Below are 288,358 nucleotides of genomic sequence, written 5' to 3' on the forward strand. Positions count from 1 at the left end.
AGGACTCAGTTCAGACACGGGAACTGATACCGCAAGGCAGGAGACATAGACAGGACTCAGTTCAGACACGGGAACTGATACCGCAAGGCAGGAGACATAGACAGGACTCAGTTCAGACACAGGAACTGATACCACAAAGCAGGAGACAAAGAACGGGACCTGGCACCTTCAGAGTGCATGCACACACTGAATGAAACACTATGCTCAGGCAGGGATAGATGGGAGCAGCTGAGCTATATACCAGGTGACAGACAGCAATAGGCTGAGGACGCACAAGGGGTGTGACCCACAGCAGGTACAAAAAGCAGGAAGTGATCGGGCGCCGCCCTTAAGCAGCAGAAACAGACACAAACAGACAGCATGGAGGGAAGCCAGAGAGACATTCTGGACTGGAGATAAAGTGCGCGCTCTTGCACAGTGGGAGATGGACCACCATGCAAGGACGCCGCCAGGTATGTTACACAAGCCTATTCCAAGTGGCATTTAAACACTCTTGTTAAGCTACTGCGAGCTGCACGTCTCTTCCAAGTGGCATTTAAACCGTCTTGTTAAGCTACTGCGACCTGCACGTCTCTTCCAAGGGGCATTTAAACCATCTTGTTAAGCTACTGCGACCTGCATGTCTCTTCCAAGGGGCATTTAAACCGTCTTGGTAAGCTACTGCGACCTGCAAACCTAATCCAAGGGGCATTTAAACCCTCTTGTTAAGCTACTGCGACCTGCACGTCTCTTCCAAGGGGAATTTAAACTGTCTTGTTAAGCTACTGCGACCTGCACGTCTCTTCCAAGGGGGATTTAAACCGTCTTGTTAACCTACTGTGACCTGCACGTTTCTTCCAAGGGGGATTTAAACCGTCTTGTTAAGCTACTGCGACGTGCACGTCTCTTCCAAGTTGCATTTAAACTGTCTTGTTAAGCTACTGCGACCTTAACGTCTCTTCCAAGGGGCATTTAAACCGTCTTATTAAGCTCCTGCGACCTGCACGTGTCTTCCAAGGGGCATTTAAACTGTCTTGTTAAGCTACTGCGACCTCCACCTCTCTTCCAAGGGGCATTTAAACTGCCTTATTAAGCTACTGCGACCTGCACATCTCTTCCAAGGGGCATTTAAACCGTCTTATTAAGCTACTGCGACCTGCACGTCTCTTCCAAGGGGCATTTAAACTACCTTGTTAAGCTACTGCGACCTCCACCGCTCTTCCAAGGGGCATTTAAACCGTGTTGTTAAGCTAGTGCGAACTGCACGTCTCTTCCAAGGGGCATTTAAACCGTCTTGGTAAGCTACTGCCACCTGCACGTCTCTTCCAAGGGGCATTTAAACCGTCTTCTTAAGCTACTGTGACCTGCACGTTTCTTCCAAGGGGGATTTAAACCGTCTTGTTAAGCTACTGCGACCTTAACGTCTCTTCCAAGGGGCATTTAAACCGTCTTATTAAGCTACTGCGACCTACTAGTGTCTTCCAAGGGGCATTTAAACTGTCTTGTTAAGCTACTGCGACCTCCACCTCTCTTCCAAGGGGCATTTAAACCGTCTTATTAAGCTACTGCGACCTGCACATCTCTTCCAAGGGGCATTTAAACCGTCTTATTAAGCTACTGCGACCTGCACGTCTCTTCCAAGGGGCATTTAAACTATCTTGTTAAGCTACTGCGACCTCCACCGCTCTTCCAAGGGGCATTTAAACCGTGTTGTTAAGCTACTGCAAACTGCACGTCTCTTCCAAGGGGCATTTAAACCGTTTTGGTAAGCTAATGCGACCTGCAAAACGATTCCAAGGGGCATTTGAACACTCTTGTTAAGCTACTGCGACCTGCACGTCTTTTCCAAGGAGGATTTAAACCGTCTTGTTAAGCTACTGCGACCTGCACGTCTCTTCCAAGGGGCATTTAAACAGTCTTGTTAAGCTACTGCGACCTGCACGTCTCTTCCGAGTGGCATTTAAACCGTCTTGTTAGGCTTCTGTGACCTGCACGTCTCTTCCAAGGGGCATTTAAACTGTATTGTTAAGCTACTGCGACCTCCACCTCTCTTCCAAGGGACATTTAAACCGTCTTGTTAAGCTATTGCGACCTGCACATATCTTCCAAGGGGCATTTAAACCATCTTATTAAGCTACTGCGACCTTCACGTCACTTCCAAGGGGCATTTAAACCATCTTGTTAAGCTACTGCGACCTCCACCGCTCTTCCAAGGGGCATTTAAACCATCTTATTTAGCTACAGCGACCTGCACTTCTCTTCCAAGGGGCATTTAAACCGTCTTGTTAAGCTACTTTGACTTGCACGTCTCTTCCAAGGGGCATTTACACCGTCTTGTTAAGCTACTGCGACCTGCATGTCTCTACCAAGGGACATTTATACCGTCTTGTTAAGCTACTGCGACCTGCACCTCTCTTCCAAGGGGCATTTAAACAGTCTTGTTAAGCTGCTGCGACCTGCATGTCTCTTCCAAGGGGCATTTAAACTGTCTTGTTAAGCTACTGCGACCTCCACCGCTCTTCCAAGAGGCATTTAAACTGTCTTGTTAAGCTACTGCGACCTGCACGTCTCTTCCAAGGGGCATTTAAATCGTCTTGGTAAGCTACTGCGACCTGCAAGCCTCTTCCAAGGGGCATTTAAACCATCATGGTAAGCTACTGCCACCTGCACGTCTCTTCCAAGGGGCATTTAAACCGTCTCGTTAAGCTACTGTGACCTGCACGTTTCTTCCAAGGGGGATTTAAACCGTCTTGTTAAGCTACTGCGACGTGCACGTCTCTTCCAAGGTGCATTTAAACTGTCTTGTTAAGCTACTGCGACCTTAACGTCTCTTCCAAGGGGCATTTACACCGTCTCATTAAGCTACTGCGACCTGCACGTGTCTTCCAAGGGGCATTTAAACTGTCTTGTTAAGCTACTGCAACCTCCACCTCTCTTCCAAGGGGCATTTAAACCGTCTTATTAAGCTACTGCGACCTGCACATCTCTTCAAGGGGCATTTAAACCGTCTTATTAAGCTACCGCGACCTGCACGTCTCTTCCAAGGGGCATTTAAACCATCTTGTTAAGCTACTGCGACATTCACGTCTCTTCCAAGGGGCATTTAAACCGTCTTGTTAAGCTACTGCGACCTGCACGTCTCTTCAAAGGGGCACTTAAACCGTCTTAGTAAGCTACTGCGACCAGAAAGACTATTCCAAGGGGCATTTAAACCCTCTTGTTAAGCTACTGCGACCTGCACGTCTCTTCCAAGGGGCATTTAAACCGTCTTGTTAAGCTACTGCGACCTGCTCGTCTCTTCCAAGGGGCATTTAAACCGTCTTTTTAAGCTACTGCGACCTGCACGTCTCTTCCAAGGCACATTTAAACCGTCTTTTTAAGCTACTGCGACTTGTACGTCTCTTCCAAGGGGCATTTAAACCGTCTTGTTAAGCTACTGTAACCTCCACCACTTTTGCAAGGGGCATTTAAACCGTCTTGTTAAGCTAATGTAACCTCCACCACTCTTCCAAGGGGCATCTCAACAGTCTTGTTAAGCTACTGCGACCTGCACGTCTCTTCCAAGGAGCATTTAAACCGTCTTGTTAAGCTACTGCGACCTCCACCGCTCTTCCAAGGGGGATTTAAACAATCTTGTTGTGCTCCTGTCACCTGCACGTCTCTTGAAAGGGGCATTTAAACCCTCTTGTTAAGCTACTGCGACCTGCAAGCCTATTCCAAGGGGCATTTAAACACTCTTGTTAAGCTACTGCGACCTGCACGTCTCTTCCAAGGCACATTTAAACCGTCTTTTTAAGCTACTGCGACTTGTACGTCTCTTCCAAGGGGCATTTAAACCGTCTTGTTAAGCTACTGTAACCTCCACCACTTTTCCAAGGGGCATTTAAACCGTCTTGTTAAGCTACTGTAACCTCCACCACTCTTCCAAGGGGCATCTCAACAGTCTTGTTAAGCTACTGCGACCTGCACGTCTCTTCCAAGGGACATTTAAACCGTTTTGTTAAGCTACTGCGACCTGCACGTCTCTTCCAAGGGGCATTTAAACCGTCTTGTTAAGCTACTGCGACCTGCACGTCTCTTCCAAGGAGCATTTAAACCGTCTTGGTAAGCTACTGCGACCAGAAAGACTATTCCAAGGGGCATTTAAACCCTCTTGTTAAGCTACTGCGACCTACACGTCTCTTCCAAGGGGGATTTAAACTGTCTTGTTAAGCTACTGCGATCTGCACGTCTCTTCCAAGGGGAATTTAAACCATGTTGTTAAGCTACTGAGACCTGCTCATCTCTTCCAAGGGGCATTTAAACCGTCTTGTTAAGCAACTGCGACCTGCACATCTCTTCCAAGGCGCATTTAAACCGTCTTTTTAATCTACTGCGACTTGTACGTCTCTTCCAAGGGGCATGTAAACTATATTGTTAAGCTACTGTAACCTCCACCACTTTTCCAAGGGGCATGTAAACAATCTTGTTAAGCTACTGCGACCTGCACGTCTCTTCCAAGGGATATTTAAACCGTCTTGTTAAGCTACTGCGACCTGCATGTCTCTTCCAACGGGCATTTAAACCGTCTTGTTAAGCTACTGCGACCTCCAACGCTCTTTCAAGGGGCATTTAAACCGTCTTGTTAAGCTACTGCGACCTGCACGTCTCTTCAGAGTGGCATTTAAACCGTCTTGTTAAGCTACTGCGACCTGCACGTTTCTTCCAAGGGGCATTTAAACTGTATTGTTAAGCTACTGCGACCTCCACCTCTCTTCCAAGGGGCATTTAAACCATCTTGTTAAGCTATTGTGACCTGCACATCTCTTCCAAGGGGCATTTAAACCGTCTTATTAAGCTACTGCGACCTTCAGGACTCTTCCAAGGGGCATTTAAATTGTCTTGTTAAGCTACTGCGACCTCCAACGCACTTCCAAGGGGCATTTAAACCATCTTGTTAAGCTACTGCGACCTGCACGTCTCTTCCAAGGGGCATTTAAACCGTCTTGGTAAGCTACTGCGACCTGCGATCCTATTCCAAGGGGCATTTAAACCATCTTGTTAAGCTACTGCGACCTGCACGTCTCTTCCAAGGGGGATTTAAACCGTTTTGTTAAGCTACTGCGACCTGCATGTCTCTTCCAAGGGGCATTTAAACCGTATTGTTAAGCTACTGCGACCTGCACGTCTCTTCCAAGGCGCATTTAAACCGTCTTTTTAAGCTACTGCGACTTGAACGTCTCTTCCAAGGGGCATTTAAACTGTCTTGTTAAGCTCCTGTAACCTCCACCACTTTTCCAAGGGGCATTTAAACCGTCTTGTTAAGCTACTGCGACCTGCACGTCTCTTCAAGGCGCATTTAAACCATCTTTTTAAGCTACTGCGACTTGCACGTCTTTTCCAAGGGTCATTTAAACCGTCTTGTTAAGCTACAGTAACCTCCACTCCTTTTCCAAGGGGCATTTAAACCGTCTTGTTAAGCTTCTGCGACCTGCACGTCTCTTCCAAGGGGCATTTAAACCATCTTGTTAAGCTACTGCGACCTACATGTCTCTTCCAAGGGGCATTTAAACCATCTTTTTAAGCTGCTGCGACCTGCATATCTTTTCCAAGGGGCATTTAAACCATCTTGTTAAGCTACTGCGACCTCCAACGCTCTTCCAAGGAGCATTTAAACCATCTTGTTAAGCTACTTTGACTTGCACGTCTCTTCCAAAGGGCATTTAAACCACCTTGTTAAGCTACTGTAACCTCCACCACTTTTCCAAGGGGCATTTAAACCACCTTGTTAAGCTACTGTGACCTGCACGTCTCTTCCAAGGGGCATTTAAACTGTCTTGTTAAGCTACTGCGACCTGCATGTCTCTATCAAGGAACATTTAAACCGTCTTGTTAAGCTACTGCGACCTGCACGTCTCTTCCAATGGGCATTTAAACAGTCTTGTTAAGCTGCTGTGACCTGCATGTCTCTTCCAAGGGGTATTTAAACTGTCTTGTTAAGCTGCTGTGACCTTCATGTCTCTTCCAAGGGGTATTTAAACTGTCTTGTTAAGCTACTGCGACCTCCACCGCTCTTCCAAGGGGCATTTAAACTGTCTTTTTAAGCTGCTGCGACCTGCACGTCTCTTCCAAGGGGCATTTAAATCGTCTTGGTAAGCTACTGCGACCTGCAAGCCTCTTCCAAGGGGCATTTAAACCATCTTGGCAAGCTACTGCGACCTGCACGTCTCTTCCAAGGGGCACTTAAACCGTCTTGTTAAGCTACTGTGACCGGCACGTCTCTTCCACGGGAGATTTAAACCGTCTTGTTAAGCTACTGCGACGTGCACGTCTCTTCCATGGTGCATTTAAACCGTCTTGTTAAGCTACTGCGACCTGCACATCTCTTCCGAGGCGCATTTAAACCGTCTTTTTAAGCTACTGCGACTTGCACGTCTCTTCCAAGGGGCATTTAAACCGTTTTGTTAAGCTACTGCGACCTGCACGTCTCTTCCAAGGGGCATTTAAACCGTCTTAGTAAGCTACTGCGACCAGCAAGCCTATTCCAAGAAGCATTTAAACCCTCTTGTTAAGCTACTGCGACCTGCACGTCTCTTCCAAGGGGCATTTAAACCATCTTGTTAAGCTACTGCGACCTACATGTCTCTTCCAAGGGGCATTTAAACCATCTTTTTAAGCTGCTGCGACCTGCATATTTTTCCAAGGGGCATTTAAACCATCTTGTTAAGCTACTGCGACCTCCACCGCTCTTCCAAGGAGCATTTAAACCATCTTGTTAAGCTACTTTGACTTGCACGTCTCTTCCAAAGGGCATTTAAACCACCTTGTTAAGCTACTGTAACCTCCACCACTTTTCCAAGGGGCATTTAAACTGCCTTGTTAAGCCTCTGCGACCTGCACGTCTCTTCCAAGGGGCATTTAAATCGTCTTGTTAAGCTACTGCGACCTGCATGTCTCTATCAAGGAACATTTAAACCGTCTTGTTAAGCTACTGCGACCTGCACGTCTCTTCCAATTGGCATTTAAACAGTCTTGTTAAGCTGCTGTGACCTGCATGTCTCTTCCAAGGGGTATTTAAACTGTCTTGTTAAGCTGCTGTGACCTGCATGTCTCTTCCAAGGGGTATTTAAACTGTCTTGTTAAGCTACTGCGACCTCCACCGCTCTTCCAAGGGGCATTTAAACTGTCTTTTTAAGCTGCTGTGACCTGCACGTCTCTTCCAATGGGCATTTAAATCGTCTTGGTAAGCTACTGCGACCTGCAAGCCTCTTCCAAGGGGCATTTAAACCATCTTGGCAAGCTACTGCGACCTGCACGTCTCTTCCAAGGGGCACTTAAACCGTCTTGTTAAGCTACTGTGACCGGCACGTCTCTTCCACGGGGGATTTAAACCGTCTTGTTAAGCTACTGCGACGTGCACGTCTCTTCCATGGTGCATTTAAACCGTCTTGTTAAGCTACTGCGACCTGCACATCTCTTCCGAGGCGCATTTAAACCGTCTTTTTAAGCTACAGCGACTTGCACGTCTCTTCCAAGGGGCATTTAAACCGTCTTGTTAAGCTACTGCGACCTGCACGTCTCTTCCAAGGGGCATTTAAACCGTCTTAGTAAGCTACTGCGACCAGCAAGCCTATTCCAAGAAGCATTTAAACCCTCTTGTTAAGCTACTGCGACCTGCACGTCTCTGCCAAGGGGCATTTAAACTGTCTTGTTAAGCTACTGCGACCTGCTCGTCTCTTCCAAGGGGCATTTAAACCGTCTTGTTAAGCTAATGCGACCTGCATTTCTCTTCCAAGGCACATTTAAACCGTCTTGTTAAGCTACTGCGACCTGCACGTCTCTTCCAATTGGCATTTAAACAGTCTTGTTAAGCTGCTGTGACCTGCATGTCTCTTCCAAGGGGTATTTAAACTGTCTTGTTAAGCTGCTGTGACCTGCATGTCTCTTCCAAGGGGTATTTAAACTGTCTTGTTAAGCTACTGCGACCTCCACCGCTCTTCCAAGGGGCATTTAAACTGTCTTTTTAAGCTGCTGCGACCTGCACGTCTCTTCCAAGGGGCATTTAAATCGTCTTGGTAAGCTACTGCGACCTGCAAGCCTCTTCCAAGGGGCATTTAAACCATCTTGGCAAGCTACTGCGACCTGCACGTCTCTTCCAAGGGGCACTTAAACCGTCTTGTTAAGCTACTGTGACCGGCACGTCTCTTCCACGGGGGATTTAAACCGTCTTGTTAAGCTACTGCGACGTGCACGTCTCTTCCATGGTGCATTTAAACCGTCTTGTTAAGCTACTGCGACCTGCACATCTCTTCCGAGGCGCATTTAAACCGTCTTTTTAAACTACTGCGACTTGCACGTCTCTTCCAAGGGGCATTTAAACCGTCTTGTTAAGCTACTGCGACCTGCACGTCTCTTCCAAGGGGCATTGAAACCGTCTTAGTAAGCTACTGCGACCAGCAATCCTATTCCAAGAAGCATTTAAACCCTCTTGTTAAGCTACTGCGACCTGCACGTCTCTGCCAAGGGGCATTTAAACTGTCTTGTTAAGCTACTGCGACCTGCTCGTCTCTTCCAAGGGGCATTTAAACCGTCTTGTTAAGCTAATGCGACCTGCATTTCTCTTCCAAGGCACATTTAAACCGTCTTTTTAAGCTACTGCGACTTGTACGTCTCTTCCAAGGGGTATTTAAACCGTCTTGTTAAGCTACTGTAACCTCCACCACTTTTCCAAGGGGCATTTAAACCGTCTTGTTAAGCTACTGTAACCTCCACCACTTTTCCAAGATGCATCTCAACAGTCTTGTTAAGCTACTGCGACCTGCACGTCTCTTCCAAGTAGCATTTAAACCGTCTTGTTAAGCTACTGCGACCTCCACCGCTCCTCCAAGGGGCATTTAAACAATCTTGTTATGCTCCTGTGACCTGCACGTCTCTTGAAAGGGGCATTTAAACCCTCTTGTTAAGCTACTGCGACTTGCAAGTCTCTTCCAAGGGGCATTTAAACTGTCTTTTTAAGCTACTGCGACCTCCACCTCTCTCCAGGAGGCATTTAAACCGTCTTTTTAAGCTACTGCGACCTGCACATCTTTTCCAAGGGGCATTTAAACTGTCTTGTTAAGCTACTTCGACCTCCACCGCTCTTCCAAGGGGCACTTAAACCGTCTTTTTAAGCTACTGCTACCTGCACGACTCTTCCAAGGGGCATTTACACCGTCTTGGTAAGCTACTGCGACCTGCAAGCCTATTCCAAGGGGCATTTAAACCGTCTTGTTAAGCTACTGCGACCTGCAGGTCTCTTCCAAGGGGCATTTAAACCGTCTTGTTAAGCTACTGCGACCTGCACGTCTCTTCCAAGGGGGCATTTAAACCGTCTTGTTAAGCTACTGCGACCTGCACGTCTCTTCCAAGGGGAATTTAAACCGTCTTGTTAAGCTACTGAGACCTGCTCATCTCTTCCAAGGGGCATTTAAACCGTCTTGTTAACCTACTGCGACCTGCACGTCTCTTTCAAGGCGCATTTAAACAGTCTTTTTAATCGACTGCGACTTGTACGTCTCTTCCAAGGGGCACTTAAACCATCTTGTTAAGCTACTGCGACCTGCACATCTCTTCCAAGGGGCATTTAAACCGTCTTATTAAGCTACTGCGACCTCCAACGCTCTTCCAAGGGGCATTTAAACCGTCTTGGTAAGCTACTGCGACCTGCAAGCCTAATCCAAGGGGCATTTAAACCCACTTGTTAAGCTACTGCGACCTGCACGTCTCTTCAAAGGGGCATTTAAACCGTCTTGTTAAGCTACTGCGACCTGCACGTCTCTTCCAAGGGGCATTTAAACTGTCTTGGTAAGCTACTGCGACCTGCAAGCCTAATCCAAGGGGCATTTAAACCCACTTGTTAAGCTACTGCGACCTGCACGTCTCTTCAAAGGGGCATTTAAACCGTCTTGTTAAGCTACTGCGACCTGCACGTCTCTTCCAAGGGGCATTTAAACTGTCTTGGTAAGCTACTGCGACCTGCAAGCCTAATCCAAGGGGCATTTAAACCCTCTTGTTAAGCTACTGCGACCTGCACGGCTGTTATGCACACGCCCGGACTGAATGGCGTGTGCGTGTTTATATAGTGATTCCACTGTGCCATGAACCGGAGAGTGCCTGGAGGGGCGTAACTAAGTATCTGCCCGATCCGACCAAGGTTGCACGACGGCATACGACGCCAGTGCACCAGGGAGGAACCGAGCAGAGGAACCAGGGTCTACTCCAGGTCAGACTCCGGACACGGCTGTTGACCCACACCGGGGAATACAGGAACAGGCAGACTAGAGCACAAGCTGGGTAGGGTCCAGTACAGACTGGGAGACAAATTCGAAACCGCACACGCGGTAGACAGAGCTGAGCAAAGCGAAAACCGCAGACGCGGTAGACAGAGCTGAGCAAAGCGAAAACCGCAGACGCGGTGGACAGAGCTGAGCAAAGCGAAAACCGCAGACGCGGTGGACAGAGCTGAGCAAAGCGAAAACCGCAGACGCGGTGGACAGAGCTGAGCAAAGCGAAAACCGCAGACGCGGTGGACAGAGCTGAGCAAAGCGAAAACCGCAGACGCGGTGGACAGAGCTGAGCAAAGCGAAAACCGCAGACGCGGTGGACAGAGCTGAGCAAAGCGAAAACCGCAGACGCGGTGGACAGAGCTGAGCAAAGCGAAAACCGCAGACGCGGTGGACAGAGCTGAGCAAAGCGAAAACCGCAGACGCGGTGGACAGAGCTGAGCAAAGCGAAAACCGCAGACGCGGTGGACAGAGCTGAGCAAAGCGAAAACCGCAGACGCGGTGGACAGAGCTGAGCAAAGCGAAAACCGCAGACGCGGTGGACAGAGCTGAGCAAAGCGAAAACCGCAGACGCGGCGGACAGAGCTGAGCAAAGCAAAAACCGCAGACGCGGCGGACAGAGCTGAGCAAAGCGAAAACCGCAAACGCGGCGGACAGAGCTGAGCAAAGCGAAAACCGCAGACGCGGTGGACAGGGCTCTGTTCACACGGAACAGACTAGAAGGGAAAGGCAGAACCAGATACCCACAGGGTACTTGCAGAGAAGTAGCGAGTGGACCACAAACTCACAAACGGAAGTACAGTGACAACGAGCAGGAGTAGGTACGAGTTCAGACTCTGCAGAAAAAGGAATGGAACGGACATAGAGAAAAAACAGGTAAAAGATAGGAGAGAGTTCAGACTGGAACTGAGTGTACGGAGGAGACCGACACTGCAGCGGGATACAGGAGCGGGTCTGGGAATACGGCCCCCAGAGAGGCAGGACGAACAGGCAAGGAGCGTGTTCAGACTGGCCTGGAAATACAGCCTCCAGGAGGGCGGAACGAACAGGCAAGGAACGAGTACAGACTGCAGGTTAAGGTACACAGATAGGACACAGTACAGACATGGGAACAGATACTGCAAGACAGGTAACATAGACGGGACCTGGCATGTCAGAGACAAAAGCCAACTGACAGGGCAAGATGCTCAGGCATCAGTTAATTGGGGCAGCTGATTTAAATACCAGGTGATAGACAGCAATAGGCTGAGGACGCACAAGGGGTGTGCCTGCAGCAGGTACAAAAAGCAGGAAGTGATCGGGCGCCGCCCTTAAGCAGCAGAAACAGACACAAACAGACAGCATGGAGGGAAGCCAGAGAGACACCCTGGACTGGAGATCAAGTGCGCGCTCTTGCACAGTGGGAGATGGACCACTATGCAAGGACGCCGTCAGGTATGTTACAGTACCCCCCCCTTACGCCCCCTCTTCTTCAGGCCTGCCAGAATCTTCCGCAGGGAACTCGAGGGCCAATCCTTTACTTCAAGGAGATCACTTCCACTGTCCACTGGAAAAGCTGGTCTCATCTGGGTAGCTAGGATGCTACCTCCTATCCAGCCATCCTCAGCAACAGATGAAACAGGTGGAGTACCAGGAACAGCACACAGGGAAGTCTCTCTCCACTTATTATCAGGTAGCACCCCAGAGGGTTCAGGAGACAACTGGAAGTCCTCCGCCGGGTTGAAGGAGTGCAGAGACTCGGGGGTAACCTCTGCTTCGGGGTACATCTTGTCAAACTCACAGGATGAAATAGGCGAGGTATCAGGTACAAGATGTAGAAAAGTCCCTGTTACCTTGTTATCTGGTGGTACCCAGGAGGATTCAGAAAACAACTGGGGGTCCTCCGCCGGGTCGGAGTAGTGCAGAGAATCGGGGGTAACCTCTGCTTCGGAGTACACTAGGTCGGACTCGCTGGATGAAGCGGGCGAGGTATCAGGTACCGAATATAGAAGAGTACCTGTCCATTCGTTATCAGGTAGCACCCCGAAGGGTTCAGGAGACAACTGGAGGTCCTCCGCCTGGTCGGAGGGGTGTAGAGACTCGGGGATAACCTCTGCTTCGAGGTACATCTTGTCAAATTCACAGGAATAAATAGACGGGTTATCAGGTACAGGGTGAGAAAAAGTCACTGTCTCTTTGTTATCTGGTGGTACCCCGGAGGAGTCAGGAAACAACTGGAGGTCCTCTGCCGGGTCAGAAGAGTGCAGAGGCTCGGGGAAAACATCTGCTTCAGAGTACACTAGGTCGGACTCACTGGACGAATCAGGCGAGGTATCGGGTACCGAGTATTGGAAAGTCTCTGTCCATTCACCACCAGGTGGCACCCCGAAGGGTTCTGGAGACAACTGGAGGTCCTCCGCCTGGTCAGAGGGGTGTAGAGACTCATGGGTAACCTCTGCTTCAGAGTACACTAGGTCGGACTCACTGGACGAAGCAAGCGAGGTATCAGATCCAGGATATAGGAAAGTCTCTGTCCATTCACCACCAGGTGGCACCCCGAAGGGTTCTGGAGACAACTGGAGGTCCTCTGCCTGGTCGGAGGGGTGTAGAGACTCGGGAGTGACCTCTGCTTCGGAGTACACTAGGTTGGACTCACTAGACGAAGCGAGCGAGGAATCAGGTACAGAGTATAGGAGAGTCTCTGTCCTTTCGCTACCAGGTAGCACCCCGTAGGGTTCTGGAGACGACTGGAGGTCCTCCGCCTGGTCGGAGGGGTGTAGAGACTCGGAAGTAACCTCTGCTTCAGAGTACACTAGGTTGGACTCACTGGACGAAGCGAGCGAGGTATCAGGTACAAAGTATAGGAGAGTCTCTGTCCTTTCGCTACCAGGTAGCACCCCGAAGGGTTCTGGAGACAACTGGAGGTCCTCCGCCTGGTCGGAGGAGTGTAGAGACTCGGGGGTAACTACCACTTTGGGGTACCCATTGTCAGGCTCACAGGACGAAGCGGACAAAGTATCGAGAACCGAGTGTAGAGAAGTCTCTCTCCATTTGTCATCGAGTGGTATCCCGGAGGATTCAGGAGGCAACAGGGGGTCCTCCGCCAGGTAGTAGAGGTGCACAGACTCTGAGGTAACCACAGCTTTGGAGCATCCTTGGACATGCACACCGGTTAAAGTGGGTGAAGCATCTGATGCCGGGTGCAGGAAGTTCTCCTGTGTGGAGTCTGGATGGGCAGAAGTCTCTTCGGGCAGGAGAACCGGTGCACTACCCACGCACATTACCCGTTGGGGCTTCTCCGCGATACAGGGAGATGAAGCTTCAGTAGGGACTTCAAAGTTGGGGTCAGGAGGTCTCAGGGAGGACAGACCCTGGCGTGACGGCTTGCCTCTACGTCTAGCACGTGTGGACTGCCTCTTGAGGTTGGGAGAAGTATTCCGGAAAGCGTAATCACCCTGTGAGGATTCTGGGTGGGCAGTAGTCTCATTGGGCTGGAGGACTATTGCGCTACCCACACACATTACCCATCGGGGTTGCTCCGGGATATTGGGAAGTGAAGCTTCAGCAGGAGCCTCCGGGTTAGGATCATCAAAGACCATTAGAAAGGCCACCAGGAAGGCCATTAGGTCCAGGAGGATCGGATCCTGTGTTTCATATAGGGGGTTGATCCATTCCAAGGCATCACCCGCCAGGTAAGACATAATGAATGCCACCTTAACCCGATCGGTGGTTAAACATAGAGGGTAGAACTTGAAGTGTAGCATGCATTGCTCCACAAATGCACGACTTTGTCTTGGATCCCCATAATAACGTAGCGGATCCGCAGGAACGAGAGCAGATAGATCCATCTGGACGGGTGCGTAATTCGCCTGGAACTCAGCTAAGAAAAAAAAAAATTTTTTTATTTATTTATTTTAATGCATGTATTCGCTGGAAAACTTCTCAGAGAGCGAAGGCCGTGGGGCTCAACGGGAACCATGGCCTGAGCATGCTGTTATGCACACGCCCGGACTGACTGGCGTGTGCGTGTTTATGTAGTGATTCCACTGTGCCATGAACCGGAGAGTGCCTGGAGGGGCGTAACTAAGTATCTGCCCGATCCGACCAAGGTTGCACGACGGCATACGACGCCAGTGCACCAGGGAGGAACCGAGCAGAGGAACCAGGGTCTACTCCAGGTCAGACTCCGGACACGGCTGTTGACCCACATCGGGGAATACAGGAACAGGCAGACTAGAGCACAAGCTGGGTAGGGTCCAGTACAGACTGGGAGACAAATTCGAAACCGCACACGCGGTAGACAGAGCTGAGCAAAGCGAAAACCGCAGACACGGTAGACAGAGCTGAGCAAAGCGAAAACCGCAGACGCGGTGGACAGAGCTGAGCAAAGCGAAAACCGCAGACGCGGTGGACAGAGCTGAGCAAAGCGAAAACCGCAGACGCGGTGGACAGAGCTGAGCAAAGCGAAAACCGCAGACGCGGTGGACAGAACTGAGCAAAGCGAAAACCGCAGACGCGGTGGACAGAGCTGAGCAAAGCGAAAACCGCAGACGCGGTGGACAGAGCTGAGCAAAGCGAAAACCGCAGACGCGGTGGACAGAGCTGAGCAAAGCGAAAACCGCAGACGCGGTGGACAGAGCTGAGCAAAGCGAAAACCGCAGACGCGGCGGACAGAGCTGAGCAAAGCGAAAACCGCAGACGCGGCAGACAGAGCTGAGCAAAGCGAAAACCGCAAACGCGGCGGACAGAGCTGAGCAAAGCGAAAACCGCAGACGCGGTGGACAGAGCTGAGCAAAGCGAAAACCGCAGACGCGGTGGACAGGGCTCTGTTCACACGGAACAGACTAGAAGGGAAAGGCAGAACCAGATACCCACAGGGTACTTGCAGAGAAGTAGCGAGTGGACCACAAACTCACAAACGGAAGTACAGTGACAACGAGCAGGAGTAGGTACGAGTTCAGACTCTGCAGAAAAAGGAATGGAACGGACATAGAGAAAAAACAGGTAAAAGATAGGAGAGAGTTCAGACTGGAACTGAGTGTACGGAGGAGACCGACACTGCAGCGGGATACAGGAGCGGGTCTGGGAATACGGCCCCCAGAGAGGCAGGACGAACAGGCAAGGAGCGTGTTCAGACTGGCCTGGAAATACAGCCTCCAGGAGGGCGGAACGAACAGGTAAGGAACGAGTACAGACTGCAGGTTAAGGTACACAGATAGGACACAGTACAGACATGGGAACAGATACTGCAAGACAGGTAACATAGACGGGACCTGGCATGTCAGAGACAAAAGCCAACTGACAGGGCAAGATGCTCAGGCATCAGTTAATTGGGGCAGCTGATTTAAATACCAGGTGATAGACAGCAATAGGCTGAGGACGCACAAGGGGTGTGCCTGCAGCAGGTACAAAAAGCAGGAAGTGATCGGGCGCCGCCCTTAAGCAGCAGAAACAGACACAAACAGACAGCATGGAGGGAAGCCAGAGAGACACCCTGGACTGGAGATCAAGTGCGCGCTCTTGCACAGTGGGAGATGGACCACTATGCAAGGACGCCGCCAGGTATGTTACAACGTCTCTTACAAGGGGCATTTAAACTGTATTGTTAAGCTACTGCGACCTCCACCTCTCTTCCAAGGGGCATTTAAACCATCTTGTTAAGCTATTGCGACCTGCAAATCTCTTCCAAGGGGCATTTAAACCGTCTTATTAAACTACTGCGACCTTCAGGTCTCTTCCAAGGGGCATTTAAACTGTCTTGTTAAGCTACTGCGACCTCCAAAGCTCTTCCAAGGGGCATTTAAACCATCTTGATAAGCTATTGCGACCTGCACATCTCTTCCAAGGGGCATTTAAACCGTCTTATTAAACTACTGCGACCTTCAGGTCTCTTCCAAGGGGCATTTAAACCGTCTTGTTAAGCTACTGTAACCTCCACTACTTTTCCAAGGGGCATTTAAACCGTCTTGTTAAGCTACTGCGACCTGCACGTCTCTTCCAAGGGTCATTTAAACCGTCTTGTTAAGCTACTGCGACCTGCATGTCTCTTCCAAGGAGCATTTAAACCGTCTTGTTAAGACACTGCGACCTGCACGTCTATTCTAAGGGGCATTTAAACCGTCCTTTTAAGCTGCTGCGACCTGCATATCTTTTCCAAGGGGCATTTAAACCATCTTGTTAAGCTACTTTGACTTGCACGTCTCTTCCAAAGGGCATTTAAACCGTCTTGTTAAGCTACTGTGGCCTGCACGTCTCTTCCAAGGGGGATTTAAACCGTCTGCTTAAGCTACTGCGACGTGCACGTCTCTTCCAAGGTGCATTTAAATCGTCTTGATAAGCTGCTGCGACCTGAACGTCTCTTCCAAGGGGCATTTAAACAGTCTTATTAAGCTACTGCGACCTGCACGTCTCTTCCAAGGGGCATATAAACTGTCTTGTTAGGCTACTGCGACCTCCACCTCTCTTCCAAGGGGCATTTAAACCTTCTTATTAAGCTACTGCGACCTGCACGTCTCTTCCAAGGGGCATTTAAACTATCTTGTTAAGCTACTGCGACCTCCAACGCTCTTCCAATTGGCATTTAAACAGTGTTGTTAAGCTACTGCGACCTGCACGTCTCTTCCAAGGGGCATTTAAACCGTCTTGTTAAGCTACTGCAACCTTCACGTCTTTTCCAAGGGGGATTTAAACCGTCTTGTTAAGATACTGCGACCTGCACGTCTTTTCCAAGGGCCATTTAAACCGTCTTGTTAAGCTACTGCGACCTGCTCGTCTCTTCCAAGGGGCATTTAAACCATCTTGTTAAGCTACTGCGACCTGCACGTCTCTTCCAAGGCACATTTAAACCGTCTTTTTAAGCTACTGCGGCTTGCACGTCTCTTCCAAGGGGCATTTAAACCGTCTTTTTAAGCTACTGTAACTTCCTCCACTTTTCCAAGGGGCATTTAAACCGTCTTGTTAAGCTACTGCGACCTGCACGTCTCTTCCAAGGGGCATTTAAACCATCTTGTTAAGATACTGCAACCTGCACGTCTTCTCCACGGGGGATTTAAACCGTCTTGTTAAGATACTGCGACCTGCACGTCTTTTCCAAGGGCCATTTAAACCGTCTTGTTAAGCTACTGCGACCTGCTCGTCTCCTCCAAGGGGCATTTAAACCATCTTGTTAAGCTACTGCGACCTGCACGTCTCTTCCAAGGCACATTTAAACCGTCTTTTTAAGCTACTGCGACTTGCACGTCTCTTCCAAGGGGCATTTAAACCGTCTTGTTAAGCTACTGCGACCTGCACGTCTCTTCCAAGGGGCATTTAAACCTTCTTGGTAAGCTACTGCGACCTGCAAGCCTATTCTAAGGGGCATTTAAACCCTCTTGTTAAGCTACTGCGACCTGCACTTCTCTTCCAAGGGGGATTTAAACCGTCTTGTTAAGCTACTGCGACCTGCACGTCTCTTCCAAGGGGCATTTAAACCGTCTTGTTAAGCTACTGTGACCTGCTTGTCTCTTCCAAGGGGCATTTAAACCATCTTGTTAAGCTACTGCGACCTCCACCGCTCTTCCAAGGGGCATTTAAACAATCTTGTTATGCTCCTGTGACCTGCGCGTCTCTTGAAAGGGGCATTTAAACCCTATTGTTAAGCTACTGCGACCTCCACGTCTCTTCCAAGGGGCATTTAAATGTCTTGTTAAGCTACTGCGACCTCCACCTCTCTTACAGGTGGCATTTAAACCGTCTTATTAAGCTACTGCGACCTTCACATCTCTTCCAAGGGGCATTTAAACTGTCTTCTTAAGCTACTGCGACCTCCACCGCTCTTCCAAGGGGCACTTAAACCGTCTTTTTAAGCTACTGCTACCTGCACGTCTCTTCCAAGTGGCATTTAAACCTTCTTGATAAGCTACTGCGACCTGCAAGCCTATTCCAAGGGGCCTTTAAACCGTCTTGTTAAGCTACTGCGACTTTCACGTCTCTTCCAAGGGGCATTTAAACCCTATTGTTAAGCTACTGAAACCTCCACCACTTCTCCAAGGGGCATTTTAACCATCCTGTTAAGCTACTGCGACCTGCACGTCTCTTCCAAAGGACATTTAAACCGTCTTGTTAAGCTACTGCGACCTGCACGTCTCTTCCAAGGGGCATTTGAATCGTATTGTTAAGCTAATGAGACCTGCATGTCTCTTCCAAGGGCCATTTAAACTGTCTTGTTAAGCTACTGCGAACTGCACGTCTCTTCCAAGGGGCATTTAAACCGCCTTGTTAAGCTACTGCGACCTGCACATGTCTTCCAAGGGGCATTTAAACCGTCTTCTTAAGCTACTGTGACCCGCACGTCTTTTCCAAGGGGAATTTAAACTGTCTTGTTAAGCTACTGCGACCTCCACCGCTCTTCCAAGGGGCACTTAAACCGTCTTTTTAAGCTACTGCTACCTGCACGACTCTTCCAAGGGGCATTTAAACCGTCTTGGTAAGCTACTGCGAACTGCAAGCCTATTCCAAGTGGCATTTAAACACTCTTGTTAAGCTACTGCGAGCTGCACGTCTCTTCCAAGTGGCATTTAAACCGTCTTGTTAAGCTACTGCGACCTGCACGTCTCTTCCAAGGGGCATTTAAACCGTCTTGTTAAGCTACTGCGACCTGCACGTCTCTTCCAAGGGGCATTTAAACCATCTTGGTAAGCTACTGCGACCTGCAAACCTAATCCAAGGGGCATTTAAACCCTCTTGTTAAGCTACTGCGACCTGCACGTCTCTTCCAAGGGGGATTTAAACCGTCTTGTTAACCGACTGTGACCTGCACGTTTCTTCCAAGGGGGATTTAAACCGTCTTGTTAAGCTACTGCGACCTGCACGTCTCTTCCAAGGGGGATTTAAACCGTCTTGTTAACCGACTGTGACCTGCACGTTTCTTCCAAGGGGGATTTAAACCGTCTTGTTAAGCTACTGCGACGTGCACGTCTCTTCCAAGTTGCATTTAAACTGTCTTGTTAAGCTACTGCGACCTTAACGTCTCTTCCAAGGGGCATTTAAACCGTCTTATTAAGCTCCTGCGACCTGCACGTGTCTTCCAAGGGGCATTTAAACTGTCTTGTCAAGCTACTGCGACCTCCACCTCTCTTGCAAGGGGCATTTAATCTGTCTTATTAAGCTACTGCGACCTGCACATCTCTTCCAAGGGGCATTTAAACCGTCTTATTAAGCTACTGCGACCTGCACGTCTCTTCCAAGGGGCATTTAAACTATATTGTTAAGCTACTGCGACATCCACCGCTCTTCCAAGGGGCATTTAAACCGTGTTGTTAAGCTACTGCGAACTGCACGTCTCTTCCAAGGGGCATTTAAACCGTCTTGGTAAGCTACTGCCACCTGCACATCTCTTCCAAGGGGCATTTAAACCGTCTTGTTAAGCTACTGTGACCTGCACGTTTCTTCCAAGGGGGATTTAAACCGTCTTGTTAAGCTACTGCGACCTTAACGTCTCTTCCAAGGGGCATTTAAACCGTCTTATTAAGCTACTGCGACCTGCTAGTGTCTTCCAAGGGGCATTTAAACTGTCCTGTTAAGCTACTGCGACCTCCACCTCTCTTTCAAGGGGCATTTAAACCGTCTTATTAAGCTACTGCGACCTGCACATCTCTTCCAAGGGGCATTTAAACCGTCTTATTAAGCTACTGCGACCTGCACGTCTCTTCCAAGGGGCATTTAAACTATCTTGTTAAGCTACTGCGACCTCCACCGCTCTTCCAAGGGGCATTTAAACAGTGTTGTTAAGCTACTGCAAACTGCACGTCTCTTCCAAGGGGCATTTAAACCGTTTTGGTAAGCTAATGCGACCTGCAAAACGATTCCAAGGGGCATTTGAACACTCTTGTTAAGCTACTGCGACCTGCACGTCTTTTCCAAGGGGGATTTAAACCGTCTTGTTAAGCTACTGCGACCTGCACGTCTCTTCCAAGGGGCATTTAAACAGTCTTGTTAAGCTACTGCGACCTGCACGTCTCTTCCGAGTGGCATTTAAACCGTCTTGTTAAGCTACTGCGACCTGCACGTCTCTTCCAAGGGGCATTTAAACTGTATTGTTAAGCTACTGCGACCTCCACCTCTCTTCCAAGGGACATTTAAACCGTCTTGTTAAGCTATTGCGACCTGCACATATCTTCCAAGGGGCATTTAAACCATCTTATTAAGCTACTGCGACCTTCACGTCTCTTCCAAGGGGCATTTAAACCATCTTGTTAAGCTACTGCGACCTCCACCGCTCTTCCAAGGGGCATTTACACCATCTTATTTAGCTACTGCGACCTGCACTTCTCTTCCAAGGGGCATTTAAACCGTCTTGTTAAGCTACTTTGACTTGCACGTCTCTTCCAAGGGGCATTTAAACCGTCTTGTTAAGCTACTGCGACCTGCATGTCTCTACCAAGGGACATTTATACCGTCTTGTTAAGCTACTGCGACCTGCACCTCTCTTCCAAGGGCCATTTAAACAGTCTTGTTAAGCTGCTGCGACCTGCATGTCTCTTCCAAGGGGCATTTAAACTGTCTTGTTAAGCTACTGCGACCTCCACCGCTCTTCCAAGAGGCATTTAAACTGTCTTGTTAAGCTACTGCGACCTGCACGTCTCTTCCAAGGGGCATTTAAATCGTCTTGGTAAGCTACTGCGACCTGCAAGCCTCTTCCAAGGGGCATTTAAACCATCATGGTAAGCTACTGCCACCTGCACGTCTCTTCCAAGGGGCATTTAAACCATCTCGTTAAGCTACTGTGACCTGCACGTTTCTTCCAAGGGGGATTTAAACCGTCTTGTTAAGCTACTGCGACCTTAACGTCTCTTCCAAGGGGCATTTAAACCGTCTCATTAAGCTACTGCGACCTGCACGTGTCTTCCAAGGGGCATTTAAACTGTCTTGTTAAGCTACTGCGACCTCCACCTCTCTTCCAAGGGGCTTTTAAACCGTCTTATTAAGCTACTGCGACCTGCACATCTCTTCAAGGGGCATTTAAACCGTCTTATTAAGCTACCGCGACCTGCACGTCTCTTCCAAGGGGCATTTAAACCATCTTGTTAAGCTACTGCGACATTCACGTCTCTTCCAAGGGGCATTTAAACCGTCTTGTTAAGCTACTGCGACCTGCACGTCTCTTCAAAGGGGCATTTAAACCGTCTTAGTAAGCTACTGCGACCAGAAAGACTATTCTAAGGGGCATTTAAACCCTCTTGATAAGCTACTGCGACCTGCACGTCTCTTCCAAGGGGCATTTAAACCGTCTTGTTAAGCTACTGCGACCTGCTCGTCTCTTCCAAGGGGCATTTAAACCGTCTTTTTAAGCTACTGCGACCTGCACGTCTCTTCCAAGGCACATTTAAACCGTCTTTTTAAGCTACTGCGACTTGTACGTCTCTTCCAAGGGGCATTTAAACCGTCTTGTTAAGCTACTGTATCCTCCACCACTTTTCCAAGGGGCATTTAAACCGTCTTGTTAAGCTACTGTAACCTCCACCACTCTTCCAAGGGGCATCTCAACAGTCTTGTTAAGCTACTGCGACCTGCACGTCTCTTCCAAGGAGCATTTAAACCGTCTTGTTAAGCTACTACGACCTCCACCGCTCTTCCAAGGGGCATTTAAACAATCTTGTTGTGCTCCTGTCACCTGCACGTCTCTTGAAAGGGGCATTTAAACCCTCTTGTTAAGCTACTGCGACCTGAAAGCCTATTCCAAGGGGCATTTAAACAGTCTTGTTAAGCTACTGCGACCTGCACGTCTCTTCCAAGGGACATTTAAACCGTTTTGTTAAGCTACTGCGACCTGCACGTCTCTTCCAAGGGGCATTTAAACCGTCTTGTTAAGCTACTGCGACCTGCACGTCTCTTCCAAGGAGCATTTAAACCGTCTTGGTAAGCTACTGCGACCTGTAAGCCTAATCCAAGGGGCATTTAAACCCTTTTGTTAAGCTACTGCGACCTACACGTCTCTTCCAAGGGGGATTTAAACTGTCTTGTTAAGCTACTGCGATCTGCACGTCTCTTCCAAGGGGAATTTAAACCATCTTGTTAAGCTACTGAGACCTGCTCATCTCTTCCAAGGGGCATTTAAACCGTCTTGTTAAGCTACTGCGACCTGCACATCTCTTCCAAGGCGCATTTAAACCATCTTTTTAATCTACTGCGACTTGTACTTCTCTTCCAAGGGGCATGTAAACTATATTGTTAAGCTACTGTAACCTCCACCACTTTTCCAAGGGGCATTTAAACCATCTTGTTAAGCTACTGCGACCTGCACGTCTCTTCCAAGGGATATTTAAACCGTCTTGTTAAGCTACTGCGACCTGCATGTCTCTTCCAACGGGCATTTAAACCGTCTTGTTAAGCTACTGCGACCTCCAACGCTCTTTCAAGGGGCATTTAAACCGTCTTGTTAAGCTACTGCGACCTGCACGTCTCTTCCAAGTGGCATTTAAACCGTCTTGTTAAGCTACTGCGACCTGCACGTTTCTTCCAAGGGGCATTTAAACTGTATTGTTAAGCTACTGCGACCTCCACCTCTCTTCCAAGGGGCAGTTAAACCATCTTGTTAAGCTATTGTGACCTGCACATCTCTTCCAAGGGGCATTTAATCCGTCTTATTATGCTACTGCGACCTTCAGGTCTCTTCCAAGGAGCATTTAAATTGTCTTGTTAAGCTACTGCGACCTCCAACGCACTTCCAAGGGGCATTTAAACCATCTTGTTAAGCTACTGCGACCTGCACGTCTCTTCCAAGGGGCATTTAAACCGTCTTGGTAAGCTACTGCGACCTGCGATCCTATTCCAAGGGGCATTTAAACCATCTTGTTAAGCTACTGCGACCTGCACGTCTCTTCCAAGGGGGATTTAAACCGTTTTGTTAAGCTACTGCGACCTGCATGTCTCTTCCAAGGGGCATTTAAACCATCTTGATAAGCTACTGCAACCTGCTCGTCTCTTTCAAGGGGCATTTAAACCGTATTGTTAAGCTACTGCGACCTGCACATCTCTTCCAAGGCGCATTTAAACCGTCTTTTTAAGCTACTGCGACTTGAACGTCTATTCCAAGGGGCATTTAAACTGTCTTGTTAAGCTCCTGTAACCTCCACCACTTTTCCAAGGGGCATTTAAACCGTCTTGTTAAGCTACTGCGACCTGCACGTCTCTTCAAGGCGCATTTAATCCGTCTTTTTAAGCTACTGCGACTTGCACGTCTTTTCCAAGGGTCATTTAAACCGTCTTGTTAAGCTACAGTAACCTCCACTCCTTTTCCAAGGGGCATTTAAACCGTCTTGTTAAGCTTCTGCGACCTGCACGTCTCTTCCAAGGGGCATTTAAACCATCTTGTTAAGCTACTGCGACCTACATGTCTCTTCCAAGGGGCATTTAAACCATCTTTTTAAGCTGCTGCGACCTGCATATCTTTTCCAAGGGGCATTTAAACCATCTTGTTAAGCTACTGCGACCTCCACCGCTCTTCCAAGGAGCATTTAAACCATCTTGTTAAGCTACTTTGACTTGCACGTCTCTTCCAAAGGGCATTTAAACCACCTTGTTAAGCTACTGTAACCTCCACCACTTTTCCAAGGGGCATTTAAACCGCCTTTTTAAGCTACTGCGACCTGCACGTCTCTTCCAAGGGGCATTTAAACCGTCTTGTTAAGCTACCGCGACCTGCATGTCTCTATCAAGGAACATTTAAACCGTCTTGTTAAGCTACTGCGACCTGCACGTCTCTTCCAATGGGCATTTAAACAGTCTTGTTAAGCTGCTGTGACCTGCATGTCTCTTCCAAGGGGTATTTAAACTGTCTTGTTAAGCTACTGCGACCTCCACCGCTCTTCCAAGGGGCATTTAAACTGTCTTTTTAAGCTGCTGCGACCTGCACGTCTCTTCCAAGGGGCATTTAAATCGTCTTGGTAAGCTACTGCGACCTGCAAGCCTCTTCCAAGGGGCATTTAAACCATCTTGGCAAGCTACTGCGACCTGCACGTCTCTTCCAAGGGGCACTTAAACCGTCTTGTTAAGCTACTGTGAACGGCACGTCTCTTCCACGGGGGATTTAAACTGTCTTGTTAAGCTACTGCGACGTGCACGTCTCTTCCATGGTGCATTTAAACCGTCTTGTTAAGCTACTGCGACCTGCACATCTCTTCCGAGGCGGATTTAAACCGTCTTTTTAAGCTACTGCGACTTTCACGTCTCTTCCAAGGGGCATTTAAACCGTCTTGTTAAGCTACTGCGACCTGCACGTCTCTTCCAAGGGGCATTTAAACCGTCTTAGTAAGCTACTGCGACCAGTAAGCCTATTCCAAGAAGCATTTAAACCCTCTTGTTAAGCTACTGCGACCTGCACGTCTCTTCCAAGGGGCATTTAAACTGTCTTGTTAAGCTACTGCGACCTGCTCGTCTCTTCCAAGGGGCATTTAAACCGTCTTGTTAAGCTAATGCGACCTGCATGTCTCTTCTAAGTCACATTTAAACCGTCTTTTTAAGCTACTGCGACTTCTACGTCTCTTCCAAGGGGCATTTAAACCGTCTTGTTAAGCTACTGTAACCTCCACCACTTTTCCAAGGGGCATTTAAACCGTCTTGTTAAGCTACTGTAACCTCCACCACTTTTTCAAGGCGCATCTCAACAGTCTTGTTAAGCTACTGCGACCTGCATGTCTCTTCCAAGTAGCATTTAAACCGTCTTTTTAAGCTACTGCGACCTCCACCGCTCTTCCAAGGGGCATTTAAACAATCTTGTTATGCTCCTGTGACCTGCACGTCTCTTGAAAGGGGCATTTAAACCCTCTTGTTAAGCTACTGCGACTTGCAAGTCTCTTCCAATGGGCATTTAAACTGTCTTGTTAAGCTACTGCGACCTCCACCTCTCTTCCAGGAGGCATTTAAACCGTCTTTTTAAGCTACTGCGACCTGCACATCTTTTCCAAGGGGCATTTAAACTGTCTTGTTAAGCTACTTCGACCTCCACCGCTCTTCCAAGGGGCACTTAAACCGTCTTCTTAAGCTACTGCTACCTGCACGACTCTTCCAAGGGGCATTTAAACCGTCTTGGTAAGCTACTGCGACCTGCAAGCCTATTCCAAGGGGCATTTAAACACTCTTGTTAAGCTACTGCGACTTGCAGGTCTCTTCCAAGGGGCATTTAAACCGTCTTGTTAAGCTACTGCGACCTGCATGTCTCTTCCAAGGGGCATTTAAACCGTCTTGGTAAGCTACTGCGACCTGCAAGCCTAATCCAAGAGGCATTTAAACCCTCTTGTTAAGCTACTGCGACCTGCACGTCTCTTCCAAGGGGCATTTAAACCGTCTTGTTAACCTACTGCGACCTGCACGTCTCTTTCAAGGCGCATTTAAACAGTCTTTTTAAACGACTGCGACTTGTACGTCTCTTCCAAGGGGCATTTAAACCATCTTGTTAAGCTACTGCGACCTGCACATCTCTTCCAAGGGGCATTTAAACCTTCTTATTAAGCTACTGCGACCTCCAACGCTCTTCCAAGGGGCATTTAAACCGTCTTGGTAAGCTACTGCGACCTGCAAGCCTAATCCAAGGGGCATTTAAACCCTCTTGTTAAGCTACTGCGACCTGCACGTCTCTTCCAAGGGGCATTTAAACTGTATTGTTAAACTACTGCGACCTGCACGTCTCTTCAAAGGGGCATTTAAACCGTCTTGTTAAGCTACTGCGACCTGCACGTCTCTTCCAAGGGGCATTTAAACTGTCTTGGTAAGCTACTGCGACCTGCAAGCCTAATCCAAGGGGCATTTAAATCCTCTTGTTAAGCTACTGCGACCTGCACGTCTCTTCCAAGGGGCATTTAAACTGTATTGTTAAGCTACTGCGACCTCCACCTCTCTTCCAAGGGGCATTTAAACCATCTTGTTAAGCTATTGCGACCTGCACATCTCTTCCAAGGGGCATTTAAACCGTCTTATTAAACTACTGCGACCTTCAGGTCTCTTCCAAGGGGCATTTAAACTGTCTTGTTAAGCTACTGCGACCTCCAAAGCTCTTCCAAGGGGCATTTAAACCATCTTGATAAGCTATTGCGACCTGCACATCTCTTCCAAGGGGCATTTAAACCGTCTTATTAAACTACTGCGACCTTCAGGTCTCTTCCAAGGGGCATTTAAACCGTCTTGTTAAGCTACTGTAACCTCCACTACTTTTCCAAGGGGCATTTAAACCGTCTTGTTAAGCTACTGCGACCTGCACATCTCTTCCAAGGGTCATTTAAACCGTCTTGTTAAACTACTGCGACCTGCATGTCTCTTCCAAGGAGCATTTAAACCGTCTTGTTAAGACACTGCGACCTGCACGTCTATTCCAAGGGGCATTTAAACCGTCCTTTTAAGCAGCTGCAACCTGCATATCTTTTCCAAGGGGCATTTAAACCATCTTGTTAAGCTACTTTGACTTGCACATCTCTTCCAAAGGGCATTTAAACCATCTTGTTAAGCTACTGTGGCCTGCACGTCTCTTCCAAGGGGGATTTAAACCGTCTGCTTAAGCTACTGCGACGTGCACGTCTCTTCCAAGGTGCGCTTAAACCGTCTTGTTAAGCTGCTGCGACCTGAACGTCTCTTCCAAGGGGCATTTAAACAGTCTTATTAAGCTACTGCGACCTGCACGTCTCTTCCAAGGGGCATTTAAACTGTCTTGTTAGGCTACTGCGACCTCCACCTCTCTTCCAAGGGGCATTTAAACCTTCTTATTAAGCTACTGCGACCTGCACGTCTCTTCCAAGGGGCATTAAAACTATCTTGTTAAGCTACTGCGACCTCCAACGCTCTTCCAATTGGCATTTAAACCGTGTTGTTAAGCTACTGCGACCTGCACGTCTCTTCCAAGGGGCATTTAAACCGTCTTGTTAAGCTACTGCAACCTGTACGTCTTTTCCAAGGGGGATTTAAACCGTCTTGTTAAGATACTGCGACCTGCACGTCTTTTCCAAGGGCCATTTAAACTGTCTTGTTAAGCTACTGCGATCTGCTCGTCTCTTCCAAGGGGCATTTAAACCATCTTGTTAAGCTACTGCGACCTGCACGTCTCTTCCAAGGCACATTTAAACCGTCTTTTTAAGCTACTGCGGCTTGCACGTCTCTTAAAAGGGGCATTTAAACCGTCTTTTTAAGCTACTGTAACTTCCTCCACTTTTCCAAGGGGCATTTAAACCGTCTTGTTAAGCTACTGCGACCTGCACGTCTCTTCCAAGGGGCATTTAAACCATCGTGTTAAGCTACTGCAACCTGCACGTCTTCTCCACGGGGGATTTAAACCGTCTTGTTAAGATACTGCGACCTGCACGTCTTTTCCAAGGGCCATTTAAACCGTCTTGTTAAGCTACTGCGACCTGCTCGTCTCCTCCAAGGGGCATTTAAACCATCTTGTTAAGCTACTGCGACCTGCACGTCTCTTCCAAGGCACATTTAAACCGTCTTTTTAAGCTACTGCGACTTGCACGTCTCTTCCAAGGGGCATTTAAACCGTCTAGTTAAGCTACTGCGACCTGCACGTCTCTTCCAAGGGGCATTTAAACCTTCTTGGTAAGCTACTGCGACCTGCAAGCCTATTCTAAGGGGCATTTAAACCCTCTTGTTAAGCTACTGCGACCTGCACGTCTCTTCCAAGGGGGATTTAAACCGTCTTGTTAAACTACTGAGACCTGCACGTCTCTTCCAAGGGGCATTTAAACCGTCTTGTTAAGCTACTGTGACCTGCTTGTCTCTTCCAAGGGGCATTAAAACCATCTTGTTAAGCTACTGCGACCGGCACGTCTCTTCCAAGACGCATTTAAACCGTCTTTTTAAGCTACTGTGAATTGTACGTCTCTTCCAAGTGGCATTTATACTGTCTTGTTAAGCTATTGTAAACTCCACCACTTTTCCAAGGGGCATTTAAACCGTCTTGTTAAGCTACTGTGACTTGTACGTCTCTTCCAAGGGGCATTTAAACTGTCTTGTTAAGCTATTGTAAACTCCACCACTTTTCCAAGGGGCATTTAAACCGTCTTTTTAAGCTACTGTGACTTGTACGTCTCTTCCAAGGGGCATTTAAACTGTCTTGTTAAGCTATTGTAAACTCCACAACTTTTCCAAGGGGCAACTCAACAGTCTTGTTAAGCTACTGCGACCTCCACCGCTCTTCCAAGGCGCATTTAAACCCTCTTGTTAAGCTCCTGCGACCTGCACGTCTCTTGAAAGGGACATTTAAACCCTCTTGTTAAGCTACTGCGCCCTGCACGTCTCTTCCAAGGGGCATTTAAACTGTCTTGTTAAGCTACTGCGACCTCCACCTCTCTTCCAGGTGGCATTTAAACCTTCTTATTAAGCTACTGCGACCTGCACATCTCTTCCAAAGGGCATTTAAACCGTCTTGTTAAGCTACTGCGACCTGCACGTCTCTTCCAAGGGGCATTTAAACCGTCTTGGTAAGCTACTGCGATCTGCACGTCTCTTCCAAGGGGCATTTAAACCGTCTTAGTAAGCTACTGCGACCTGCACGTCTCTTCCAAGGGGCATTTAAACCGTCTTGTTAAGCTACTGCGACCTGCACGTCTCTTCCAAGGGGCATTTAAACCATCTTGTTAAGCTACTGTGACCTGCTTGTCTTTTCCAAGGGGCATTTAAACCATCTTGTTAAGCTACTGCGACCTCCACCGCTCTTCCAAGGGGCATTTAAACAATCTTGTTATGCTCCTGTGACCTGCGCGTCTCTTGAAAGGGGCATTTAAACCCTCTTGATAAGCTACTGCGACCTCCACGTCTCTTCCAAGGGGCATTTAAATGTCTTGTTAAGCTACTGCGACCTCCACCTCTCTTACAGGTGGCATTTAAACCGTCTTATTAAGCTACTGCGACCTTCACATCTCTTCCAAGGGGCATTTAAGCTGTCTTCTTAAGCTACTGCGACCTCCACCGCTCTTCCAAGGGGCACTTAAACCGTCTTTTTAAGCTACTGCTACCTGCACGTCTCTTCCAAGTGGCATTTAAACCTTCTTGGTAAGCTACTGCGTCCTGCAAGCCTATTCCAAGGGGCATTTAAACCGTCTTGTTAAGCTACTGCGACTTTCACGTCTCTTCCAAGGGGCATTTAAACCCTATTGTTAAGCTACTGAAACCTCCACCACTTCTCCAAGGGGCATTTTAACCATCCTATTAAGCTACTGCGACCTGCACGTCTCTTCTAAGGGACATTTAAACCGTCTTGTTAAGCTACTGCGACATGCACGTCTCTTCCAAGGGGCATTTGAATCGTATTGTTAAGCTAATGAGACCTGCATGTCTCTTCCAAGGGCCATTTAAACTGTCTTGTTAAGCTACTGCGAACTGCACGTCTCTTCCAAGGGGCATTTAAACAATCTTGTTACGCTACTGCGACCTGCACGTCTCTTCCAAGGGGCATTTAAACTGTCTTGTTAAGCTACTGCGACTTACACCACTCCTCAAAGGGGCATTTAAACCATCTTATTAAGCTACTACGACCTGCACATCTCTTCCAAGGAGCATTTAAACCGTCTTATTAAGCTACTGTGACCTGCACGTTTCTTCCAAGGGGCATTTAAACTCTATTGTTAAGCTACTGCGACCTCCACCGTTCTTCCAAGGGGTATTTAAACCGTCTTGTTAAGCTACTGCGACCTGCACGTCTCTTCCAAGGGGCATTTAAACTGTCTTGTTAAGCTACTGCGACCTGCAAGCCTCTTTCAAGGGGCATTTAAACCGTCTTGTTAAGCTACTGCGACCTGCTCGTCTCTTCCAAAGGGCATTTAAACCGTCTTTTTAAGCTACTGCGACCTCCACCTCTCTTCCAAGGGGCATTTAAACCGTCTTGTTAAACTATTGTAACCTCCACCACTTTTCCAAGGTGGATTTAAACCGTCTTGTTAAGCTACTGTAATCTCCACCACTTTTCCAAGGGTCATCTCAACAGTCTTGTTATGCTACTGCGACCTGCACGTCTCTTCCAAGGGGCATTTAAACCATCTTGTTAAGCTACTGCGACCTGCATGTCTCTTCCAAGGATCATTTAAACCGTCTTGTTAAGCTACTGCGACCTCCACCGCTCTTCCAAGGGGCATTTAAACCCTCTTGTTAAGCTCCTACGACCTGCACGTCTCTTGAAAGGGGCATTTAAACCCTCTTGTTAAGCTACTGCGACCTGCACGTCTCTTCCAAGGGGCATTTAAACTGTCTTGTTAAGCTACTGCGACCTCCACCTCTCTTCCAGGTGGCATTCAAACCGTCTTATTAAGCTACTGCGACCTGCACATCTCTTCCAAGGGGCATTTAAACCGTCTTCTTAAGCTACTGCGACCTGCACGTTTCTTCCAAGGGGCATTTAAACTGTCTTGTTAAGCTACTGCGACCTCCATCGCTCTTCCAAAGGGCACTAAAAACCGTCTTGTTAAGCTACTGCGACCTGCACGTCTTTTCCAAGGGGCATTTAAACCGTCTTGTTAAGCTACTGCGACCTGCTCGTCTCTTCCAAGGGGCATTTAAACCAACTTGTTAAGCTACTGCGACCTGCACGTCTCTTCCAATTCGCATTTAAACCGTCTTTTTAAGCTACTGCGACTTGCACGTCTCTTCCAAGAGGCATTTAAACCATCTTTTTAAGCTACTGTAACCTCCTCCACTTTTCCAAGGGGCATTTAAACCGTCTTGTTAAGCTACTGCGACCTGCACGTCTCTTCCAAGGGGCATTTAAACCGTCTTGTTAAGCTACTGCGACCTGCACTTCTCTTCCAAGGGGCATTTAAACCGTCTTGGTAAGCTACTGCGACCTGCAAGCCTATTCTAAGGGGCATTTAAACCCTCTTGTTAAGCTACTGCGACCTGCATGTCTCTTCCAAGGGGGATTTAAACCGTCTTGTTAAGCTACTGCGACCTGCACGTCTCTTCCAAGGGGCATTTAAACCGTCTTGTTAAGCTACTGTGACCTGCTTGTCTCTTCCAAGGGGCATTAAAACCGTCTTGCTAAGCTACTGCAACCTGCACGTCTCTTCCAAGGCGCATTTAAACCGTCTTTTTAAGCTACTCTGACTTGTACGTCTCTTCCAAGGGGCATTTAAACTGTTTTGTTAGGCTATTGTAAACTCCACCACTTTTCCATGGGGCATTTAAACCGTCTTGTTAAGCTACTGTAACCTCCACCACTTTTCCAAGGGGCATCTCAACAGTCTTGTTAAGCTACTGCGACCTGCACGTCTCTTCCAAGAGGCATTTAAACCATCTTGTTAAGCTACTGCGACCTGCATGTCTCTTCCCAGGAGCATTTAAACCTTCTTGCTAAGCTACTGTAACCTCCACCACTTTTCCAAGGGGCATCTCAACAGTCTTGTTAAGCTACTGCGACCTCCACCGCTCTTCCAAGGGGCATTTAAACCCTCTTGTTAAGCTCCTGCGACCTGCACGTCTCTTGAAAGGGACATTTAATCCCTCTTGTTAAGCTACTGCGACTTGTACGTCTCTTCCAAGAGGCATTTAAACTGTCTTGTTAAGCTACTGCGACCTCCACCTCTCTTCCAGGTGGCATTTAAACCGTCTTATTAAGCTACTGCGACCTGCACATCTCTTCCAAGGGGCATTTAAACCGTCTTGTTAAGCTACTGCGACCTGCACGTCTCTTCCAAGGGGCATTTAAACCGTCTTGGTAAGCTACTGCGATCTGCACGTCTCTTCCAAGGGGCATTTAAACCGTCTTGGTAAGCTACTGTGACCTGCCCGTCTCTTCCAAGGGGCATTTATACCGTCTTGTTAAGCTACTGCGACCTGCACGTCTCTTCCAAGGGGCATTTAAACCGTCTTGTTAAGATACTGTGACCTGCAGGTCTCTTCCAAGGGGCATTTAAACCATCTTGATAAGCTACTGCGACCTCCGCCTCTCTTCCAAGGGGCATTTAAACAATCTTGTTATGCTCCTGTGACCTGCACGTCTCTTGAAAGGGGCATTTAAACCCTCTTGTTAAGCTACTGCGACCTGCACGTCTCTTCCAAGGGGCATTTAACTGTCTTGTTAAGCTACTGTAACGTCCACCACTTTTCCAAGGGGCATTTAAACCGTCTTTTTAAGCTACTGCGACCTGCAAGTCTCTTCCAAGGGGCACTTAAACCGTCTTGGTAAGCTACTGCGACCTGCAAGCCTATTCCAAAGGGCATTTAAACCCTCTTGTTAAGCTACTGCGACCTGCACGTCTCTTCCAAGGGGCATTTAACTGTCTTGTTAAGCTACTGTAACGTCCACCACTTTTCCAAGGGGCATTTAAACCGTCTTTTTAAGCTACTGCGACCTGCAAGTCTCTTCCAAGGGGCACTTAAACCGTCTTGGTAAGCTACTGCGACCTGCAAGCCTATTCCAAAGGGCATTTAAACCCTCTTGTTAAGCTACTGCGACCTGCACGTCTCTTCCAAGGGGGATTTAAACCGCCTTGTTAAGCTACTGCGACCTCCACCGCTCTTCCATGGGGCATTTAAAGCATCTTGTTAAGCTACTGCGACCTAAACGTCTCTTCCAAGGGGCACTTAAACCGTCTTGTTAAGCTACTGCGATCTGCACGTCTCTTCCAAGTGGCATTTAAACCATCTTGTTAAGCTACTGCGACCTGCACGTCTCTTCCAAGGGGCATTTAAACTGTCTTGTTAAGCTACTGCGACTTCCACCTCTCTTCCAAGGGGCATTTAAAGCATCTTGTTAAGCTACTGCGACCTAAACGTCTCTTCCAAGGGGCATTTAAACCCTCTTGTTAAGATAATGCGACCTTCACGTCTATTTCAAGGGGGATTTAAACCGTCTTGTTAAGCTACTGCGACCTGCATGTCTCTTCCAAGGGGCATTTAAACTGTCTTGTTGAGCTACTGCGACCTGCTCGTTTATTGCAAGGGGCATTTAATCCGTCTTTTTAAGTTACTGCGACTTGCATGTCTCTTACAAGGGGCATTTAAAGTGTCTTGTTAAGCTACTGTAACCTACACCACTTTTCCAAGGGGCATTTAAACCGTCTTGTTAAGCTACTGCGACCTGCACGTCTCTTCCAAGGGGCATTTAAACCGTCTTGTTAAGCTACTGCGACCTGCATGTCTCTTCCAAGGGGCATTTAAAGAATCTTCTTAAGAGACTGCTACCTGCACGTCTCTTCCAAGGGGCATTTAAACCGCCCTTGTTAAGCTGCTGCGATCTGCACGTCTTTTCCAAGGGGCATTTAATCCGTCTTGTTAAGCTACTGCGACCTCGACCGCACTTCCAAGGGACATTTAAACTGTCTTGTTAAGCTACTGCGACCTCCACCTCTCTTCTAAGGGGCATTTAAACCGTCTTATTAAGCTACTGCGACCTGCACATCTCTTCCAAGGGGCATTTAAACCGTCTTATTAATCTACTGCGACCTGCACGTGTCTTCCAAGGGGCATTTAAACTGTCTTTTTAAGCCACTGCGACCTCCACCTTTCTTCCAAGGGGCATTTAAACCGTCTTTTTAAGCTACTGCGAATTGCACGTCTCTTCCAAGGGGCATTTAAAGTGTCTTGTTAAGCTACTGTAACCTACACCACTTTTCCAAGGGGCATTTAAACCGTCTTGTTAAGCTACTGCGACCTGCACGTCTCTTCCAAGGGGCATTTTAACCGTCTTGTTAAGCTACTGCGACCTGCATGTCTCTTCCAAGGGGCATTTAAACAATCTTCTTAAGCCACTGCTACCTGCACGTCTCTTCCAAGGGGCATTTAAACCGCCTTGTTAAGCTACTGCGACCTCCACCGCACTTCCAAGGGGCATTTAAACCGTGTTGTTAAGCTACTGCGACCTGCACGTCTCTTTCAAGGGGCATTTAAACTGTGTTGTTAAACTACTGCGACCTCCACCGCTCTTCCAAGGAGCATTTAAACCGTCCTGTTAAGCTACTGCGACCTGCACGTCTCTTCCAAGGGGCATTTAAACTGTCTTGTTAAGCTACTGCGACCTCCACCTCTATTCTAAGGGGCATTTAAACCGTCTTATTAAGCTACTGCGACCTGCACATCTCTTCCAAGGGTATTTAAACCGTCTTATTAAGCAACTGCGACCTGCACGTGTCTTCCAAGGGGCATTTAAACTGTCTTTTTAAGCTACTGCGACCTCCACCTCTCTTCCAAGGGGCATTTAAACCGTCTTGTTAAGCTACTGTGACCTGCACGTCTCTTCCAAGGCGTATTTAAACCGTCTTGGTAAGCTACTGTGACCTGCAAGCCTATTCCAAGGGGCATTTAAACCCTCTTGTTAAGCTACTGCGACCTGCAAGTCTCTTCCAAGAGGGATTTATACCGTCTTGTTAAGCTACTGCGACCTGCTTGTCGCTTCCAATTTGCATTTAAACCGTCTTGTTAAGCTAATGCGACCTGCACGTCTCTTCCAAGGCGCATTTAAACAGTCTTTTTAAGCTACTGCGACTTGCATGTCTCTTCCAAGGGACATTTAAACCGTCTTGTTAAGCTACTGTAACCTCCACCACTTTTCTAAGGGGCATTTAAACCGTCTTGTTAAGCTACTGCGACCTGCACGTCTCTTCCAAGGGGCATTTAAACCATCTTGTTAAGCTACTGCGACCTGCATGTCTCTTCCAAGGGGCATTTAAACTGTCTTGTTAAGCCACTGCGACCTGCACGTCTCTTCCAAGGGGCATTTAAACCATCTTTTTAAGCTGCTGCGAACTGCATGTCTCTTCCAAGGGGCATTTAAACCATTTTGTTAAGCTACTGCGACCTCCACCGCTCTTCCAAGGGGCATTTAAACCATCTTGTTAAGCTACTGCGACCTGCACGTCTCTTCCAAGGGGCATTTAAACTGTGTTGTTAAGCTACTGCGACCTCCACCGCTCTTCCAAGGAGCATTTAAACCGTCTTATTAACCTACTGCGACCAGCACGTCTCTTCCAAGGGGCATTTAAACTGTCTTGTTAAGCTACTGCTATCTCCACCGCTCTTCCAAGGGGCATTTAAACCGTGTTGTTAAGCTACTGCAACCTGCACGTCTCTTCCAAGGGGAATTTAAAATGCTTTGTTAAGCTACTGCGACATGAATGTCTCTTCCAAGGGGCATTTAAACCGTCTTGTTAAGCTACTGCGACCTGCACGTATCTTCCAAGGGGCATTTAAACTGTCTTGTTAAGCTACTGCGACCTGCACGTCTCTTTCAAGGGGCATTTAAACTGTCTTGTTGAGCTACTGCGACCTGCTCGTCTATTGCAAGGGGCATTTAAACCGTCTTTTTAAGTTACTGCGACTTGCACGTCTCTTACAAGGGGTATTTAAAGTGTCTTGTTAAGCTACTGTAACCTACACCACTTTTCCCAGGGGCATTTAAACCGTCTTGTTAAGCTACTGCGACCTGCACGTCTCTTCCAAGGGGCATTTAAACCGTCTTGTTAAGCTACTGCGACCTGCATGTCTCTTCCAAGGGGCATTTAAACAATCTTCTTAAGCGACTGCTACCTGCACGTCTCTTCCAAGGGGCATTTAAACCGCCTTGTTAAGCTGCTGCGATCTGCACGTCTTTTCCAAGGGGCATTTAATCCGTCTTGTTAAGCTACTGCGACCTCCACCGCACTTCCAAGGGGCATTTAAACTGTCTTGTTAAGCTACTGCGACCTCCACCTCTCTTCTAAGGGGCATTTAAACCGTCTTATTAAGCTACTGCGACCTGCACATCTCTTCCAAGGGGCATTTAAACCGTCTTATTAAGCAACTGCGACCTGCACGTGTCTTCCAAGGGGCATTTAAACTGTCTTTTTAAGCCACTGCGACCTCCACCTCTCTTCCAAGGGGCATTTAAACCGTCTTGTTAAGCTACTGCGACCTGCACGTCTCTTCCAAGGCGTATTTAAACCGTCTTGGTAAGCTGCTGCGACCTGCAAGCCTATTCCAAGGGGCATTTAAACCCTCTTGTTAAGCTACTGCGACCTGCACGTCTCTTCTAAGGGGGATTTATACCGTCTTGCTAAGCTACTGCGACCTGCACGTCTCTTCCAAGGGGCATTTAAACCGTCTTGTTAATCTACTGCGACCTGCTTGTCGCTTCTAAGTTGCATTGAAACCGTCTGTAATGCACACGCCCGGGCTGAGCGGCGTGTGCGAGTGATTCCACTGGACCGTGCCGGAGAGTGAATGCCTGGAGGGGCGTAACTAGGTATTCACCCGATCCGACCAGGGTCGCACGACGGCATACGACGCCAGTGCACCAAGTAGGAACCGAGCAGAGGGACCAGGTGCTACTCCAGGACAGACCCCGGACACGGCTGTTGACCCACACAGGGGAATACAGGAACAGACTGGTTAGGCTGGCGCACAGACTGGTGGGTATAGGCAGGCACGACTGGTATGCAGGCAGGCGGGTATGCAGGCAGGGGGGTACAGGCAAGCACAGCTAGAGTGCAGACAGGGAGGCACTAGCAGGCAGGAACACAGGCGGGATAGGACCCAGTACACACTGGGACTCAGGAACAATACAGGCAGAGGGGTACAGGCAAGCACAGCTAGAGTGCAGAAAGGAAGGCACTAGCAGGTAGGGACACTGGCAGGATAGGACCCAGTACACACTGGGACTCAGGAACAGAACCACAGATGTGGCGGACAAACACAGCAGAGTGAGGCCGCCCAGAGAGGTGAGCGAGAGCAGGGCAGGACAAGGCCTCCTGGAGCGGTGAGCAAAGGAGTCAAAGCGGGCAAGAACCGCCAGAGCGGTGAGCAAAGGAGTCAGAGCAGGCTAGAACCGCCGGAGCGGTGAGCAAAGGAGTCAGATCAGGCTAGAACCGCCGGAGCGGTGAGCAAAGGAGTCAGAGCAGGCTAGAACCGCCGGAGCGGTGAGCAAAGGAGTCAGAGCAGGCTGCCGGAGCAACGAGCAAGAGGGAGCAGAGCGAGACTGCCAGAGCAGCGAGCAAAGGGGAGAGAGCAGAACGAGACTGCCGGAGCAGAGAGAAAGAAGGAGCAGAACGAGACTGCCGAAGCAGTGAGAAAGAAGGAGAGAGCAGAACGAGACTGCGGGAGCAGTGAGAAAGAGGGAGCTGAGCGAGACTGCCGGAGCAGTGAGGTAAAGGAAGAGAGCAGAACGAGACTGCCGGAGCAGTGAGGAAGAGGGATAGAGCAGACTGCAGGAGTCAGAGCGGAGCGAGACTGCCGGAGCAGTGAGCAAGGGAGTCAGAGCGGAGCGAGACTGCCGGAGCAGTGAGCTAGGGAGAGCAGGGGGGACAGGGCTCTGTTCACACGGAACAGACAGGAAGGGAAAGGCAGAGCCAGATACCCACAGGGTACTTGCAGTGAAGTAGCGAGTGGACCACAAACTCACAAACGGGAGTACAGAGACAACAAGCAGGAGTTAGGTACGAGTTCAGACTCTGCAGAAAAAGGAAGGGAACGGACATAGAGGCAAAACAGGTAAAGGATAAGAGAGAGTTCAGACTGGAACTGAGTGTACGGAGGAGACCGACACTGCAGCAGGATACAGGAGCGGGTCTGGGAATACGGCCCCCAGAGAGGCGGGACAAACAGGGAAGGAGCGTGTTCAGACAGGACAGACAAGATACAGGAGCGGGTCTCGGTAATGGGCCCCTAGAAGGCGGGAGGAACAGGCTAGGAGCGTGTTCAGACAGGACAGACAAGAAACAGGAGCGGGTCTAGTTAATCGGCCCCTAGAAGGCAAGAGGAACAGGCTAGGAGCGTGTTCAGACAGGACATACAAGATACAGGAGCGGGTCTAGGTAATCGGCCCCTAGAAGGCAGGAGGAACAGGCAAGGAGCGTGTTCAGACAGGCCTGGAAATACAGCCTCCAGGATAGGCAGACAAGAGAACACAGAACGGGACCTGGCACCTTCAGAGTGCAAGCACACACTGAAAGAAACACAATGCTCAGGCAGGGATTGATTGGAGCAGCAGAGCTATATAACAGGTGACAGACAGCAATAGGCTGAGGACGCACAAGGGGTGTGACCCACAGCAGGTACAAAAAGCAGGAAGTGATCGGGCGCCGCCCTTAAGCAGCAGAAACAGACACAAACAGACAGCATGGAGGGAAGCCAGAGAGACATTCTGGATTGGAGATCAAGTGCGTGCTCTTGCACAGTGGGAGATGGACCACCATGCAAGGACACCGCCAGGTATGTTACACCGTCTTGTTAAGCTAATGCGACCTGCACGTCTCTTCCAAGGCGCATTTAAACAGTCTTTTTAAGCTACTGCGACTTGCATGTCTCTTCCAAGGGACATTTAAACCGTCTTGTTAAGCTACTGTAAACTCCACCACTTTTCTAAGGGGCATTTAAACCGTCTTGTTAAGCTACTGCGAGCTGCATGTCTCTTCCAAGGGGCATTTAAACTATCTTGTTAAGCCACTGCGACCTGCACGTCTCTTCCAAGGGGCATTTAAACCATCCTGTTAAGCTACTGCGACCTCCACCGCTCTTCCAAGGGGCATTTAAACCATCTTGTTAAGCTTCTGCGACCTGCACGTCTCTTCCAAGGGGCATTTAAATCGTCTTGGTAAGCTACTGCGACCTGCAATCCTATTCCAAGGGGCACTTAAACCCTCTTGTTAAGCTACTGCGACCTGCACGTTTCTTCCAAGGGGGATTTAAACCTTATTGTTAAGCTACTGCGACCTGCACGTCTCTTCCAAGGTGCATTTAAACCGTCTTATTAACCTACTGCGACCAGCACGTCTCTTCCAAGGGGCATTTAAACTGTCTTGTTAAGCTACTGCTATCTCCACCGCTCTTCCAAGGGGCATTTAAACCGTCTTGTTAAGCTACTGCCACCTGCACGTCTCTTCCAAGGGGAATTTCAAACGCTTTGTTAAGCTACTGCGACATGAATGTCACTTCCAAGGGGCATTTAAACTGTCTTGTTAAGCTACTGCGACCTGCACATCTCTTCCAAGGGGCATTTAAACCGTCTTGTTAAGCTGCTGCGACCTGCATGTCTCTTTCAAGGGGCATTTAAACCGTCTTGTTAAGCGACTGCGACCTCCACCGCACTTCCAAGGGGCATTTAAACTGTCTTGTTAAGCTACTGCGACCTGCACGTCTCTTTCAAGGGGCATTTAAACTGTCTTGTTAAGCTACTGCGACCTCCACCGCTCTTCCAAGGGGCATTTAAACCGTCTTGTTAGGCTACTGCGACCTGCACATCTCTTTCAAGGGGTCATTTAAACCGTCTTGTTAAGCTACTGCGACCTGCATGTCTCTACCAAGGGACATTTAAACTGTCTTGTTAAGCTACTGCGACCTGCACGTCTCATCCAAGGGGCATTTAAACAGTCTTGTTAAGCTGCTGCGACCTGCACATCTTTTCAAAGGGGCATTTAAGCCGTCTTGTTAAGCTGCTGTGACCTGCATGTTTCTTCCAAGGGGCATTTAAACTTGTCTTGTTAAGCTACTGCGACCTCCACCGCTCTTCCAAGGGGCATTTAAACAGTCTTGTTAAGCTGCTGCGACCTGCATGTTTCTTCCAAGGGGCATTTAAACTTGTCTTGTTAAGCTACTGCGACCTCCACCGCTCTTCCAAGGTTCATTTAAACTGTCTTGTTAAGCTACTGCGACCTGCCCGTCACTTCCAAGGGGCATTTAAATCGTCTTGGTAAGCTTCTGCGACCTGCAAGTCTCTTCCAAGGGGCATTTAATCCGTCTTGTTAAGCTAATGCGACCTGCATGTCTCTTCCAAGGGGCATTTAAACTGTCTTGTTAAGCTACTGCGACCTCCACCGCTCTACCAAGGTAATTTAAACCATCTTGTTAAGCTACTGCGAACTGCACGTCTCTTCCAAGGGGCATTAAAACTGTCTTGTTAAGCTTCTGCGACCTGCACGTCTCTTCGAAGGGGCATTTAAACCGTCTTGTTAAGCTACTGCGACCTGCACGTCTCTTCCAAGTGGAATTTAAAACGCTTTGTTAAGCTACTGCGACATGCAGGTCTCTTCCAAGGCGCATTTAAACCGTCTTTTTAAGCTACTGCGACCTGCACGTCTCTTCCAAGGGGCATTTAAACCGTCTTGTTAAGCTGCTGCGACCTGTATGTCTCTTCCAAGGGGCATTTAAACCGTCTTGTTAAGCTACTGCGACCTCCACCGCACTTCCAAGGGGCATTTAAACCGTGTTGTTAAGCTACTGCGACCTGCACATCTCTTCCAAGGGGCATTTAAACCGTCTTATTAAGCTACTGCGACCTGCACGTGTCTTCCAAGGGGCATTTAAACTGTCTTGTTAAGCTACTGCGACCTCCACCTCTCTTCCAAGGGGCATTTAAACCTTCTTGTTAAGCTACTGCAACCTGAACGTCTCTTCCAAGGGGTATTTAAACCGTCTTGGTAAGCTACTGTGACCTGCAAGCCTATTCCAAGGGGCATTTAAACCCTCTTGTTAAGCTGCTGCGACATGCATGTCTCTTCCAAGGAGAATTTAAAACGCTTTGTTAAGCTTCTGCGACATGCATGTCTCTTCCAAGGGGCATTTAAACCGTCTTGTTAAGCTACTGCGACCTGCATTCTCTTTCAAGGGGCATTTAATACGTTTTGTTAAGCTACTGCGACCTGCACGTCTCTTCCAAGGGGCATTTAAACTTGTCTTTTTAAGCTACTGCGACCTCCACCGCTCTTCCAAGGGTCATTTAAACTGTCTTCTTAAGCTACTGCGACCTGCCCGTCTCTTCCAAGGGGCATGTAAATCGTCTTGGTAAGCTACTGCGACCTGCAAGCCTCTTCCAATGGGCATTTAAACCGTCTTGTTAAGCTAATGCAATCTGAATGTCTCTTCCAAGGGGCATTTAAACTGTCTTGTTAAGCTTCTGCGACCTGCACGACTCTTCGAAGGGGCATTTAAACCGTCTTGTTAAGCTACTGCAACTTGCTTGTCTCTTCCAAGAGGTATTTAAACCATCTTGTTAAGCTACTGTAACCTCCACGACTTTTCCAAGTGTCATTAAACCGTCTTGTTAAGCTACTGCGACCTCCACCGCTCTTCCAAGGGGAATTTAAACCATCTTGCTAAGCTACTGCGAACTGCACGTCTCTTCCAAGGGGCATTTAAACTGTCTTGTTAAGCTTCTGCGACCTGCACGACTCTTCGAAGGGGCATTTAAACCGTCTTGTTAAGCTACTGCAACTTGCTTGTCTCTTCCAAGGGGCATTTAAACCGTCTTTTTAAGCTACTGCGATCTGCACGTCTCTTCCAAGAGGCATTTTAAACCGTCTTGTTAAGCTGCTGCGACCTGCATGTCTCTTTCAAGGGGCATTTAAACCTTCTTGTTAAGCTACTGCGACTTGCATGTCTCTTACAAGGGGCATTTAAAACGTCTTCTTAAGCCACTGCTACCTGCACGTCTCTTCCAAGGGGCATTTAAACCGCCTTGTTAAGCTGCTGCGACCTGCACGTCTCTTCCAAGGGGCATTTAAACCATCTTGTTAAGCTACTGTGACCTCCACCGCTCTTCCAAGGGGCATTTAAACCATGTTGTTAAGCTACTGCGACCTGCACGTCTCTTCCAATGGGCATTTAAACCGTTTTATTAAGCTACTGCCACCTGCACGCCTGTTCCAAGGGCCATTTAAACTGTCTTGTTAAGCTACTGCGACCTCCACCTCTCTTCCAAGGGGCATTTAAACCGTCTTATTAAGCTACTGCGACCTGCACATCTCTTCCAAGGGGCATTTAAACCGTCTTATTAACCTACTGCGACCAGCACATCTCTTTCAAGGGGCATTTAAACTGTCTTGTTAGGCTATGTGCCCACGTTGCATTTATGAAGCAGAAAATTTCTGCTTCATTTCTGCAAGTCCTCTCCCGAAAAAACGCATGCGGAATTCCGCACGCGTTTATCGCGCATTTTTCGCGCGTTTATCACGCGTTTTCCACATGCGGAATTGCCTTGCGTTTTTTATGCATTGGACAAAGGCAATTCTGCTTGCGGAAACGCAAAATTAAATGACATGCTGCGGATTTTTGAACGCAGCATAAACGCTGCGGAAAGATCCGCAGCATGTGCATAGAACTTGCGGAATCCCATTGGGGACCATGGGGTGCGGGTTACCAAGCGTTTTACAAGCGTTTCCGTTGCGGAAATTCCGCATCAAAAACGCTTGAAAAACGCTACGTTGGCACACAGCCTTAAGCTACTGCTATCTCCACCGATCTTCCAAGGGGCATTTAAACCGTGTTGTTAAGCTACTGCGACCTGCACGTCTCTTCCAAGGGGAATTTAAAATGCTTTGTTAAGCTTCTGCGACATGCATGGCTCTTCCAAGGGTCATTTAAACCATCTTGTTAAGCTACTGCGACCTGCAAGTCTCTTCGAAGGGGCATTTAAACCGTCTTGTTAAGCTACTGCGACCTGCACGTCTCTTCCAAGGGGAATTTAAAACGCTTTGTTAAGCTTCTGCGACATGCATGGCTCTTCCAAGGGGCATTTAAACCATCTTGTTAAGTTACTGCGACCTGCACGGCTCTTCCAAGGGGCATTTAAACCGTCTTGTTAAGCTGCTGCGACCTGCATGTCTCTTTCAAGGGGCATTTAAATCGTCTTGTTAAGCGACTGCGACCTCCACCGCACTTCCAAGGGGCATTTAAACCGTCTTGTTAAGCTACTGCGACCTGCACGTCTCTTCCATGGGGCATTTAAACCGTCTTGTAAAGCTACTGTGACCTGCATGTCTCTACCAAGGGACATTTAAACCATCTTGTTAAGCTACTGCGACCTGCACGTCTCTTCCAAGGGGCATTTAAACAGTCTTGTTAAGCTGCTGCGACCTGCATGTCTCTACCAACGGTCATTTAAACCATCTTGTTAAGCTACTGCGACCTGCACGTCTCTTCCAAGGGGCTTTAAACTGTCTTGTTAAGCTGCTGCGACCTGCATGTTACTTCCAAGGGGCATTTAAACTTGTCTTGTTAAGCTACTGCGACCTCGACCGCTCTTCCAAGGATCATTTAAACTGTCTTGTTAAGCTACTGCGACCTACCCGTCTCTTCCAAGGGGCATTTAAATCGTCTTGGTAAGCTACTGCGACCTGCAAGCCTCTTCCAAGGGGCATTTAAACTCTCTTGTTAAGCTACTGCGACCTCCACCTCTCTTCCAAGGGGCATTTAAACCGTCTTATTAAGCTACTGCGACCTGCACATCTCTTCCAAGGGGCATTTAAACCGTCTTATTAACCTACTGCGACCAGCACATCTCTTCCAAGGGGCATTTAAACTGTCTTGTTAAGCTACTGCTATCTCCACCGCTCTTCCAAGGGGCATTTAAACCGTGTTGTTAAGCTACTGCGACCTGCACGTCTCTTCCAAGGGGAATATAAAACGCTTTGTTAAGCTTCTGCGACATGCATGGCTCTTCCAAGGGGCATTTAAACCATCTTGTTAAGCTACTGCGACCTGCACGTCTCTTCCAAGGGGCATTTAAACCGTGTTGTTAAGCTGCTGCGACCTGCATGTCTCTTTCAAGGGGCATTTAAATCGTCTTGTTAAGCGACTGCGACCTCCACCGCACTTCCAAGGGGCATTTAAACCGTCTTGTTAAGCTACTGCGACCTGCACGTCTCTTCCATGGGGCATTTAAACCGTCTTGTAAAGCTACTGTGACCGGCATGTCTCTACCAAGGGACATTTAAACCATCTTGTTAAGCTACTGCGACCTGCACGTCTCTTCCAAGGGGCATTTAAACAGTCTTGTTAAGCTGCTGCGACCTGCATGTTTCTTCCAAGGGGCGTTTAAACTTGTCTTGTTAAACTACTGCGACCTCCACCGCTCTTCTAAGGGTCATTTAAACTGTCTTGTTAAGCTACTGCTACCTGCCCGTCTCTTCCAAGGGGCATTTAAATCGTCTTGTTAAGCTAATGCGACCTGCATGTTTCTTCCAAGGGGCATTTAAACCGTCTTATTAACCTGCTGCGACCAGCACGTTTCTTCCAAGGGACATTTAAACTGTCTTGTTAAGCTACTGCTATCTCCACCGCTCTTCCAAGTGGCATTTAAAGAGTGTTGTTAAGCTACTGCGACCTGCACGTCTCTTCCAAGGGGAATTTAAAACGCTTTGTTAAGCTTCTGCGACATGCATGGCTCTTCCAAGGGGCATTTAAACCGTCTTATTAAGCTACTGCGATCTGCACCTCTCTTCCAAGGGGCATTTAAACTGTCTTGTTAAGCTACTGCGACCTGCACGTCTCTTCCAAGGGGCATTTAAACCGTCTTGTTAAGCTGCGCGACCTGCATGTCTCTTTCAAGGGGCATTTAAACCGTCGTGTTAAGCGACTGCGACCTCCATCGCACTTAAAAGGGGCATTTAAACCGTCGTGTTAAGCTGCTGCGACCTGCATGTTTCTTCCAAGGGGCATTTAAACTTGTCTTGTTAAGCTACTGCGACCTCCACCGCTCTTCCAAGGGTCATTTAAACTGTCTTGTTAAGCTACTGCGACCTGCCCATCTCTTCCAAGGGGCATTTAAATCGTCTTGGTAAGCTACTGCGACCTGCAATCCTATTCCAAGGGGCACTTAAACCCTCTTGTTAAGCTACTGCGACCTGCACGTCTCTTCCAATGGGCATTTAAACCGTTTTATTAAGCAACTGCCACCTGCACGTCTGTTCCAAGGTGCATTTAAACTGTGCTGTTAAGCTACTGCGACCTCCACCTCTCTTCCAAGGGGCATTTAAACCGTCTTATTAAGCTATTGCGATCTGCACATCTCTTCCAAGGTGCATTTAAACCGTCTTATTAACCTACTGCGACCAGCACGTCTCTTCCAAGGGGCATTTAAACTGTCTTGTTAAGGTGCTGCGACCTGCATGTCTCTTTCAAGGGGCATTTAAACCATCTTGTTAAGCGACTGCCACCTCCACCGCACTTCCAAGGGGCATTTAAACCGTCTTGTTAAGCTACTGCGACCTGCACGTCTCTTCCATGGGGCATTTAAACCGTCTTGTTAAGCTACTGCGACCTGCATGTCTCTACCAAGGGACATTTAAACCATCTTGTTAAGCTACTGCGACCTGCACGTCTCTTCCAAGGGGCATTTAAACAGTCTTGTTAAGCTGCTGCGACCTGCATGTTTCTTCCAAGGGGCATTTAAACTTGTCTTGTTAAGCTACTGCGACCTCCACCGCTCTTCCAAGGGTCGTTTAAACTGTCTTCTTAAGCTACTGCGACCTGCCCGTCTCTTCCAAGGGGCATTTAAATCGTCTTGGTAAGCTACTGCGACCTGCAATCCTCTTCCAAGGGGCATTTAAACCGTCTTGTTAAGCTAATGCGACCTGCATGTTTCTTCCAAGGGGCATTTAAACTTGTCTTGTTAAGCTACTGCGACCTCCACCGCTCTTCCAAGGGGAATTTAAACCATCTTGCTAAGCTACTGCGAACTGCACGTCTCTTCCAAGGGGCATTTAAACTGTCTTGTTAAGCTTCGGCGACCTGCACGTCTCTTCGAAGGGGCATTTAAACCGTCTTGTTAAGCTATTGCGACTTGCATGTTTCTTCCAAGAGGTATTTAAACCGTCTTGTAAAGCAACTGTAACCTCCACCACTTTTCCAAGGGGCATTTAAACCGTCTTGTTAGGCTACTGCGACCTGCAAGTCTCTTCCAAGGGGAATTTAAAACGCTTTGTTAAGCTTCTGCGACATGCATGGCTCTTCCAAGGGGCATTTAAACCGTCTTGTTAAGCTACTGCGACCTGCACGTCTCTTCCAAGGGGCCTTTAAACCATCTTGGTAAGCTGCTGCGACCTGCATGTCTCTTTCAAGGGGCATTTAAACCGTCGTGTTAAGCGACTGCGACCTCCACCGCACTTCCAAGGGGCATTTAAACTGTCTTGTTAAGCTACTGCGACCTGCTCGTCTCTTCCATGGTGCATTTAAACCGTCTTGTTAAGCTACTGTGACCTGCACCTCTCTTCCAAGGGGCATTTAAACAGTCTTGTTAAGCTGCTGCGACCTGCATGTTTCTTCCAAGGGGCATTTAAACTTGTCTTGTTAAGCTACTGCGACCTCCACCTCTCTTCCAAGGGTCATTTAAACTGTCTTGTTAAGTTACGGCGACCTGCCCATCTCTCCCAAGGGGCAATTAAATCGTCTTGGTAAGCTACTGCGACCTGCAATCCTATTCCAAGGGGCACTTAAACCCTCTTGTTAAGCTTCTGCGACCTGCACGTTTCTTCCAAGGGGGATTTAAACCGTCTTGTTAAGCTACTGTGACCTGCACGTTTCTTCCAAGGGGCATTTAAACCGTCTTGGTAAGCTACTGCGACCTGCACGTCTCTTCCAATGGACATTTAAACCGTTTTATTAAGCTACTGCCACCTGCACGTCTGTTCCAAGGGGCATTTAAACTGTCTTGGTAAGCTACTGCGACCTGCAAGCCTCTTCCAAGGGGCATTTAAACCGTCTTCTTAAGCTAATGCAACCTGAATGTCTCTTCCAAGGGGCATTTAAACTGTCTTGCTAAGCTACTGCGACCTCCACCGCTCTTCCAAGGGGAAATTAAACCATCTTTCTAAGCTTCTGCGAACTGCACGTCTCTTCCAAGGGGCATTTAAACTGTCTTGTTAAGCTTCTCCGACCTGCACGTCTCTTCGAAGGGGCATTTAAACCGTCTTGTTAAGCTACTGCGACTTGCATGTCTCTTCCAAGGGGCAATTAAACCGTCTTCTTAAGCCACTGCTGCCTGCACGTCTCTTCCAAGGGGCATTTAAACCGCCTTGTTAAGCTGCTGCGACCTGCACGTCTCTTCCAAGGGGCAATTAAATCGTCTTGTTAAGCTACTGCGACCTCCACAGCACTTCCAAGGGGCATTTAAACCCTGTTGTTAAGCTACTGCGACCTGCACGTCTCTTTCAATGGGCATTTAAACTGTGTTGTTAAGCTACTGCGACCTCCACCGCACTTCCAAGGGGTATTTAAACCCTGTTGTTAAGCTACTGCGACCTGCACGTCTCTTTCAAGGGGCATTTAAACTGTGTAGTTAAGCTACTGCGACCTCCACCGCTCTTCCAAGGGGCATTTAAACCGTCTTGTTAAGCTACGGCGACCTGCACGTCTCTTCCAAGGGGCATTTAAACTGTCTTGTTAAGCTACTGCGACCTCCAACTCTCTTCTAAGGGGCATTTAAATCGTCTTATTAAGCTACTGCGACCTGCACATCTCTTCCAAGGGGCACTTAATCCGTCTTATTAAGCTACTGCGACCTGCACGTGTCTTCCAAGGATCATTTAAACTGTCTTGTTATGCTCTTGCGACCTCCACCTCTCTTCCAAGGGGCATTTAAACCGTCTTGTTAAGCTACTGCGAACTGCACGTCTCTTCCAAGGGGTATTTAAACCGTCTTGGTAAGCTACTGCGACCTGCAAGCCTATTCCAAGGGGCATTTAAACCCTCTTGTTAAGCTACTGCGAACTGCACGTCTCTTCCAAGGGGTATTTAAACCGTCTTGGTAAGCTACTGCGACCTGCAAGCCTATTCCAAGGGGCATTTAAACCCTCTTGTTAAGCTACTGCGACCTGCACGTCTCTTCCAAGGGGCATTTAATCCGTCTTGTTAAGCCACTGCGACCTGCTTGTCGTTTCCAAGTTGCATTTAAACCGTCTTGTTAAGCTAATGCGACCTGCACGTCTCTTCCAAGGCGCATTTAAGCAGTCTTTTTAAGCTACTGCGAATTGCATGTCTCTTCCAAGGGACATTTAAACCGTCTTGTTAAGCGACTGCGACCTCCACCGCACTTCCAAGGGGCATTTAAAACGTCTTGTTAAGCTCCTGCGTCCTGCACATCTCTTCCAAGGGGCATTTAAACCGTCTTATTAACCTACTGCCACCAGCACGTTTCTTCCAAGGGGCATTTAAACTGTCTTGTTAAGCTACTGCTATCTCCACCGCTCTTCCAAGGGGCATTTAAACCGTGTTGTTAAGCTACTGCGACCTGCACGTCTCTTCCAAGGGGAATTTAAAACGCTTTGTTAAGCTTCTGCGACATGCATGGCTCTTCCAAGGGGCATTTAAACCGTCTTGTTAAGCTACTTCGACCTGCACGTCTCTTCCAAGGGGTCTTTAAACCGTCTTGGTAAGCTGCTGCGACCTGCATGTCTCTTTCAAGGGGCATTTAAACCGTCGTGTTAAGTGACTGCGACCTCCACCGCACTTCCAAGGGGCATTTAAACTGTCTTGTTAAGCTACTGCGACCTGCTCGTCTCTTCCATGGTGCATTTAAACCGTCTTGTTAAGCTACTGTGACCTGCACGTCTCTTCCAAGGGGCATTTAAACAGTCTTGTTAAGCTGCTGCGACCTGCATGTTTCTTCCAAGGGGCATTTAAACTTGTCTTGTTAAGCTACTGCGACCTGCACGTCTCTTCCAAGGGGCATTTAAACAGTCTTGTTAAGCTGCTGCGACCTGCATGTTTCTTCCAAGGGGCATTTAAACTTGTCTTGTTAAGCTACTGCGACCTCCACCTCTCTTCCAAGGGTCATTTAAACTGTCTTGTTAAGCTACTGCGACCTGCCCATCTCTTCCAAGGGGCATTTAAATTGTCTTGGTAAGCTACTGCGACCTGCAATCCTATTCCAAGGGGCACTTAAACCCTCTTGTTAAGCTTCTGCGACCTGCACGTTTCTTCCAAGGGGGATTTAAACCGTCTTGTTAAGCTACTGTGACCTGCACGTTTCTTCCAAGGGGCATTTAAACCGTCTTGTTAAGCTACTGCGACCTGCACGTCTCTTCCAATGGACATTTAAACCGTTTTATTAAGCTACTGCCACCTGCACGTCTGTTCCAAGTGGCATTTAAACTGTCTTGTTAAGCTACTGCGACCTCCACCTCTCTTCCAAGGGGCATTTAAACCGTCTTATTAACCTACTGCGACCAGCACGTCTCTTCCAAGGGGCATTTAAACTGTCTTGTTAAGCTACTGCTATCTCCACCGCTCTTCCAAGAGGCATTTAAACCGTGTTGTTAAGCTACTGCGACCTGCACGTCTCTTCCAAGGGGAATTTAAAACGCTCTGTTAAGCTTCTGCGACATGCATGGCTCTTCCAAGGGGCATTTAAAACGTCTTGTTAAGCTGCTGCGACCTGCATGTCTCTTTCAAGGGGCATTTAAACCGTCTTGTTAAGCGACTGCGACCTCCACCGCACTTCCAAGGGGCATTTAAACCGTATTGTTAAGCTACTGCGACCTGCATGTCTCTACCAAGGGACATTTAAACCATCTTGTTAAGCTACTGCGACCTGCACGTCTCTTCCAAGAGGCATTTGAACAGTCTTGTTAAGCTGCTGCGACCTACAAGTTTCTTCCATGGGGCATTTAAATCGTCTTGGTAAGCTACTGCGACCTGCAATCCTCTTCCAAGGGGCATTTAAACCGTCTTGTTAAGCTTCTGCGACCTGCACGTCTCTTGAAGGGGCATTTAAACTGGCTTGTTAAGCTACTGCGACTTGCACGTCTCTTCCAAGAGGTATTTAAACCGTCTTGTTAAGCTACTGTAACCTCCACCACTTTTCCAAGGGGCATTTAAACCGTCTTGTTAAGCTACTGCGACCTGCATGTCTCTTCCAAGGGGCATTTAAACCGTCTTGTTAAGCTACTGCGACCTGAATGTCTCTATCAAGGGGCATTGAAACCGTCTTGTTAAGCGACTGCGACCTCCACCCCACTTCCAATGTGCATTTAAACCGTCTTGTTAAGCTACTGCGACCTGCACGTCTCTTTCAAGGGGCATTTAAACTGTCTTTTTAAGCTACTGCGACCTCCACCGCTCTTCCAAGGGGCATTTAAACCATCTTGTTAAGCTACTGCGACCTGCACGTCTCTTCCAAGTGGCATTTAAACCATCTTGTTAAGCTAATGCGACCTGCACGTCTCTTTCAAGGGGCATTTAAACTGTCTTGTTAAGCTACTGCGACTTCCACCTCTCTTCCAAGGGGCATTTAAACCATCTTGCTAAGCTACTGCGACCTGCACGTCTCTTCCAAGGGGCATTTAAACTCTCTTGTTAAGCTACTGCGACCTCCACCGCTCTTCCAAGGGGCATTTAAACCGTCTTGTTAAGCTACTGCGACCTGCACGTCTCTTCCAAGTGGCATTTAAACCATCTTGTTAAGCTACTGCGACCTGCACGTCTCTTCCAAGGTGCATTTAAATCGTCTTGGTAAGCTACTGCGACCTGCAAGCCTCTTCCAATGGGCATTTAAACAGTTTTATTAAGCCACTGCCACCTGCACGTCTGTTCCAAGGGGCATTTAAACTGTCTTGTTAAGCTACTGCGACCTCCACCTCTCTTCCAAGGGGCATTTAAACCGTCTTATAAGCTACTGCGACCTGCACATCTCTTCCAAGGGGCATTTAAACCGTGTTGTTAAGCTACTGCGACCTGCACGTCTCTTCCAAGGGGAATTTAAAACGCTTTGTTAAGCTTCTGCGACATGGATCGCTCTTCCAAGGGGCATTTAAACCGTCTTGTTAAGCTGCTGCGACCTGAATGTCTCTTTCAAGGGGCATTTAAACCGTCTTGTTAAGCGACTGCGACCTCCACCGCACTTCCAAGGGGCATTTGAACCGTCTTGTTAAGCTACTTCGACCTGCACGTCTTTTCCATGGGGCATTTAAACCGTCTTGTTAAGCTACTGCGACCTGCATGTCTCTACCAAGGGACATTTAAACCATCTTGTTAAGCTACTGCGACCTGCACGTCTCTTCCAAGGGGCATTTAAACAGTCTTGTTAAGCTACTGTGACCTGCACGTCTCTTCCAAGGGGCATTTAAATCGTCTTGGTAAGCTACTGCGACCTGCACGTCTCTTCCAATTGGCCTTTAAACCGTCTTGGTAAGCTGCTGTGACCTGCATGTCTCTTTCAAGGGGCATTTAAACCGTCGTGTTAAGCGACTGCGACCTCCACCGCACTTCCAAGGGGCATTTAAACTGTCTTGTTAAGCTACTGCGACCTGCTCGTCTCTTCCATGGTGCATTTAAACCGTCTTGTTAAGCTACTGTGACCTGCACGTCTCTTCCAAGGGGCATTTAAACAGTCTTGTTAAGCTGCTGCGACCTGCATGTTTCTTCCAAGGGGCATTTAAACTTGTCTTGTTAAGCTACTGCGACCTGCACGTCTCTTCCAAGGGGCATTTAAACAGTCTTGTTAAGCTGCTGCGACCTGCATGTTTCTTCCAAAGGGCATTTAAACTTGTCTTGTTAAGCTACTGCGACCTCCACCTCTCTTCCAAGGGTCATTTAAACTGTCTTGTTAAGCTACTGCGACCTGCCCATCTCTTCCAAGGGGCATTTAAATCGTCTTGGTAAGCTACTGCGACCTGCAATCCTATTCCAAGGGGCACTTAAACCCTCTTTTTAAGCTTCTGCGACCTGCACGTTTCTTCCAAGGGGGATTTAAACCGACTTGTTAAGCTACTGTGACCTGCACGTTTCTTCCAAGGGGCATTTAAACCGTCTTGTTAAGCTACTGTGACCTGCACGTCTCTTCCAATGGACATTTAAACCGTTTTATTAAGCTACTGCCACCTGCACGTCTGTTCCAAGGGGCATTTAAACTGTCTTGTTAAGCTACTGCGACCTCCACCTCTCTTCCAAGGGGCATTTAAACCGTCTTATTAAGCTACTGCGACCTGCACATCTCTTCCAAGGGGCATTTAAACCGTCTTATTAACCTACTGCGACCTCCACCGCACTTCCAATGTGCATTTAAACTGTCTTGTTAAGCTACTGCGACCTGCACGTCTCTTTCAAGGGGCATTTAAACTGTTTTTTTAAGCTACTGCGACCTCCACCGCTCTTCCAAGGGGCATTTAAACCATCTTGTTAAGCTACTGCGACCTGCAAGTCTCTTCCAAGTGGCATTTAAACCATCTTGTTAAGCTAATGCGACCTGCAAGTCTCTTCCAAGGGGCATTTAAATCGTCTTGTTAAGCGACTGCGACCTGCACCGCACTTCCAAGGGGCATCTAAACCATCTTGCTAATCTACTGCGAACTGCACGTCTCTTCCAAGGGGCATTTAAACTCTCTTGTTAAGCTACTGCGACCTCCACCGCTCTTCCAAGGGGCATTTAAACCGTCTTGTTAAGCTACTGCGACCTGCACGTCTCTTCCAAGTGGCATTTAAACCGTCTTGTTAAGCTACTGCGACCTGCACGTCTCTTCCAAGGGGCATTTAAATCGTCTTGGTAAGCTACTGCGACCTGCAAGCCTCTTCCAATGGGCATTTAAACAGTTTTATTAAGCCACTGCCAGCTGCACGTCTGTTCCAAGGGGCATTTAAACTGTCTTGTTAAGCTACTGCGACCTCCACCTCTCTTCCAAGGGGCATTTAAACCGTCTTATAAGCTACTGCGACCTGCACATCTCTTCCAAGGGGCATTTAAACTGTCTTGTTAAGCTACTGCTATCTCCACCGCTCTTCCAAGGGGCATTTAAACCGTGTTGTTAAGCTACTGCGACCTGCACGTCTCTTCCAAGGGGAATTTAAAACGCTTTGTTAAGCTTCTGCGACATGGATTGCTCTTCCAAGGGGCATTTAAACCGTCTTGTTAAGCTGCTGCGACCTGCATGTCTCTTTCAAGGGGCATTTAAACCGTCTTGTTAAGCGACTGCGACCTCCACCGCACTTCCAAGGGACATTTAAACCGTCTTGTTAAGCTACTGCGACCTGCACGTCTCTTCCATGGGGCATTTAAACCGTCTTGTTAAGCTACTGCGACCTGCATGTCTCTACCAAGGGACATTTAAACCATCTTGTTAAGCTACTGCGACCTGCACGTCTCTTCCAAGGGGCATTTAAACAGTCTTGTTAAGCTACAGTGACCTGCACGTCTCTTCCAAGGGGCATTTAAATCGTCTTGGTAAGCTACCGCGACCTGCAAGCCTCTTCCAAGGGGCATTTAAACCGTCTTGTTAAGCTAATGCGACCTGCATGTCTCTTCCAAGGAGCATTTAAACTGTCTTGTTAAGCTACTGCGACCTCCACCGCTCTTCCAAGGGGAATTTAAACCATCTTGCTAAGCTACTGCGAACTGCACGTCTCTTCCAAGGGGCATTTAAACTGTCTTGTTAAGCTTCTGCGACCTGCACGTCTCTTCAAAGAGGCATTTAAACCGCCTTGTTAAGCTACTGCGACATGCATGTCTCTTCCAAGAGGTATTGAAACCGTCTTGTTAAGCTACTGTAACCTCCACCACTTTTCCACGGAGCATTTAAACCGTCTTGTTAAGCTACTGCGACCTGCACGTCTCTTCCCAGGGGAATTTAAAACGCTTTGTTAAGCTACTGCGACATGCATGTCTCATCCAAGGGGCATTTAAACCGTCTTTTTAAGCTACTGCGACCTGCACGTCTCTTCCAAGGGGCATTTTAACCGTCTTGTTAAGCTGCTGCGACCTGCATGTCTCTTTCAAGGGGCATTTAAACCGTCTTGTTAAGCTACTGCGACCTGCATGTCTCTTCCAAGGGGTCTTCTTAAGCCACTGCTACCTGCACGTCTCTTCCAAGGGGCATTTAAACTGCCTTGTTAAGCTGCTGCGACCTGCACGTCTCTTCCAAGTGGCAATTAACTCGTCTTGTTAAGCTACTGCGACCTCCACCGCATTTCCAATGGGCATTTAAACCCTGTTGTTAAGCTACTGCGACCTGTACGTCTCTTTTAAGTGGCATTTAAACTGTGTTGTTAAGCTACTGCGACCTCCACCGCTCTTCCAAGGGGCATTTAAACCGTCTTGTTAAGCTACTGCGACCTGCACATCTCTTCCAAGGGGCATTTAAACTCTCTTGTTAAGCTACTGCGACCTCCACCTCTCTTCCTAGGGGCATTTAAACCGTTTTATTAACCTACTGCGACCAGCACGTCTCTTCCAAGGGGCATTTAAACTGTCTTGTTAAGCTACTGCTATCTCCACCGCTCTTCCAAGGGGCATTTAAACCGTGTTGTTAAGCTACTGCGACATGCATGTCTCTTCCAAGGGGCATTTAAACCGTCTTGTTAAGCTACTGCGACCTGCACGTCTCTTCCAAGGGGCATTTAATCCGTCTTGTTAAGCTGCTGCGACCTGCATGTCTCTTTCAAGGGGCATTTAAATCATCTTGTTAAGCGACTGCGACCTCCACCGCACTTCCAAGGGGCATTTAAACCGTCTTTTTAAGCTACTGCGACCTGCACGTCTCTTTCAAGGGGCATTCAAACTGTCTTGTTAAGCTACTGCGACCACCACCGCTCTTCCAAGGGGCATTTAAACCATTTTGTTAAGCTACTGCGACCTACACTTCTCTTCCAAATGGCATTTAAACCATCCTGTTAAGCTACTGCGACCTGCACGTCTCTTCCAAGGGGCATTTAAACTGTCTTGTTAAGCTACTGGGACTTCCACCTCTCTTCCAAGCGGCATTTAAACCATCTTATTAAGCTACTGCGACCTGCACTTCTCTTCCAAGGGGCATTTAAACTCTCTTGTTAAGCTACTGCGACCTCCACCGCTCTTCCAAGGGGCATTTAAACCGTCTTGTTAAGCTACTGCGACCTGCACGTCTCTTCCAAGGGGCATTTAAACCGTCTTGGTAAGCTACTCTAACCTCAACCACTTTTCCAAGGGGCATTTAAACCATCTTGTTAAGCTACTGCGACCTGCACGTCTCTTCCTTGGGGCATTTAAACCATCTTGTTAAGCTTCTCTGACCTGCATGTCTCTACCCAGGGTCATTTCAACTGTCTTGTTAAGCTACTGCGACCTACACGTCTCTTCCAAGGGGCATTTAATTCATCTTGGTAAGCTACTGCGACCTGCACGTCTCTTCCAAGGGGCATTTAAACCGTCTTGTTAAGCTGCTGCGACCTGCATGTCTCTTTCAAGGGGCATTTAAATCGTCTTGTTAAGCTACTGCGACCTGCACGTCTCTTTCAAGGGGCATTTAAACTGTCTTTTTAAGCTACTGCGACCTCCACCGCTCTTCCAAGGGGTATTTAAACCGTCTTGTTAAGCTACTGCGACCTGCACGTGTCTTCCAAGTGGCATTTAAACCATCTTGTTAAGCTACTGCGACCTGCTCGTCTCTTCCAAGGGGCATTTAAACTGTCTTGTTAACCTACTGCGACTTCCACCTCTGTTCCAAGGGGCATTTAAACCATCTTGCTAAGATACTGCGACCTGCACGTCTCTTCCAAAGGGCATTTAAACTCTCTTGTTAAGCTACTGCGACTTCCACCGCTCTTCCAAGGGGCATTTAAACCGTCTTGTTAAGCTACTGCGACCTGCACGTCTCTTCCAAGGGGCATTTAATCAGTCTTTGTAAGCTGCTGCGAACTGCATGTCTCTTTCAAGGGGCATTTAAATCATCTTGTTAAGCGACTGCGACCTCCACCGCACTTCCAAGGGGCATTTAAACTGTCTTGTTAAGCTACTGCGACCTGCACGTCTCTTTCAAGGGGCATTTAAACTGTCTTGTTAAGCTACTGCGACCTCCACCGCTCTTCCAAGGGGCATTTAAACCATCTTGTTAAGCTACTGCGACCTGTATGTCTCTTCCAAGTGGCATTTAAACCATCTTGTTAAGCTACTGCGACCTGCATGTCTCTTCCAAGGGGCATTTAAACTGTCTTGTTAAGCTACTGGGACTTCCACCTCTCTTCCAAGAGGCATTTAAACCATCTTATTAAGCTACTGCAACCTGCACATCTCTTTCAAGGGGCATTTAAACTCTCTTGTTAAGCTACTGCGACCTCCACCGCTCTTCCAAGGGGCATTTAAACCATCTTGTTAAGCTACTGCAACCTGCACATCTCTTCCAAGGGGCATTTAAACCGTCTTGGTAAGCTACTCTAACCTCAACCACTTTTCCAAAGGGCATTTAAACCGTCTTGTTAAGCTACTGCGACCTGCATGTCTCTTCTATGGGGCATTTAAACCATCTTGTTAAGCTTCTGTGACCTGCATGTCTCTACCAAAGGACATTTAAACCGTCTTGTTAAGCTACTGCGACCTGCATGTCTCTTCCAAGGGGCATTTAAACAGTCTTGTTAAGCTGCTGCGACCTGCATGTTTCTTCCAAGGGTCATTTAAACTGTCTTGTTAAGCTACTGCGACCTGCACGTCTCTTCTAAGAGGTATTTAAACCGTCTTGTTAAGCTACTGTAACCTCCACCACTTTTCCAAGGGGCATTTAAACCGTATTGTTAAGCTACTGCGACCTGCACGTCTCTTCCAAGGGGAATTTAAAACGCTTTGTTAAGCTACTGCGACATGCATGTCTCTTCCAAGGGGCATTTAAACCGTCTTGTTAAGCTACTGCGACCTTCACGTCTCTTCCAAGGGGCATTTAAACCATCTTGTTAAGCTGCTGCGACCTGCATGTCTCTTTCAAGGGGCATTTAAATCGTCTTGTTAAGCGACTGCGACCTCCACCGCACTTCCAATGTGCATTTAAACCGTCTTGTTAAGCTACTGCGACCTCCACCTCTCTTTCAAGGGGCATTTAAACTGTCTTTTTAAGCTACTGCGACCTCCACCGGTCTTCCAAGAGGTCTTTAAACCGTCTTGTTAAGCTACTGCGACCTGCACGTCTCTTCCAAGTGGCATTTAAATCACCTTGTTAAGCTACTGCGACCTGCTCGTCTTTTCCAAGGGGCATTTAAACTCTCTTGTTAAGCTACTGCGACTTCCACCTCTCTTCCAAGGGGCATTTAAACCATCTTGCTAAGCTACTGCGACCTGCACGTCTCTTCCAAGGGGCATTTAAACTCTCTTGTTAAGCTACTGCCATCTCCACCGCTCTTCCAAGGGGCATTTAAACCGTCTTGTTAAGCTACTGCGACCTGCACGTCTCTTCCAAGGGGCATTTAAACCGTCTTGTTAAGCTACTGCGACCTGCACGTCTCTTCCAAGGGGCATTTAATCCGTCTTGTTAAGCTACTGCGACCTGCACGTCTCTTCCAAGTGGCATTTAAACCATCTTGTTAAGCTACTGCGACCTGCACGTCTCTTCCAAGGGGCATTTAAACTGTCTTGTTAAGCTACTGGGACTTCCACCTCTCTTCCAAGCGGCAGTTAAACCATCTTATTAAGCTACTGCAACCTGCACATCTCTTTCAAGGGGCATTTAAACCGTCTTATTAAGCTACTGCGACCTGCACGTCTCTTCCAAGGGGCATTTAAACTCTCTTGTTAAGCTACTGCGACCTCCACCGCTCTTCCAAGGGGCATTTAAACCGTCTTGTTAAGCTACTGCGACCTGCACGTCTCTTCCAAGGGGCATTTAAACCGTCTTGGTAAGCTACTCTAACCTCAACCACTTTTCCAAGGGGCATTTAAACCGTCTTGTTAAGCTACTGCGACCTGCACGTCTCTTCCATGGGGCATTTAAACCATCTTGTTAAGCTTCTGTGACCTGCATGTTTCTTCCAAGGGTCATTTAAATTGTCTTGTTAAGCTACTGCGACCTGCACGTCTCTTCCAAGGGGCATTTAAATCATATTGGTAAGCTACTGCGACCTACACGTCTCTTCCAAGGGACATTTAAATCGTGTTGGTAAGCTACTGCGACCTGCAAGCCTCTTCCAAGGGGCATTTAAACCGTCTTGTTAAGCTAATGCGACCTGCATGTCTCTTCCAAGGGGCATTTAAACTGTCTTGTTAAGCTACTGCGACCTTCACCGCTCTTCCAAGGGGAATTTAAACCATCGTGTTAAGCTTCTGCGACCTGCACGTCTCTTCCAAGGGGCATTTAAACCGTCTTGTTAAGCTACTGCGACCTGCACGTCTCTTCCAAGGGGAATTTAAAACGCTTTGTTAAGCTACTGCGACATGCAGGTCTCTTCCAAGGGGCATTTAAACCGTCTTGTTAAGCTACTGCGACCTGCACGTCTCTTCCAAGGGGCATTTAAACTGTTTGGTTAAGCTGCTGCGACCTTCATGTCTCTTTCAAGGAGCATTTAAACCGTCTTGTTAAGCGACTTCGACCTCCACCGCACTTCCAATGTGCATTTAAACCGTCTTGTTAAGCTACTGCGACCTGCACGTCTCTTTCAAGGGGCATTTAAACCGTCTTTTTAAGCTACTGCGACCTCCACCGCTCTTCCAAGGGGCATTTAAACCGTCTTGTTAAGCTACTGCGACCTGCACGTCTCTTCCAAGGGGCACTTAAACCGTTTTGTTAAGCTGCTGCGACCTGCATGTCTCTTTCAAGGAGCATTTAAACCGTCTTGTTAAGAGACTGCGACCTCCACCGCACTTCCAATGTGCATTTAAACCGTCTTGTTAAGCTACTGCGACCTGCACGTCTCTTTCAAGGGGCATTTAAACCGTCTTTTTAAGCTACTGCGACCTCCACCGCTCTTCCAAGGGGCATTTAAACAGTCTTGTTAAGCTACTGCGACCTGCACGTCTCTTCCAAGTGGCATTTAAACCATCTTGTTAAGCTACTTCGACCTGCACGTCTCTTCCAAGGGGCATTTAAACTTTCTTGTTAAGCTACTGCGACTTCCACCTCTCCTCCAAGGGGCACTTAAACCATCTTGCTAAGCTACTGCGACCTGCACGTCTCTTCCAAGGGGCATTTAAACAATCTTGTTAAGCTACTGCGACCTCCTCCGCTCTTCGAAGGGGCATTTAAACCGTCTTGTTAAGCTACTGCGACCTCCTCCGCTCTTCCAAGGGGCATTTAAACCGTCTTGTTAAGCTACTGCGACCTTCACGTCTCTTCGAAGGGGCATTTAAACCATCTTGTTAAGATAATGCGAACTTCACGTCTCTTTAAAGGGGGATTTAAACCGTCTTGTTAAGCTACTGCGACCTGCATATCTCTTCCAAGGGGCATTTAAACTGTCTTGTTAAGCTTCTGCGACCTGTTCGTCTATTACAAGGGGCATTTAAACCGTCTTTTTAAGCTACTGCGACTTGCACGTCTCTTCCAAGGGGCATTTAAAGTGTCTTGTTAAGCTACTGTAACCTACACCACTTTTCCAAGGGGCATTTAAACCGTCTTGTTAAGCTACTGCGACCTGCACGTCTCTTCCAAGGGGCATTTAAACCGTCTTGTTAAGCTACTACGACCTGCATGTCTCTTCCAAGGGGCATTTAAACCGTCTTCTTAAGCCACTGCTACCTGCCCGTCTCTTCCAAGGGGCATTTAAACCGCATTGTTAAGTTACTGCGACCTGCATGTCTCTTCCAAGGGGCATTTAAACCGTCTTCTTAAGCCTCTGTAACCTGCACATCTCTTCCAAGGGGCATTTAAACCGCCTTGTTAAGCTACAGCGACCTCCACCGCACTTCCAAGGGGCATTTAAACCGTCTTGTTAAGCTACTGCGACCTGCACGTCTCTTTCAAGGGGCATTTAAACTGTGTTGTTAAGCTACTGCGACCTCCACCTCTCTTCTAAGGGGCATTTAAACCGTCTTATTAAGCTACTGCGACCTGCACATCTCTTCCAAGGGGCATTTAAACCGTCTTATTAAGCTACTGCTACCTGCACGTGTCTTCCAAGGGGCATTTAAACTGTCTTGTTAAGCTACTGCGACCTCCACCTCTCTTCCAAGGGGCATTTAAACCGTCTTGTTAAGATACTGCGACCTGCACGTCTCTTCCAAGGGGTATTTAAACCGTCTTGGTAAGTTACTGCTACCTGCAAGCCTATTCCAAGGGGCATTTAAACCCTCTTGTTAAGCTACTGCGACCTGCACGTCTCTTCCTAGGGGGATTTATACCGTCTTGTTAAGCTACTGCGACCTGCACGTCTCTTCCAAGGCGCATTTAAACAGTCTTTTTAAGCTACTGCGACTTGCATGTCTCTTCCAAGGGACATTTAAACCGTCTTTTTAAGCTACTGTAACCTCCACCACTTTTCCAAGGGGCATTTAAACCGTCTTGTTAAGCCAGTGCGACCTGCACGTCTCTTCCAAGGGGCATTTAAACCGTCTTGTTAAGCTACTGCGAACTGCATGTCTCTTCCAAGGGGCATTTAAACTGTATTGTTAAGCCACTTCGACCTGCACCTCTCTTCCAAGGGGCATTTAAACCGTCTTTTTAAGCTGCTGCGAACTGCATGTCTCTTCCAAGGGGCATTTAAACTGTCTTGTTAAGCTACTGCGACTTGCACCTCTGTTCCAAGGGGCATTTAAACCATCTTGCTAAGCTACTGCGACCTGCACGTCTCTTCCAAAGGGCATTTAAACTCTCTTGTTAAGCTACTGCGACTTCCACCGCTCATCCAAGGGGCATTTAAACCGTCTTGTTAAGCTACTGCGACCTGCACGTCTCTTCCAAGGGGCATTTAATCAGTCTTGGTAAGCTGCTGCGACCTGCATGTCTCTTTCAAGGGGCATTTAAATCGTCTTGTTAAGCGACTGCGACCTCCACCGCACTTCCAAGGGGCATTTAAACTGTCTTGTTAAGTTACTGCGACCTGCACGTCTCTTTCAAGGGGCATTTAAACTGTCTTGTTAAGCTACTGCGACCTCCACCGCTCTTCCAAGGGGCATTTAAACCATCTTGTTAAGCTACTGCGACCTGCACGTCTCTTCCAAGTGGCATTTAAACCATCTTGTTAAGCAACTGCGACCTGCATGTCTCTTCCAAGGGGCATTTAAACTCTCTTGTTAAGCTACTGCGACCTCCACCGCTCTTCCAAGGGGCATTTAAACCATCTTGTTAAGCTACTGCAACCTGCACATCTCTTCCAAGGGGCATTTAAACCGTCTTGGTAAGCTACTCTAACCTCAACCACTTTTCCAAAGGGCATTTAAACCGTCTTGTTAAGCTACTGCGACCTGCACGTCTCTTCTATGGGGCATTTAAACCATCTTGTTAAGCTTCTGTGACCTGCATGTCTCTACCAAAGGACATTTAAACCATCTTGTTAAGCTACTGCGACCTGCACGTCTCTTCCAAGGGGCATTTAAACAGTCTTGTTAAGTTGCTGCGACCTGCATGTTTCTTCCAAGGGTCATTTAAACTGTCTTGTTAAGCTACTGCGACCTGCACGTCTCTTCTAAGAGGTATTTAAACCGTCTTGTTAAGCTACTGTAACCTCCACCACTTTTCCAAGGGGCATTTAAACCGTATTGTTAAGCTACTGCGACCTGCACGTCTCTTCCAAGGGGAATTTAAAACGCTTTGTTAAGCTACTGCGACATGCATGTCTCTTCCAAGGGGCATTTAAACCGTCTTGTTAAGCTACTGCGACCTGCACGTCTCTTCCAAGGGGCATTTAAACCGTCTTGTTAAGCTGCTGCGACCTGCATGTCTCTTTCAAGGGGCATTTAAATCGTCTTGTTAAGCGACTACGACCTCCACCGCACTTCCAATGTGCATTTAAACCGTCTTGTTAAGCTGCTACGACCTCCACCTCTCTTTCAAGGGGCATTTAAACTGTCTTTTTAAGCTACTGCGACCTCCACCGGTCTTCCAAGAGGCATTTAAACCGTCTTGTTAAGCTACTGCGACCTGCACGTCTCTTCCAAGTGGCATTTAAATCATCTTGTTAAGCTACTGCGACCTGCTCGTCTCTTCCAAGGGGCATTTAAACTGTCTTGTTAAGCTACTATGACTTCCACCTCTCTTCCAAGGGGCATTTAAACCATCGTGCTAAGCTACTGCGACCTGCACGTCTCTTCCAAGGGGCATTTAAACTCTCTTGTTAAGCTACTGCCACCTCCACCGCTCTTCCAAGGGGAATTTAAACCGTCTTGTTAAGCTACTGCGACCTGCACGTCTCTTCCAAGGGGCATTTAAACCGTCTAGTTAAGCTACTGCGACCTGCACGTCTCTTCCAAGGGGCATTTAATCCGTCTTGTTAAGCTACTGAGACCTGCACGTCTCTTCCAAGTGGCATTTAAACCATCTTGTTAAGCTACTGCGACCTGCACGTCTCTTCCAAGGGGCATTTAAACTGTCTTGTTAAGCTACTGGGACTTCCACCTCTCTTCCAAGCGGCAGTTAAACCATCTTATTAAGCTACTGCAACCTGCACATCTCTTTCAAGGGGCATTTAAACCATCTTATTAAGCTACTGCGACCTGCACGTCTCTTCCAAGGGGCATTTAAACTCTCTTGTTAAGCTACTGCGACCTCCACCGCTCTTCCAAGGGGCATTTAAACCGTCTTGTTAAGCTACTGCGACCTGCACGTCTCTTCCAAGGGGCATTTAAACCGTCTTGGTAAGCTACTCTAACCTCAACCACTTTTCCAAGGGGCATTTATACCGTCTTGTTAAGCTACTGCGACCTGCACGTCTCTTCCATGGGGCATTTAAACCATCTTGTTAAGCTTCTGTGACCTGCATGTCTCTACCAAGGGACATTTAAACCGTCTTGTTAAGCTACTGCGACCTGCACGTCTCTTCCAAGGGGCATTTAAACAGTCTTGTTAAGCTGCTGCGACCTCCATGTTTCTTCCAAGGGTCATTTAAATTGTCTTGTTAAGCTACTGCGACCTGCACGTCTCTTCCAAGGGGCATTTAAATCATATTGGTAAGCTACTGCGACCTACACGTCTCTTCCAAGGGACATTTAAATCGTGTTGGTAAGCTACTGCGACCTGCAAGCCTCTTCCAAGGGGCATTTAAACCGTCTTGTTAAGCTAATGCGACCTGCATGTCTCTTCCAAGGGGCATTTAAACTGTCTTGTTAAGCTACTGCGACCTTCACCGCTCTTCCAAGGGGAATTTAAACCATCGTGTTAAGCTTCTGCGACCTGCACGTCTCTTCCAAGGGGCATTTAAACCGTCTTGTTAAGCTACTGCGACCTGCACGTCTCTTCCAAGGGGCATTTAAACCGTTTTGTTAAGCTGCTGCGACCTTCATGTCTCTTTCAAGGAGCATTTAAACCGTCTTGTTAAGCGACTTCGACCTCCACCGCACTTCCAATGTGCATTTAAACCGTCTTGTTAAGCTACTGCGACCTGCACGTCTCTTTCAAGGGGCATTTAAACCGTCTTTTTAAGCTACTGCGACCTCCACCGCTCTTCCAAGGGGCATTTAAACCGTCTTGTTAAGCTACTGCGACCTGCACGTCTCTTCCAAGTGGCATTTAAACCATCTTGTTAAGCTACTTCGACCTGCACGTCTCTTCCAAGGGGCATTTAAACTTTCTTGTTAAGCTACTGCGACTTCCACCTCTCCTCCAAGGGGCACTTAAACCATCTTGCTAAGCTACTGCGACCTGCACGTCTCTTCCAAGGGGCATTTAAAAAATCTTGTTAAGCTACTGCGACCTGCACGTCTCTTCCAAGGGGCATTTAAACCGTCTTGTTAAGCTACTGCGAACTGCACGTCTCTTCCAAGGGGAATTTAAAACGCTTTGTTAAGCTACTGCGACATGCATGTCTCTTCCAAGGGGCATTTAAACCGTCTTGTTAAGCTACTGCGACCTGCACGTCTCTTCCAAGGGGCATTTAAACCGTTTTGTTAAGCTGCTGCGACCTGCATGTCTCTTTCAAGGAGCATTTAAACCATCTTGTTAAGCGACTGCGACCTCCACCGCACTTCCAATGTGCATTTAAACCATCTTGTTAAGCTACTGCGACCTGCACGTCTCTTTCAAGGGGCATTTAAACCGTCTTTTTAAGCTACTGCGACCTGCACGTCTCTTCCAAGGGGCACTTAAACCGTTTTGTTAAGCTGCTGCGAACTGCATGTCTTTTCCTAGGGGCATTTAAACCGTCTTTTTAAGCTGCTTCGAACTGCATGTCTCTTCCAAGGGGCATTTAAACCATCTTGTTAAGCTACTGCGACCTCCACCGCTCTTCCAAGGGGCATTTAAACCATCTTTTTAAGCTACTGCGACCTGCACGTCTCTTCCAAGGGGCATTTAAATCGTCTTGGTAAGCAACTGCGACCTGCAATTCTATTCCAAGGGGCACTTAAACCCTCTTGTTAAGCTACTGCGACCTGCACGTTTATTCAAAGGGGGATTTAAACCGTCTTGTTAAGCTACTGCGACCTGCACGTCTCTTCCAAGGTGCATTTAAACCGTCTTTTTAAGCTACTGCGACCTGCATGTCTCTTCCAAGGGGCATTTAAACCATCTTATTAAGCTACTGCCACCTGCACTTCTCTTCCAAGGGGCATTTAAACAGACTTGTTAAGCTACTGCGACCTGCAACTCTCTTCCAACGGGCATTTAAACCGTCTTTTTAAGCAATTGCGACCTGCACATCTCTTCCAAGGGGCATGTAAACCTTCTTATTAACCTACTGCAACCAGCACGTCTCTTCCAAGGGGCATTTAAACTGTCTTGTTAAGCTCCTGCGACCTGCTCGTCTCTTCCAATGGGCATTTAAACCGTTTTATTAAGCTACTGCCACCTGCACGTCTGTTCCAAGGGGCATTTAAACTGTCTTGTTAAGTTACTGCGACCTCCACCTCTCTTCCAAGGGGCATTTAAACCGTCTTAATAAGCTACTGCGACCTGCATGTTTCTTCCAAGGGGCATTTAAACCATCTTATTAAGCTACTGCCACCTGCACTTCTCTTCCAAGGGGCATTTAAACAGACTTGTTAAGCTACTGCGACCTGCAACTCTCTTCCAACGGGCATTTAAACCGTCTTTTTAAGCAATTGCGACCTGCACATCTCTTCCAAGGGGCATGTAAACCTTCTTATTAACCTACTGCAACCAGCACGTCTCTTCCAAGGGGCATTTAAACTGTCTTGTTAAGCTACTGCGACCTGCTCGTCTCTTCCAATGGGCATTTAAACCGTTTTATTAAGCTACTGCCACCTGCACGTCTGTTCCAAGGGGCATTTAAACTGTCTTGTTAAGTTACTGCGACCTCCACCTCTCTTCCAAGGGGCATTTAAACCGTCTTAATAAGCTACTGCGACCTGCACATCTCTTCCAAGGGGCATTTAAACCGTCTTAATAAGCTACTGCGACCAGCACGTCTCTTCCAAGGGGCATTTAAACTGTCTTGTTAAGCTACTGCTATCTCCACCGCTCTTCCAAGGGGCATTTAAACCGTGTTGTTAAGCTACTGCGACCTGCACGTCTCTTCCAAGGGGAATTTAAAACTCTTTGTTAAGCTTCTGCGACATGCATTGCTTTTAAAAGGGCATTTAAACCGTCTTTTTAAGCTGCTGCGTCCTGCATGTCTCTTTCAAGGGGCATTTAAACCGTCCTGTTAAGCGACTGCGACCTCCACCGCACTTCCAAGGGGCATTTAAACCATCTTATTAAGCTACTGCGACCTGCACGTCTCTTCCATGGGGCATTTAAACCGTCTTATTAAGCCACTGTGACCTGCATGTCTCTACCAAGGCTCATTTAAGCCATCTTGTTAAGCTACTGCGACCTGCACGTCTCTTAAAAAGGGGCATTTAAATCGTCTTGATAAGCTACTGCGACCTGCACGCCTCTTCCAAGGGGCATTTAAACTGTCTTGTTAAGCTACTGCGACCTGCACGTCTCTACCAAGGGGCATTTCAACTGTCTTGTTAAGCTACTGCGACCTCCACCGCTCTTCCAAGTGTCATTTAAATTGTCTTGTTAAGCTACTGCGACCTGCCCGTCTCTTCCAAGGGGCATTTAAACTGTCTTGATAAGCTACTGCGACCTGCACGCCTCTTCCAAGGGGCATTTAAACTGTCTTGTTAAGCTACTGCGACCTCCACCACTCTTTCAAGGGGAATTTAAACCATCTTGCTAAGCTACTGCGAACTGCACGTCTCTTCCAAGGGGCATTTAAACTGTCTTGTTAAGGTTCTGCAACCTGCACGTCTCTTCGAAGGGACATTTAAACTGTCTTGTTAAGCTACTGCGACCTGCACGTCTCTTCCAAGGGGCATTTAAACCATCTTATTAAGCTACTGCCACCTGCACGTCTCTTCCAAGGGGCATTTAAACTGTCTTGTTAAGCTACTGCGACCTGCACCTCTCTTCCAAGGGGCATTTAAACCGTCTTTTTAAGCTACTGCGACCTGCACATCTCTTCCAAGGGGCATTTAAACCTTCTTATTAACCTACTGCAATCAGCACGTCTCTTCCACGGGGCATTTAAACTGTCTTGTTAAGCTACTGCTACCTCCACTGTTCTTCCAAGCGGCATTTAAACCGTGTTGTTAAGCTACTGCGACCTGCACGTCTCTTCCAAGGGGAACTTAAAACGCTTTCTTAAGCTACTGCGACATGCATGTCTCTTCCAAGGGGCATTTAAACTGTCTTGTTAAGCTACTGCGACCTCCACCTCTCTTCCAAGGGGCATTTAAACCGTCTTATTAACCTACTGCGACCAGCACGTCTCTTCCAAGGGGCATTTAAACCGTCTTGTTAAGCTACTGCTATCTCCACCGCTCTTCCAAGGGGCATTTAAACCGTGTTGTTAAGCTACTGCGACATGCATGTCTCTTCCAAGGGGCATTTAAACTGTCTTGTTAAGCTACTGCGACCTGCACGTCTCTTCCAAGGGGCATTTAAATCGTCCTGTTAAGCGACTGTGACCTCCACCGCACTTCCAAGGGGCATTTAAACCGCCTTGTTAAGCTACTGCGACCTGCATGTCTCTTTCAAGGGGCATTTAAACTGTCTTGTTAAGCTACTGCGACCTCCACCGCTCTTCCAAGGGGCATTTAAACCATCTTGTTAAGCTACTGCGACCTGCACGTCTCTTCCAAATGGCATATAAACCATCTTGTTAAGCTACTGCGACCTGCACGTCTCTTCCAAGGGGCATTTAAACTGTCTTGTTAAGCTACTGCGACCTGCACATCTCTTTCAAGGGGCATTTAAACCATCTTATTAAGCTACTGCGACCTGCACGTCTCTTCCAAGGGGCATGTAAACTCTCTTGTTAAGCTACTGCGACCTCCACCGCTCTTCCAAGGGGCATTTAAACCGTCTTGTTAAGCTACTGCGACCTGCACTTCTCTTCCAAGGGGCATTTAAACCGTCTTGGTAAGCTACTCTAACCTCAACCACTTTTCCAAGGGGCATTTAAACCGTCTTGTTAAGCTACTGCGACCTGCACGTCTCTTTCTTGGGGCATTTAAACCATCTTGTTAAGCTTCTGTGACCTGCATGTCTCTACCAAGGGACATTTAAACTGTCTTGTTAAGCTACTGCGACCTGCACGTCTCTTCCAAGGGGCATTTAAATCATCTTGGTAAGCTACTGCGACCTGCACGTCTCTTCCAAGGGGCATTTAAATCGTCTTGGTAAGCCACTGCGACCTTCAAGCCTCTTCCAAGGGGCATTTAAACCGTCTTGTTAAGCTAATGCGACCTGCATGTCTTTTCCAAGTGGTATTTAAACTGTCTTGGTAAGCTACTGCGACCTCCACCGCTCTTCCAAGGGGAATTTAAACCATCGTGTTAAGCTACTGCGAACTGCACGTCTCTTCCAAGGGGCATTTAAACTGTCTTGTTAAGCTTCTGCGACCTGCACGTCTCTTCGAAGGGGCATTTAAACCGGCTTGTTAAGCTACTGCGACTTGCACGTCTCTTCCAAGAGGTATTTAAACCGTCTTGCTTAGCTACTGTAGCCTCCACCACTTTTCCAAGGGGCATTTAAATCGTCTTGTTAAGCTACTGCGACCTGCACGTCTCTTTTAAGGGGAATTTAAAACGCTTTGTTAAGCTACTGCGACATGCATGTCTCTTCCAAGGGCTATTTAAACCGTCTTGTTAAGCTTCTGCGACCTGCACGTCTCTTCCAAGGGGCATTTAAACCGTCTTGTTAAGCTGCTGCGACCTGCATGTCTCTTTCAAGGGTCATTTAAACCGTATTGTTAAGCGACTGCGACCTCCACCGCACTTCCAATGTGCATTTAAACCGTCTTGTTAAGCTACTGCGACCTGCACGTCTATTTCAAGGGGCATTTAATTTGTCTTTTTAAGCTACTGCGACCTCCACCGCTCTTCCAAGGGGCATTTAAACCGTCTTGTTAAACTACTGCGACCTGCACGTCTCTTCCAAGTGGCAGTTAAACCGTCTTGTTAAGCTACTGCGACCTGCTCGTCTCTTCCAAGGGGCATTTAAACTGTCTTGTTAAGCTACTGCGACTTCCAACTCTCTTCCAAGGGGCATTTAAACCATCTTGCTAAGCTCCTGCGACCTGTACGTCTCTTCCAAGGGGCATTTAAACTCTCTTGTTAAGCTACTGCGACCTCCACCGCTCTTCCAAGGGGAATTTAAACCATCGTGTTAAGCTACTGCGAACTGCACGTCTCTTCCAAGGGGCATTTAAACTGTCTTGTTAAGCTTCTGCGACCTGCACGTCTCTTCGAAGGGGCATTTAAACCGGCTTGTTAAGCTACTGCGACTTGCACGTCTCTTCCAAGAGGTATTTAAACCGTCTTGCTAAGCTACTGTAACCTCCACCACTTTTCCAAGGGGCATTTAAATCATCTTGTTAACCTACTCCGACCTGCACGTCTCTTTGAAGGGGAATTTAAAACGCTTTGTTAAGCTACTGCGACATGCATGTCTCTTCCAAGGGCTATTTAAACCGTCTTGTTAAGCTACTGCGACCTGCACGTCTCTTCCAAGGGGCATTTAAACCGTCTTGTTAAGCGACTGCGACCTCCACCGCACTTCCAATGTGCATTTAAACCGTCTTGTTAAGCTACTGCGACCTGCACGTCTATTTCAAGGGGCATTTAATTTGTCTTTTTAAGCTACTGCGACCTCCACCGCTCTTCCAAGGGGCATTTAAACCGTCTTGTTAAACTACTGCCACCTGCACGTCTCTTCCAAGTGGCAGTTAAACCGTCTTGTTAAGCTACTGCGACCTGCTCGTCTCTTCCAAGGGGCATTTAAACTGTCTTGTTAAACTACTGCGACTTCCACCTCTCTTCCAAGGGGCATTTAAACCATCTTGTTAAGCTACTGCGACCTGCACGTCTCTTCCAAGGGGCATTTAAACTCTCTTGTTAAGCTACTGCGACCTCCACCGCTCTTCCAAGGGGCATTTAAACCGTCTTGTTAAGCTACTGCGACCTGCACGTCTCTTCCAAGGGGCATTTAAACCGTCTTGTTAAGCTACTGCGACCTGCACGTCTCTTCCAAGGGGCATTTAATCCGTCTTGTTAAGCTGCTGCGACCTGCATGTCTCTTTCAAGGGGCATTTAAATCGTCTTGTTAAGCGACTGCGACCTCCACCGCACTTCCAAGGGTCATTTAAACCGTCTTGTTAAGCTACTGCGACCTGCACGTCTCTTTCAAGGGGCATTTAAACTGTCTTGTTAAGCTACTGCGACCTCCACCGCTCTTCCAAGGGGCATTTAAATCATCTTGTTAAGATAATGCGAACTTCACGTCTCTTTAAAGGGGGATTTAAACCGTCTTGTTAAGCTACTGCGACCTGCATATCTCTTCCAAGGGGCATTTAAACTGTCTTCTTATGCTACTGGGACTTCCACCTCTCTTCCAAGCGGCATTTAAACCATCTTATTAAGCTACTGCGACCTGCACATCTCTTTCAAGGGGCATTTAAACCGTCTTATTAAGCTACTGCGACCTGCACGTCTCTTCCAAGGGGCATTTAAACTCTCTTGTTAAGCTACTGCGACCTCCACCGCTCTTCCAAGGGGCATTTAAACCGTCTTGTTAAGCTACTGCGACCTGCACGTCTCTTTCAAGGGGCATTTAAACCGTCTTGCTAAGCTACTGAAACCTGCATGTCTCTTCCAAGGGGATTTAAACTCTCTTGTTAAGCTACTGCGAACTCCACCGCTCTTCCCAGGGGCATTTAAACCGTCTTGTTAAGCTACTGCGACCTGCACATCTCTTACAAGGGGCATTTAAACTGTCTTGTTAAGCTACTGCGACCTGCTTGTCTATTCCAAGGGGCATTTAAACCGTCTTGTTAAGCTACTGTGACCTGCACGTCTCTTCCAAGTTGCATTTAAACTGTATTGTTAAGCTACTGCGACTTGCACGTCTCTTCCAAGGGGCATTTAAAGCGTCTTGCTAAGCTACTGTAACCTACACTACTTTTCCAAAGGGCATTTAAACCGTCTTGCTAAGCTACTGCGACCTGCATGTCTCTTCCAAGGGGCATTTAAAAAGTCTTCTTAAGCCACTGCGACCTGCTTGTCGCTTCCAAGGGGCATTTAAACTGTCTTGTTAAGCTAATGCGACCTGCACGTCTCTTCCAAGGGGAACTTAAACAGTCTTTTTAAGCTACTGCGACCTGCACATCTCTTCCAAGGGGCATTTAAACCATCTTATTAAACTACTGCGACCAGCACGTTTCTTCCAAGGGGCATTTAAACCGTCTTGTTAAGCTACTGCGAACTTCATGTTTCTTCCAAGGGGGATATAAACCGTCTTGTGAAGCTACTGCGACCTGCACTTCTCTTCCAAGGTGCATTTAAACCGTCTTGTTAAGCTACTGCGACCTGCACGTCTCTTCCAAGGCGCATGTAAACCGTCTTATTAAGCTACTGCCACCTGCACGTCTCTTCCAAGGGGCATTTAAACCATCTTCTTAAGCCACTGCTCCCTGCTTGTCTCTTCCAAGGGGCATTTAAACCGCCTTGTTAAGCTGCTGCGACCTGCATGTCTCTTCCAAGGGGCATATAAACCGCCTTGTTAAGCTGCTGCGACCTGCATGTCTCTTCCAAGGGGCATTTAAACCATCTTGTTAAGCTACTGCGACCTGCATGTCTCTTTCAAGGGGCATTCAAACTGTCTTGCTAAGCTACTACGACCTACACGTGTCTTCCAAGGGGCTTTTAAACCGTCTTGTTAAGCTACTGCGACCTGCATGTCTCTTCCAAGGGGCATTTAAACCGTCTTCTTAAGCCACTGCTCCCTGCACGTCTCTTCCAAGGGGCATTTAAACCGCCTTGTTAAGCTGCTGCGACCTGCATGTCTCTTCCAAGGGGCATTTAAACCGCCTTATTAAGCTACTGAAACCTGCACATCTCTTCCAAGGGGCATTTAAACCGTCTTATTAAGCTACTGCGACCTGCACGTGTCTTCCAAGGGGCATTTAAACTGTCTTGTTAAGCTACTGCGACCTCCACCGCTCTTCCAAGGGGCATTTAAACCGTCTTGTTAAGCTACTGCGACCTGCACGTCTCTTCCAAGGGGTATTTAAACCGTCTTGGTAAGCTACTGTGACCTGCACTTCTCTTCCAAGGGGGATTTATACTGTTTTGTTAAGCTTCTGCTTCCTGCACGTCTCTTCCAAGGGGCATTTAAACCGTCTTGTTAAGCTACTGCGACCTGCTTGTCGCTTCCAAGGGGCATTTAAACTGTCTTGTTAAGCTAATGCGACCTGCACGTCTCTTCCAAGGGGAATTTAAACAGTCTTTTTAAGCTACTGCGACTTGCATGTCTCTTCCAAGGGACATTTAAACCGTCTTGATAAGCTACTGTAACCTCCACCACTTTTCCAAGGGGCACTTAAACCGTCTTGTTAAGCTACTGCGACCTGCACGTCTCTTCAAAGGGGCATTTAAACCGTCTTGTTAAGCTACTGCGACCTGCATGTCTCTTCCAAGGGGCATTTAAACTGTCTTGTTAAGCCACTGCGACCTGCGCGTCTCTTCCAAGGGGCATTTAAACCGTCTTTTTAAGCTGCTGCGAACTGCATGTCTCTTCCAAGGGGCATTTAAACCCTCTTATTAAGCTACTGCGAACTGCACGATTCTTCCAAGGGGGATTTAAACCGTCTTGTTAAGCTACTGCGACCTGCACTTCTCTTCCAAGGTGCATTTAAACCGTCTTGTTAAGCTACTGCGACCTGCATGTCTCTTCCAAGTGTCATTTAAACCGTCTTATTAAGCTACTGCCACCTCCACCTCTCTTCCAAGGGGGATTTAAACCGTCTTATTAAGCTACTGCGACCTGCACATCTCTTCCAAGGGGCATTTAAACTGTCTTATTAACCTACTGAGACCATCACGTCTCTTCCAAGGGGCATTTAAACTGTCTTGTTAAGCTACTGCTACCTCCACCTCTCTTCCAAGGGGGATTTAAACCATGTTGTTAAGCTTCTGCAACCTGCACGTCTCTTCCAAGGGGCATTTAAACCTTATTGGTAAGCTACTGCGACCTGCAAGCCTACTCCAAGGGGCATTTAAACCGTCTTGTTAAGCTACTGCGACCTGCACGTCTCTTCCAAGTGGCATTTAAACCATCTTGTTAAGCTACTGCAACCTGCACGTCTCTTCCAAGGGGCATGTAAACTGTTTTGTTAAGCTACTGCGACTTCCAACTCTCTTCCAAGCGGCATTTAAACCATCTTATTAAGCTACTGCGACCTGCACATCTCTTTCAAGGGGCATTTAAACCGTCTTATTAAGCTACTGCGACCTGCACGTCTCTTCCAAGGGGCATTTAAACTCTCTTGTTAAGCTACTGCGACCTCCACCGCTCTTCCAAGGTGCATTTAAACCGTCTTGTTAAGCTACTGCGACTTGCACGTCTCTTCCAAGGGGCTTTTAAACCGTCTTGTTAAGCTACTGCGACCTGCATGTCTCTTCCAAGGGGCATTTAAACCTTCTTATTAAGCCACGGCTACCTGCACGTCTCTTCCCAGGGGCATTTAAACCGCCTTGTTAAGCTGCTGCGACCTGCATGTCTCTTCCAAGGGGCATTTAAACCGTCTCGGTAAGCTACTGCGACCTGCTCGTCTCTTCCAAGGGGCATTTAAACCGTCGTTTTAAGCTACTGCGACTTGCACATCTCTTCCAAGGGGCATTTAAACCGTCTTGTTAAGCTACTGTAACCTACACCACTTTTCCAAGGGGCATTTAAACCGTCTTAAGCTACTGCGACCTGCACGTCTCTTCCAAGGGGCATTTAAACCGTCTTGTTAAGCTACTGCGACCTACATGTCTCTTCCAAGGGGCATTTAAACCATCTTGTTAAGCCACTGCTACCTGCACGTCTCTTCCAAGGGGCATTTAAACCGTCTTGTTAAGCAGCTGCGACCAGCATGTCTCTTCCAAGGGGCATTTAAACCGTCTTGTTAAGCTACTGCAACCTCCACCGCACTTCCAAGGGGCATTTAAACAGTCTTGTTAAGCTACTGCGACCTCCACCGCTCTTCCAAGAGGCATGTAAACTGTCTTGTTAAGCTACTGCGACCTGCACGTCTCTTCCAAATGGCATTTAAACCGTCTTGTTAAGCTACTGCGACCTGCACGTCTCTTCCAAGGGGCATTTAAACTGTCTTGTTAAGCTACTGCGACCTCCACCTCTCTTCCAAGGGGCATTTAAACTGTCTTATTAAGCTACTGCAACCTGCACATCTTTTCCAAGGGGCATTTAACCCATCTTATTAAGCTACTGCGACCTGCACGTCTCTTCGAAGGGGCATTTAAACTGTCTTGTTAAGCTACTGCGACCTCCACCGTTCTTCCAAGGGGCATTTAAACCATCTTGTTAAGCTACTGCTACCTGCACGTCTCTTCCAAGGGGTATTTAAACCGTCTTGGTAAGCTACTGCGAGCTGCAAGCCTATTCCAAGTGGCATTTAAACCCTCTTGTTAAGCTACTGCTACCTGCACGTTTCTTCCAAGGTGGATTTAAACCGTCTTGTTAAGCTACTGCGACCTTCACGTCTCTTCCAAGGTGCATTTAAACCGTCTTGTTAAGCTACTGCGACCTGCACGTCTCTTCCAAGGGGCATTTAAACCGTCTTATTAAGCTACTGCGACCTGCACGTTTCTTCCAAGGTGCATTTAAACCGTCTTGTTAAGCTACTGCGACCTGTACGTCTCTTCCAAGGGGCATTTAAACCGTCTTATTAAGCTACTGCGACCTGCACGTTTCTTCCAAGGGGCATTTCAACTGTCATGTTAAGCTACTGCGACCTCCACCGCTCTTCCAAGAGGCATTTAAACCGTTTTGTTAAGCTACTGCGACCTGCACGTCTCTTCCAAGTGGCGTTTAAACCTTCTTGTTAAGCTACTGCGACCTGCACGTCTCTTCCAAGGGGCATTTAAACTGTCTTGTTAAGCTACTGCGACCTCCACCTCTCTTCCAAGGGGCATTCAAACCGTCTTATTAAGCTACTGCGAACTGCACATCTTTTCCAAGGGTTATTTAACCCGTCTTATTAAGCTACTGCGACCTGCACGTCTCTTCCAAGGGGCATTTAAACTGTCTTGTTAAGCTACTGTGACCTCCACCTCTCTTCCAAGGGGCATTTAAACCGTCTTATTAAGCTACTGCGACCTGCACATCTCTTCCAAGGGGCATTTAACCCATCTTATTAAGCTACTGCGATCTGCACCTTTCTTCCAAGGGGCATTTAAACTGTCTTGTTAAGCTACTGCGACCTCCACCGCTCTTTCAAGGGGCATTTAAACCGTCGTGTTAAGCTACTGCGACCTGCACGTCTCTTCCAAGGGGCATTTAAACCATCTTGGTAAGCTACTGCGACCTGCAAGCCTATTCCAAGGGGCATTTAAACCCTCTTGTTAAGCTACTGCGACCTGCACGTCTCTTCCAAGGGGGATTTAATCCGTCTTGTTAAGCTACTGCGACCTGCACGTCTCTTCCAAGGGGCATTTAAACTGTCTTGTTAAGCTACTGCGACCTGCTCGTCTCTTCCAAGGGGCATTTAAACCGTCTTGTTAAGCTACTGCGACCTGCACGTCTCTTCCAAGGGGCATTTAAACCGTCTTGGTAAGCTACTGTGACCTGCAAGCCTATTCCAAGGGGCATTTAAACCCTCTTGTTAAGCTACTGCGACCTGCACGTCTCTTCCAAGGGGGATTTAAACCGTCTTTTTAAGCTACTGCTACTTGCACGTCTCTTCCAAGGGGCATGTAAACTGTCTTGTTAAGCTACTGTAACATCCACCACTTTTCCAAGGGGCATTTCAACCGTCTTGTTAAGCTACTGCGACCTGCACGTCTCTTCCAAGGGGCATGTAAACTGTCTTGTTAAGCTACTGTAACATCCACCACTTTTCCAAGGGGCATTTAAACCGTCTTGTTAAGCTACTGCGACCTGCACGTCTCTTCCAAGCGGCATTTAAACCGTCTTCTTAAGCTACTGCGACCTGCATGTCTCTTCCAAGGGGCATTTAAACTATCTTGCTAAGCCACTGCGACCTGCACGTCTCTTCCAAGGGGCATTTAAACCGTCTTTTTAAGCTGCTGCAAACTGCATGTCTCTTCCAAGGGGCATTTAAACCATCTTGTTAAGCTACTGCGACCTCCACGTCTCTTCCAAGGGGCATTTAAACCGTCTTGATAGGCTACTGTGACCTGCAAGCCTATTCCAAGGGGCATTTAAACCCTCTTGTTAAGCTACTGTGACCTGCACGTTTCTTCCAAGGGGGATTTAAACTGTCTTTTTAAGCTACTGCGACCTGCACGTCTCTTCCAAGGTGCATTTAAACCGTCTTTTTAAGCTACTGCGACCTGCACGTCTCTTCCAAGGGGCATTTAAACCGTCTTATTAAGTTACTGCGACCTGCACATTTCTTCCAAGGGACATTTCATCTGTCTTGTTAAGCTACTGCGACCTCCACCGCTCTTCCAAGAGGCATTTAAACAGTCTTGTTAAGCTACTGCGACCTGCACGTCTCTTCCAAGTGGCGTTTAAACCGTCTTGTTAAGCTACTGCGACCTGCACGTCTCTTCCAAGGGGCATTTAAACTGTCTTGTTAAGCTACTGCGACCTCCACCTCTCTTCCAAGGGGCATTCAAACCGTCTTATTAAGCTACTGCGACCTGCACATCTCTTCCAAGGGGCATTTAACCCGTCTTATTAAGCTACTGTGATCTGCACCTCTCTTCCAAGGGGCATTTAAACTGTCTTGTTAAGCTACTGCGACCTCCACCGCTCTTCCAAGGGGCATTTAAACCGTCTTGTTAAGCTACTGCGACCTGCACGTCTCTTCCAAGGGGCATTTAAACCGTCTCGGTAAGCTACTGCGACCTGCAAGCCTATTCCAAGGGGCATTTAAACCCTCTTGTTAAGCTACTGCGACCTGCACGTCTCTTCCAAGGGGGATTTAAACCGTCTTGTTAAGCTACTGCGACCTGCACGTCTCTTCCAGGGGGCATTTAACCTGTCTTGTTAAGCTACTGCGACCTGCTCGTCTCTTCCAAGGGGCATTTAAACCGTCGTTTTAAGCTACTGCGACTTGCACATCTCTTCCAAGGGGCATTTAAACCGTCTTGTTAAGCTACTGTAACCTACACCACTTTTCCAAGGGGCATTTAAACCGTCTTAAGCTACTGCGACCTGCACGTCTCTTCCAAGGGGCATTTAAACCGTCTTGTTAAGCTACTGCGACCTACATGTCTCTGCCAAGGGGCATTTAAACCATCTTGTTAAGCCACTGCTACCTGCACGTCTCTTCCAAGGGGCATTTAAACCGTCTTGTTAAGCAGCTGCGACCAGCATGTCTCTTCCAAGGGGCATTTAAACCCTCTTGTTAAGCTACTGCGACCTCCACCGCACTTCCAAGGGGCATTTAAACAGTCTTGTTAAGCTACTGTGACCTGCACGTTTCTTTCAAAGGGCATTTAAACTGTCTTGTTAAGCTACTGCGACCTCCACCGCTCTTCCAAGATGCATTTAAACCGTCTTGTTAAGCTACTGCGACCTGCACGTCTCTTCCAAGTGGCATTTAAGCCGTCTTGTTAAGCAACTGCGACCTGCACGTCTCTTCCAAGGGGCATTTAAACTGTCTTGTTAAGCTACTGCGACCTCCACCTCTCTTCCAAGGGGCATTTAAACCGTCTTATTAAGCTACTGCAACCTGCACATCTCTTCCAAGGGGCATTTAACCCATCTTATTAAGCTACTACGACCTGCACGTCTCTTCGAAGGGGCATTTAAACTGTCTTGTTAAGCTACTGCGACCTCCACCGTTCTTCCAAGGGGCATTTAAACCATCTTGTTAAGCTACTGCTACCTGCACGTCTCTTCCAAGGGGCATTTAAACCGTCTTGGTAAGCTACTGCGAGCTGCAAGCCTATTCCAAGTGGCATTTAAACCCTCTTGTTAAGCTACTGCTACCTGCACGTCTCTTCCAAGGGGGACTTAAACCGTTTTGTTAAGCTACGGCGACCTGCACGTCTCTTCCAAGGGGCATTTGAACAGTCTTGTTAAGCTACTGCGACCTGCATGTCTCTTCCAAGGGGCATTTAAACCATCTTGTTAAGCCACTGCTACCTGCACGTCTCTTCCAAGGGGCATTTAATCCGCCTTGTTAAGCAGCTGCGACCTGCATGTCTCTTCCAAGGGGCATTTAAACCGTCTTGTTAAGCTACTGCGACCTCCACCGCACTTCCAAGGGGCATTTAAACCGTCTTGTTAAGCTACTGCGACCTGCACGTTTCTTTCAAGGGGCATTTAAACTGTCTTGTTAAGCTACTGCGACCTCCACCGCTCTTCCAAGAGGCATTTAAACCGTGTTGTTAAGCTACTGCGACCTGCACGTCTCTTCCAAGTGGCATTTAAACCGTCTTCTTAAGCTACTGCGACCTGCACGTCCCTTCCAAGGGGCATTTAAAGTGTCTTGTTAAGCTACTGCGACCTCCACCTCTCTTCTAAGGGGCATTTAAACCGTCTTATTAAGCTACTGCGACCTGCACATCTCTTCCAAGGGGCATTTAACCCTTCTTATTAAGCTACTGCGACCTGCACGTCTCTTCCAAGGGGCATTTAAACTGTCTTGTTAAGCTACTGTGACCTCCACCGCTCTTCCAAGGGGCATTTAAACCGTCTTGTTAACCTACTGCGACCTGCACGTCTCTTCCAAGGGGCATTTAAACCGTCTTGGTAAGCTACTGCGACCTGCAAGCCTATTCCAAGGGGCATTTAAACCCTCTTGTTAAGCTACTGCGACCTGCACGTCTCTTCCAAGGGGTATTTAAACCGTCTTGTTAAGCTACTGCGACCTGCACGTCTCTTCCAAGTGGCATTTAAACTGTCTTGTTAAGCTACTGCGACCTGCTCGTCTCTTCCAAGGGGCATTTAAACCGTCTTGTTAAGCTAATGCGACCTGCACGTCTCTACCAAGGCGCATTTAAACCGTCTTGGTAAGCTACTGCGACCTGCAAGCCTATTCCAAGGGGCATTTAAACCCTCTTGTTAAGCTACTGCGACCTGCACGTCTCTTCCAAGGGGGATTTAAACCGTCTTTTTAAGCTACTGCTACTTGCACGTCTCTTCCAAGGGGCATGCAAACTGTCTTGTTAAGCTACTGTAACATCCACCACTTTTCCAAGGGACATTTAAACCGTCTTGTTAAGCTACTGCGACCTGCACGTCTCTTCCAGGTGGCATTTAAACCGTCTTCTTAAGCTACTGCGACCTGCATGTATCTTCCAAGGGGCATTTAAACTGTCTTGCTAAGCCACTGCGACCTGCACGTCTCTTCGAAGGGGCATTTAAACCATCTTGTTAAGCTACTGCGACCTCCACCGCTCTTCCAAGGGGCATTTAAACCATCTTGTTAAGCTTCTGAGACCTGCACATCTCTTCCAAGGGGCATTTATACCGTCTTGGTAAGCTACTGCGACCTGCAAGCCTATTCCAAGTGGCATTTAAACCCTCTTGTTAAGCTACTGCGACCTGCCCGTTTCTTCCAAGGGGGATTTAAATTGTCTTGTTAAGCTACTGCGACCTGCTCGTCTCTTCCAAGGGGCATTTAAACCGTCGTTTTAAGCTACTGCGACTTGCACATCTCTTCCAAGGGGCATTTAAACCGTCTTGTTAAGCTACTGTAAACTACACCACTTTTCCAAGGGGCATTTAAACCGTCTTAAGCCACTGCGACCTGCACGTCTCTTCCAAGGGGCATTTAAACCGTCTTGTTAAGCTACTGCGACCTACATGTCTCTTCCAAGGGGCGTTTAAACCATCTTGTTAAGCCACTGCTACCTGCACGTCTCTTCAAAGGGGCATTTAAACCGCCTTGTTAAGCAGCTGCGACCTGCATGTCTCTTGCAAGGGGCATTTATACCGTCTTGGTAAGCTACTGCGACCTGCAAGCCTATTCCAAGAGGCATTTAAACCCTCTTGTTATGCTACTGCGACCTGCACGTTTCTTCCAAGGGGGGTTTAAATTGTCTTGTTAAGCTACTGCGACCTGCACGTCTCGTCCAAGGTGCATTTAAACCGTCTTGTTAAGCTACTGCGACCTGCACGTCTTTTCCAAGGGGCATTTAAACCATGTTATTAAGCTACTGCGACCTGCACGTTTCTTCCAAGGGGCATTTAAACTGTCTTGTTAAGCTACTGCGACCTCCACCGCTCTTCCAAGAGGCATTTAAACCGTCTTGTTAAGCTACTGCGACCTGCACGTCATTTCCAAGTGGCATTTAAACCGTCTTGTTAAGCTACTGCGACCTGCACGTCTCTTCCAAGAGGCATTTAAACTGTCTTGTTAAGCTACTGCGACCTCCACCTCTCTTCCAAGGGACATTTAAACCGTCTTATTAAGCTACTGCGACCTGCACATCTCTTCCAAGGGGCATTTAACCCGTCTTATTAAGCTACTGCGACCTGCACGTCTCTTCCAAGGGGCATTTAAACTGTCTTGTTAAGCTACTGCGACCTGCACGTCTCTTCCAAGGGGCATTTAAACCGTCTTGGTAAGCTACTGCGACCTGCAAACCTATTCCAAGGGGCACTTAAACCCTCTTGTTAAGCTACTGCGACCTGCACGTCTCTTCCAAGGGTGATTTAAACCGTCTTGTTAAGCTACTGTAAACTACTCCACTTTTCCAAGGGGCATTTAAACCGTCTTGTTAAGCTACTGTAAACTCCACCACTTTTCCAAGGGGCATTTAAACCGTCTTGTTAAGCTACTGCGACCTGCACGTCTCTTCCAAGGGGCATTTAAACTGTTTTGGTAAGCCTCTGTGACCTGCACGTCTCTTCCAAGGTGCATTTAAACTGTCTTATTAAGCTACTGCGACCTCCAACGCTCTTCATAGGGGAATTTAAACCCTCTTGTTAAGCTACTGCGACCTGCACGTCTCTTCCAAGGGGGATTTAAACTGTCTTGTTAAGCTACTGCGACCTGAACATCTTTTCCAAGGGGCATTTAAACCGTCTTGTTAAGCTACTGCGACATGCTCGTCTCTTCCAAGGGGCATTTAAAACGTCTTGTTAAGCTACTGCGACCTGCACGTCTCTTCCAAGGCGCATTTAAACCGTCTTGTTAAGCTACTGTAAACTCCACAACTTTTCCAAGGGGCATTTAAACCGTCTTGTTAAGCTACTGCAACCTGCACGTCTCTTTCAAGGGGCATTTAAACCGTCTTTTTAAGTTACTGTGACCTCCATGTCTCTTCCAAGGGGCATTTAAACCGTGTTGTTAAGCCACTGCGACCTGCACGTCTCTTCCAAGGGGCATTTAAACCATCTTTTTAAGCTGCTGCGACCTGCCTGTCTCTTCCAAGGGGCATTTAAACCATCTTGTTAAGCTACTGCGTCCTCCACCGCTCTTCCAAGAAGCATTAAAACCATCTTGTTAAGCTACTGCGACCTGCAAGCCTATTCCAAGGGGCATTTAAACCCTCTTGTTAAGCTACTACGACCTGCACGTCTTTTCCAAGGGGGATGTAAACCGTCTTGTTAAGCTACTGCGACCTGCACGTCTCTTCCAAGGGCGATTTAAACCGTCTTTTTAAGCTACTGCTACTTGCACGTCTCCTCCAAGGGGCATTTAAACAATCTTGTTAAGCTACTGCGACCTGATCGTCTCTTCCAAGGGGAATTTAACCCGTGTTGTTAAGCTAATGCGACCTGCACGTCTCTTCCAAGGAGCATTTAAACCGTCTTGGTAAGCTACTGCGACCTGCAAGCCTTTTCCAAAGGGCATTTAAACCCTCTTGTTAAGCTACTGCGACCTGCACGTCTCTTCCAAGGGGGATTTAAACCGTCTTTTTAAGCTACTGCTACTTGCACGTGTCTTCCAAGGGGCATGTAAACTATCTTGTTAAGCTACTGTAACATCCACCACTTTTCCAAGGGGCATTTAAAGTGTCTTGTTAAGCTACTGCGACCTCCACCTCTCTTCCAAGGGGCATTTAAACCGTCTTGGTAAGCTACTGCGACCTGCACGTCTCTTCCAAGGGGCATTTAGACTGTCTGGTTAAGTTACTGCGACCTACTCGTCTCCTCCAAGGGGCATTTAAACCGTCTTGTTAAGCTAATGCGACTTGCACGTCTCTTCCAAAGGGCATTTAAACCGTCTTGGTAAGCTATTGCGACCTGCAAGCCTATTCCAAGGGGCATTTAAACCTCTTGTTAAGCTACTGCGACCTGCACGTCTCTTCCAAGGGGGATTTAAACCGTCTTTTTAAGCTACTGCTACTTGCACGTCTCTTCCAAGGGGCATGTAAACTGTCTTGTTAAGCTAGTGTAACATCCACCACTTTTCCAAGGGGCATTTAAACCATCTTGTTAAGCTACTGCTACCTGCATGTCTCTTCCAAGGGGAATTTAAACTGTCTTGCTAAGCCACTGTGACCTGCACGTCTCTTCCAAGGGGCATTTAAACCATATTTTTAAGCTGCTGCAAACTGCATGTCTCTTCGAAGGGGCATTTAAACCATCTTGTTAAGCTACTGCGAACTCCACCGCTCTTCCAAGGGGCATTTAAGCCATCTTGTTAAGCTACTGCGACCTGCACGTCTCTTCCAAGGGGCATTTAAACCGTCTTGGTAAGCTACTGCGACCTGCAAGCCTATTCCAAGGTGCATTTAAACCCTCTTGTTAAGCGACTGCGACCTGCATGTCTCTTCCAAGGGGCATTTAAACCCTCTTGTTAAGCTACTGCGACCTGCACGTCTCTTCCAAGGGGCATTTAAACCGTCTTGTTAAGCTGCTGCGACCTGCATGTTTCTTCCAAGGGGCATTTAAACCGTCTTTTTAAGCTACTGCGACCTCCACCGCACTTACAAGAGGCATTTAAACCGTCTTGTTAAGCTACTGCGACCTGCACGTCTCTTACAAGGGGAATTTAAACTGTCTTTTTAAGCTACTGCGACCTGCAACGCTCTTCCAAGGGGCATTTAAACCGTCTTGTTAAGCTACTGCGACCTGCATGTCTCTTCCAAGTGGCATTTAAACCGTCTTGTTAAGCTACTGCGACCTGCACGTCTCTTCCAAGGGGCATTTAAAGTGTCTTGTTAAGCTACTGCGACCTCCACCTCTCTTCCAAGGGGCATTTAAACCGTCTTTTTAAGCTACTACGACCTGCACATCTCTTCCAAGGGGCATTTAAACCATCTTGTTAAGCAACTGCGACCTGCACGTCTCTTCCAAGGGGCATTTAAACTGTTTTGGTAAGCTTCTGTGACCTGCACGTCTCTTCCAAGGTGCATTTAAACTGTCTTATTAAGCTACTGCGACCTCCAACGCTCTTCCAAGGGGCATTTAAACCCTCTTGTTCAGCTACTGCGACCTGCACGTCTCTTCCAAGGGGGATTTAAACTGTCTTGTTAAGCTACTGCGACCTGAACGTCTCTTCCAAGGGGCATTTAAACCGTCTTGTTAAGCTACTGCGACCTGCTCGTCTCTTCCAAGGGGCATTTAAAACGTCTTGTTAAGCTACTGCGACCTGCACGTCTCTTCCAAGGCGCAATTAAACCGTCTTGTTAAGCTACTGTAAACTCCACCACTTTTCCAAGGGGCATTTAAACCGTCTTGTTAAGCTACTGCGACCTGCACGTCTCTTTCAAGGGGCATTTAAACCGTCTTGTTAAGCTACTATAACCTCCATGTCTCTTCCAAGGTGCATTTAAACCGTCTTGTTAAGCCACTGCGACCTGCACGTCTCTTCCAAGGGGCATTTAAACCATCTTTTTAAGCTGCTGCGACCTGCACGTCTCTTCCAAGGCTCATTTAAACCGTCTTGTTAAGCTACTGTAAACTCCTCCACTTTTCCAAGGGGCATTTAAACCGTCTTGTTAAGCTACTGCGACCTGCACGTCTCTTTCAAGGGGCATTTAAACCGTCTTGTTAAGCTACTGTGACCTCCATATCTCTTCCAAGGGGCATTTAAACCGTCTTGTTAAACCACTGCGACCTGCACGTCTCTTCCAAGGGGCATTTAAACCATCTTTTTAAGCTGCTGCGACCTGCATGTCTTTTCCAAGGGGCATTTAAACCATCTTGTTGAGCTACTGCGACCTCCACCGCTCTTCCAAGAAGCATTAAAACCATCTTGTTAAGCTACTGCGACCTGCAAGCCTATTCCAAGGGGCATTTAAACCCTCTTGTTAAGCTACTGCGACCTGCATGTCTCTTCCAAGAAGTATGTAAACCGTCTTGTTAAGCTACTGCGACCTGCACGTCTCTTCCAAGGGGGATTTAAACCGTCTTTTTAAGCTACTGCTACTTGCACGTCTCTTCCAAGGCGCATTTAAACCGTCTTGGTAAGCTACTGCGACCTGCAAGCCTATTCCAAGGGGCATTTAAACCCTCTTGTTAAGCTACTGCGACCTGCACGTCTCTTCCAAGGGGGATTTAAACAGTCTTTTTAAGCTACTGCTACTTTCACGTGTCTTCCAAGGGGCATGTAAACTATCTTGTTAAGCTACTGCGACCTCCACCTCTCTTCCAAGGGGCATTTAAACCGTCTTATTAAGCTACTGCGACCTGCACATCTCTTCCAAGGGGCATTTAACCCTTCTTATTAAGCTACTGCTACCTACACGTCTCTTCCAAGGGGCATTTAAACTGTCTTGTTAAGCTACTGTGACCTCCACCGCTCTTCCAAGGGGCATTTAAACCGTCTTGTTAAGCTACTGCGACCTGCACGTCTCTTCCAAGGGGCATTTAAACCGTCTTGGTAAGCTGCTGCGACCTGCAAGCCTATTCAAAGGGGCATTTAAACCCTCTTTTTAAGCTACTGCGACCTGCACGTCTCTTCTAAGGGGGATTTAAACCGTCTTGTTAAGCTACTGCGACCTGCACGTCTCTTCCAAGGGGCATTTAAACTGTCTTGTTAAGCTACTGCGACCTGCTCGTCTCTTCCAAGCGGCATTTAAACCCTCTTGTTAAGCTAATGCGACCTGCACGTCTCTTCCAAGGCGCATTTAAACAGTCTTGGTAAGCTACTGCGACCTGCAAGCCTATTCCAAGGGGCATTTAAACCCTCTTGTTAAGCTACTGCGACCTGCACGTCTCTTCCAAGGGGGATTTAAACCGTCTTTTTAAGCTACTGCTACCTGCACGTCTCTTCCAAGGGGCATGCAAACTGTCTTGTTAAGCTACTGTAACATCCACCACTTTTCCAAGGGGCATTTAAACCGTCTTGTTAAGCTACTGCGACCTGCACGTCTCTTCCAGGAGGCATTTAAACCGTTTTCTTAAGCTACTGCGACCTGCATGTATCTTCCAAGGGGCATTTAAACTGTCTTGCTAAACCACTGCGACATGCACGTCTCTTCGAAGGGGCATTTAAACCATCTTGTTAAGCTACTGAGACCTGCACATCTCTTCCAAGGGGCATTTATACCGTCTAGGTAAGCTACTGCGACCTGCAAGCCTATTCCAAGAGGCATTTAAACCCTCTTGTTAAGCTACTGCGACCTGCACGTTTCTTCCAAGGGGGATTTAAATTGTCTTCTTAAGCTACTGCGACCTGCACGTCTCGTCCAAGGTGCATTTAAACCGTCTTGTTAAGCTACTGCGACCTGCACGTCTTTTCCAAGGGGCATTTAAACCATCTTATTAAGCTACTGCGACCTGCACGTTTCTTCCAAGGGGCATTTAAACTGTCTTGTTAAGCTACTGCGACCTCCACCGCTCTTCCAAGAGGCATTTAAACCGTCTTGTTAAGCTACTGTGACCTGCACGTCTCTTACAAGGGGCATTTAAACCATATTTTTAAGCTGCTGCTAACTGCATGTCTCTTCCAAGGGGCATTTAAACCATCTTGTTAAGCTTCTGCGACCTCCACCGCTCTTCCAAGGGGCAATTAAACCATCTTTTTAAGCTACTGCGACCTGCACGTCTCTTCCCAGGGGCATTTAAACCGTCTTGGTAAGCTACTGCGACCTGCAAGCCTATTCCAAGGGGCATTAAAACCCTCTTGTTAAGCTACTGCGACCTGCACGTTTCTTCCAAGGTGCATTTAAACCATCTTGTTAAGCTACTGCCACCTGCACGTCTTTTCCAAGGGGCATTTAAACTGTCTTGTTAAGCTGCTGCGACCTCCACCGCTCTTCCAAGAGGCATTTAAACCGTCTTGTTAAGCTACTGCGACCTGCACGTCACTTCCAAGTGGCATTTAAACCGTCTTGTTAAGCTACTGCGACCTGCACGTCTCTTCCAAGAGGCATTTAAACTGTCTTGTTAAGCTACTGCGACCTCCACCGCTCTTCCAAGAGGCATTTAAACCGTCTTGTTAAGCTACTGTGACCTGCACGTCTCTTACAAGGGGCATTTAAACCATATTTTTAAGCTGCTGCTAACTGCATGTCTCTTCCAAGGGGCATTTAAACCATCTTGTTAAGCTTCTACGACCTCCACCGCTCTTCCAAGGGGCAATTAAACCATCTTGTTAAGCTACTGCGACCTGCACGTCTCTTCCCAGGGGCATTTAAACCGTCTTGGTAAGCTACTGCGACCTGCAAGCCTATTCCAAGGGGCATTAAAACCCTCTTGTTAAGCTACTGCGACCTGCACGTTTCTTCCAAGGTGCATTTAAACCATCTTGTTAAGCTACTGCCACCTGCACGTCTTTTCCAAGGGGCATTTAAACTGTCTTGTTAAGCTGCTGCGACCTCCACCGCTCTTCCAAGAGGCATTTAAACCGTCTTGTTAAGCTACTGCGACCTGCACGTCACTTCCAAGTGGCATTTAAACCGTCTTGTTAAGCTACTGCGACATGCTCGTCTCTTCCAAGGGGCATTTAAAACGTCTTGTTAAGCTACTGCGACCTGCACGTCTCTTCCAAGGCGCATTTAAACCGTCTTGTTAAGCTACTGTAAACTCCACAACTTTTCCAAGGGGCATTTAAACCGTCTTGTTAAGCTACTGCGACATGCTCGTCTCTTCCAAGGGGCATTTAAAACGTCTTGTTAAGCTACTGCGACCTGCACGTCTCTTCCAAGGCGCATTTAAACCGTCTTGTTAAGCTACTGTAAACTCCACAACTTTTCCAAGGGGCATTTAAACCGTCTTGTTAAGCTACTGCAACCTGCACGTCTCTTTCAAGGGGCATTTAAACCGTCTTTTTAAGTTACTGTGACCTCCATGTCTCTTCCAAGGGGCATTTAAACCGTGTTGTTAAGCCACTGCGACCTGCACGTCTCTTCCAAGGGGCATTTAAACCATCTTTTTAAGCTGCTGCGACCTGCCTGTCTCTTCCAAGGGGCATTTAAACCATCTTGTTAAGCTACTGCGTCCTCCACCGCTCTTCCAAGAAGCATTAAAACCATCTTGTTAAGCTACTGCGACCTGCAAGCCTATTCCAAGGGGCATTTAAACCCTCTTGTTAAGCTACTACGACCTGCACGTCTTTTCCAAGGGGGATGTAAACCGTCTTGTTAAGCTACTGCGACCTGCACGTCTCTTCCAAGGGCGATTTAAACCGTCTTTTTAAGCTACTGCTACTTGCACGTCTCCTCCAAGGGGCATTTAAACAATCTTGTTAAGCTACTGCGACCTGATCGTCTCTTCCAAGGGGAATTTAACCCGTGTTGTTAAGCTAATGCGACCTGCACGTCTCTTCCAAGGAGCATTTAAACCGTCTTTGGTAAGCTACTGCGACCTGCAAGCCTTTTCCAAAGGGCATTTAAACCCTCTTGTTAAGCTACTGCGACCTGCACGTCTCTTCCAAGGGGGATTTAAACCGTCTTTTTAAGCTACTGCTACTTGCACGTGTCTTCCAAGGGGCATGTAAACTATCTTGTTAAGCTACTGTAACATCCACCACTTTTCCAAGGGGCATTTAAACCGTCTTGTTAAGCTACTGCGACCTGCACGTCACTTCCAAGTGGCATTTAAACCGTCTTGTTAAGCTACTGCGACCTGCACGTCTCTTCCAAGAGGCATTTAAACTGTCTTGGTAAGCTACTGCGACCTCCACCTCTCTTCCAAGGGGCATTTAAACCGTCTTATTAAGCTACTGCGACCTGCACATCTCTTCCAAGGGGCATTTAACCCGTCTTATTAAGCTACTGCGACCTGCACGTCTCTTCCAAGGGGCATTTAAACTGTCTTGTCAAGCTACTGCGACCTGCACCGCTCTTCCAAGGGGCATTTAAACCGTCTTGGTAAGCTACTGCGACCTGCAAGCCTATTCCAAGGGGCATTTAAACCCTCTTTTTAAGCTACTGCGACCTGCACGTCTCTTCCAAGGGGCATTTAAACTGTCTTGTTAAGCTACTGCGACCGGCTCGTATCTTCCAAGGGGCATTGAAACCGTCTTGTTAAGCTAATGCGACTTGCACGTCTCTTCCAAAGCGCATTTAAACCGTCTTGGTAAGCTACTTTGACCTGCAAGCCTATTCCAAGGGGCATTTAAACTGTCTTGTTAAGCTACTGCGATCTGCTCGTATCTTCCAAGGGGCATTTAAACCGTCTTGTTAAGCTAATGCGACTTGCACGTCTCTTCCAAAGCGCATTTAAACCGTCTTGGTAAGCTACTGCCACCTGCAAGCCTATTCCAAGGGGCATTTAAACCCTCTTGTTAAGCTACTGCGACCTGCACGTATCTTCCAAGGGGCATGTAAACTGTCTTGTTAAGCTACTGTAACATCCACCACTTTTCCAAGGGGCATTTAAACCGTCTTGTTAAGCTACTGCTATCTGCATGTCTCTTCCAAGGGGCATTTAAACTGTCTTGCTAAGCCACTGTGACCTGCACGTCTCTTCCAAGGGGCATTTAAACCATATTTTTGTGCTGCTGCAAACTGCATGTCTCTTCGAAGGGGCATTTAAACCATCTTGTTAAGCTACTGCGACCTGCACCTCTCTTCCAAGGGGCATTTAAATCGTCTTTTTAAGCTACTGCGACCTGCACATCTCTTCCAAGCGGCATTTAAACCATCTTGTTAAGCTACTGCGACCTGCACGTCTCTTCCAAGGGGCATTTAAACTGTTTTGGTAAGCCTCTGTGACCTGCACGTCTCTTCCAAGGTGCATTTAAACTGTCTTATTAAGCTACTGCGACCTCAAACGCTCTTCCAAGGGGCATTTAAACCTTCTTGTTAAGCTACTGAGACCTGCACGTCTCTTCCAAGGGGGATTTAAACTGTCTTGTTAAGCCACTGCGACCTCCACCTCTCTTCCAAGGGGCATTTAAACCGTCTTATTAAGCTACTGCGACCTGCACATCTCTTCCAAGGGGCATTTAACCCGTCTTATTAAGCTACTGCGACCTGCACGTCTCTTCCAAGGGGCATTTAAACTGTCTTGTTAAGCTACTGCGACCTCCACCGCTCTTCCAAGGGGCATTTAAACCGTCTTGGTAAGCTACTGCGACCTGCAAGCCTCTTCCAAGGGATATTTAAACCCTCTTGTTAAGCTACTGCGACCTGTACGTCTCTTCCAAGGGGGATTTAAACCGTCTTGTTAAGCTACTGCGACCTGCACGTCTCTTCCAAGGGGCATTTAAACTGTCTTGTTAAGCTACTGTGACCTGCTCGTATTTTCCAAGGGGCATTTAAACCGTCTTGTTAAGCTAATGCGACTTGCACGTCTCTTCCAAAGCGCATTTAAACCGTCTTGGTAAGCTACTGCGACCTGCAAGCCTATTCCAAGGGGCATTTAAACTGTCTTGTTAAGCTACTGCGACCTGCTCGTATCTTCCAAGGGGCATTTAAATCGTCTTGTTAAGCTAATGCGACTTGCACGTCTCTTCCAAAGCGCATTTAAACCGTCTTGGTAAGCTACTGCGACCTGCAAGCCTATTCCAAGGGGCATTTAAACCCTCTTGTTAAGCTACTGCGACCTGCACGTATCTTCCAAGGGGCATGTAAACTGTCTTGTTAAGCTATTGTAACATCCACCACTTTTCCAAGGGGCATTTAAACCGTCTTGTTAAGCTACTGCGACCTGCATGTCTCTTCCAAGGGGCATTTAAACTGTCTTGCTAAGCCACTGTGACCTGCACGTCTCTTCCAAGGGGCATTTAAACCATATTTTTATGCTACTGCAAACTGCATGTCTCTTCGAAGGGGCATTTAAACCATCTTGTTAAGCTACTGCGAACTCCACCGCTCTTCAAAGGGGCATTTAAGCCATCTTGTTAAGCAACTGCGATCTGCACGTCTCTTCCAAGGGGCATTTAAACCGTCTTGGTAAGCTACTGCGACCTGCAAGCCTATTCCAAGGTGCATTTAAACCCTCTTGTTAAGCTACTGCGACCTGCATGTCTCTTCCAAGGGGCATTTTAACCGTCTTGTTAAGCGACTGCGACCTGCATGTCTCTTACAAGGGGCATTTAAACCCTCTTGTTAAGCTACTGCGACCTGCACGTCTCTTCCAAGGTGCATTTAAAACGTCTTGTTAAGCTGCTGCGACCTGCATGTTTCTTCCAAGGGGCATTTAAACTGTCTTTTTAAGCTACTGCGACCTCCACCGCACTTCCAAGGCGCATTTAAACCGTCTTGTTAAGCTACTGCGACCTGCACGTCTCTTACAAGGGGCACTTAAACTGTCTTGTTAAGCTACTGCGACCTGCAACGCTCTTCCAAGGGGCAATTAAACCGTCTTGTTAAGCTACTGCGACCTCCATGTCTCTTCCAAGTGGCATTTAAACCGTCTTGTTAAGCTACTGCGACCTGCACGTCTCTTCCAAGGGGCATTTAAAGTGTCTTGTTAAGCTACTGCAACCTCCACCTCTCTTCCAAGGGGCATGTAAACCGTCTTTTTAAGCTACTGCGACCTGCACATCTCTTCCAAGGGGCATTTAAACCATCTTGTTAAGCTACTGCGACCTGCACGTCTCTTCCAAGGGGCATTTAAACTGTTTTGGTAAGCCTCTGTGACCTGCACGTCTCTTCCAAGGTGCATTTAAACTGTCTTATTAAGCTACTGCGACCTGCACGTCTCTTCCAAGGAGGATTTAAACCGTCTTGTTAAGCTACTGTGACCTGCACGTCTCTTTCAAGGGGCATTTAAACCGTCTTGTTAAGCTACTGTGACCTCCATGTCTCTTCCAAGGGGCATTTAAACCTTCTTGTTAAGCCACTGCGACCTGCACGTCTCTTCCAAGGGGCATTTAAACCATCTTTTTAAGCTGCTGCGACCTGCATGTCTCTTCCAAGGGGCATTTAAACCTTCTTGTTAAGCTAATGCGACTTGCACGTCTCTTCCAAAGCGCATTTAAACCGTCTTGGTAAGCTACTGCAACCTGCAAGCCTATTCCAAGGGGCATTTAAACCCTCTTGTTAAGCTACTGCGACCTGCACGTCTCTTCCAAGGGGCATTTAAACTGTCTTGTTAAGCTACTGCGACCTGATCGTCTCTTCCAAGGGGCATTTAAACCGTCTTGTTAAGCTAATGCGACCTGCACGTCTCTTCCAAGGCGCATTTAAACCGTCTTGGTAAGCTACTGCGACCTGCAAGCCTATTCCAAGGGGCATTTAAACCCTCTTGTTAAGCTACTGCGACCTGCACGTCTCTTCCAAGGGGGATATAAACCGTCTTTTTAAGCTACTGCTACTTGCACGTCTCTTCCAAGGGGCATGTAAACTGTCTTGTTAAGCTACTGTAACGTCCACCACTTTTCCAAGGGGCATTTAAACCATCTTCTTAAGCTACTGCGACCTGCACGTCTCTTCCAAGGGGTATGTAAACTGTCTTGCTAAGCTACTGTAACATCCACCACTTCTCCAAGGGGCATATAAACCGTCTTGTTAAGCTACTGCGACCTGCACGTCTCTTCCAAGCGGCATTTAAACCGTCTTCTTAAGCTCCTGCGACCTGCATGTCTCTTCCAAGGGGCATTTAAACTGTCTTGCTAAGCCACTGAGACCTGCACGTCTCTTCCAAGGGACATTTAAACCGTCTTTTTAAGCTGCTGCAAACTGCATGTCTCTTCCAAGGGGCATTTAAACCATCTTGTTAAGCTACTGCGACCTCCACCGCTCTTCCAAGGGGCATTTAAACCATCTTGTTAAGCTACTGCGACCTGCACGTCTCTTCCAAGGGGCATTTAAACCGTCTTGTTAAGCTACTGCGACCTGCAAGCCTATTCCAAGGGGCATTTAAACCCTCTTGTTAAGCAATTGCGACCTGCACGTTTCTTCCAAGGGGGATGTAAACCGTCTAGTTAAGCTACTGCGACCTGCACGTCTCTTCCAAGGGGCATTTAAACCGTCTTGTTAAGCTACTGTAAACTCCACCACTTTTCCAAGGGGCATTTAAACCGTCTTGTTAAGCTACTGCAACCTGCACGTCTCTTTCAAGGGGCATTTAAACCGTCTTGTTAAGCTACTGTGACCTCCATGTCTCTTCCAAGGGGCATTTAAACCGTCTTGTTAAGCCACTGCGACCTGCACGTCTCTTCCAAGGGGCATTTAAACCATTTTTTTAAGCTGCTGTGACCTGCATGTCTCTTCCAAGGGGCATTTAAACCGTCTTGTTAAGCTACTGCGACCTGAATGTCTCTTCCAAGGGGCAGTTAAACTGTCATGTTAAGCCACTGCGACCTGCACGTCTCTTCCAAGTGGCATTTAAACCGTCTTTTTAAGCTGCTGCGAACAGCATGTCTCTTCCAAGGGGCATTCAACCAACTTGTTAAGCTACTGCGACCTCCACCGCTTTTCCAAGAGGCATTTAAACCGTCTTGTTAAGCTACTGCGACCTGCACGTCTCTTACAAGGGGCATTTAAACTGTCTTGTTAAGCTACTGCGACCTCCACCTCTCTTCCAAGGGGCATTCAAACCGTCTTATTAAGCTACTGCGACTTGCACATCTCTTCCAAGGGGATTTTAAACCGTCTTATTAAGCTACTGCGACCTGCACGTCTCTTCCAAGGGGCATTTAAACTGTCTTGTTAAGCTACTGCGACCTGCACGTCTCTTCCAAGGGGCATTTAAACTGTCTTGTTAAACTACTGCGACCTCCACCTCTCTTCCAAGGGGCATTCAAACCGTCTTATTAAGCTACTGCGACCTGCACATCTCTTCCAAGGGGATTTTAAACCGTCTTGTTAAGCTACTGCAACCTGCACGTCTCTTCCAAGGGGCATTTAAACTGTCTTGTTAAGCTACTGCGACCTCCACCTCTCTTCCAAGGGGCATTTAAACCGTCTTATTAAGCTACTGCGACCTGCACATCTCTTCCAAAGGGCATTTAACCCGTCTTATTAAGCTACTGCGATCTGCACCTCTCTTCCAAGGGGCATTTAAACTGTCTTGTTAAGCTACTGCGACCACCACCGCTCTTCCAAGGGGCATTTAAACAGTCTTGTTAAGCTACTGCGACCTGCACGTCTCTTCCAAGGAGCATTTAAACCGTCTTGGTAAGCTACTGCGACCTGCAAGCCTATTCCAAGGGGCATTTAAACCCTCTTGTTAAGCTACTGCGACCTGCATGTCTCTTCCAAGGGGGATTTAAACCGTCTTGTTAGGCTACTGCGACCTGCACGTCTCTTCCAAGGGGCATTTAAACTGTCTTGTTAAGCTACTGTGACCTGCTCGTCTCTTCCAAGGGGCATTTAAACCGTCTTGTTAAGCTAATACGACCTGCACGTCTCTTCCAAGGTGCATTTAAACCGTCTTGGTAAGCTACTGCGACCTGCAAGCCTATTCCAAGGGGCATTTAAACCCTCTTGTTAAGCTTCTGCGACCTGCACGTCTCTTCCAAGGGGGATGTAAACCGTCTTTTTAAGCTACTGCTACTTGCACGTCTCTTCCAAGGGGCATGTAAACTGTCTTGTTAAGCTACTGTAACATCCACCACTTTTCCAAGGGGCATTAAACCGTCTTGTTAAGCTACTGCGACCTGCACGTCTCTTACAAGGGGTATGTAAACTGTCTTGCTAAGCTACTGTAACATCCACCACTTTTCCAAGGGGCATTTAAACCGTCTTGTTAAGCTACTGCGACCTGCACGTCTCTTCCAAGCGGCATTTAAACCGTCTTCTTAAGCTACTGCGACCTGCATGTCTCTTCCAAGGGGCATTTAAACTGTCTTGCTAAGCCACTGTGACCTGCACGTCTCTTCCAAGGGGCATTTAAACCGTCTTTTTAAGCTGCTGCAAACTGCATGTCTCTTCCAAGGGGCATTTAAACCATCTTGTTAAGCTACTGCGACCTCCACCGCTCTTCCAAGGGGCATTTAAATCATTTTGTTAAGCTACTGCGACCTGCACGTCTCTTCCAAGGGGCATTTAAACCGTCTTGTTAAGCTACTGCGACCTGCAAGCCTATTCCAAGGGGCATTTAAACCCTCTTGTTAAGCTACTGCGACCTGCACGTTTCTTCCAAGGGGGATTTAAACCGTCTTGTTAAGCTACTGCGACCTGCACGTCTCTTCCAAGGTGCATTTAAACCGTCTTGTTAAGCTACTGCGACCTGCACGTCTCTTCCAAGGGTCATTTAACCCGTCTTATTAAGCTACTGCGACCTGCACGTTTCTTCCAAGGGGCATTTCAACTGTCTTGTTAAGCTACTGCGACCTCCACCGCTCTTCCAAGAGGTATTTAAACCGTCTTGTTAAGCTACTGCGACCTGCACGTCTCTTCCAAGTGGCATTTAAACCGTCTTGTTAAGCTACTGCGACCTGCATGTCTCTTCCAAGGGGCATTTAAACTGTCTTGTTAAGCTACTGCGACCTCCACCTCTCTTCCAAGGGGCATTCAAACCGTCTTATTAAGCTACTGCGACCTGCACATCTCTTCCAAGGGGCATTTAACATGTCTTATTAAGCTACTGCGACCTGCACGTCTCTTCCAAGGGGCATTTAAACTGTCTTGTTAAGCTACTGCGACCTCCACCTCTCTTCCAAGGGGCATTTAAACCGTCTTGTTAAGCTACTGCGACCTGCACATCTCTTCCAAGGGGCATTTAACCCGTCTTATTAAGCTACTGCGATCTGCACCTCTCTTCCAAGGGGCATTTAACCTGTCTTGTTAAGCTACTGCGACCTCCACCGCTCTTCCAAGGGGCATTTAAACCGTCTTGTTAAGCTTCTGCGACGTGCACGTCTCTTCCAAGGGGCATTTAAACCGTCTTGGTAAGCTACTGCGACCTGCAAGCCTATTCCAAGGGGCATTTAAACCCTCTTGTTAAGCTACTACGACCTGCACGTCTCTTCCAAGGGGGATTTAAACCGACTTGTTAAGCTACTGCGACCTGCACGTCTCTTCCAAGGGGCATTTAAACCGTCTTCTTAAGCTACTGCAACCTGCATGTCTCTTCCAAGGGGCATTTAAACTGTCTTGCTAAGCCACTGCGACCTGCACGTCTCTTCCAAGGTGCATTTAAACCGTCTTTTTAAGCTGCTGCAAACTGCATGTCTCTTCCAAGGGGCATTTAAACCATCTTGTTAAACTACTGCGACCTCCACCGCGCTTCCAAGGGGCATTTAAACCATCTTGTTAAGCTACTGCGACCTGCAAGTCTCTTCCAAGGGGCATTTAAACCGTCTTGGTAAGCTACTGCGACTTGCAAGCCTATTCCAAGGGGCACTTAAACCCTCTTGTTAAGATACTGCGACCTGCACGTTTCTTCCAAGGGGGATTTAAACCGTCTTGTTAACCTACTGCGACCTGCACGTCTCTTCCAAGGTGCATTTAAACCATCTTGTTGAGCTACTGCGACCTGCACGTCTCTTCCAAGGGGCATTTAAACCGTCTTATTAAGCTACTGCGACCTGCACGTTTCTTCCAAGGGGCATTTCAACAGTCTTGTTAAGCTAGTGCGACCTCCACCGCTCTTCCAAGAGGCATGTAAAGCATCTTGTTAAGCTACTGCGACCTGCACGTCTCTTCCAAGTGGCGTTTAAACCGTCTTGTTAAGCTACTGCGACCTGCATGTCTCTTCCAATTGGCATTTAAACTGTCTTGTTAAGCTACTGCGACCTCCACCGCTCTTCCAAGAGGCATTTAAACCGTCTTGTTAAGCTACTGCGACCTGCACGTCTCTTCCAAGTGGCGTTTAAACCGTCTTGTTAAGCTACTGCGACCTGCACGTCTCTTCCAAGGGGCATTTAAACTGTCTTGCTTAGCCACTGCGACCTGCACGTCTCTTCCAAGGGGCATTTAAACTGTCTTTTTAAGCTGCTGCAAACTGCATGTCTCTTCCAAGGGGCATTTAAACTATCTTGTTAAGCTACTGCGACCTCCACCGCTCTTCCAAGGGGCATTTAAACCATCTTGTTAAGCTACTGCGACCTACAAGTCTCTTCCAAGGGGCATTTAAACCGTCTTGGTAAGCTACTGCGACCTGCAAGCCTATTCCAAGGGGAATTTAAACCCTCTTGTTAAGATACTGCGACCTGCACGTTTCTTCCAAGGGGGATTTAAACCGTCTTGTTAAGCTACTGCGACCTGCACGTCTCTTCCAAGGTGCATTTAAGCCATCTTGTTGAGCTACTGAGACCTGCACGTCTCTTCAAAGGGGCATTTAAACCGTCTTATTAAGCTACTGCGACCTGCACGTTTCTTCCAAGAGGCATTTCAACAGTCTTGTTAAGCTACTGCGACCTCCACCGCTCTTCCAAGAGGCATTTAAAGCGTCTTGTTAAGCTTCTGCGACATGCACGTCTCTTCCAAGTGGCGTTTAAACTGTCTTGTTAAGCTACTGCGACCTGCATGTCTCTTCCAAGGGGCATTTAAACTATCTTGTTAAGCTACTGCGACCTCCACCGCTCTTCCAAGAGGCATTTAAACCGTCCTGTTAAGCTACTGCGACCTGCACGTCTCTTCCAAGTGGCGTTTAAACCGTCTTGTTAAGCTACTGCGACCTGCACGTCTCTTCCAAGGGGCATTTAAACTGTCTTGTTAAGCTACTGCGACCTCCACCTCTCTTACAAGGGGCATTCAAACCATCTTATTAAGCTACTGCGACCTGCACATCTCTTCCAAGGGGCATTTAACCCGTCTTATTAAGCTACTGCGACCTGCACGTCTCTTCCAAGGGGCATTTAAACTGTCTTGTTAAGCTACTGCGACCTCCACCTCTCTTCCAAGGGGCATTTAAACTGTCTTGTTAAGCTACTGCGACCTCCACCGCTCTTCCAAGGGGCATTTAAACCGTCTTGTTAAGCTACTGCGACCTGCACGTCTCTTCCAAGGGGCATTTAAACCGTCTTGGTAAGCTACTGCGACCTGCAAGCCTATTCCAAGGGGCATTTAAATCCTCTTGTTAAGCTACTGCGACCTGCACGTCTCTTCCAAGGGGGATTTAAACCGTCTTGTTAAGCTACTGCGATCTGCACGTCTCTTCCAAGGGGCATTTAAACTGTCTTGTTAAGCTACTGCGACCTGCTTGTCTCTTCCAAGGGGCATTTAAACCGTCTCATTAAGCTAATGCGACCTGCACATCTCTTCCAAGGCGCATTTAAACCGTCTTGGTAAGCTACTGCGACCTTCAAGCTTATTCCAAGGGGCATTTAAACCCTCTTATTAAGCTACTGCGACCTGCACGTCTCTTCCAAGGGGCATGTAAACTGTCTTGTTAAGCTACTGTAACATCCACCACTTTTCCAAGGGGCATTTAAACCGTTTTGTTAAGCTACTGCGACATGCACGTCTCTTCCAAGGGGCATTTAAACCGTCTTGTTAAGCTACTGCGACATGCACGTCTCTTCCAAGGGGCATTTAAACCGTCTTATTAAGCTACTGCGACCTGCACGTTTCTTCCAAGGGGCATTTCAACTTTCTTGTTAAGCTACTGCGACCTCCACTGCTCTTCCAAGAGGTATTTAAACCGTCTTGTTAAGCTACTGCGACCTGCACGTCTCTTCCAAGTGGCGTTTAAACCGTCTTGTTAAGCTACTGCGACCTGCATGTCTCTTCCAAGGGGCATTTAAACTGTCTTGTTAAGCTACTGCGACCTCCACCTCTCTTCCAAGGGGCATTCAAACCGTCTTATTAAGCTACTGCGACCTGCACATCTCTTCCAAGGGGCATTTAACCCGTCTTGTTAAGCTACTGCGACCTGCACGTCTCTTCCAAGGGGCATTTAAACTGTCTTGTTAAGCTACTGCGACCTCCACCTCTCTTCCAAGGGGCATTTAAACCGTCTTATTAAGCTACTGCGACCTGCACATCTCTTCCAAGGGGCATTTAACCCGTCTTATTAAGCTACTGCGATCTGCACCTCTCTTCCAAGGGGCATTTAACCTGTCTTGTTAAGCTAATGCGACCTCCACCGCTCTTCCAAGGGGCATTTAAACCGTCTTGTTAAGCTACTGCGACCTGCACGTCTCTTCCAAGGGGCATTTAAACCGTCTTGGTAAGCTACTGCGACCTGCAAGCCTATTCCAAGGGGCATTTAAACCCTCTTGTTAAGCTACTACGACCTGCACGTCTCTTCCAAGGGGGATTTAAACCGACTTGTTAAGCTACTGCGACCTGCACGTCTCTTCCAAGGGGCATTTAAACTGTCTTGTTCAGCTACTGCGACCTGCTCGTCTCTTCCACGGGGCATTTAAACCGTCTTTTTAAGCTACTGCGACCTGCACGTCTCTTCTAAGGGGGATTTAAACCGTCTTTTTAAGCTACTGCTACTTGCACGTCTCTTCCAAGACGCATGTAAACTGTCTTGTTAAGCTACTGTAACATCCACCACTTTTCCAAGGGGCATTTAAACCATCTTGTTAAGCTACTGCGACCTGCACGTCTCTTCCAAGGGGCATGTAAACTGTCTTGTTAAGCTACTGTAACATCCACCACTTTTCCAAGGGGCATTTAAACCGTCTTGTTAAGCTGCTGCGACCTGCACGTCTATTCCAAGCGGCATTTAAACCGTCTTTTTAAGCTACTACGACCTGCATGTCTCTTCCAAGGGGCATTTAAACTGTCTTGCTAAGCCACTGCGACCTGCACGTCTCTTCCAAGGGGCATTTAAACCGTCTTTTTAAGATGCTGGAAACTGCATGTCTCTTCCAAGGGGCATTTAAACCATCTTGTTAAGCTACTGCAACCTGCACGTCTCCTCCAAGGGGCATTTAAACGGTCTTTTTAAGATGCTGCAAACTGCATGTCTCTTCCAAGGGGCATTTAAACCATCTTGTTAAGCTACTGCCACCTGCACGTCTCCTCCAAGGGGCATTTAAACCGTTTTGGTAAGCTACTGCGACCTCCAAGCCTATTCCAAGGGGCATTTAAACCCTCTTGTTAAGCTACTGTGACCTGCACGTCTCTTCCAAGGGGCATTTAAACCGTCTTATTAAGCTACTGCGACCTGCACATCACTTCCAAGGGGCATTTAAACCGTCTTATTAACCTACTGCGACCAGCACGTCTCTTCCAAGGGGCATTTAAACTGTCTTGTTAAGCTACTGCTACCTCCACCGCTCTTCCAAGGGGCATTTAAACCGTGTTGTTAAGCTACTGCAACCTGCACGTCTCTTCCAAGGGGCATTTAAACAATATTGGTAAGCTAGTGTGACCTCCAAGCCTATTCCAAGGGGCATTTAAACCGTCTTGTTAAGCTACTGCGACCTGCACGTCTCTTCCAAGTGGCATTTAAACCATCTTGTTAAGCTACTGCGACGTGCACGTCTCTTCCAAGGGGCATTTAAACTGTCTTGTTAAGCTACTGCGACTTCCACCTCTCTTCCAAGCGGCATTTAATCCATCTTATTAAGCTACTGTGACCTGCACCTCTCTTCCAAGGGGCATTTAAACCATCTTTTTAAGCTGCTGCGAACTGCATGTTTCTTCCAAGGGGCATTCAAACCATCTTGTTAAGCTACTGCGACCTCCACCGCTCTTCCAAGGTGCATTTAAACCGTCTTGTTAAGCTAATGCGACTTGCACTTCTATTCCAAGGGGCTTTTAAACCGTCTTGTTAAGCTACTGCGACCTGCATGTCTCTTCCAAGGGGCATTTAAACCGTCTTATTAAGCCACTGCTACCTGCACGTCTCTTCCCAGGGGCATTTAAACCGCCTTGTTAAGTTGCTGCGACCTGCATGTCTCTTCCAAGGGGCATTTAAACCGTCTTGTTAAGCTACTGCGACCTCCACCGCACTACCAAGGGTCATTTAAACCGTCTTGTTAAGCTACTGCGACCTGCACGTCTCTTTCAAGGGGCATTTAAACTGTCTTGTTAAGCTACTGCGACCTCCACCGCTCTTCCAAGGGGCATTTAAACCGTCTTGTTAAGCTACTGCGACCTGCACGTCTCTTCCAAGTGGCATTTAAACCGTCTTGTTAAGCTACTGCGACCTGCACGTCTCTTCCAAGGGGTATTTAAACTGTCTTGTTAAGCTATTGCGACCTCCACCTCTCTTCTAAGGAGCATTTAAACCGTCTTATTATGCTACTGCGACCTGCACATCTCTTCCAAGGGGCATTTAAACCATCTTATTAAGCTACTGCGACCTGTACGTGTCTTCCAAGGGTATTTAAACCGTCTTGTTAAGCTACTGCGACCTGCACGTCTCTTACAAGGGGTATTTAAACCGTCTTGGTATGCTACTGCGACCTGCAAGCCTATTCCAAAGGGCATTTAAACCCTCTTGTTAAGCTACTGCGACCTGCATGTCTCTTCCAAGGGGCATTTAAACTGTCTTGTTAAGCCACTGCGACCTGCACCTCTCTTCCAAGGGGCATTTAAACCATCTTTTTAAGCTGCTGCGAACTGCATGTTTCTTCCAAGGGGCATTCAAACCATCTTGTTAAGCTACTGCGACCTCCACCGCTCTTCCACGGGGCTCTTAAACCATCTTGTTAAGCTACTGCTACCTGCACGTCTCTTCCAAGGGGCATTTAAAGAGTCTTGGTAAGATACTGTGACCTGCAAGCCTATTCCAAGGGGCATTTAAACCCTCTTCTTAAGCTATTGCGACCTGCACGTCTCTTCCAAGGGGCATTTAAACCCTCTTCTTAAGCTACTGCGAACTGCACGTTTCTTCCAAGGGGGATTAATCCGTCTTGTTAAGCTTCTGCGACCTGCACTTCTCTTCCAAGGTGCATTTGAACCATCTTGTTAAGCTACTGCGACCTGCACTTCTCTTCCAAGGGGCATTTAAACCGTCTTGTTAAGCTACTGCCACCTGCACGTCTCTTCCAAGGGGCATTTAAACTGTATTGTTAAGCTACTGCGACCTCCACCTCTCTTCCAAGGGGCATTTAAAGCGTCTTATTAAGCTACTGCGACCTGCACATCTCTTCCAAGGGGCATTTAAACCGTCTTATTAACCTACTGCGACCAGCACGTCTCTTACAAGGGGCATTTAAACTGTCTTGTTAAGCTACTGCTACCTCCACCGCTCTTTCAAGGGGCATTTAAACCGTGTTGTTAAGCTACTGCGACCTGCACGTCTCTTCCAAGGGGCATTTAAACCGTATTGGTAAGCTACTGTGACCTGCAAGCCTATTCCAAGGGGCATGTAAACCCTCTTGTTAAGCTCCTGAGACCTGCACGTCTCTTCCAAGGAAGATTTAAACCATTTTGTTAAGCTACTGCGACCTGCTCGTCCCTTCCAAGGGGCATTTAAACTGTCTTGTTAAGCTACTGCTACCTCCACCGCTCTTCCAAGGAGCATTTAAACCGTGTTGTTAAGCTACTGCGACCTGCACGTCTCTTCCAAGGGGCATTTAAACCGTATTGGTAAGCTACTGCGACCTGCACGACTCTTCCAAGGGGGATTTAAACCGTCTTTTTAAGCTACTGCTACTTGCACGTCTCTTCCAAGGGGCATGTAAACTGTCTTGTTAAGCTACTGTAACATCCACCACTTTTCCAAGGGGCATTTAAACCGTCTTGTTAAGCTACTGCGACCTGCACGTCTCTTCCAAGGGGTATGTAAACTGTCTTGTTAAGCTACTGTAACATCCACCACTTTTCCAAGGGGCATTTAAACCATCTTTTTAAGCTACTGCGACCTGCATGTCTCTTCCAAGTGGCGTTTAAACCGTCTTGTTAAGCTACTGCGACCTGCACGTCTCTTCCAAGGGGCATTTAAACTGTCTTGTTAAGCTACTGCGACCTCCACCTCTCTTCCAAGGGGCATTCAAACCATCTTATTAAGCTACTGCGACCTGCATGTCTCTTCCAAGGGGCATTTAAACCGTCTTGGTAAGCTACTGCGACCAGCAAGCCTATTCCAAGGGGCATTTAAACCCTCTTGTTAAGCTACTGCGACCTGCACGTTTCTTCCAAGGTGGATTTAAACCGTCTTGTTAAGCTACTGCGACCTGCATGTCTCTTCCAAGGGGCATTTAAACTGTCTTGCTAAGCCACTGCGACCTGCACGTCTCTTCCAAAGGGCATTTAAACTGTCTTTTTAAGCTGCTTCAAACTGCATATCTCATCCAAGGGGCATTTAAACCATCTTGTTAAGCTTCTGCGACCTCCACCGCTCTTTCAAGGGGCATTTAAGCCATCTTGTTAAGCTACTGCGACCTGCTCGTCTCTTCCAAGGGGCATTTAAACCGTCTTGGTAAGCTAGTGCGACCTGCAAGCCTATTCCAAGGGCCATTTAAACCCTCTTGTTAAGCTACTGCGACCTGCACGTTTCTTCCAAGGGGGATTTAAACCCTCTTGTTAAACTACTGCGACCTGCACGTCTCTTCCAAGGTGCATTTAAACCGTCTTGTTAAGCTACTGCGACCTGCACGTCTCTTCCAAGAGGCATTTAAACCGTCTTATTAAGCTACTGCGACCTGCACGTTTCTTCCAAGGAGCATTTCAACTGTCTTGTTATGCTTCTGCGACCTGCACGTCTCTTCCAAGTGGCGTTTAAACCATCTTATTAAGCTACTGCGACCTGCACGTCTCTTCCAAGGGGCATTTAAACTGTCTTGTTAAGCTACTGCGACCTCCACCCCTCTTCCAAGGGGCTTTCAAACCGTCTTATTAAGCTACTGCTACCTGCACTTCTCTTCCAAGGGGCATTTAACCCGTCTTATTAAGCTACTGCGACCTGCACGTCTATTCCAAGGGGCATTTAAACCGTATTGGTAAGCTACTGCGACCTGCACGACTCTTCCAAGGGGGATTTAAACCGTCTTTTTAAGCTACTGCTACTTGCACGTCTCTTCCATGGGGCATGTAAACTGTCTTGTTAAGCTACTGTAACATCCACCACTTTTCCAAGGGGCATTTAAACCGTCTTGTTCAGCTACTGCGACCTGCACGTCTCTTCCAAGGGGTATGTAAACTGTCTTGTTAAGCTACTGTAACATCCACCACTTTTCCAAGGGGCATTTAAACCATCTTCTTAAGCTACTGCGACCTGCATGTCTCTTCCAAGTGGCGTTTAAACCGTCTTGTTAAGCTACTGCGTCCTGCATGTCTCTTCCAAGGGGCATTTAAACTGTCTTGTTAAGCTACTGCGACCTCCACCTCTCTTCCAAGGGGCATTCAAACCGTCTTATTAAGCTACTGCGACCTGCATGTCTCTTCCAAGGGGCATTTAAACCGTCTTGGTAAGCTACTGCGACCAGCAAGCCTATTCCAAGGGGCACTTAAACCCTCTTGTTAAGCTACTGCGACCTGCACGTTTCTTCCAAGGTGGATTTAAACCGTCTTGTTAAGCTACTGCGACCTGCATGTCTCTTCCAAGGTGCATTTAATCCGTCTTATTAAGCTACTGCGACCTGCACGTTTCTTCCAAGGGGCATTTAAACCGTCTTATTAAGCTACTGCGACCTGCACGTTTCTTCCAAGGGGCATTTCAACTGTCTTGTTAAGCTACTGCGACCTCCACCGCTCTTCCAAGAGGCATTTAAACCGTCTTGTTAAGCTACTGCGACCTGCATGCCTCTTCCAAGTGGCGTTTAAACCGTCTTGTTAAGCTACTGCGACCTGCACGTCTCTTCCAAGGGGAATTTAAACTGTCTTGTTAAGCTACTGCGGCCTCCATCTCTCTACCAAGGGGCACTCAAACCATCTTATTAAGCTACTGCGACCTGCACATCTCTTCCAAGGGGCATTTAACCCGTCTTATTAAGCTACTGCGACCTCCACCTCTCTTCCAAGGGGCATTCAAACCATCTTATTAAGCTACTGCGATCTGCACCTCTCTTCCAAGGGGCATTTAAACTGTCTTGTTAAGCTACTGCGACCTCCACCGCTCTTCCTAGAGGCATTTAAACCGTCTTGTTAAGCTACTGCGACCTGCACGTCTCTTCCAAGTGGCATTTAAACCGTCTTCTTAAGCTACTGCGACCTGCACGTCTCTTCCAAGGGGCATTTAAAGCGTCTTGTTAAGCTACTGCGACCTCCACCTCTCTTTTAAGGGGCATTTAAACTGTCTTATTAAGCTACTGCGACTTGCACATCTCTTCCAAGGGGCATTTAACCCTTCTTATTAAGCTACTGCGACCTGCACGTCTCTTCCAAGGGGCATTTAAACTGTCTTGTTAAGCTACTGTGACCTCCACCGCTCTTCCAAGGGGCATTTAAACCGTCTTGTTAAGCTACTGCGACCTGCACGTCTCTTCCAAGGGGCATTTAAACCGTCTTGGTAAGCTACTGCGACCTGCAAGCCTATTCCAAGGGGCATTTAAACCCTCTTGTTAAGCTACTGCGACCTGCACGTCTCTTCCAAGGGGGATTTAAACCGTCTTTTTAAGCTACTGCTACTTGCACGTCTCTTCCAAGGGGCATGTAAACTGTCTTGTTAAGCTGCTGTAACATCCATCACTTTTCCAAGGGGCATTTAAACCGTCTTGTTAAGCTACTGTGACCTGCACGTCTCTTCCAAGCGGCATTTCAACCGCCTTCTTAAGCTACTGCGACCTGCATGTCTCTTCCAAGGGGCATTTAAACTGTCTTTTTAAGCTGCTTCAAACTGCATATCTCATCCAAGGGGCATTTAAACCATCTTGTTAAGCTTCTGCGACCTCCACCGCTCTTTCAAGGGGCATTTATGCCATATTGTTAAGCTACTGCGACCTGCACGTCTCTTCCAAGGGGCATTTAAACCGTCTTGGTAAGCTACTGCGACCTGCAAGCCTATTCCAAGGGCCATTTAAACCCTCTTGTTAAGCTACTGCGACCTGCACGTTTCTTCCAAGGGGGATTTAAACCCTCTTGTTAAACTACTGCGACCTGCACGTCTCTTCCAAGGTGCATTTAAACCGTCTTGTTAAGCTACTGCGACCTGCACGTCTCTTCCAAGAGGCATTTAAACCGTCTTATTAAGCTACTGCGACCTGCACGTTTCTTCCAAGGAGCATTTCAACTGTCTTGTTATGCTTCTGCGACCTGCACGTCTCTTCCAAGTAGCGTTTAAACCATCTTATTAAGCTACTGCGACCTGCACGTCTCTTCCAAGGGGCATTTAAACTGTCTTGTTAAGCTACTGCGACCTCCACCCCTCTTCCAAGGGGCATTTAAATTGTCTTATTAAGCTACTGCGACCTGCACATCTCTTCCAAGGGGCATTTAACCCGTCTTATTAAGCTACTGCGATCTGCACCTCTCTTCCAAGGGGCATTTAAACAGTCTTGTTAAGCTACTGCGACCTGCACGTCTATTCCAAGGGGCATTTAAACCGTCTTGGTAAGCTACTGCGACCTGCAAGCCTATTCCAAGGGGCATTTAAACCCTCTTGTTAAGCTACTGCGACCTGCACGTCTCTTCCAATGGGGATTTAAACCGTCTTGTTAAGCTACTGCGACCTGTACGTCTCTTCCAAGGGGCATTTAAACTGTCTTGTTAAGCTACTGCGACCTGCTCGTCTCTTCCAAGGGGCATTTAAACCGTCTTGTTAAGCTAATGCGACCTGCACGTCTCTTCCAAGGCGCATTTAAACCGTCTTGGTAAGCTACTGCGACCTGCAAGCCTATTCCAAGGGGCATTTAAACCCTCTTGTTAAGCTACTGCGACCTGCATGACTCTTACAAGGGGGATTTAAACCGTCTTTTTAAGCTACTGCTACTTGCAAGTCTCTTCCAAGGGGCATGTAAACTGTCTTGTTAAGCTACTGTAACATCCACCACTTTTCCAAGGGGCATTTAAACCGTCTTGTTAAGCTACTGCGACCTGCACGTCTCTTCCAAGGGGTATGTAAACTGTCTTGTTAAGCTACTGTAACATCCACCACTTTTCCAAGGGTCATTTAAACTGTCTTCTTAAGCTACTGCGACCTGCATGTCTCTTCCAAGTGGCGTTTAAACCGTCTTGTTAAGCTACTGCGACCTGCACGTCTCTTCCAAGGGGCATTTAAACTGTCTTGTTAAGCTACTGCGACCTCCACCTCTCTTCCAAGGGGCATTCAAACCGTCTTATTAAGCTAATGCGACCTGCATGTCTCTTTCAAGGGGCATTTAAACCGTCTTGGTAAGCTACTGCGACCAGCAAGCCTATTCCAAGGGGCATTTAAACCCTTTTGTTAAGCTACTGCGACCTGCACGTTTCTTCCAAGGTGGATTTAAACCGTCTTGTTAAGCTACTGCGACCTGCATGTCTCTTCCAAGGTGCATTTAAACCGTCTTGTTAAGCTACTGCGACCTGCACGTCTCTTCCAAGGGGCATTTAAACCGTCTTATTAAGCTACTGCGACCTGCACGTTTCTTCCAAGGGGCATTTCAACTGTCTTGTTAAGCTACTGCGACCTCCACCGCTCCTCCAAGAGCCATTTAAACCGTCTTGTTAAGCTACTGCGACCTGCACGCCTCTTCCAAGTGGCGTTTAAACCGTCTTGTTAAGCTACTGCGACCTGCACGTCTCTTCCAAGGGGCATTTAAACTGTCTTGTTAAGCTACTGCGACCTCCACCTCTCTTCCAAGGGGCATTCAAACCATCTTATTAAGCTACTGCGACCTGCACATCTCTTCCAAGGGGCATTTAACCCGTCTTATTAAGCTACTGCGACCTCCACCTCTCTTCCAAGGGGCATTCAAACCATCTTATTAAGCTACTGCGATCTGCACCTCTCTTCCAAGGGGCATTTAAACTGTCTTGTTAAGCTACTGCGACCTCCACTGCTCTTCCAAGGGGTATTTAAACCGTCGTGTTAAGCTACTGCGACCTGCACGTCTCTTCCAATGGGCATTTAAACCGTCTTGGTAAGCTACTACGACCTGCAAGCCTATTCCAAGGGGCATTTAAACCCTCTTGTTAAGCTACTGCGACCTGCGCGTCTCTTCCAAGGCGGATTTAAACTGTCTTGTTAAGCTAATCCTGTTATGTTCTGCTACCAGAGCTAAGGAAAGAGAGGAGATCTGTCCCTACGATAGAACTCAGCTTAAACCCTACGATGTAACAGGGGACCTGATCCTGCGATCAGACCTGCTAAAGTCCTAAGCTAGTCTGTACGGAGACCTATAGATGAGGGGAAGGACTCCCTACAAGTACTAAGGACTGGGAGGAAAATGGGACACCTCTTAACAGAAATAGTAGCAGACAGACGAACAAACAAAATATATAGAACATAGAGGTCCGTAGACCAAGCAAACTAGCAGAGTTAGATACAGAGCACAGACTAGCTAGAAAGAAGTCCAGTAAAGCCAGAAGGGCGGAGCAGTATTAAATAGGCCAACAAGGTCATGTGACCAGCAAAGGAAAAAAAACCTAAGAGCAAGGTTGTAACAAATGCGACCTGCACGTCTCTTCCAAGGGGCATTTAAACTGTCTTGTTAAGCTACTGCGACCTGCTCGTCTCTTCCAAGGGGCATTTAAACCGTCTTGTTAAGCTAATGCGACCTGCACGTCTCTTCCAAGGCGCATTTAAACCGTCTTGGTAAGCTACTGTGACCTGCAAGCCTATTCCAAGGGGCATTTAAACCCTCTTGTTAAGCTACTGCGTCCTGCACGACTCTTCCAAGGGGGATTTAAACCGTCTTTTTAAGCGACTGCTACTTGCACGTCTCTTCCAAGGGGCATGTAAACTGTCTTGTTAAGCTACTGTAACATCCACCACTTTTCCAAGGGGCATTTAAACCGTCTTGTTAAGCTACTGCGACCTGCACGTCTCTTCCAAGGGGTATGTAAACTGTCTTGTTAAGCTACTGTAACATCCACCACTTTTCCAAGGGGCATTTAAACCGTCTTCTTAAGCTACTGCGACCTGCATGTCTCTTCCAAGGGGCATTTAAACTGTCTTGCTAAGCCACTGCGACCTGCACGTCTCTTCCAAGGGGCATTTAAACCGTCTTTTTAAGCTGCTGCAAACTGCATGTCTCTTCCAAGGGGCATTTAAACCGTCTTTTTAAGCTACTGCGACCTGCACGTCTCTTCCAAGGTGCATTTAAACCGTCTTTTTAAGCTACTGCGACCTGCACGTCTCTTCCAAGGGGCATTTAAAACGTCTCATTAAGTTACTGCGACCTGCACATTTCTTCCAAGGGGCATTTCAACTGTCTTGTTAAGCTACTGCGACCTCCACCGCTCTTCCAAGAGGCATTTAAACAGTCTTGTTAAACTACTGCGACCTGCACGTCTCTTTCAAGTGGCGTTTAAACCGTCTTATTAAGCTACAACGACCTGCACGTCTCTTCCAAGGGGCATTTAAACTGTCTTGTTAAGCTACTGCGACCTCCACCTCTCTTCCAAGGGGCATTCAAACCGTCTTATTAAGCTACTGCGACCTGCACATCTCTTCCAAGGGGCATTTAACCCGTCTTATTAAGCTACTGTGATCTGCACCTCTCTTCCAAGGGGAATTTAAACTGTCTTGTTAAGCTACTGCGACCTCCACCGCTCTTCCAAGGGGCATTTAAACCGTCTTGTTAAGCTACTGCGACATGCACGTCTCTTCCAAGGGGCATTTAAACCGTCTCGGTAAGCTACTGCGACCTGCAAGCCTATTCCAAGGGGCATTTAAACCCTCTTGTTAAGCTACTGCGACCTGCACGTCTCTTCCAAGGGGGATTTAAACCGTCTTGTTAAGCTACTGCGACCTGCACGTCTCTTCCAAGGGGCATTTAAACTGTCTTGTTAAGCTACTGCGACCTGCTCGTCTCTTCCAAGGGGCATTTAAACCGTCGTTTTAAGCTACTGCGACTTGCACATCTCTTCCAAGGGACATTTAAACCGTCTTGTTAAGCTACTGTAACCTACACCACTTTTCCAAGGGGCATTTAAACCGTCTTAAGCTACTGCGACCTGCACGTCTCTTCCAAGGGGCATTTAAACCGTCTTGTTAAGCTACTGCGACCTACATGTCTCTTCAAGGGGCATTTAAACCATCTTGTTAAGCCACTGCTACCTGCATGTCTCTTCCAAGGGGCATTTAAACCGTCTTGTTAAGCTACTGCAACCTCCACCGCACTTCCAAGGGGCATTTAAACAGTCTTGTTAAGCTACTGCGACCTGCACGTTTCTTTCAAGGGGCATTTAAACTGTCTTGTTAAGCTACTGCGACCTCCACCGCTCTTCCAAGAGGCATTTAAACCATCTTGTTAAGCTACTGCGACCTGCACGTCTCTTCCAAATGGCATTTAAACCGTCTTGTTTAGCTACTGCGACCTGCACGTCTCTTCCAAGGGGCATTTAAACTGTCTTGTTAAGCTACTGCGACCTCCACCTCTCTTCCAAGGGGCATTTAAACTGTCTTATTAAGCTACTGCAACCGGCACATCTTTTCCAAGGGGCATTTAACCCATCTTATTAAGCTACTGCGACCTGCACGTCTCTTCGAAGGGGCATTTAAACTGTCTTGTTAAGCTACTGCGACCTCCACCGTTCTTCCAAGGGGCATTTAAACCATCTTGTTAAGCTACTGCTACCTGCACGTCTCTTCCAAGGGGCATTTAAACCGTCTTGGTAAGCTACTGGGAGCTGCAAGCCTATTCCAAGTGGCATTTAAACCCTCTTGTTAAGCTACTGCTACCTGCACGTTTCTTCCAAGGTGGATTTAAACCGTCTTGTTAAGCTACTGCGACCTGCACGTCTCCTCCAAGGTGCATTTAAACCGTCTTGTTAAGCTACTGCGACCTGCACGTCTCTTCCAAGGGGCATTTAAACCGTCTTATTAAGCTACTGCGACCTGCACGTTTCTTCCAAGGTGCATTTAAACCGTCTTGTTAAGCTACTGCGACCTGTACGTCTCTTCCAAGGGGCATTTAAACCGTCTTATTAAGCTACTGCGACCTGCACGTTTCTTCCAAGGGGCATTTCAACTGTCATGTTAAGCTACTGCGACCTCCACCGCTCTTCCAAGAGGCATTTAAACCGTCTTGTTAAGCTACTGCGACCTGCACGTCTCTTCCAAGTGGCGTTTAAACCGTCTTATTAAGCTACTGCGACCTGCACGTCTCTTCCAAGGGGCATTTAAACTGTCTTGTTAAGCTACTGCGACCTCCACCTCTCTTCCAAGGGGCATTCAAACCGTCTTATTAAGCTACTGCGACCTGCACATCTTTTCCAAGGGGTATTTAACCCGTCTTATTAAGCTACTGCGACCTGCACGTCTCTTCCAAGGGGCATTTAAACTGTCTTGTTAAGCTACTGTGACCTCCACCTCTCTTCCAAGGGGCATTTAAACCGTCTTATTAAGCTACTGCGACCTGCACATCTCTTCCAAGGGGCATTTAACCCGTCTTATTAAGCTACTGCGATCTGCACCTTTCTTCCAAGGGGCATTTAAACTGTCTTGTTAAGCTACTGCGACCTCCACCGCTCTTCCAAGGGGCATTTAAACCGTCGTGTTAAGCTACTGCGACCTGCACGTCTCTTCCAAGGGGCATTTAAACCATCTTGGTAAGCTACTGCGACCTGCAAGCCTATTCCAAGGGGCATTTAAACCCTCTTGTTAAGCTACTGCGACCTGCACGTCTCTTCCAAGGGGGATTTAAACCGTCTTGTTAAGCTACTGCGACCTGCACGTCTCTTCCAAGGGGCATTTAAACTGTCTTGTTAAGCTACTGCGACCTGCTCGTCTCTTCCAAGGGGCATTTAAACCGTCTTGTTAAGCTACTGCGACCTGCACGTCTCTTCCAAGGGGCATTTAAACCGTCTTGGTAAGCTACTGTGACCTGCAAGCCTATTCCAAGGGGCATTTAAACCCTCTTGTTAAGCTACTGCGACCTGCACGTCTCTTCCAAGGGGGATTTAAACCGTCTTTTTAAGCTACTGCTACTTGCACGTCTCTTCCAAGGGGCATGTAAACTGTCTTGTTAAGCTACTGTAACATCCACCACTTTTCCAAGGGGCATTTAAACCGTCTTGTTAAGCTACTGCGACCTGCACGTCTCTTCCAAGGGGCATGTAAACTGTCTTGTTAAGCTACTGTAACATCCACCACTTTTCCAAGGGGCATTTAAACCGTCTTGTTAAGCTACTGCGACCTGCACGTCTCTTCCAAGCGGCATTTAAACCGTCTTCTTAAGCTACTGCGACCTGCATGTCTCTTCCAAGGGGCATTTAAACTGTCTTGCTAAGCCACTGCGACCTGCACGTCTCTTCCAAGGGGCATTTAAACCGTCTTTTTAAGCTGCTGCAAACTGCATGTCTCTTCCAAGGGGCATTTAAACCATCTTGTTAAGCTACTGCGACCTCCACGTCTCTTCCAAGGGGCATTTAAACCGTCTTGATAGGCTACTGTGACCTGCAAGCCTATTCCAAGGGTCATTTAAACCCTCTAGTTACGCTACTGTGACCTGCACGTTTCTTCCAAGGGGGATTTAAACTGTCTTTTTAAGCTACTGCGACCTGCACGTCTCCTCCAAGGTGCATTTAAACCGTCTTTTTAAGCTACTGCGACCTGCACGTCTCTTCCAAGGGGCATTTAAACCGTCTTATTAAGTTACTGCGACCTGCACATTTCTTCCAAGGGGCATTTCAACTGTCTTGTTAAGCTACTGCGACCTCCACCGCTCTTCTAAGAGGCATTTAAACAGTCTTGTTAAGCTACTGCGACCTGCACGTCTCTTCCAAGTGGCGTTTAAACCGTCTTGTTAAGCTACTGCGACCTGCACGTCTCTTCCAAGGGGCATTTAAACTGTCTTGTTAAGCTACTGCGACCTCCACCTCTCTTCCAAGGGGCATTCAAACCGTCTTATTAAGCTACTGCGACCTGCACATCTCTTCCAAGGGGCATTTAACCCGTCTTATTAAGCTACTGTGATCTGCACCTCTCTTCCAAGGGGCATTTAAACTGTCTTGTTAAGCTACTGCGACCTCCACCGCTCTTCCAAGGGGCATTTAAACCGTCTTGTTAAGCTACTGCGACCTGCACGTCTCTTCCAAGGGGCATTTAAACCGTCTCGGTAAGCTACTGCGACCTGCAAGCCTATTCCAAGGGGCATTTAAACCCTCTTGTTAAGCTACTGCGATCTGCACCTCTCTTCCAAGGGGCATTTAAACTGTCTTGTTAAGCTACTGCGACCTCCACTGCTCTTCCAAGGGGTATTTAAACCGTCGTGTTAAGCTACTGCGACCTGCACGTCTCTTCCAATGGGCATTTAAACCGTCTTGGTAAGCTACTACGACCTGCAAGCCTATTCCAAGGGGCATTTAAACCCTCTTGTTAAGCTACTGCGACCTGCGCGTCTCTTCCAAGGCGGATTTAAACTGTCTTGTTAAGCTAATCCTGTTATGTTCTGCTACCAGAGCTAAGGAAAGAGAGGAGATCTGTCCCTACGATAGAACTCAGCTTAAACCCTACGATGTAAAAGGGGACCTGATCCTGCGATCAGACCTGCTAAAGTCCTAAGCTAGTCTGTACGGAGACCTATAGATGAGGGGAAGGACTCCCTACAAGTACTAAGGACTGGGAGGAAAATGGGACACCTCTTAACAGAAATAGTAGCAGACAGACGAACAAACAAAATATATAGAACATAGAGGTCCGTAGACCAAGCAAACTAGCAGAGTTAGATACAGAGCACAGGCTAGCTAGAAAGAAGTCCAGTAAAGCCAGAAGGGCGGAGCAGTATTAAATAGGCCAACAAGGTCATGTGACCAGCAAAGGAAAAAAAACCTAAGAGCAAGGTTGTAACAAATGCGACCTGCACGTCTCTTCCAAGGGGCATTTAAACTGTCTTGTTAAGCTACTGCGACCTGCTCGTCTCTTCCAAGGGGCATTTAAACCGTCTTGTTAAGCTAATGCGACCTGCACGTCTCTTCCAAGGCGCATTTAAACCGTCTTGGTAAGCTACTGTGACCTGCAAGCCTATTCCAAGGGGCATTTAAACCCTCTTGTTAAGCTACTGCGTCCTGCACGACTCTTCCAAGGGGGATTTAAACCGTCTTTTTAAGCGACTGCTACTTGCACGTCTCTTCCAAGGGGCATGTAAACTGTCTTGTTAAGCTACTGTAACATCCACCACTTTTCCAAGGGGCATTTAAACCGTCTTGTTAAGCTACTGCGACCTGCACGTCTCTTCCAAGGGGTATGTAAACTGTCTTGTTAAGCTACTGTAACATCCACCACTTTTCCAAGGGGCATTTAAACCGTCTTCTTAAGCTACTGCGACCTGCATGTCTCTTCCAAGGGGCATTTAAACTGTCTTGCTAAGCCACTGCGACCTGCACGTCTCTTCCAAGGGGCATTTAAACCGTCTTTTTAAGCTGCTGCAAACTGCATGTCTCTTCCAAGGGGCATTTAAACCGTCTTTTTAAGCTACTGCGACCTGCACGTCTCTTCCAAGGTGCATTTAAACCGTCTTTTTAAGCTACTGCGACCTGCACGTCTCTTCCAAGGGGCATTTAAAACGTCTCATTAAGTTACTGCGACCTGCACATTTCTTCCAAGGGGCATTTCAACTGTCTTGTTAAGCTACTGCGACCTCCACCGCTCTTCCAAGAGGCATTTAAACAGTCTTGTTAAACTACTGCGACCTGCACGTCTCTTTCAAGTGGCGTTTAAACCGTCTTATTAAGCTACAACGACCTGCACGTCTCTTCCAAGGGGCATTTAAACTGTCTTGTTAAGCTACTGCGACCTCCACCTCTCTTCCAAGGGGCATTCAAACCGTCTTATTAAGCTACTGCGACCTGCACATCTCTTCCAAGGGGCATTTAACCCGTCTTATTAAGCTACTGTGATCTGCACCTCTCTTCCAAGGGGAATTTAAACTGTCTTGTTAAGCTACTGCGACCTCCACCGCTCTTCCAAGGGGCATTTAAACCGTCTTGTTAAGCTACTGCGACATGCACGTCTCTTCCAAGGGGCATTTAAACCGTCTCGGTAAGCTACTGCGACCTGCAAGCCTATTCCAAGGGGCATTTAAACCCTCTTGTTAAGCTACTGCGACCTGCACGTCTCTTCCAAGGGGGATTTAAACCGTCTTGTTAAGCTACTGCGACCTGCACGTCTCTTCCAAGGGGCATTTAAACTGTCTTGTTAAGCTACTGCGACCTGCTCGTCTCTTCCAAGGGGCATTTAAACCGTCGTTTTAAGCTACTGCGACTTGCACATCTCTTCCAAGGGACATTTAAACCGTCTTGTTAAGCTACTGTAACCTACACCACTTTTCCAAGGGGCATTTAAACCGTCTTAAGCTACTGCGACCTGCACGTCTCTTCCAAGGGGCATTTAAACCGTCTTGTTAAGCTACTGCGACCTACATGTCTCTTCAAGGGGCATTTAAACCATCTTGTTAAGCCACTGCTACCTGCATGTCTCTTCCAAGGGGCATTTAAACCGTCTTGTTAAGCTACTGCAACCTCCACCGCACTTCCAAGGGGCATTTAAACAGTCTTGTTAAGCTACTGCGACCTGCACGTTTCTTTCAAGGGGCATTTAAACTGTCTTGTTAAGCTACTGCGACCTCCACCGCTCTTCCAAGAGGCATTTAAACCATCTTGTTAAGCTACTGCGACCTGCACGTCTCTTCCAAATGGCATTTAAACCGTCTTGTTTAGCTACTGCGACCTGCACGTCTCTTCCAAGGGGCATTTAAACTGTCTTGTTAAGCTACTGCGACCTCCACCTCTCTTCCAAGGGGCATTTAAACTGTCTTATTAAGCTACTGCAACCGGCACATCTTTTCCAAGGGGCATTTAACCCATCTTATTAAGCTACTGCGACCTGCACGTCTCTTCGAAGGGGCATTTAAACTGTCTTGTTAAGCTACTGCGACCTCCACCGTTCTTCCAAGGGGCATTTAAACCATCTTGTTAAGCTACTGCTACCTGCACGTCTCTTCCAAGGGGCATTTAAACCGTCTTGGTAAGCTACTGCGAGCTGCAAGCCTATTCCAAGTGGCATTTAAACCCTCTTGTTAAGCTACTGCTACCTGCACGTTTCTTCCAAGGTGGATTTAAACCGTCTTGTTAAGCTACTGCGACCTGCACGTCTCCTCCAAGGTGCATTTAAACCGTCTTGTTAAGCTACTGCGACCTGCACGTCTCTTCCAAGGGGCATTTAAACCGTCTTATTAAGCTACTGCGACCTGCACGTTTCTTCCAAGGTGCATTTAAACCGTCTTGTTAAGCTACTGCGACCTGTACGTCTCTTCCAAGGGGCATTTAAACCGTCTTATTAAGCTACTGCGACCTGCACGTTTCTTCCAAGGGGCATTTCAACTGTCATGTTAAGCTACTGCGACCTCCACCGCTCTTCCAAGAGGCATTTAAACCGTCTTGTTAAGCTACTGCGACCTGCACGTCTCTTCCAAGTGGCGTTTAAACCGTCTTATTAAGCTACTGCGACCTGCACGTCTCTTCCAAGGGGCATTTAAACTGTCTTGTTAAGCTACTGCGACCTCCACCTCTCTTCCAAGGGGCATTCAAACCGTCTTATTAAGCTACTGCGACCTGCACATCTTTTCCAAGGGGTATTTAACCCGTCTTATTAAGCTACTGCGACCTGCACGTCTCTTCCAAGGGGCATTTAAACTGTCTTGTTAAGCTACTGTGACCTCCACCTCTCTTCCAAGGGGCATTTAAACCGTCTTATTAAGCTACTGCGACCTGCACATCTCTTCCAAGGGGCATTTAACCCGTCTTATTAAGCTACTGCGATCTGCACCTTTCTTCCAAGGGGCATTTAAACTGTCTTGTTAAGCTACTGCGACCTCCACCGCTCTTCCAAGGGGCATTTAAACCGTCGTGTTAAGCTACTGCGACCTGCACGTCTCTTCCAAGGGGCATTTAAACCATCTTGGTAAGCTACTGCGACCTGCAAGCCTATTCCAAGGGGCATTTAAACCCTCTTGTTAAGCTACTGCGACCTGCACGTCTCTTCCAAGGGGGATTTAAACCGTCTTGTTAAGCTACTGCGACCTGCACGTCTCTTCCAAGGGGCATTTAAACTGTCTTGTTAAGCTACTGCGACCTGCTCGTCTCTTCCAAGGGGCATTTAAACCGTCTTGTTAAGCTACTGCGACCTGCACGTCTCTTCCAAGGGGCATTTAAACCGTCTTGGTAAGCTACTGTGACCTGCAAGCCTATTCCAAGGGGCATTTAAACCCTCTTGTTAAGCTACTGCGACCTGCACGTCTCTTCCAAGGGGGATTTAAACCGTCTTTTTAAGCTACTGCTACTTGCACGTCTCTTCCAAGGGGCATGTAAACTGTCTTGTTAAGCTACTGTAACATCCACCACTTTTCCAAGGGGCATTTAAACCGTCTTGTTAAGCTACTGCGACCTGCACGTCTCTTCCAAGGGGCATGTAAACTGTCTTGTTAAGCTACTGTAACATCCACCACTTTTCCAAGGGGCATTTAAACCGTCTTGTTAAGCTACTGCGACCTGCACGTCTCTTCCAAGCGGCATTTAAACCGTCTTCTTAAGCTACTGCGACCTGCATGTCTCTTCCAAGGGGCATTTAAACTGTCTTGCTAAGCCACTGCGACCTGCACGTCTCTTCCAAGGGGCATTTAAACCGTCTTTTTAAGCTGCTGCAAACTGCATGTCTCTTCCAAGGGGCATTTAAACCATCTTGTTAAGCTACTGCGACCTCCACGTCTCTTCCAAGGGGCATTTAAACCGTCTTGATAGGCTACTGTGACCTGCAAGCCTATTCCAAGGGTCATTTAAACCCTCTAGTTACGCTACTGTGACCTGCACGTTTCTTCCAAGGGGGATTTAAACTGTCTTTTTAAGCTACTGCGACCTGCACGTCTCCTCCAAGGTGCATTTAAACCGTCTTTTTAAGCTACTGCGACCTGCACGTCTCTTCCAAGGGGCATTTAAACCGTCTTATTAAGTTACTGCGACCTGCACATTTCTTCCAAGGGGCATTTCAACTGTCTTGTTAAGCTACTGCGACCTCCACCGCTCTTCTAAGAGGCATTTAAACAGTCTTGTTAAGCTACTGCGACCTGCACGTCTCTTCCAAGTGGCGTTTAAACCGTCTTGTTAAGCTACTGCGACCTGCACGTCTCTTCCAAGGGGCATTTAAACTGTCTTGTTAAGCTACTGCGACCTCCACCTCTCTTCCAAGGGGCATTCAAACCGTCTTATTAAGCTACTGCGACCTGCACATCTCTTCCAAGGGGCATTTAACCCGTCTTATTAAGCTACTGTGATCTGCACCTCTCTTCCAAGGGGCATTTAAACTGTCTTGTTAAGCTACTGCGACCTCCACCGCTCTTTCAAGGGGCATTTAAACCGTCTTGTTAAGCTACTGCGACCTGCACGTCTCTTCCAAGGGGCATTTAAACCGTCTCGGTAAGCTACTGCGACCTGCAAGCCTATTCCAAGGGGCATTTAAACCCTCTTGTTAAGCTACTGCGACCTGCACGTCTCTTCCAAGGGGGATTTAAACCGTCTTGTTAAGCTACTGCGACCTGCACGTCTCTTCCAAGGGGCATTTAAACTGTCTTGTTAAGCTACTGCGACCTGCTCGTCTCTTCCAAGGGGCATTTAAACCGTCGTTTTAAGCTACTGCGACTTGCACATCTCTTCCAAGGGGCATTTAAACCGTCTTGTTAAGCTACTGTAACCTACACCACTTTTCCAAGGGGCATTTAAACCGTCTTAAGCTACTGCGACCTGCACGTCTCTTCCAAGGGGCATTTAAACCGTCTTGTTAAGCTACTGCGACCTACATGTCTCTTCCAAGGGGCAATTAAACCATCTTGTTAAGCCACTGCTACCTGCACGTCTCTTCCAAGGGGCATTTAAACCCTCTTGTTAAGCTACTGCGACCTCCACCGCACTTCCAAGGGGCATTTAAACAGTCTTGTTAAGCTACTGCGACCTGCACGTTTCTTTCAAAGGGCATTTAAACTGTCTTGTTAAGCTACTGCGACCTCCACCGCTCTTCCAAGAGGCATTTAAACCATCTTGTTAAGCTACTGCGACCTGCACGTCTCTTCCAAGTGGCATTTAAGCCGTCTTGTTAAGCAACTGCGACCTGCATGTCTCTTCCAAGGGGCATTTAAACTGTCTTGTTAAGCTACTGCGACCTCCACCTCTCTTCCAAGGGGCATTTAAACCATCTTATTAAGCTACTGCAACCTGCACATCTCTTCCAAGGGGCATTTAACCCATCTTATTAAGCTACTGCGACCTGCACGTCTCTTCGAAGGGGCATTTAAACTGTCTTGTTAAGCTACTGCGACCTCCACCGTTCTTCCAAGGGGCATTTAAACCATCTTGTTAAGCTACTGCTACCTGCACGTCTCTTCCAAGGGGCATTTAAACCGTCTTGGTAAGCTACTGCGAGCTGCAAGCCTATTCCAAGTGGCATTTAAACCCTCTTGTTAAGCTACTGCTACCTCCACGTCTCTTCCAAGGGGGATTTAAACCGTCTTGTTAAGCTACTGCGACCTGCACGTCTCTTCCAAGGGGCATTTGAATCGTCTTGTTAAGCTACTGCGACCTGCATGTCTCTTCCAAGGGGCATTTAAACCATCTTGTTAAGCCACTGCTACCTGCACGTCTCTTCCAAGGGGCATTTAATCCGCCTTGTTAAGCAGCTGCGACCTGCATGTCTCTTCCAAGGGGCATTTAAACCGTCTTGTTAAGCTACTGCGACCTCCACCGCACTTCCAAGGGGCATTTAAACCGTCTTGTTAAGCTTCTGCGACCTGCTCGTTTCTTTCAAGGGGCATTTAAACTGTCTTGTTAAGCTACTGCGACCTCCACCGCTCTTCCAAGAGGCATTTAAACCGTGTTGTTAAGCTACTGCGACCTGCACGTCTCTTCCAAGTGGCATTTAAACCGTCTTCTTAAGCTACTGCGACCTGCACGTCTCTTCCAAGGGGCATTTAAAGTGTCTTGTTAAGCTACTGCGACCTCCACCTCTCTTCTAAGGGGCATTTAAACCGTCTTATTAAGCTACTGCGACCTGCACATCTCTTCCAAGGGGCATTTAACCCTTCTTATTAAGCTACTGCGACCTGCACGTCTCTTCCAAGGGGCATTTAAACTGTCTTGTTAAGCTACTGTGACCTCCACCGCTCTTCCAAGGGGCATTTAAACCGTCTTGTTAAGCTACTGCGACCTGCACGTCTCTTCCAAGGGGCATTTAAACCGTCTTGGTAAGCTACTGCGACCTGCAAGCCTATTCCAAGGGGCATTTAAACCCTCTTGTTAAGCTACTGCGACCTGCACGTCTCTTCCAAGGGGTATTTAAACCGTCTTGTTAAGCTACTGCGACCTGCACGTCTCTTGCAAGTGGCATTTAAACTGTCTTGTTAAGCTACTGCGACCTGCTCGTCTCTTCCAAGGGGCATTTAAACCGTCTTGTTAAGCTAATGCGACCTGCACGTCTCTACCAAGGCGCATTTAAACCGTCTTGGTAAGCTACTGCGACCTGCAAGCCTATTCCAAGGGGCATTTAAACCCTCTTGTTAAGCTACTGCGACCTGCACGTCTCTTCCAAGGGGGATTTAAACCGTCTTTTTAAGCTACTGCTACTTGCACGTCTCTTCCAAGGGGCATGCAAACTGTCTTGTTAAGCTACTGTAACATCCACCACTTTTCCAAGGGACATTTAAACCGTCTTGTTAAGCTACTGCGACCTGCACGTCTCTTCCAGGTGGCATTTAAACCGTCTTCTTAAGCTACTGCGACCTGCATGTATCTTCCAAGGGGCATTTAAACTGTCTTGCTAAGCCACTGCGACCTGCACGTCTCTTCGAAGGGGCATTTAAACCATCTTGTTAAGCTACTGCGACCTCCACCGCTCTTCCAAGGGGCATTTAAACCATCTTGTTAAGCTTCTGAGACCTGCACATCTCTTCCAAGGGGCATTTATACCGTCTTGGTAAGCTACTGCGACCTGCAAGCCTATTCCAAGAGGCATTTAAACCCTCTTGTTAAGCTACTGCGACCAGCCCGTTTCTTCCAAGGGGGATTTAAATTGTCTTGTTAAGCTACTGCGACCTGCTCGTCTCTTCCAAGGGGCATTTAAACCGTCGTTTTAAGCTACTGCGACTTGCACATCTCTTCCAAGGGGCATTTAAACCGTCTTGTTAAGCTACTGTAAACTACACCACTTTTCCAAGGGGCATTTAAACCGTCTTAAGCCACTGCGACCTGCACGTCTCTTCCAAGGGGCATTTAAACCGTCTTGTTAAGCTACTGCGACCTACATGTCTCTTCCAAGGGGCATTTAAACCATCTTGTTAAGCCACTGCTACCTGCACGTCTCTTCCAAGGGGCATTTAAACCGCCTTGTTAAGCAGCTGCGACCTGCATGTCTCTTCCAAGGGGCATTTATACCGTCTTGGTAAGCTACTGCGACCTGCAAGCCTATTCCAAGAGGCATTTAAACCGTCTTGTTATGCTACTGCGACCTGCACGTTTCTTCCAAGGGGGGTTTAAATTGTCTTGTTAAGCTACTGCGACCTGCACGTCTCGTCCAAGGTGCATTTAAACCGTCTTGTTAAGCTACTGCGACCTGCACGTCTTTTCCAAGGGGCATTTAAACCATGTTATTAAGCTACTGCGACCTGCACGTTTCTTCCAAGGGGCATTTAAACTGTCTTGTTAAGCTACTGCGACCTCCACCGCTCTTCCAAGAGGCATTTAAACCGTCTTGTTAAGCTACTGCGACCTGCACGTCACTTCCAAGTGGCATTTAAACCGTCTTGTTAAGCTACTGCGACCTGCACGTCTCTTCCAAGAGGCATTTAAACTGTCTTGTTAAGCTACTGCGACCTCCACCTCTCTTCCAAGGGGCATTTAAACCGTCTTATTAAGCTACTGCGACCTGCACATCTCTTCCAAGGGGCATTTAACCCGTCTTATTAAGCTACTGCGACCTGCACGTCTCTTCCAAGGGGCATTTAAACTGTCTTGTTAAGCTACTGCGACCTCCACCGCTCTTCCAAGGGGCATTTAAACCGTCTTGTTAAGCTACTGCGACCTGCACGTCTCTTCCAAGGGGCATTTAAACCGTCTTGGTAAGCTACTGCGACCTGCAAACCTATTCCAAGGGGCATTTAAACCCTCTTGTTAAGCTACTGCGACCTGCACGTCTCTTCCAAGGGTGATTTAAACCGTCTTGTTAAGCTACTGTAAACTCCTCCACTTTCCCAAGGGGCATTTAAACCGTCTTGTTAAGCTACTGTAAACTCCACCACTTTTCCAAGGGGCATTTAAACCGTCTTGTTAAGCTACTGCGACCTGCACGTCTCTTCCAAGGGGCATTTAAACTGTTTTGGTAAGCCTCTGTGACCTGCACGTCTCTTCCAAGGTGCATTTAAACTGTCTTATTAAGCTACTGCGAGCTCCAACGCTCTTCTAAGGGGCATTTAAACCCTCTTGTTAAGCTACTGCGACCTGCACGTCTCTTCCAAGGGGGATTTAAACTGTCTTGTTAAGCTACTGCGACCTGAACATCTTTTCCAAGGGGCATTTAAACCGTCTTGTTAAGCTACTGCGACATGCTCGTCTCTTCCAAGGGGCATTTAAAACGTCTTGTTAAGCTACTGCGACCTGCACGTCTCTGACAAGGCGCATTTAAACCGTCTTGTTAAGCTACTGTAAACTCCACAACTTTTCCAAGGGGCATTTAAACCGTCTTGTTAAGCTACTGCGACCTGCACGTCTCTTTCAAGGGGCATTTAAACCGTCTTTTTAAGCTACTGTGACCTCCATGTCTCTTCCAAGGGGCATTTAAACCGTCTTGTTAAGCCACTGCGACCTGCACGTCTCTTCCAAGGGGCATTTAAACCATCTATTTAAGCTGCTGCGACCTGCCTGTCTCTTCCAAGGGGCATTTAAACCATCTTGTTAAGCTACTGCGACCTCCACCGCTCTTCCAAGAAGCATTAAAACCATCTTGTTAAGCTACTGCGACCTGCAAGCCTATTCCAAGGGGCATTTAAACCCTCTTGTTAAGCTACTGCGATCTGCACGTCTCTTCCAAGGGGGATATAAACCGTCTTGTTAAGCTACTGCGACCTGCACGTCTCTTCCAAGGGCGATTTAAACCGTCTTTTTAAGCTACTGCTACTTGCACGTCTCCTCCAAGGGGCATTTAAACAGTCTTGTTAAGCTACTGCGACCTGATCGTCTCTTCCAAGGGGAATTTAACCCGTCTTGTTAAGCTAATGCGACCTGCACGTCTCTTCCAAGGAGCATTTAAACCGTCTTGGTAAGCTACTGCGACCTGCAAGCCTTTTCCAAGGGGCATTTAAACCCTCTTGTTAAGCTACTGCGACCTGCACGTCTCTTCCAAGGGGGATTTAAACCGTCTTTTTAAGCTACTGCTACTTGCACGTGTCTTCCAAGGGGCATGTAAACTATCTTGTTAAGCTACTGTAACATCCACCACTTTTCCAAGGGGCATTTAAAGTGTCTTGTTAAGCTACTGCGACCTCCACCTCTCTTCCAAGGGGCATTTAAACCATCTTGGTAAGCTACTGCGACCTGCACATCTCTTCCAAGGGGCATTTAAACTGTCTTGTTAAGTTACTGCGACCTACTCGTCTCCTCCAAGGGGCATTTAAACCGTCTTGTTAAGCTAATGCGACTTGCACGTCTCTTCCAAAGGGCATTTAAACCGTCTTGGTAAGCTATTGCGACCTGCAAGCCTATTCCAAGGGGCATTTAAACCCTCTTGTTAAGCTACTGCGACCTGCACGTCTCTTCCAAGGGGGATTTAAACCGTCTTTTTAAGCTACTGCTACTTGCACGTCTCTTCCAAGGGGCATGTAAACTGTCTTGTTAAGCTAGTGTAACATCCACCACTTTTCCAAGGGGCGTTTAAACCGTCTTGTTAAGCTACTGCTACCTGCATGTCTCTTCCAAGGGGCATTTAAACTGTCTTGCTAAGCCACTGTGACCTGCACGTCTCTTCCAAGGGGCATTTAAACCATATTTTTAAGCTGCTGCAAACTGCATGTCTCTTTGAAGGGGCATTTAAACCATCTTGTTAAGCTACTGCGAACTCCACCGCTCTTCCAAGGGGCATTTAAGCCATCTTGTTAAGCTACTGCGACCTGCAGGTCTCTTCCAAGGGGCATTTAAACCGTCTTGGTAAGCTACTGCGACCTGCAAGCCTATTCCAAGGTGCATTTAAACCCTCTTGTTAAGCGACTGCGACCTGCATGTCTCTTCCAAGGGGCATTTAAACCCTCTTGTTAAGCTACTGCGACCTGCACGTCTCTTCCAAGGGGCATTTAAACCGTCTTGTTAAGCTGCTGCGACCTGCATGTTTCTTCCAAGGGGCATTTAAACCGTCTTTTTAAGCTACTGCGACCTCCACCGCACTTACAAGGGGCATTTAAACCGTCTTGTTAAGCTACTGCGACCTGCACGTCTCTTACAAGGGGAATTTAAACTGTCTTTTTAAGCTACTGCGACCTGCAACGCTCTTCCAAGGGGCATTTAAACCGTCTTGTTAAGCTACTGCGACCTGCATGTCTCTTCCAAGTGGCATTTAAACCGTCTTGTTAAGCTACTGCGACCTGCACGTCTCTTCCAAGGGGCATTTAAAGTGTCTTGTTAAGCTACTGCGACCTCCACCTCTCTTCCAAGGGGCATTTAAACCGTCTTTTTAAGCTACTACGACCTGCACATCTCTTCCAAGGGGCATTTAAACCATCTTGTTAAGCTACTGCGACCTGCACGTCTCTTCCAAGGGGCATTTAAACTGTTTTGGTAAGCTTCTGTGACCTGCACGTCTCTTCCAAGGTGCATTTAAACTGTCTTATTAAGCTACTGCGACCTCCAACGCTCTTCCAAGGGGCATTTAAACCCTCTTGTTCAGCTACTGCGACCTGCACGTCTCTTCCAAGGGGGATTTAAACTGTCTTGTTAAGCTACTGCGACCTGAACGTCTCTTCCAAGGGGCATTTAAACCGTCTTGTTAAGCTACTGCGACCTGCTCGTCTCTTCCAAGGGGCATTTAAAACGTCTTGTTAAGCTACTGCGACCTGCACGTCTCTTCCAAGGCGCAATTAAACCGTCTTGTTAAGCTATTGAAAACTCCACCACTTTTCCAAGGGGCATTTAAACCATCTTGTTAAGCTACTGCGACCTGCACGTCTCTTTCAAGGGGCATTTAAACCGTCTTGTTAAGCTACTGTAACCTCCATGTCTCTTCCAAGGGGCATTTAAACCGTCTTGTTAAGCCACTGCGACCTGCACTTCTCTTCCAAGGGGCATTTAAACCATCTTTTTAAGCTGCTGCGACCTGCACGTCTCTTCCAAGGCGCATTTAAACCGTCTTGTTAAGCTACTGTAAACTCCACCACTTTTCCAAGGGGCATTTAAACCGTCTTGTTAAGCTACTGCGACCTGCACGTCTCTTTCAAGGGGCATTTAAACCGTCTTGTTAAGCTACTGTGACCTCCATATCTCTTCCAAGGGGCATTTAAACCGTCTTGTTAAACCACTGCGACCTGCACGTCTCTTCCAAGGGGCATTTAAACCATCTTTTTAAGCTGCTGCGACCTGCATGTCTTTTCCAAGGGGCATTTAAACCATCTTGTTGAGCTACTGCGACCTCCACCGCTCTTCCAAGAAGCATTAAAACCATCTTGTTAAGCTACTGCGACCTGCAAGCCTATTCCAAGGGGCATTTAAACCCTCTTGTTAAGCTACTGCGACCTGCATGTCTCTTCCAAGAGGGATGTAAACCGTCTTGTTAAGCTACTGCGACCTGCACGTCTCTTCCAAGGGGGATTTAAACCGTCTTTTTAAGCTACTGCTACTTGCACGTCTCTTCCAAGGCGCATTTAAACCGTCTTGGTAAGCTACTGCGACCTGCAAGCCTATTCCAAGGGGCATTTAAACCCTCTTGTTAAGCTACTGCGACCTGCACGTCTCTTCCAAGGGGGATTTAAACAGTCTTTTTAAGCTACTGCTACTTTCACGTGTCTTCCAAGGGGCATGTAAACTATCTTGTTAAGCTACTGCGACCTCCACCTCTCTTCCAAGGGGCATTTAAACCGTCTTATTAAGCTACTGCGACCTGCACATCTCTTCCAAGGGGCATTTAACCCTTCTTATTAAGCTACTGATACCTGCACGTCTCTTCCAAGGGGCATTTAAACTGTCTTGTTAAGCTACTGTGACCTCCACCGCTCTTCCAAGGGGCATTTAAACAGTCTTGGTAAGCTACTGCGACCTGCATGCCTATTCAAAGGGGCATTTAAACCCTCTTTTTAAGCTACTGCGACCTGCACGTCTCTTCTAAGGGGGATTTAAACCGTCTTGTTAAGCTACTGCGACCTGCACGTCTCTTCCAAGGGGCATTTAAACTGTCTTTTTAAGCTACTGCGACCTGCTCGTCTCTTCCAAGGGGCATTTAAACCCTCTTGTTAAGCTAATGCGACCTGCACGTCTCTTCCAAGGCGCATTTAAACAGTCTTGGTAAGCTACTGCGACCTTCAAGCCTATTCCAAGGGGCATTTAAACCCTCTTGTTAAGCTACTGCGACCTGCACGTCTCTTCCAAGGGGGATTTAAACCGTCTTTTTAAGCTACTGCTACCTGCACGTCTCTTCCAAGGGGCATGCAAACTGTCTTGTTAAGCTACTGTAACATCCACCACTTTTCCAAGGGGCATTTAAACCGTCTTGTTAAACTACTGCGACCTGCACGTCTCTTCCAGGAGGCATTTAAACCGTGTTCTTAAGCTACTGCTACCTGCATGTATCTTCCAAGGGGCATTTAAACTGTCTTGCTAAGCCACTGCGACATGCACGTCTCTTCGAAGGGGCATTTAAACCATCTTGTTAAGCTACTGAGACCTGCACATCTCTTCCAAGGGGCATTTATACCGTCTAGGTAAGCTACTGCGATCTGCAAGCCTATTCCAAGAGGCATTTAAACCCTCTTGTTAAGCTACTGCGACCTGCACGTTTCTTCCAAGGGGGATTTAAATTGTCTTCTTAAGCTACTGCGACCTGCACGTCTCGTCCAAGGTGCATTTAAACCGTCTTGATAAGCTACTGCGACCTGCACGTCTTTTCCAAGGGGCATTTAAACCATCTTATTAAGCTACTGCGACCTGCACGTTTCTTCCAAGGGGCATTTAAACTGTCTTGTTAAGCTACTGCGACCTCCACCGCTCTTCCAAGAGGCATTTAAACCGTCTTGTTAAGCTACTGTGACCTGCACATCTCTTACAAGGGGCATTTAAACCATATTTTTAAGCTGCTGCTAACTGCATGTCTCTTCCAAGGGGCATTTAAACCATCTTGTTAAGCTTCTGCGACCTCCACCGCTCTTCCAAGGGGCAATTAAACCATCTTGTTAAGCTACTGCGACCTGCACGTCTCTTCCCAGGGGCATTTAAACCGTCTTGGTAAGCTACTGCGACCTGCAAGCCTATTCCAAGGGGCATTAAAACCCTCTTGTTAAGCTACTGCGACCTGCACGTTTCTTCCAAGGTGCATTTAAACCGTCTTGTTAAGCTACTGCGACCTGCACGTCTTTTCCAAGGGGCATTTAAACTGTCTTGTTAAGCTACTGCGACCTCCACCGCTCTTCCAAGAGGCATTTAAACCGTCTTGTTAAGCTACTGCGACCTGCACGTCACTTCCAAGTGGCATTTAAACCGTCTTGTTAAGCTACTGCGACCTGCACGTCTCTTCCAAAAGGCATTTAAACTGTCTTGTTAAGCTACTGCGACCTCCACCTCTCTTCCAAGGGGCATTTAAACCGTCTTATTAAGCTACTGCGACCTGCACATCTCTTCCAAGGGGCATTTAACCCGTCTTATTAAGCTACTGCGACCTGCACGTCTCTTCCAAGGGGCATTTAAACTGTCTTGTTAAGCTACTGCGACCTCCACCGCTCTTCCAAGGGGCATTTAAACCGTCTTGGTAAGCTACTGCGACCTGCAAGCCTATTCCAAGGGGCATTTAAACCCTCTTGTTAAGCTACTGCGACCTGCACGTCTCTTCCAAGGGGCATTTAAACTGTCTTGTTAAGCTACTGCGACCTGCTCGTATCTTCCAAGGGGCATTTAAACCGTCTTGTTAAGCTAATGCGACTTGCACGTCTCTTCCAAAGCGCATTTAAACCGTCTTGGTAAGCTACTGCCACCTGCAAGCCTATTCCAAGGGGCATTTAAACCCTCTTGTTAAGCTACTGCGACCTGCACGTCACTTCCAAGTGGCATTTAAACCGTCTTGTTAAGCTACTGCGACCTGCACGTCTCTTCCAAAAGGCATTTAAACTGTCTTGTTAAGCTACTGCGACCTCCACCTCTCTTCCAAGGGGCATTTAAACCGTCTTATTAAGCTACTGCGACCTGCACATCTCTTCCAAGGGGCATTTAACCCGTCTTATTAAGCTACTGCGACCTGCACGTCTCTTCCAAGGGGCATTTAAACTGTCTTGTTAAGCTACTGCGACCTCCACCGCTCTTCCAAGGGGCATTTAAACCGTCTTGGTAAGCTACTGCGACCTGCAAGCCTATTCCAAGGGGCATTTAAACCCTCTTGTTAAGCTACTGCGACCAGCACGTATCTTCCAAGGGGCATGTAAACTGTCTTGTTAAGCTACTGTAACATCCACCACTTTTCCAAGGGGCATTTAAACCGTCTTGTTAAGCTACTGCGATCTGCATGTCTCTTCCAAGGGGCATTTAAACTGTCTTGCTAATCCACTGTGACCTGCACGTCTCTTCCAAGGGGCATTTAAACCATATTTTTATGCTGCTGCAAACTGCATGTCTCTTCGAAGGGGCATTTAAACCATCTTGTTAAGCTACTGCGACCTGCACCTCTCTTCCAAGCGGCATTTAAACCATCTTGTTAAGCTACTGCGACCTGCACGTCTCTTCCAAGGGGCATTTAAACTGTCTTGTTAAGCTACTGTAACATCCACCACTTTTCCAAGGGGCATTTAAACCGTCTTGTTAAGCTACTGCGATCTACATGTCTCTTCCAAGGGGCATTTAAACTGTCTTGCTAAGCCACTGTGACCTGCACGTCTCTTCCAAGGGGCATTTAAACCATATTTTTATGCTGCTGCAAACTGCATGTCTCTTCGAAGGGGCATTTAAACCATCTTGTTAAGCTACTGCGACCTGCACCTCTCTTCCCAGGGGCATTTAAACCGTCTTTTTAAGCTACTGCGACCTGCACATCTCTTCCAAGCGGCATTTAAACCATCTTGTTAAGCTACTGCGACCTGCACGTCTCTTCCAAGGGGCAATTAAACTGTTTTGGTAAGCCTCTGTGACCTGCACGTCTCTTCCAAGGTGCATTTAAACTGTCTTATTAAACTACTGCGACCTCCAACGCTCTTCCAAGGGGCATTTAAACCCTCTTGTTAAGCTACTGAGACCTGCACGTCTCTTCCAAGCGGGATTTAAACTGTCTTGTTAAGCTACTGCGACCTCCACCTCTCTTCCAAGGGGCATTTAAACCGTCTTATTAAGCTACTGCGACCTGCACATCTCTTCCAAGGGGCATTTAACCCGTCTTATTAAGCTACTGCGACCTGCACGTCTCTTCCAAGGGGCATTTAAACTGTCTTGTTAATAGAGATGAGCGTTGTTCTACTCGAACTGTTCGCCAATCTCAAATTCGAGCTGTTTTGGGCGGTGTTCGAGCCGTTCGGCGAACACGAACAATTTGATAAAAATTCGGCTGTTCGAGGTTATGTTCGATAACTGTTCGTGCACCAAAATCATAACTGGATTTTTTCTCAGTAATGATGAAAATTAATGTTAATACGCAGTTTGAGTGTACAGCGGGGTGGGGGGAGGGGCAGGGGATGGATCGCTGCAGGAACAATGAAGATCTCCATTTTTTTTTCTCTTTCCCGCATTTGCAGTGGGGAGGTGCAATCTGTCAGCCTATCAGCAGCGCACACACGGAGCGAAGTGCTTTTTTTCACACAAGCAAGGGCATGTGTCATTGGCAGTGTATGTCACATGTCCTTGCCCTATAAGACCAAGCCATTTTCCCCGTCGCCACCATTTTCTCACTGCTGCAGCTGCGTGTTAGACGGCACCGCTGTTGCTGTGTGCGCTATACCTTGTTAATTTCAAGCCAATTTTTGCACAAATATACAGATAGCTTGGGAGTAGGGAATAGTTGTGATTGCAGTCCTTTTAAGGACTAGGTTACAGCATTTCCTATGACTTTTATCAGGCAGGTCTGTGCTCTTAAATAGATAGGTTGTGGGAGTAAAGACTAATTGTAATTGGAGTCCTTTTCAGGACTAGGTTACATGAGATCCTATCAGTTTTTGCCAGGCAGGTCTGTGCCAGTGCTGTGCAAGTTTTTTTCACAGCATTTGGCTGAATCTAGCAAAGCTAATCCTTTTTGGCCTATTGCAGAGTGTGTTAGTCAGTGGAGTAGCCTATCTGTGTTGCAAGATATACCACCTGTGTATAGAATACCAATTTTTTTACTGCACCTAGTGAAGTAAAATCTTTTGGGCATAGCATCATTCTATTAGTCCATCTATACTGACCTCCATCAGGTTGCAAACTGAATATAATTTTTTTCTGCATCTAGCTCTGAAAAAATATTTGGGCTTCTAGCAGTGTGTGGGACTTGGTCTATTAGTCCATCTATACTGACCTCCATCAGGTTGCAAATTAAAAATAATTTTTTTCTGCATTTAGCTCTGAAAAAATATTTGGGCTTCTAGCAGTGTGTGGGACTTGGTCTATTAGTCCATCTATACTGACCTCCATCAGGTTGCAAATTGAATCAAAAAATTTTCTGCATCTAGCTCTGAAAAAATATTTGGGCTTCTAGCGGTGTGTGGGACTTGGTCTATTAGTCCATCTATACTGACCTCCATCAGGTTGCAAATTAAAAATAATTTTTTTCTGCATCTAGCTCTGAAAAAATATTTGGGCTTCTAGCGGTGTGTGGGACTTGGTCTATTAGTCCATCTATACTGACCTCCATCAGGTTGCAAATTAAAAATAATTTTTTTCTGCATCTAGCTCTGAAAAAATATTTGGGCTTCTAGCGGTGTGTGGAACTTGGTCTATTAGTCCATCTATACTGACCTCCATCAGGTTGCAAATTAAAAATAATTTTTTTCTGCATCTAGCTCTGAAAAAATATTTGGGCTTCTAGCGGTGTGTGGGACTTGGTCTATTAGTCCATCTATACTGACCTCCATCAGGTTGCAAATTAAAAATAATTTTTTTCTGCATCTAGCTCTGAAAAAATATTTGGGCTTCTAGCGGTGTGTGGGACTTGGTCTATTAGTCCATCTATACTGACCTCCATCAGGTTGCAAATTAAAAATAATTTTTTTCTGCATCTAGCTCTGAAAAAATATTTGGGCTTCTAGCAGTGTGTGGGACTTGGTCTATTAGTCCATCTATACTGACCTCCATCAGGTTGCAAATTGAATCAAAAAATTTTCTGCATCTAGCTCTGAAAAAATATTTGGGCTTCTAGCGGTGTGTGGGACTTGGTCTATTAGTCCATCTATACTGACCTCCATCAGGTTGCAAATTAAAAATAATTTTTTTCTGCATCTAGCTCTGAAAAAATATTTGGGCTTCTAGCGGTGTGTGGGACTTGGTCTATTAGTCCATCTATACTGACCTCCATCAGGTTGCAAATTAAAAATAATTTTTTTCTGCATCTAGCTCTGAAAAAATATTTGGGCTTCTAGCGGTGTGTGGGACTTGGTCTATTAGTCCATCTATACTGACCTCCATCAGGTTGCAAATTAAAAATATTTTTTTTCTGCATCTAACCCAGCCAATAGTTTTGGCCTAATACCACAGTTTGGCCACTCAGCTCTGCTCGGTTACCATCCATTGTTTTTTTGTGCAAACAACTCCAGAGTTGTGAATTAGTTAACCACCAAAATGAGTGGAAAAAGGCCTACTGCTGGTGGAAAAGGGAATAGGCGTGTTGGGAAGGGAAAAAAAGATTGTGTCCGTGGGGTAGGTGCAGAAGAAAGACCATCTTCCAGCCAAACTAAAATGTCTACTTCTTTTAGCGGACAATGTGATAAGATCCCTTTCTTACGGCCACGCCAATCGCTACAAATTCCAGATGAGGCACAAAAACAGCAGGTGCTTCAACGGATATCAAGTGCTCCTTTAAGTGGGCTCTCCTCCACATCAACTTCAACATCACAAATACTCCAGTCCTCAAAGGTGTCACCCAAATCGCACTTGCTTCCTCACAGCTCCCAAATCTCCAGCTGCCCGTCTGAGTATGAGGTAGAACAGATGGTTGAGTCTGCAGAGCTGTTTACTCATACTATAGCCTGGGAATCAGAGGTCGACTCCAGCGCTTCTGTGAATCCAGACGAGGAAATGATCTGCACTGATGCCCAGAATCTTTATGAGTCGGATCCAGGACCAGACGCAGAAGGTTCTGACCATAATGTAGACCCTCATTCCCAAACTGTAACTCCTGTTGGTGGAGACAATGAGGAAGACGATGATAAGACTCAAATACCTGATTGGAGCGACAACTTTCGTTTTTTGTCAGGGCAGGAACAGGTTGGCTCTGAGGACGACGGGTGTGATAACGCACAGGGTGATGATGATGAGGTCGGAGATCCCACTTACTGTCAACCCACAGTCAGCCAAGAGATGAGGTCAGCAGAGGAGGTGGAGGAAGATGCTAGTGACGACGAGGTCAGGTTGCGCCTTCCTGGACAGAGACGTAGTACTGGAAGCACGTCAACAACTGCATCCTCAAACACAACTCTGCCTCTCACCACAAGTCGTGGTGGCTCTTCAGGTCGCATGGGTGCTAAGCCTTGCATAGCCTGGGCATTTTTTCAGATCGATAAAGATGACCCAACTCGTGTTATCTGTAACATTTGTCAGCAAAAGCTAAGTAGAGGCCAAAAAATACATAGTTTGAGTACTTCATGCATGAACCGGCACATGGACATGAAGCATAAGTTGCAGTGGGAAGCTCAGTGTGCTACAATGCGGCCTAGCCGGCCGGGCCAACCACCGTCTGCCATATCTTGTGCATCCGCGGCCTCTTCATCCTCTGTGACTGGGGGGACAGCAGTCACACCTGTTTTGGGGCGCAGACCTGCCACCTCTTTACCCGCAACAGCCAGCGTGATTGGCAGGTCATCATTTTCTTTGGAGGTGGTAACACCAGCTGGTGTTGAGCGCTGTCCGACATCGATAGCACCACCTTTGGATGAAGGCAACCTAACATGTCCGCCTGCATCTTCCTCACAGACCGGCAGTTTGCCGGGGACACCCTTATCAACCCCGTCTGAGCACAATAGCCAGCCCTCGGTCCCTCAGATGTGGACAAGTAAAAGACCATTTCCTCCTAGCCATGAGAAAGCTAAGAGGTTGAATTTCACCATCTGCAAGCTCTTGGCTACAGAAATGCTGCCTTTCCGCCTGGTGGACACAGAGGATTTTCGAGACCTTATGTCCGTCGCAGTGCCCCAGTACCAGATGCCCAGTCGGCACTACTTCTCAAAGAAAGGTGTGCCTGCGCTCCACCAGCATGTCGCACACAACATCACCGCTTCTTTGAGAAACTCTGTGTGTGACAGGGTGCATTTCACCACAGACACTTGGACGAGTAGGCATGGACAGGGGCGTTACATGTCGCTGACTGGGCACTGGGTAACTATGGTGACAGCAGGACAAGGGGCTGCTGTCCAAGTCTTGCCGTCCCCACGAGTTGTGCGTCAATCCTCTTTATGTCAAAGTTCCTCCACTGCTTCTGCCTCCTCAACCTCCTCTCGGTCTTCCACCTGCACCCAAAGCCTGTCTGGTCATGCCACAAGCTTTCTAACTGCGCAGAAGGGATCCTGCACACCTCCTTACTATGCTGGCAGTAGGGCTCAACGTCATCAGGCGGTTTTTACATTGAAATGTCTGGGAAATGTGAGTCACACAGCTGAGGAGTTGTGGTCAGCTCTGGAGAACCAATTTCATGAATGGTTGTCTCCACTGGACCTGAAACCAGGGAAGGCCGTGTGCGACAATGCTGCAAACCTGGGTGCGGCCCTTCGCCGGGGCAATGTCACACACGTGCCTTGTATGGCTCACGTGTTGAACCTGGTTGTCCAGCAATTTTTAGCCCACTATCCCAGACTAGATGGCCTTCTGCAGAGGGCACGGTCGCTGTGTGCTCACTTCCGCCGTTCGCATCCCGCAGCTCAGCGACTTACATCTCTACAGAAGTCGTTGGGCCTGCCACTTCACCGGCTAAAATGCGATGTGCCTACCCGGTGGAATTCAACTCTGCACATGTTGCAGCGACTGTGGCAGCACCGACAAGCCCTGGTGCAATACGTTCTGACGTATAGCCTGGGCCAACGAGATTCAGAGGTGGGGCAAATCACGCTGGAGGAGTGGTCTCAGATCAGGGACCTATGCACCCTTCTGCACAGTTTTGAAATGGCGACGAAGATGTTTAGTGCTGACGATGCCATTATCAGCATGACTATTCCGGTGATTTACATGCTGGAGCACATGTTAAACAGAATTCGGAGTCAGGTGGTGGCACAAGAGGAGGTGGAGGAAGTAGAGGAGGAGGAGTTGTATGCGGAAGGGCTAACATCTGCAAGGTCCAGAAGGTCGGCAGCACCAAGGCGGCAGGCATGTGAGGGTGGGGGAGATGGTTTTACCAGGGCGCATGGTAGCAGCCAAACTAGTGAGGAAGGTGCAGGAGCCCAGGAAGAAGTGGAGGACGAACTGATGGAAGACTCATCAGATGAGGGAGACCTTGATCACATTTCTGTTGTGCGAGGTTGGGGGGAGAGGACAGAGGAAGGAAGCATGATTGTTACCTCGCCACCAACACAACAGGGACTTGGTGCTCCTGGATGCGCAACACACATGAGTGCCTTCTTGCTGCACTACCTGCAACATGACCCTCGAATTGTGAGAATTAGAAATAATCCTGACTACTGGGTTGCCACACTGTTAGATCCCCAGTACAAAAGTAAATTTGCAGAAATTATTCCTGCCATAGAAAGGGATGCACGCATGCAGGAGTATCAGCAGAGACTGTTGCAGAATCTTACATGTGCTTTTCCACAAAATACCAGTGGTGCACGTAGTGAATCTCACAGTTCCAACTTGCCAACCGTGGGACCGTCAAGTGTTCAGCACTCAAACCGTAACAGAACCACAGTATCTGGTGGTAACATCAATTTTGCGGAATCATTTCACCACTTTTTTAGCCCATCCTTTGCAAGGCCACAGGAGACAAGAAGTCTGACACATAGTCAACGCCTAGAGACGATGGTACAGGAGTATCTCCAAGTAAACATTGAAGCCACGACTGTGTCACTGGACCCTTGCTCTTTTTGGGCTTCCAATCTGGATAAATGGCCGGAGCTAGCCACTTACGCCTTGGAGATCTTGTCATGCCCCGCAGCCAGCGTTCTGTCTGAACGTGTGTTCAGCGCTGCTGGTGGTGTGCTGACAGATAAGCGCACGCGGCTCTCCACTGATAATGTAGACAGACTCACGTTCATAAAGATGAACAAATCATGGATCCGAAACGACTTTTCTACCCCTGTGTCATCCTGGGGAGAGTAAAAGCTTGATGATTGTTTAAAATCACCCTACCAACCGTTTTAAGCTTTCAAATTACTAATCATGTTTATCTGTATCTTGACTGGAAAATAATTTGGGCTTTGTAGCAGTGTGCAGCACTGATCCTATTAGGCCATCTATAATAAGCTCCACCAGATTTAAAATTAAAAATAATTTTTAGCTGCATCTAGCCCGGAAAATAATTTTGGGGCTCCGAGATGCGCAAGACACATAAGTGCCTTCTTGCTGCACTACCTGCAGCATGACCCTCATATTGTCAGAATTCGAAGTAATCATGACTACTGGGTTGCCACACTCTTAGATCCCCCAAACTTTTCGATCAACCTTTTCATTTTAATAAAGACCAAAAAAATGGTCATTTTTGAAATTATAAGCATTAGCAGGTTGTTAGAAACTGAAATCAAACAGTTTTCAACTCAAAACTTTATTCTAGGTGATGTTACATTTTCACATAGGACCCCTTGTTCGAAAGGAGCTTCTGAACTCTCTCGTCCATTGAATTTGTCAGGTTTTGGATGGTTTCTGCTTCAATTGTTTTGCATGAGGACAGAATACCCTCCCAGAGCTGTTGCTTAGATGTGAACTGCCTCCCGCCATCATAGACACTCCTTTTAATGATGCTCCAAAGGTTCTGAATGGGGTAGAGGTCAGGGGAGCATGGGGGTCACACCATAAGTTTGTCCCCTTTTATGCCCATATCAGCCAGAGATGCAGATGTTTTATGTGCAGCATGAGATGGTGCATTATCATGCAGAAAAATGATCTTGCTGTGAAATACACGGTTCTTCTTCTTGAACCATGGCAGGAAGTGCTGTTTGAGAAAATCCACATACATTATGGAGTTCATCTTTAGCGCCTTCAGGGATCCTAAAGGGGCCGACAATCTCTCTCCCCATGATTCCAGCCCAAAACATTACTCCACCTCCTCCTTGTTGGCGCTGTAGCCGTGTTTGCGTGGGGTGTCCATCAACCAGCCATCCTCCACTCCATCCATCTGGACCATCGAGCGCTGCACGGCACTCATCCGTGAACAAAACAGTTTTGAAATCAGTCTTCATGTAATGTTTGGCCCACTGGAGCCGTTTCTGCTTGTGTGAAGTGGATAGAGGAGGTCGACAGGATGGCGTATGCACAGCTGCAAACCTCTGAAGGACCCTGCATCTTGTTGTTCGGGGGACATTGGAGGCACAAGCAGCTTCAAAAACTTGTCTGCTGCTATGACAAGGCTTTTTTGCCGCTGCTCTTTCAACCTGACGTAATTGCCTGTAGGAAAGAGTCCTCAATTTGCCCTTATCAGCACGCACACATGTGTACTGTGAATCAGATACATACTTCTTGATTGCCAAGACACTTCATCCTGATCATCGCACAATGTTGATTGTAGTCATGCCTTGACCTAAACACTCCACAATTTGTTGCTTCTCAGCAGCCGACACATCCTTTTTCTTTCCCATTTTGGCAGAAAATGTAGGCTGCTGAATAATGTGAGACAGCCTTCTTAAGTAGTCTTGCCTTTCATTGGACACACCTGCCAAACTAATTAGCACAGGTGTCTGCAATTGCTTACAGTGATATAAAGAGCCCTGACACACATCACCATCAATGAGTTTAACTGACAAACAAACAAATTCTTCCCTTATCACTCCTAAACACTTTTTGCATAATAATTTGGAACACAGTGTACATGTGCTTTTCCACAAAACACCAGTGGTTCACGTAGTGAATCTTACAGTTCTAACTTGCCAACCGTGGTCTGTATGGAGTTGTCCAATAAAGGGCCCAAAATTAAGATAACATAGATGGGAGAGGTCTCTATGAATAGGAATTCCTAAGTATTTGATACCCTGTGAGGTCCAGGCAAAGGGAAAGTTGGACTGGATGGAATCCTATATGGATTTGGGGAGGGAGACATCGAGGGCCTCAGACTTCGCTGCATTGATTTTAAAATTTGACCATGTAACAAAGTGATCTATTTCAGCCATAACAGCATGGATGGATATATGTGATTGAGTGATATATACTAGGACATCATCAGCAAATAGAGAGCACTTGTACTCGGTGCCTCCCACCTCAATCCACCTAATATTGGGGTTATGGCGAATTGATGAGAGCAGGTGCTCCGTCACTAGGATGTATAAGAGAGGGGACAGAGAACATCCCTGCCTTGTCCCATTGGTGATTGTGAAAGTGATGAAAATGTTCTGACGCGCCCCCTGGGCCTTGGGACACCCGGAGCCGGACCCTTTTTGGTGGATGCTGGTGGTTGTAGTCTCCGTGGCGGCAACCCGGTTCCGTGGCTCAGGGTGGTCAAACCAGTGGCGGAACTATTTATGTGGTTTTGATGTTTAAATGTCCGACTACGCCACCCGTGGATTGCGGTCAGAGTGAACCGCCGCTCCAGGGCAGACCGCTGAGGCTGGTGTTGTGGGTGCAGCAGAGCGTAGCATAACTCCCCACGGGAGGAGTATAGCCTCAGGGCAGTGTATGCGGAGGATGGGGGTGATGGTGCAGGGCAGCAGCAGTAATGACACGGAGTCAGTGATGCAGTCCAGGGCCTTTACTCACAGTTCTTATTATCCAGATCACGTCTGCAGGTAACGGCTGCCCACGTCGTACTGTGCTCACCAGGTGAGGGGCTCAGACAACTCCCAGATAACTTTGGAGCGCTTCACAGGACCCCCTTTGTGTGTCCTTTGTCTGGCCTTTCTTACCAACCCTTCTGTCCGGCTGCCTCGGGCCTCCTCTTGGTAAACTTGGCGCCAGTTTCCCTGACCCTATGTGGTGCCTTCCTAGCGGGTGTAGCGAGGGGCTGCGCCACATAAAATGTCACAGCCTCCTGTTTCTAGCTGAGGGTCGTTTCCTGCCTCCACTAGTTTCGGGGACCAGTCTCCCCCTTTGGCCTGACCCCTCCACGCAGGTGGATTCTGGCGTGCGGTGGCGACTCGCCCGTCCGCACCCCTGAGATCCCTTCGTTCCTCGTTCCTGGAGCCTTCTCCGCTCCTCTTCCTTCCTTCTCCCTCTTCCAGGCCTGGGCCTCTGTTACTAGGCCCGCCTCCGGAGCAGAGCTCATGCAGAGCCCCTGCTCCCTGCCACTTCTGCTCAGACTTCTCTGCACTGAACTAAGATGGTGCCCACCTTTTATACTCCCTTCTCAATGCACCCAGGAACTGCTTCCTCCCTGCTCCTGCACTACAGGGTTCCCCTTCCTCAGTGTTCCCTCCCCCCACTCCAGCCAGGGACAGGGACTGTCGTGCCCATCTCAGGGGCATATTGGTCGCCCTGCCCCACGGCAATGTGGTGTAATGCATGCAGGTGTCGGGTCCTGATCCACACTGCATCCTTACCTGAGAGTGAAATATCACACCTCTGGGTGAGGTGCAATACCTCTGTAGCAACCGAGCCCTCAGGGTGCTACAGTTCCATTTATCTTCAGCCTAGGTGACGTATTGCGATACAGGGCCGTGATTTTGGCTATAAAAGGGTCCCCTAGACCCCTACCCCAAGCTTTTTAAGAGAATCATATATGGCGTGCCAGGAGACTCTATGGAATGCTTTCTCAGCATCCAACGAGAGTATCTAATTACAAATTTTTAACTGCATCTAGCCCAGGAAATACTTTGTGCCTAGTAGCAGGGTCTGCTAGTCAGCGGATTATCCCGGCTGTTAAGCAAGCTACACCACCTGTAGTTTGGACACTTCATTTTTTCAAAGGAAATGCTTCGGGACCACGGGATACTCAGTGAAGAGCATCAGGAGGCACCCCAAGGCATAGGGGCTGGGACTGGCAGTAGGATGCCTTGCGGTGGACAGCCGAGCTCGATCCTTATAAAAGCTTTTTAACTGCAGCAGCTTTAGTGGACGCTACTGGAGCTGGAATTACGCGGCTGCTGGCATGAGACTTGCCCTCCAATAGATCCTTGTAAATGGATTTAAAGTGTATTCATTCAAATTAGAGAGACAATTTAAATTAAAAAGCTTAGAGCTGCCTCCACCACAGGGGGGCTCGCTCGACCCAACCAGCGGACAGGCACCAGTATTGGGAGAGGGGGGCTGGCCATCAGGGTTCACCGCGGCTCTGGCACAAACCCGGCGACACGGAGGTGGCACGGGCAGGAGCGGACTGGCCGTGTCGGCTTCTCACTTTTTGGATTTTAGAAGGGCATGACATGCCTATATCTGTGTCTCCCCCTCCTTTTACTCCTCCACCTCTTTTATTTTCGCATGACTATATGTACTTGTCACTTTTCCATGTGTTAGTTATGTCTTCTGAGCAGTTTGTCAGCTTTTGGACACCTTTGAAGGTGTTTTCTATGTGTTTCTATGTGTTTTTGTTTGCCTGCCATTGATTTTAACGGTGTTCGAAGGTGTTCGACGAACAGTTCGACGAACAGTTCGGCGAACACACGGGTGTTCGACGAACCGAACCGAACTCGAACACTACTTGTTAAGCTACTGCGACCTCCACCGCTCTTCCAAGGGGCATTTAAACCGTCTTGGTAAGCTACTGCGACCTGCAAGCCTCTTCCAAGGGGCATTTAAACCCTCTTGTTAAGCTACTGCGACCTGCACGTCTCTTCCAAGGGGGATTTAAACCGTCTTGTTAAGCTACTGCGACCTGCACGTCTCTTCCAAGGGGCATTTAAACTGTCTTGTTAAGCTACTGTGACCTGCTCGTATCTTCCAAGGGGCATTTAAACCGTCTTGTTAAGCTAATGCGACTTGCACGTCTCTTCCAAAGCGCATTTAAACCGTCTTGGTAAGCTACTGCGACCTGCAAGCCTATTCCAAGGGGCATTTAAACTGTCTTGTTAAGCTACTGCGACCTGCTCGTATCTTCCAAGGGGCATTTAAATCGTCTTGTTAAGCTAATGCGACTTGCACGTCTCTTCCAAAGCGCATTTAAACCGTCTTGGTAAGCTACTGCGACCTGCAAGCCTATTCCAAGGGGCATTTAAACCCTCTTGTTAAGCTACTGAGACCTGCACGTATCTTCCAAGGGGCATGTAAACTGTCTTGTTAAGCTATTGTAACATCCACCACTTTTCCAAGGGGCATTTAAACCGTCTTGTTAAGCTACTGCGACCTGCATGTCTCTTCCAAGGGGCATTTAAACTGTCTTGCTAAGCCACTGTGACCTGCACGTCTCTTCCAAGGGGCATTTAAACCATATTTTTATGCTACTGCAAACTGCATGTCTCTTCGAAGGGGCATTTAAACCATCTTGTTAAGCTACTGCGAACTCCACCGCTCTTCAAAGGGACATTTAAGCCATCTTGTTAAGCAACTGCGATCTGCACGTCTCTTCCAAGGGGCATTTAAACCGTCTTGGTAAGCTACTGCGACCTGCAAGCCTATTCCAAGGTGCATTTAAACCCTCTTGTTAAGCTACTGCGACCTGCATGTCTCTTCCAAGGGGCATTTTAACCGTCTTGTTAAGCGACTGCGACCTGCATGTCTCTTACAAGGGGCATTTAAACCCTCTTGTTAAGCTACTGCGACCTGCACGTCTCTTCCAAGGTGCATTTAAAACGTCTTGTTAAGCTGCTGCGACCTGCATGTTTCTTCCAAGGGGCATTTAAACTGTCTTTTTAAGCTACTGCGACCTCGACCGCACTTCCAAGGCGCATTTAAACCGTCTTGTTAAGCTACTGCGACCTGCACGTCTCTTACAAGGGGCACTTAAACTGTCTTGTTAAGCTACTGCGACCTGCAACGCTCTTCCAAGGGGCAATTAAACCGTCTTGTTAAGCTACTGCAACCTCCATGTATCTTCCAAGTGGCATTTAAACCGTCTTGTTAAGCTACTGCGACCTGCACGTCTCTTCCAAGGGGCATTTAAAGTGTCTTGTTAAGCTACTGCAACCTCCACCTCTCTTCCAAGGGGCATTTAAACCGTCTTTTTAAGCTACTGCGACCTGCACATCTCTTCCAAGGGGCATTTAAACCATCTTGTTAAGCTACTGCGACCTGCACGTCTCTTCCAAGGGGCATTTAAACTGTTTTGGTAAGCCTCTGTGACCTGCACGTCTCTTCCAAGGTGCATTTAAACTGTCTTATTAAGCTACTGCGACTTCCAACCCTCTTCCAAGGGGCATTTAAACCCTCTTGTTAAGCTACTGCGACCTGCACGTCTCTTCCAAGGTGCATTTAAAACGTCTTGTTAAGCTTCTGCGACCTGCATGTTTCTTCCAAGGGGCATTTAAACTGTCTTTTTAAGCTACTGCGACCTCCACCGCACTTCCAAGGCGCATTTAAACCGTCTTGTTAAGCTACTGCGACCTGCACGTCTCTTACAAGGGGCACTTAAACTGTCTTGTTAAGCTACTGCGACCTGCAACGCTCTTCCAAGGGGCAATTAAACCGTCTTGTTAAGCTACTGCGACCTCCATGTCTCTTCCAATTGGCATTTAAACCGTCTTGTTAAGCTACTGCGACCTGCACGTCTCTTCCAAGGGGCATTTAAAGTGTCTTGTTAAGCTACTGCAACCTCCAACTCTCTTCCAAGGGGCATTTAAACCGTCTTTTTAAGCTACTGCGACCTGCACATCTCTTCCAAGGGGCATTTAAACCATCTTGTTAAGCTACTGCGACCTGCACGTCTCTTCCAAGGGGCATTTAAACTGTTTTGGTAAGCCTCTGTGACCTGCACGTCTCTTCCAAGGTGCATTTAAACTGTCTTATTAAGCTACTGCGACCTCCAACCCTCTTCCAAGGGGCATTTAAACCCTCTTGTTAAGCTACTGCGACCTGCACGTCTCTTCCAAGGGGGATTTAAACCGTCTTGTTAAGCTACTGTGACCTGCACGTCTCTTTCAAGGGGGATTTAAACCGTCTTGTTAAGCTACTGTGACCTCCATGTCTCTTCCAAGGGGCATTTAAACCTTCTTGTTAAGCCACTGCGACCTGCACGTCTCTTCCAAGGGGCATTTAAACCATCTTTTTAAGCTGCTGCGACCTGCATGTCTCTTCCAAGGGGCATTTAAACCATCTTGTTAAGCTACTGCGACCTCCACCGCTCTTCCAAGAAGCATTAAAACCATCTTGTTAAGCTACTGCGACCTGTAAGCCTAGTCCAAAGGGCATTTAAACCCTCTTGTTAAGCTACTGCGACCTGCACGTCTCTTCCAAGGGGCATTTAAACTGTTTTGGTAAGCCTCTGTGACCTGCACGTCTCTTCCAAGGTGCATTTAAACTGTCTTATTAAGCTACTGCGACTTCCAACCCTCTTCCAAGGGGCATTTAAACCCTCTTGTTAAGCTACTGCGACCTGCACGTCTCTTCCAAGGTGCATTTAAAACGTCTTGTTAAGCTTCTGCGACCTGCATGTTTCTTCCAAGGGGCATTTAAACTGTCTTTTTAAGCTACTGCGACCTCCACCGCACTTCCAAGGCGCATTTAAACCGTCTTGTTAAGCTACTGCGACCTGCACGTCTCTTACAAGGGGCACTTAAACTGTCTTGTTAAGCTACTGCGACCTGCAACGCTCTTCCAAGGGGCAATTAAACCGTCTTGTTAAGCTACTGCGACCTCCATGTCTCTTCCAATTGGCATTTAAACCGTCTTGTTAAGCTACTGCGACCTGCACGTCTCTTCCAAGGGGCATTTAAAGTGTCTTGTTAAGCTACTGCAACCTCCAACTCTCTTCCAAGGGGCATTTAAACCGTCTTTTTAAGCTACTGCGACCTGCACATCTCTTCCAAGGGGCATTTAAACCATCTTGTTAAGCTACTGCGACCTGCACGTCTCTTCCAAGGGGCATTTAAACTGTTTTGGTAAGCCTCTGTGACCTGCACGTCTCTTCCAAGGTGCATTTAAACTGTCTTATTAAGCTACTGCGACCTCCAACCCTCTTCCAAGGGGCATTTAAACCCTCTTGTTAAGCTACTGCGACCTGCACGTCTCTTCCAAGGGGGATTTAAACCGTCTTGTTAAGCTACTGTGACCTGCACGTCTCTTTCAAGGGGGATTTAAACCGTCTTGTTAAGCTACTGTGACCTCCATGTCTCTTCCAAGGGGCATTTAAACCTTCTTGTTAAGCCACTGCGACCTGCACGTCTCTTCCAAGGGGCATTTAAACCATCTTTTTAAGCTGCTGCGACCTGCATGTCTCTTCCAAGGGGCATTTAAACCATCTTGTTAAGCTACTGCGACCTCCACCGCTCTTCCAAGAAGCATTAAAACCATCTTGTTAAGCTACTGCGACCTGTAAGCCTAGTCCAAAGGGCATTTAAACCCTCTTGTTAAGCTACTGCGACCTGCACGTCTCTTCCAAGGGGGATGTAAACCGTCTTGTTAAGCTACTGCGACCTGCACGTCTCTTCCAAGGGCGATTTAAACCGTCTTTTTAAGCTACTGCTACTTGCACGTCTCCTCCAAGGGGCATTTAAACTGTCTTGTTAAGCTACTGCGACCTGATCGTCTCTTCCAAGGGGCATTTAAACCGTCTTGTTAAGCTAATGCGACCTGCACGTCTCTTCCAAGGCGCATTTAAACCGTCTTGGTAAGCTACTGCGACCTGCAAGCCTATTCCAAGGGGAATTTAAACCCTCTTGTTAAGCTACTGCGACCTGCACGTGTCTTCCAAGGGGGATTTAAACCGTCTTTTTAAGCTACTGCTACTTGCACGTCTCTTCCAAGGGGCATGTAAACTATCTTGTTAAGCTACTGCAACATTCACCACTTTTCCAAGGGGCATTTAAAGTGTCTTGTTAAGCTACTGCGACCTCCACCTCTCTTCCAAGGGACATATAAATCGTCTTGGTAAGCTACTGTGACCTGCAAGCCTATTCCAAGGGGCATTTAAACCCTCTTGTTAACCTACTGCGACCTGCACGTCTCTTCCAAGGGGGATTTAAACCGTCTTGTTAAGCTACTGCGACCTGCACGTCTCTTCCAAGGGGCATTTAAACTGTCTTGTTAAGCTACTGCGACCTGCTCGTCTCCTCCAAGGGGCATTGAAACCGTCTTGTTAAGCTAATGCGACTTGCACGTCTCTTCCAAGGCGCATTTAAACCGTCTTGGTAAGCTACTGCAACCTGCAAGACTATTCCAAGGGGCATTTAAACCCTCTTGTTAAGCTACTGCGACCTGCACGTCTCTTCCAAGGGGCATTTAAACTGTCTTGTTAAGCTACTGCGACCTGATCGTCTCTTCCAAGGGGCATTTAAACCGTCTTGTTAAGCTAATGCGACCTGCACGTCTCTTCCAAGGCGCATTTAAACCGTCTTGGTAAGCTACTGCGACCTGCACGTCTCTTCCAAGGGGGATATAAACCGTCTTTTTAAGCTACTGCTACTTGCACGTCTCTTCCAAGGGGCATGTAAACTGTCTTGTTAAGCTACTGTAACGTCCACCACTTTTCCAAGGGGCATTTAAACCATCTTCTTAAGCTACTGCGACCTGCACGTCTCTTCCAAGGGGTACGTAAACTGTCTTGCTAAGCTACTGTAACATCCACCACTTTTCCAAGGTGCATATAAACCGTCTTGTTAAGCTACTGCGACCTGCACGTCTCTTCCAAGCGGCATTTAAACCGTCTTCTTAAGCTACTGCGACCTGCATGTCTCTTCCAAGGGGCATTTAAACTGTCTTGCTAAGCCACTGAGACCTGCACGTCTCTTCCAAGGGACATTTAAACCGTCTTTTTAAGCTGCTGCAAACTGCATGTCTCTTCCAAGGGGCATTTAAACCATCTTGTTAAGCTACTGCGACCTCCACCGCTCTTCCAAGGGGCATTTAAACCATCTTGTTAAGCTACTGCGACCTGCACGTCTCTTCCAAGGGGCATTTAAACCGTCTTGTTAAGCTACTGCGACCTGCAAGCCTATTCCAAGGGGCATTTAAACCGTCTTGTTAAGCTACTGTAAACTCCACCACTTTTCCAAGGGGCATTTAAACCGTCTTGTTAAGCTACTGCGACCTGCACGTCTCTTTCAAGGGGCATTTAAACCGTCTTGTTAAGCTACTGTGACCTCCATGTCTCTTCCAAGGGGCATTTAAACCGTCTTGTTAAGCCACTGCGACCTGCACGTCTCTTCCAAGGGGCATTTAAACCATCTTTTTAAGCTGCTGCGACCTGCATGTCTCTTCCAAGGGGCATTTAAACCGTCTTGTTAAGCTACTGCGACCTGAATGTCTCTTCCAAGGGGCACTTAAACTGTCATGTTAAGCCACTGCGACCTGCACGTCTCTTCCAAGGGGCATTTAAACCGTCTTTTTAAGCTGCTGCGAACAGCATGTCTCTTCCAAGGGGCATTCAAACCATCTTGTTAAGCTACTGCGACCTCCACCGCTCTTCCAAGAGGCATTTAAACCGTCTTGTTAAGCTACTGCGACCTGCACGTCTCTTACAAGGGGCATTTAAACTGTCTTGTTAAGCTACTGCGACCTCCACCTCTCTTCCAAGGGGCATTCAAACCGTCTTATTAAGCTACTGCGACCTGCACATCTCTTCCAAGGGGATTTTAAACCGTCTTGTTAAGCTACTGCGACCTGCACGTCTCTTCCAAGGGGCATTTAAACTGTCTTGTTAAGCTACTGCGACCTGCACGTCTCTTCCAAGGGGCATTTAAACTGTCTTGTTAAGCTACTGCGACCTCCACCTCTCTTCCAAGGGGCATTCAAACCGTCTTATTAAGCTACTGCGACCTGCACATCTCTTCCAAGGGGATTTTAAACCGTCTTGTTAAGCTACTGCGACCTGCACGTCTCTTCCAAGGGGCATTTAAACTGTCTTGTTAAGCTACTGCGACCTCCACCTCTCTTCCAAGGGGCATTTAAACCGTCTTATTAAGCTACTGCGACCTGCACATCTCTTCCAAAGGGCATTTAACCCGTCTTATTAAGCTACTGCGATCTGCACCTCTCTTCCAAGGGGCATTTAAACTGTCTTGTTAAGCTACTGCGACCACCACCGCTCTTCCAAGGGGCATTTAAACAGTCTTGTTAAGCTACTGCGACCTGCACGTCTCTTCCAAGGTGCATTTAAACCGTCTTGTTAAGCTACTGCGACCTGCACGTCTCTTCCAAGGGGCATTTAACCCGTCTTATTAAGCTACTGCGACCTGCACGTTTCTTCCAAGGGGCATTTCAACTGTCTTGTTAAGCTACTGCGACCTCCACCGCTCTTCCAAGAGGTATTTAAACCGTCTTGTTGAGCTACTGCGACCTGCACGTCTCTTCCAAGTGGCATTTAAACCGTCTTGTTAAGCTACTGCGACCTGCATGTCTCTTCCAAGGGGCATTTAAACTGTCTTGTTAAGCTACTGCGACCTCCACCTCTCTTCCAAGGGGCATTCAAACCGTCTTATTAAGCTACTGCGACCTGCACATCTCTTCCAAGGGGCATTTAACATGTCTTATTAAGCTACTACGACCTGCACGTCTCTTCCAAGGGGCATTTAAACTGTCTTGTTAAGCTACTGCGACCTCCACCTCTCTTCCAAGGGGCATTTAAACTGTCTTATTAAGCTACTGCGACCTGCACATCTCTTCCAAGGGGCATTTAACCCGTCTTATTAAGCTACTGCGATCTGCACCTCTCTTCCAAGGGGCATTTAACCTGTCTTGTTAAGCTACTGCGACCTCCACCGCTCTTCCAAGGGGCATTTAAACCGTCTTGTTAAGCTACTGCGACCTGCACGTCTCTTCCAAGGGGCATTTAAACCGTCTTGGTAAGCTACTGCGACCTGCAAGCCTATTCCAAGGGGCATTTAAACCCTCTTGTTAAGCTACTACGACCTGCACGTCTCTTCCAAGGGGGATTTAAACCGACTTGTTAAGCTACTGCGACCTGCACGTCTCTTCCAAGGGGCATTTAAACCGTCTTCTTAAGCTGCTGCGACCTGCATGTCTCTTCCAAGGGGCATTTAAACTGTCTTGCTAAGCCACTGCGACCTGCACGTCTCTTCCAAGGGGCATTTAAACCGTCTTTTTAAGCTGCTGCAAACTGCATGTCTCTTCCAAGGGGCATTTAAACCATCTTGTTAAACTACTGCGACCTCCACCGCGCTTCCAAGGGGCATTTAAACCATCTTGTTAAGCTACTGCGACCTGCAAGTCTCTTCCAAGGGGCATTTAAACCGTCTTGGTAAGCTACTGCGACCTGCAAGCCTATTCCAAGGGGCACTTAAACCCTCTTGTTAAGATACTGCAACCTGCACGTTTCTTCCAAGGGGGATTTAAACCGTCTTGTTAACCTACTGCGACCTGCACGTCTCTTCCAAGGTGCATTTAAACCATCTTGTTGAGCTACTGCGACCTGCACGTTTCTTCCAAGGGGCATTTCAACAGTCTTGTTAAGCTACTGCGACCTCCACCGCTCTTCCAAGAGGCATGTAAAGCATCTTGTTAAGCTACTGCGACCTGCACGTCTCTTCCAAGTGGCGTTTAAACCGTCTTGTTAAGCTACTGCGACCTGCATGTCTCTTCCAATTGGCATTTAAACTGTCTTGTTAAGCTACTGCGACCTCCACCGCTCTTCCAAGAGGCATTTAAACCGTCTTGTTAAGCTACTGCGACCTGCACGTCTCTTCCAAGTGGCGTTTAAACCGTCTTGTTAAGCTACTGCGACCTGCACGTCTCTTCCAAGGGGCATTTAAACTGTCTTGCTAAGCAACTGCGACCTGCACGTCTCTTCCAAGGGGCATTTAAACTGTCTTTTTAAGCTGCTGCAAACTGCATGTCTCTTCCAAGGGGCATTTAAACTATCTTGTTAAGCTACTGCGACCTCCACCGCTCTTCCAAGGGGCATTTTAACCATCTTGTTAAGCTACTGCGACCTACAAGTCTCTTCCAAGGGGCATTTAAACCGTCTTGGTAAGCTACTGCGACCTGCAAGCCTATTCCAAGGGGAATTTAAACCCTCTTGTTAAGATACTGCGACCTGCACGTTTCTTCCAAGGGAGATTTAAACCGTCTTGTTAAGCTACTGCGACCTGCACGTCTCTTCCAAGGTGCATTTAAACCATCTTGTTGAGCTACTGAGACCTGCACGTCTCTTCAAAGTGGCATTTAAACCGTCTTATTAAGCTACTGCGACCTGCACGTTTCTTCCAAGTGGCATTTCAACAGTCTTGTTAAGCTACTGCGACCTCCACCGCTCTTCCAAGAGGCATTTAAAGCGTCTTGTTAAGCTACTGCGACATGCACGTCTCTTCCAAGTGGCGTTTAAACCGTCTTGTTAAGCTACTGCGACCTGCATGTCTCTTCCAAGGGGCATTTAAACTGTCTTGTTAAGCTACTGCGACCTCCACCGCTCTTCCAAGAGGCATTTAAACCGTCTTGTTAAGCTACTGCGACCTGCACGTCTCTTCCAAGTGGCGTTTAAACCGTCTTGTTAAGCTACTGCGACCTGCACGTCTCTTCCAAGGGGCATTTAAACTGTCTTGTTAAGCTACTGCGACCTCCACCTCTCTTACAAGGGGCATTCAAACCATCTAATTAAGCTACTGCGACCTGCACATCTCTTCCAAGGGGCATTTAACCCGTCTTATTAAGCTACTGCGACCTGCACGTCTCTTCCAAGGGGCATTTAAACTGTCTTGTTAAGCTACTGCGACCTCCACCTCTCTTCCAAGGGGCATTTAAACTGTCTTGTTAAGCTACTGCGACCTCCACCGCTCTTCCAAGGGGCATTTAAACCGTCTTGTTAAGCTACTGCGACCTGCACGTCTCTTCCAAGGGGCATTTAAACCGTCTTGGTAAGCTACTGCGACCTGCAAGCCTATTCCAAGGGGCATTTAAACCCTCTTGTTAAGCTACTGCGACCTGCACGTCTCTTCCAAGGGGGATTTAAACCGTCTTGTTAAGCTACTGCGATCTGCACGTCTCTTCCAAGGGGCATTTAAACTGTCTTGTTAAGCTACTGCGACCTGCTTGTCTCTTCCAAGGGGCATTTAAACCGTCTTGTTAAGCTAATGCGACCTGCACTTCTCTTCCAAGGCGCATTTAAACCGTCTTGGTAAGCTACTGCGACCTTCAAGCCTATTCCAAGGGGCATTTAAACCCTCTTATTAAGCTACTGCGACCTGCACGTCTCTTCCAAGGGGCATGTAAACTGTCTTGTTAAGCTACTGTAACATCCACCACTTTTCCAAGGGGCATTTAAACCGTCTTGTTAAGCTACTGCGACCTGCACGTCTCTTCCAAGGGGCATTTAAACCGTCTTGTTAAGCTACTGCGACCTGCAAGCCTATTCCAAGGGGCATTTAAACCCTCTTGTTAAGCTACTGCGACCTGCACGTTTCTTCCAAGGGGGATTTAAACCGTCTTGTTAAGCTACTGCGACCTGCACGTCTCTTCCAAGGTGCACTTAAACCGTCTTGTTAAGCTACTGCGACCTGCACGTCTCTTCCAAGAGGCATTTAAACCGTCTTATTAAGCTACTGCGACCTGCACGTTTCTTCCAAGGGGCATTTCAACTTTCTTGTTAAGCTACTGCGACCTCCACCGCTCTTCCAAGAGGTATTTAAACCGTCTTGTTAAGCTACTGCGACCTGCACGTCTCTTCCAAGTGGCGTTTAAACCGTCTTGTTAAGCTACTGCGACCTGCATGTCTCTTCCAAGGGGCATTTAAACTGTCTTGTTAAGCTACTGCGACCTCCACCTCTCTTCCAAGGGGCATTCAAACAGTCTTATTAAGCTACTGCGACCTGCACATCTCTTCCAAGGGGCATTTAACCCGTCTTATTAAGCTACTGCGACCTGCACGTCTCTTCCAAGGGGCATTTAAACTGTCTTGTTAAGCTACTGCGACCTCCACCTCTCTTCCAAGGGGCATTTAAACCGTCTTATTAAGCTACTGCGACCTGCACATGTCTTCCAAGGGGCATTTAACCCGTCTTATTAAGCTACTGCGATCTGCACCTCTCTTCCAAGGGGCATTTAAACCGTCTTGTTAAGCTACTGCGACCTGCACGTCTCTTCCAAGGGGCATTTAAACCGTCTTGGTAAGCTACTGCGACCTGCAAACCTATTCCAAGGGGCATTTAAACCCTCTTGTTAAGCTACTACGACCTGCACGTCTCTTCCAAGGGGGATTTAAACCGACTTGTTAAGCTACTGCGACCTGCACGTCTCTTCCAAGGGGCATTTAAACTGTCTTGTTAAGCTACTGCGACCTGCTCGTCTCTTCCACGGGGCATTTAAACCGTCTTGTTAAGCTACTGCGACCTGCACGTCTCTTCTAAGGGGGATTTAAACCGTCTTTTTAAGCTACTGCTACTTGCCCGTCTCTTCCAAGGCTCATGTAAACTGTCTTGTTAAGCTACTGTAACATCCACCACTTTTCCAAGGGGCATTTAAACCATCTTGTTAAGCTACTGCGACCTGCACGTCTCTTCCAAGGGGCATGTAAACTGTCTTGTTAAGCTACTGTAACATCCACCACTTTTCCAAGGGGCATTTAAACCATCTTGTTAAGCTGCTGCGACCTGCACGTCTATTCCAAGCGGCATTTAAACCGTCTTTTTAAGCTACTACGACCTGCATGTCTCTTCCAAGGGGCATTTAAACTGTCTTGCTAAGCCACTGCGACCTGCACGTCTCTTCCAAGGGGCATTTAAACCGTCTTTTTAAGATGCTGGAAACTGCATGTCTCTTCCAAGGGGCATTTAAACCATCTTGTTAAGCTACTGCGACCTGCACGTCTCCTCCAAGGGGCATTTAAACGGTCTTTTTAAGATGCTGCAAACTGCATGTCTCTTCCAAGGGGCATTTAAACCATCTTGTTAAGCTACTGCGACCTGCACGTCTCCTCCAAGGGGCATTTAAACCGTTTTGGTAAGCTAGTGCAACCTGCAAGCCTATTACAAGGGGCATTTAAACCCTCTTGTTAAGCTAATGTGACCTGCACGTCTCTTCCAAGGGGCATTTAAACCGTCTTATTAAGCTACTGCGACCTGCACGTTTCTTCCAAGGGGCATTTCAACTGTCTTGTTAAGCTGCTGCGACCTGCACGTCTCTTCCAAGTGGCGATTAAACCGTCTTGTTAAGCTACTGTGACCTGCATGTCTCTTCCAAGGGGCATTTAAACTGTCTTGTTAAGCTACTGCGACCTCCACCTCTCTTCCAAGGGGCATTCAAACCATCTTATTAAGCTACTGCGACCTGCACATCTCTTCCAAGGGGCATTTAACCCGACTTATTAAGCTACTGCGACCTGCACGTCTCTTCCAAGGGGCATGTAAACTGTCTTGTTAAGCTACTGTAACATCCACCACTTTTCCAAGGGGCATTTAAACCATCTTGTTAAGCTACTGCGACCTGCACGTCTCTTCCAAGCGGCATTTAAACCGTCTTCTTAAGCTACTGCGACCTGCATGTCTCTTCCAAGGGGCATTTAAACAGTCTTGCTAAGCCACTGCGACCTGCACGTCTCTTCCAAGGGGCATTTAAACCGTCTTTTTAAGCTGCTGCAAACTGCATGTCTCTTCCAAGGGGCATTTAAACCATCTTGTTAAGCTACTGCGACCTCCACCGCTCTTCCAAGGGGCATTTAAACCATCTTGTTAAGCTACTGCGACCTGGAAGTCTCTTCCAAGGGGCATTTAAACCGTCTTGGTAAGCTACTGCGACCTGCAAGCCTATTCCAAGGGGCATTTAAACCCTCTTGTTAAGATACTGCGACCTGCACGTTTCTTCCACGGGGGATTTAAACCGTCTTGTTAAGCTACTGCGACCTGCACGTCTCTTCCAAGGTGCATTTAAACCATCTTGTTGAGCTACTGCGACCTGCACGTCTCATCCAAGGGGCATTTAAACCGTCTTATTAAGCTACTGCGACCTGCACGTTTCTTCCAAGGGGCATTTCAACAGTCTTGTTAAGCTACTGCGACCTCCACCGCTCTTCCAAGAGGCATTTAAAGCGTCTTGTTAAGCTACTGCGACCTGCACGTCTCTTCCAAGTGGCGTTTAAACCGTCTTGTTAAGCTACTGCGACCTGCATGTCTCTTCCAAGGGGCATTTAAATTGTCTTGTTAAGCTACTGCGACCTCCACCGCTCCTCCAAGAGGCATTTAAACCGTCTTGTTAAGCTACTGCGACCTGCACGTCTCTTCCAAGTGGCGTTTAAACTGTCTTTTTAAGCTACTGCGACCTGCAGGTCTCTTCCAAGGGGCATTAAAACTGTCTTGTTAAGCTACTGCGACCTCCACCTCTCTTACAAGGGGCATTCAAACCATCTTATTAAGCTACTGCGACCTGCACATCTCTTCCAAGGGGCATTTAACCCGTCTTATTAAGCTACTGCGACCTGCACGTCTCTTCCAAGGGGCATTTAAACCGTCTTATTAAGCTACTGCGACCTGCACATCTCTTCCAAGGGTTATTTAACCCGTCTTATTAAGCTACTGCGATCCGCACCTCTCTTCCAAGGGGCATTTAAACTGTCTTGTTAAGCTACTGCGACCTCCACCGCTCTTCCAAGGGGCATTTAAACCGTCTTGTTAAGCTACTGCGACCTGCACGTCTCTTCCAAGGGGCATTTAAACCGTCTTGGTAAGCTACTGCGACCTGCAAGCCTATTCCAAGGGGCATTTAAACCCTCTTGTTAAGCTACTTCGACCTGCACGTCTCTTCCAAGGGGGATTTAAACCGTCTTGTTAAGCTACTGCGATCTGCACGTCTCTTCCAAGGGGCATTTAAACTGTCTTGTTAAGCTACTGCGACCTGCTCGTCTCTTCCAAGGGGCATTTAAACCGTCTTGTTAAGCTAATACGACCTGCACGTCTCTTCCAAGGCGCATTTAAACCGTCTTGGTAAGCTACTGCGACCTGCAAGCCTATTCCAAGGGGCAATTAAACCCTCTTGTTAAGCTACTGTGACCTTCACGTCTCTTCCAAGGGGCATGTAAACTGTCTTGTTAAGCTACTGTAACATCCACCACTTTTCCAAGGGGCATTTAAACCGTCTTGTTAAGCTACTGCGACCTGCACGTCTCTTCCTAGCGGCATTTAAACCGTCTTCTTAAGCTACTACGACCTGCATGTCTCTTCCAAGGGGCATTTAAACTGTCTTGTTAAGCTACTGTAACATCCACCACTTTTCCAAGGGGCATTTAAACCATCTTGTTAAGCTACTGCGACCTGCACGTCTCCTCCAAGGGGCATTTAAACCGTCTTTTTAAGATGCTGCAAACTGCATGTCTCTTCCAAGGGGCACTTAAACCATCTTGTTAAGCTACTGCGACCTGCACGTCTCCTCCAAGGGGCATTTAAACCGTTTTGGTAAGCTACTGCGACCTACAAGCCTATTCCAAGGGGCATTTAAACCCTCTTGTTAAGCTACTGCGACCTGCACGTTTCTTCCAAGGGGAATTTCAACTGTCTTGTTAAGCTACTGCGACCTGCACGTCTCTTCCAAGTGGCGATTAAACCGTCTTGTTAAGCTACTGTGACCTGCATGTCTCTTCCAAGGGGCATTTAAACTGTCTTGTTAAGCTACTGCGACCTCCACCTCTCTTCCAAGGGGCATTCAAACCGTCTTATTAAGCTACTGCGACCTGCACATCTCTTCCAAGGGGCATTTAACCGGTCTTATTAAGCTACTGCGACCTGCACGTTTCTTCCAAGGGGCATTTAAACTGTCTTGTTAAGCTACGGCGACCTCCACTTCTCTTCCAAGGGGCATTTAAACCGTTTTATTAAGCTACTGTGACCTACCCATCTCTTCCAAGGGGCATTTAACCCGTCTTATTAAGCTACTGCGATCTGCACCTCTCTTCCAAGGGGCATTTAAACCGTCTTGTTAAGCTACTGCGACCTGCACGTCTCTTCCAAGGGGCATTTAAACCGTCTTGGTAAGCTACTGCGACCTGCAAGCCTATTCCATGGGGCATTTAAACCCTCTTGTTAAGCTACTGCGACCTGCACGTCTCTTCCAAGGGGGATTTAAACCGTCTTGTTAAGCTACTGCGACCTGCACGTCTCTTCCAAGGGGCATTTAAACTGTCTTGTTAAGCTACTGCGACCTGCTCGTCTCTTCCAAGGGGCATTTAAACCGTCTTGTTAAGCTACTGTGACCTGCAAGCCTATTCCAAGTGGCATTTAAACCCTCTTGTTAAGCTACTGCGACCTGCACGTTTCTTCCAAGGGGGATTTAAACCGTCTTATTAAGCTACTGCGACCTGCACGTCTCTTCCAAGGTGCATTTAAACCGTCTTTTTAAGCTACTGCGACCTGCACGTCTCTTCCAAGGGGCATTTAAACCATCTTATTAAGCTATTGCGACCTGCACGTTTCTTCCAAGGGGCATTTCAACTGTCTTGTTAAGCTACTGCGACCACCACCGCTCTTCCAAGAGGTATTTAAACCGTCTTGTTAAGCTACTGCGACCTGCACGTCTCTTCCAAGTGGCGTTTAAACAGTCTTGTTAAGCTACTGCGACCTGCATGTCTCTTCCAAGGGGCATTTAAACTGTCTTGTTAAGCTACTGCGACCTACACCTCTCTTCCAAGGGGCATTCAAACCATCTTATTAAGCTACTGCGACCTGCACATCTCTTCCAAGGGGCATTTAACCCGTCTTATTAAGCTACTGCGATCTGCACGTCTCTTCCAAGGGGCATTTAAACTGTCTTGTTAAGCTACTGCGACCTCCACCTCTCTTCCAAGGGGCATTTAAACCGTCTTATTAAGCTACTGCGACCTGCACATCTCTTCCAAGGGGCATTTAACCCATCTTATTAAGCTACTGCGATCTGCACCTCTCTTCCAAGGGGCATTTAAACTGTCTTGTTAAGCTACTGCGACCTCCACCGCTCTTCCATGGGTCATTTAAACCGTCTTGTTAAGCTACTGCGACCTCCACCGCTCTTCCAAGAGGTATTTAAACCGTCTTGTTAAGCTACTGCGACCTGCACGTCTCTTCCAAGTGGCGTTTAAACCGTCTTGTTAAGCTACTGCGACCTGCATGTCTCTTCCAAGGGGCATTTAAACTGTCTTGTTAAGCTACTGCGACCTACACCTCTCTTCCAAGGGGCATTCAAACCATCTTATTAAGCTACTGCGACCTGCACATCTCTTCCAAGGGGTATTTAACCCGTCTTATTAAGCTACTGCGATCTGCACGTCTCTTCCAAGGGGCATTTAAACTGTCTTGTTAAGCTACTGCGACCTCCACCTCTCTTCCAAGGGGCATTTAAACCGTCTTATTAAGCTACTGCGACCTGCACATCTCTTCCAAGGGGCATTTAACCCATCTTATTAAGCTACTGCGATCTGCACCTCTCTTCCAAGGGGCATTTAAACTGTCTTGTTAAGCTACTGCGACCTCCACCGCTCTACCAAGGGTCATTTAAACCGTCTTGTTCAGCTACTGCGACCTGCACGTCTCTTCCAAGGGGCATTTAAACTGTCTTGTTAAGCTACTGCGACCTGCACATCTCTTCCAAGGGGCATTTAACCCGTCTTATTAAGCTACTGCGATCTGCACCTCTCTTCCAAGGGGCATTTAAACTGTCTTGTTAAGCTACTGCGACCTCCACCGCTCTTCCAAGGGGCATTTAAACCATCTTGTTAAGCTACTGCGACCTGCTCGTCTCTTCCAAGGGGCATTTAAACCGTCTTGTTAAGCTAATGCGACCTGCACGTCTCTTCCAAGGCGCATTTAAACCGTCTTGGTAAGCTACTGCGACCTACAAGCCTATTCTGTTATGTTCTGCTACCAGAGCTAAGGAAAGAGAGGAGATCTGTCCCTACGATAGAACTCAGCTTAATCCCTACGATGTAACAGGGGGACCTGATCCTGCGATCAGACCTGCTAAAGTCCTAAGCAAGTCTATACGGAGACCTATAGATGTGGGGAAGGAATCCCTACAAGTACTAAGGACTGGGAGGAAAAAGGGACACCTCCTAACAGAAATAGTAGCAGACAGACGAACAAACAAAATATATAGAACATAGAGGTCCGAAGACCAAGCAAACTAACAGAGTTAGATACTGAGCACAGGCTAGCTAGAAAGTAGTTAAACAATGAAGTCCAGCAAAGCCAGAAGGGCGGAGCAGGATTAAATAGGCCAACAAGGTCAAGTGACCAGCAAAGGAAAAAACCTAAGAACAAGGTTCTAACAGTACCCCCCCTTCTAAGAGGATCCTCCGGATCCCCTAGGACCAGGCTTATCAGGAAATCTCCTGTGAAACGCTCTGATAAGTCTGGACGCGGAAACATCATCCGACCTCACCCAAGAGTTATCCTCGGGTCCGAAACCTTTCCAGGCCACAAGATACTGCAAACTACCTCTATACTGTCTAGAGTTAAGGATGCGAGAAATTTCATATTCCCCGTCCTCCACCACCGGAGGAACAGAGGCAGAGGCGTCACAATCCGATACAACAGCTTTTATCAACAGAGAGACATGAAATACCGGATTAATTCTCCAGGAGGTAGGAACCTCCAACCTAACAGCAGATTGGTTGACAACCTGAAGCACCTTAAAGGGCCCTACAAACTTGGGACCCAATTTCTTAGAAGGAATCCTCAACCGCAGATTCCTAGAGGACAACCAAACCATGTCACCAACAGCGAACAAAACCTCCTGTCGTTTCCTACCAAAGTAGTCTTTAGATTTTCTGTTGGCCTCCTGAAGATTACCACGCACATCCGTCCAAACTCTCTCCAAATCACCGGAAAAATTCTCCTCCTCAGGCACGGCAGATCCCAACTTGGAGAACGACCCAAACGACGGATGTCTCCCAGAACAACAAAAAAAAGGCGAACAACCAGCAGAAGAAGATGTATGATTGTTCAGAGCAAATTCAGCAAGTGGCAGAAACTCAGACCACCCCTCTTGATTGTCTGCCACAAAACAACGCAAGAACTGCTCAACATCCTGGTTTTTCCTTTCTGTCTGGCCATTAGATTCAGGATGATATCCTGACGATAACGACAAATGAACTCCCAACCTGTCACAAAAGGCACGCCAAAAACGAGCCACGAACTGAGGACCTCTATCAGAAACAATGTCAGTAGGAATGCCATGAAGTCTGACAATTTCCTTGACAAAGGCCTTAGCGAGAGTTTTAGCGCAGGGCAGTTTGACGAAGGGAACCAAGTGACACATCTTGCTAAAACGGTCCACGACCACCCAGATGACAGTAAAACCCTCAGAGGGGGGAAGGTCAGTTATAAAGTCCATAGCCAAATGTGTCCAAGGAGCACTGGGAACCTCCAAAGGACAAAGCAACCCCGCAGCAGGAGTATGTGAGGACTTAGATCTAGCACATATAGTACATTGGCGCACCCACTTAATGACTTCCTTCTGCCATCCAGGCCACCAAAAACTGCGACCCACCAGTCTCTTGGTCTCAGAGATTCCGGGATGACCTGCCAACCGAGATTCGTGACACTCAACAAACAAATCTCTCCTAAAGGTCCCAGGCACAAACAACCTCCCATGAGGAGTGTTAGATGGGGCATTCTCCTGTGCTTTAAGAATCTCATCTTCCAAAACGGAGTCCAAAGCAGCTATCACAACACCTTCTTGTAAAATGTTCTCCTCTTTCTCAGCACCGACTATGGGAGAAAAACTGCGAGACAAGGCATCCGCCTTAACATTCTTAGTACCAGGGATGTAAGTAACGGAGAAATTAAACCGTGAGAAAAACAGTGCCCACCTAGCCTGACGGGCATTCAGGCGCTTGGCAGCATCAAGATATATCAGATTTTTATGATCCGTAAGAACCTTAACGGGAAATTCTGCACCTTCCAAGAAGTGGCGCCAGTGTTCAAATGCGAGTTTAATAGCCAATAATTCCCGATTACCAATATCGTAATTCAGTTCAGTCTCCGAAAAATTTTTTGAAAAAAAGGCACAGGGATGTAATCCATCCCCGTTATCCTGAGACAATACTGCGCCAACCCCCACAGAGGAAGCATCAACCTCAACCAAAAACGGCTTAGTCACATCAGGCTGCATAAGGATGGGAGCAGAGGTGAACCTCTCCTTGAGATACACAAAAGCTTCAATGGCCTCAGAAGACCACTGAACCGCATCAGCACCCTTCCTGGTGAGATCGGTCAGAGGTTTGACAATACTAGAAAAATTTTTTATGAATTTTCTGTAATAATTGGCGAAACCCAAAAACCTCTGTATCGATTTCAAACCAATAGGCCTAGGCCATTCCTGTACAGCTTGAACTTTAACCGGGTCCATCTCAAAACCTTCGCTGGAGATAATGTAGCCCAAAAAACTAATTCTCTGTACAGCGAACTCACATTTCTCCAGCTTAGCAAAAAGCGAATTGTCCATTAATAACTGTAATACCTCACGTACGCTCCGCCAATGAGACTCCAGATCCGGCGAATAAATCAAAATGTCATCCAAATACACAACCACATTTTTGCCGATCAAAGGTCTAAGGATGTCATTAATAAGATTCTGAAAAAATGCAGGAGCATTAGTAAGACCAAAAGGCATAACCAGATTCTCAAAATGACCCACAGGAGTGTTAAAAGCAGTCTTCCATTCGTCACCCTCCTTCATGCGCAACAGATTGTATGCCCCCTTAAGGTCGATTTTAGAGAACCACTTGGCCCCCATTAACTGGTTAAACAGATCAGGAATCAATGGCAGTGGGTAAGGATTGCGTACAGTAATTTTGTTAATCTCACGAAAATCCAGACAAGGACGTAAACCGCCGTCCTTTTTTTTTACAAAAAAAAATCCAACCGCCACAGGAGACTTAGAGGGCCTAATGTGACCGGCGGCCAAACTTGTCTGTATGTATTCCTCCAAAGCCTTTCTCTCAGGAATAGTAAGGTTAAATAAACGACTTTTAGGAAGAGTCGCTCCAGGGACAAATTCAATAGAACAATCATAGTCTCTGTGGGGAGGCAAAACCTGCGATTCCTTCTCAGAAAAAACTCTCCAAAAATCCTGAATAGGAACAGGCAATTCTCCCCTATCCAAAGCTGCAATACGCCCGTTACAACACTTGTCATAACATTTATGGCTCCAGGATTTAATTTCACTGGTATACCAATCCAGTACAGGATTGTGAAATTTTAACCAGGGCAATCCCAATATTACTGGAGAAGGCAAGTTATTCAACACTACCAAATCCAATTTCTCATGGTGAACACCATTAATAGTGAGAGGAAATTCACAGACCTTGAGAGTAATATTCTTCAATGGGGAACCATCCACAGAAACCACAGCAATGGGGGATGATAAAGGTTCGGGTTTTAAATTGAGTCTTTCCAAGAATCCCCCATCAATAACATTCAGAGTAGACCCACAATCAACAAACACCCGAAATTCCATTAATTTTTCCTGAGCAATCGTGGAAGCAGCTAAAAATACACCCTTGGAATTTAAACAGGCAATACAGGCATGACTGACCATTTTTTTTTCTTTCTTGATATGAAGCTCACAGTCTTTAATTAAATGACCAGATTTTCCGCAATAGAAACACAAGCCTTCAGAAAATCTGCGATCTTTTTCTTGAGAGCGAGGTGCCATCGCTCCAATCTCCATCGATTCACCACTGTTAGTACACACATTCTCATAACCAGAAACTGACATAGCAGAGGATTTGCTCTCATTAACCCTTGCACGCAGTCTCCTATCCACCCGTATAGCTAATTGCATAGCCTGTTGCAAATCTTCAGGTGTAGGATAAGCAATTAGCAGGTCTTTAACCCTTTCACTGAGCCCAGCAAGAAATAGACTTTTCAGAGCAGAATCGTTCCACCCTGTTTGAGTAGACCATCGACGGAAATGAGTACAATATTTTTCCACATTACCTGATCCCTGTCTCAAACGTTTTAACTCAGTCTCAGCTGATGAGACACGGTCAGGATCATCATATAATAGTCCCAAAGCAGAAAAAAAACTATCCACTGAACTGAAGCATGTATCACTAGGTTGCAAAGAAAAGGCCCACTCCTGAGGCTCTTTGCGCAAAAGTGACATTATAAACCCTATGCGCTGGGAATCATCCCCAGAGGACTTGGGTCTCAAACGAAAATACAATAAGCAAGCATTTTTAAATGAAAAAAATTCTCGGTGTTCACCAAAAAATAAATCCGGCAAACGTACCTTAGGCTCCAAGAAATGTGCTCCAGGACAGTTACTCACGTGTTGACAGAGCTCAGTCACCTCCAAAGAGAGTCCCTGCAGGTGTTTAGCCAAATCCAGAACCGACACCATGATGGAACAGAAAAAATCTTTCCTTAGAGCATTTGCTGGGCTGGACTTCCTGTTATGTTCTGCTACCAGAGCTAAGGAAAGAGAGGAGATCTGTACCTACGATAGAACTCAGCTTAATCCCTACGATGTAACAGGGAGACCTGATCCTGCGATCAGACCTGCTAAAGTCCTAAGCAAGTCTGTACGGAGACCTATAGATGTGGGGAAGGAATCCCTACAAGTACTAAGGACTGGGAGGAAAAAGGGACACCTCCTAACAGAAATAGTAGCAGACAGACGAACAAACAAAATATATAGAACATAGAGGTCCGAAGACCAAGCAAACTAACAGAGTTAGATACTGAGCACAGGCTAGCTAGAAAGTAGTTAAACAATGAAGTCCAGCAAAGCCAGAAGGGCGGAGCAGGATTAAATAGGCCAACAAGGTCAAGTGACCAGCAAAGGAAAAAACCTAAGAACAAGGTTCTAACGTTTAAACCCTCTTGTTAAGCTACTGCGACCTGCACGTCTCTTCCAAGGGGGATTTAAACAGTCTTTTTAAGCTACTGCTACTTGCACGTCTCTTACAAGGGGCATGTAAACTGTCTTGTTAAGCTACTGTAACATCCACCACTTTTCCAAGGGGTATTTAAACCGTCTTGTTAAGCTACTGCGACCTGCACGTCTCTTCCAAGGGGTATGTAAACTGTCTTGCTAAGCTACTGTAACATCCACCACTTTTCCAAGGGGCATTTGAAACCGTCTTGGTAAGCCACTGCGACCTGCACGTCTCTTCCAAGGGGCATTTAAACCGTCTTTTTAAGCTGCTGCAAACTGCATTTCTCTTCCAAGGGGCATTTAAATCATCTTGTTAAGCTACTGCGACCTCCACCGCTCTTCCAAGGGGCATTTAAACCATCTTGTTAAGCTACTGCGACCTGCACGTCTCTTCCAAGGGGCATTTAAACCGTCTTGTTAAGCTACTGCGACCTGCAAGCCTATTCCAAGGGGCATTTAAACCCTCTTGTTAAGCTACTGCGACCTGCACGTTTCTTCCAAGGGGGATTTAAACCGTCTTGTTAAGCTACTGCGACCTGCAAGTCTCTTCCAAGGTGCATTTAAACCGTCTTGTTAAGCTACTGCGACCTGTACGTCTCTTCCAAGGGGCATTTAAACCGTCTTATTAAGCTACTGCGACCTGCACGTTTCTTCCAAGGGGCATTTCAACTGTCTTGTTAAGCTACTGCGACCTCCACCGCTCTTCCAAGAGGTATTTAAACCGTCTTGTTAAGCAACTGCGACCTGCACGTCTCTTCCAAGTGGTGTTTAAACCGTCTTGTTAAGCTACTGCGACCTGCATGTCTCTTCCAAGGGGCATTTAAACTGTCTTGTTAAGCTACTGCGACCTACACCTCTCTTCCAAGGGATATTCAAACCGTCTTATTAAGCTACTGCGACCTGCAAATCTCTTCCAAGGGGCATTTAACCCGTCTTATTAAGCTACTGCGACCTGCACGTCTCTTCCAAGGGGCATTTAAACTGTCTTCTTAAGCTACTGCGACCTCCACCTCTCTTCCAAGGGGCATTTAAACCATCTTATTAAGCTACTGCGCCCTGCACATCTCTTCCAAGGGGCATTTAACCCGTATTGTTAAGCTACAGCGACCTGCACGTCTCTTCCAAGGGGGATTTAAACCGTCTTGTTAAGCTACTGCGACCTCCACCGCTCTTCCAAGGGGCATTTAAACCATCTTGTTAAGCTACTGCGACCTGCACGTCTCTTCCAAGGGGCATTTAAACCGTCTTGGTAAGCTACTGCGACCTGCAAGCCTATTCCAAAGGGCATTTAAACCCTCTTGTTAAGCTACTGCGACCTGCACGTTTCTTCCAAGGGGGATTTAAACCATCTTGTTAAGCTACTGCGACCTGCACGTCTCTTCCAAGGGGCATTTAAACCGTCTTGTTAAGCTACTGCGACCTGCACGTCTCTTCCAAGTGGCGTTTAAACCGTCTTGTTAAGCTACTGCGACCTGCACGTCTCTTCCAAGGGGCATTTAAACTGTCTTGTTAAGCTACTGCGACCTCCACCGCTCTTCCAAGAGGCATTTAAACCGTCTTGTTAAGCTACTGCGACCTGCACGTCTCTTCCAAGGGGCATTTAAACCGTCTTGGTAAGCTACTGCGACCTGCAAGCCTATTGCAAGGGGCATTTAAACCCTCTTGTTAAGCTACTGCGACCTGCACGTCTCTTCCAAGGGGGATTTAAACCGTCTTGTTAAGCTACTGCGACCTGCACGTCTCTTCCAAGGGGCATTTAAACTGTCTTGTTAAGCTACTGCGACCTGCTCGTCTCTTCCAAGGGGCATTTAAGCCATCTTGTTAAGCTAATGCGACCTGCACGTCTCTTCCAAGGCGCATTTAAACCGTCTTGGTAAGCTACTGCGACCTGCAAGCCTATTCCAAGGGGCATTTAAACCCTCTTGTTAAGCTACTGCGACCTGCACGTCTCTTCCAAGGGGGATTTAAACCGTCTTTTTAAGCTACTGCTACTTGCACGTCTCTTCCAAGGGGCAAGTAAACTGTCTTGTTAAGCTACTGTAACATCCACCACTTTTCCAAGGGGCATTTAAACCGTCTTGTTAAGCTACTGCGACCTGCACGTCTCTTCCAAAGGGCATGTAAACTGTCTTGTTAAGCTACTGTAACATCCACCACTTTTCCAAGGGGCATTTAAACCGTCTTGTTAAGCTACTGCGACCTGCACGTCTCTTCCAAGCGGCATTTAAACCGTCTTCTAAAGCTACTGCGACCTGCATGTCTCTTCCAAGGGGCATTTAAACTGTCTTGCTAAGCCACTGCGACCTGCACGTCTCTTCCAAGGGGCATTTAAACCGTCTTTTTAAACTGCTGCAAACTGCATGTCTCTTCCAAGGGGAATTTAAACCGTCTTGGTAAGCTACTGCGACCTGCAAGCCTATTCCAAGGGGTATTTAAACCCTCTTGTTAAGCTACTGCGACCTGCACGTTTCTTCCAAGGGGGATTTAAACCGTCTTGTTAAGCTACTGCGACCTGCACGTCTCTTCCAAGGTGCATTTAAACCGTCTTGTTAAGCTACTGCGACCTGCACGTCTCTTCCAAGGGGCATTTAATCAGTCTTATTAAGCTACTGCGACCTGCACGTTTCTTCCAAGGGGCATATCAACTGTCTTGTTAAGCTACTGCGACCTCGACCGCTCTTCCAAGAGGCATTTAAACCGTCTTGTTAAGCTACTGCGAACTGCACGTCTCTTCCAAGTGGCGTTTAAACCGTCTTGTTAAGCTACTGCGACCTGCACCACTCTTCCAAGGGGCATTTAAACTGTCTTGTTAAGCTACTGCGACCTCCACCTCTCTTCCAAGGGGCATTCAAACCGTCTTATTAAGCTACTGCGACCTGCACATCTCTTCCAAGGGGCATTTAAACCATCTTATTAAGCTACTGCGACCTGCACGTCTCTTCCAAGGGGCATTTAAACTGTCTTGTTAAGCTACTGCGACCTCCACCTCTCTTCTAAGGGGCATTTAAACCGTCTTATTAAGCTACTGCGACCTACACGTCTCTTCCAAGTGGCTTTTAAACAGTCTTGTTAAGCTACTGCGACCTGCACGTCTCTTCCAAGGGGCATTTAAACAGTCTTGTTAAACTACTGCGACCTCCACCGCTCTTCCAAGAGGCATTTAAACCATCTTGTTAAGCTACTGCGACCTGCACGTCTCTTCCAAGTGGCGTTTAAACCGTCTTGTTAAGCTACTGCGACCTGCACGTCTCTTCCAAGGGGCATTTAAACTGTCTTGTTAAGCTACTGCGACCTCCACCTCTCTTACAAGGGGCATTCAAACCATCTTATTAAGCTACTGCGACCTGCACATCTCTTCCAAGGGGCATTTAACCCGTCTTATTAAACTACTGCGACCTGCACGTCTCTTCAAAGGGGCATTTAAACTGTCTTGTTAAGCTACTGCGACCTCCACCTCTCTTCCAAGGGGCATTTAAACCGTCTTATTAAGCTACTGCGACCTGCACATCTCTTTCAAGGGGCATTTAACCCGTCTTATTAAGCTACTGCGATCTGCACCTCTCTTCCAAGGGGCATTTAAACTGTCTTGTTAAGCTACTGCGACCTCCACCGCTCTTCCAAGGGGCATTTAAACCGTCTTGCTAAGCTACTGCGACCTGCACGTCTCTTACAAGGGGCATTTAAACCGTCTTGATAAGCTACTGCGACCTGCAAGCCTATTCCAAGGGGCATTTAAACCCTCTTGTTAAGCTACTGCGACCTGCACGTCTCTTCCAAGGGGGATTTAAACCGTCTTGTTAAGCTACTGCGACCTGCACGTCTCTTCCAAGGGGCATTTAAACTGTCTTGTTAAGCTACTGCGACCTGCTCGTCTCTTCCAAGGGGCATTTAAACCGTCTTGTTAAGCTAATGCGACCTGCACGTCTCTTCCAAGGCGCATTTAAACCGTCTTGGTAAGCTACTGCGACCTGCAAGCCTATTCCAATGGGCATTTAAACCCTCTTGTTAAGCTACTGCGACCTGCACGTCTCTTCCAAGGGGGATTTAAACCGTCTTTTTAAGCTACTGCCACTTGCACGTCTCTTCCAAGGGGCATGTAAACTGTCTTGCTAAGCTACTGTAACATTCACCACTTTTCCAAGGGGCATTTAAACCGTCTTGTTAAGCTACTGCGACCTGCACGTCTCTTCCAAGGGGCATGTAAACTGTCTTGTTAAGATACTGTAACATCCACCACTTTTCCAAGGGGCATTTAAACCATCTTGTTAAGCTACTGCGACCTGCATGTCTCTTCCAAGGGGCATTTAAACTGTCTTGCTAAGCCACTGCGACCTGCACGTCTCTTCCAAGGGGCATTTAAACTGTCTTGTTAAGCTACTGCGACCTGCACGTCTCTTCCAAGGGGCATTTAAACTGTCTTGTTAAGCTACTGCGACCTGCACGTCTCTTCCAAGGGGCATTTAAACCGTCTTATTAAGCGACTGCGACCTGCACGTTTCTTCCAAGGGGCATATCAATTGTCTTGTTAAACTACTGCGACCTCGACCGCTCTTCCAAGAGGCATTTAAACCGTCTTGTTAAGCTACTGCGACCTGCACGTCACTTCCAAGTGGCGTTTAAACCGTCTTGTTAAGCTACTGCGACCTGCACGTCTCTTCCAAGGGGCATTTAAACTGTCTTGTTAAGCTACTGCGACCTGCACGTCTCTTCCAAGGGGCATTTAAACTGTCTTGTTAAGCTACTGCGACCTGCACGTCTCTTCCAAGGGGCATTTAAACCGTCTTATTAAGCGACTGCGACCTGCACGTTTCTTCCAAGGGGCATATCAATTGTCTTGTTAAACTACTGCGACCTCGACCGCTCTTCCAAGAGGCATTTAAACCGTCTTGTTAAGCTACTGAGACCTGCACGTCTCTTCCAAAGGGCATTTAAACTGTCTTGTTAAGCTACTGCGACCTCCACCTCTCTTCCAAGGGGCATTCAAACCGTCTTATTAAGCTACTGCGACCTGCACATCTCTTCCAAGGGGCATTTAAACCGTCTTATTAAGCTACTGCGACCTGCACGTCTCTTCCAAGGGGGATTTAAACCGTCTTTTTAAGCTACTGCCACTTGCACGTCTCTTCCAAGGGGCATGTAAACTGTCTTGCTAAGCTACTGTAACATTCACCACTTTTCCAAGGGGCATTTAAACCGTCTTGTTAAGCTACTGCGACCTGCACGTCTCTTCCAAGGGGCATGTAAACTGTCTTGTTAAGATACTGTAACATCCACCACTTTTCCAAGGGGCATTTAAACCGTCTTGTTAAGCTACTGCGACCTGCATGTCTCTTCCAAGGGGCATTTAAACTGTCTTGCTAAGCCACTGCGACCTGCACGTCTCTTCCAAGGGGGATTTAAACCGTCTTTTTAAGCTGCTGCAAACTGCATGCCTCTTCCAAGGGGCATTTAAACCATCTTGTTAAGCTACTGCAACCTGCACGTCTCTTCGAAGGGGCATTTAAACCATCTTGTTAAGCCACTGCGACCTGCACGTCTCTTCCAAGGGGCATTTAAACCGTCTTTTTAAGCTGCTGCAAACTGCATGCCTCTTCCAAGGGGCATTTAAACCATCTTGTTAAACTACTGCAACCTGCACGTCTCTTCCAAGGGGCATTTAAACCATCTTGTTAAGCTACTGCGACCTGCACGTCTCTTCCAAGGGGCATTTAAACCGTCTTGGTAAGCTACTGCGACCTGCAAGCCTATTCCAAGGGGCATTTAAACCCTCTTGTTAATCTACTGCGACCTGCACGTTTCTTCCAAGGGGGATTTAAACCGTCTTGTTAAGCTACTGCGACCTGCACGTCTCTTCCAAGGAGCATTTAAACCGTCTTGTTAAGCTACTGCGACCTGCACGTCTCTTCCAAGGGGCAATTAAACCGTCTTATTAAGCTACTGCGACCTGCACGTTTCTTCCACGGGGCATATCAACTGTCTTGTTAAGCTACTGCGACCTCGACCGCTCTTACAAGAGGCATTTAAACCGTCTTGTTAAGCTACTGCGACCTGCACGTCACTTCCAAGTGGCGTTTAAACCATCTTGTTAAGCTACTGCGACCTGCACGTCTCTTCCAAGGGGCATTTAAACTGTCTTGTTAAGCTACTGCGACCTGCACGTCTCTTCCAAGGGGCATTTAAACTGTCTTGTTAAGCTACTGCGACCTGCACGTCTCTTCCAAGGGGCATTTAAACCGTCTTATTAAGCGACTCCGACCTGCACGTTTCTTCCAAGGGGCATATCAATTGTCTTGTTAAACTACTGCGACCTCGACCGCTCTTCCAAGAGGCATTTAAACCGTCTTGTTAAGCTACTGAGACCTGCACGTCTCTTCCAAAGGGCATTTAAACTGTCTTGTTAAGCTACTGCGACCTCCACCTCTCTTCCAAGGGGCATTCAAACCGTCTTATTAAGCTACTGCGACCTGCACATCTCTTCCAAGGGGCATTTAAACCGTCTTATTAAGCTACTGCGACCTGCACATCTCTTCCAAGGGGCATTTAAACCGTCTTATTAAGCTACTGCGACCTGCACGTTTCTTCCAAGGGGCATATCAACTGTCTTGTTAAGCTACTGCGACCTCGACCGCTCTTCCAAGAGGCATTTAAACCGTCTTGTTAAGCTACTGCGACCTGCACGTCTCTTCCAAGTGGCGTTTAAACCGTCTTGTTAAGCTACTGCGACCTGCACGTCTCTTCCAAGGGGCATTTAAACTGTCTTGTTAAGCTATTGCGACCTCCACCTATCTTCCAAAGAGCATTCAAACCGTCTTATTAAGCTACTGCGACCTGCACATCTCTTCCAAGGGGCATTTAACCCGTCTTATTAAGCTACTGCGACCTGCACGTCTCTTCCAAGGGGCATTTAAACTGTCTTGTTAAGCCACTGCGACCTCCAACTCTCTTCCAAGGGGCAATTAAACCGTCTTATTAAGCTACTGCGACCTGCACATCTCTTCCAAGGGGCATTTAACCCGTCTTATTAAGCTACTGTGATCTGCACCTCTCTTCCAAGGTGCATTTAAACCGTCTTGTTAAGCTACTGCGACTTGCACGTCTCTTCCAAGGGGCATTTAAACCGTCTTATTAAGCTACTGCGACCTGCACGTTTCTTCCAAGGGGCATTTCAACTGTCTTGTTAAGCTACTGCGACCTCCACCGCTCTTCCAAGAGGCATTTAAACCCTCTTGTTAAGCTACTGCGACCTGCACGTCTCTTCCAAGTGACGTTTAAACCGGCTTGTTAAGCTACTGCGACCTGCACGTCTCTTCCAAGGGGCATTTAAACTGTCTTGTTAAGCTACTGCGACCTCCACCGCTCTTCCACGAGGCATTTAAACCGTCTTGTTAAGCTACTGCGACCTGCATGTCTCTTCCAAGTGGCGTTTAAACCGTCTTGTTAAGCTACTGCGACCTGCACGTCTCATCCAAGGGGCATTTAAACTGTCTTGTTCAGCAACTGCGACCTCCACCTCTCTTCCAAGGGGCATTCAAACCGTCTTATTAAGCTACTGTGACCTGCACATCTCTTCCAAGGGGCATTTAACCCGTCTTATTAAGCTACTGCGACCTGCATGTCTCTTCCAAGGGACATTTAAACTGTCTTGTTAAGCTACTGCGACCTCCACCTCTCTTCCAAGGGGCATTTAAACTGTCTTATTAAGCTACTGCGACCTGCACATCTCTTCCAAGGGGCATTTAACCCATCTTATTAAGCTACTGCGATCTGCACCTCTCTTCCAAGGGGCATTTAAACTGTCTTGTTAAGCTTCTGCGACCTCCACCGCTCTTCCAAGGGGCATTTAAACCGTCTTGTTAAGCTTCTGCGACCTGCACGTCTCTTCCAAGGGGCATTTAAACAGTCTTGGTAAGTTACTGCGACCTGCACGTATCTTCCAAGGGGCATTTAAACTGTCTTGTTAAGCTACTGCGACCTGCTCGTCTCTTCCAAGGGGCATTTAAACCGTCTTGTTAAGCTACTGCGACCTGCACGTCTCTTCCAAGGGGCATTTAAACCGTCTTGGTAAGCTACTGCGACCTGCAAGCTTATTCCAAGGGGCATTTAAACCCTCTTGTTAAGCTACTGCGAACTGCACGTCTCTTCCAAGGGGTATTTAAACCGTCTTTTTAAGCTACTGCTACTTGCACGTCTCTTCCAAGGGGCATGTAAACCGTCTTGTTAAGCTACTGTAACATCCACCACTTTTCCAAGGGGCATTTAAACCGTCTTGTTAAGCTACTGCGACCTGCACGTCTCTTCCAAGCGGCATTTAATCCGTCTTCTTAAGCTACTGCGACCTGCACGTCTCTTCCAAGGGGCATTTAAACCGTCTTTTTAAGCTGCTGCAAACTGCATGTCTCTTTCAAGGGGCATTTAAACCATCTTGTTAAGCTACTGCGACCTCCACCGCTCTTCCAAGGGGCATTTAAACCATCTTGTTAAGCTACTGCGACCTGCACGTCTCTTCCAAGGGGCATTTAAACCGTCTTGGTAAGCTACTGTGACCTGCAAGCCTATTCCAAGGGGCATTTAAACGCTGTTGTTAAGCTACTGCGACCTGCACGTTTCTTCCAAGGGGGATTTAAACCGTCTTATTAAGCTACTGCGACCTGCACATCTCTTCCAAGGTGCATTTAAACCGTCTTGTTAAGCTACTGCGACCTGCACGTCTCTTCCAAGGGGCATTTAAACCGTCTTATTAAGCTACTGCGACCTACACGTTTCTTCCAAGGGGCATTTCAACTGTCTTGTTAAGCTACTGCGACCTCGACCGCTCTTCCAAGAGGCATTTAAACCGTCTTGTTAAGCCACTGCGACCTGCACATCTCTTCCAAGTGGCGTTTAAACCGTCTTGTTAAGCTACTGCGACCTGCACGTCTCTTCCAAGGGGCATTTAAACTGTCTTGTTAAGCTACTGCGACCTGCACGTTTCTTCCAAGGGGATTTAAACCGTCTTGTTAAGCTACTGCGACCTACACGTCTCTTCCAAGGGGCATTTCAACTGTCTTGTTAAGCTACTGTGACATGCTCGTCTCTTCCAAGGGGCATTTAAACCGTCTTGTTAAGCTACTGCGACCTGCAAGCCTATTCCAAGGGGCATTTAAAACATCTTGTTAAGCTACTGCGACCTGCACGTCTCTTCCAAGGGGGATTTAAACCGTCTTTTTAAGCTACTGCTACTTGCACGTCTCTTCCAAGGGGCATGTAAACTGTCTTGTTAAGCTACTGTAACATCCACCTCTTTTCCAAGGGGCATTTAAACCGTCTTGTTAAGCTACTGCGACCTGCATGTCTCTTCCAAGCGGCATTTAAACCGTCTTCTTAAGCTACTGCGACCTGCATGTCTCTTCCAAGGGGCATTTAAACCGTCTTGCTAAGCCACTGCGACCTGCACATCTCTTCCAAGGGGCATTTAAACCTTCTTTTTAAGCTGCTGCAAACTGCATGTCTCTTCGAAGTGGCATTTGAACCATCTTGTTAAGATACTGCGACCTCCACCGCTCTTCCAAGGGGCATTTAAGCCATCTTGTTAGCTACTGCGACCTGCACGTCTCTTCCAAGGGGCATTTAAACCATCTTGGTAAGCTACTGCGACCTGCAAGCCTATTCCATGGGGCATTTAAACTGTCTTGATAAGCCACTGCGACCTGCACGTCTCTTCCAAGGGGCATTTAAACCGTCTTTTTAAGCTGCTGCAAACTGCATGTCTCTTCCAAGGGGCATATAAACCATCTTGTTAAGCTACTGCGACCTCCACCGCTCTTCCAAGGGGCATTTAAACCATCTTGTTAAGCTACTGCGACCTGCAAGTCTCTTCCAAGGGGCATTTAAACCCTCTTGTTTAGCTACTGCGACCTGCACGTTTCTTCCAAGCGGGATTTAAACCGTCTTGTTAAGCTACTGCGACCTGCACGTCTCTTCCAAGGTGCATTTAAACCGTCTTGTTAAGCTACTGCGACCTACACGTCTCTTCCAAGGGGCATTTAAACCGTCTTATTAAGCTACTGTGACCTGCACGTTTCTTCCAAGGGGCATTTCAACTGTCTTGTTAAGCTACTGCGACCTCGACCGCTCTTCCAAGAGGCATTTAAACCGTCTTGTTAAGCTACTGCGACTTGCACGTTTCTTCCAAGTGTCGTTTAAACCGTCTTCTTAAGCTACTGCGACCTGCACATCTCTTCCAAGGGGCATTTGAACTTTCTTGTTAAGCTACAGCGACCTCCACCTCTCTTCCAAGGGGCATTCAAACCGTCTTATTAAGCTACTGCGACCTGCACATCTCTTCCAAGGGGCATTTAACCCGTCTTATTAAGCTACTTCGACCTGCACGTCTCTTCCAAGGGGCATTTAAACTGTCTTGTTAAGCTACTGCGACCTCCACCTCTCTTGCAAGGGGCATTTAAACCGTCTTGTTAAGCTACTGCGACCTGCACGTCTCTTCCAAGGGGCATTTAAACCGTCTTAGTAAGGTACTGCGACCTGCAAGCCTATTCCAAGGGGCATTTAAACCCTCTTGTTAAGCTACTGCAACCTGCACGTTCCTTCCAAGGGGATTTAAAACGTCTTGTTAAGCTACTGCGACCTGCACGTCTCTTCCAAGGGGCATTTAAACTGTCTTGTTAAGCTACTGCGACCTGCTCGTCTCTTCCAAGGGGCATTTAAACCGTCTTGTTAAGCTAATGCGACCTGCACGTCTCTTCCAAGGCGCATTTAAACCGTCTTGGTAAGCTACTGCGACCTGCAAGCCTATTCCAAGGGGCATTTAAACCCTCTTGTTAAGCTACTGCGACCTGCACGTCTCTTCCAAGGGGGATTTAAACCGTCTTTTTAAGCTACTGCTACTTGCACGTCTCTTCCAAGGAGCATGTAAACTGTCTTGTAAAGCTACTGTAACATCCACCACTTTTCCAAGGGGCATTTAAACCGTCTTGTTAAGCTACTGCGACCTGCATGTCTCTTCCAAGGGGCATTTAAACTGTCTTGCTAAGCCACTGCGACCTGCACATCTCTTCCAAGGGGCATTTAAACCATCTTTTTAAGCTGCTGCAAACTGCATGTCTCTTCGAAGGGGCATTTGAACCATCTTGTTAAGCTACTGCGACCTCCACCGCTCTTCCAATCGGCATTTAAGTCATATTGTTAAGCTACTGCGACCTGCACGTCTCTTCCAAGGGGCATGTAAACCGTCTTGTTAAGCTACTGCGACCTGCAAGCCTATTCCAAGGGGCATTTAAACCCTCTTGTTTAGCTACTGCGACCTGCACGTTTCTTCCAAGGGGGATTTAAACCGTCTTGTTAAGCTACTGCGTCCTGCACGTCTCTTCCAAGGTGCATTTAAACCGTCTTGTTAAGCTACTGCGACCTGCACGTCTCTTCCAAGGGGCATTTAAACCGTCTTATTAAGCTACTGTGACCTGCACGTTTCTTCCAAGGGGCATTTAAACCGTATTGTTAAGCTACTGCGAGCGCGACCGCTCTTCCAAGAGGCATTTAAACCGTCTTGTTAAGCTACTGCGACCTGCACGTCTCTTCCAAGTGGCGTTTAAACCGTCTTGTTAAGCTACTGCGACCTGCTCATCTCTTCCAAGGGGCATTTAAACTGTCTTGTTAAGCTACTGCGACCTCCACCTCTCTTCCAAGGGGCATTCAAACCGTCTTATTAAGCTACTGCGACATGCACGTCTCTTCCAAGGGGCATTTAACCCGTCTTATAAAGCTACTGCGACCTGCACGTATCTTCCAAGGGGCATTTAAACTGTCTTTTTAAGCTACTGCGACCTCCACCTCTCTTCCAAGGGGCATTTAAACCGTCTTGTTAAGCTACTGCGACCTGCACGTCTCTTCCAAGGGGCATTTAAACCGTCTTGGTAAGCTACTGCGACCTGCAAGCCTATTCCAAGGGGCATTTAAACCCTCTTGTTAAGCTACTGCGACCTGCACGTTTCTTCCAAAGGGATTTAAACCGTCTTTTTAAGCTACTGCGACCTGCACGTCTCTTCCAAGGGGCATTTAAACTGTCTTGTTAAGCTACTGCGACCAGCTCGTCTCTTCCAAGGGGCATTTAAACCGTCTTGTTAAGCTAATGCGACCTGCACGTCTCTTCCAAGGTGCATTTAAACCATCTTGGTAAGCTACTGCGACCTGCAAGCCTATTCCAAGGGGCATTTAAACCCTCTTGTTAAGCTACTGCGACCTGCACGTCTCTTCCAAGGGGGATTTAAACCGTCTTTTTAAGCTACTGCTACTTGCACGTCTCTTCCAAGGGGCATGTAAACTGTCTTGTTAAGCTACTGTAACATACACCACTTTTCCAAGGGGCATTTAAACCGTCTTGTTAAGCTACTGCGACCTGCATGTCTCTTCCAAGGGGCATTTAAACTGTCTTGCTAAGCCACTGCGACCTGCACATCTCTTCCAAGGGGCATTTAAACCGTCTTTTTAAGCTGCTGCAAACTGCATGTCTCTTCGAAGGGGCATTTGAACCATCTTGTTAAGCTACTGCGACCTCCACCGCTCTTCCAATCGGCATTTAAGCCATCTTGTTAAGTTACTGCGACCTGCACGTCTCTTCCAAGGGGCATTTAAACCATCTTGGTAAGCTACTGCGACCTGCAAGCCTATTCCAAGGGGCAATTAAACCCTCTTGTTAAGCTACTGCGACCTGCACGTTTCTTCCAAAGGGGATTTAAACCGTCTTGTTAAGCTACTGCGACCTGCACGTCTCTTCCAAGGTGCATTTAAACCGTCTTATTAAGCTACTGCGACCTGCACGTCTCTTCCATGGGGCATTTAACCTGTCTTGATAAGCCACTTCAACCTGCACGTCTCTTCCAAGGGGCATTTAAACCGTCTTTTTAAGCTGCTGCAAACTGCATGTCTCTGCAAAGGTGCATATAAACCATCTTGTTAAGCTACTGCGACCTCCACCGCTCTTTCAAGGGGCATTTAAACCATCTTGTTAAGCTACTGCGACCTGCACGTCTCTTCCAAGGGGCATTTAAACCGTCTTGGCAAGCTACTGCGACCTGCAAGCCTATTCCAAGGGGCATTTAAACCCTCTTGTTTACCTACTGCGACCTGCACGTTTCTTCCAAGGGGGATTTAAACCGTCTTGTTAAGCTACTGAAACCTGCACGTCTCTTCCAAGGTGCATTTAAACCGTCTTGTTAAGCTACTGCGACCTGCACGTTTCTTCCAAGGGGCAATTCAACTGTCTTGTTAAGCTAATGCGACCTGCACGTCTCTTCCAAGGCGCATTTAAACCGTCTTGGTAAGCTACTGCGACCTGCAAGCCTATTCCAAGGGGCATTTAAACCCTCTTGTTAAGCTACTGCGACCTGCACGTCTCTTCCAAGGGGGATTTAAACCGTCTTTTTAAGCTACTGCTACTTGCACGTCTCTTCCAAGGAGCATGTAAACTGTCTTGTAAAGCTACTGTAACATCCACCACTTTTCCAAGGGGCATTTAAACCGTCTTGTTAAGCTACTGCGACCTGCATGTCTCTTCCAAGGGGCATTTAAACTGTCTTGCTAAGCCACTGCGACCTGCACATCTCTTCCAAGGGGCATTTAAACCATCTTTTTAAGCTGCTGCAAACTGCATGTCTCTTCGAAGGGGCATTTGAACCATCTTGTTAAGCTACTGCGACCTCCACCGCTCTTCCAATCGGCATTTAAGTCATCTTGTTAAGCTACTGCGACCTGCACGTCTCTTCCAAGGGGCATGTAAACCGTCTTGTTAAGCTACTGCGACCTGCAAGCCTATTCCAAGGGGCATTTAAACCCTCTTGTTTAGCTACTGCGACCTGCACGTTTCTTCCAAGGGGGATTTAAACCGTCTTGTTAAGCTACTGCGACCTGCACGTCTCTTCCAAGGTGCATTTAAACCGTCTTGTTAAGCTACTGCGACCTGCACGTCTCTTCCAAGGGGCATTTAAACCGTCTTATTAAGCTACTGTGACCTGCACGTTTCTTCCAAGGGGCATTTAAACCGTATTGTTAAGCTACTGCGAGTGCGACCGCTCTTCCAAGAGGCATTTAAACCGTCTTGTTAAGCTACTGCGACCTGCACGTCTCTTCCAAGTGGCGTTTAAACCGTCTTGTTAAGCTACTGCGACCTGCTCATCTCTTCCAAGGGGCATTTAAACTGTCTTGTTAAGCTACTGCGACCTCCACCTCTCTTCCAAGGGGCATTCAAACCGTCTTATTAAGCTACTGCGACATGCACGTCTCTTCCAAGGGGCATTTAACCCGTCTTATAAAGCTACTGCGACCTGCACGTATCTTCCAAGGGGCATTTAACCCCTTAATAACATCTGACGTACTAATACGCGTCTGTGCCCTGGGACTTAAGAGCCAGACCCGTATTAGTACGTCATGGCGATCGCGCGCGCACACAGGCTGTGCGGGCGCGATCGCCGCCGGGTGTCAGCTGATTGTCACAGCTGACACCCGGTACTATGTGCAGGGAGCGGTCACGCACCGCTCCCAGCACATTAACCCCCGCGATGCTGCGATCGAAGTCGATCGAAGTCGATCGCGGCATTGCGGGGGCAAGGGGAGGTGATCGCCGATACTCACCTCCTCTTCCGGCTTCCAGCGCAGTCTGCAAAGGCTTCCCGGGTGTTGCCATGACGACCCGATGTCGTCATGACAACATCCGGGTCACCAGAGAGCAGGAAGATTGCTTGGACATGCGCAGTGCATCTCCAAGCAATCTTCACACTGTGCACTTCTGACAGCCTTCATGGCATAGGGATGGTGCTCCATTCCTGTGCCATGCAGGCGATCAGAAAAAAAAAAGTGAAAGTCCCAGAGTGGGACAAAGTAATAAAGTGTATAAACTGTGTGAAAGTGGAAAAAAAAAAAAAAAAAAAATGTGCAAAAATATTATAAAAAAATAAAAAAAATAATACACCAAAAATAAAAATATAATGTACCCATCAATAAATATTATTATAAAAAAAATAAAAAAAAAACAATAAAAGTACACATATTTGGTATCGCCGCGTCCGGAACAACCTGACCTATAAAACTGTCCCACTAGTTAACCCCTTCAGTGAACACGGTAAAAAAAAAAAAAAAAAAACCAAGCAAAAAACAATGCTTTATCACCATACCGCCAAACAAAAAGTGGAATAACACGCGATCAAAAAGACGCATATAAATAAAAATGATACCGCTGAAAACGTCATCTCGTCCCGCAAAAAACAAGCCGCCATATAGCTCAATCAGCCGAAAAATAAAAAAGTTATAGCTCTCAGAATAAAGCGATACTAAAAAATATTTTTTTCTATAAAATAGCTTTTATTGTGTATAAGCGCCAAAACATAGAAAAATTATACAAATGTGGTACCGCTGTAAACGTACTGACCCGAAGAGTAAAGCTGCCTCATCAATTTTACCACACGCGGAACAGAATAAAAAAAAAAAAAAAAAAACAATTCCTGAATTGTTGGTTTTTGTTTATTCTGCCTCCCAAAAATCGGAATAGAAAGCGATCAAAAAATGTCACGTGCCTGAAAATGGCACCAATAACAACGTCAAGTCATCCCGCAAAAAACGAGCCGTCACATGACTGTCTGCCAAAATTTGGAAAAATTATAGCTCTCAAAATATGGCGATGCAAAAACTAGATTTTACAAAAAATGCGTCTTTTAGTGTGTGACAGCTGTCAGTCATAAAAACCCCATATGATTCTGGCATTGCTGTAATCACACCGACCCGAAGAATAAAGTCGTCTAATCACTTATACCGCACAAGGAACGGCGTCAAAAATAAACTCTTGAGTTAGGATTGGGCTAGGGTTAGGGCTGGGTTTGGGGCTAGGGTTGTGCTGGGGCTAGGGTTGTGCTGGGGCTAGGGTTGTGCTGGGGCTAGGGTTGTGCTGGGGCTAGGGTTGTGCTAGGGTTAGGGCTGGGGTTGGGATTTTTTTCAAAAGTAAGAAAAAAAGATGACGATATGGCGACTAGTGTTGAGAGCAAGTGCTCGCTACTTGAGTTTGCATCGGGTGCTCTGGTATGCATTTAGTATCGTGGGTATTTGAGTGACATGCTCGAGTCTCTGCCCCATATGCTTCGCGGCCAAAAAACTTTACGGGGATTGCCTGCCATGCACGAGCGATCCCCGCATGTTTTTTTTTGGGTGTCTAATAACCGTGAAACATGCGGAGCAGGGACTCGAGCATGTCACTCGAGCACACGCTGTACATGGTGCATACCTGAGTACCCGATGCAAACTCAAGTAGCGAGCACTTGCGCTCAAGAATAATGAAAACTTATTCAATATGATGACCTAATGTAAACAAATAATGTGCCGTACCTCTGGGTTCAAAATGTTCACTATACACCTTAATAAAATCTTTGAGGGGTATAGTTTCCAAAATGGGGACACTTGTGGGGGAGCTCCACTGTTTAGGCACATCACGGGCTCTCCAAACGCGACATGGTGTCCGCTAACAAATTGAATGGAAAATCGGCTCAAATTGTTAGCGGACGCCATGTTGCGTTTGGAGAGCCCCTGTGTGTCCAAACATTGGAGCTCCCCCACAAGTGACCCCATTTTGGAAACTAGACCCCCCAAGGCACCTATCTAGATGCATAGTGAGCACTTAGAACCCCCAGGTGCTTCACAAATTGATTCGTAAAAATGAAAAAGTGAAAATAAAACACTTTTTCATTTTTATGAATCAATTTGTGAAGCACCTGGGGTTCCAAGTGCTCACTATGAATCTAGATAGGTGCCATGGGGGGTCTAGTTTCCAAAATGGGGTCACTTGTGGGGGAGCTCCAATGTTTGGGCACACAGGGACTCTCTAAATGCAACATGGTATCCGCTAACAAATTGAATGGAAAATCGGCTCAAATTGTTAGCGGACACCACATTGCGTTTGGAGAGCCCCTCTGTGCCCAAACTTTGGAGCTCCCCCACAAGTGACCCCATTTTGGAAACTAGATCCCCCAAGGCACCTTTCTAGATGCATAGTGAGCACTTGGAACCCCCAGGTGCTTCACAAATTGATTCGTAAAAATGAAAAAGTGAAAAAAAAAACACTTTTTCATTTTTATGAATCAATTTGTGAAGCACCTGGGGTTCCAAGTGCTCACTATGAATCTAGATAGGTGCCTTGGGGGGTCTAGTTTCCAAAATGGGGTCACTTGTGGGGGAGCTCCAATGTTTGAGCACACAGGGACTCTCCAAATGCAACATGATATCCGCTAACAAATTGTCGGCTCAAATTGTTAGCGGATATCATGTTGCATTTGGAGAGTCCCTGTGTGCCCAAACATTGGAGCTCCTCCACAAGTGACCCCATTTTGGAAACTAGACCCCCCAAGGCACCTATCTAGATGCATAGTGAGCACTTGGAACCCCTAGGTGCTTCACAAATTGATTCGTAAAAATGAAAAAGTGTTTTTTTTTTCACTTTTTCATTATTACGAATCAATTTGTGAAGCACCTGGGGGTTCCAAGTGCTCACTATGCATCTAGAAAGGTGCCTTGGGGGGTCTAGTTTCCAAAATGGGGTCACTTGTGGGGGAGCTCCAAAGTTTGGGCACAGAGAAGCTCTCCAAACGCAATGTGGTGTCCGCTAACAATTTGAGCCGATTTTCCATTCAATTTGTTAGCGGATACCATGTTGCATTTAGAGAGTCCCTGTGTGCCCAAACATTGGAGCTCTCCCACAAGTGACCCCATTTTGGAAACTAGACCCCCCAAGGCACCTATCTAGATGCATAGTGAGCAGTTGGAACCCCCAGGTGCTTCACAAATTGATTCATAAAAATGAAAAAGTGTTTTTTTTTTCACTTTTTCATTGTTACGAATCAATTTGTGAAGCACCTGGGGGTTCCAAGTGCTCACTATGCATCTAGATAGGTGCCTTGGGGGGTCTAGTTTCCAAAATGGGGTCACTTGTGGGGGAGCTCCAAAGTTTGGGCACACAGCAGCTCTCCAAACGCAACATGGTGTCGCTAACAATTTGAGCCAATTTTGCGTTAAATTTGTTAGCGGACACCATGTTGCATTTAGAGAGCCGCTGTGTGCCCAAATATTGGAGCTCCCCCACAAGTGACCCCATTTTGGAAACTAGATCCCCCAAGGCACCTTTCTAGATGCATAGTGAGCACTTGGAACCCTCAGGTGCTTCACAAATTGATTCATACAAATGAAAAAGTGTTTTTTTTTTCACTTTTTCATTGTTACGAATCAATTTGTGAAGCACCTGGGGGTTCCAAGTGCTCACTATGCATCTAGATAGGTGCCTTGGGGGGTCTAGTTTCCAAAATGGGGTCACTTGTGGGGGAGCTCCAATGTTTGGGCACACAGGGACTCTCTAAATGCAACATGGTGTCCTCTAACAAATTTAACGGAAAATCGGCTCAAATTGTTAGCGACACCATGTTGCGTTTGGAGAGCCGCTGTGTGCCCAAACATTGGAGCTCCCCCACAAGTGACCCCATTTTGGAAACTAGACCCCCCAAGGCACCTATCTAGATGCATTGTGAGCACTTGGAACACTCAGGTGCTTCACAAATTGATTCATAAAAATGAAAAAGTGTTTTTTTTTTTCACTTTTTCATTGTTACGAATCAATTTGTGAAGCACCTGGGGGTTCCAAGTGCTCACTATGCATCTAGAAAGGTGCCTTGGGGGGTCTAGTTTCCAAAATGGGGTCACTTGTGGGGGAGCTCCAAAGTTTGGGCACACATGGGCTCTCCAAACACAACATGGCGTCCGCTAATTATTCAAGCAAATTTTACAATCAAAAAGTCAAATAGCGCTCCTTCCCTTCCGAGCCCTGCCGTGCGCCCAAACAGTATTTTTTCCCCAAATATTGGGTATCTGCGTGCCCAGGGGAAATTGCACAACAAATTTTGGGGTCCATTTTTTCTTGTTACCCCTGTGAAAATAAAAAAAATTGGGTCTAAATTAACATTTTTGTGAAAAAAGTTAAATGTTCATTTTTTTCTTCCACATTCAAAAAATTCCTGTGAAGCACCTGAAGGGTTAATAAAGTTCTTGAATGTGGTTTTGAGCACCTTGAAGGGTGCAGTTTTTAGAATGGTGTCACTTTTGGGTATTTTCTGTCATAAAGACCTCTCAAAGTGACTTCAAATGTGATGTGGTCCCTAAAAAAATGGTTTTGTAAATTTTGTTGGAAAAATGAGAAATCGCTGGTCAACTTTTAACCCTTATAGCTCCCTAACAAAAAAAAATTTTGGTTCCAAAATTGTGCTGATGTAAAGTAGACATGTGGGAAATGTTATTTATTAACTCTTTTGTGTGACATATCGCTCTGATTTCAGGGCTTAAAAATTCAAATTTTGAAAATTGCAAAATTTTCAAAATTTTCGCCAAATTTCCATTTTTTTCACAAATAAACGCAAGTGATATCGAAGAAATTTTTCCACAATCATGAAGTACAATATGTCACGAAAAAACAATCTCAGAATCAGGGGGATCCGTTGAAGCGTTCGAGAGTAATTACCTCATAAAGTGACAGTGGTCAGAATTGTAAAAATTGGCCCGGTCATTAACGTGCAAACCACCCGCGGGGCTTAAGGGGTTAAACTGTCTTTTTAAGCTACTGCGACCTCCACCTCTCTTCCAAGGGGCATTTAAACCGTCTTGTTAAGCTACTGCGACCTGCACGTCTCTTCCAAGGGGCATTTAAACCGTCTTGGTAAGCTACTGCGACCTGCAAGCCTATTCCAAGGGGCATTTAAACCCTCTTGTTAAGCTACTGCGACCTGCACGTTTCTTCCAAAGGGATTTAAACCGTCTTTTTAAGCTACTGCGACCTGCACGTCTCTTCCAAGGGGCATTTAAACTGTCTTGTTAAGCTACTGCGACCAGCTCGTCTCTTCCAAGGGGCATTTAAACCGTCTTGTTAAGCTAATGCGACCTGCACGTCTCTTCCAAGGTGCATTTAAACCATCTTGGTAAGCTACTGCGACCTGCAAGCCTATTCCAAGGGGCATTTAAACCCTCTTGTTAAGCTACTGCGACCTGCACGTCTCTTCCAAGGGGGATTTAAACCGTCTTTTTAAGCTACTGCTACTTGCACGTCTCTTCCAAGGGGCATGTAAACTGTCTTGTTAAGCTACTGTAACATACACCACTTTTCCAAGGGGCATTTAAACCGTCTTGTTAAGCTACTGCGACCTGCATGTCTCTTCCAAGGGGCATTTAAACTGTCTTGCTAAGCCACTGCGACCTGCACATCTCTTCCAAGGGGCATTTAAACCGTCTTTTTAAGCTGCTGCAAACTGCATGTCTCTTCGAAGGGGCATTTGAACCATCTTGTTAAGCTACTGCGACCTCCACCGCTCTTCCAATCGGCATTTAAGCCATCTTGTTAAGTTACTGCGACCTGCACGTCTCTTCCAAGGGGCATTTAAACCATCTTGGTAAGCTACTGCGACCTGCAAGCCTATTCCAAGGGGCAATTAAACCCTCTTGTTAAGCTACTGCGACCTGCACGTTTCTTCCAAAGGGGATTTAAACCGTCTTGTTAAGCTACTGCGACCTGCACGTCTCTTCCAAGGTGCATTTAAACCGTCTTATTAAGCTACTGCGACCTGCACGTCTCTTCCATGGGGCATTTAACCTGTCTTGATAAGCCACTTCAACCTGCACGTCTCTTCCAAGGGGCATTTAAACCGTCTTTTTAAGCTGCTGCAAACTGCATGTCTCTGCAAAGGTGCATATAAACCATCTTGTTAAGCTACTGCGACCTCCACCGCTCTTTCAAGGGGCATTTAAACCATCTTGTTAAGCTACTGCGACCTGCACGTCTCTTCCAAGGGGCATTTAAACCGTCTTGGCAAGCTACTGCGACCTGCAAGCCTATTCCAAGGGGCATTTAAACCCTCTTGTTTACCTACTGCGACCTGCACGTTTCTTCCAAGGGGGATTTAAACCGTCTTGTTAAGCTACTGAAACCTGCACGTCTCTTCCAAGGTGCATTTAAACCGTCTTGTTAAGCTACTGCGACCTGCACGTTTCTTCCAAGGGGCAATTCAACTGTCTTGTTAAGCTACTGCGACCTCGACCGCTCTTCCAAGAGGCATTTAAACCGTCTTGTTAAGCTACTGCGACCTGCACGTCTCTTCCAAGTGGCGTTTAAACCATCTTGTTAAGCTACTGCGACCTGCACATCTCTTCCAAGGGGCATTTAAACTGTCTTGTTAAGCTACTGCAACCTCCACCTCTCTTCCAAGGGGCATTCAAACCGTCTTATTAAGCTACTGCGACATGCACGTCTCTTCCAAGGGGCATTTAACCCGTCTTATTAAGCTACTGCGACCTGCACGTCTCTTCCAAGGGGCATTTAAACTGTCTTTTTAAGCTACTGCGACCTCCACCTTTCTTCCAAGGGGCATTTAAACAGTCTCATTAAGCTACTGCGACCTGCACGTCTCTTCCAAGGGGCATTTAAACCGTCTTGGTAAGCTACTGCGACCTGCAAGCCTATTCCAAGGCGCATTTAAACCCTCTTGTTAAGCTACTGCGACCTGTACGTTTCTTCCAAGGGGATTTAAACCGTCTTGTTAAGCTACTGCGACCTGCACGTCTCTTCCAAGGGGCATTTAATCTGTCTTGTTAAGCTACTGCGACCTGCTCGTCTCTTCCAAGGGGCATTTAAACCGTCTTGTTAAGCTAATGCGACCTGCACGTCTCTTCCAAGGCGCATTTAAACCGTCTTGGTAAGCTACTGCGACCTGCAAGCCTATTCCAAGGGGCATTTAAACCCTCTTGTTAAGCTACTGCGACCTGCACGTCTCTTCCAAGGGGGATTTAAACCGTCTTTTTAAGCTACTGCTACTTGCACGTCTCTTCCAAGGGGCATGTAAACTGTCTTGTTAAGCTACTGTAACATCCACCACTTTTCCAAGGGGCATTTAAACCGTCTTGTTAAGCTACTGCGACCTGCATGTCTCTTCTAAGGGGCATTTAAACTGTCTTGCTAAGCCACTGAGACCTGCACATCTCTTCCAAGGGGCATTTAAACCGTCTTTTTAAGCTGCTGCAAACTGCATGTCTCTTCGAAGGGGCATTTAAACCATCTTGTTAAGCTACTGCGACCTCCACCGCTCTTCCAATCGGCATTTAAGCCATCTTGTTAAGCTACTGCGACCTGCACGTCTCTTCCAAGGGGCATTTAAACTGTCTTGGTAAACTACTGCGACCTGCAATCCTATTCCAAGGGGCATTTAAACCCTCTTGTTAAGCTACTGCGACCTGCACGTTTCTTCCAAGGGGGATTTAAACCGTCTTGTTAAGCTACTGCGACCTGCACGTCTCTTCCAAGGTGCATTTAAACCGTCTTATTAAGCTACTGCGACCTGCACGTCTCTTCCATGGGGCATTTAAACTGTCTTGTTAAGCTACTGCGACCTCCACCGCTCTTCCAAGGGGCATTTAAACCATGTTGTTAAGCTACTGCGACCTGCACGTCTCTTCCAAGGGGGATTTAAACCGTCTTGTTAAGCTACTGCGACCTGCACGTCTCTTCCAAGTGGCGTTTAAACCGTCTTGTTAAGCAACTGCGACCTGCACGTCTCTTCCAAGGGGCATTTAAACTGTCTTGTTAAGCTACTGCGACCTCCACCTCTCTTCCAAGGCGCATTCAAACCGTCTTCTTAAGCTACTGCGACCTGCACATCTCTTCCAAGGGGCATTTAACCCGTCTTATTAAGCTACTGCGACTTGCACGTCTCTTCCAAGGGGCATTTAAACTGTCTTGTTAAGCTACTGCGACCTCCACGTCTCTTCCCAGGGGCATTTAAACCATGTTGTTAAGCTACTGGCAACTGCTCGTCTCTTCCAAGGGGCATTTAAACTGTCTTGGTAAGCTAATGCGACCTGAAAGCCTATTCCAAGGGGCATTTGATCACTCTTGTTAAGCTACTGCGACCTGCACGTCTCTTCCAAGGGGGATTTAAACCATCTTGTTAAGCTACTGCGACCTGCACTTCTCTTCCAAGTGGCGTTTAAACCGTCTTGTTAAGCTACTGCGACCTGCACGTCTCTTCCAAGTGGCGTTTAAACCGTCTTGTTAAGCTACTACGACCTGCACGTCTCTTCCAAGGGGCATTTAAACTGTCTTGTTAAGCTACTGCGACCTCCACCTCTCTTCCAAGGGGCATTCAAACCGTCTTATTAAGCTACTGCGACCTGCACATCTCTTCCAAGGGGCATTTAAACTGTCTTGTTAAGCTACTGCGACCTCCACCTCTCTTCCAAGGGGCATTTAAACCGTCTTATTAAGCTACTGTGACCTGCACATCTCTTCCAAGGGGCATTTAAACCGTCTTATTAAGCTACTGCGATCTGCACCTCTCTTCCAAGGGGCATTTAAACTGTCTTGTTAAGCTACTGCGACCTCCACCGCTCTTCCAAGGGGCATTTAAACCGTCTTGTTAAGCTACTGCGAACTGCACGTCTCTTACAAGGGGCATTTAAACCGTCTTGGTAAGCTTCTGCGACCTGCAAGCCTATTCCAAGGGGCATTTACACCCTCTTGTTAAGCTACTGCGACCTGCACGTCTCTTCCAAGAGGGATTTAAACCGTCTTGTTAAGCTAATGCGACCTGCAAGCCTATTCCAAGGGGCATTTAAACCCTCTTGTTAAGCTACTGCGACCTGCACGTCTCTTCCAAGGGGCATGTAAACTGTCTTGCTAAGCTACTGTAACATCCACCACTTTTCCAAGGGGCATTTAAACCGTCTTGTTCAGCTACTGCGACCTGCACGTGTCTTCCAAGCGGCATTTAAAACGTCTTCTTAAGCTTTTGCGACCTGCATGTCTCTTCCAAGGGGCATTTAAACTGTCTTGCTAAGCCACTGCGACCTGCACGTCTTTTCCAAGGGGCATTTAAACCGTCTTTTTAAGCTGCTGCAAACTGCATGTCTCTTCCAAGGGGCACTTAAACCATCTTGTTAAGCTACTGCGACCTACACCGCTCTTCCAAGGGGCATTTAAACCATCTTGTTAAGCTACTGCGACCTGCACGTCTCTTACAAGGGGCATTTAAACCGTCTTGATAAGCTACTGCGACCTGCAAGCCTATTCCAAGGGGCATTTAAACCCTCTTGTTAAGCTACTGCGACCTGCACGTTTCTTCCAAGGGGGATTTAAACCGTCTTGTTAAGCTACTTCGCCCTACACGTCTCTTCCAAGGTGCATTTAAACCGTCTTGTTAAGCTACTGCGACCTGCACGTCTCTTTCAAGGGGCATTTAAACCGTCTTATTAAGCTACTGCGAGCTGCACGTTTCTTCCAAGGGGCATTTAAACTGTCTTGTTAAGCTACTGCGACCTCCACCTCTCTTCCAAGAGGCATTTAAACCGTCTTGTTAAGCTACTGCGACCTGCACGTCTCTTCGAAGTGGCGTTTAAACCGTCTTGTTAAGCTACTGCGACCTGCACGTCTCTTCAAAGGGGCATTTAAACTGTCTTGTTAAGCTACTGCGACCTCCACCTCTCTTCCAAGGGGCATTCAAACCGTCTTATTAAGCTACTGCGACCTGCACATCTCTTCCAAGGGGCATTTAACCCGTCTTATTAAGCTACTGCGACCTGCACGTCTCTTCCAAGGGGCATTTAAACTGTCTTGTTAAGCTACTGCAACCTCCACCTCTCTTCCAAGGGGCATTTAAACCGTCTTATTAAGCTACTGCGACGTGCACATCTCTTCCAAGGGGCATTTAAACTGTCTTGTTAAGCTACTGCGACCTCCACCGCTGTTCCAAGGGGCATTTAAACCGTCTTGTTAAGCTACTGCGACCTGCACGTCTCTTCCAAGGGGCATTTAAACCGTCATGTTAAGCTACTGCGACCTGCAAGTCTCTTCCAAGGTGCATTTAAACCGTCTTGTTAAGCTACTGCGACCTGTACGTCTCTTCCAAGGGGCATTTAAACCATCTTATTAAGCTACTGCGACCTGCACGTTTCTTCCAAGGGGCATTTCAACTGTCTTGTTAAGCTACTGCGACCTCCACCGCTCTTCCAAGAGGTATTTAAACCGTCTTGTTAAGCAACTGCGACCTGCACGTCTCTTCCAAGTGGTGTATAAACCGTCTTGTTAAGCTACTGCGACCTGCATGTCTCTTCCAAGGGGCATTTAAACTGTCTTGTTAAGCTACTGCGACCTACACCTCTCTTCCAAGGGACATTCAAACCGTCTTATTAAGCTACTGCGACCTGCAAATCTCTTCCAAGGGGCATTTAACCCGTCTTATTAAGCTACTGCGACCTGCACGTCTCTACCAAGGGGCATTTAAACTGTCTTGTTAAGCTACTGCGACCTCCACCTCTCTTCCAAGGGGCATTTAAACCATCTTATTAAGCTATTGCGCCCTGCACATCTCTTCCAAGGGGCATTTAACCCGTATTGTTAAGCTACAGCGACCTGCACGTCTCTTCCAAGGGGGATTTAAACCGTCTTGTTAAGCTACTGCGACCTCCACCGCTCTTCCAAGGGGCATTTAAACCATCTTGTTAAGCTACTGCGACCTGCACGTATCTTCCAAGGGGCATTTAAACCGTCTTGGTAAGCTACTGCGACCTGCAAGCCTATTCCAAAGGGCATTTAAACCCTCTTGTTAAGCTACTGCGACCTGCACGTTTCTTCCAAGGGGGATTTAAAACATCTTGTTAAGCTACTGCGACCTGCACGTCTCTTCCAAGGGGCATTTAAACCGTCTTGTTAAGCTACTGCGACCTGCACGTCTCTTCCAAGTGGCGTTTAAACCGTCTTGTTAAGCTACTGCGACCTGCACGTCTCTTCCAAGGGGCATTTAAACTGTCTTGTTAAGCTACTGCGACCTCCACCGCTCTTCCAAGAGGCATTTAAACCGTCTTGTTAAGCTACTGCGACCTGCACGTCTCTTCCAAGCGGCATTTAAACCGTCTTGGTAAGCTACTGCGACCTGCAAGCCTATTGCAAGGGGCATTTAAACCCTCTTGTTAAGCTACTGCGACCTGCACGTCTCTTCCAAGGGGGATTTAAACCGTCTTGTTAAGCTACTGCGACCTGCAGGTCTCTTCCAAGGGGCATTTAAACTGTCTTGTTAAGCTACTGCGACCTGCTCGTCTCTTCCAAGGGGCATTTAAACCGTCTTGTTAAGCTAATGCGACCTGCACGTCTCTTCCAAGGCGCATTTAAACCGTCTTGGTAAGCTACTGCGACCTGCAAGCCTATTCCAAGGGGCATTTAAACCCTCTTGTTAAGCTACTGCGACCTGCACGTCTCTTCCAAGGGGGATTTAAACCGTCTTTTTAAGCTACTGCTACTTGCACGTCTCTTCCAAGGGGCATGTAAACTGTCTTGTTAAGCTACTGTAACATCCACCACTTTTCCAAGGGGCATTTAAACCGTCTTGTTAAGCTACTGCGACCTGCACGTCTCTTCCAAAGGGCATGTAAACTGTCTTGTTAAGCTACTGTAACATCCACCACTTTTCCAAGGGGCATTTAAACCGTCTTGTTAAGCTACTGCGACCTGCACGTCTCTTCCAAGCGGCATTTAAACCGTCTTCTAAAGCTACTGCGACCTGCATGTCTCTTCCAAGGGGCATTTAAACTGTCTTGCTAAGCCACTGCGACCTGCACGTCTCTTCCAAGGGGCATTTAAACCGTCTTTTTAAACTGCTGCAAACTGCATGTCTCTTCCAAGGGGCATATAAAGCATCTTGTTAAGCTACTGCGACCTGCACGTCTCTTCCAAGGGGCATTTAAACCGTCTTGGTAAGCTACTGCGACCTGCAAGCCTATTCCAAGGGGCATTTAAACCCTCTTGTTAAGCTACTGCGACCTGCACGTTTCTTCCAAGGGGGATTTAAACCGTCTTGTTAAGCTACTTCGCCCTACACGTCTCTTCCAAGGTGCATTTAAACCGTCTTGTTAAGCTACTGCGACCTGCACGTCTCTTTCAAGGGGCATTTAAACCGTCTTATTAAGCTACTGCGAGCTGCACGTTTCTTCCAAGGGGCATTTCAACTGTCTTGTTAAGCTACTGCGACCTCCACCTCTCTTCCAAGAGGCATTTAAACCGTCTTGTTAAGCTACTGCGACCTGCACGTCTCTTCGAAGTGGCGTTTAAACCGTCTTGTTAAGCTACTGCGACCTGCACGTCTCTTCAAAGGGGCATTTAAACTGTCTTGTTAAGCTACTGCGACCTCCACCTCTCTTCCAAGGGGCATTCAAACCGTCTTATTAAGCTACTGCGACCTGCACATCTCTTCCAAGGGGCATTTAACCCGTCTTATTAAGCTACTGCGACCTGCACGTCTCTTCCAAGGGGCATTTAAACTGTCTTGTTAAGCTACTGCAACCTCCACCTCTCTTCCAAGGGGCATTTAAACCGTCTTATTAAGCTACTGCGACGTGCACATCTCTTCCAAGGGGCATTTAAACTGTCTTGTTAAGCTACTGCGACCTCCACCGCTGTTCCAAGGGGCATTTAAACCGTCTTGTTAAGCTACTGCGACCTGCACGTCTCTTCCAAGGGGCATTTAAACCCTCTTGTTAAGCTACTGCGACCTGCACGTTTCTTCCAAGGGGGATTTAAACCGTCATGTTAAGCTACTGCGACCTGCAAGTCTCTTCCAAGGTGCATTTAAACCGTCTTGTTAAGCTACTGCGACCTGTACGTCTCTTCCAAGGGGCATTTAAACCATCTTATTAAGCTACTGCGACCTGCACGTTTCTTCCAAGGGGCATTTCAACTGTCTTGTTAAGCTACTGCGACCTCCACCGCTCTTCCAAGAGGTATTTAAACCGTCTTGTTAAGCAACTGCGACCTGCACGTCTCTTCCAAGTGGTGTATAAACCGTCTTGTTAAGCTACTGCGACCTGCATGTCTCTTCCAAGGGGCATTTAAACTGTCTTGTTAAGCTACTGCGACCTACACCTCTGTTCCAAGGGACATTCAAACCGTCTTATTAAGCTACTGCGACCTGCAAATCTCTTCCAAGGGGCATTTAACCCGTCTTATTAAGCTACTGCGACCTGCACGTCTCTACCAAGGGGCATTTAAACTGTCTTGTTAAGCTACTGCGACCTCCACCTCTCTTCCAAGGGGCATTTAAACCATCTTATTAAGCTATTGCGCCCTGCACATCTCTTCCAAGGGGCATTTAACCCGTATTGTTAAGCTACAGCGACCTGCACGTCTCTTCCAAGGGGGATTTAAACCGTCTTGTTAAGCTACTGCGACCTCCACCGCTCTTCCAAGGGGCATTTAAACCATCTTGTTAAGCTACTGCGACCTGCACGTCTCTTCCAAGGGGCATTTAAACCGTCTTGGTAAGCTACTGCGACCTGCAAGCCTATTCCAAAGGGCATTTAAACCCTCTTGTTAAGCTACTGCGACCTGCACGTTTCTTCCAAGGGGGATTTAAAACATCTTGTTAAGCTACTGCGACCTGCACGTCTCTTCCAAGGGGCATTTAAACCGTCTTGTTAAGCTACTGCGACCTGCACGTCTCTTCCAAGTGGCGTTTAAACCGTCTTGTTAAGCTACTGCGACCTGCACGTCTCTTCCAAGGGGCATTTAAACTGTCTTGTTAAGCTACTGCGACCTCCACCGCTCTTCCAAGAGGCATTTAAACCGTCTTGTTAAGCTACTGCGACCTGCACGTCTCTTCCAAGCGGCATTTAAACCGTCTTGGTAAGCTACTGCGACCTGCAAGCCTATTGCAAGGGGCATTTAAACCCTCTTGTTAAGCTACTGCGACCTGCACGTCTCTTCCAAGGGGGATTTAAACCGTCTTGTTAAGCTACTGCGACCTGCAGGTCTCTTCCAAGGGGCATTTAAACTGTCTTGTTAAGCTACTGCGACCTGCTCGTCTCTTCCAAGGGGCATTTAAACCGTCTTGTTAAGCTAATGCGACCTGCACGTCTCTTCCAAGGCGCATTTAAACCGTCTTGGTAAGCTACTGCGACCTGCAAGCCTATTCCAAGGGGCATTTAAACCCTCTTGTTAAGCTACTGCGACCTGCACGTCTCTTCCAAGGGGGATTTAAACCGTCTTTTTAAGCTACTGCTACTTGCACGTCTCTTCCAAGGGGCATGTAAACTGTCTTGTTAAGCTACTGTAACATCCACCACTTTTCCAAGGGGCATTTAAACCGTCTTGTTAAGCTACTGCGACCTGCACGTCTCTTCCAAAGGGCATGTAAACTGTCTTGTTAAGCTACTGTAACATCCACCACTTTTCCAAGGGGCATTTAAACCGTCTTGTTAAGCTACTGCGACCTGCACGTCTCTTCCAAGCGGCATTTAAACCGTCTTCTAAAGCTACTGCGACCTGCATGTCTCTTCCAAGGGGCATTTAAACTGTCTTGCTAAGCCACTGCGACCTGCACGTCTCTTCCAAGGGGCATTTAAACCGTCTTTTTAAACTGCTGCAAACTGCATGTCTCTTCCAAGGGGCATATAAAGCATCTTGTTAAGCTACTGCGACCTGCACGTCTCTTCCAAGGGGCATTTAAACCGTCTTGGTAAGCTACTGCGACCTGCAAGCCTATTCCAAGGGGCATTTAAACCCTCTTGTTAAGCTACTGCGACCTGCACGTTTCTTCCAAGGGGGATTTAAACCGTCTTGTTAAGCTACTGCGACCTGCACGTCTCTTCCTAGGTGCATTTAAACCGTCTTGTTAAGCTACTGCGACCTGCACGTCTCTTCCAAGGGGCATTTAATCAGTCTTATTAAGCTACTGCGACCTGCACGTTTCTTCCAAGGGGCATATCAACTGTCTTGTTAAGCTACTGCGACCTCGACCGCTCTTCCAAGAGGCATTTAAACCGTCTTGTTAAGCTACTGCGACCTGCACGTCTCTTCCAAGTGGCGTTTAAACCGTCTTGTTAAGCTACTGCGACCTGCACGTCTCTTCCAAGGGGCATTTAAACTGTCTTGTTAAGCTACTGCGACCTCCACCTCTCTTCCAAGGGGCATTTAAACCGTCTTATTAAGCTACTGCGACCTGCACGTCTCTTCCAAGTGGCTTTTACACAGTCTTGTTAAGCTACTGCGACCTGCACGTCTCTTCGAAGGGGCATTTAAACAGTCTTGTTAAACTACTGCGACCTCCACCGCTCTTCCAAGAGGCATTTAAACCGTCTTGTTAAGCTACTGCGACCTGCACGTCTCTTCCAAGTGGCGTTTAAACCGTCTTGTTAAGCTACTGCGACCTGCACGTCTCTTCCAAGGGGCATTTAAACTGTCTTGTTAAGCTACTGCGACCTCCACCTCTCTTACAAGGGGCATTCAAACCATCTTTTTAAGCTACTGCGACCTGCACATCTTTTCCAAGGGGCATTTAACCCGTCTTATTAAGTTACTGCGACCTGCACGTCTCTTCAAAGGGGCATTTAAACTGTCTTGTTAAGCTACTGCGACCTCCATCTCTCTTCCAAGGGGCATTTAAACCGTCTTATTAAGCTACTGCGACCTGCACATCTCTTCCAAGGTGCATTTAACCCGTCTTATTAAGCTACTGCGATCTGCACCTCTCTTCCAAGGGGCATTTAAACTGTCTTGTTAAGCTACTGCGACCTCCACCGCTCTTCCAAGGGGCATTTAAACAGTCTTGCTAAGCTACTGCGACCTGCACGTCTCTTACAAGGGGCATTTAAACCGTCTTGATAAGCTACTGCGACCTGCAAGCCTATTCCAAGGGGCATTTAAACCCTCTTGTTAAGCTACTGCGACCTGCACGTCTCTTCCAAGGGGGATTTAAACCGTCTTGTTAAGCTACTGCGACCTGCACGTCTCATCCAAGGGGCATTTAAACTGTCTTGTTAAGCTACTGCGACCTGCTCGTCTCTTCCAAGGGGCATTTAAACCGTCTTGTTAAGCTAATGCGACCTGCACGTCTCTTCCAAGGCGCATTTAAACCGTCTTGGTAAGCTACTGCGACCTGCAAGCCTATTCCAAGGGGCATTTAAACCCTCTTGTTAAGCTACTGCGACCTGCACGTCTCTTCCAAGGGGGATTTAAACCGTCTTTTTAAGCTACTGCTACTTGCACGTCTCTTCCAAGGGGCATGTAAACTGTCTTGCTAAGCTACTGTAACATTCACCACTTTTCCAAGGGGCATTTAAACCGTCTTGTTAAGCTACTGCGACCTGCACGTCTCTTCCAAGGGGCATGTAAACTGTCTTGTTAAGATACTGTAACATCCACCACTTTTCCAAGGGGCATTTAAACCGTCTTGTTAAGCTACTGCGACCTTCATGTCTCTTCCAAGGGGCATTTAAACTGTCTTGCTAAGCCACTGAGACCTGCACGTCTCTTCCAAGGGGGATTTAAACCGTCTTTTTAAGCTGCTGCAAACTGCATGCCTCTTCCAAGGGGCATTTAAACCATCTTGTTAAGCTACTGCAACCTGCACGTCTCTTCCAAGGGGCATTTAAACCATCTTGTTAAGCCACTGCGACCTGCACGTCTCTTCCAAGGGGCATTTAAACCGTCTTTTTAAGCTGCTGCAAACTGCATGCCTCTTCCAAGGGGCATTTAAACCATCTTGTTAAACTACTGCAACCTGCACGTCTCTTCCAAGGGGCATTTAAACTGTCTTGTTAAGCTACTGCGACCTGCACGTCTCTTTCAAGTGGCGTTTAAACCGTCTTGTTAAGCTACTGCGACCTGCACGTCTCTTCCAAGGGGCATTTAAACTGTCTTGTTAAGCTACTGCGACCTGCACGTCTCTTCCAAGGGGCATTTAAACTGTCTTGTTAAGCTACTGCGACCTGCACGTCTCCTCCAAGGGGCATTTAAACCGTCTTATTAAGTGACTGCGACCTGCACGTTTCTTCCAAGGGGCATATCAATTGTCTTGTTAAGCTACTGCGACCTCGACCGCTCTTCCAAGAGGCATTTAAACCGTCTTGTTAAGCTACTGAGACCTGCACGTCTCTTCCAAAGGGCATTTAAACTGTCTTGTTAAGCTACTGCGACCTCCACCTCTCTTCCAAGGGGCATTCAAACCGTCTTATTAAGCTACTGCGACCTGCACATCTCTTCCAAGGGGCATTTAAACTGTCTTATTAAGCTACTGCGACCTGCACATCTCTTCCAAGGGGCATTTAAACCGTCTTATTAAGCTACTGCGACCTGCACGTTTCTTCCAAGGGGCATATCAACTGTCTTGTTAAGCTACTGCGACCTCGACCGCTCTCCCAAGAGGCATTTAAACCGTCTTGTTAAGCTACTGCGACCTGCACGTCTCTTCCAAGTGGCGTTTAAACCGTCTTGTTAAGCTACTGCGACCTGCACGTCTCTTCCAAGGGGCATTTAAACTGTGTTGTTAAGCTATTGCGACCTCCACCTATCTTCCAAGGAGCATTCAAACCGTCTTATTAAGCTACTGCGACCTGCACATCTCTTCCAAGGGGCATTGAACCCGTCTTATTAAGCTACTGCGACCTGCACGTCTCTTCCAAGGGGCATTTAAACAGTCTTCCTAAGCTACTGCGACCTGCACGTCTCTTACAAGGGGCATTTAAACCGTCTTGATAAGCTACTGCGACCTGCAAGCCTATTCCAAGGGGCATTTAAACCCTCTTGTTAAGCTACTGCGACCTGCACGTCTCTTCCAAGGGGGATTTAAACCGTCTTGTTAAGCTACTGCGACCTGCACGTCTCATCCAAGGGGCATTTAAACTGTCTTTTTAAGCTACTGCGACCTGCTCGTCTCTTCCAAGGGGCATTTAAACCGTCTTGTTAAGCTAATGCGACCTGCACGTCTCTTCCAAGGCGCATTTAAACCGTCTTGGTAAGCTACTGCGACCTGCAAGCCTATTCCAAGGGGCATTTAAACCCTCTTGTTAAGCTACTGCGACCTGCACGTCTCTTCCAAGGGGGATTTAAACCGTCTTTTTAAGCTACTGCTACTTGCACGTCTCTTCCAAGGGGCATGTAAACTGTCTTGCTAAGCTACTGTAACATTCACCACTTTTCCAAGGGGCATTTAAACCGTCTTGTTAAGCTACTGCGACCTGCACGTCTCTTCCACGGGGCATGTAAACTGTCTTGTTAAGATACTGTAACATACACCACTTTTCCAAGGGGCATTTAAACCGTCTTGTTAAGCTACTGCGACCTTCATGTCTCTTCCAAGGGGCATTTAAACTGTCTTGCTAAGCCACTGCGACCTGCACGTCTCTTCCAAGGGGGATTTAAACCGTCTTTTTAAGCTGCTGCAAACTGCATGCCTCTTCCAAGGGGCATTTAAACCATCTTGTTAAGCTACTGCAACCTGCACGTCTCTTCCAAGGGGCATTTAAACCATCTTGTTAAGCCACTGCGACCTGCACGTCTCTTCCAAGGGGCATTTAAACCGTCTTTTTAAGCTGCTGCAAACTGCATGCCTCTTCCAAGGGGCATTTAAACCATCTTGTTAAACTACTGCAACCTGCACGTCTCTTCCAAGGGGCATTTAAACTGTCTTGTTAAGCTACTGCGACCTGCACGTCTCTTCCAAGGTGCATTTAAACCGTCTTGTTAAGCTACTGCGATCTGCACGTCTCTTCCAAGGGGCATTTAAACCGTCTTATTAAGCTACTGTGACCTGCACGTTTCTTCCAAGGGGCATTTAAACCATATTGTTAAGCTACTGCGAGCTCGACCGCTCTTCCAAGAGGCATTTAAACCGTCTTGTTAAGCTACTGCGACCTGCACGTCTCTTCCAAGTGGCGTTTAAACCGTCTTGTTAAGCTACTGCGACCTGCTCATCTCTTCCAAGGGGCATTTAAACTGTCTTGTTAAGCTACTGCGACCTCCACCTCTCTTCCAAGGGGCATTCAAACCGTCTTATTAAGCTACTGCGACATGCACGTCTCTTCCAAGGGGCATTTAACCCGTCTTATAAAGCTACTGCGACCTGCACGTATCTTCCAAGGGGCATTTAAACTGTCTTTTTAAGCTACTGCGACCTGCACGTCTCTTCCAAGGGGCATTTAAACCGTATTGGTAAGCTACTGCGACCTGCAAGCCTATTCCAAGGGGCATTTAAACCCTCTTGTTAAGCTACTGCGACCTGCACGTTTCTTCCAAGGGGATTTAAACTGTCTTTTTAAGCTACTGCGACCTGCACGTCTCTTCCAAGGGGCATTTAAACTGTCTTGTTAAGCTACTGCGACCAGCTCGTCTCTTCCAAGGGGCATTTAAACCGTCTTGTTAAGCTAATGCGACCTGCACGTCTCTTCCAAGGTGCATTTAAACCGTCTTGGTAAGCTACTGCGACCTGCAAGCCTATTCCAAGGGGCATTTAAACCCTCTTGTTAAGCTACTGCGACCTGCACGTCTCTTCCAAGGGGGATTTAAACCGTCTTGTTAAGCTACTGCGACCTGCACGTCTCTTCCAAGGGGCATTTAAACCGTCTTGGTAAGCTACTGCGACCTGCAAGCTTATTCCAAGGGGCATTTAAACCCTCTTGTTAAGCTACTGCGACCTGCACGTCTCTTCCAAGGGGTATTTAAACCGTCTTTTTAAGCTACTGCTACTTGCACGTCTCTTCCAAGGGGCATGTAAACCGTCTTGTTAAGCTACTGTAACATCCACCACTTTTCCAAGGGGCATTTAAACCGTCTTGTTAAGCTACTGCGACCTGTACGTCTCTTCCAAGGCGCATGTAAACTATCTTGTTAAGCTACTGTAACATCCACCACTTTTCCAAGGGGCATTTAAACCGTCTTGTTAAGCTACTGCGACCTGCACGTCTCTTCCATGCGGCATTTAATCCGTCTTCTTAAGCTACTGCGACCTGCACGTCTCTTCCAAGGGGCATTTAAACCGTCTTTTTAAGCTGCTGCAAACTGCATGTCTCTTTCAAGGGGCATTTAAACCATCTTGTTAAGCTACTGCGACCTCCACCGCTCTTCCAAGGGGCATTTAAACCGTCTTGGTAAGCTACTGTGACCTGCAAGCCTATTCCAAGGGGCATTTAAACGCTCTTGTTAAGCTACTGCGACCTGCACGTTTCTTCCAAGGGGGATTTAAACCGTCTTATTAAGCTACTGCGACCTGCACATCTCTTCCAAGGTGCATTTAAACCGTCTTGTTAAGCTACTGCGACCTGCACGTCTCTTCCAAGGGGCATTTAAACCGTCTTATTAAGCTACTGCGACCTGCACGTTTCTTCCAAGGGGCATTTCAACTGTCTTGTTAAGCTACTGCGACCTCGACCGCTCTTCCAAGAGGCATTTAAACCGTCTTGTTAAGCCACTGCGACCTGCACGTCTCTTCCAAGTGGCGTTTAAACCGTCTTGTTAAGCTACTGCGACCTGCACGTCTCTTCCAAGGGGCATCTAAACTGTCTTGTTAAGCTACTGCGACCTGCACGTTTCTTCCAAGGGGATTTAAACCGTCTTGTTAAGCTACTGCGACCTACACGTCTCTTCCAAGGGGCATTTCAACTGTCTTGTTAAGCTACTGTGACATGCTCGTCTCTTCCAAGGGGCATTTAAACCGTCTTGTTAAGCTAATGCGACCTGCACGTCTCTTCCAAGGCGCATTTAAACCGTCTTGGTAAGCTACTGCGACCTGCAAGCCTATTTTAAGGGGCATTTAAACCATCTTGTTAAGCTACTGCGACCTGCACGTCTCTTCCAAGGGGTATTTAAACCGTCTTTTTAAGCTACTGCTACTTGCACGTCTCTTCCAAGGGGCATGTAAACTGTCTTGTTAAGCTACTGTAACATCCACCACTTTTCCAAGGGGCATTTAAACCGTCTTGTTAAGCTACTGCGACCTGCATGTCTCTTCCAAGCGGCATTTAAACCGTCTTCTTAAGCTACTGCGACCTGCATGTCTCTTCCAAGGGGCATTTAAACCGTCTTGCTAAGCCACTGCGACCTGCACATCTCTTCCAAGGGGCATTTAAACCGTCTTTTTAAGCTGCTGCAAACTGCATGTCTCTTCGAAGTGGCATTTGAACCATCTTGTTAAGATACTGCGACCTCCACCGCTCTTCCAAGGGGCATTTAAGCCATCTTGTTAAGCTACTGCGACCTGCACGTCTCTTCCAAGGGGCATTTAAACCATCTTGGTAAGCTACTGCGACCTGCAAGCCTATTTCAAGGGGCATTTAAACCCTCTTGTTAAGCTACTGCGACCTGCACGTTTCTTCCAAGTGGGATTTAAACCGTCTTGTTAAGCTACTGCGACCTGCACGTCTCTTCCAAGGTGCATTTAAACCGTCTTATTAAGCTACTGCGACCTGCACGTCTCTTCCATGGGGCATTTAAACTGTCTTGATAAACCACTGCGACCTGCACGTCTCTTCCAAGGGGCATTTAAACCGTCTTTTTAAGCTGCTGCAAACTGCATGTCTCTTACAAGGGGCATATAAACCATCTTGTTAAGCTACTGCGACCTCCACCGCTCTTCCAAGGGGCATTTAAACCATCTTGTTAAGCTACTGCGACCTGCACGTCTCTTCCAAGGGGCATTTAAACTGTCTTGGTAAGCTACTGCGACCTGCAAGCCTATTCCAAGGGGCATTTAAACCCTCTTGTTTAGCTACTGCGACCTGCACGTTTCTTCCAAGCGGGATTTAAACCGTCTTGTTAAGCTACTGCGACCTGCACGTCTCTTCCAAGGTGCATTTAAACCTTCTTGTTAAGCTACTGCGACCTGCACGTCTCTTCCAAGGGGCATTTAAACCGTCTTATTAAGCTACTGTAACCTGCACGTTTCTTCCAAGGGGCATTTCAACTGTCTTGTTAAGCTACTGCGACCTCGACCACTCTTCCAAGAGGCATTTAAACCGTCTTGTTAAGCTACTGCGACTTGCACGTTTCTTCCAAGTGTCGTTTAAACCATCTTCTTAAGCTACTGCGACCTGCACATCTCTTCCAAGGGGCATTTAAACTTTCTTGTTAAGCTACTGCGACCTCCACCTCTCTTCCAAGGGGCATTCAAACCGTCTTATTAAGCTACTGCGACCTGCACATCTCTTCCAAGGGGCATTTAAACCGTCTTATTAAGCTACTTCGACCTGCACGTCTCTTCCAAGGGGCATTTAAACTGTCTTGTTAAGCTACTGCGACCTCCACCTCTCTTGCAAGGGGCATTTAAACCGTCTTGTTAAGCTACTGCGACCTGCACGTCTCTTCCAAGGGGCATTTAAACCGTCTTAGTAAGGTCCTGCGACCTGCAAGCCTATTCCAAGGGGCATTTAAACCCTCTTGTTAAGCTACTGCGACCTGCACGTTCCTTCCAAGGGGATTTAAAACGTCTTGTTAAGCTACTGCGACCTGCACGTCTCTTCCAAGGGGCATTTAAACTGTCTTGTTAAGCTACTGCGACCTGCTCGTCTCTTCCAAGGGGCATTTAAACCGTCTTGTAAAGCTAATGCGACCTGCACGTCTCTTCCAAGGCGCATTTAAACCGTCTTGGTAAGCTACTGCGACCTGCAAGCCTATTCCAAGGGGCATTTAAACCCTCTTGTTAAGCTACTGCGACCTGCACGTCTCTTCCAAGGGGGATTTAAACCGTCTTTTTAAGCTACTGCTACTTGCACGTCTCTTCCAAGGGGCATGTAAACTGTCTTGTAAAGCTACTGTAACATCCACCACTTTTCCAAGGGGCATTTAAACCGTCTTGTTAAGCTACTGCGACCTGCACGTCTCTTCCAAGGGGCATTTAAACTGTCTTGCTAAGCCACTGCGACCTGCACATCTCTTCCAAGGGGCATTTAAACCGTCTTTTTAAGCTGCTGCAAACTGCATGTCTCTTCGAAGGGGCATTTGAACCATCTTGTTAAGCTACTGCGACCTCCACCGCACTTCCAATCGGCATTTAAGCCATCTTGTTAAGCTACTGCGACCTGCACGTCTCTTCCAAGGGGCATGTAAACCGTCTTGTTAAGCTACTGCGACCTGCAAGCCTATTCCAAGGGGCATTTAAACCCTCTTGTTTAGCTACTGCGACCTGCATGTTTCTTCCAAGGGGGATTTAAACTGTCTTGTTAAGCTACTGCGACCTGCACGTCTCTTCCAAGGTGCATTTAAACCGTCTTGTTAAGCTACTGCGATCTGCACGTCTCTTCCAAGGGGCATTTAAACCGTCTTATTAAGCTACTGTGACCTGCACGTTTCTTCCAAGGGGCATTTAAACCATATTGTTAAGCTACTGCGAGCTCGACCGCTCTTCCAAGAGGCATTTAAACCGTCTTGTTAAGCTACTGCGACCTGCACGTCTCTTCCAAGTGGCGTTTAAACCGTCTTGTTAAGCTACTGCGACCTGCTCATCTCTTCCAAGGGGCATTTAAACTGTCTTGTTAAGCTACTGCGACCTCCACCTCTCTTCCAAGGGGCATTCAAACCGTCTTATTAAGCTACTGCGACATGCACGTCTCTTCCAAGGGGCATTTAACCCGTCTTATAAAGCTACTGCGACCTGCACGTATATTCCAAGGGGCATTTAAACTGTCTTTTTAAGCTACTGCGACCTGCACGTCTCTTCCAAGGGGCATTTAAACCGTATTGGTAAGCTACTGCGACCTGCAAGCCTATTCCAAGGGGCATTTAAACCCTCTTGTTAAGCTACTGCGACCTGCACGTTTCTTCCAAGGGGATTTAAACTGTCTTTTTAAGCTACTGCGACCTGCACGTCTCTTCCAAGGGGCATTTAAACTGTCTTGTTAAGCTACTGCGACCAGCTCGTCTCTTCCAAGGGGCATTTAAACCGTCTTGTTAAGCTAATGCGACCTGCACGTCTCTTCCAAGGTGCATTTAAACCGTCTTGGTAAGCTACTGCGACCTGCAAGCCTATTCCAAGGGGCATTTAAACCCTCTTGTTAAGCTACTGCGACCTGCACGTCTCTTCCAAGGGGGATTTAAACCGTCTTGTTAAGCTACTGCGACCTGCACGTCTCTTCCAAGGGGCATTTAAACCGTCTTGGTAAGCTACTGCGACCTGCAAGCTTATTCCAAGGGGCATTTAAACCCTCTTGTTAAGCTACTGCGACCTGCACGTCTCTTCCAAGGGGTATTTAAACCGTCTTTTTAAGCTACTGCTACTTGCACGTCTCTTCCAAGGGGCATGTAAACCGTCTTGTTAAGCTACTGTAACATCCACCACTTTTCCAAGGGGCATTTAAACCGTCTTGTTAAGCTACTGCGACCTGTACGTCTCTTCCAAGGCGCATGTAAACTATCTTGTTAAGCTACTGTAACATCCACCACTTTTCCAAGGGGCATTTAAACCGTCTTGTTAAGCTACTGCGACCTGCACGTCTCTTCCATGCGGCATTTAATCCGTCTTCTTAAGCTACTGCGACCTGCACGTCTCTTCCAAGGGGCATTTAAACCGTCTTTTTAAGCTGCTGCAAACTGCATGTCTCTTTCAAGGGGCATTTAAACCATCTTGTTAAGCTACTGCGACCTCCACCGCTCTTCCAAGGGGCATTTAAACCGTCTTGGTAAGCTACTGTGACCTGCAAGCCTATTCCAAGGGGCATTTAAACGCTCTTGTTAAGCTACTGCGACCTGCACGTTTCTTCCAAGGGGGATTTAAACCGTCTTATTAAGCTACTGCGACCTGCACATCTCTTCCAAGGTGCATTTAAACCGTCTTGTTAAGCTACTGCGACCTGCACGTCTCTTCCAAGGGGCATTTAAACCGTCTTATTAAGCTACTGCGACCTGCACGTTTCTTCCAAGGGGCATTTCAACTGTCTTGTTAAGCTACTGCGACCTCGACCGCTCTTCCAAGAGGCATTTAAACCGTCTTGTTAAGCCACTGCGACCTGCACGTCTCTTCCAAGTGGCGTTTAAACCGTCTTGTTAAGCTACTGCGACCTGCACGTCTCTTCCAAGGGGCATCTAAACTGTCTTGTTAAGCTACTGCGACCTGCACGTTTCTTCCAAGGGGATTTAAACCGTCTTGTTAAGCTACTGCGACCTACACGTCTCTTCCAAGGGGCATTTCAACTGTCTTGTTAAGCTACTGTGACATGCTCGTCTCTTCCAAGGGGCATTTAAACTGTCTTGTTAAGCTACTGCGACCTGCACGTTTCTTCCAAGGGGATTTAAACCGTCTTGTTAAGCTACTGCGACCTACACGTCTCTTCCAAGGGGCATTTCAACTGTCTTGTTAAGCTACTGTGACATGCTCGTCTCTTCCAAGGGGCATTTAAACCGTCTTGGTAAGCTACTGCGACCTGCAAGCCTATTTTAAGGGGCATTTAAACCATCTGGTTAAGCTACTGCGACCTGCACGTCTCTTCCAAGGGGTATTTAAACCGTCTTTTTAAGCTACTGCTACTTGCACGTCTCTTCCAAGGGGCATGTAAACTGTCTTGTTAAGCTACTGTAACATCCACCACTTTTCCAAGGGGCATTTAAACCGTCTTGTTAAGCTACTGCGACCTGCATGTCTCTTCCAAGCGGCATTTAAACCGTCTTCTTAAGCTACTGCGACCTGCATGTCTCTTCCAAGGGGCATTTAAACCGTCTTGCTAAGCCACTGCGACCTGCACATCTCTTCCAAGGGGCATTTAAACCGTCTTTTTAAGCTGCTGCAAACTGCATGTCTCTTCGAAGTGGCATTTGAACCATCTTGTTAAGATACTGCGACCTCCACCGCTCTTCCAAGGGGCATTTAAGCCATCTTGTTAAGCTACTGCGACCTGCACGTCTCTTCCAAGGGGCATTTAAACCATCTTGGTAAGCTACTGCGACCTGCAAGCCTATTTCAAGGGGCATTTAAACCCTCTTGTTAAGCTACTGCGACCTGCACGTTTCTTCCAAGTGGGATTTAAACCGTCTTGTTAAGCTACTGCGACCTGCACGTCTCTTCCAAGGTGCATTTAAACCGTCTTATTAAGCTACTGCGACCTGCACGTCTCTTCCATGGGGCATTTAAACTGTCTTGATAAACCACTGCGACCTGCACGTCTCTTCCAAGGGGCATTTAAACCGTCTTTTTAAGCTGCTGCAAACTGCATGTCTCTTACAAGGGGCATATAAACCATCTTGTTAAGCTACTGCGACCTCCACCGCTCTTCCAAGGGGCATTTAAACCATCTTGTTAAGCTACTGCGACCTGCACGTCTCTTCCAAGGGGCATTTAAACTGTCTTGGTAAGCTACTGCGACCTGCAAGCCTATTCCAAGGGGCATTTAAACCCTCTTGTTTAGCTACTGCGACCTGCACGTTTCTTCCAAGCGGGATTTAAACCGTCTTGTTAAGCTACTGCGACCTGCACGTCTCTTCCAAGGTGCATTTAAACCTTCTTGTTAAGCTACTGCGACCTGCACGTCTCTTCCAAGGGGCATTTAAACCGTCTTATTAAGCTACTGTGACCTGCACGTTTCTTCCAAGGGGCATTTCAACTGTCTTGTTAAGCTACTGCGACCTCGACCACTCTTCCAAGAGGCATTTAAACCGTCTTGTTAAGCTACTGCGACTTGCACGTTTCTTCCAAGTGTCGTTTAAATCATCTTCTTAAGCTACTGCGACCTGCACATCTCTTCCAAGGGGCATTTAAACTTTCTTGTTAAGCTACTGCGACCTCCACCTCTCTTCCAAGGGGCATTCAAACCGTCTTATTAAGCTACTGCGACCTGCACATCTCTTCCAAGGGGCATTTAAACCGTCTTATTAAGCTACTTCGACCTGCACGTCTCTTCCAAGGGGCATTTAAACTGTCTTGTTAAGCTACTGCGACCTCCACCTCTCTTGCAAGGGGCATTTAAACCGTCTTGTTAAGCTACTGCGACCTGCACGTCTCTTCCAAGGGGCATTTAAACCGTCTTAGTAAGGTATTGCGACCTGCAAGCCTATTCCAAGGGGCATTTAAACCCTCTTGTTAAGCTACTGCGACCTGCACGTTCCTTCCAAGGGGATTTAAAACGTCTTGTTAAGCTACTGCGACCTGCACGTCTCTTCCAAGGGGCATTTAAACTGTCTTGTTAAGCTACTGCGACCTGCTCGTCTCTTCCAAGGGGCATTTAAACCGTCTTGTAAAGCTAATGCGACCTGCACGTCTCTTCCAAGGCGCATTTAAACCGTCTTGGTAAGCTACTGCGACCTGCAAGCCTATTCCAAGGGGCATTTAAACCCTCTTGTTAAGCTACTGCGACCTGCACGTCTCTTCCAAGGGGGATTTAAACCGTCTTTTTAAGCTACTGCTACTTGCACGTCTCTTCCAAGGGGCATGTAAACTGTCTTGTAAAGCTACTGTAACATCCACCACTTTTCCAAGGGGCATTTAAACCGTCTTGTTAAGCTACTGCGACCTGCACGTCTCTTCCAAGGGGCATTTAAACTGTCTTGCTAAGCCACTGCGACCTGCACATCTCTTCCAAGGGGCATTTGAACCGTCTTTTTAAGCTGCTGCAAACTGCATGTCTCTTCGAAGGGGCATTTGAACCATCTTGTTAAGCTACTGCGACCTCCACCGCACTTCCAATCGGCATTTAAGCCATCTTGTTAAGCTACTGCGACCTGCACGTCTCTTCCAAGGGGCATGTAAACCGTCTTGTTAAGCTACTGCGACCTGCAAGCCTATTCCAAGGGGCATTTAAACCCTCTTGTTTAGCTACTGCGACCTGCATGTTTCTTCCAAGGGGGATTTAAACTGTCTTGTTAAGCTACTGCGACCTGCACGTCTCTTCCAAGGTGCATTTAAACCGTCTTGTTAAGCTACTGCGATCTGCACGTCTCTTCCAAGGGGCATTTAAACCGTCTTATTAAGCTACTGTGACCTGCACGTTTCTTCCAAGGGGCATTTAAACCATATTGTTAAGCTACTGCGAGCTCGACCGCTCTTCCAAGAGGCATTTAAACCGTCTTGTTAAGCTACTGCGACCTGCACGTCTCTTCCAAGTGGCGTTTAAACCGTCTTGTTAAGCTACTGCGACCTGCTCATCTCTTCCAAGGGGCATTTAAACTGTCTTGTTAAGCTACTGCGACCTCCACCTCTCTTCCAAGGGGCATTCAAACCGTCTTATTAAGCTACTGCGACATGCACGTCTCTTCCAAGGGGCATTTAACCCGTCTTATAAAGCTACTGCGACCTGCACGTATCTTCCAAGGGGCATTTAAACTGTCTTTTTAAGCTACTGCGACCTGCACGTCTCTTCCAAGGGGCATTTAAACCGTATTGGTAAGCTACTGCGACCTGCAAGCCTATTCCAAGGGGCATTTAAACCCTCTTGTTAAGCTACTGCGACCTGCACGTTTCTTCCAAGGGGATTTAAACTGTCTTTTTAAGCACTGCGACCTGCACGTCTCTTCCAAGGGGCATTTAAACTGTCTTGTTAAGCTACTGCGACCAGCTCGTCTCTTCCAAGGGGCATTTAAACCGTCTTGTTAAGCTAATGCGACCTGCACGTCTCTTCCAAGGTGCATTTAAAACGTCTTGGTAAGCTACTGCGACCTGCAAGCCTATTCCAAGGGGCATTTAAACCCTCTTGTTAAGCTACTGCGACCTGCACGTCTCTTCCAAGGGGGATTTAAACCGTCTTTTTAAGCTACTGCTACTTGCACGTCTCTTCCAAGGGGCATGTAAACTGTCTTGTTACGCTACTGTAACATACACCACTTTTCCAAGGGGCATTTAAACCGTCTTGTTAAGCTACTGCGACCTGCATGTCTCTTCCAAGGGGCATTTAAACTGTCTTGCTAAGCCACTGCGACCTGCACATCTCTTCCAAGGGGCATTTAAACCGTCTTTTTAAGCTGCTGCAAACTGCATGTCTCTTCGAAGGGGCATTTGAACCATCTTGTTAAGCTACTGCGACCTCCACCGCTCTTCCAATCGGCATTTAAGCCATCTTGTTAAGTTACTGCGACCTGCACGTCTCTTCCAAGGGGCATTTAAACCATCTTGGTAAGCTACTGCGACCTGCAAGCCTATTCCAAGGGGCAATTAAACCCTCTTGTTAAGCTACTGCGACCTGCACGTTTCTTCCAAAGGGGATTTAAACCGTCTTGTTAAGCTACTGCGACCTGCACGTCTCTTCCAAGGTGCATTTAAACCGTTTATTAAGCTACTGCGACCTGCACGTCTCTTCCATGGGGCATTTAACCTGTCTTGATAAGCCACTGCAACCTGCACGTCTCTTCCAAGGGGGGTTTAAACCGTCTTTTTAAGCTGCTGCAAACTGCATGACTCTGCAAAGGTGCATAAAAACCATCTTGTTAAGCTACTGCGACCTCCACCGCTCTTTCAAGGGGCATTTAAACCATCTTGTTAAGCTACTGCGACCTGCACGTCTCTTCCAAGGGGCATTTAAACCGTCTTGGTAAGCTACTGCGACCTGCAAGCCTATTCCAAGGGGCATTTAAACCCTCTTGTTTAGCTACTGCGACCTGCACGTTTCTTCCAAGGGGGATTTAAACCGTCTTGTTAAGCTACTGCGACCTGCACGTCTCTTCCAAGGTGCATTTAAACCGTCTTGTTAAGCTACTGCGACCTGCACGTTTCTTCCAAGGGGCATTTCAACTGTCTTGTTAAGCTACTGCGACCTCGACCGCTCTTCCAAGAGGCATTTAAACCGTCTTGTTAAGCTACTGCGACCTGCACGTCTCTTCCAAGTGGCGTTTAAACCGTCTTGTTAAGCTACTGCGACCTGCACATCTCTTCCAAGGGGCATTTAAACTGTCTTGTTAAGCTACTGCGACCTCCACCTCTCTTCCAAGGGGCATTCAAACCGTCTTATTAAGCTACTGCGACATGCACGTCTCTTCCAAGGGGCATTTAACCCGTCTTATTAAGCTACTGCGACCTGCACGTCTCTTCCAAGGGGCATTTAAACTGTCTTTTTAAGCTACTGCGACCTCCACCTTTCTTCCAAGGGGCATTTAAACAGTCTCATTAAGCTACTGCGACCTGCACGTCTCTTCCAAGGGGCATTTAAACCGTCTTGGTAAGCTACTGCGACCTGCAAGCCTATTCAAAGGGGCATTTAAACCCTCTTGTTAAGCTACTGCGACCTGCACGTTTCTTCCAAGGGGATTTAAAGCGTCTTGTTAAGCTACTGCGACCTGCACGTCTCTTCCAAGGGGCATTTAAACTGTCTTGTTAAGCTACTGCGACCTGCTCGTCTCTTCCAAGGGGCATTTAAACCGTCTTGTTAAGCTAATGCGACCTGCACGTCTCTTCCAAGGCGCATTTAAACCGTCTTGGTAAGCTACTGCGACCTGCAAGCCTATTCCAAGGGGCATTTAAACCCTCTTGTTAAGCTACTGCGACCTGCACGTCTCTTCCAAGGGGGATTTAAACCGTCTTTTTAAGCTACTGCTACTTGCACGTCTCTTCCAAGGGGAATGTAAACTGTCTTGTTAAGCTACTGTAACATCCACCACTTTTCCAAGGGGCATTTAAACCGTCTTGTTAAGCTACTGCGACCTGCATGTCTCTTCTAAGGGGCATTTAAACTGTCTTGCTAAGCCACTGCGACCTGCACATCTCTTCCAAGGGGCATTTAAACCGTCTTTTTAAGCTGCTGCAAACTGCATGTCTCTTCGAAGGGGCATTTAAACCATCTTGTTAAGCTACTGCGACCTCCACCGCTCTTCCAATCGGCATTTAAGCCATCTTGTTAAGCTACTGCGACCTGCACGTCTCTTCCAAGGGGCATTTAAACTGTCTTGGTAAGCTACTGCGACCTGCAATCCTATTCCAAGGGGCATTTAAACCCTCTTGTTAAGCTACTGCGACCTGCACGTTTCTTCCAAGGGGGATTTAAACCGTCTTGTTAAGCTACTGCGACCTGCACGTCTCTTCCAAGGTGCATTTAAACCGTCTTATTAAACTACTGCGACCGGCACGTCTCTTCCATGGGGCATTTAAACTGTCTTGTTAAGCTACTGCGACCTCCACCGCTCTTCCAAGGGGCATTTAAACCATGTTGTTAAGCTACTGCGACCTGCACGTCTCTTCCAAGGGGCATTTAAACTGTCTTGGTAAGCTAATGCGACCTGCAAGCCTATTCCAAGGGGCATTTGATCACTCTTGTTAAGCTACTGCGACCTGCACGTCTCTTCCAAGGGGGATTTAAACCGTCTTGTTAAGCTACTGCGACCTGCACGTCTCTTCCAAGTGGCGTTTAAACCGTCTTGTTAAGCAACTGCGACCTGCACGTCTCTTCCAAGGGGCATTTAAACTGTCTTGTTAAGCTACTGCGACCTCCACCTCTCTTCCAAGGGGCATTCAAACCGTCTTCTTAAGCTACTGCGACCTGCACATCTCTTCCAAGGGGCATTTAACCCGTCTTATTAAGCTACTGCGACTTGCACGTCTCTTCCAAGGGGCATTTAAACTGTCTTGTTAAGCTACTGCGACCTCCACGTCTCTTCCCAGGGGCATTTAAACCATGTTGTTAAGCTACTGCGAACTGCTCGTCTCTTCCAAGGGGCATTTAAACTGTCTTGGTAAGCTAATGCGACCTGAAAGCCTATTCCAAGGGGCATTTGATCACTCTTGTTAAGCTACTGCGACCTGCACGTCTCTTCCAAGGGGGATTTAAACCATCTTGTTAAGCTACTGCGACCTGCACTTCTCTTCCAAGTGGCGTTTAAACCGTCTTGTTAAGCTACTGCGACCTGCACGTCTCTTGCAAGTGGCGTTTAAACCGTCTTGTTAAGCTACTACGACCTGCACGTCTCTTCCAAGGGGCATTTAAACTGTCTTGTTAAGCTACTGCGACCTCCACCTCTCTTCCAAGGGGCATTCAAACCGTCTTATTAAGCTACTGCGACCTGCACATCTCTTCCAATAGGCATTTAAACTGTCTTGTTAAGCTACTGCGACCTCCACCTCTCTTCCAAGGGGCATTTAAACCATCTTATTAAGCTACTGCGATCTGCACATCTCTTCCAAGGGGCATTTAAACCGTCTTATTAAGCTACTGCGATCTGCACCTTTCTTCCAAGGGGCATTTAAACTGTCTTGTTAAGCTTCTGCGACCTCCACCGCTCTTCCAAGGGGCATTTAAACCGTCTTGTTAAGCTACTGCGAACTGCACGTCTCTTACAAGGGGCATTTAAACCGTCTTGGTAAGCTTCTGCGACCTACAAGCCTATTCCAAGGCGCATTTACACCCTCTTGTTAAGCTACTGCGACCTGCACGTCTCTTCCAAGGGGGATTTAAACCGTCTTGTTAAGCTAATGCGACCTGCAAGCCTATTCCAAGGGGCATTTAAACCCTCTTGTTAAGCTACTGCGACCTGCACGTCTCTTCCAAGGGGCATGTAAACTGTCTTGTTAAGCTACTGTAACATCCACCACTTTTCCAAGGGGCATTTAAACCGTCTTGTTCAGCTACTGCGACCTGCACGACTCTTACAAGGGGCATTTAAACCGTCTTGATAAGCTACTGCGACCTGCAAGCCTATTCCAAGGGGCATTTAAACCCTCTTGTTAAGCAACTGCGACCTGCACGTTTCTTCCAAGGGGGATTTAAACCGTCTTGTTAAGCTACTGCGACCTGCAAGCCTATTCCAAGGGGCATTTAAACCCTCTTGTTAAGCTACTGCGACCTGCACGTCTCTTACAAGGGGCATTTAAAACGTCTTGATAAGCTACTGCGACCTGCAAGCCTATTCCAAGGGGCATTTAAACCCTCTTGTTAAGCTACTGCGACCTGCACGTTTCTTCCAAGGGGGATTTAAACCGTCTTGTTAAGCTACTGCGACCTGCACGTCTCTTCCAAGGTGCATTTAAACCGTCTTGTTAAGCTACTGCGACCTGCACGTCTCTTCCAAGGAGCATTTAAACCGTCTTATTAAGCTACTGCGACCTGCACGTTTCTTCCAAGGGGCATTTCAACTGTCTTGTTAAGCTACTGCGACCTCCACCTCTCTTCCAAGAGGCATTTAAACCGTCTTGTTAAGCTACTGCGACCTGCACGTCTCTTCGAAGTGGCGTTTAAACCGTCTTGTTAAGTTACTGCGACCTGCACGTCTCTTCCAAGGGTCATTTAAACTGTCTTGTTAAGCTACTGCGACCTCCACCTCTCTTCCAAGGGGCATTCAAACCGTCTTATTAAGCTACTGCGACCTGCACATCTCTTCCAAGGGGCATTTAACCCGTCTTATTAAGCTTCTGCGACCTGCACGTCTCTTCCAAGGGGCATTTAAACTGTCTTGTTAAGCTACTGCAACCTCCACCTCTCTTCCAAGGGGCATTTAAACCGTCTTATTAAGCTACTGCGACCTGCACATCTCTTCCAAGGGGCATTTAAACTGTCTTGTTAAGCTACTGCGACCTGCACGTCTCTTCCAAGGGGCATTTAAACTGTCTTTTTAAGCTACTACAACCTGCTCGTATCTTCCAAGGGGCATTTAAACTGTCTTTTTAAGCTACTACAACCTGCTCGTATCTTCCAGGAGGCACTTAAACCGTCTTGTTAAGCTAATGCGACCTGCACGTCTCTTCCAAGCGGCATTTAAACCGTCTTCTTAAGCTACTGAGACATGCATGTCTCTTCCAAGGGGCATTTAAACTGTCTTGCTAAGCCACTGCGACCTGCACGTCTCTTCCAAGGGGCATTTAAACCGACTTTTTAAGCTGCTGCAAACTGCATGTCTCTTCGAAGGGGCATTTAAACCATCTTGTTAAGCTACTGCGACCTCCACCGCTCTTCCAAGGGCTATTTAAGCCATCTTATTAAGCCACTGCGACCTGCACGTCTCTTCCAAGGGGCATTTAAACCGTCTTGGTAAGCTACTGCGACCTGCAAACCTATTCCAAGGGGCATTTAAACCCTCTTGTTAAGCTACTGCGACCTGCACGTTTCTTCCAAGGGGGATTTAAACCGTCTTGTTAAGCTACTGCGACCTGAACGTCTCTTCCAAGGTGCATTTAAACCGTCTTGTTAAGCTACTGCGACCTGCTCGTCTCTTCCAAGGGGAATTTAAACCGTCTTATTAAGCTACTGCGACCTGCACGTCTCTTCCAAGGGGCATTTAAACTGTCTTGTTAAGCTACTGCGACCTCCACCGCTCTTCCAAGGGGCATTTGATCACTCTTGTTAAGCTACTGCGACCTGCACGGCTCTTCCAAGGGGGATTTAAACCGTCTTGTTAAGCTACTGCGATCTGCACGTCTCTTCCAAGGGGCATTTAAACTGTCTTGTTAAGTTACTGCGACCTCCATCGCACTTCCAAGGGTCATTTAAACCATCTTTTTAAGCTACTGCGACCTCCACCGCTCTTCCAAGGGGCATTTAAGCCATCTTGTTAAGCTACTGCGACCTGCACGTCTCTTCCAAGGGGCATTTAAACCGTCTTGGTAAGCTACTGCGACCTGCAAACCTATGCCAAGGGGCATTTAAACCCTCTTGTTAAGCTACTGCGACCTGCACGTTTCTTCCAAGGGGGATTTAAACCGTCTTGTTAAGCTACTGCGACCTGAACGTCTCTTCCAAGGTGCATTTAAACCATCTTGTTAAGCTACTGCGACCTGCACGTCTCTTCCAAGGGGCATTTAAACCGTCTTATTAAGCTACTGCGACCTGCACGTCTCTTCCAAGGGGCATTTAAACTGTCTTGTTAAGCTACTGCGACCTCCACCGCTCTTCCAAGGGGCATTTAAACCATGTTGTTAAGCTACTGCGACCTGCACGTCTCTTCCAAGGGGCATTTAAATTGTCTTGGTAAGCTAATGCGAACTGCAAGCCTATTCCAAGGGGCATTTGATCACTCTTGTTAAGCTACTGCGACCTGCACGTTTCTTCCAAGGGGGATTTAAACCATCTTGTTAAGCTACAGCGATCTGCACGTCTCTTCCAAGGGGCATTTAAACTGTCTTGTTAAGCTACTGCGACCTGCTCGTCTCTTCCAAGGGGCATTTAAACCGTCTTGTTAAGCTGCTGCGACCTGCATGTTTCTTCCAAGGGGCATTTAAACCGTCTTGTTAAGCTACTGCGAGCTCCACCGCACTTCCAAGGGGCATTTAAACCGTCTTGTTAAGCTACTGCGACCTGCACGTCTCTTACAAGGGGCATTTAAACTGTCTTGTTAAGCTACTGAGACCTGCAACGCTCTTCCAAGGGGCATTTAAACCGTCTTGTTAAGCTACTGCGACCTGCACGTCTCTTCCAAGTGGCATTTAAACCGTCTTGTTAAGCTACTGCGACCTGCACGACTCTTCCAAGGGGCATTTAAAGTGTCTTGTTAAGCTACTGCGACCTCCACCTCTCTTCCACGGGGCATTTAAACTGTCTTTTTAAGCTACTGCGACCTGCACATCTTTTCCAAGGGACATTTAAACCATCTTTTTTAAGCTACTGCGACCTCCACGTCTCTTCCAAGGTGCATTTAAACTGTCTTGTTAAGCTTCTGCGACCTCCTATGCTCTTCCAAGGGGCATTTAAACTGTCTTGTTAAGCTTCTGCGACCTCCAACGCTCTTCCTAGGGGCATTTAAACCCTCTTGTTAAGCTAATGCGGCCTGCACGTCTCTTCCAAGGGGGATTTAAACCGTCTTGTTAAGCTACTGCGACCTGAACGTCTCTTCCAAGGGGCATTTAAATCGTCTTTTTAAGCTACTGAGACCTGCTCGTCTCTTCCAAGGGGCATTTAAAACGTCTTGTTAACCTACTGCGACCTGCACGTCTCTTCCAAGGCGCATATAAACCGTCTTGTTAAGCTACTGTAAACTCCACCACTTTTCCAAGGGGCATTTAAACAGTCTTGTTAAGCTACTGCGACCTGCACGTCTCTTTCAAGGGGCATTTAAACCATCTTGTTAAGCTGCTGCGACCTGCATATCTCTTCCAAGGGGCATTTAAACCATCTTGTTAAGCTACTGCGACCTCCACCTCTCTTCTCAGAAGCATTAAAACCATCTTGTTAAGCTACTGCGACCTGCAAGCCTATTCCAAGGGGCATTTAAACCCTCTTGTTAAGCTACTGCGACCTGCACGTCTCTTCCAAGGGGGATGTAAACCGTCTTGTTAAGCTACTGCGACCTGCACGTCTCTTCCAAGGGGCATTTAAACTGTCTTGTTAAGCTACTGCGACCTGCTCGTCTCTTCCAATGCGCATTTAAACCGTCTTGGTAAGCTACTGTGAACTGCAAGCCTATTCCAAGGGGCATTTAAGCCCTCTTGTTAAGCTACTGCGACCTGCACGTCTCTTCCAAGGGGGATTTAAACCGTCTTTTTAAGCTACTGCTACTTGAACGTCTCTTCCAAGGGGCATGTAAACTGTCTTGTTAAGCTACTGTAACATCCACCACTTTTCCAAGGGGCATTTAAATCGTCTTGTTAAGCTACTGCGACCTGCACGTCTCTTCCAAGGGGCATTTAAACCGTCTTCTTAAGCTACTGCGACCTGCAAGCCTATTCCAAGGGGCATTTAAACCCTCTTGTTAAGCTACTGCGACCTGCACGTCTCTTCCAAGGGGGATGTAAACCGTCTTGTTAAGCTACTGCGACCTGCACGTCTCTTCCAAGGGGCATTTAAACTGTCTTGTTAAGCTACTGCGACCTGCTCGTCTCTTCCAATGCGCATTTAAACCGTCTTGGTAAGCTACTGTGAACTGCAAGCCTACTCCAAGGGGCATTTAAGCCCTCTTGTTAAGCTACTGCGACCTGCACGTCTCTTCCAAGGGGGATTTAAACCGTGTTTTTAAGCTACTGCTACTTGAACGTCTCTTCCAAGGGGCATGTAAACTGTCTTGTTAAGCTACTGTAACATCCACCACTTTTCCAAGGGGCATTTAAATCGTCTTGTTAAGCTACTGCGACCTGCACGTCTCTTCCAAGGGGCATTTAAACCGTCTTCTTAAGCTACTGCGACCTGCATGTCTCTTCCAAGGGGCATTTAAACTGTCTTGCTAAGCCACTGCGACCTGCACTTCTCTTCCAAGGGGCATTTAAACCGTCTTTTTAAGCTGCTGCAAACAGCATGTCTCTTCCAAGGGGCATTTAAACCCTCTTGTTAAGCTACTGCGACCTGCACGTCTCTTCCAAGGGGGATTTAAACCGTCTTTTTAAGCTACTGCTACTTGCACGTCTCTTCCAAGAGGCATGTAAACTGTCTTGTTAAGCTACTGTAACATCCACCACTTTTCCAAGGGGCATTTAAACCGTCTTGTTAAGCTACTGCGACCTGCACGTCTCTTCCAAGGGGCATTTAAACCGTCTTTTTAAGCTGCTGCAAACTGCATGTCTCTTCGAAGGGGCATTTAAACCATCTTGTTAAGCTACTGCGACCTCCACCGCTCTTCCAAGGGGCATTTAAACCATCTTGTTAAGCTACTGCGACCTGCACGTCTCTTCCAAGGGGCATTTAAACCGTCTTGGTAAGCTACTGCGACCTGCAAACCTATTCCAAGGGGCGTTTAAACCCTCTTGTTAAGCTACTGCGACCTGCACGTTTCTTCCAAGGGGGATTTAAACCGTCTTGTTAAGCTACTGCGACCTGCACGTCTCTTCCAAGGTGCATTTAAACCGTCTTGTTAAGCTACTGCGACCTGCATGTCTCTTCCAAGTTGCATTTAAACCGTCTTGTTAAGCTACTGCGACCTGCACGTCTCTTCCAAGGGGCATTTAACCCGTCTTATTAAGCTACTGCGACTTGCACGTCTCTTCCAAGGGGCATTTAAACTGTCTTGTTAAGCTACTGCGACCTCCACGTCTCTTCCCAGGGGCATTTAAACCATGTTGTTAAGCTACTGCGAACTGCTCGTCTCTTCCAAGGGGCATTTAAACTGTCTTGGTAAGCTAATGCGACCTGAAAGCCTATTCCAAGGGGCATTTGATCACTCTTGTTAAGCTACTGCGACCTGCACGTCTCTTCCAAGGGGGATTTAAACCATCTTGTTAAGCTACTGCGACCTGCACTTCTCTTCCAAGTGGCGTTTAAACCGTCTTGTTAAGCTACTGCGACCTGCACGTCTCTTGCAAGTGGCGTTTAAACCGTCTTGTTAAGCTACTACGACCTGCACGTCTCTTCCAAGGGGCATTTAAACTGTCTTGTTAAGCTACTGCGACCTCCACCTCTCTTCCAAGGGGCATTCAAACCGTCTTATTAAGCTACTGCGACCTGCACATCTCTTCCAAGAGGCATTTAAACTGTCTTGTTAAGCTACTGCGACCTCCACCTCTCTTCCAAGGGGCATTTAAACCATCTTATTAAGCTACTGCGACCTGCACATCTCTTCCAAGGGGCATTTAAACCGTCTTATTAAGCTACTGCGATCTGCACCTTTCTTCCAAGGGGCATTTAAACTGTCTTGTTAAGCTTCTGCGACCTCCACCGCTCTTCCAAGGGGCATTTAAACCGTCTTGTTAAGCTACTGCGAACTGCACGTCTCTTACAAGGGGCATTTAAACCGTCTTGATAAGCTACTGCGACCTGCAAGCCTATTCCAAGGGGCATTTAAACCCTCTTGTTAAGCAACTGCGACCTGCACGTTTCTTCCAAGGGGGATTTAAACCGTCTTGTTAAGCTACTGCGACCTGCAAGCCTATTCCAAGGGGCATTTAAACCCTCTTGTTAAGCTACTGCGACCTGCACGTCTCTTACAAGGGGCATTTAAAACGTCTTGATAAGCTACTGCGACCTGCAAGCCTATTCCAAGGGGCATTTAAACCCTCTTGTTAAGCTACTGCGACCTGCACGTTTCTTCCAAGGGGGATTTAAACCGTCTTGTTAAGCTACTGCGACCTGCACGTCTCTTCCAAGGTGCATTTAAACCATCTTGTTAAGCTACTGCGACCTGCACGTCTCTTCCAAGGAGCATTTAAACCGTCTTATTAAGCTACTGCGACCTGCACGTTTCTTCCAAGGGGCATTTCAACTGTCTTGTTAAGCTACTGCGACCTCCACCTCCATTCCAAGAGGCATTTAAACCGTCTTGTTAAGCTACTGCGACCTGCACGTCTCTTCGAAGTGGCGTTTAAACCGTCTTGTTAAGTTACTGCGACCTGCACGTCTCTTCCAAGGGTCATTTAAACTGTCTTGTTAAGCTACTGCGACCTCCACCTCTCTTCCAAGGGGCATTCAAACCGTCTTATTAAGCTACTGCGACCTGCACATCTCTTCCAAGGGGCATTTAACCCGTCTTATTAAGCTTCTGCGACCTGCACGTCTCTTCCAAGGGGCATTTAAACTGTCTTGTTAAGCTACTGCAACCTCCACCTCTCTTCCAAGGGGCATTTAAACCGTCTTATTAAGCTACTGCGACCTGCACATCTCTTCCAAGGGGCATTTAAACTGTCTTGTTAAGCTACTGCGACCTGCACGTCTCTTCCAAGGGGCATTTAAACTGTCTTTTTAAGCTACTACAACCTGCTCGTATCTTCCAAGGGGCATTTAAACTGTCTTTTTAAGCTACTACAACCTGCTCGTATCTTCCAGGAGGCACTTAAACCGTCTTGTTAAGCTAATGCGACCTGCACGTCTCTTCCAAGCGGCATTTAAACCGTCTTCTTAAGCTACTGAGACATGCATGTCTCTTCCAAGGGGCATTTAAACTGTCTTGCTAAGCCACTGCGACCTGCACGTCTCTTCCAAGGGGCATTTAAACCGACTTTTTAAGCTGCTGCAAACTGCATGTCTCTTCGAAGGGGCATTTAAACCATCTTGTTAAGCTACTGCGACCTCCACCGCTCTTCCAAGGGCTATTTAAGCCATCTTATTAAGCCACTGCGACCTGCACGTCTCTTCCAAGGGGCATTTAAACCGTCTTGGTAAGCTACTGCGACCTGCAAACCTATTCCAAGGGGCATTTAAACCCTCTTGTTAAGCTACTGCGACCTGCACGTTTCTTCCAAGGGGGATTTAAACCGTCTTGTTAAGCTACTGCGACCTGAACGTCTCTTCCAAGGTGCATTTAAACCGTCTTGTTAAGCTACTGCGACCTGCTCGTCTCTTCCAAGGGGAATTTAAACCGTCTTATTAAGCTACTGCGACCTGCATGTCTCTTCCAAGGGGCATTTAAACTGTCTTGTTAAGCTACTGCGACCTCCACCGCTCTTCCAAGGGGCATTTGATCACTCTTGTTAAGCTACTGCGACCTGCACGGCTCTTCCAAGGGGGATTTAAACCGTCTTGTTAAGCTACTGCGATCTGCACGTCTCTTCCAAGGGGCATTTAAACTGTCTTGTTAAGTTACTGCGACCTCCATCGCACTTCCAAGGGTCATTTAAACCATCTTTTTAAGCTACTGCGACCTCCACCGCTCTTCCAAGGGGCATTTAAGCCATCTTGTTAAGCTACTGCGACCTGCACGTCTCTTCCAAGGGGCATTTAAACCGTCTTGGTAAGCTACTGCGACCTGCAAACCTATGCCAAGGGGCATTTAAACCCTCTTGTTAAGCTACTGCGACCTGCACGTTTCTTCCAAGGGGGATTTAAACCGTCTTGTTAAGCTACTGCGACCTGAACGTCTCTTCCAAGGTGCATTTAAACCATCTTGTTAAGCTACTGCGACCTGCACGTCTCTTCCAAGGGGCATTTAAACCGTCTTATTAAGCTACTGCGACCTGCACGTCTCTTCCAAGGGGCATTTAAACTGTCTTGTTAAGCTACTGCGACCTCCACCGCTCTTCCAAGGGGCATTTAAACCATGTTGTTAAGCTACTGCGACCTGCACGTCTCTTCCAAGGGGCATTTAAATTGTCTTGGTAAGCTAATGCGAACTGCAAGCCTATTCCAAGGGGCATTTGATCACTCTTGTTAAGCTACTGCGACCTGCACGTTTCTTCCAAGGGGGATTTAAACCATCTTGTTAAGCTACAGCGATCTGCACGTCTCTTCCAAGGGGCATTTAAACTGTCTTGTTAAGCTACTGCGACCTGCTCGTCTCTTCCAAGGGGCATTTAAACCGTCTTGTTAAGCTGCTGCGACCTGCATGTTTCTTCCAAGGGGCATTTAAACCGTCTTGTTAAGCTACTGCGAGCTCCACCGCACTTCCAAGGGGCATTTAAACCGTCTTGTTAAGCTACTGCGACCTGCACGTCTCTTACAAGGGGCATTTAAACTGTCTTGTTAAGCTACTGAGACCTGCAACGCTCTTCCAAGGGGCATTTAAACCGTCTTGTTAAGCTACTGCGACCTGCACGTCTCTTCCAAGTGGCATTTAAACCGTCTTGTTAAGCTACTGCGACCTGCACGACTCTTCCAAGGGGCATTTAAAGTGTCTTGTTAAGCTACTGCGACCTCCACCTCTCTTCCACGGGGCATTTAAACTGTCTTTTTAAGCTACTGCGACCTGCACATCTTTTCCAAGGGACATTTAAACCATCTTTTTTAAGCTACTGCGACCTCCACGTCTCTTCCAAGGTGCATTTAAACTGTCTTGTTAAGCTTCTGCGACCTCCTATGCTCTTCCAAGGGGCATTTAAACTGTCTTGTTAAGCTTCTGCGACCTCCAACGCTCTTCCTAGGGGCATTTAAACACTCTTGTTAAGCTAATGCGGCCTGCACGTCTCTTCCAAGGGGGATTTAAACCGTCTTGTTAAGCTACTGCGACCTGAACGTCTCTTCCAAGGGGCATTTAAATCGTCTTTTTAAGCTACTGAGACCTGCTCGTCTCTTCCAAGGGGCATTTAAACAGTCTTGTTAAGCTACTGCGACCTGCACGTCTCTTTCAAGGGGCATTTAAACCATCTTGTTAAGCTGCTGCGACCTGCATATCTCTTCCAAGGGGCATTTAAACCATCTTGTTAAGCTACTGCGACCTCCACCTCTCTTCTCAGAAGCATTAAAACCATCTTGTTAAGCTACTGCGACCTGCAAGCCTATTCCAAGGGGCATTTAAACCCTCTTGTTAAGCTACTGCGACCTGCACGTCTCTTCCAAGGGGGATGTAAACCGTCTTGTTAAGCTACTGCGACCTGCACGTCTCTTCCAAGGGGCATTTAAACTGTCTTGTTAAGCTACTGCGACCTGCTCGTCTCTTCCAATGCGCATTTAAACCGTCTTGGTAAGCTACTGTGAACTGCAAGCCTATTCCAAGGGGCATTTAAGCCCTCTTGTTAAGCTACTGCGACCTGCACGTCTCTTCCAAGGGGGATTTAAACCGTCTTTTTAAGCTACTGCTACTTGAACGTCTCTTCCAAGGGGCATGAAAACTGTCTTGTTAAGCTACTGTAACATCCACCACTTTTCCAAGGGGCATTTAAATCGTCTTGTTAAGCTACTGCGACCTGCACGTCTCTTCCAAGGGGCATTTAAACCGTCTTCTTAAGCTACTGCGACCTGCAAGCCTATTCCAAGGGGCATTTAAACCCTCTTGTTAAGCTACTGCGACCTGCACGTCTCTTCCAAGGGGGATGTAAACCGTCTTGTTAAGCTACTGCGACCTGCACGTCTCTTCCAAGGGGCATTTAAACTGTCTTGTTAAGCTACTGCGACCTGCTCGTCTCTTCCAATGCGCATTTAAACCGTCTTGGTAAGCTACTGTGAACTGCAAGCCTACTCCAAGGGGCATTTAAGCCCTCTTGTTAAGCTACTGCGACCTGCACGTCTCTTCCAAGGGGGATTTAAACCGTGTTTTTAAGCTACTGCTACTTGAACGTCTCTTCCAAGGGGCATGTAAACTGTCTTGTTAAGCTACTGTAACATCCACCACTTTTCCAAGGGGCATTTAAATCGTCTTGTTAAGCTACTGCGACCTGCACGTCTCTTCCAAGGGGCATTTAAACCGTCTTCTTAAGCTACTGCGACCTGCATGTCTCTTCCAAGGGGCATTTAAACTGTCTTGCTAAGCCACTGCGACCTGCACTTCTCTTCCAAGGGGCATTTAAACCGTCTTTTTAAGCTGCTGCAAACAGCATGTCTCTTCCAAGGGGCATTTAAACCCTCTTGTTAAGCTACTGCGACCTGCACGTCTCTTCCAAGGGGGATTTAAACCGTCTTTTTAAGCTACTGCTACTTGCACGTCTCTTCCAAGAGGCATGTAAACTGTCTTGTTAAGCTACTGTAACATCCACCACTTTTCCAAGGGGCATTTAAACCGTCTTGTTAAGCTACTGCGACCTGCACGTCTCTTCCAAGGGGCATTTAAACCGTCTTTTTAAGCTGCTGCAAACTGCATGTCTCTTCGAAGAGGCATTTAAACCATCTTGTTAAGCTACTGCGACCTCCACCGCTCTTCCAAGGGGCATTTAAACCATCTTGTTAAGCTACTGCGACCTGCACGTCTCTTCCAAGGGGCATTTAAACCGTCTTGGTAAGCTACTGCGACCTGCAAACCTATTCCAAGGGGCGTTTAAACCCTCTTGTTAAGCTACTGCGACCTGCACGTTTCTTCCAAGGGGGATTTAAACCGTCTTGTTAAGCTACTGCGACCTGCACGTCTCTTCCAAGGTGCATTTAAACCGTCTTGTTAAGCTACTGCGACCTGCATGTCTCTTCCAAGTTGCATTTAAACCGTCTTGTTAAGCTACTGCGACCTGCACGTCTCTTCCAAGGGGCATTTTAAACCGTCTTATTAAGCTACTGCGACCTGCACGTTTCTTCCAAGGTGCATTTACACCGTCTTGTTAAGCTACTGCGACCTGCACGTCTCTTCCAAGGTGCATTTAAACCGTCTTGTTAAGCTACTGCGACCTGCACGTCTCTTCCAAGGGGCATTTAAACCGTCTTATTAAGCTACTGCGAACTGCACGTTTCTTCCAAGGGGCATTTAAACTGTCTTGTTAAGCTACTGCGACCTCCACCGCTCTTCCAAGAGGCATTTAAACCGTCTTGTTAAGCTACTGCGACCTGCACGTCTCTTCCAAGTGGCGTTCAAACCGTCTTGTTAAGCTACTGCGACCTGCACGTCTCTTCCAAGGGGCATTTAAACTGTCTTGTTAAGCTACTGCGACCTCCACCTCTCTTCCAAGGGGCATTCAAACCGTCTTATTAAGCTACTGCGACCTGCACATCTCTTCCAAGGGGCATTTAACCCGTCTTATTAAGCTACTGCGACCTGCACGTCTCTTCCAAGAGGCATTTAAACTGTCTTGTTAAGCTACTGCGACCTCCACCGCTCTTCCAAGGGGCATTTAAACCGTCTTGTTAAGCTTCTGCGAGCTGCACGTCTCTTCCAAGGGGCATTTAAACCGTCTTGGTAAGCTACTGCAGCCTGCAAGCCTATTCCAAGGGGCATTTAAACCCTCTTGTTAAGCTACTGCGACCTGCACGTCTCTTCCAAGCGGCATTTAAGCCGTCTTCTTAAGCTACTGCGACCTGCATGTCTCTTCCAAGGGGCATTTAAACCGTCTTCTTAAGCCACTGCGACCTGGACGTCTCTTCCAAGGTGCATTTAAACCGTCTTTTTAAGCTGCTGCAAACTGCATGTCTCTTCGAAGGGGCATTTAAACCATCTTGTTACGCTACTGCGACCTCCACCGCTCTTCCAAGGGGCATTTAAACCGTCTTGTTAAGCTACTGCGACCTGCACGTCTCTTCCAAGTGGCGTTTAAACAGTCTTTTTAAGCTACTGCGACCTGCACGTCTCTTCCAAGGTGCATTTAAACCGTCTTGTTAAGCTACTGCGACCTGCACGTCTCTTCCAAGGGGCATTTAAACCGTCTTATTAAGCTACTGCGACCTGCACGTTTCTTCCAAGGGGCATTTAAACTGTCTTGTTAAGCTACTGCGACCTGCACGTCTCTTCCAAGTGGCGTTTAAACAGTCTTGTTAAGCTACTGCGACCTGCACGTCTCTTCCAAGGTGCATTTAAACCGTCTTGTTAAGCTACTGTGACCTGCACGTCTCTTCCAAGGGGCATTTAAACCGTCTTATTAAGCTACTGCGACCTGCACGTTTCTTCCAAGGGGTATTTAAACTGTCTTGTTAAGCTACTGCGACCTGCACGTCTCTTCCAAGGGGCATTTAAACCGTCTTTTTAAGCTACTGCAAACTGCATGTCTCTTCGAAGGGGCATTTAAACCATCTTGTTAAGCTACTGCGACCTCCACCGCTCTTCCAAGGGGCATTTAAACCGTCTTATTAAGCTACTGCGACCTGCACGTCTCTTCCAAGGGGCATTTAAACTGTCTTGTTAAGCTACTGCGACCTCCACCTCTCTTCCAAGGGGTATTCAAACCGTCTTATTAAGCTACTGCGACCTGCACATCTCTTCCAAGGGGCATTTAAGCCGTCTTATTAAGCTACTGCGACCTGCACGTCTCTTCCAAGAGGCATTTAAACTGTCTTGTTAAGCTACTGCGACCTCCACCGCTCTTCCAAGGGGCATTTAAACTGTCTTGTTAAGCTTCTGCGAGCTGCACGTCTCTTCCAAGGGGCATTTAAACCGTCTTGGTAAGCTACTGCAGCCTGCAAGCCTATTCCAAGGGGCATTTAAACCATCTTGTTAAGCTACTGCGACCTGCACGTCTCTTCCAAGCGGCATTTAAGCCGTCTTCTTAAGCTACTGCGACCTGGACGTCTCTTCCAAGGGGCATTTAAACCGTCTTTTTAAGCTGCTGCAAACTGCATGTCTCTTCGAAGGGGCATTTAAACCATCTTGTTACGCTACTGCGACCTCCACCGCTCTTCCAAGGGGCATTTAAACCGTCTTGTTAAGCTACTGCGACCTGCACGTCTCTTCCAAGTGGCGTTTAAACAGTCTTTTTAAGCTACTGCGACCTGCATGTCTCTTCCAAGGTGCATTTAAACCGTCTTGTTAAGCTACTGCGACCTGCACGTCTCTTCCAAGGGGCATTTAAACCGTCTTATTAAGCTACTGCGACCTGCACGTTTCTTCCAAGGGGCATTTAAACTGTCTTGTTAAGCTGCTGCGACCTGCACGTCTCTTCCAAGTGGCGTTTAAACAGTCTTGTTAAGCTACTGCGACCTGCACGTCTCTTCCAAGGTGCATTTAAACCGTCTTGTTAAGCTACTGTGACCTGCACGTCTCTTCCAAGGGGCATTTAAACCGTCTTATTAAGCTACTGCGACCTGCACGTTTCCTCCAAGGTGCATTTAAACCGTCTTGTTAAGCTACTGCGACCTGCACGTCTCTTCCAAGGTGCATTTAAACCGTCTTGTTAAGCTACTGCGACCTGCACGTCTCTTCCAAGGGGCATTTAAACCGTCTTATTAAGCTACTGCGACCTGCACGTTTCTTCCAAGGGGCATTTAAACTGTCTTGTTAAGCTACTGCGACCTCCACCGCTCTTCCAAGAGGCATTTAAACCGTCTTGTTAAGCTACTGCGACCTGCACGTCTCTTCCAAGTGGCGTTTAAACCGTCTTGTTAAGCTACTGCGACCTGCACGTCTCTTCCAAGGGGCATTTAAACTGTCTTGTTAAGCTACTGCGACCTCCACCTCTCTTCCAAGGGGCATTCAAACCGTCTTATTAAGCTACTGCGACCTGCACATCTCTTCCAAGGGGCATTTAACCCGTCTTATTAAGCTACTGCGACCTGCACGTCTCTTCCAAGGGGCATTTAAACTGTCTTGTTAAGCTACTGCGACCTCCACCGCTCTTCCAAGGGGCATTTAAACCGTCTTGTTAAGCTTCTGCGAGCTGCACGTCTCTTCCAAGGGGCATTTAAAACGTCTTGGTAAGCTACTGCGACCTGCAAGCCTATTCCAAGGGGCATTTAAACCCTCTTGTTAAGCTACTGCGACCTGCACGTCTCTTCCAAGCTGCATTTAAACCGTCTTCTTAAGCTACTGCGACCTGCATGTCTCTTCCAAGGGGCATTTAAACTGTCTTGCTAAGCCACTGCGACCTGCACGTCTCTTCCAAGGGGCATTTAAACCGTCTTTTTAAGCTGCTGCAAACTGCATGTCTCTTCGAAGGGGCATTTAAACCATCTTGTTACGCTACTGCGACCTCCACCGCTCTTCCAAGGGATATTTAAACCGTCTTGTTAAGCTACTGCGACCTGCACGTCTCTTCCAAGTGGCATTTAAACAGTCTTGTTAAGCTACTGCGACCTGCACGTCTCTTCCAAGGGGCATTTAAACTGTTTTCTAAAGCTACTGCGACCTCCACCTCTCTTCCAAGAGGCATTTAAACCGTCTTATTAAGCTACTGCGACCTACACGTCTCTTCCAAGGTGCATTTAAACCGTCTTGTTAAGCTACTGCGACCTGCACGTCTCTTCCAAGGGGCATTTAAACCGTCTTATTAAGCTACTGCGACCTGCACGTTTCTTCCAAGGGGCATTTAAACTGTCTTGTTAAGCTACTGCGACCTGCACGTCTCTTCCAAGTGGCGTTTAAACAGTCTTGTTAAGCTACTGCGACCTGCACGTCTCTTCCAAGGTGCATTTAAACCGTCTTGTTAAGCTACTGTGACCTGCACGTCTCTTCCAAGGGGCATTTAAACCGTCTTATTAAGCTACTGCGACCTGCACGTTTCCTCCAAGGTGCATTTAAACCGTCTTGTTAAGCTACTGCGACCTGCACGTCTCTTCCAAGGTGCATTTAAACCGTCTTGTTAAGCTACTGCGACCTGCACGTCTCTTCCAAGGGGCATTTAAACCGTCTTTTTAAGCTACTGCGACCTGCACGTTTCTTCCAAGGGGCATTTAAACTGTCTTGTTAAGCTACTGCGACCTCCACCGCTCTTCCAAGAGGCATTTAAACCATCTTGTTAAGCTACTGCGACCTGCACGTCTCTTCCAAGTGGCGTTTAAACCGTCTTGTTAAGCTACTGCGACCTGCACGTCTCTTCCAAGGGGCATTTAAACTGTCTTGTTAAGCTACTGCGACCTCCACCTCTCTTCCAAGGGGCATTCAAACCGTCTTATTAAGCTACTGCGACCTGCACATCTCTTCCAAGGGGCATTTAACCCGTCTTATTAAGCTACTGCGACCTGCACGTCTCTTCCAAGGGGCATTCAAACTGTCTTGTTAAGCTATTGCGACCTCCACCGCTCTTCCAAGGGGCATTTAAACCGTCTTGTTAAGCTTCTGCGAGCTGCACGTCTCTTCCAAGGGGCATTTAAACCGTCTTGGTAAGCTACTGCGACCTGCAAGCCTATTCCAAGGGGCATTTAAACCCTCTTGTTAAACTACTGCGACCTGCACGTCTCTTCCAAGCGGCATTTAAACCGTCTTCTTAAGCTACTGCGACCTGCATGTCTCTTCCAAGGGGCATTTAAACTGTCTTGCTAAGCCACTGCGACCTGCACGTCTCTTCCAAGGGGCATTTAAACCGTCTTTTTAAGCTGCTGCAAACTGCATGTCTCTTCGAAGGGGCATTTAAACCATCTTGTTACGCTACTGCGACCTCCACCGCTCTTCCAAGGGACATTTAAACCGTCTTGTTAAGCTACTGCGACCTGCACGTCTCTTCCAAGTGGCGTTTAAACAGTCTTGTTAAGCTACTGCGACCTGCACGTCTCTTCCAAGGGGCATTTAAACTGTTTTGTAAAGCTACTGCGACCTCTACCTCTCTTCCAAGAGGCATTTAAACCGTCTTATTAAGCTACTGCGACCTGCACATCTCTTCCAAGGGGCATTTAATCCGTCTTATTAAGCTACTGCGACCTGCACGTCTCTTCCAAGGGGCATTTAAACTGTCTTGTTAAGCTACTGCGACCTCCACCGCTCTTCCAAGGGGAATTTAAGCCGTCTTGTTAAGCTACTGCGACCTGCACGTCTCTTCCAAGGGGCATTTAAACCGTCTTGGTAAGCTACTGCGACCTGCAAGCCTATTCCAAGGGGCATTTAAACCCTCTTGTTAAGCTACTGCGACCTGCACGTCTCTTCCAAGGGGGATTTAAACCGTCTTGTTAAGCTACTGCGACCTGCACGTCTCTTCCAAGGGGCATTTAAACTGTCTTTTTAAGCTACTACGACCTGCTCGTCTCTTCCAGGAGGCACTTAAACCGTCTTGTTAAGCTAATGCGACCTGCACGTCTCTTCCAAGGCGCATTTAAACCGTCTTGGTAAGCTGTTGCAAACTGCATGTCTCTTCCAAGGGGCATTTAAGCCATCTTGTTAAGCTACTGCGACCTTCACGTCTCTTCCAAGGGGGATTTAAACAGTCTTTTTAAGCTACTGCTACTTGCACGTCTCTTCCAAGGGGCATGTAAACTGCCTTGTTAAGCTACTGTAACATCCACCACTTTTCCAAGGGGCATTTAAACCATCTTGTTAAGCTACTGCGACCTGCACGTCTCTTCCAAACGGCATTTAAACCGTCTTCTTAAGCTACTGCGACCTGCATGTCTCTTCCAAGGGGCATTTAAACTGTCTTGCTAAGCCACTGCGACCTGCACGTCTCTTCCAAGGGGCATTTAAACCATCTTTTTAAGCTGTTGCAAACTGCATGTCTCTTCCAAGGGGCATTTAAGCCATCTTGTTAAGCTACTGCTACCTGCACGTCTCTTCCAAGGGGCATTTAAACCATCTTGGTAAGCTACTGCGACCTGCAAGCCAATTCCAAGGGGCATTTAAACCCTCTTGTTAAGCTACTGTGACCTGCACGTTTCTTCCAAGAGGGATTTAAACCGTCATGTTAAGCTACTGCGACCTGTACGTCTCTTCTAAGGTGCATTTAAACCGTCTTGTTAAGCTACTGCGACCTACACGTCTCTTCCAAGGGGCATTTAAACCGTCTTGTTAAGCTACTGCGACCTGCATGTCTCTTCCAAGGGGCATTTAAACTGTCTTGCTAAACCACTGAGACCTCCACCGCTCTTCCAAGGGGCATTTAAACTGTCTTGTTAAGCTACTGCGACTTGCACGTCTCTTCCAAGGGGAATTTAAACCGTCTTGGTAAGCTACTGCGACCTGCAATCCTATTCCAAGGGACATTTAAACTCTCTTATTAAGCTACTGCAACCTGCACGTCTCTTCCAAGGGGAATTTAAACCATCTTGTTAAGCTACTGCGTTCTGCTCGTCTCTTCCGAGGGGCATTTAAACCGTCTTGTTAAGCTACTGCGACCTGCACGTCTCTTCCAAGTTGCATTTAAACCATCTTTTTAAGCTTCTGCGACTTGCACGTCTCTTCTAAGGGGCATTTACACCGTTTTGTTAAGCTACTGTAACCTCCATCACTTTTCCAAGGGGCATTTAAACCGTCTTGTTAAGCTACTGTAACCTCCATCACTGTTCCAAGGGGCATCTCAACAGTTTTGTTAAGCTACTGCGACCTGCACTTCTCTTCCAAGGGGCATTTAAACCGTCTTGTTAAGCTACTGCGACCTCCAACACTTTTCCAAGGGGCATTTAAACCGTCTTGTTAAGCTACTGTAACCTCCACCACTTTTCCAAGGGGCGTTTTAACCGTCTTGTTAAGCGACTGCGACATGCATGTCTCTTCCAAGGGGCATTTAAACCCTCTTGTTAAGCTACTGCGACCAGCACGTCTCTTCCAAGGGGCATTTAAACCGTCTTGTTAAGCTGCTGCGACCTGCATGTTTCTTCCAAGGGGCATTTAAACCGTCTTGTCAAGCTACTGCGACCTCCACCTCACTTCCAAGGGGCATTTAAACCGTCTTGTTAAGCTACTGCGACCTGCACATCTCTTACAAGGGGCATTTAAACTGTCTTGTTAAGCTACTGCGACCTGCAACGCGCTTCCAAAAGGCATTTAAACCGTCTTGTTAAGCTACTGCGATCTGAACGTCTCTTCCAAGTGGCATTTAAACCGTCTTGTTAAGCTACTGCGACCTGCACGTCTCTTCCAAGGGGCATTTAAAGTGTCTTGTTAAGCTACTGCGACCTCCACCTCTCTTCCAAGGGGCATTTAAACTGTGTTTTTAAGCTACTGCGACCTGCACCTCTCTTCCAAGGGGCATTTAAACTGATATGGTAAGCTTCTGCAACCTGCATGTCTCTTCCAAGGTGCATTTAAACTGTCTTACTAAGCTTCTGCGACCTCCAACGCTCTTCCAAGGGGCATTTAAACCCTCTTGTTAAGCTACTGTGACCTGCACGTCTCTTCCAAGGGGGATTTAAACCGTCTTGTTAAGCTACTGCGACCTGAACGTCTCTTCCAAGGGGCATTTAAACCGTCTTTTTAAGCTACTGCGACCTGCTCGTCTCTTCCAAGGGGCATTTAAACTGGCTAGTTAAGCTACTGCGACCTGCTCGTCTCTTCCAAGGGGCATTTAAACCATCTTGTTAAGCTAATGCGACCTGCACGTCTCTTCCAAGGCGCATTTAAACCGTCTTGGTAAGCTACTGTGGACTGCAAGCCTATTCCAAGGGGCATTTAAACCCTCTTGTTAAGCTACTGCGACCTGCACGTCTCTTCCAAGGGGGATTTAAACCGTCTTGTTAAGCTACTGCGATCTGCACGTCTCTTCCAAGGGGCATTTAAACTGTCTTGTTAAGCTACTGCGACCTGCTCGTCTCTTCCAAGGGGCATTTAAACCGTCTTGTTAAGCTAATGCGACCTGCACGTCTCTTCCAAGGCGAATTTAAACCGTCTTGGTAAGCTAATGCGACCTGCACGTCTCTTCCAAGGCGAATTTAAACCGTCTTGGTAAGCTACTGCGACCTGCAAGCCTATTCCAAGGGGCATTTAAATCCTCTTGTTAAGCTACTGCGACCTGCACGTCTCTTCCAAGGGGGATTTAAACCGTCTTTTTAAGCTACTGCGACTTGCACGTCTCTTCCAAGGGGCATGTAAACTGTCTTGTTAAGCTACTGTAACATAGACCACTTTTCCAAGGGGCATTTAAACTTTCTTGTTAAGCTACTGCGACCTGCACGTCTCTTCCAAGGGGCATTTAAACCGTCTTGTTAAGCTACTGCGACCTGCATGTCTCTTCCAAGGGGCATTTAAACTGTCTTGCTAAGCCACTGCGACCTGCACGTCTCTTCCAAGGAGCATTTAAACCGTCTTTTTAAGCTGCAGCAAACTGCATGTCTCTTCGAAGGGGCATTTAAACCATCTTGTTAAGCTACTGCGACCTCCACCGCTCTTCTATGGGGCATTTAAGCCATCTTGTTAAGCTACTGCGACTTGCACGTCTCTTCCAAGGGGCATTTAAACCGTCTTGGTAAGCTACTGCGACCTGTAAGCCTATTCCAAGGGGCATTTAAACCCTCTTGTTAAGCTACTGCGACCTGCACGTTTCTTCCAAGGGGGATTTAAACCGTCTTGTTAAGATACTGCGACCTGAACGTCTCTTCCAATGTGCATTTAAACCGTCTTGTTAAGCTACTGCGACCTGCACGTCTCTTCCAAGGGGCATTTAAACCGTCTTGGTAAGCTACTGCGACCTGCACGTCTCTTCCAAGGGGCATTTAAACTGTCTTGTTAAGCTACTGCGACCTCCACCGCTCTTCCAAGGGGCATGTAAACCATGTTGTTAAGCTACTGCGACCTGCACGTCTCTTCCAAGGGGGATTTAAACTGTCTTGTTAAGCTACTGCGATCTGCACGTCTCTTCCAAGGGGCATTTAAACTGTCTTGTTAAGCTACTGCGACCTGCTCGTCTCTTCCAAGGGGCATTTAAACCGTCTTTTTAAGCTACTGCGACTTGCACGTCTCTTCCAAGGGGCATGTAAACTGTCTTGTTAAGCTACTGTAACATAGACCACTTTTCCAAGGGGCATTTAAACTTTCTTGTTAAGCTACTGCGACCTGCAAGTCTCTTCCAAGGGGCATTTAAACCGTCTTGTTAAGCTACTGCGACCTGCACGTCTCTTCCAAGGGGGATTTAAACTGTCTTGTTAAGCTACTGCGATCTGCACGTCTCTTCCAAGGGGCATTTAAACTGTCTTGTTAAGCTACTGCGACCTGCTCGTCTCTTCCAAGGGGCATTTAAACCGTCTTGTTAAGCTAATGCGACCTGAACGTCTCTTCCAAGGCGAATTTAAACCGTCTTGGTAAGCTACTGCGACCTGCAAGCCTATTCCAAGGGGCATTTAAATCCTCTTGTTAAGCTACTGCGACCTGCACGTCTCTTCCAAGGGGGATTTAAACCGTCTTTTTAAGCTACTGCGACTTGCACGTCTCTTCCAAGGGGCATGTAAACTGTCTTGTTAAGCTACTGTAACATAGACCACTTTTCCAAGGGGCATTTAAACTTTCTTGTTAAGCTACTGCGACCTGCACGTCTCTTCCAAGGGGCATTTAAACCGTCTTGTTAAGCTACTGCGACCTGCATGTCTCTTCCAAGGAGCATTTAAACTGTCTTGCTAAGCCACTGCGACCTGCACGTCTCTTCCAAGGAGCATTTAAACCGTCTTTTTAAGCTGCAGCAAACTGCATGTCTCTTCGAAGGGGCATTTAAACCATCTTGTTAAGCTACTGCGACCTCCACCGCTCTTCCATGGGGCATTTAAGCCATCTTGTTAAGCTACTGCGACTTGCACATCTCTTCCAAGGGGCATGTTATGCACGCGCCCGGGCTAAGCGGCGTGTGCGTGTGATTGGTAGTGATTCCACTGGACCATGCCGGAGAGTGAATGCCTGGAGGGGCGTAACTAAGTATCTGCCCGATCCGACCAAGGTGGCACGACGGCATACGACGCCAGAGCACCAAGGAGGAACCGAGCAGAGGGACCAGGTGCTACTCCAGGACAGACCCCGGACACGGCTGTTGACCCACACAGGGGAATACAGGAACAGACTGGTAGACTGGCACACAGACTGGGATGCAGGCAGGCGGATATGCAGGCAGGCGGGTATGCAGGCAGGCGGGTATGCAGGCAGGCGGGTATGCAGGCAGGCGGGTAAAGGTAAGCACAGATAGAGTGCAGACAGGGAGGCACTAGCAAGTAGGAACACAGGCGGGATAGGACCCAGTACACACCGGGATTCAGGAACAATACAGGCAGAGGGGTACAGGCAAGCACAACTAGAGTGCAGAAGACTGAGCAGGGAGGACAGGGCTCTGTTCACACTGAACAGACAGGAAGGGAAAGGCAGAGCCAGACACCCACAGGGTACTTACAGTGAAGTAGCGAGTGGACCACAAACTCACAAACGGGAGTACAGAGACAACAGGCAGGAGTTAGGTACGAGTTCAGACTCTGCAGAAAAAGGAAGGGAACGGACATAGAGGCAAAACAGGTAAAGGATAGGAGAGAGTTCAGACTGGAACTGAGTGTACGGAGGAGACCGACACTGCAGCGGGATACAGGAGCGGGTCTGGGAATACTGCCCCCAGAGAGGCGGGACGAACAGGCAAGGAGCGTGTACAGACAGGACAGACTAGATACAGGACTCAGTTCAGACACGGGAACTAATACCGTAAAGCAGGAGACATACAGGACTCAGTTCAGACACGGGAGCTGATACCGTAAAGCAGGAGACATACAGGACACAGTTCAGACACGGGAGCTGACACCGCAAGGCAGGAGACATACAGGACTTAGTTCAGACACGGGAACTAATACCGTAAAGCAGGAGACATACAGGACTTAGTTCAGACACGGGAACTAATACCGTAAAGCAGGAGACATACAGGACACAGTTCAGACACGGGAGCTGACACCGCAAGGCAGGAGACATACAGGAAACAGTTCAGACACGGGAGCTGACACCGCAAGGCAGGAGAAATACAGGACTTAGTTCAGACAGGCCTGGAAATACAGCCTCCAGGAAAGGCGGACAGGGAAACAAAGACAGGACCTGGCACCTTCAGAGTGCAAGCACACACTGAAAGAAACACATATGCTCAGGCAGGGATAGAAGGGAGCTGCTGAGCTATATACCAAGTGTCAGACAGCAATAGGCTGAGGACGCACAAGGGGTGTGACCCACAGCAGGTACAAAAAGCAGGAAGTGATCGGGCGCCGCCCTTAAGCAGCAGAGACAGACACAAACAGACAGCATGGAGGGAAGCCAGAGAGACATGCTGGACAGGAGATCAAGTGCGCTCTCTTGCACAGTGGGAGATGGACCACCATGCAAGGACGCCGCCAGGTATGTTACAGGGCATTTAACCCGTCTTATTAAGCTACTGCGACCTGCACGTCTCTTCCAAGGGGCATTTAAACTGTCTTGTTAAGCTACTGCGACCTCCACCGCTCTTCCAAGGGGCATTTAAACCATGTTGTTAAGCTACTGCGACCTGCACGTCTCTTCCAAGGGGGATTTAAACCGTCTTTTTAAGCTACTGCGACTTGCACGTCTCTTCCAAGGGGCATGTAAACTGTCTTGTTAAGCTACTGTAACATAGACCACTTTTCCAAGGGGCATTTAAACTTTCTTGTTAAGCTACTGCGACCTGCACGTCTCTTCCAAGGGGCATTTAAACCGTCTTGTTAAGCTACTGCGACCTGCATGTCTCTTCCAAGGGGCATTTAAACTGTCTTGCTAAGCCACTGCGACCTGCACGTCTCTTCCAAGGAGCATTTAAACCGTCTTTTTAAGCTGCAGCAAACTGCATGTCTCTTCGAAGGGGCATTTAAACCATCTTGTTAAGCTACTGCGACCTCCACCGCTCTTCCATGGGGCATTTAAGCCATCTTGTTAAGCTACTGCGACTTGCACATCTCTTCCAAGGGGTATTTAAACCGTCTTGGTAAGCTACTGCGTTCTGCTCGTCTCTTCCAAGGGGCATTTAAACCGTCTAGTTAAGCTACTGCGACCTGCACGTCTCTTCCAAGTCGCATTTAAACCATATTTTTAAGCTTCTGCGACTTGCACGTCTCTTCCAAGGGGCATTTAAACCGTTTTGTTAAGCTACTGTAACCTCCACCACTTTTCCAAGGGGCATTTAAACCGTCTTGTTAAGCTACTGTAACCTCCATCACTTTTCCAAGGGGCGTCTCAAGAGTTTTGTTAAGCTACTGCGACCTGCACTTCTCTTCCAAGGGGCATTTAAACCGTCTTATTAAGCTACTGCGACCTCCACCACTTTTCCAAAGGGCATTTAAACCGTCTTGTTAAGCTACTGTAACCTCCACCACTTTTCCAAGGGGCATTTTAACCGTCTTGTTAAGCGACTGCGACCTGCATGTCTCTTCCAAGGGGCATTTAAACCCTCTAGTTAAGCTACTGCGACCTGCACGTCTCTTCCACGGGGCATTTAAACCGTCTTGTTAAGCTGCTGCGACCTGCATGTTTCTTACAAGGGGCATTTAAACCGTCTTGTTAAGCTACTGCGACCTCCACCGCACTTCCAAGGGGCATTTAAACCTTCTTGTTAACCTACTGCGACCTGCGCGTCTCTTACAAGGGGCATTTACACTGTCTTGTTAAGCTACTGCGACCTGCAACGCTCTTCCAAGGGGCATTTAAACCGTCTTGTTAAGCTACTGCAACCTGCACGTCTCTTCCAAGTGGCATTTAAACTGTCTTGTTAAGCTACTGCGACCTGCACGACTCTTCCAAGGGGCATTTAAACCGTCTTTTTAAGCTACTGCGACCTGCACATCTCTTCCAAGGGGCATTTAAACCATCTTTTTAAGCTGCTGCGACCTGCACGTCTCTTCTAAGGGGCATTTAAACTGTTTTGGTAAGCTTCTGCGACCTGCATGTCTCTTCCAAAGTGCATTTAAACTGTCTTATTAAGCTTCTGCGACCTCCAACGCTCTTGGAAGGGGCATTTAAACCCTCTTGTTAAGCTACTGCGACCTGCACGTCTCTTCCAAGGGGCATTTAAACCGTCTTGTTAAGCTACTGCGACCTGCATGTTTCTTACAAGGGGCATTTAAACCGTCTTGTTAAGCTACTGCGACCTCCACCGCACTTCCAAGGGGCATTTAAACCGTCTTGTTAAGCTACTGCGACCTGCAAGTCTCTTACAAGGGGCATTTACACTGTCTTGTTAAGCTACTGCGACCTGCAACGCTCTTCCAAGGGGCATTTAAACCGTCTTGTTAAGCTACTGCAACCTGCACGTCTCTTCCAAGCGGCATTTAAACCGTCTTGTTAAGCTACTGCGACCTGCACGACTCTTCCAAGGGGCATTTAAACCGTCTTTTTAAGCTACTGCGACCTGCACATCTCTTCCAAGGGGCATTTAAACCATCTTGTTAAGCTGCTGCGACCTGCACGTCTCTTCTAAGGGGCATTTAAACTATTTTGGTAAGCTTCTGCGACCTGCATGTCTCTTCCAAGGTGCATTTAAACTGTCTTATTAAGCTTCTGCGACCTCCAACGCTCTTGGAAGGGGCATTTAAACCCTCTTGTTAAGCTACTGCGACCTGCACGTCTCTTCCAAGGGGGATTTAAACCGTCTTGTTAAGCTAAAGCGACCTGAACGTCTCTTCCAAGGGGCATTTAAACCGTCTTTTTAAGCTACTGCGACCTGCTCGTCTCTTCCAAGGGGCATTTAAAACGTCTTGTTAAGCTACTGCGACCTGCACGTCTCTTTCAAGGGGCATTTAAACCGTCTTGTTAAGCTACTGTGACCTGCATGTCTCTTCCAAGGGGCATTTAAACCGTCTTGTTAAGCCACTGCGACCTGCACGTCTCTTCCAAGGGGCATTTAAACCATTTTTTTAAGCTGCTGCGACCTGCATGTCTCTTCCAAGGGGCATTTAAACCATCTTGTTAAGCTACTGCGACCTCCACCTCTCTTCTCAGAAGCATTAAAACCATCTTGTTAAGCTACTGCGACCTGCAAGCCTATTCCAAGGGGCATTTAAACCCTCTTGTTAAGCTACTACGACCTGCACGTCTCTTCCAAGGGGGATGTAAACCGTCTTGTTAAGCTACTGCAACCTGCACGTCTCTTCCAAGGGGAATTTAAACTGTCTTGTTAAGCTACTGCGACCTGCTTGTCTCTTCCAAGGGGCATTTAAACCGTCTTGTTAAGCTAATACGACCTGCACGTCTCTTCCAATGCGCATTTAAACCGTCTTGGTAAGCTACTGTGAACTGCAAGCCTATTCCAAGGGGCATTTAAACCCTCTTGTTAAGCTACTGCGACCTGCACGTCTCTTCGAAAGGGGATTTAAACCGTCTTTTTAAGCTATTGCTACTTGCACGTCTCTTCCAAGGGGCATGGAAACTGTCTTGTTAAGCTACTGTAACATCCACCACTTTTCCACGGGGCATTTAAATCGTCTTGTTAAGCTACTGCGCCCTGCATGTCTCTTCCAAGCGGCATTTAAACCGTCTTCTTAAGCTACTGCGACCTGCATGTCTCTTCCAAGGGGCATTTAAACTGTCTTGCTAAGCCACTGCGACCTGCACGTCTCTTCATAGGGGCATTTAAACCGTCTTTTTAAACTGATGCAAACTGCATGTCTCTTCCAAGGGGCATATAAACCCTCTTGTTAAGCTACTGCGACCTGCACGTCTCTTCCAAGGGGGATTTAAACCGTCTTTTTAAGCTACTGCTACTTGCACGTCTCTTCCAAGGGGCATGGAAACTGTCTTGTTAAGCTACTGTAACATCCACCACTTTTCCAAGGGGCATTTAAATCGTCTTGTTAAGCTACTGCGACCTGCACGTCTCTTCCAAGCGGCATTTAAACCGTGTTCTTAAGCTACTGCGAACTGCATGTCTCTTCCAAGGGGCATTTAAACTGCCTTGCTAAGCCACTGCGACCTGCACGTCTCTTCCAAGGGGCATTTAAACCGTCTTTTTAAGCTGCTGCAAACTGCATGTCTCTTCGAAGGGGCATTTAAACCATTTTGTTAAGCTACTGCGACCTCCACCGCTCTTCCACGGGGCATTTAAACCTTGTTGTTAAGCTACTGCGACCTGCACGTTTCTTCCAAGGGGCATTTAAACCGTCTTGGTAAGCTACTGCGACCTGCAAGCCTATTCCAAGGGGCATTTAAACCCTCTTGTTAAGCTACTGCGACCTGCACGTTTCTTCCAAGGGCGATTTAAACCGTCTTGTTAAGCTACTGCGACCTGCACGTCTCTTCCAAGGTGCATTTAAACCGTCTTCTTAAGCTACTGCGACCTGCACGTCTCTTCCAAGGGGCATTTAAACCATCTTATTAAGCTACTGAGACCTGCACGTTTCTTCCAAGGGGCATTTAAACTGTCTTGTTAAGCTACTGCGACCTGCACGTCTCTTCCAATGCGCATTTAAACCGTCTTGGTAAGCTACTGTGAACTGCAAGCCTATTCCAAGGGGCATTTAAACCCTCTTGTTAAGCTTCTGCGACCTGCACGTCTCTTCCAAGGGGGATTTAAACCGTCTTTTTAAGCTACTGCTACCTGCACGTCTCTTCCAAGGGGAATGGAAACTGTCTTGTTAAGCTACTGTAACATCCACCACTTTTCCAAGGGTCATTTAAATCGTCTTGTTAAGCTACTGCGACCTGCACGTCTCTTCCAAGCGGCATTTAAACTGTCTTCTTAAGCTACTGCGTCCTGCATGTCTCTTCCAAGGGGCATTTAAACTGTCTTGTTAAGCTATTGCGACCTGCACGTCTCTTCCAAGGGACATTTAAACCGTCTTGGTAAGCTACTGCGACCTGCAAGCCTATTCCAAGGGGCATTTAAACCCTCTTGTTAAGCTACTGCGACCTGCATGTCTCTTCCAAGCGGCATTTAAACCGTCTTCTTAAGCTACTGCGACCTGCATGTCTCTTCCAAGGGGCATTTAAACTGTCTTGCTAAGCTACTGCGACCTGCACGTCTCTTCCAAGGGGCATTTAAACCGTCTTTTTAAGCTACTGCAAACTGCATGTTTCTTCGAAGGGGCATTTAAACCATCTTGTTACGCTACTGCGATCTCCACCGCTCTTCCAAGGGGCATTTAAACCATCTTATTAAGCTACTGCGACCTGCACGTCTCTTCCAAGGGGCATTTAAACCGTCTTGGTAAGCTACTGCAACCTGCAAACCTATTCCAAGGGGCATTTAAACCCTCTTGTTAAGCTACTGCGACGTGAACGTTTCTTTCAAGGGGGATTTAAACCGTCTTGTTAAGCTACTGCGACCTGCACGTCTCTTCCAAGGTGCATTTAAACCGTCTTGTTAAGCTACTGCGACCTGCACGTCTCTTCCAAGGGGCATTTAAACCATCTAATTAAGCTACTGCGACCTGCACGTTTCTTCCAAGGGGCATTTAAACTGTCTTGTTAAGCTACTGCGACCTCCAACGCTCTTCCAAGAGGCATTTAAACCGTCTTGTTAAGCTACTGCTACCTGCACGTCTCTTCCAAGTGGCGTTTAAACCGTCTTGTTAAGCTACTGCGACCTGCACGTCTCTTCCAAGGGGCATTTAAACTGTCTTGTTAAGCTACTGCGACCTCCACCTCTCTTCCAAGGGGCATTCAAACCGTCTTATTAAGCTACTGCGACCTGCACATCTCTTCCAAGGGGCATTTAACCCGTCTTATTAAGCTACTGCGACCTGCACGTCTCTTCCATGGGGCATTTAAACTGTCTTGTTAAGCTACTGCGACCTCCACCGCTCTTCCAAGGGGCATTTAAACCGTCTTGTTAAGCTACTGCGAGCTGCACGTCTCTTCCAAGGGGCATTTAAACCGTCTTGGTAAGCTACTGCGACCTGCAAGCCTATTCCAAGGGGCATTTAAACCCTCTTGTTAAGCTACTGCGACCTGCACGTCTCTTCCAAGGGGCATTTAAACCGTCTTATTAAGCTACTGTGACCTGCTCGTCTCTTCCAGGAGGCACTTAAACCGTCTTGTTAAGCTAATGCGACCTTCACGTCTTTTGCAAGGCGCATTTAAACCGTCTTGGTAAGCTACTGTGACCTGCAAGCCTATTCCAAGGGGCATTTAAATCCTCTTGTTAAGCTACTGCGACCTACACGTCTCTTCCAAGGGGGATTTAAACAGTCTTTTTAAGCTACTGCTACTTGCACGTCTCTTCCAAGGGGCATGTAAACTGTCTTGTTAAGCTACTGTAACATCCACCACTTTTCCAAGGGGCATTTAAACCGTCTTGTTAAGCTACTGCGACCTGCACGTCTCTTCCAAGCGGCATTTAAACCGTCTTCTTAAGCTACTGCGACCTGCACGTCTCTTCCAAGGGGCATTTAAACTGTCTTGCTAAGCCACTGCGACCTGCACGTCTCTTCCAAGGAGCATTTAAACCGTCTTTTTAAGCTGCTGCAAACTGCATGTCTCTTCGAAGGGGCATTTAAACCATCTTGTTAAGCTACTGCGACCTCCACTGCTCTTCCAAGGGGCATTTAAACCATCTTGTTTAGCTACTGCGACCTGCACATCTCTTCCAAGGGGCATTTAAACTGTCTTGGTAAGCTACTGCGACCTGCAAGCCTATTCCAAGGGGCATTTAAATCCTCTTTTTAAGCCACTGCGACCTGCACGTTTCTTCCACGGGGGATTTAAACCGTCTTGTTAAGCTACTGCGACCTGCACGTCTCTTCCAAGGTGCATTTAAACCGTCTTGTTAAGCTACTGCGACCTGCACGTCTCTTCCAAGGGGTATTTAAAGCGTCTTATTAAGCTACTGCGACCTGCACGTCTCTTCCAAGGGGCATTTAAACTGTCTTGTTAAGCTACTGCGACCTCCACCGCTCTTCCAAGGGGCATTTAAAGCATGTTGTTAAGCTACTGCTACCTGCACGTCTCTTCCAAGGGGCATTTAAACTGTCTTGTTAAGCTACTGCGACCTGCATGTCCCTTCCAAGGGGCATTTAAACCGTCTTGTTATGCTACTGTAACCTCCACCACTTTTCCAAGGGGCATTTAAACCATCTTAAGCTACTGCGACCTGCATGTCTCTTCCAATGGGCATTTAAACCGTCTTGTTAAGCTACTGCGACTTGCACGTCTCTTTCAAGGGGCATTTAAACCGTCTTGGTAAGCTACTGCGACCTGCAAGCCTATTCCAAGGGACATTTAAACCCTCTTGTTAAGCTACTGCGACCTGCATGTCTCTTCCAAGGGGGATTTAAACCATCTTGTTAAGCTACTGCGTTCTGCTCGTCTCTTCCAAGGGGCTTTTAAACCGTCTTGTTAAGCTACTGCGACCTGCACGTCTCTTCCAAGTCGCATTTAAACCATCTTTTTAAGCTTCTGCGACTTGCAAGTCTCTTCCAAGGGGCATTTAAACCGTTTTGTTAAGCTACTGTAACCTCCACCACTTTTCCAAGGGGCATTTAAACCGTCTTGTTAAGCTACTGTAACCTCCATCACTTTTCCAAGGGGCATCTCAAGAGTTTTGTTAAGCTACTGCGACCTGCACTTCTCTTCCAAGGGGCATTTAAACCGTCTTGTTAAGCTACTGCGACCTCCACCACTTTTCCAAGGGGCATTTAAACCGTCTTGTTAAGCTACTGTAACCTCCACCACTTTTCCAAGGGGCATTTTAACCGTCTTGTTAAGCGACTGCGACCTGCATGTCTCTTCCAAGGGGCATTTAAACCCTCTTGTTAAGCTACTGCGACCTGCACGTCTCTTCCAAGGGGCATTTAAACCGTCTTGTTAAGCTGCTGCGACCTGCATGTTTCTTCCAAGGGGCATTTAAACCGTCTTGTTAAGCTACTGCGACCTCTACCGCACTTCCAAGGGGCATTTAACCGTCTTGTTAAGCTACTGCGACCTGCACGTCTCTTACAAGGGGCATTTAAACCGTCTTGTTAAGCTACTGCGACCTGCAACGCTCTTCCAAGGGGCATTTAAACCGTCTTGTTAAGCTACTGCGACCTGCACGTCTCTTCCAAGTGGCATTTAAACCGTCTTGTTAAGCTACTGCGACCTGCACGACTCTTCCAAGGGGCATTTAAACCGTCTTTTTAAGCTACTGCGACCTACACATCTCTTCCAAGGGGCATTTAAACCATCTTGTTAAGCTACTGCGAACTGCACGTCTCTTCCAAGGGGCATTTAAACTGTTTTGGTAAGCTTCTGCGACCTGCATGTCTCTTCCAAGGTGCATTTAAACTGTCTTATTAAGCTTCTTCGACCTCCAACGCTCTTGGAAGGGGCATTTAAACCCTCTGGTTAAGCTACTGCGACCTGCACGTCTCTTCCAAGGGGGATTTAAACCGTCTTGTTAAGCTAATGCGACCTGAACGTCTCTTCCAAGGGGCATTTAAACCGTCTTTTTAAGCTACTGCGACCTGCTCGTCTCTTCCAAGGGGCATTTAAAACGTATTGCTAAGCTACTGCGACCTGCACGTCTCTTCCAAGGCGCATATAAACCGTCTTGTTAAGCTACTGTAAACTCCACCACTTTTCCAAGGGGCATTTAAACCATCTTGTTAAGCTACTGCGACCTGCACGTCTCTTTCAAAGGGCATTTAAACCGTCTTGTTAAGCTACTGTGACCTGTATGTCTCTTCCAAGGGGCATTTAAACCGTCCTGTTAAGCCACTTCGACCTGCACGTCTCTTACAAGGGGCATTTAAACCATTTTTTTAAGCTGCTGCGACCTGCATGTCTCTTCCAAGGGGCATTTAAACCATCTTGTCATGCTACTGCGACCTCCACCTCTCTTCTCAGAAGCATTAAAACCATCTTGTTAAGCTACTGCGACCTGCAAGCCTATTCCAAGGGGCATTTAAACCCTCTTGTTAAGCTACTACGACCTGCACGTCTCTTCCAAAGGGGATGTAAACCGTCTTGTTAAGCTACTGCGACCTGCACGTCTCTTCCAAGGGGCATTTAAACTGTCTTGTTAAGCTACTGCGACCTGCTCGTCTCTTCCAAGGGGCATTTAAACCGTCTTGTTAAGCTAATGCGACCTGCACGTCTCTTCCAATGCGCATTTAAACCGTCTTGTTAAGCTACTGTGAACTGCAAGCCTATTCCAAGGGGCATTTAAACCCTCTTGTTAAGCTACTGCGACCTGCACGTCTCTTCCAAGGGGGATTTAAACCGTCTTTTTAAGCTACTGCTACTTGCACGTCTCTTCCAAGGGGCATGTAAACTGTCTTGTTAAGCTACTGTAACATCCACCACTTTTCCAAGGGGCATTTAAATCGTCTTGTTAAGCTACTGCGACCTACACGTCTCTTCCAAGCGGCATTTAAACCGTCTTCTTAAGCTACTGCGACCTGCATGTCTCTTCCAAGGGGCATTTAAACTGTTTTGCTAAGCCACTGCGACCTGCACGTCTCTTCATAGGGGCATTTAAACCGTCTTTCTAAGCTGCTGCAAACTGCATGTCTCTTCCAAGGGGCATATAAACCCTCTTGTTAAGCTACTGCGACCTGCACGTCTCTTCCAAAAGGGATTTAAACCGTCTTTTTAAGCTACTGCTACTTGCACGTCTCTTCCAAGGGGCATGGAAACTGTCTTGTTAAGCTACTGTAACATCCACCACTTTTCCAAGGGGCATTTAAATCGTCTTGTGAAGCTACTGCGACCTGCATGTCTCTTCCAAGGAGCATTTAAACTGTCTTGCTAAGCCACTGCGACCTGCACGTCTCTTCCAAGGGGCATTTAAACCGTCTTTTTAAGCTGCTGCAAACTGCATGTCTCTTCGAAGGGGCATTTAAACCATCTTGTTAAGCTACTGCGACCTCCACCGCTCTTCCAAGGGGCATTTAATCCATGTTGTTAAGCTACTGCGACCTGCACGTCTCTTCCAAGGGGCATTTAAACCGTCTTGGTAAGCTACTGCGACCTGCAAGCCTATTCCAAGGGGCATTTAAACCCTCTTGTTAAGCTACTGCGACCTGCACGTTTCTTCCAAGGGGGATTTAAACCGTCTTGTTAAGCTACTGCGACCTGCACGTCTCTTCCAAGGTGCATTTAAACCATCTTGTTAAGCTACTGCGACCTGCACATCTCTTCCAAGGGGCATTTAAACCGTCTTATTAAGCTACTGCGACCTGCACGTTTCTTCCAAGGGGCATTTAAACTGTCTTGTTAAGCTACTGCAACCTCCACCGCTCTTCCAAGGGGCATTTAAACCGTCTTGTTAAGCTACTGCGACCTGCACGTCTCTTCCAAGGGACATTTAAACCGTCTTGGTAAGCTACTGCGACCTGCAAGCCTATTCCAAGGGGCATTTAAACCCTCTTGTTAAGCTACTGCGACCTGCACGTGTCTTCCAAGCGGCATTTAAACCGTCTTCTTAAGCTACTGCGACCTGCATGTCTCTTCCAAGGGGCATTTAAACTGTCTTGCTAAGCCACTGCGAACTGCACGTCTCTTCCAAGGGGCATTTAAACCGTCTTTTTAAGCTACTGCAAACTGCATGTCTCTTCGAAGGGGAATTTAAACCATCTTCTTATGCTACTGCGACCTCCACCGCTCTTCCAAGGGGCATTTAAACCATCTTGTTAAGCTACTGCGACCTGCACGTCTCTTCCAAGGGGCATTTAAACCGTCTTGGTAAGCTACTGCGACCTGCAAGCATATTCCAAGGGGCATTTAAACCCTCTTGTTAAGCTACTGCGACCTGCACGTTTCTTCCAAGGGGGATTTAAACCGTCTTGTTAAGCTACTGCGACCTGCACGTCTCTTCCAAGGTGCATTTAAACCGTCTTGTTAAGCTACTGCGACCTGCACGTCTCTTCCAAGGGGCATTTAAACCGTCTAATTAAGCTACTGCGACCTGCACGTTTCTTCCAAGGGGCATTTAAACTGTCTTATTAAGCTACTGCGACCTCCACCGCTCTTCCAAGAGGCATTTAAACCATCTTGTTAAGCTACTGCCACCTGCACGTCTCTTCCAAGTGGCGTTTAAACCGTCTTGTTAAGCTACTGCGACCTGCACGTCTCTTCCAAGGGGCATTTAAACTGTCTTGTTAAGCTACTGCGACCTCCACCTCTCTTCCAAGGGGCATTCAAACCATCTTATTAAGCTACTGCGACCTGCACATCTCTTCCAAGGGGCATTTAACCGGTCTTTTTAAGCTACTGCGACCTGCACGTCTCTGCCAAGGGGCATTTAGAATGTCTTGTTAAGCTACTGCGACCTCCACCGCTCTTCCAAGGGGCATTTAAACCGTCTTGTTAAGCTACTGCGACCTGCACGTCTCTTCCAAGGGGCATTTAAACCGTCTTGGTAAGCTACTGCGACCTGCAAGCCTATTCCAAGGGGCATTTAAATCCTCTTGTTAAGCTACTGCGACCTGCACGTCTCTTCCAGGGGGGATTTAAACCGTCTTGTTAAGCTACTGCGACCTGCACGTCTCTTCCAAGGGGCATTTAAACTGTCTTGTTAAGCTACTACGACCTGCTCGTCTCTTCCAGGAGGCACTTACACCGTCTTGTTAATCTAATGCGACCTGCACGTCTTTTCCAAGGCGCATTTAAACCGTCTTGGTAAGCTACTGTGACCTGCAAGCCTATTCCAAGGGGCATTTAAATCCTCTTGTTAAGCTACTGCGACCTGCACGTCTCTTCCAAGGGGGATTTAAACAGTCTTTTTAAGCTACTGCTACTTGCACGTCTCTTCCAAGGGGCATGTAAACTGTCTTGTTAAGCTACTGTAACATCCACCACTTTTCCAAGGGGCATTTAAACCGTCTTGTTAAGCTACTGCGACCTGCACGTCTCTTCCAAGCGGCATTTAAACCGTCTTCTTAAGCTACTGCGACCTGCATGTCTCTTCCAAGGGGCATTTAAACTGTATTGCTAAGCCACTGCGACCTGCACGTCTCTTCCAAGGGGCATTTAAACCGTCTATTTAAGCTGCTGCAAACTGCATGTCTCTTCCAAGGGGCATTTAAGCCATCTTGTTAAGCTACTGCGACCTGCACGTCTCTTCCAAGGGGCATTTAAACCGTCTTGGTAAGCTACTGCGACCTGCAAGCCTATTCCAAGGGGCATTTAAACCCTCTTGTTAAGCTACTGCGACCTGCACGTTTCTTCCAAGGGGAATTTAAACCGTCTTGTTAAGCTACTGCGACCTGCACGTCTCTTCCAAGGGGCATTTAAACCGTCTTGTTAAGCTACTGCGACCTGCATGTCTCTTCCAAGGGGCATTTAAACTGTCTTTCTAAGCCACTGCGACCTCCACCGCTCTTCCAAGGGGCATTTAAACCATGTTGTTAAGCTACTGCTACCTGCACGTCTCTTCCAAGGGGCATTTAAACTGTCTTGGTAAGCAAATGCGACCTGCAAGCCTATTCCAAGGGGCATTTAATCACTCTTGTTAAGCTACTGCGACCTGCATGTCCCTTCCAAGGGGCATTTAAACCGTCTTGTTAAGCTACTGTAACCTCCACCACTTTTCCAAGGGGCATTTAAACCATCTTGTTTAGCTACTGCGACCTGCACGTCTCTTCCAATGGGCATCTAAACCGTCTTGTTAAGCTACTGCGACTTGCACGTCTCTTCCAAGGGGCATTTAAACCGTCTTGGTAAGCTACTGCGACCTGCAAGCCTATTCCAAGGGACATTTAAACCCTCTTGTTAAGCTACTGCGACCTGCACGTCTCTTCCAAGGGGGATTTAAACCATCTTGTTAAGCTACTGCATTCTGCTCGTCTCTTCCAAGGGGCATTTAAACCGTCTTGTTAAGCTACTGCGACCTGCATGTCTCTTCCAAGGGGCATTTAAACCGTATTGTTAAGTGACTGCGACCTGCACGTCTCTTCCAAGGGACATTTAAACCATCTTTTAAGCTTCTGCGACCTCCATGTCTCTTCCAAGGGGCATTTAAACCATCTTGTTAAGTTACTGCGACCTCCACCTCTCTTCCAAGAAGCATTAAAACCATCTTGTTAAGCTACTGCGACCTGCACGTCTCTTCCAAGGGGCATTTAAACCGTCTTGTTAAGCTACTGTGACTTGCACGTCTCTTCCAAGGGGCATTTAAACTGTCTTGTTAAGCTACTGTAACCTCCACCACTTTTCCAAGGGGCATTTAAACTGTCTTGTTAAGATACTGCGACCTGCACGTCTCTTCCAAGGGGCATTTAAACCATCTTGGTAAGCTACTGCAACCTGCAAGCCTATTCCAAGGGTCATTTAAACCCTCTTGTTAAGCTACTGCAACCTGGACGTCTCTTCCAAGTGGGATTTAAACCGTCTTGTTAAGCTACTGTGACCTGCTCGTCTATTCCAAGCGGCATTTAAAACGTCTTGTTAAGCTACTGCGACCTGCACGTCTCTTCCAAGGCGTATTTAAACCGTCTTGTTAAGCTACTGCGACTTGCAAATCTCTTCCAAGGGGCCTTTAAACCGTCTTGTTAAGCTACTGTAACCTACACCACTTTTCCAAGGGGCATTTAAACGGTCTTGTTAAGCTACTGCGACCTGCACGTCTCTTCCAAGGGGCATTTAAACCGTCTTGTTAAGCTACTGCGACCTGCATGTCTCTTCCAAGGGGCATTTAAACCATCTTGTTAAGCCACTGCTACCTGCACGTCTCTTCCAATGGGCATTTAAACCGCCTTGTTAAGCAGCTGCGACCTGCATATCTCTTCCAAGGGGCATGTAAACCGTCTTGATAAGCTACTGCGACCTCCACCGCACTACCAAGGGGCATTTAAACCGTCTTGTTAAGCTACTGCGACCTGCACGTCTCTTCCAAGGGGCATTTAAACTTTCTTGTTAAGCTACTGCGACCTCCACCTCTCTTCCAAGGGGCATTTAAACCGTATTATTAAGCTACTGCGACCTGCACATCTCTTCCAAGGGGCATTTAACCCGTCTTATTAAGCTACTACGACCTGCACGTCTCTTACAAGGGGCATTTAAACTGTCTTGTTAAGCTACTGCGACCTCCACCGCTCTTCCAAGGGGCATTTAAACCGTCTTGTTAAGCTACTGCGACTTGCACGTCTCTTCCAAGGGGCATTTAAACCGTCTTGGTAAGCTACTGCGACCTGCAAGCCTACTCCAAGGGACATTTAAACCCTCTTGTTAAGCTACTGCGACCTGCACGTCTCTTCCAAGGGGGATTTAAACCATCTTGTTAAGCTACTGCGTTCTGCTCGTCTCTTCCAAGGGGCATTTAAACCGTCTTGTTAAGCTACTGCGACCTGCATGTCTCTTCCAAGGGGCATTTAAACCGTATTGTTAAGTGACTGCGACCTGCACGTCTCTTCCAAGGGACATATAAACCATCTTTTAAGCTTCTGCGACCTCCATGTCTCTTCCAAGGGGCATTTAAACCATCTTGTTAAGTTACTGCGACCTCCACCTCTCTTCCAAGAAGCATTAAAACCATCTTGTTAAGCTACTGCGACCTGCACGTCTCTTCCAAGGGGCATTTAAACCGTCTTGTTAAGCTACTGTGACTTGCACGTCTCTTCCAAGGGGCATTTAAACTGTCTTGTTAAGCTACTGTAACCTCCACCACTTTTCCAAGGGGCATTTAAACTGTCTTGTTAAGATACTGCGACCTGCACGTCTCTTCCAAATGGCATTTAAACCATCTTGGTAAGCTACTGCAACCTGCAAGCCTATTCCAAGGGTCATTTAAACCCTCTTCTTAAGCTACTGCGACCTGGACGTCTCTTCCAAGTGGGATTTAAACCGTCTTGTTAAGCTACTGCGACCTGCTCGTCTATTCCAAGCGGCATTTAAAACGTCTTGTTAAGCTACTGCGACCTGCACGTCTCTTCCAAGGCGTATTTAAACCGTCTTGTTAAGCTACTGCGACTAGCAAATCTCTTCCAAGGGGCCTTTAAACCGTCTTGTTAAGCTACTGTAACCTACACCACTTTTCCAAGGGGCATTTAAACGGTCTTGTTAAGCTACTGCGACCTGCACGTCTCTTCCAAGGAGCATTTAAACCGTCTTGTTAAGCTACTGCGACCTGCCTGTCTCTTCCAAGGGGCATTTAAACCATCTTGTTAAGCCACTGCTACCTGCACGTCTCTTCCAATGGGCATTTAAACCGCCTTGTTAAGCAGCTGCGACCTGCATATCTCTTCCAAGGAGCATGTAAACCGTCTTGATAAGCTACTGCGACCTCCACCGCACTTCCAAGGGGCATTTAAACCGTCTTGTTAAGCTACTGCGACCTGCACGTCTCTTCCAAGTGGCATTTAAACCGTCTTGTTAAGCTACTGCGACCTGCACGTCTCTTCCAAGTGGCATTTAAACCGTCTTGTTAAGCTACTGTAACCTCCACCACTTTTCCAAGGGGCATTTAAACCGTCTTGTTAAGCTACTGCGACCTGCACGTCTCTTCCAAGGGGCATTTAAACCGTCTTGTTAAGCTACTGCGACCTGCACGTCTCTTCCAAGGGGCATTTAAACCATCTTGGTAAGCTACTGCGACCTGCAAGCCTATTCCAAGGTGCATTTAAACCCTCTTGTTAAGCTACTGCGACCTGCAAGTCTCTTCCAAGGGGGATGTAAACCGTCTTGTTAGGCTACTGCGACCTCCACGTCTCTTCCAAGGGTCATTTAAACTGTCTTGTTAAGCTACTGCGACCTGCTCGTCTCTTCCAAGGGGCATTTAAACAGTCTTGTTAAGCTGCTGCGACCTGCAAGTTTCTTCCAAGGCGCATTTAAACCTTCTTTTTAAGCCACTGCGACTTGCACGTCTCTTCCAAGGGGCATTTAAACCGTCTTGTTAAGCTTCTGTAACCTCCACGACTTTTCCAAGGGGCATTTAAACCGTCTTGTTAAGCTACTGCGACCTGCACGTTTCTTCCAAGGGGCATTTAAACCGTCTTGTTAAGCTTCTGCGACCTGCATTTCTCTTCCAAGTGGCATTTAAACCGTCTTATTAAGCTACTGCGACCTGCATGTCTCTTCCAAGGGGCATTTAAACCGTCTTGTTAAGCTACTGCAACCTGCATGTCTCTCCCAATGGGCATTTAAACCGTCTTGTTAAGCCACTGCTACCTGAACGTTTCTTCCAAGGGGCATTTAAACCGCATTGTTAAGCTGCTGCGACCTGCATGTCTCTTTCAAGGGGCATTTAAATCGTCTTGTTAAGCTACTGCGACCTCCACCGCACTTCCAAGGGGCATTTAAACCGTCTTGTTAAGCTACTGCGACCTACACATCTCTTTCAAGGGGCATTTAAACTGTCTTGTTAAGCTACTGGGACCTCCAACGCTCTTCCAAGGGGCATTTAATCCGTCTTATTAAGCTACTGCGACCTGCACGTCTCTTCCAAGGGGCATTTAAACTGTCTTGTTAAGCTACTGCGACCTCCACTTCTCTTCCAAGGGGCATTTAAACCATCTTTTTAAGCTACTGCGACCTGCACGTCTCTTCCAAGGGGCATTTAAACTGTCTTGTTAAGCTACTGCGACCTGCATGTCTCTTTCAAGGGGCATTTAAATCGTCTTGTTAAGCTACTGCGACCTCCACCGCACTTCCAAGGGGCATTTAAATCGTCTTGTTAATCTACTGCGACCTGCACGTCTCTTGAAAGGGGCATTTAAACCCTCTTGTTAAGCTACTGCGACCTGCACGTCTCTTCCAAGGGGCATTTAAACTGTCTTGTTAAGTTACTGCGACCTCCACCTCTCTTCCAAGGGGCATTTAAACCGTCTTATTAAGCTACTGCGACCTGCACATCTCTTCCAAGGGGCACTCAAACCGTCTTATTAAGCTACTGCGACCTGCACATCTCTTCCAAGGGGCATTTAAACTGTCTTGTTAAGCTACTGCGACCTCCACCGCTCTTCCAAGGGGCATTTAAACCGTCTTGATAAGCTACTGCGACCTGCACGTCTCTTCCAAGGGGCATTTAAACCGTCTTGGTAAGCTACTGCGACCTACAAGCCTATTCCAAAGGGCAATTAAACACTCTTGTTAAGCTACTGCGACCTGCACGTCTCTTCCAAGGGGGATTTAAACCGTCTTGTTAAGCTACTGCGACCTGCAAGTCTCTTCCAAGGCGCATTTAAACAGTCTTTTTAAGCAACTGCGACTTGGACGTCACTTCCAATGGGCATTTAAACCGTCTTGTTAAGCTACTGTCACCTCCACCACTTTTCCAAGGGGCATTTAAACCGTCTTGTTAAGCTACTGCGACCTGCACGTCTCTTCCAAGGCTCATTTAAACCGTCTTGTTAAGCTACTGCGACCTGCACGTCTCTTCCAAGGGGCATTTAAACCGTCTTGTTAAGCTACTGCGACCTACTCGTGTCTTCCAAGGGGCATTTAAACCGTCTTGTTAAGCTACTGCGACCTGCACGTCTCTTCCAATGGGCATTTAAACCGTCTTGTTAAGCTACTGTAACCTCCACCACTTTTCCAAGGAGCATTTAAACCCTCTTGTAAAGCTACTGCGACCTGCACGTCTCTTCCAATGGGCATTTAAACCGTGTTTTTAATCTACTGTAACCTCCACCACTTTTCCAAGGAGCATTTAAACCGTCTTGTTAAGCTACTGCGACCTGCACGTCTCTTCCAAGGGGCATTAAACCGTCTTGTTAAGCTACTGCGACCTGCTCGTCTCTTCCAAGGGGCATTTAAACCATCTTGGTATGCTCCTGCGACCTGCAAGCCTATTCCAAGGTGCATTTAAACCCTCTTGTTAAGGTACTGCGACCTGCACGTCTCTTCCAAGGGGCATTTAAACCGTCTTGTTAAGCTTCTGCGACCTGCATTTCTCTTCCAAGTGGCATTTAAACCGTCTTATTAAGCTACTGCGACCTGCATTTCTCTTCCAAGGTGCATTTAAACCGTCTTGTTAAGCTACTGCAACCTGCATGTCTCTTCCAAGGGGCATTTAAACCGTCTTGTTAAGCCACTGCTACCTGCACGTCTCTTCCAAGGGGCACTTAAACCACCTTGTTAAGCTGCTGCGACCTGCATGTCTCTTTCAAGGGGCATTTAAATCGTCTTGTTAAGCTACTGCGACCTCCACCACACTTCCAAGGGGCATTTAAACCGTCTTGTTAAGCTACTGGGACCTACACATCTCTTTCAAGGGGCATTTAAGCTGTCTTGTTAAGCTACTGCGACCTCCAAAGCTCTTCCAAGGGGCATTTAATCCATCTTATTAAGCTACTGCGACCTGCACGTCTCTTCCAAGGGGCATTTAAACTGTCTTGTTAAGCTACTGCGACCTCCACTTCTCTTCCAAGGGTCATTTAAACCATCTTATTAAGCTACTGCAACCTGCACGTCTCTTCCAAGGGGGATTTAAACCGTCTTGTTAAGCTACTGCGACCTGCACGTCTCTTCCAAGGGGCATTTAAACCATCTTATTAAGCTTCTACGACCTGCACGTCTCTCCCAAGGGGCAATTAAAATGTCTTGTTAAGCTACTGCGACCTCCACCTCTTTTCCAAGGGGCATTTAAACCATATTATTAAGCTACTGCGACCGGCACATCTCTTCCAAGTGGCATTTAAACCGTCTTGTTAAGCCACTGCTACCTGCACGTCTCTTCCAATGGGCATTTAAACCGCCTTGTTAAGCTGCTGCGACCTGCATGTCTCTTTCAAGGGGCATTTAAATCGTCTTGTTAAGCTACTGCGACCTCCACCGCACTTCCAAGGGGCATTTAAACCGTCTTGTTAATCTACTGCGACCTGCACGTCTTTTGAAAGGGGCATTTAAACCCTCTTGTTAAGCTACTGCAACCTGCACGTCTCTTCCAAGGGGCATTTAAACTGTCTTGTTAAGCTACTGCGACCTCCACCTCTCTTCCAAGGGGCATTTAAACCGTCTTATTAAGCTACTGCGACCTGCACATCTCTTCCAAGGGGCACTCAAACCGTCTTATTAAGCTACTGCGACCTGCACATCTCTTCCAAGGGGCATTTAAACTGTCTTGTTAAGCTACTGCGACCTCCACCGCTCTTCCAAGGGGCATTTAAACCGTCTTGATAAGCTACTGCGACCTGCACGTCTCTTCCAAGGGGCATTTAAACCGTCTTGGTAAGCTACTGCGACCTACAAGCCTATTCCAAGGGGCAATTAAACACTCTTGTTAAGCTACTGCGAACTGCACGTCTCTTCCAAGGGTGATTTAAACCGTCTTGTTAAGCTACTGCGACCTGCACGTCTCTTCCAAGGGGCATTTAAACCCTCTTGTTAAGTTCCTGCGACCTGCACGTCTCTTGAAAGGGGCATTTAAACCGTCTTGTTAAGCTACTGCGACCTGCAAGTCTCTTCCAAGGCGCATTTAAACAGTCTTTTTAAGCAACTGCGACTTGGACTTCTCTTCCAATGGGCATTTAAACCGTCTTGTTAAGCTACTGTCACCTCCACCACTTTTCCAAGGGGCATTTAAACCGTCTTGTTAAGCTACTGCGACCTGCACGTCTCTTCCAAGGCGCATTTAAACCGTCTTGTTAAGCTACTGCGACCTGCATGTCTCTTCCAAGGGGCATTTAAACCGTCTTGTTAAGCTACTGCGACCTACTCGTGTCTTCCAAGGGGCATTTAAAACGTCTTGTTAAGCTACTGCGACCTGCACGTCTCTTCCAATGGGCATTTAAACCGTCTTGTTAAGCTACTATAACCTCCACCACTTTTCCAAGGAGCATTTAAACCGTCTTGTTAAGCTACTGCAACCTGCACGTCTCTTCCAATGGGCATTTAAACCGTCTTGTTAAGCTACTGTAACCTCCACCACTTTTCCAAGGAGCATTTAAACCGTCTTGTTAAGCTACTGCGACCTGCACGTCTCTTCCAAGGGGCATTAAACCCTCTTGTTAAGCTACTGCGACCTGCTCGTCTCTTCCAAGGGGCATTTAAACCATCTTGGTATGCTCCTGCGACCTGCAAGCCTATTCCAAGGTGCATTTAAACCCTCTTGTTAAGCTACTGCGACCTGCACGTCTCTTCCAAGGGGCATTTAAACCGTCTTGTTAAGCTTCTGCGACCTGCATTTCTCTTCCAAGTGGCATTTAAACCGTCTTATTAAGCTACTGCGACCTGCATGTCTCTTCCAAGGGGCATTTAAACCGTCTTGTTAAGCTACTGCAACCTGCATGTCTCTTCCAAGGGGCATTTAAACCGTCTTGTTAAGCCACTGCTACCTGCACGTCTCTTCCAAGGGGCACTTAAACCGCCTTGTTAAGCTGCTGCGACCTGCATGTCTCTTTCAAGGGGCATTTAAATCGTCTAGTTAAGCTACTGCGACCTCCACCGCACTTCCAAGGGGCATTTAAACCGTCTTGTTAAGCTACTGGGACCTACACATCTCTTTCAAGGGGCATTTAAGCTGTCTTGTTAAGCTACTGCGACCTCCAAAGCTCTTCCAAGGGGCATTTAATCCATCTTATTAAGCTACTGCGACCTGCACGTCTCTTCCAAGGGGCATTTAAACTGTCTTGTTAAGCTACTGCGACCTCCACTTCTCTTCCAACGGGCATTTAAACCATCTTATTAAGCTACTGCAACCTGCACGTCTCTTCCAAGGGGCATTTAAACTGTCTTATTAAGCTACTGCGACCTCCACCGCTCTTCCAAGGGGCATTTAAACCGTCTTGTTAAGCTACTGCGACCTGTATGTCTCTTCCAAGGGGCATTTAAACCATCTCTGTAAGCTACTGCGACCTGCAAGCCTATTCCAAGGGGCATTTAAACCCTCTTGTTAAGCCACTGCGACCTGCATGTCTCTTCCAAGGGGCATTTAAACTGTCTTGTTAAGCCACTGCGACCTGCATGTCTCTTCCAAGGGGCATTTAAACTGTCTTGTTAAGCTACTGCGACCTGCATATCTCTTCCAAGGGGCATTTAAACCGTCTTGTTAAGCTACTGCGACCTGCACGTCTCTTCCAAGCGGCATTTAAACCATCTTTTTAAGCTGCTGCAAACTGCATGTCTCTTCGAAGTGGCATTTAAACCGTCTTGTTAAGCTTCTGTAACCTCCACCACTTTTTCAAGGGGCATTTAAACCGTCTTGTTAAGCTACTGCGACCTGCACGTCTCTTCCAAGGGGCATTTAAACCGTCTTGTTAAGCTTCCGCGACCTGCATTTCTCTTCCAAGTGGCATTTAAACGTCTTATTAAGCTACTGCGACCTGCATGTCTCTTCCAAGGGGCATTTAAACCGTCTTGTTAAGCTACTGCAACCTGCATGTCTCTCCCAAGGGGCATTTAAACTGTCTTGTTAAGCCACTGCTACCTGCACGTCTCTACCAAGGGGCATTTAAACCGCCTTGTTAAGCTGCTGCGACCTGCATGTCTCTTTCAAGGGGCATTTAAATCGTCTTGTTAAGCTACTGCGACCTCCACCGCACTTCCAAGGGGCATTTAAACCGTCTTGTTAAGCTACTGCGACCTACACATCTCTTTCAAGGGGCATTTAAATTGTCTTGTTAAGAGACTGCGACCTCCACTTCTCTTCCAAGGGGCATTTAAACCATCTCATTAAGCTACTGCGAACTGCACGTCTCTTCCAAGGGACATTTAAACTGTCTTGTTAAGCTACTGCGACCTCCACCGCTCTTCCAAGGGGCATTTAAACCGTCTTGTTAAGCTACTGCGACCTGTATGTCTCTTCCAAGGTGCATTTAAACCATCTTTCTAAGCTACTGCGACCTGCAAGCCTATTCCAAGGGGCATTTAAACCCTCTTGTTAAGCTACTGCGACCTGCACGTCTCTTCCAAGGGGGATTTAAACCGTCTTGTTAAGCTACTGCGACCTGCACGTCTCTTCTAGGGGGCATTTAAACCATATTGTTAAGCTACTGCGCCCTGCTCGTCTCTTCCAAGGGGCATTTAAACCGTCTGGTTAAGCTGCTGCGACCTGCATGTCTATTTCAAGGGGCATTTAAATCATCTTGTTAAGCTACTGCGACCTCCACCGCACTTCCAAGGGGCATTTAAACCGTCTTGTTAATCTACTGCGACCTGCACGTTTCTTTCAATTGGTATTTAAACTGTCTTGTTAAGCTACTGCGACCTCCAACGCTCTACCAAGGGGCTTTTAATCCGTCTTGTTAAGCTACTGCGAACTGCACGTCTCTTCCAAGGGGCATTTAAACCGTCTTGTTAAGCTACTGCGACCTCCACTTCTCTTCCAAGGGGCATTTAAACCGTCTTATTAAGCTACTGCGACCTGCACGTTTCTTCCAAGGGGCATTTAAACTGTCTTGTTAAGCTACTGCGACCTCCACCGCTCTTCAAAGGGGCATTTAAACTGTCTTGTTAAGCTACTGCGACCTGTACATCTCTTCCAAGGGGCATTTAAACTGTCTTTGTAAGCTACTGCGACCTGCAAGCCTATTCCAATGGGCCTTTAAACGCTCTTGTTAAGCTTCTGCGACCTGCATTTCTCTTCCAAGTGGCATTTAAACCGTCTTATTAAGCTACTGCGACCTGCATGTCTCTTCCAAGGGGCATTTAAACCGTCTTGTTAAGCTACTGCATCCTGCATGTCTCTTCCAAGGGGCATTTAAACCGTCTTGTTAAGCCACTGCTACCTGCACGTCTCTTCCAAGGGGCACTTAAACCGCCTTGTTAAGCTGCTGCGACCTGCATGTCTCTTTCAAGGGGCATTTAAATCGTCTAGTTAAGCTACTGCGACCTCCACCGCACTTCCAAGGGGCATTTAAACCGTCTTGTTAAGCTACTGGGACCTACACATATCTTTCAAGGGGCATTTAAGCTGTCTTGTTAAGCTACTGCGACCTCCAAAGCTCTTCCAAGGGGCATTTAATCCATCTTATTAAGCTACTGCGACCTGCACGTCTCTTCCAAGGGGCATTTAAACTGTCTTGTTAAGCTACTGCGACCTCCACTTCTCTTCCAACGGGCATTTAAACCATCTTATTAAGCTACTGCAACCTGCACGTCTCTTTCAAGGAGCATTTAAATCGTCTAGTTAAGCTACTGCGACCTCCACCGCACTTCCAAGGGGCATTTAAACCGTCTTGTTAAGCTACTGGGACCTACACATATCTTTCAAGGGGCATTTAAGCTGTCTTGTTAAGCTACTGCGACCTCCAAAGCTCTTCCAAGGGGCATTTAATCCATCTTATTAAGCTACTGCGACCTGCACGTCTCTTCCAAGGGGCATTTAAACTGTCTTGTTAAGCTACTGCGACCTCCACTTCTCTTCCAACGGGCATTTAAACCATCTTATTAAGCTACTGCAACCTGCACGTCTCTTCCAAGGGGCATTTAAACTGTCTTGTTAAGCTACTGCGACCTCCACCGCTCTTCCAAGGGGCATTTAAACCGTCTTGTTAAGCTACTGCGACCTGTATGTCTCTTCCAAGGGGCATTTAAACCATCTTTGTAAGCTACTGCGACCTGCAAGCCTATTCCAAGGGGCATTTAAACCCTCTTGTTAAGCTACTTCGACCTGCATGTCTCTTCCAAGGGGCATTTAAACTGTCTTGTTAAGCCACTGCGACCTGCATGTCTCTTCCAAGGGGCATTTAAACTGTCTTGTTAAGCTACTGCGACCTGCATATCTCTTCCAAGGGGCATTTAAACCGTCTTGTTAAGCTACTGCGACCTGCACGTCTCTTCCAAGCGGCATTTAAACCATCTTTTTAAGCTGCTGCAAACTGCATGTCTCTTCGAAGGGGCATTTAAACCGTCTTGTTAAGCTTCTGTAACCTCCACCACTTTTTCAAGGGGCATTTAAACCGTCTTGTTAAGCTACTGCGACCTGCACGTCTCTTCCAAGGGGCATTTAAACCGTCTTGTTAAGCTTCCGCGACCTGCATTTCTCTTCCAAGTGGCATTTAAACGTCTTATTAAGCTACTGCGACCTGCATGTCTCTTCCAAGGGGCATTTAAACCGTCTTGTTAAGCTACTGCAACCTGCATGTCTCTCCCAAGGGGCATTTAAACTGTCTTGTTAAGCCACTGCTACCTGCACGTCTCTACCAAGGGGCATTTAAACCGCCTTGTTAAGCTGCTGCGACCTGCATGTCTCTTTCAAGGGGCATTTAAATCGTCTTGTTAAGCTACTGCGACCTCCACCGCACTTCCAAGGGGCATTTAAACCGTCTTGTTAAGCTACTGCGACCTACACATCTCTTTCAAGGGGCATTTAAATTGTCTTGTTAAGCTACTGCGACCTCCACTTCTCTTCCAAGGGGCATTTAAACCATCTTATTAAGCTACTGCGAACTGCACGTCTCTTCCAAGGGACATTTAAACTGTCTTGTTAAGCTACTGCGACCTCCACCGCTCTTCCAAGAGGCATTTAAACCGTCTTGTTAAGCTACTGCGACCTGTATGTCTCTTCCAAGGTGCATTTAAACCATCTTTCTAAGCTACTGCGACCTGCAAGGCTATTCCAAGGGGCATTTAAACCCTCTTGTTAAGCTACTGCGACCTGCACGTCTCTTCCAAGGGGGATTTAAACCGTCTTGTTAAGCTACTGCGACCTGCACGTCTCTTCTAGGGGGCATTTAAACCATATTGTTAAGCTACTGCGCCCTGCTCGTCTCTTCCAAGGGGCATTTAAACCGACTGGTTAAGCTGCTGCGACCTGCATGTCTATTTCAAGGGGCATTTAAATCATCTTGTTAAGCTACTGCGACCTCCACCGCACTTCCAAGGGGCATTTAAACCGTCTTGTTAATCTACTGCGACCTGCACGTTTCTTTCAATTGGTATTTAAACTGTCTTGTTAAGCTACTGCGACCTCCAACGCTCTACCAAGGGGCTTTTAATCCGTCTTGTTAAGCTACTGCGAACTGCACGTCTCTTCCAAGGGGCATTTAAACCGTCTTGTTAAGCTACTGCGACCTCCACTTCTCTTCCAAGGGGCATTTAAACCGTCTTATTAAGCTACTGCGACCTGCACGTCTCTTCCAAGGGGCATTTAAACTGTCTTGTTAAGCTACTGCGACCTCCACCGCTCTTCAAAGGGGCATTTAAACTGTCTTGTTAAGCTACTGCGACCTGCACGTCTCTTCCAAGGGGCATTTAAACCGTCTTGTTAAGCTTCCGCGACCTGCATTCCTCTTCCAAGTGGCATTTAAACGTCTTATTAAGCTACTGCGACCTGCATGTCTCTTCCAAGGGGCATTTAAACCGTCTTGTTAAGCTACTGCAACCTGCATGTCTCTCCCAAGGGGCATTTAAACTGTCTTGTTAAGCCACTGCTACCTGCACGTCTCTACCAAGGGGCATTTAAACCGCCTTGTTAAGCTGCTGCGACCTGCATGTCTCTTTCAAGGGGCATTTAAATCGTCTTGTTAAGCTACTGCGACCTCCACCGCACTTCCAAGGGGCATTTAAACCGTCTTGTTAAGCTACTGCGACCTACACATCTCTTTCAAGGGGCATTTAAATTGTCTTGTTAAGCTACTGCGACCTCCACTTCTCTTCCAAGGGGCATTTAAACCATCTTATTAAGCTACTGCGAACTGCACGTCTCTTCCAAGGGACATTTAAACTGTCTTGTTAAGCTACTGCGACCTCCACCGCTCTTCCAAGGGGCATTTAAACCGTCTTGTTAAGCTACTGCGACCTGTATGTCTCTTCCAAGGTGCATTTAAACCATCTTTCTAAGCTACTGCGACCTGCAAGCCTATTCCAAGGGGCATTTAAACCCTCTTGTTAAGCTACTGCGACCTGCACGTCTCTTCCAAGGGGGATTTAAACCGTCTTGTTAAGCTACTGCGACCTGCACGTCTCTTCTAGGGGGCATTTAAACCATATTGTTAAGCTACTGCGCCCTGCTCGTCTCTTCCAAGGGGCATTTAAACCGTCTGGTTAAGCTGCTGCGACCTGCATGTCTATTTCAAGGGGCATTTAAATCATCTTGTTAAGCTACTGCGACCTCCACCGCACTTCCAAGGGGCATTTAAACCGTCTTGTTAATCTACTGCGACCTGCACGTTTCTTTCAATTGGTATTTAAAATGTCTTGTTAAGCTACTGCGACCTCCAACGCTCTACCAAGGGGCTTTTAATCCGTCTTGTTAAGCTACTGCGAACTGCACGTCTCTTCCAAGGGGCATTTAAACCGTCTTGTTAAGCTACTGCGACCTCCACTTCTCTTCCAAGGGGCATTTAAACCGTCTTATTAAGCTACTGCGACCTGCACGTCTCTTCCAAGGGGCATTTAAACTGTCTTGTTAAGCTACTGCGACCTCCACCGCTCTTCAAAGGGGCATTTAAACTGTCTTGTTAAGCTACTGCGACCTGTACGTCTCTTCCAAGGGGCATTTAAACTGTCTTTGTAAGCTACTGCGACCTGCAAGCCTATTCCAATGGGCCTTTAAACGCTCTTGTTAAGCTACTGCGATCTGCATGTCTCTTCCAAGAGGGATTTAAACCGTCTTGTCAAGCTACTGCGACCTGCACGTCTCTTCCAGGAGGCATTTAAACCATCTTCTTGAGCTACTGCGACCTACTCGTCTCTTTCAAGGGGCATTTAAACCGTCTTGTGAAGCTAATGCGACCTGCACATATTTTCCAAGGCACATTTAAACCGTCTTTTTAAGCTACTGCGACTTGCACGTCTCTTCCAAGGCGCATTTAAACCGTCTTGTTAATCTACTGTAACCTCCACCACTTTTCCAAGGGCATTTAAACCGTCTTGTTTAGCTACTGGGACCTGCACGTCTCTTCCAAGGGGCATTGAAACCGTCTTGTTAAGCTACTGCGACCTACACATCTCTTTCAAGGGGCATTTAAATTGTCTTGTTAAGCTACTGCGACCTCCACTTCTCTTCCAAGGGGCATTTAAACCATCTTATTAAGCTACTGCGAACTGCACGTCTCTTCCAAGGGACATTTAAACTGTCTTGTTAAGCTACTGCGACCTCCACAGCTCTTCCAAGGGGCATTTAAACCGTCTTGTTAAGCTACTGCGACCTGTATGTCTCTTCCAAGGTGCATTTAAACCATCTTTCTAAGCTACTGCGACCTGCACGCCTATTCCAAGGGGCATTTAAACCCTCTTGTTAAGCTACTGCGACCTGCACGTCTCTTCCAAGGGGGATTTAAACCGTCTTGTTAAGCTACTGCGACCTGCACGTCTCTTCTAGTGGGCATTTAAACCATATTGTTAAGCTACTGCGCCCTGCTCGTCTCTTCCAAGGGGCATTTAAACCGTCTGGTTAAGCTAATGCGACCTGCACATATCTTCCAAGGCACATTTAAACCGTCTTTTTAAGTTACTGCGACTTGCACGTCTCTTCCATGGGGCATTTAAAACGTCTTGCAAAGCTTCTGTATCCTCCACCACTTTTCCAAGGGCATTTAAACCGTCTTGTTAAGCTACTGGGACCTGCAAGTCTCTTCCAAGGGGCATTGAAACCGTCTTGTTAAACTACTGGTACCTGCATGTCTCTTCCAAGGGGCATTTAAACTGTCTTGTTAAGCCACTGCGACCGGCACGTCTCTTCCAAGGGGCATTTAAACCGTCTTTTTAAGCTGCTGCAAACTGCATGTCTCTTCGAAGGGGCATTTAAACCATCTTGTTAAGCTACTGCGACCTCCACCGCTCTTCCAAGGGGCATTTAAACCATCTTGTTAAGCTACTGCTACCTGCACGTCTCTTCCAAGGGGCATTTAAACCGTCTTGGTAAGCTACTGCGACCTGCAAGCCTATTCCAAGGGGCATTTAAACCCTCTTGTTAAGCTGCTGCGACCTGCACGTTTCTTCCAAGGGGGATTTAAACCGTCTTGTTAAGCTACTGCGACCTGCACGTCTCTTCCAAGGTGCATTTAAACCGTCTTGTTAAGCTACTGCGACCTGCACGTCTCTTCCAAGGGGCATTTAAACCATCTTATTAAGCTTCTACGACCTGCACGTCTGTCCCAAGGGGCAATTAAAATGTCTTGTTAAGCTACTGCGACCTCCACCTCTTTTCCAAGGGGCATTTAAACCGTATTATTAAGCTACTGCGACCTGCACATCTCTTCCAAGGGGCATTTAAACCGTCTTGTTAAGCCACTGCTACCTGCACGTCTCTTCCAATGGGCATTTAAACCGCCTTGTTAAGCTACTGCGACCTGCACGTCTCTTGAAAGGGGCATTTAAACCCTCTTGTTAAGCTACTGCGACCTGCACGTCTCTTCCAAGGGGCATTTAAACTGTCTTGTTAAGCTACTGCGACCTCCACCTCTCTTCCAAGGGGCATTTAAACCGTCTTGTTAAGCTACTGCGACCTGCACGTCTCTTCCAAGGGGCATTTAAACCATCTTTTTAAGCTGCTGCAAACTGCATGTCTCTTCGAAGGGGCATTTAAACCGTCTTGTTAAGCTTCTGTAACCTCCACCACTTTTCCAAGGGGCATTTAAACCGTCTTGTTAAGCTACTGCGACCTGCACGTCTCTTCCAAGGGGCATTTAAACCGTCTTGTTAAGCTTCTGCGACCTGCATTTCTCTTCCAAGTGGCATTTAAACGTCTTATTAAGCTACGGCGATCTGCATGTCTCTTCCAAGGGGCATTTAAACCGTCTTGTTAAGCTACTGCAACCTGCATGTCTCTCCCAAGGGGCATTTAAACTGTCTTGTTAAGCCACTGCTACCTGCACATCTCTTCCAAGGGGCATTTAAACCGCCTTCTTAAGCTGCTGCGACCTGCATGTCTCTTTCAAGGGGCATTTAAATCGTCTTGTTAAGCTACTGCGACCTCCACCGCACTTCCAAGGGGCATTTAAACCGTCTTGTTAAGCTACTGCGACCTACACATCTCTTTCAAGGGGCATTTAAATTGTCTTGTTAAGCTACTGCGACCTCCACTTCTCTTCCAAGGGGCATTTAAACCATCTTATTAAGCTACTGCGAACTGCACGTCTCTTCCAAGGGACATTTAAACTGTCTTGTTAAGCTACTGCGACCTCCACCGCTCTTCCAAGGGGCATTTAAACCGTCTTGTTAAGCTACTGCGACCTGTATGTCTCTTCCAAGGGGCATTTAAACCATCTTTCTAAGCTACTGCGACCTGCAAGCCTATTCCAAGGGGCATTTAAACCCTCTTGTTAAGCTACTGCGACCTGCACGTCTCTTCCAAGGGGGATTTAAACCGTCTTGTTAAGCTACTGCGACCTGCACGTCTCTTCTAGGGGCATTTAAACCATATTGTTAAGCTACTGCGCCCTGCTCGTCTCTTCCAAGGGGCATTTAAACCGTCTTGCTAAGCTAATGCGACCTGCACATATCTTCCAAGGCACATTTAAACCGTCTTTTTAAGTTACTGCGACTTGCACGTCTCTTCCATGGGGCATTTAAAACGTCTTGTAAAGCTTCTGTATCCTCCACCACTTTTCCAAGGGCATTGAAACCGTCTTGTTAAGCTACTGGGACCTGCAAGTCTCTTCCAAGGGGCATTGAAACCGTCTTGTTAAACTACTGGTACCTGCATGTCTCTTCCAAGGGGCATTTAAACTGTCTTGTTAAGCCACTGCGACCGGCACGTCTCTTCCAAGGGGCATTTAAACCGTCTTTTTAAGCTGCTGCAAACTGCATGTCTCTTCGAAGGGGCATTTAAACCATCTTGTTAAGCTACTGCGACCTCCACCGCTCTTCCAAGGGGCATTTAAACCATCTTGTTAAGCTACTGCTACCTGCACGTCTCTTCCAAGGGGCATTTAAACCGTCTTGGTAAGCTACTGCGACCTGCAAGCCTATTCCAAGGGGCATTTAAACCCTCTTGTTAAGCTACTGCGACCTGCACCTTTCTTCCAAGGGGGATTTAAACCGTCTTGTTAAGCTACTGCGACCTGCACGTCTCTTCCAAGGTGCATTTAAACCGTCTTGTTAAGCTACTGCGACCTGCACGTCTCTTCCAAGGGGCATTTAAACCATCTTATTAAGCTTCTACGACCTGCACGTCTCTCCCAAGGGGCAATTAAAATGTCTTGTTAAGCTACTGCGACCTCCACCTCTTTTCTAAGGGGCATTTAAACCATATTATTAAGCTACTGCGACCTGCACATCTCTTCCAAGGGGCATTTAAACCGTCTTGTTAAGCCACTGCTACCTGCACTTCTCTTCCAATGGGCATTTAAACCGCCTTCTTAAGCTACTGTGACCTGCACGTCTCTTGAAAGGGGCATTTAAACCCTCTTGTTAAGCTACTGCGACCTGCTTGTCTCTTCCAAGGGGCATTTAAACTGTCTTCTTAAGCTACTGCGACCTCCACCTCTCTTCCAAGGGGCATTTAAACCATCTTATTAAGCTACTGCGACCTGCACATCTCTTCCAAGGGGCACTCAAACCATCTTATTAAGCTACTGCGACCTGCACATCTCTTCCAAGGGGCATTTAAACTGTCTTGTTAAGCTACTGCGACCTCCACCGCTCTTTCAAGGGGCTTTTAAACCGTCTTGTTAAGCTACTGCGACCTGTATGTCTCTTCCAAGGGGCATTTAAACCATCTTTGTAAGCTACTGCGACCTGCAAGCCTATTCCAAGGGGTATTTAAACCCTCTTGTTAAGCTACTGCGACCTGCACCTCTCTTCCAAGGGGGATTTAAACCGTCTTGTTAAGCTACTGCGACCTGCACGTCTCTTCTAGGGGGCATTTAAACCATATTGTTAAGCTACTGCGCCCTGCTCGTCTCTTCCAAGGGGCATTTAAACCGTCTGGTTAAGCTAATGCGACCTGCACATATCTTCCAAGGCACATTTAAACCGTCTTTTTAAGTTACTGCGACTTGCACGTCTCTTCCATGGGGCATTTAAACCGTCTTGTAAAGCTTCTGTAACCTCCACCACTTTTCCAATGGCATTTAAACCGTCTTGTTAAGCTACTGGGACCTGCAAGTCTCTTCCAAGGGGCATTGAAACCGTCTTGTTAAACTACTGCGACCTGCATGTCTCTTCCAAGGGGCATTTAAACTGACTTGTTAAGCCACTGTGACCTGCACGTCTCTTCCAAGGGGCATTTAAATCGTCTTTTTAAGCTGCTGCACACTGCATGTCTCTTCGAAGGGGCATTTAAACCATCTTGTTAAGCTACTGCGACCTCCACCGCTCTTCCAAGGGGCATTTAAACCATCTTGTTAAGCTACTGCGACCTGCACGTCTCTTCCAAGGGGCATTTAAACCGTCTTGGTAAGCTACTGCGAACTGCAAGCCTATTCCAAGGGGCATTTAAACTGTCTTGTTAAGCTACTGCGACCTGCACGTTTCTTCCAAGGGGGATTAAAACCGTCTTGTTAAGCTACTGCGACCTGCACGTCTCTTCCAAGGTGCATTTAAACCGTCTTGTTAAGCTACTGCGACCTGCACGTCTCTTCCAAGGGGCATTTAAAGTGTCTTGTTAAGCTACTGCGACCTCCACCTCTTTTCCAAGGGGCATTTAAACCGTATTATTAAGCTACTGCGACCTCCACCTCTTTTCCAAGGGGCATTTAAACCGCATTATTAAGCTACTGCGACCTGCACATCTCTTCCAAGGGGCATTTAAACTGTCTTGTTAAGCCACTGCTACCTGCACGTCTCTTCCAATGGGCATTTAAACCGCCTTGTTAAGCTGCTGCGACCTGCATGTCTATTTCAAGGGGCATTTAAACTGTCTTGTTAAGCTACTGCGACCTCCAACGCTCTTCCAAGGGGCATTTAAACCATCTTATTAAGCTACTGCGAACTGCGCGTCTCTTCCAAGGGGCATTTAAACTGTCTTGTTAAGCTACTGCGATCTCCACCGCTCTTCCAAGGGGCATTTAAACCGTCTTGTTAAGCTACTGCGACCTGTATGTCTCTTCCAAGGGGGATTTAAACCGTCTTGTTAAGCTACTGCGATCTGTACGTCTCTTCCAAGGTGCATTTAAACCGTCTTGTTAAGCTACTGCGACCTGCACGTTTTTTCCAAGGGGGATTTAAACCGTCTTGTTAAGCTACTGCGACCTGTACGTCTCTTACAAGGTGCATTTAAACCGTCTTGTTAAGCTACTGCGACCTGCACGTCTCTTCCAAGGGGCATTTAAACCATCTTATTAAGCTACTGCGACCTGCATGTCTCTTCCAAAGGGCATTTAAACTGTCTTGCTAAGCCACTGCGACCTCCACCGCTCTTCCAAGGGGCATTTAAACCATGTTGTTAAGCTACTGCTACCTGCACGTCTCTTCCAAGGGGCATTTAAACCGTCTTGGTAAGCTACTGCGACCTGCAAGCCTATTCCAAGGGGCATTTAAACCCTCTTGTTAAGCTACTGCGACCTGCACGTTTCTTCCAAGGGGGATTTAAACCGTCTTGTTAAGCTACTGCGACCTGCACGTCTCTTCCAAGGTGCATTTAAACCGTCTTGTTAAGCTACTGCGACCTGCACGTCTCTTCCAAGGGGCATTTAAACCATCTTATTAAGCTTCTACGACCTGCACGTCTCTCCCAAGGGGCAATTAAAATGTCTTGTTACACTACTGCGACCTCCACCTCTTTTCCAAGGGGCATTTAAACCGTATTATTAAGCTACTGCGACCTGCACATCTCTTCCAAGGGGCATTTAAACCGTCTTGTTAAGCCACTGCTACCTGCACGTCTCTTCCAATGGGCATTTAAACCGCCTTGTTAAGCTACTGCGACCTGCACGTCTCTTGAAAGGGGCATTTAAACCCTCTTGTTAAGCTACTGCGACCTGCACGTCTCTTCCAAGGGGCATTTAAACTGTCTTGTTAAGCTACTGCGACCTCCACCTCTCTTCCAAGGGGCATTTAAACCGTCTTGTTAAGCTACTGCGACCTGCACGTCTCTTCCAAGGGGCATTTAAACCATCTTTTTAAGCTGCTGCAAACTGCATGTCTCTTCGAAGGGGCATTTAAACCGTCTTGTTAAGCTTCTGTAACCTCCACCACTTTTCCAAGGGGCATTTAAACCATCTTGTTAAGCTACTGCGACCTGCACGTCTCTTCCAAGGGGCATTTAAACCGTCTTGTTAAGCTTCTGCGACCTGCATTTCTCTTCCAAGTGGCATTTAAACGTCTTATTAAGCTACTGCGATCTGCATGTCTCTTCCAAGGGGCATTTAAACCGTCTTGTTAAGCTACTGCAACCTGCATGTCTCTCCCAAGGGGCATTTAAACTGTCTTGTTAAGCCACTGCTACCTGCACGTCTCTTCCAAGGGGCATTTAAACCGCCTTCTTAAGCTGCTGCGACCTGCATGTCTCTTTCAAGGGGCATTTAAATCGTCTTGTTAAGCTACTGCGACCTCCACCGCACTTCCAAGGGGCATTTAAACCGTCTTGTTAAGCTACTGCGACCTACACATCTCTTTCAAGGGGCATTTAAATTGTCTTGTTAAGCTACTGCGACCTCCACTTCTCTTCCAAGGGGCATTTAAACCATCTTATTAAGCTACTGCGAACTGCACATCTCTTCCAAGGGACATTTAAACTGTCTTGTTAAGCTACTGCGACCTCCACCGCTCTTCCAAGGGGCATTTAAACCATCTTTCTAAGCTACTGCGACCTGCAAGCCTATTCCAAGGGGCATTTAAACCCTCTTGTTAAGCTACTGCGACCTGCACGTCTCTTCCAAGGGGGATTTAAACCGTCTTGTTAAGCTACTGCGACCTGCACGTCTCTTCTAGGGGCATTTAAACCATATTGTTAAGCTACTGCGCCCTGCTCGTCTCTTCCAAGGGGCATTTAAACCGTCTTGCTAAGCTAATGCGACCTGCACATATCTTCCAAGGCACATTTAAACCGTCTTTTTAAGTTACTGCGACTTGCACGTCTCTTCCATGGGGCATTTAAAACGTCTTGTAAAGCTTCTGTATCCTCCACCACTTTTCCAAGGGCATTTAAACCGTCTTGTTAAGCTACTGGGACCTCCAAGTCTCTTCCAAGGGGCAATGAAACCGTCTTGTTAAACTACTGGTACCTGCATGTCTCTTCCAAGGGGCATTTAAACTGTCTTGTTAAGCCACTGCGACCGGCACGTCTCTTCCAAGGGGCATTTAAACCGTCTTTTTAAGCTGCTGCAAACTGCATGTCTCTTCGAAGGGGCATTTAAACCATCTTGTTAAGCTACTGCGACCTCCACCGCTCTTCCAAGGGGCATTTAAACCATCTTGTTAAGCTACTGTTACCTGCACGTCTCTTCCAAGGGGCATTTAAACCGTCTTGGTAAGCTACTGCGACCTGCAAGCCTATTCCAAGGGGCATTTAAACCCTCTTGTTAGGCTACTGCGACCTGCACGTTTCTTCCAAGGGGGATTTAAACCGTCTTGTTAAGCCACTGCGACCTGCACGTCTCTTCCAAGGTGCATTTAAACCGTCTTGTTAAGCTACTGCGACCTGCACGTCTCTTCCAAGGGGCATTTAAACCATCTTATTAAGCTTCTACGACCTGCACGTCTCTCCCAAGGGGCAATTAAAATGTCTTGTTAAGCTACTGCGACCTTCACCTCTTTTCCAAGGGGCATTTAAACCGTATTATTAAGCTACTGCGACCTGCACATCTCTTCCAAGGGGCATTTAAACCGTCTTGTTAAGCCACTGCTACCTGCACGTCTCTTCCAATGGGCATTTAAACCGCCTTGTTAAGCTACTGCGACCTGCACGTCTCTTGAAAGGGGCATTTAAACCCTCTTGTTAAGCTACTGCGACCTGCACGTCTCTTCCAAGGGGCATTTAAACTGTCTTCTTAAGCTACTGCGACCTCCACCTCTCTTCCAAGGGGCATTTAAACCGTCTTATTAAGCTACTGCGACCTGCACATCTCTTCCAAGGGGCACTCAAACCGTCTTATTAAGCTACTGCGACCTGCACATCTCTTCCAAGGGGCATTTAAACTGTCTTGTTAAGCTACTGCGACCTCCACCGCTCTTTCAAGGGGCATTTAAACCGTCTTGTTAAGCTACTGCGACCTGTATGTCTCTTCCAAGGGGCAATTAAACCATCTTTGTAAGCTACTGCGACCTGCAAGCCTATTCCAAGGGGCATTTAAACCCTCTTGTTAAGCTACTGCGACCTGCACCTCTCTTCCAAGGGGGATTTAAACCGTCTTGTTAAGCTACTGCGACCTGCACGTCTCTTCTAGGGGGCATTTAAACCATATTGTTAAGCTACTGCGCCCTGCTCGTCTCTTCCAAGGGGCATTTAAACCGTCTGGTTAAGCTAATGCGACCTGCACATATCTTCCAAGGCACATTTAAACCGTCTTTTTAAGTTACTGCGACTTGCACGTCTCTTCCATGGGGCATTTAAACCGTCTTGTAAAGCTTCTGTAACCTCCACCACTTTTCCAATGGCATTTAAACCGTCTTGTTAAGCTACTGGGACCTGCAAGTCTCTTCCAAGGGGCATTGAAACCGTCTTGTTAAACTACTGCGACCTGCATGTCTCTTCCAAGGGGCATTTAAACTGTCTTGTTAAGCCACTGCGACCTGCACGTCTCTTTCCAAGGGGCATTTAAATCGTCTTTTTAAGCTGCTGCAAACTGCATGTCTCTTCGAAGGGGCATTTAAACCATCTTGTTAAGCTACTGCGACCTCCACCGCTCTTCCAAGGGGCATTTAAACCATCTTGTTAAGCTACTGCGACCTGCACATCTCTTCCAAGGGGCATTTAAACCGTCTTGGTAAGCTACTGCGAACTGCAAGCCTATTCCAAGGGGCATTTAAACTGTCTTGTTAAGCTACTGCGACCTGCACGTTTCTTCCAAGGGGGATTAAAACCGTCTTGTTAAGCTACTGCGACCTGCACGTCTCTTCCAAGGTGCATTTAAACCGTCTTGTTAAGCTACTGCGACCTGCACGTCTCTTCCAAGGGGCATTTAAAGTGTCTTGTTAAGCTACTGCGACCTCCACCTCTTTTCCAAGGGGCATTTAAACCGTATTATTAAGCTACTGCGACCTCCACCTCTTTTCCAAGGGGCATTTAAACCGCATTATTAAGCTACTGCGACCTGCACATCTCTTCCAAGGGGCATTTAAACTGTCTTGTTAAGCCACTGCTACCTGCACGTCTCTTCCAATGGGCATTTAAACTGCCTTGTTAAGCTGCTGCGACCTGCATGTCTATTTCAAGGGGCATTTAAACTGTCTTGTTAAGCTACTGCGACCTCCAACGCTCTTCCAAGGGGCATTTAAACCATCTTATTAAGCTACTGCGAACTGCGCGTCTCTTCCAAGGGGCATTTAAACTGTCTTGTTAAGCTACTGCGATCTCCACCGCTCTTCCAAGGGGCATTTAAACCATCTTGTTAAGCTACTGCGACCTGTATGTCTCTTCCAAGGGGGATTTAAACCGTCTTGTTAAGCTACTGCGACCTGTACGTCTCTTCCAAGGTGCATTTAAACCGTCTTGTTAAGCTACTGCGACCTGCACGTTTCTTCCAAGGGGGATTTAAACCGTCTTGTTAAGCTACTGCGACCTGTACGTCTCTTCCAAGGTGCATTTAAACCGTCTTGTTAAGCTACTGCGACCTGCACGTCTCTTCCAAGGGGCATTTAAACCATCTTATTAAGCTACTGCGACCTGCATGTCTCTTCCAAAGGGCATTTAAACTGTCTTGCTAAGCCACTGCGACCTCCACCGCTCTTCCAAGGGGCATTTAAACCATGTTGTTAAGCTACTGCTACCTGCACGTCTCTTCCAAGGGGCATTTAAACTGTCTTGGTAAGCTAATGCGACCTGCAAGCCTATTCCAAGGGGCATTTAATCACTCTTGTTAAGCTACTGCGACCTGCACGTCTCTTCCAAGGGGGATTTAAACTGTCTTGTTAAGCTACTGCGACCTGCATGTGACGCACCCCTGGGCCTGTGTCGCGCTGCGTTGCGCACGCGGGAGCTTACCCGGAGCCAGATCTGTTCAGGGTTGTAGTCTCGTGGCGGTGACCCGGTCCGTGCCCAGGGAGTCAGACTAAGTGGCGCTGTATTAGCAGTGATGTTAGATGACTACGCCACCCGTTGAATGCAGCTTTAGAGCTGCTGCTGCAGGGCAGACCGCTGAGGCCGGTGGTAGGTTTGTGCAGCGTGGTAGTATAACCCCCAACGGGAGGGGTATGGCCTCAGGGCAGCCGACGTGGATGATGGGGGTAGCAGGAACCACTCGGAGACGGTACGGTGTAGTTCAGGGTCTTTACTGGTAACAAAGATAGACCCTCCCGGAGTACTGGCTAGCAATTGGGGCCTGGTCAGTCCTTGAGCAGATGATATTTCCCCTGGCCAGGTGGAGTTGTAGGCCTCCCAAACTAACGATACTCTTCTGGCTACCTTGCTAGAGGCGGGTATAAGTAGCCCACGTCCCTGAGTGTACCGTGCGGTGCTCACCCGTATGGCCGGTGACTCGGGGCCTTCTAGTAGCTTCCGCTCCACGTCGGCGGTGCTGGTCCCACGCGTGTGACCGTGCCTTCGGGTTTCTGGGCCAGAGGACCTGCAATCCCCTGCCGATCGGTTTCTGCTGCTGGGTAGAGATTAGTCCCCACAGCCTCGGACTCCGGGTCCGGTGATAACTCCTCAGTCAGGGCGAGCTCTGCAGCTGCCAACCCCTGACTCCTTGTAACACTGCTCCCACAGAGCTCCTGATGTGCTTTTCCTATAGCTGCTTCTCTGTCTCTACTTCTTCTCTACTCCCTCACCCTGCCTCAGCCCCAGGTTTATATAGGGGAAGTTCTTCCCCTCCCAGGACTGGGCAGGAGGTGTGGCTTGCATAGGATTCCTGACCAAGAGACCTCCCACCTGCTCTCAGACATAACATTGCTGTTACTGTGGAAACCAGACCCCTGGGGTGCCACATTCCCCCCTAGTGAAATTTAGTACTCCGGGACTAAACATACTTTTGCAAACATAACAGGGTATAACAATAACAATAAAATACAATAAGGAAACACATAAAGATGGTCACGGCGTGTCCGCAACCGGGTGCAGTCTTGGAAGAAAAGCAAAGGCGTCCATTTCACCAAAACAGGGAGACGTAACCAGGTAGGGGTCTGTCCTGCCCCGAGTCCTTAACAGTCTTTAGTCCGTCCTGGGTTACGCTCCAACTATATACAAAGGATTCCCGGTAAATCCACCAAGGACTCCTAAAAATAACTAGAAACACATAATTATACACAAGCAACAATAAACAGGTAACCACAAATAAAACAATTTATACACTTCAAATCCTCCAACGTGCGGGTAACTGGCCTCTAGTGGCCCTAGTGGACCTACGGAGCTGACTGTCTGGCCCTGAACTACAGGGTGTAGGAGCTGTCAAGGGTAAACTGGGCAGCTGTCCACGGGCCCTTTGGCTCACTAGAGGTATGGCAGGCTCACTATAAGCAGAGGGTTGATCCTCCTGGTCTGCTGGTGTGGGGTCTTCTGCCTCCTGGACCGGCTGTTCTTCCAGCTCTACCTGTTGCTCCGTAGGTGCTTGGGATGATGGTTGGAGGAAGGTGAGTACGGGTACCACAACTGCACCATTGACTTGAGTCCAAGACCGAGGGAAGTCTCCGAGCACAGTACTAACCATATCTTCCCTTTCCTCTACGGGTCGATGGTCTTCTTGTTCCTCTTCAGGGTTCCGTAGCTGTTCAGGACACTTTTTCAGGTGATCCCGGGATACAATGGCTATGGTCTCCCCTCCGTCTTTACTGATGGTACAGACCTTCGGGTTCTCGTGGCTTGAGGGCAGTACGGTGTACGGGTCCTTCTCCCACTGGTCGTCCAACTTGTGGAGCCGTCTTTTCCTCTTCAAGACCTGCTCTCCGGGTACCAGGGGAACAGCGGGAGCATACTGGTTGTAAGTTTTCTCTTGTCTTTCCCTAGCTTGACAGAGACTTCGCTCCACACTCTCCTGTACTTTCCGGTACTGCTGCTGCCTCTCTGTGTCCCAGTCTGCTTCTGGTGAAGTGTCCTCGGGTGTCAGGACTCCCATTTCCAGGTCAACAGGTAACTTACCAGGTCTCGCCCTCATTAGGTAAGCCGGGGTACAGTTGGTGGAACCTACCGGGATGTGGTTGTATAGGTCCACCAGATCGGGCAGCTTCTCAGGCCACAGACTGCGTTCTTCCAGGGGCAACGTTTTCAGAAGATCCATTACCACCTGGTTCATTTTCTCACAAAGTCCATTAGTTTGCGGATGATAGGGTGTCGTCCTTATCTTCCGGCAGCCATACAGATTGCAGAATTCCTGGAAGATCTCTGCTTCAAAGGCAGGTCCCTGGTCCGTCAGCACCTGGTCCGGGTACCCGTGTGGACGGCAGAAGTGCTGCTGGAAGGCTCTAGCTGCTGTTTGAGCCGTTAAGTCCTTGACGGGGACGACAACCAAGAACCGGGAGTAATGATCCACGATGGTTAGCGCGTAGACGTAGCCACTTCTGCTTGGGGTCAGTTTTACATGATCCAAAGCTACCAGTTCCAACGGCTGCCGGGTGACGATGGACTGCAGGGGAGTCTTCTGGCTGGCACGGTCCTTCCTTCTTAGGTTGCACGGGCCACAGTCTCTGCACCACCTCTCGATGGTTCCCCTCATGCCTACCCAGTGGAACCGCCCGCGCAGCAGGAACTCCAGCTTCTTCCATCCGAAGTGTCCAGCCCCGTCGTGGTATGCCTCCATCACCATGGCTGCGTCTCTTCGTGGCACCACTACTTGCCAGATTAGTTCATGCGTCCGGGAGTTAACCATTCGGCGGCACAACTTCCCCTTATAAAGGAACAGTCGACTCTTCTCAGCCCACAGTTGCTTGGCTTCCTCCGGAGCGTCTGGGTCAAGGCGAGCCTCTGGCCGAGTCAGCATCTCCTTTACCAGCCGGACGGCAGGGTCACTGTCTTGCGTTTCCGCCCAGTTGTAGTGAGGCAAGGGGTTAAACGTAGCGGCTTGCTTACTCCTTACCCGGTGGGAACACTGGATAGTCCCATGACGGTGGAAAGCGGGGAGTTCGACTTCTTCCAGTCCCTCTGGATCTTCTCCTTCGTAGATTTGGCATCCTGGACAGGGCGTCCGCGTTGGTATTGGAGCGTCCTGCCCGGTATTTGATTGTGAACTCGTAGTTGGACAGACGGGCCATCCATCTCTGCTCTAGGGCACCGAGTCTTGCTGTGTCCAGGTGTGTCAACGGGTTGTTATCCGTGTACACGATGAACCGGGAAGAAGCGAGGTAGTGCTTAAAGCGTTCGGTGACTGCCCACACCACTGCCAGGAACTCTAGCTTAAACGAGCTGTAATTCTCAGGGTTTCTCTCGGTGGGTCGCAGTTTTCGGCTGGCATAAGCGATTACTCGTTCTTTCCCCTGCTGGATCTGGGACAGCACAGCTCCTAGCCCGATGTTACTTGCGTCGGTGTAGAGGATAAAGGGCTGGCTGTAATCAGGGTACGCCAGGATTTCATCCCCCGTGAGGGCCATCTTCAGCTGGCGGAAGGACTCTTCTTCTAACTTCTCCCATCTGAAGGGCGGCTTCTGGCTCTTGGCCTTCCGGGACTGGCCTATCAGGAGGTCCTGCATAGGAGCTGCCTTTTTGGTGAAACCGGGGATGAATCTGCGGTAATAGCCTACCAACCCGAGGAACTGCCGCACTTCCTTTACACTGGAGGGACTTGGCCATTCCTTAATTGCGGTGATCTTATCAGGGTCGGGAGCCACTCCGTCAGCGCTCACCACGTGTCCCAGGTACTGCACCTTTGGCTTCAGGAGGTGACACTTAGAGGGTTTCACCTTCAGGCCGTAACTTGCCAGGGCTTCGAACACTTCCGCCAGATGTTTCAGGTGGTCCTCATAAGTCTTGGAATATACGATGACATCGTCCAGGTACAACAGGACCGTCTCGAAGTTTTTGTGTCCCAGACAGCACTCCATTAATCGTTGGAAGGTTCCTGGTGCGTTACAAAGTCCAAACGGCATGCAGGTAAACTCGCTAAGTCCCATCGGGGTGGTGAATGCGGTCTTCTCCCGGTCCGCCTCTGCTACAGGAACCTGCCAGTACCCGCTAGTGAGATCCAAGGTAGAGAAGAAGTTAGCAGATCTTAAAGCAGCCAAAGACTCCTCTATCCTTGGTAAAGGGTACGCATCCTTGTGTGTGATACGGTTGATTTTCCAGTAATCTACACACATCCTCATAGTGTTGTCTTTCTTTTTGACTAAAACTAGTGGGGCTGCCCAGGGGCTACAGCTATCCCGGATTACCCCAGCCTCCTTCATGTCTCTAAGCATCCCCTTGGCGTGTTGGTAATGTGCAGGGGGTACAGGTCGATACCTCTCTTTTATGGGGGGATGATCTCCCGTGGGGATGTGGTGTTCTACCCCCTTGACTCGCCCAAAGTCTAACGGGTGTTTACTAAACACTCTCTCATACTCTTGAACCACCCGGTAGACTCCCTGTTTCTGGTGGGAGGGTGTGGAGTCAGTTCCCAAGTGTAGTTGCTGACACCAATCCTCCATTACTTTCTTAGAGCCGTTACCTTCCTCCGGGTGAGATGGAGGCAAGGGTTCCACAGACTGTATAGAGTTTTGGTTGATGGTATATAATTTGGCTAGCGTGGCATACCGGGGTAGGTATACTTCCCTCTTCCCGATATTTATTAGGCGAACGGGCACCCTCCCATGGCGTACATTGACCACCCCCCGTGCTGTCAAAATGGTGGGCCTACTGTCTGAGTAAACTGGTTCTACCATTGCCTGGTAATCTCTACCTCTCGGACCAATAGCTGCCCGGCACCAAATCATCATTTCATTTTTTGGGGGCATGGCAATAGGGAAAGGGTCACACATTCTTACGCTACCAATCTCACCACCGGAGAGTTCTAGCTGTTGCCGTCGCATCAGTGCCCGGATCTCTTTCTGGAGCACTCGCTGCTGACCGGAGCTGGCGTTCTTGGCAACCTGCTGTAAAAGGAAAATCACCTCTGCAAGACAATTTTCAATTACATTAGTTCCTAGAGTTATCTTTGGGTGACTCTCGTGTTTGTCAATGTCTACAATGATCAGTCCCTGTGCCGCCAGTTCGACTCTACCGATTTTGATGGTCATCTCTTTAAATCCGATCTGCGGCACGGGTTGACCATTGCTGGCGATGATACTCAAGTTGTCGTCAGGGTAGCGGGTTATATCCGAGTCATTCCAGTACTGCTTGAAGAGCACGTACGGGATGGTGGTGACCTGTGACCCGGTGTCCAGTAGGGCACTCATAGGGATGCCATCCAGTACCACAGGCAAGACTGGACGTCCTCCCACATATTTGTCGCGCCAGTTCGATGGGCCTGATGATCTTTTTCCTGGGGGTTGGCCCTCTACCCCCAGGTTGTGCCAGTTTAAAGGACAGTACCTTGCCATATGTCCGGGTTGATTGCAGCGGCGGCAGATGGGCTGTCCGTCCTCGTTGTATCGGTCGCTGGGTCTTCCTCTGGCCGGTGGGGTCCTCCGGTCCGGATGCCAGCTGGATCTTCCCTGGAGTGGAAACCTGTAAGGACTGCACAGTTCGGGTTAGCGCAGCAACGCTTTTAGCTAGCTCTTGGACCTGATGGTGCAGGTCTGGAGCCGGGTCATTGTTCAAAGCCTGCGCATCAGCCCCCACAGGCCCTGCCGACAAGGGCGCCGCCTCCTGGTGGTAAGTGATAGCTGGGCGCCTGTGGGTCACAACGCCACCCGGTGCTGGTTCTCGGAGCACCTGGATGGCTCTGTCCTTGAACTGTGCAAATCCCAGATGAGGGCCCTGTAAGGCCATTGCCCGCAACTGGGTTCGGTGGGCATTGCAATATAAACCCTCTATAAATTGTTCAGTCAACAGCCTGTCCTCGTCTCCCACGCCGTCAGGGTCGGTCTGCTTAACGGCTCTCAGGGCCTCTTGTAGGTTCAGGGCATAGTCCCTTATACTCTCATGTGCCCGCTGTTTGCACCCGTAGAATCTAAGCTTGATCTCGGCTGAGGTGCGGGTATCAAAGGTGTCCCTCAGCCGGGTTAGTATCCCTGCGACAGTCCTCCCCCCAGGTGGCCAGGACTTTACCTCCCTTCGGGCTGCCCCGGTTAATTGGGCCACCAGGATGCTCACTTTTTGCTCTTCTGTGAGGGGGTACACCTGGAAGAGGCTATCCAGCTTTTCTCTAAAGTCCTGCAGGGTATGTGACTCACCTGAGTACTGGGGTAGCCAGGCTGCCCCCGGGATATAGGGCATGGTGAAAGGCATGACCGCAACCGCGGTGGCGCTGGCGGGGGTTGGAGCGGTGAAGCTCTCCTCCGTATCCGACATCCTTCTCCCCCCTAGTGGACTGTGGCCTACCTTGCGATGATCCTCTTCCGTAGGCCGCGGCTCCGCAGTGGATCGTGAGGGTTGAGGACCTTCCGTCGCGCTCCTGTGACGTCGGCATCGGCTGGGCTCCTTCCAGGACCTTACGCAACGTCCGGACGTGAGGCGGGGCTTCAGTTCTCGCGCGCTTTCGGAGTCCACGCCCCTCTTCTTCCCGCGCGGCGTCCTCAAGATGGCGTCCAATGGCGGGAAAACTCCACGGATGGCGGGAAGAAGGCTGAAGATGGCGCCGGATGGCGGGAATCTTCACCGATGGCGGGAAGAAGGCTGAAGATGGCGCCGGATGGCGGGAATCTTCACCACAGGTAAGTTTTAAAAGTCTCTTTTTCAGGCACGCAGTACCCGGTGGTTGCGGGCACGAAATCCTGCCGACTACGCCAAAGTTGACGCACCCCTGGGCCTGTGTCGCGCTGCGTTGCACACGCGGGAGCTTACCCGGAGCCGGATCTGTTGAGGGTTGTAGTCTCGTGGCGGTGACCCGGTCCGTGCCCAGGGAGTCAGACTAAGTGGCGCTGTATTAGCAGTGATGTTAGATGACTACGCCACCCGTTGAATGCAGCTTTAGAGCTGCTGCTGCAGGGCAGACCGCTGAGGCCGGTGGTAGGTTTGTGCAGCGTGGTAGTATAACCCCCAACGGGAGGGGTATGGCCTCAGGGCAACCGATGTGGATGATGGGGGTAGCAGGAACCACTCGGAGACGGTACGGTGTAGTTCAGGGTCTTTACTGGTAACAAAGATAGACCCTCCCGGAGTACTGGCTAGCGATTGGGGCCTGGTCAGTCCTTGAGCAGATGGGATCTCCCCTGGCCAGGTGGAGTTGTAGGCCTCCCAAACTAACGATACTCTTCTGGCTACCTTGCTAGAGGCGGGTATAAGTAGCCTATGTCCCTGAGTGTACCGTGCGGTGCTCACCCGTATGGCCGGTGACTCGGGGCCTTCTAGTAGCTTCCGCTCCAAGTCGGCGGTGCTGGTCCCACGCGTGTGACCGTGCCTTCGGGTTTCTGGGCCAGAGGACCTGCAATCCCCTGCCGATCGGTTTCTGCTGCTGGGTAGAGATTAGTCCCCACAGCCTCGGACTCCGGGTCCGGTGATAACTCCTCAGTCAGGGCGAGCTCTGCAGCTGCCAGCCCCTGACTCCTTGTAACACTGCTCCCACAGAGCTCCTGATGTGCTTTTCCTATAGCTGCTTCTCTGTCTCTACTTCTTCTCTACTCCCTCACCCTGCCTCAGCCCCAGGTTTATATAGGGGAAGTTCTTCCCCTCCCAGTACTGGGCAGGAGGTGTGGCATGCATAGGATTCCTGACCAAGAGACCTCCCACCTGCTTTCAGACATAACATTGCTGTTACTGTGGAAACCAGACCCCTGGGGTGCCACACATGTCCCTTCCAAGGGGCATTTAAACCATCTTGTTAAGCTACTGCGACCTGCACGTCTCTTCCAATGGGCATTTAAACCGTCTTGTTAAGCTACTGCCACTTGCACGTCTCTTCCAAGGGGCATTTAAACCGTCTTGTTAAGCTACTGCGACCTGCACGTCTCTTCCAAGTCGCATTTAAACCATCTTTTTAAGCTTCTGCGACTTGCACGTCTCTTCCAAGGGGCATTTAAACCGTTTTGTTAAGCTACTGTAACGTCCATCACTTTTCCAAGGGGCATCTCAACAGTTTTGTTAAGCTACTGCGACCTGCACTTCTCTTCCAAGGGGCATTTAAACCGTCTTATTAAGCTACTGCGACCTCCACCACTTTTCCAAGGGGCATTTAAACCGTCTTGTTAAGCTACTGTAACCTCCACCTCTTTTCCAAGGGGCATTTTAACCGTCTTGTTAAGCGACTGCGACCTGCATGTCTCTTCCAAGGGGCATTTAAACCCTCTTGTTAAGCTACTGCGACCTGCACGTCTCTTCCAAGGGGCATTTAAACCGTCTTGTTAAGCTGCTGCGACCTGCATGTTTCTTCCAAGGGGCATTTAAACCGTCTTGTTAAGCTACTGCGACCTCCAACGCACTTCCAAGGGGCATTTAAACAGTCTTGTTAAGCTACTGCGACCTGCACGTCTCTTACAGGGGCATTTAAACTGTCTTGTTAAGCTACTGCGACCTGCAACGCTCTTCCAAGGGGCATTTAAACCATCTTGTTAAGCTACTGCGACCTGCACGTCTCTTCCAAGGGGCATTTAAACCGTCTTGTTAAGCTACTGCGACCTGCATGTCTCTTCCAAGGGTCATTTAAACTGTCTTGCTAAGCCACTGCGACCTGCACGTCTCTTTCTTCCAAGGGGCATTTAAACCGTCTTTTTAACTGCTGCAAACTGCATGTCTCTTCGAAGGGGCATTTAAACCATCTTGTTAAGCTACTGCGACCTCCACCGCTATTCCAAGGGGCATTTAAACCATCTTGTTAAGCTACTGCGACCTGCATGTCTCTTCCAAGGGGCATTTAAACTGTCTTGGTAAGCTAATGCGACCTGCAAGCCTATTCCAAGGGGCATTTAATCACTCTTATTAAGCTACTGCGACCTGCACGTCTCTTCCAAGGGGTATTTAAACTGTCTTGCTAAGCTACTGCGACCTGCATGTCCCTTCCAAGGGGCATTTAAACCGTCTTGTTAAGCTACTGTAACTTCCACCACTTTTCCAAGGGGCATTTAAACCATCTTGTTAAGCTACTGCGACCTGCACGTCTCTTCAAATGGGCATTTAAACAGTCTTGTTAAGCTACTGCGACTTGCACGTCTCTTCCAAGGGGCATTTAAACCGTCTTGGTAAGCTACTGCGACCTGCAAGCCTATTCCAAGGGACATTTAAACCCTCTTGTTAAGCTACTGCGACCTGCACTTCTCTTCCAAGGGGGATTTAACCGTCTTGTTAAGCTGCTGCGACCTGCATGTTTCTTCCAAGGGGCATTTAAACCGTCTTGTTAAGCTACTGCGACCTCCACCGCACTTCCAAGGGGCATTTAAACAGTCTTGCTAAGCTACTGCGACCTGCACGTCTCTTACAAGGGGCATTTAAACTGTCTTGTTAAGCTACTGCGACCTGCAACGCTCTTCCAAGGGGCATTTAAACCGTCTTGTTAAGCTACTGCGACCTGCACGTCTCTTCCAAGGGGCATTTAAACTGACTTGGTAAGCTACTGCAACCTGCTCGTCTCTTCCAAGGGGCATTTAAACCATCTTGTTAAGCTAATGTGACCTGCACGTTTCTTCCAAGGCGCATTTAAACCGTCTTGGTAAGCTCCTGCGACCTGCAAGCCTATTCCAAGGGGCATTTAAACCCTCTTGTTAAGCTGCTGCGACCTCACGTCTCTTCCAAGGGGGATTTAAACCGTCTTTTTAAGCTACTGCGACTTGCACGTCTCTTCCAAGGGGCATGTAAACTGTCTTGTTAAGCTACGGTAACATCCACCACTTTTCCAAGGGGCATTTAAACCGTCTTGTTAAGCTACTGCGACCTGCACATCTCTTCCAAGGGGCATTTAACCCGTCTTATTAAGCTACTGCGACCTGCACGTCTCTTCCAAGGGGCATTTAAACTGTCTTGTTAAGCTACTGCGACCTCCACCGCTCTTCCAAGGGGCATTTAAACCGTCTTGTTAAGCTACTGCGACCTGCACGTCTCTTCCAAGGGGCATTTAAACCGTCTTGGTAATCTACTGCGACCTGCAAGCCTATTCCAAGGGGCATTTAAACCCTCTTGTTAAGCTACTGCGACCTGCACGTCTCTTCCAAGGGGGATTTAAACCGTCTTGTTAAGCTACTGCGACCTGCACGTCTCTAGCAAGGGGCATTTAAACTGTCTTGGTAAGCTACTGCAACCTTCTAGTCTCTTCCAATGGTCATTTAAACCGTCTTGTTAAGCTAATGAGACCTGCACGTTTCTTCCAAGGCGCATTTAAACCGTCTTGGTAAGCTACTGCGACCTGCAAGCCTATTCCAAGGGGCATTTAAACCCTCTTGTTAAGCTACTGCGACCTGCACGTCTCTTCCAAGGTGGATTTAAACCATCTTTTTAAGCTACTGCGACTTGCACGTCTCTTCCAAGGGGCATGTAAACTGTCTTGTTAAGGTACTGTAACATCCACCACTTTTCCAAGGGGCATTTAAACCGTCTTGTTAAGCTACTGCGACCTGCACATCTCTTCCAAGGGGCATTTAACCCGTCTTATTAAGCTACTGCGACCTGCACCTCTCTTCCAAGGGGCATTTAAACTGTCTTGTTAAGCTACTGCGACCTCCACCGCTCTTCCAAGGGGCATTTAAACCGTCTTGTTAAGCTAATGCGACCTGCACGTCTCTTCCAAGGGGCATTTAAACCGTCTTGGTAATCTACTGCGACCTGCAAGCCTATTCCAAGGGGCATTTAAACCCTCTTGTTAAGCTACTGCGACCTGCACGTCTCTTCCAAGGGGGATTTAAACCGTCTTTTTAAGCTACTGCGACTTGCACGTCTCTTCCAAGGGGCATGTAAACTGTCTTGTTAAGCTACTGTAACATCCACCACTTTTCCAAGGGGCATTTAAACCGTCTTGTTAAGCTACTGCGACCTGCACATCTCTTCCAAGGGGCATTTAACCCGTCTTATTAAGCTACTGCGACCTGCACGTCTCTTCCAAGGGGCATTTAAACTGTCTTGTTAAGCTACTGCGACCTCCACCGCTCTTCCAAGGGGCATTCAAACCGTCTTGTTAAGCTACTGCGACCTGCACGTATCTTCCAAGGGGCATTTAAACCGTCTTGGTAATCTACTGCGACCTGCAAGCCTATTCCAAGGGGCATTTAAACCCTCTTGTTAAGCTACTGCGACCTGCACGTCTCTTCCAAGGGGGATTTAAACCGTCTTGTTAAGCTACTGAGACCTGCACGTCTCTTCCAAGGGGCATTTAAACTGTCTTGGTAAGCTACTGCAACCTGCTAGTCTCTTCCAAGGGTCATTTAAACCGTCTTGTTAAGCTAATGAGACCTGCACGTTTCTTCCAAGGCGCATTTAAACCGTCTTGGTAAGCTACTGCGACCTGCAAGCCTATTCCAAGGGGCATTTAAATCCTCTTGTTAAGCTACTGCGACCTGCACGTCTCTTCCAAGGGGGATTTAAACCATCTTTTTAAGCTACTGCGACTTGCACGTCTCTTCCAAGGGGCATGTAAACTGTCTTGTTAAGCTACTGTAACATCCACCACTTTTCCAAGGGGCATTTAAACCGTCTTGTTAAGCTAATGCGACCTGCACGTCTCTTCCAAGGGGCATTTAAACCGTCTTGTTAAGCTACTGCGACCTGCACGTCTCTTCCAAGGGGCATTTAAACTGTCTTGTTAAGCTACTGCGACCTCCACCTCTCTTCCAAGGGGCATTTAAACCGTCATTTTAAGCTACTGCGACCTGCACATCTCTTCCAAGGGGCATTTAAACCATTTTGTTAAGCTACTGCGACCTGCACGTCTCTTCCAAGGGGCATTTAAACTGTTTTGGTAAGCTTCTGCGACCTGCATGTCTCTTCCAAGGTGCATTTAAACTGTCTTATTAAGCTTCTACGGCCTCCAACGCTCTTCCAAGGGGCATTTAAACCCTCTTGTTAAGCTACTGCGACCTGAACGTCTCTTCCAAGGGGCATTTAAACCGTCTTTTTAAGCTACTGCGACCTGCTCGTCTCTTCCAAGGGGCATTTAAAATGTCTTCTTAAGCTACTGCGACCTGCACGTCTCTTCCAAGGCGCATATAAACCGTCTTGTTAAGCTACTGTAAACTCCACCACTTTTCCAAGGGGCATTTAAACCGTCTTGTTAAGCTACTGCGACCTGCACGTCTCTTTCAAGGGACATTTAAACCGTCTTGTTAAGCTACTGTGACCTGCATGTCTCTTCCAAGGGGCATTTAAACCATCTTGTTAAGCCACTGCGACCTGCACGTCTCTTCCAAGGGGCATTTAAACCATTTTTTTAAGCTGCTGCTGCTACCAGCATGTCTCTTCCAAGGGGCATTTAAACCGTCTTGTTAAGCTACTGCGACCTCCACCTCTCTTCCAAGAAGCATTGAAACCACCTTGTTAAGCTACTGCGACCTGCAAGCCTATTCCAAGGGGCATTTAAACCCTCTTGTTAAGCTACTGCGACCTGCACGTCTCTTCCAAGGGGCATTTAAACCGACTTTTTAGGCTGCTGCAAACTGCATGTCTCTTGCAAGGGGCATTTAAACCAACTTGTTAAGCTACTGCGACCTCCACCGCTCTTCCAAGGGGCATTTAAGCCATCTTGTTAAGCTACTGCGACCTGCATGTCTCTTCCAAGGGGCATTTAAACTGTCTTGCTAAGCCACTGCGACCTGCACGTCTCTTCCAAGGGGCATTTAAACCGTCTTTTTAACTGCTGCAAACTGCATGTCTCTTCCAAGGGGCATTTAAACCATCTTGTTAAGCTACTGCGACCTCCACCGCTCTTCCAAGGGGCATTTAAACCATCTTGTTAAGCTACTGCGACCTGCACGTCTCTTCCAAGGGGCATTTAAACCGTCTTGGTAAGCAACTGCGACCTGCAAGCCTATTCCAAGGGGCATTTAAACCCTCTTGTTAAGCTACTGCGACCTGCACGTTTCTTCCAAGGGGGATTTAAACCGTCTTGTTAAGCTACTGCGACCTGCACGTCTCTTCCAAGGTGCATTTAAACCATCTTGTTAAGCTACTGCGACCTGCACGTCTCTTCCAAGGGGCATTTAAACCGTCTTATTAAGCTACTGCGACCTGCACGTCTCTTCCAAGGGGGATTTAAACCGTCTTGTTAAGCTACTGAGACCTGCACGTCTCTTCCAAGGGGCATTTAAACTGTCTTGGTAAGCTACTGCAACCTGCTAGTCTCTTCCAAGGGTCATTTAAACCGTCTTGTTAAGCTAATGAGACCTGCACGTTTCTTCCAAGGCGCATTTAAACCGTCTTGGTAAGCTACTGCGACCTGCAAGCCTATTCCAAGGGGCATTTAAATCCTCTTGTTAAGCTACTGCGACCTGCACGTCTCTTCCAAGGGGGATTTAAACCATCTTTTTAAGCTACTGCGACTTGCACGTCTCTTCCAAGGGGCATGTAAACTGTCTTGTTAAGCTACTGCAACATCCACCACTTTTCCAAGGGGCATTTAAACCGTCTTGTTAAGCTAATGCGACCTGCACGTCTCTTCCAAGGGGCATTTAAACCGTCTTGTTAAGCTACTGCGACCTGCACGTCTCTTCCAAGGGGCATTTAAACTGTCTTGTTAAGCTACTGCGACCTCCACCTCTCTTCCAAGGGGCATTTAAACCGTCATTTTAAGCTACTGCGACCTGCACATCTCTTCCAAGGGGCATTTAAACCATTTTGTTAAGCTACTGCGACCTGCACGTCTCTTCCAAGGGGCATTTAAACTGTTTTGGTAAGCTTCTGCGACCTGCATGTCTCTTCCAAGGTGCATTTAAACTGTCTTATTAAGCTTCTACGGCCTCCAACGCTCTTCCAAGGGGCATTTAAACCCTCTTGTTAATCTACTGCGACCTGAACGTCTCTTCCAAGGGGCATTCAAACCGTCTGTTTAAGCTACTGCGACCTGCTCGTCTCTTCCAAGGGGCATTTAAAATGTCTTCTTAAGCTACTGCGACCTGCACGTCTCTTCCAAGGCGCATATAAACCGTCTTGTTAAGCTACTGTAAACTCCACCACTTTTCCAAGGGGCATTTAAACCGTCTTGTTAAGCTACTGCGACCTGCACGTCTCTTTCAAGGGACATTTAAACCGTCTTGTTAAGCTACTGTGACCTGCATGTCTCTTCCAAGGGGCATTTAAACCATCTTGTTAAGCCACTGCGACCTGCACGTCTCTTCCAAGGGGCATTTAAACCATTTTTTTAACCTGCTGCGACCAGCATGTCTCTTCCAAGGGGCATTTAAACCGTCTTGTTAAGCTACTGCGACCTCCACCTCTCTTCCAAGAAGCATTAAAACCACCTTGTTAAGCTACTGCGACCTGCAAGCCTATTCCAAGGGGCATTTAAACCCTCTTGTTAAGCTACTGCGACCTGCACGTCTCTTCCAAGGGGCATTTAAACCGACTTTTTAGGCTGCTGCAAACTGCATGTCTCTTCCAAGGGGCATTTAAACCAACTTGTTAAGCTACTGCGACCTCCACCGCTCTTCCAAGGGGCATTTAAGCCATCTTGTTAAGCTACTGCGACCTGCATGTCTCTTCCAAGGGGCATTTAAACTGTCTTGCTAAGCCACTGCGACCTGCACGTCTCTTCCAAGGGGCATTTAAACCGTCTTTTTAACTGCTGCAAACTGCATGTCTCTTCCAAGGGGCATTTAAACCATCTTGTTAAGCTACTGCGACCTCCACCGCTCTTCCAAGGGGCATTTAAACCATCTTGTTAAGCTACTGCGACCTGCACGTCTCTTCCAATGGGCATTTAAACCGTCTTGGTAAGCAACTGCGACCTGCAAGCCTATTCCAAGGGGCATTTAAACCCTCTTGTTAAGCTACTGCGACCTGCACGTTTCTTCCAAGGGGGATTTAAACCGTCTTGTTAAGCTACTGCGACCTGCACGTCTCTTCCAAGGTGCATTTAAACCATCTTGTTAAGCTACTGCGACCTGCACGTCTCTTCCAAGGGGCATTTAAACCGTCTTATTAAGCTACTGCGACCTGCACGTCTCTTCCAAGGGGCATTTAAACTGTCTTGTTAAGCTACTGCGACCTCCACCGCTCTTCCAAGGGGCATTTAAACCATGTTGTTAATCTACTGCGACCTGCACGTTTCTTCCAAGGGGCATTTAAACTGTCTTGTTAAGCTAATGCGACCTGCAAGCCTATTCCAAGGGGGATTTAAACTGTCTTGTTAAGCTACTGCGACCTGCATGTCCCTTCCAAGGGGCATTTAAACTGTCTTGTTAAGCTACTGTAACTTCCACCACTTTTTCAAGGGGCATTTAAACCATCTTGTTAAGCTACTGCGACCTGCACGTCTCTTCCAATGGGCATTTAAACAGTCTTGTTAAGCTACTGCGACTTGCACGTCTCTTCCAAGGGGCATTTAAACCATCTTGGTAAGCTACTGCGACCTGCAAGCATATTCCAAGAGACATTTAAACCCTCTTGTTAAGCTACTGCGACCTGCACTTCTCTTCCAAGAGGGATTTAAACCATCTTGTTAAGCTACTGCGACCTGCACGTCTCTTCCAAGGGACATTTAAACCCTCTTGTTAAGCTACTGCGTTCTGCTCGTCTCTTCCAAGGGGCATTTAAACCATCTTGTTAAGCTACTGCAACCTGCACGTCTCTTCCAAGTCGTATTTAAACCATATTTTTAAGATTCTGAGACTTGCACGTCTCTTCCAAGGGGCATTTAAACCATCTTGTTAAGCTACTGTAACCTCCACCACTTTTCCAAGGGGCATTTAAACCGTCTTGTTAAGCTACTGTAACCTCCACTACTTTTCCAAGGGGCATCTCAACAGTTTTGTTAAGCTACTGCGACCTGCACGTCTCTTCCAAGGGGCATTTAAACTGTCTTGTTAAGCTACTGCGACCTCCACCACTTTTCCAAGGGGCATTTAAACTGTCTTGTTAAGCTACTGTAACCTCCACCACTTTTCCAAGGGGCATTTTAACCGTCTTGTTAAGCGACTATGACCTGCATGTCTCTTCCAAGGGGCATTTAAACCCTCTTGTTAAGCTACTGCGACCTGCACGTCTCTTCCAAGGGGCATTTAAACCATCTTGCTAAGCTGCTGCGACCTGCATGTTTCTTCCAAGGGGCATTTAAACTGTCTTGTTAAGCTACTGCGACCTCCAACGCACTTCCAAGGGGCATTTAAACCGCCTTGTTAAGCTACTGCGACCTGCACGTCTCTTACAAGGGGCATTTAAACTGTCTTGTTAAGCTACTGCGACCTGCAACGTTCTTCCAAGGGGCATTTATACCGTCTTGTTAAGCTACTGCGACCAGCAACGCTCTTCCAAGGGGCATTTAAACCGCCTTGTTAAGCTACTGCGACCTGCACGTCTCTTACAAGGGGCATTTAAACTGTCTTGTTAAGCTACTGCGACCTGCAACGCTCTTCCAAGGGGCATTTAAACCGTCTTGTTAAGCTACTGCGACCTGCATGTCTCTTCCAAGGGGCATTTAAACTGTCTTGCTAAGCCACTGCGACCTGCACGTCTCTTCCAAGGGGCATTTAAACTGTCTTTTTAACTGCTGCAAACTGCATGTCTCTTCCAAGGGGCATTTAAACCATCTTGTTAAGCTACTGCGACCTCCACCGCTCTTCCAAGGGGCATTTAAACCATCGTGTTAAGCTACTGCGACCTGCACGTCTCTTCCAAGGGGCATTTAAACCGTCTTGGTAAGCTACTGCGACGTGCAAGCCTATTCCAAGGGGCATTTAAACCCTCTTGTTAAGCTACTGCGACCTGCACGTTTCTTCCAAGGGGGATTTAAACAGTCTTGTTAAGCTACTGCGACCTGCACGTCTCTTCCAAGGTGCATTTAAACCATCTTGTTAAGCTACTGCGACCTGCACGTCTCTTCCAAGGGGCATTTAAACCGTCTTATTAAGCTACTGCGACCTGCACGTCTCTTCCAAGGGGCATTTAAACTGTCTTGTTAAGCTACTGCGACCTCCACCGCTCTTCCAAGGGGCATTTAAACCATGATGTTAATCTACTGCGACCTGCACGTCTCTTCCAAGGGGCATTTAAACTGTCTTGTTAAGCTAATGCGACCTGCAAGCCTATTCCAAGGGGGATTTAAACTGTCTTGTTAAGCTACTGCGACCTGCATGTCCCTTCCAAGGGGCATTTAAACCGTCTTGTTAAGCTACTGTAACTTCCACCACTTTTCCAAGGGGCATTTAAACCATCTTTGTAAGCTACTGCGACCTGCAAGCCTATTCCAAGAGACATTTAAACCCTCTTGTTAAGCTACTGCGACCTGCACTTCTCTTCCAAGAGGGATTTAAACCATCTTGTTAAGCTACTGCGACCTGCACGTCTCTTCCAAGGGACATTTAAACCGTCTTGTTAAGCTACTGCGTTCTGCTCGTCTCTTCCAAGGGGCATTTAAACCATCTTGTTAAGCTACTGCGACCTGCACGTCTCTTCCAAGTCGCATTTAAACCATATTTTTAAGATTCTGAGACTTGCACGTCTCTTCCAAGGGGCATTTAAACCATCTTGTTAAGCTACTGTAACCTCCACCACTTTTCCAAGGGGCATTTAAACCGTCTTGTTAAGCTCCTGTAACCTCCACTACTTTTCCAAGGGGCATCTCAACAGTTTTGTTAAGCTACTGCGACCTGCACGTCTCTTCCAAGGGGCATTTAAACTGTCTTGTTAAGCTACTGCGACCTCCACCACTTTTCCAAGGGGCATTTAAACCGTCTTGTTAAGCTACTGTAACCTCCAACACTTTTCCAAGGGGCATTTTAACCGTCTTGTTAAGCGACTGTGACCTGCATGTCTCTTCCAAGGGGCATTTAAACCATCTTGTTAAGCTACTGCGACCTGCACGTCTCTTCCAAGGGGCATTTAAACCATCTTGCTAAGCTGCTGCGACATGCATGTTTCTTCCAAGGGGCATTTAAACTGTCTTGTTAAGCTACTGCGACCTCCACCGCACTTCCAAGGGGCATTTAAACCGCCTTGTTAAGCTACTGCGACCTGCACGTCTCTTACAGGGGCATTTAAACTGTCTTGTTAAGCTACTGCGACCTGCAACGCTCTTCCAAGGGGCATTTAAACCATCTTGTTAAGCTACTGCGACCTGCACGTCTCTTCCAAGGGGCATTTAAACTGACTTGGTAAGCTACTGCAACCTGCTCGTCTCTTCCAAGGGGCATTTAAACCATCTTGTTAAGCTAATGTGACCTGCACGTTTCTTCCAAGGCGCATTTAAACCGCCTTGGTAAGCTCCTGCGACCTGCAAGCCTATTCCAAGGGGCATTTAAACCCTCTTGTTAAGCTGCTGCGACCTCACGTCTCTTCCAAGGGGGATTTAAACCGTCTTTTTAAGCTACTGCGACTTGCACGTCTCTTCCAAGGGGCATGTAAACTGTCTTGTTAAGCTACGGTAACATCCACCACTTTTCCAAGGGGCATTTAAACCGTCTTGTTAAGCTACTGCGACCTGCACATCTCTTCCAAGGGGCATTTAACCCGTCTTATTAAGCTACTGCGACCTGCACGTCTCTTCCAAGGGGCATTTAAACTGTCTTGTTAAGCTACTGCGACCTCCACCGCTCTTCCAAGGGGCATTTAAACCGTCTTGTTAAGCTACTGCGACCTGCACGTCTCTTCCAAGGGGCATTTAAACCGTCTTGGTAATCTACTGCGACCTGCAAGCCTATTCCAAGGGGCATTTAAACCCTCTTGTTAAGCTACTGCGACCTGCACGTCTCTTCCAAGGGGGATTTAAACCGTCTTGTTAAGCTACTGCGACCTGCACGTCTCTAGCAAGGGGCATTTAAACTGTCTTGGTAAGCTACTGCAACCTTCTAGTCTCTTCCAATGGTCATTTAAACCGTCTTGTTAAGCTAATGAGACCTGCACGTTTCTTCCAAGGCGCATTTAAACCGTCTTGGTAAGCTACTGCGACCTGCAAGCCTATTCCAAGGGGCATTTAAACCCTCTTGTTAAGCTACTGCGACCTGCACGTCTCTTCCAAGGTGGATTTAAACCATCTTTTTAAGCTACTGCGACTTGCACGTCTCTTCCAAGGGGCATGTAAACTGTCTTGTTAAGCTACTGTAACATCCACCACTTTTCCAAGGGGCATTTAAACCGTCTTGTTAAGCTACTGCGACCTGCACATCTCTTCCAAGGGGCATTTAACCCGTCTTATTAAGCTACTGCGACCTGCACGTCTCTTCCAAGGGGCATTTAAACTGTCTTGTTAAGCTACTGCGACCTCCACCGCTCTTCCAAGGGGCATTTAAACCGTCTTGTTAAACTAATGCGACCTGCACGTCTCTTCCAAGGGGCATTTAAACCGTCTTGGTAATCTACTGCGACCTGCAAGCCTATTCCAAGGGGCATTTAAACCCTCTTGTTAAGCTACTGCGACCTGCACGTCTCTTCCAAGGGGGATTTAAACCGTCTTTTTAAGCTACTGCGACTTGCACGTCTCTTCCAAGGGGCATGTAAACTGTCTTGTTAAGCTACTGTAACATCCACCACTTTTCCAAGGGGCATTTAAACCGTCTTGTTAAGCTACTGCGACCTGCACATCTCTTCCAAGGGGCATTTAACCCGTCTTAATAAGCTACTGCGACCTGCACGTCTCTTCCAAGGGGCATTTAAACTGTCTTGTTAAGCTACTGCGACCTCCACCGCTCTTCCAAGGGGCATTCAAACCGTCTTGTTAAGCTACTGCGACCTGCACGTATCTTCCAAGGGGCATTTAAACCGTCTTGGTAATCTACTGCGACCTGCAAGCCTATTCCAAGGGGCATTTAAACCCTCTTGTTAAGCTACTGCGACCTGCACGTCTCTTCCAAGGGGGATTTAAACCGTCTTGTTAAGCTACTGAGACCTGCACGTCTCTTCCAAGGGGCATTTAAACTGTCTTGGTAAGCTACTGCAACCTGCTAGTCTCTTCCAAGGGTCATTTAAACCGTCTTGTTAAGCTAATGAGACCTGCACGTTTCTTCCAAGGCGCATTTAAACCGTCTTGGTAAGCTACTGCGACCTGCAAGCCTATTCCAAGGGGCATTTAAATCCTCTTGTTAAGCTACTGCGACCTGCACGTCTCTTCCAAGGGGGATTTAAACCATCTTTTTAAGCTACTGCGACTTGCACGTCTCTTCCAAGGGGCATGTAAACTGTCTTGTTAAGCTACTGTAACATCCACCACTTTTCCAAGGGGCATTTAAACCGTCTTGTTAAGCTAATGCGACCTGCACGTCTCTTCCAAGGGGCATTTAAACTGTCTTGTTAAGCTACTGCGACCTGCAACGCTCTTCCAAGGGGCATTTAAACCGTCTTGTTAAGCTACTGCGACCTGCATGTCTCTTCCAAGGGGCATTTAAACTGTCTTGCTAAGCCACTGCGACCTGCACGTCTCTTCCAAGGGGCATTTAAACTGTCTTTTTAACTGCTGCAAACTGCATGTCTCTTCCAAGGGGCATTTAAACCATCTTGTTAAGCTACTGCGACCTCCACCGCTCTTCCAAGGGGCATTTAAACCATCGTGTTAAGCTACTGCGACCTGCACGTCTCTTCCAAGGGGCATTTAAACCGTCTTGGTAAGCTACTGCGACGTGCAAGCCTATTCCAAGGGGCATTTAAACCCTCTTGTTAAGCTACTGCGACCTGCACGTTTCTTCCAAGGGGGATTTAAACAGTCTTGTTAAGCTACTGCGACCTGCACGTCTCTTCCAAAGTGCATTTAAACCATCTTGTTAAGCTACTGCGACCTGCACGTCTCTTCCAAGGGGCATTTAAACCGTCTTATTAAGCTACTGCGACCTGCACGTCTCTTCCAAGGGGCATTTAAACTGTCTTGTTAAGCTACTGCGACCTCCACCGCTCTTCCAAGGGGCATTTAAACCATGATGTTAATCTACTGCGACCTGCACGTCTCTTCCAAGGGGCATTTAAACTGTCTTGTTAAGCTAATGCGACCTGCAAGCCTATTCCAAGGGGGATTTAAACTGTCTTGTTAAGCTACTGCGACCTGCATGTCCCTTCCGAGGGGCATTTAAACCGTCTTGTTAAGCTACTGTAACTTCCACCACTTTTCCAAGGGGCATTTAAACCATCTTTGTAAGCTACTGCGACCTGCAAGCCTATTCCAAGAGACATTTAAACCCTCTTGTTAAGCTACTGCGACCTGCACTTCTCTTCCAAGAGGGATTTAAACCATCTTGTTAAGCTACTGCGACCTGCACGTCTCTTCCAAGGGACATTTAAACCGTCTTGTTAAGCTACTGCGTTCTGCTCGTCTCTTCCAAGGGGCATTTAAACCATCTTGTTAAGCTACTGCGACCTGCACGTCTCTTCCAAGTCGCATTTAAACCATATTTTTAAGATTCTGAGACTTGCACGTCTCTTCCAAGGGGCATTTAAACCATCTTGTTAAGCTACTGTAACCTCCACCACTTTTCCAAGGGGCATTTAAACCGTCTTGTTAAGCTCCTGTAACCTCCACTACTTTTCCAAGGGGCATCTCAACAGTTTTGTTAAGCTACTGCGACCTGCACGTCTCTTCCAAGGGGCATTTAAACTGTCTTGTTAAGCTACTGCGACCTCCACCACTTTTCCAAGGGGCATTTAAACCGTCTTGTTAAGCTACTGTAACCTCCAACACTTTTCCAAGGGGCATTTTAACCGTCTTGTTAAGCGACTGTGACCTGCATGTCTCTTCCAAGGGGCATTTAAACCATCTTGTTAAGCTACTGCGACCTGCACGTCTCTTCCAAGGGGCATTTAAACCATCTTGCTAAGCTGCTGCGACATGCATGTTTCTTCCAAGGGGCATTTAAACTGTCTTGTTAAGCTACTGCGACCTCCACCGCACTTCCAAGGGGCATTTAAACCGCCTTGTTAAGCTACTGCGACCTGCACGTCTCTTACAGGGGCATTTAAACTGTCTTGTTAAGCTACTGCGACCTGCAACGCTCTTCCAAGGGGCATTTAAACCATCTTGTTAAGCTACTGCGACCTGCACGTCTCTTCCAAGGGGCATTTAAACTGACTTGGTAAGCTACTGCAACCTGCTCGTCTCTTCCAAGGGGCATTTAAACCATCTTGTTAAGCTAATGTGACCTGCACGTTTCTTCCAAGGCGCATTTAAACCGTCTTGGTAAGCTCCTGCGACCTGCAAGCCTATTCCAAGGGGCATTTAAACCCTCTTGTTAAGCTGCTGCGACCTCACGTCTCTTCCAAGGGGGATTTAAACCGTCTTTTTAAGCTACTGCGACTTGCACGTCTCTTCCAAGGGGCATGTAAACTGTCTTGTTAAGCTACGGTAACATCCACCACTTTTCCAAGGG

This window comes from Phyllobates terribilis, unplaced genomic scaffold (genome assembly GCF_046119375.1).
Source record: "Phyllobates terribilis strain yellow unplaced genomic scaffold, ASM4611937v1 Scaffold_3__8_contigs__length_932513732, whole genome shotgun sequence".
Classification (NCBI taxonomy): Eukaryota; Metazoa; Chordata; class Amphibia; order Anura; family Dendrobatidae; genus Phyllobates; species Phyllobates terribilis.